General features: G+C 37.3%; 2 protein-coding genes and 1 long non-coding RNA gene across 11 annotated transcripts; 2 read left to right on the top strand and 1 right to left on the bottom strand.

Moving 5' to 3' along the window:
• Positions 1–10,480: 10,480 nt before the first annotated feature.
• On the top strand, positions 10,481–119,592 carry MYO6 (myosin VI). 6 transcript variants are annotated; one of them, XM_068678134.1, is made up of 37 exons: positions 10,481–10,638; positions 39,317–39,455; positions 45,583–45,652; positions 49,293–49,366; positions 51,338–51,467; positions 52,462–52,567; positions 54,583–54,638; positions 56,728–56,825; positions 57,631–57,795; positions 63,511–63,591; positions 66,130–66,310; positions 69,012–69,156; positions 76,003–76,160; positions 76,487–76,578; positions 77,032–77,104; positions 78,662–78,789; positions 79,834–79,929; positions 82,153–82,326; positions 85,979–86,017; positions 87,606–87,699; positions 90,262–90,392; positions 90,470–90,547; positions 91,475–91,604; positions 92,437–92,527; positions 93,866–94,016; positions 95,312–95,520; positions 95,904–95,982; positions 98,353–98,513; positions 101,068–101,097; positions 101,524–101,562; positions 105,213–105,242; positions 105,669–105,707; positions 108,544–108,647; positions 109,548–109,679; positions 112,164–112,190; positions 114,218–114,433; positions 116,091–119,592. In XM_068678134.1, the coding sequence occupies exons 2-37, from the start codon at positions 39,339–39,341 to the stop codon at positions 116,288–116,290; spliced, it is 3,924 nt and encodes a 1,307-aa protein (XP_068534235.1). In that variant the 5' UTR covers positions 10,481–10,638; positions 39,317–39,338; the 3' UTR covers positions 116,291–119,592. The 6 variants fall into 6 exon arrangements, with proteins under 6 accessions (XP_068534235.1, XP_068534238.1, XP_068534237.1 ...); XM_068678135.1 differs by lacking the exon at positions 10,481–10,638 and adding an exon at positions 29,778–29,906; XM_068678137.1 differs by lacking the exon at positions 63,511–63,591.
• A 1,049-nt stretch (positions 119,593–120,641) lies between these two features.
• IMPG1 (interphotoreceptor matrix proteoglycan 1) lies at positions 120,642–183,776 on the bottom strand. Its single transcript, XM_068678141.1, has 19 exons — positions 183,550–183,776; positions 171,241–171,474; positions 165,747–165,913; positions 165,507–165,535; positions 162,880–162,947; positions 162,004–162,095; positions 158,371–158,517; positions 155,909–155,967; positions 154,077–154,097; positions 152,515–152,768; positions 150,418–150,494; positions 148,683–149,223; positions 133,933–134,510; positions 132,736–132,955; positions 128,263–128,473; positions 126,601–126,777; positions 126,320–126,501; positions 125,903–125,986; positions 120,642–122,268 (listed from the first exon to the last, which is right to left on the bottom strand). Exons 1-18 carry the CDS (start codon positions 183,614–183,616, stop codon positions 125,955–125,957), a joined length of 3,156 nt encoding a protein of 1,051 aa, XP_068534242.1. The 5' UTR covers positions 183,617–183,776; the 3' UTR covers positions 120,642–122,268; positions 125,903–125,954.
• LOC137854566 (uncharacterized) lies at positions 126,003–185,578 on the top strand. 4 transcript variants are annotated; one of them, XR_011095235.1, is made up of 3 exons: positions 179,065–179,608; positions 180,254–180,340; positions 183,775–185,578. It is a non-coding gene; the product is annotated as an uncharacterized lncRNA (long non-coding RNA). The 4 variants fall into 4 exon arrangements; XR_011095236.1 differs by lacking the exons at positions 179,065–179,608; positions 180,254–180,340 and adding an exon at positions 126,003–126,527; XR_011095234.1 differs by lacking the exons at positions 179,065–179,608; positions 180,254–180,340 and adding an exon at positions 158,385–158,557.
• Positions 185,579–203,329: the final 17,751 nt, after the last annotated feature.

The following is a 203,329-nucleotide window of genomic DNA, read 5'->3' as shown; positions in this document are numbered from 1 at the left end:
TTTTAATAAAATTTGATGTTAATAGAAAAACACAGGATTAAGAATGAGTTATTTTAAAATGTTACTACTTTGGTTATAAAAGTTCACTACTACATGTACTTACTAATTATTCGTTCTCACCGTAGTGGTCAGCTACAGTACAGCTTTGCAACTGAACAAGGAATTTTACTGGTGGCTTTTCTGAATAAAATGTAATAAATCAATGGAAGTTAGTGGGGTGGAGGCTAGATATTTATATTTAATAATTATATGAAGATACATGCACTCCGAGGAAAGTGTAAGTTGCTTATTCCTTTATAAGATTTAAGATTGCAAATACTTTGAGTAGCATGACTGTGTTCTGCAGCGTAAGGTATCAGATGGCTGCCTAATTAAATGGATCTCTTTGTATTGTTTTTCAGGTTGGCTAGAATAACAGTTCAGAGTCCTTTTAAAAGTTTTAGATTACATAGCATAAAAAATGCATGTACTTCTGGTGCACATTTGCAGGATAGCTGCAAAAGTAGAAGAGACATCTAAGTAGTCCCTTGTGACGTTCCTTTTTTTTTCTTGCTGAAGCACACCCTTTAATGAACAGACTCGAGCAGAGGAACTGTTCAGTTGGTTTTTGAGGTTGCATTGCGCTCTTGTCTTGGAGGAATCTATTTTCCAAAATATTCAGCAAAAAAAAAAGCTGAAAAAAAAAAAAAAAAAAAAAAACAAACCAAAAACACAACTTTACCATGATCAGAAAACCGTGCAGTTGATATTTATTTTTAATTTATGAATGTATGTACCATGTAGCAAGCATGTGAAAGAACTGCTTCCCTAGTTTAAAATCCACTATATTTTATTTCTCAGATTTTTTGATTAAAACATTTTCAGTCACTGGTTAAAACCTTGCACTGACATCCTTGAATTGTACTTACTCCTAAAGAACCTCTGTAGTCTGTACCGGGATTCCCAAAGGTGTACTCCATCTCCCTGAATCTTTTGACTCTTGCCATCTACTTCTACAAATCAAAGGGAACTGATGTTACAAGGTACAACTTTGAAACAGTACCAATGAGGTAACAGCCATATTACTTGTCTTTTGCCACTGTGTTTTGTATTTTAAAACTAAATCCTTTCTGCTTAAAGCAAGTTACGTCTGTTGGGAGAAAGATGCGGTGAAAGGTGTTCTGTGGGATCCAGTCTGGTCAGTGAGGATAAAATCTGCAAAACGACTATGTTGTGGTTTGCTGTAGTTTTCTGACGGGCTAGGTTTTACTTGCTTTTGGCAGATTTGCATGTGGACCCATGCAGTCCTGTGGCTACAAAGGGAAACTTGGTAATGTACACCATGCCTTCAGGATGCTTTATTTGCTTATGCTTGCTAATTGCAAGCCCTAACCTAGATTCAAAGAGCTGACCTGTTTCTTTGCTAGGCCTTTTTGTTCTTATCTTATTTTTCCTCTTGTGTGGGGCTCATAATTGATGTTGCCAGAGGAAAGTAAACAGTGCTCTTTGTGATGTATGATGCTTAAAATATATATGAACTGTGCTTACGTATGAATATATATGAGCAGAAAGCTATGTGGATTTAGTATCCAAATTCTGGTAAACATGGGATTTACCATGTTTACATAGTAAGTAAAGAGACTTGCATTGCTTGCATCTTACATTTTCTTCACCCCTCCTTATTTTGTTGGGGTTTGTGATTAAATTCTGTTCTCAGTTATTTGGGGCGTGACTTTACCCACAACCAGTATATACCAAAATACTAGAATAAACCAAAATCAGCATATAATGTTAAATGATTCAGCAGTGGGAAGAGAGATAATAATACTTTTTTTTTTTTTTTAAACAAGATGTATGTGTATCGGGGGGGGGGGGGAAGCTTTTCCAAGTAAATGGTTTATTTTAATGGAATAATCAAATCCACATACTATATGCGCTCAGATGTAGATGATATTTGCAAATTCCAACTTGTGGACAGATGCTCTTTTATTGTAAGCTGACTGAAAATCTTGAAGGTTAAGGGGAGCCAGACCAGTTTGTTGCAGCTGAGTATCTGTTCTCATGCAATCTGTGAGGAGGCTGCCTGAGGGAAAACCATCCTGCTTAGGCCAATTTGAGCTTAACTGTGTTGAGAGTCTGTTTCAGAGTCATTCTACGTTTAGAATCTGCACTTTCATGCAGAGATTAAAAAACATTTGATTTCCCCAGTGGTTTAACTTGTATAAAAAATTGATAAATTTCACTAATACCACCTCTCTTTAACTGTATTTCTACCTTTGGAAACTTGGTTTACTTATGCATATATACTGATGTCAACTAAATACATACACAAAATATAACTAAGTACCACTAAAAGTACTGACGACAACTCACAACAGTAGCTAGCAGACTGTTACACAAACCTCTATCCCCATTGTCCTCCAAAAACAGCTTTAAATTAAGCTCTGTGACACTGCCTGTTTAGCATCAGGTTTGTTCTGCCTAACTCATGCTTTGGGAGAAAGAACTTTGTGCATCCCTCACATCCCTCATTTTTTTTGCATGTATGCAAGAAGCAGTGAGTGCAGTGGTAACCTGGATAGAGACACCAGCAAGTTTCGGACCAAAACCACAATACTCATTGTAGGAATATTCTTTCAGGAAATAATTGGGAATTTAAGCTCTAGGATGTCTGCTATTTATGCAACAGGCTGAAAAAGAGCAGAATACTTATTTTATCTCTAGAGAACTTCATATTTTATCACTTCAGTCCTGGAAATTTGGTTCATGCTATACAACAATAATAAGCCAGATAGTGCGTGGGTTCTGCAACACAGGAAATTTAGATAGGCTAGCCCCAGAAAAACACTGCTGAAAACACAATGTGTTTTAACATAAGTTGTGCTGGAATGCAAACAAATGGAGTATGTTTCTCATTTAAATGTTACTTGGTTAAACTGCTTCGTAAACAGTATTGTAATGATATCTGTCAGTGTTACACAGGGGCAATAAAAGGCCATGAGAAGTCATACAGCTCTGTCCCATCCTACAAGACGACTGAAATTTCTAGACTTTAAACAAAATTTGCATCGACTCCTTCCACTGCAGATAAATATCCAGGCTCCAGAATCAAGAATGCGTATTTCACAAATGTCTGGATTAATGTGTTGCATGTGTTTGTATAGATGGCTTGCTATGATGATGATTGATCAGAAAGTGATACATTATTATTCTTATTTTTTAGCCATGCTTTTGTTCTGTAAAGGCAATGTTCCATGAATTAATTTATTAATTCTTTATATTTTTTTAACATTGTGCTACACCTTATTGCACGGTCATTTTGTGAGCTTTTCATGCTACTGCCAATTATTCTAATACTTCTTACACAGTTAAGGAATTTGGATGCAATCTAGTCAGCCTGATTTCAGTATCCAACTTGGAGCCCTGTGTTTGAATTGTCTCTCTAAACCAAGCAAGTTAGTTCTCTGATTCCAAGGAGGTACCCTTTTTTATGAAGATACTGTCTCATTCAAATGATTTTATTTAGACACATTTTTTCAGGCCAGTTAGGAGCTGCTTAATATAAATTAAAATAAATTAATCCCCAAAGCCTTGAATGTAAAATTACATCTAGTTTGACATTCATTTTATCACACGAAATAAATGAGTAATGTTTGTTACTTGCTTAAGATAAAGGCTGAACCTTTATCTTGGCCACAGTCGCTAGACGTCATTATTTCCATTTTGCAAATTGAGTGCTGAAGTTCAGGGAAAGAGGTGAAGAGCATTTTAGTTTAACTGAGCTGAGCTCCATGCACTGAACTGCTGAGATTCACACTCCAGCTACTCTTACTTGTGGGTGTTGAAAAGTAAGCTTAAAACGATGTTTACTGTTTCCTTAGATGCTTGAAGAGAGAGAATTTTGTGGTGAGGAAGACTGTTTGCCTAGATTTAAGTTTTCTTGACCTGAGATTATCAGCAGTCAGCGCTGAAGTGAGTGTTTAACTCTGCTTTCCAATATTTACTCTTATCTTTACACAGGTGAGTTCTTTCTACGGTGCTTTGAATGAGCTGTCAATTGCTTGCATTATTTTTGCAGATACTCTCGCAACTCTGACCATAAGCATCTCAACTTGGGCACCTGACAATAAGAATATAGCTGATGACCACTGGAAAATGCTCTCAAGTAACTTGCTGAGTATCAGATAATTTTCCTATAGCAATGGGTCATGCGTTCATGTCTGAAAGAGAGCATTTAGTTATTTCAATTAGATTTTATTTATTTTTTCCTTATCATACCTCCTCATGGAACAACAGAATCACACAGCTCACAGTTGCCTTCAGCGTGAAATTTTCAGTTCCCTAAACACTGGACTCAGCATCCACTGAGAGAAGCAGTATCTGGAGGAGAACATGACTTGCATGTACAAATTTCTGTCATCACAAGTGGACTAAAGTAGGGTTCCTTGGACAATTTAATTTGTTGATGTTACCCACCTTTTGAGTGCTTGTTTTTAATACTCTTAACATGTGTGTTGCAGTGAGGTTTTCTGACTTCCATCATCGGTATGTGATGGCCACTGGTAGGACTAATTCCATAATACTCATTCCTGTTATTCTGTAAGTGGTTGTAGTACATTGCCATTTTATGGCTCACCTAGGTGGAGTCACGATGCATAAATCCCAGTGATTTTTCCAGTTGTTTGCCAAAAGCAGAGGAACACAGGTACACATCAGGCTTAGGAAGAGCTAACTTCTGGTGGCTACAGAGTTTGTCCACTTGCTGGTTTCCTTCCCTCCAAATCCCAGATGACTGCCTTTCTGCACTGCTTTGTTGTTTTTTTCCCCAGTCTCTCCTGGGGAAGTCTACATCCCACCATTTGGATTTCTACAATGAATCTGCTCACACAAATAAAATGAAAATCCGTGGACTCATGAAATGTTAGGACTTGACATGTTTGGGACCCCTCTTACCTCACCCCATGCTATTATTCATTTATTTATGCAGGCCTGTCTTGTGTTCCTTGTTACACACAACTGAAAATAATCTCTTTGCTTTATTTAATTATCCTTTGAGGTAAGGAAATACAGAAATGGGGCTGGTCTGGGAGACTTACTCCCACTCAAAAAAGAGCTTCAGAAACTGATTGCACATTGCTAGGGGTAGAAATGCAAAACAATCAACCTTCCTTAAGTAACGTGTTGTCTGATAAGACAAAGGAAGAAACTTCTTTTGAATTGAAATGCAATAGGAAGACTTCAAATAGGAGCTGTTGCCTTAAGCCATAATATCTAATTTATTTGCATCTTGAATGAAGCAGCTGGATTATGGAATGGCTGTGGAGAAGTCAGAGTACTGAAAAAAATTAGCTGTGGTTAAAAGAGGGGTTCGTGCACAGTCTACCGGGAAGAAAGGGAAAAATATCTTTGCACAGCTGTCAAAATCAGAGAAGTATGTACACACATATAACAGTAAGTGAAAGGGACCAGATAAAAATGACTTACACACCCATTTCCAGTGAATAATTTACATGATATGGAATTGAATAGCTCTTATCTATAGAAAGCTTCCTTGGAAAGAAAACGAAGTTTGATTCTGAAAGGAATATAATCTTGGAATCGGTAAATACACTATTGCTGAAATCCCAGCAAAATTTCTTGTCTTTTCTTGAACATACACTACTAAACCTTGAGCCTGTTAGAATTTTTATTTTTATTTTTTGCAAACATCTGAACAAGCTATTCCTTATCTAGCTAAATAACTGATTAGTTGTGCTGACAGGACTAAGTTGGCAGCTAGGAGAGGTACATCTAGAAACACCGCATGGGTAACCCAAAACACTGAAAACCAGTGGGATGATGACTTCAGCACTTTTAGCTTTTTTCTTCAGAAATTAATTGCAAAAATATAAAATTTTAGGGAGGACCAAGGCATTACACTGTAATTTACACTCAACATTACACGCAACAGGCAGGAAACTCCAATAGTTGATGTTAACAGGCTTGAGGTATTATAACATGCCCATGTTACACAGATACAGTGTAGTAACATTACACGTATATATTTGGAATATGCCAACAAAGCAGGTAAAGTAAATGAACTTCTGGCCTCATTAAGTTGTTGGCTGTGACTTAAGTCAATGCTCACGGACATTTCTACAGGGAGAACTTTACTCATTGCGTGCATTGTGTTATACAGTTGAAGCTATGTGTAACCCACAGCGAAACCTAGCTAATTACAATGCGATTTAAACACAAGCTTTCTGTCTAAAGGCTTGTAGTTGATGTCAAACCTGATTTTTGCATTTAATTTTCCATAATAAAGTCTGCAGAGAGAATCTTAACAATCACAATACAAACAACTTGAAAACATCCATTTCAGTAGGGAAATCTCCAGCCACATAAGAGTGAGAGCCTTTACCTTTTGGTATTTAGTCTGTCTAAATCTTACCAACTGAGTTATAATAATAAGAATAAATAAGCTATAAATAAGAATTAACTCTCAGAAAAATTTAAATAGCCAGGACGCTGCTTGATATTCTTTGAAATGCAAACATGCATAATATCCTCCCAGGGTTTTCTAAGAAGTCATGTGGGATCCTTTACCTGCTTATCCTTTCAATACTCTGTAATTCACCAAATCTGACACAATGGAGCGGCCCATACGATTACCTTTTTTTTTTTTTTTTAATGTGGCAACTTTGAAAACAGCAACTGTTTACTATAATCTGCAACTCCCAAATTCAGACTTAAATAGTTATAATATCTGTGTGAATTAAGACACCCTGGACATCTGGAATGTTGTCAATTCTTTGTCAGTTCAGCAAGGAGGAACAGGTGCACTTTGATAGTTTTGTTAAAACATTGCACTGCCTCATTTTAGTAATCTTTCTGCCTTTGGTATGCTCATGGTATTCCTGGTAGGCTTTCTAGTGCATGTATCACTTTTGCGTGTTTAGGATCATAGGATCACAGAATGGTTTGGGTTGGAAGGGACCTTAAAGACCATCTAGTTCCAAGCCCCCTGCCCTGGGCAGGGACACCTCCCACCAGACCAGGTTGCCCAAAGCCCCATCCAGCCTGGCCTTGAACACCTCCAGGGATGGGGCATCCACAGCTTCTCTGGGCAACCTGTTCCTGTGACAACCTTTTGGTTTAAAACTCTTGCTCCTTGTCCTGTCACTACAGGACCTGGTAAAAAATTTTCCCTATGTATGATACTTCTTGTAACCCTCCTTTATTCATTGAAAGGCCACCATAAGGTCTGAGAGCCTTCTCCAGGCTGAACAACCCCACTTCTTCCAACTCTTCCTCATAAGAAAGGCCCTCCTCAGGACCCGCTCTAACAGGTCCTTGTGTGTCTTGCACTGGGGGCCCCAGATCTGAACACAGCACTCCAGGTAGGGTCTCATGAGAGCAGAGCAGAGGGGGAGAATCATCTCCCTTTCCCTGCTGGCCATGCTACTCTTGATGCAACCCAGGATACGGTTGGCTGCAAGCATGCACTGCTGGCTCATATCCAATTTGCTAGCAGCATACCTAAGCCCTTCTCTGCAGGGCCGCTCTCCATCCATTCCTCACCCAGCCTGTAATCGTACTGGGGACTGCCCTGACCCACATGCAGGACCTTGCACTTGGCCTTGTTGAACCTCACAAGACTCACACAGGCCCGCCTCTCAAGCCTGTCCAGGTCCCTCTGGATGGCTGCCCTTCCCTCAAGCCTATCAACTGCACCCCTCAGCTTGGCATCATCCACAAACTTGCTGAAGGTGTGCCAATATATCTCTTGTTCATTCCAACAGACCCTTGTAGAGCAACAGGTAACGTGTGAACCTGCCGCTGGAGGACAGCTATTCCTACAAATATCACCTGTGCCTGGTGACCTTTGAATGGGCACGCTGGTGCGGTTCTGCCACGTGACAGAGGCACAGGAAGACCTGAGTCACGGCACTGGCACCCTGGGCTTCCCCACAGACACTGAGCTGTGTCCCTCCCTTATAAATATCAGTAGTCTAAAAGGGCTTTTTAGCAAAAACTGTTTTGAGTCTCCAAGCTAGCCATGCTGTTCCTGGTGTTGTGAAAAGCCTCAGTCTGACCGGCCTCTCTGGTTTCAGCTGAGCTTTCCTAGGAATGGCATCCAAAATGCTTCCTGCCTGCCGCCTTACCTGGAGAAAATGGCAATGCTAAAATACATTTTGCCCGATTTCTCTTTCATCCTTTTGTCCTTTTGCTTAGGTTGAAGTTCCTGCACTCATATTTCACTTGTGTGAATTTTCCTCTATCTCCCCAGAAGATTTACAGAACAAACACTGCTGTGTCTTGAGTTATTTTTGGAATTCCCAGGGAGAAGAAAGGGAGAGAGCAGCAACTCGCTCCTCCTCGGCAGGGAGGGGCAGCTCAGATCGTGAGATAGTCCCCGGCTCCGCAGCACTTCCAGTAGGATTGGCTGCCTTGTTTACACTAGAAAATATTTTGTTGACCATTTCCTGACACTGTATCCTGTTTTGCTAACATTTTTTTTTTTTGATCCAGTCATCAAATTTACATTTTCATTTAGTTTTCCAGCCATATACTTTACCCAGATAATGATTATTCTTATCTGTCTTCTACAGATAAAAGTAAGACTGACCATACAAAGTACTGCCGTAATGGTTATGACACAGATAAACTCCCATTCTCCACAAGTTTTGAAACATTTTGCCAAAATTGTTAAACATTCTTATATTATGTCAAATGAGTATGCCACTGTCAAATTCAGCTTGCCACCTTGCAGGTGTGCATACTGTTTAAATCAGAACAAAACAAGCTTATAGCAAGTTTTATGAGGCACAGGAATGTTAATCTGGACACAGGATTTACTCCCACCTGTGCTTTGCCTGAGCTGCAGGATTACTGGCACGCTTTGTGCTCCTCAACTCCATTTCCACGTGCACATTCATGTCGTTTTGTGACAGAACCCCTTCCCTAGAAAACTCCCTGGGATTTCTCTTTGCCTCTAAAAGAGGCCATGCAGTTAGGACTGGCATATCTACAGGGGAAGATAAGGGCTGGAAGAAAATATTTTGTTTAAATTTGTCAGCAGTGGCTGTACTCCGAGCATCCTGGGGTAATCCATACGTTACAAAGGGCACAAAGGGAAGCACACCTGGTTGGTTTGTACCAAGTACAAGAATTTTATGGTGCCCAGGTAGACAGCACGGAGGTGCTGCACACACAATCAGGATAATAGTGCCGCTCGCCAAGTACCGCATGAAAAGAAGCCAAGTGTTTATGGGCAAACTGACGAACCAGCGGGTGATGTGAGGAATGCCGCTGAACCCAAGGGTTGGGGAGGTGATACAGGACTCACATAGATGCTTAAGGAGGGCTGGCTGGCTGTCCTTGGTGGAGTGACGCGCAGCTCAGGTATGGTGCAACGCTGCCCGGCCAGGTCGCGCTCTTGCATCACGCCAGCTTGCTGCTGGCAGCCCCTGGGGTAAACAGCTGGGCGCGGGCGAGAAAACCCACAGGGTGACGTGGATGTCAGTGGACGTGAGGGCAGGGCAGCTGGCACATGCACTGTGCAATGGGCACCATCCTGGCCTCTCCACATTGTGTGACACAGGGCTCACGATGGATCCCCAGAAATAAGGGTGGTCACGGCAGTGAAAACAGCAGGGGGAGAAGCAACAGTGAGGTGGGGATCGGGCTCTTTTCCTATGCATCAAGTGATAAAACAAGAAAAAATGGCCTGAAGTTGCTCCAGGGGAGGTTCAGGTTGGAAATGAGGATACATTTCTGCTCAGAAAGAGCAGTCAGGCACTGGGATGGGTTGCCCAGGGAGGTGGTGGAGTCACTGTCCCTGGGGGTGTTCAAGCAGAGGTTGGACGTGGTGCTTGGGGACATGGTTTAGTGGGTGACATTGGTGGTAGAGGGATGGTTGGACCAGATGATCTTGGAGGTCAAAAAGGTTTTTCCAGTCTTAATGATTCTGTGATATTCGGAGAAATTTCTTTACTGAAAGGGCTGTGAAGCGTTGGAACCAGCTGCCCAGGGAAGCGGCTGAGTCACCATCCCTGGAGGTCTTCAAGAGAACACGTAGATGTGGTGCTTAGGGACATGGTTTTGTGGTGGACTTGCTGGACCTGATGACCTTAGAGGGCTTTTCCAACACGAATGACTCGGGGCGGTTTTCATTCATCTTTCACGGCTTTCTGCAGCACGAGAGCCACCAAATACCGCACACCCTCCTTTACAAGCTATATGGTTAATGAACGCAAGCCCAACACTCTGCATAACCACAGTGGTCCAAAAAAGAAAGAAAAAGAGAAAAAATAAAATAATAAAAAAAAGAACAAATCGCCCCTAGCAAAGCTCGGCGAAGCCCCGAGCCAGCCCCTGTGCGGCGTTTCGCAGCAGGCCGCAGGGGCCCCCTCAGCCCCCCCCCTGCTGCGGGGCAGCTCGGGGGAAGGGCGGCGGGCCCGGGCTGCTCTTCCTCCCCCTCCTCCTCCTCCTCCTCCTCCTCCTGCCGCTGCCCTTCCCCGCCCCGTGCCGCTGACGTGCCGTGCTGCCGGCCGGGCCGCGCCGGGCCGGGCCAGGCGGGGGCAGGGGCGGGGGCGGCGCAGAGCAGCGCAGCGCAGCGCAGGGCAGCGGCGGCCGGGCGCGGAGCTGCAGCGGGGCGGCCGCGGCAGGGCTGGGCAGGTACCGGGGGAAGGGAGGAAGGGGCGGCAGGGCACGGAGAGGGACCCGAGGGGCTGGTAGGGAGAAGGGGGAGCCCTCCCCCGGAGCCCTGGGTGCGGGGAGCTGGGTGCAGCCGGGCCTTCCTCGCCAGGTGCTGCCTTGGGTCTGAGGGCTTGTGGTGGGGTCCCCTCGCTGTGTCCTAGCCGAAAGTGGGGCACGCCGGCTGGGCATTGAAGTGTCATTTGAAATGTCATTGCGTTCGTGTTGGTTTTTTTTTTTTTTTTTCCTAAATATCATCCTCTGTAAAATGCTGTGCGCGCTAAGTTACACCGAGCTTCATCCCAACTCCCCCTTTGCAAACATTTCGGTGCCGGCCGGGCTGGCATTGCCAGGGACGTAAAACTTCTCCACAGCTGGACCCGAACCTCATCGTCCCTCAGAGCACGTCGTCTGCTCGAGGTCCTGCACCAGGCTGTGCTTTGGGGAAGCAGTGTGAGGACCGCAGGGCTCAGCCCTACCAAAACCCAGTGTCTGGCTCCTGCCATTCGCATTCCTGGCTCCATGGGAAGGCTCCGGTGCGGCTTGCGGTGCCTGGTTGGTGTTGTTGCTGCTTGCCCGGTGCACGGCAGGCGGATTCCTAAGCAGCCAGCCCCATTGCTGGCTGTGAAAATGAAGGAGCTACATGAGGAGATCACGGGCTGCCTGGTTGTTACCTGTTATTTCGTTTACACTCTGCTGACTTCAGCCCTAGTGTCCTGCCTGGTTCCTGGAAGGAAGGGGAGCTCTTTGGAGCCGTCCCATTCCTCGCGGTTTGTTTGGCATCAGGAGGCGGCCAAGCGGCCTCTGGACTGGGTTAGCAGTCACCGGAGGGCAAAGGTTGGCCACAGCCTTCAGCCTTCCTTCTCCTACAAAAGTGGCATATTAACAGGGGTAGAGATGAACGCCTCATTTAAGATTAACCCACAGTTCTTGTTTTCAAGAGAGAGAAAAGAATGCTAAGGAAAAAAAAAGCCTGAGAACTATAGAAGAGATCACAATTGTCCTTGTGCTATTTGTACAAGTATAAATAAATGCTGTGTTGCACTGTTTTCTTAAGTGCCATAAAGCTGTGTTCATGCACAAGTTAGATAAGGAGCATAAATTTTATAAAGCAACTGCAAAGGAAAAAAAGACACGGGCTTATTGCTGAGTTGGAGGAGTAAATATCAGAATTGTCACAGTAAAAGTTAGTAAAAACACTGCAGAGGCTTCAGAAGTAGAAATCAGGACTTAGTCTGTATTTTTAGCGGATGTGTTTTCAGTGCGTGTAAGTTAATAAACTATTTAGTGGAAGCACAGTTATGCCTTTGTGAAACTATAAAGGCAGTAAAGTTTGCTGCAAGGCTTATTAGCTTCCTGGAGTAAAAAGCATCTCAGTATTAGCCCAGAAGTTGAACTAATTCCCCCACCCCCATATTTCCAGCCTGAGTGGGTGTTCGTGCATAATCTGTCCTAAGAACTGCGACCCTCAGAATCGGGGGTCGCCACGCGCTGCTGTGTGATGCTGGGTCAGTTTTTGGACACATTAACCAAGCTGTTCCCAGAACCAAGGTTTAGTCCTGGCTCCCCGTGCCTGGTCTGCAAGGGCGAAGAAGGTCTCGTGACTCAGACTAACCTTCATCCTCTCTTGGTGTTTAATTATGCTGGTCCGAGGAACACTTTGAGGTTTCAGGGATTTTGATGGGGAAATGTGATAGATGACGGTGCAAGCAATGTGGCAAAGGTGAGAAGAGAATATTTTTTTTTATTGCTGCTTTCAGTACAAAATGTCAAAGCATGAGATTAAGCTGGCAGGTTCAAAACAAAAGGGGTGTTTTTTACTTACCCAACGTGTAGCTACTTAAGCTTTGGAAATCCTTTCTGAAGCATGTGGATGCTGAAAGTTCAAAGGGACATAAAAAGCAGCTGGACAAATTCATAGCAGAAAAATCTCCTAAGCCCCCCCCCCCCTTCTTACCTGCTGGAGCCCTGGGGTTTGCTGAGCTGTGGATGGAGCCAGGGAGAGTGTGCTGGCAAAATACCCTCAGGTATTTACCAAATTTTTGTATTCTAGGCATTCAGAACTGCAGGCAGCACGCTGGAAGCAGCAGACCTGCTGTCTGACCCCGAACGTCTGCTTTTAGGGACATTATTTGTTCATCTGAAGTATTTGGGAACAGCTGAGCCAAAGGGACCAGGCCTAGATACAGCTTTGGGGTAGGGGATTGCTCTCGAGGAGTGGTTACATGCCGTCATCATCAAACGGGAAAGGCGGCTCAGGCAGTGCCAATTTCAATGGCTGTGTTCAAGTGCAAAATACTGTGTTCAGGACCGAGATCCCGTAGTGCAGATCGGTAAAGCCCACCTGGCAACAGTGCCGTGGAGATGGGTCTGAGGGCTCGGGGGGGATGGCAGCAAGCAGCGGGATGCAGTAACGTGAAAGATTATCACCTACCTTTTGGATCTAGTGATGTCTGGGTTAATAACATAATGTGTTTCATTTTGGCTGCTGTCCTTTAGGAAAGATAAATGCGAACTATGGTCTGGAAGAAATTGTCATCAAGGTTTAGGAAGGGTTTGGAAAATGTGATCTGCAGAGGCCATGCATGTTTGGAAAGCATAGCCTGCAAAGGCCACGCAAGCTCAGTTCCAGCAGAAAGAGGTCGAGGTCAGGGATAAGAAGATGCTACAACCTTAAAGTTAGTGAGTTTTTGTCCGTCTGTCAGTGATTATATCAAAAAAGATGGAACTAGTCTGTACTGAGGATTTGATTTAGATAGTAACAGTGGTTGTGCGTTGGGAAAATCTGGGACAAACTGAGCTTGTGGAACCTCCCTTTTGGGAAGGTTTTTGAAAAGAGAATAGGACTTGTATTAAGGATGTATTAAAGACTTTCCTCACAACTTGTTCCTGTGCGGAGGTTTGAACTTGAGATCTTCCTGGAAAAAGTCATTTGAGTGCTCAAAAGAGATGCAATTTCTATGATACTGAGCAGGATTCTTTCAGTTATTTCTGGTGACCTGATGTTGCAGCTTAATGCATTTTGTTTAAAGTAGCGTCGAGGCAGAACGCATATTGCGGCATTCAACAACAGAATGCTGTGGTTTAAGGGTGCAGCCTGTAATCCTGTAGGAAATGTAGGTTTGGGATCAGACTCTGACTTAAACCACAAAACTCAGAGGAATAGAAACAGAGCCATTTGTCATCTACTGTAGTATATACTGTATGCTGTATAATCTGTGTTCAAATTTACAGTGTCTTTTGTTCTGAAACACTTTTAAAGAATCGCCAGTCTACAAGTCTGATCTAATTTTCTTTTTAAAACAGAGTGCATTTGTTTAGGTACCCTCATTTTGGTTCTGCTTTTTAAATTATGCACAGACAGAAAAAAATCAATCAGTGATGTAACATTTTAACACAGCATATCGTGCGTGTAGGTTTGTGCTCTGATTGTGACTGAGACTTAAAGATGTATTTCTGCAGTATTGACGGGCACTAATAATAGAAAGAATACGTGGGAAAATGCTGGTTTTGAATCGCCGCCTGTAAATGAAGTGTGGACCACTGAACGTGGCCTCGTGGAAGGTGGTGTGGGAGCCCCTGCAGCACGCTCAGTTTTTTCCCAGTGAGTCAGGGACAAGGAACGAGTTGCAGCCTGGCTGCGTTTACCCCGCAGTCGCAGCCTCAAGTGCAGCTCCCACAGGCATCACAGCTGCTGCACGGTAGTCGTATGGGTTGGTGGCTGCTAGAGACAGAGAGGGGCTAGGGAGCTGGAGAGGGGCTACATTTGTATGTGGAGGTCTCAGGGTTCAGTTTGCTCTTAAAAGAATTGACAGAAAAGTTCCCAGTCTTCAGCTGGAAGTCTGGGTGAACCCTGAACTCCTAAGTAATCAACAAAAGGCCTTTTTAATATCAAATAAAGCAAAACTTTTATTTGCTTTTTGAAGCAACGTTGCAATTCATGCAGTGAGCTTGCTGAATTATTTTTGCAAAGACAGATGGAGAATTAATAATATTATTTACATAGTGGACAAATATTTAGTTTTCTAAAGGAATTTGCTTTTTTTTGTAACTAACATCATTTAGCAGACCAACTTGACCTGTGGGTGAAAAAAAGAGGAACAGGGACTGTAACAAAGTCAGTGCTTCACAAAAAGCTCTCTCATATCAGCTAGTTTTGTGGCTGTATTGGTAGCAACAGCTTCCTGAATTAAATCTGAAGAATCCATTAAAATAGCTCAGGGAACTCCCATTATCACACGTGACAAAGTTTTGTTAATCTCGGGTTCCTTCCCAGTTGCTCAGAAACCTGACCAGAAGGTGGTATTTTCGTAACCATGTTTCAGGAGAGGTCTCTTATAGGGGAGCAGTGTCCCTCTCAGGCGTGACCCCGAGCAGAAGCCACGCAGGAGGCAGCAGCGCTGGGCGACAGGTCACTTGCTGTGCCCGAGTCTGGGTGAGGACACAGGGGACATGCTGCTTTTGAGCTCCCATCCGAGCTTTGTTGCTTCAAATTCATTCAAGCGCACCCGCTTTGTTCATCACACCCACCCTCCAGCAGCAGACATAGTAGCAATAAAAATTTTGGGGGCAAAGTTTGGCTGCTTTGCTGCATCTTCATTTTCTCAGCTGGGTGGCTGTTTGTGGGCACGCCGGAGCTGCCCCCTGTAGCCCTCTGCTCGTTTGAGAAGAGGCACTGGAGTGCTTTGAGAGGGACACGCTCTGTAGCTGGTCTCTTAGGGCAAAGTTTAATGTATGCATTAACCTCTGGTGTAGGCAGGCTCTGCTTCCGTGCCGCAAAGTTTCCAGGACGAGGATCAAAGCATTAGGGGATGAAAATACTAACAAATATTTTAATAACTTCGATTCTAATGATTCTCTAGGGTTGTAATTTTGTGAATAGCTGTGCTGATGCAATTGCTTGCCAGGCCCCCGAAAGCAGGAAATCTTCCCGCTGCCATCCCCTCCCTTCCCAGCGGCTCTGGTGTTCAGTGGGCTCCTCCACCGGTCCGTGCAAACTGCTGACTCTGCAGAAGGCAACAAAAACAATCTCTCTTCTCCATCTCCCCGCTGCAGAGGGATATAATGAGTTTTGGACCCTATACAGCCGGGCAGCAGGAGTATGTAGTGAGGAACAGAAACACGGGGCGGAAGATGAAGGGTTTACCTGTTTTATTACGTTATTGTTACTGGTTCAGCTTACCCCATCTCATGAAACCGCAGCATTTTTGCAGTCTCTGAAACCTGTGTAACCCTTTGTTGTCTTCACTAGCCCTGTTGCAGAGAGGAATGCAGAAATAAAGAGCATACAGAGGGATTTTCAGAGTTGGAACAACAGGACTGGAGGGGATTTTATGGGACCATGAACTTCAGAGGGTCCTAAAATAACATGGAGCTTTATTACTATGTAAAGATACCAGTACTTATTTTTAGTAGATGTGGTGATTTTGAGGGTGGAGGAGAGGAATTTTATTCCTACTATTTTTTTCTCCTTATTTTGGATCGTATACAAAGGTAGGGAAGCAGAGGACATAAATCTTTGTCTACTTTTTGTTATTTCTGCGGTGTTTTCCGATCATTGAAAGCCTTTCCTGTGCTCGTGCAGCTCGCCCTTTCAGCAGGTGTTCAGGTCCACGAATGGCAGCGTGTTGTCTGCTCGTGCCGTGGCGCAGGGAGCGTTGTTTATGTGGGTGCTGCAGGGATGACGCCGTGTTTCCGTCCCTTACTCGTGGGCTTGCCTTTTGATGAGCAGTCTGCCAGGCCCATTTACTCCTCCTCTTTTATTTTTTTCTTCTAAAAATAGACCTGCCAGCTGTGGATTCATTTGTGGGCACACATGTGCGTGTTTCATCATCGCCTGATTGTCCTTATTTGCTTTTTGCTGCGAGTAAGCTATTTTCATTGAGACTTTAATGCTTTTACAGAGTTCAGGAACCGATCTTCTCCTGGCCATGGGAGGAACGCTGTTTCGAATTTCTCAGCTCCCAGGAGACAGAAGAGAAATGGGCTCATTTGTCAGAGTTGTATTAAATCAGAATTGCTAGGAACAAAGTGTACAGGAGAATTGGAAGAAGTTTCAGAGGTGGTGAGGTGATGTTTGTCTTAACGGTGATCCAGTTAGAGCACTCCTGCATCTTCGCAAGCATCTGAAATTAGTCACGGTCAGACGCACAGTTTCAGATTATATGGACCTTGAGCTCGGGTTTGGTTCACTGCATGAGTGCCATAAATTAAAAATATTTTCTTTCAGCTGTTTGGAAATGCGTTCTCAGCTTTTGAAAGTAGTGTAACATCTCAGTATTTTCTAGGTCATTTGTACAAGAAGAAATTTTAAGCTTTGATTAGGGGAAGGATGCTCTTTCAAATATGTTTTCTATCATGTTCAGATGGTAATCTAAAACAAATTTTGCTTGCTGTTTTGTTTTGAAGTTCCACATCTTTCCAAGGAAAAAGATTATTTCTACCAGCTTAGGGAGAGGAATCTTAAACATGAAGTTTCTTAGTCTGCTATCGTGCTGTACAAGTCATGTCTTGCTTGAAAGGTCAACACCCACAGCACATGTTTTTTGCAGTGCCATGGACTAAACCACTGCTTTCCTTGGAGCTGCAGTGGTCTTTTTATATTATAAATGAAGATACAGGCTTTCAGTGTGGCATCTGATGCCATGGAGATTTGTGTATTACATGCTAAGTTACATGTCGGTATGTTCAACACCAAAGCAATAATGATAAATACAAACAATATTTTGGCCATGTGCTCTTTCAGTTTAAATCCTTACAGCTTTCCCCCTGTTCTTTTTAAGGCATTTACTTATTTACTAAATATTGTATCAGATTTCTTGTACATTGTAACAAAAAAAAAATATCTTTCACAAGCCTGGGAAGTCAGCTCCTTTATTTCTGTTGACACAGGGTCGTGTGTCTGTTCATTTAGGCATCAGATGATCAGTGGTTTTAAGATACTAAACTGATTCATAGACTTTCAGTGGTTTTAAGATATTAAACTGATTCACAGACTTTTTTTTTTTTATTTTAAATGCAGCTTCTGTTTCAAACCCTTCTGTTACGGTCCTGGATCAAATCCTGAGCTCTTTAAAAGGAGAATGTATTTATGCCTTCAAAGAATGCAGTTCTATTGTTTCCTGACTTTTAATTTTTAGATTTTAAGTAAAAAAAGAGATCGGGAATCCACATGAGAAGTACAGGCTTGGAGTGCATCAGATGGCTGTGGAAATGTATTTAATTTCAAACAAAACCAGCTATTACAGATTAGTTGTTTTCGGTGTTAATCTTGGTTTCTTTATGAATCCCAGTGGGAGGGAAGAGGGCGAACAAAGCATACTTTATGTTACTGGCCTGTCTGTGGCGTGGCTGGGCTGGGTTAGGCCTAGTCAGGAGGTAGAAACAGGGTAGAGGGGAACTAGCAGGAAGGGAAGGAGTTGTTTGGGATCAGCTACTTCTGGACAAGCTTTTGAAAGCCGAGGGACGATGCGGAGGCAGGAGAGGCCTGGCACCTGAGGGGGTCAGAGGGACCTGGCAGATTCAAAAGGGAACGCTTGAAGGATCACATTGAGACAAAAATGCCGGTTTGCCTCTTTGAAGGCATGAGGGTGGCATCGGGCGCTGCCCTTCTCACTGTGCCTGGGCTTTAAAATCGTGTTTTCAGCCCGTGCTGAAGAAGAGCCTGACCCTGAGGTGCACCGGCCCATGGCCTGCTGCAGGGAGCCCCGCGGCCCACACCTCACAGCTCAGCCCGAGTTCTGCACCCCGTGGCGGCGGCGATTCGGGAATCACATCTTAGTTGTCATCTCTGAAAGCTAACCGGCTCGTCTTTTCACAGAATCACAGAATTGTCTAGGTTGGAAGAGACCTCAAGATCATCGAGTCCAACCTCTGACCTAACGCTAACAGTCCCCACTAAACCATATCCCTAAGCTCTACATCTAAACGTCTTTTAAAGACCTCCAGGGATGGTGACTCCACCACTTCTCTGGGCAGCCTGTTCCAGTGTCTAACAACCCTTTCAGTAAAGAAGTTCTTCCTAATATCCAACCTAAAACACCCCTGGCGCAACTTAAGCCCATTCCCCCTCATCCTGTCACCAGGCACGTGAGAGAACAGACCAACCCCCACCTCGCTACAGCCTCCTTTAATGTACTTATAGAGAGCAATAAGGTCACCCCTGAGCCTCCTTTTCTCTAGGCTGAACAATCCCAGCTCCCTCAGCCGCTCCTCGTAGAACTTGTTCTCCAGACCCCTCACCAGCTTTTCCTAGCAGCCTCTTTTCTCTCCATCAGTCATCTTTTCAGTAGTGGCCAAAAAGCTTTGGGAGCAGCCAGGTAAATCAGGAGCCTTCGGCAAGGGACCTGCCACCTCATCCAATGTACATATTTTAAGGAGAAATTTGAAGTGATGAGATCTAGCAGTGCACGAGGGTTGTGTGGCTTTATTTTATTTAGTTTGCTTAGCTGCTCCATTTAAAATTAATATCCTACCTTTGTCATGAGAAACTCCTCGTGTGCAGGCAAACAAACAGAAGCCTAGTAGTGGCAGATCTGACAGCGAGGGAAGCACATCTATGGGATAAAAACAGGATGTTTTCAAGTACTTAGTTTTACTTTTTTTTCAGGCCTTTGCTTAAGGAAAAGCTGTCTAACTACAGGACATATGAAGATACAGGAGAACTGAGCTGAATGTGAAATAGTAGCCTCACCTGAAGGAAAAGCAGTTTTATGTTGTGAGGAGTTAGCCTAATGATATTAGTAAGCATATAAATTAAATTCTATGGCTGGGGCAGGCTCTTGATTTTTGAAGCTCCAATCTTAGCAATCTTCAGCCTACTAATGTTGAAATTTTTTTATTTTTTTTTTCCCCTCCTCCTTTTCCTGCCATAACACCACTTCTAAACACCTCCTGTAAGGGTTTGGACTCTGCTGAACTTGTGAAAGCTTTTACCTGTGCCTAGGCAATTCAGAAAACCACACAGCCTTCTACATCACTGCACTCTGCTGAGGTCTTCAGGTGTCATTCAATACTTACGAGAAGAAGGGACGTGAGAAGATTGAAAGGGCTTTTCAAGATCATCCTCCAGCTGAGGGAGGACCCAGCTGACTCCCCAAAGGGCACCCACCCAACTGGAATGGCAGTGGCTTGGTGCGAAGCTCTGCTGCTCCAGGCTGTAGTGAGTCATACGTGGGACGTATGATCCTCGGTTTTATGATAGCTGATACTGCATCTTTGCACTGCTAGGTGTAATGGCAGTCAAATTTTGACCCAGATGCATGTGATGGCATTTACTTGGAGTTCTCCGGAGCGTAAAACAGAATGAGAACTCCAGGATATGCTGTTAACGTGTCACCTGGATTGGGTTGCATTGTTTTAGCCATTGTCTGCCTGGATCTCTCTGGCATTCAGGCTGCAGCAGAGGTGTGGTCTGAATGCTTGGTATTTCCAGCACAGGTATTTGTGGGTGGCTTCCCAAGGTGGCTCCCTGTGAATCAGACTTCTGTTTTCAGGGACAGCTGCTGCCCTTAAAGAAGACCTGTGTAAATGCTATTCCCAGGACACCTGCTTTTTTTTTTTCTTTTTTTTTTTTTTTCTATTTTTCTTTACCTTGCTGCTTCCAGGATATCCTGCCTTTTGTGTTTCACAGCCTCCTGGAAATGAGAAGGATTTGCATGGCGTCAGTCCTACAAATGAGAATGCAGCTTCACAATCTCCCTGTTCATCATGGACTATAGATACCAGGATAGATTGCAAATGGAGTTGTCCGATACAGCAAGTAAAACTGGCTGCATCATTACAGTTCTCAAAGAATGAAAGAGATGTTGGGTTCCGTTTTCCTTTGCAACCAGGCTTGGTGACTGGTGAGAAGGGTAGTGGAGAGACACAGGTCAGGACAGCTGGTGGAGGGAGACTTTAAGAATTGGATAGAGAGTTTTCATCAAAATCCATCTCTTTCTCTACTCTGCCTTCCCCTGTTGAGGATGACCCATGTGGAAACACTAGTAAGCACTGAAGTGGCAATGGGTGTAATTACTTGGAAGCTGTCAACCTACAATTTCCCCTGCTCATCATCCTGAGGTTGGGAGAGTGACGTGGAGGTGACATTTACTGCATGAAACACTCCTGTCACAGCAGGCTTTGCTCACACAGGCCAGGCTCAGCCCAGGAAGCCTGGCAATGGAAAGTTCTTGACCCCATTTAAATCTACAGGATGGAGTATTTTTTTGTTTTTCTTGTGAGCCACTGAGGATTACGGCTCTGCTGGGGACTCCTTTGGCTACTCACAGTGGTCCTTGCACTGGATAAAAACACAGTGATCTTGTTCTGGGTCAGCAGAAGCACTTTCACCATGCCAAGAACATCCTAGCAAAGAAACCCTTATGCCTTTTGCTGCCTGAAATGTGTGCAGAGTCACTAAATTCCTGAAGCAGCGGTGGGGGAATACTGTTCTGTTGAGCTGAAGATCTACTTTGTAAGCTGATTTTAGCTGCAGCTTAATATGTAAGGTGGGGCAGTGTAGAGAAGAAGGGCTTGAGAAGAGGAGTAAGAACCAGAGGTACTAATGCTGACATGGACTGGGGTGATGTAGGTAGAAGTAGCCACATAGGGAAAATATTGTTTGGCACTGTGGCTTTGCTGGGTCGCAGACATGCTCAATGAAAGAGGCTGGGGAGATGTGGTTTATCTTCCAGGTGGGCTCAGAGGCACGGATGAGTGCAGGACCGGTGGAGATAGCTCTGGCAAAACAGAGAGCTCCTCGCTTCATGGTGTTCCCCAAAACCAGGAGCAGTCCAGAGCATTTCAAGCAGAATTTCTTACTGGGAAAAGTGTCACTTGATTTTCTATGATGTGGCCCATTGTGCTGTCATGTGTTCTCTTAATTATCTTCACGCATCCTGCCATTTACATATTTGTTGACTTGACTATAGCTGGCTTTTAAACTATGTTCTGTATTCTTATACAAGGGGGCAGATAAGGTGAAGCATTAGTCCTCTGCCCTGTGCTTCTCTTCCAGAATATTTTTCAGTAAAAAACTTAGTTCAAGAGACTTATGTGGGAAGACTGTCGGAGCTATTAGAGCACTTGGTGGGTGGCTCAGTATTCCTGCTTGAAGCCACACCTGGTTTATTGTGGCTTGCTGTGATGGTATTACAGGACAATTTGTGAATGGGCTTCCAGAATCCTGTCAAAATGCTAGAAGCTTCCATAGCAGAAGGGGAACATGATGCAGCAGAGCTTGCCAGATGTCTGAAGAGATTTATTGCTACTGCATCTAGTGAAAGCTGAATGAGTTTTATGGAGTAGAAGCTGAAAAAAAAACCCACAACCAAACGTTATCATATTTTTGTATGAAATACGCAATGTACTTTGAAATGTACTTTTGTGTCTTGGTTGTATGTTTGAATTTGAACTTGAGCAAATTTTGCTAACTCTTCATTTCCTAATAATAATAAAATATTATCTCTTAACAGTCCAGATGCAGTGGCATTTCTCTTCTAGCAAGATTAGCTTTGTATCCTTCACAGGTCATGGGACCAAGCGGTTAGCCAGCATGACTCACCATTTTCACCCTTGTCTGTGAAAGGAGTATAGGAAAAGACTGTTGCTGGTTGTGCAGACAGACGAGAAGGGATTTGATCAATTTCTTGCTTTCCTTGTTGTTTCCAAGTTATTGGAATTATTAAGAAACTTTTTTATTTATAAGTCTGTCAGTGTAAACCATGATACTTTAGTGAGTTCTGTTTATTAGTTACACAAATAAAGCAGAAACTCAGGAAGAATGAATTTCCTTTTAACAGAGCATCAACGCTGAAATGCAATGGCAGGTTGATGGCTAATATTACTAATTTTCTTTCTCTGTAGTAAGAGCAGGTATTAGCTGCTTTTGTTTTTTTGGAGGATACTGTAGCAAAAATGTACTCCAGGTTTAAATATAGTCTTCTGTAGTCTAGTACTTCCTTTAAATATCCTCTATTTTTTTAATAGAAATAATAAGATATTTCTTCAGACCTTGTGTCCTTCAGTCAGTAGAAGGAAACGTGGATGTCCCTGTAATTGAAGACAGGTATGCTATGGTGAAGGGTGGAACACGAGTCTTGAGAGGTGGAGTCTCTGGTAACGTGGTGTGATGGGGATACTGATTCATTCGTCATTTGTTGATGCATTTTCCAAAATGGGCCTGCAGGATGAGTGCATGTATTGTAATTTTTTATTTTTTTTTTTGTCCTTTGAATCGAGGTTTTTTGTCAGTTGGTCAGATTTGTACTGTCATTCTCCTCTTTTCGGACTTGATTGTTCCTGTGTTCCTGCCTCAGATTGCTCTGAAGCTTTGTATAGGCCTCTGGAGCCTGAACAAACACTGTGTTTTCATCGTATTGTCAGTCTCGGAGTTTGGCTGTTCTGAGCTCCTCAGGAAGCGTCTGACTTTCTTTAACCCTCCGAGTTTCCGTGGTACTCCATCTCTATTCCATACATGACTTTTTCTTCCATGCTGCGCTTTGAATCTTTTCTAAAATGACCTTAGAAGATCTATCATCATATAATGCTGTAAGACAACTATGCTTAAAAGCTTTTAGTTTCCTAGTCTCCATGAATAATTCAAAACCAAAGCCTCTACTCTGACGAAGACTTCTGCTCCAAAGAGGAAATAGCTCCAGTGGCTTCAGGAAATCTGTGAGGAATTTGGTAGTAACCCGCCCTCCCCACCCCTCCAAAAGTATGCTCAGATCCCAGAACAGCGTGAAGAAATATCCATCGTGAAAGGTCATTTGGAATATTTCTGTTCACAAGAAGGACTTTGAATTTGTCATATTTGACTTCAGTGTAGAATTCCCTGATGGCTGTAGGTTAAGCTCCCACAGTACTCAAATTCTGGGTCACTGTACAGAGGAGATAGATTGACGATGTGCCTCTGTAACAGAGTATATTTGGTGCAATGTAGGAAGGGAGGAAGGGCTTGAGACATCCAGACCAGAGTCCCAAAAGAGTGCTTAGGTGACCTTATGTTGGAGTGCTGTAGGACAGAAGTCCATAAAGCTGAAGAGGATGCTGTGTAAAGCCCTGTGCAAGACAATTGTCAGTTTTTTTTTTTTTTTTTTTTTTTTTTGTGGGTTCATTGAGATGAGTTCCAGAAGATCACAGTCTCCTTCAGTAACCGTGCAGTGTCCTCTCTGATCAATTTGTTTGACTTAGGCTTATGTTTCTCATCCTTTACAAACTAGCAGTATCTTCATTTTGGGGGAAAAATATCAGGGACTTGTGTGCTTTACTGTTCATCACTCAGCAGCGAGTGTCTTGCTTGTAATTATAAGTGCATCAGTTGAGTGCTTCTGTCATCAGAACTTCACGTGTGCCGCTTCTGACTGTAGCCTAGATGTTTTGATTGACATTGTTGGTGTTCCTTGCAACATCTGCAAATTCTGAAACCAGTCAGAAATCGTCTCTCAAGTGATTCTGGCAAAAGGCACCAGCACTTATCTGTGGGCCGTGTCTGTATGTGTACTTAAATTAAAAAGGCAGCTGCTTTGCAGACTATGTGAAGTCCCGTGAATCACCAACGGAGATATGTTGAACTAGGAAGAAGGAAAAAACTAGTTCTAATTTAAAGTCTGCATTATTGTTGAAAGTAATTCTAGAAGAGATTTTTCCAAGTGATTCATAGCCATTGTCTTTAAAATCGTGTCTGTTTCTAGCCTGTGTGGCCTTGTTTTCCAGCGATTGCCTTTCCAGTGATTACAGGTTTTTCTGCTCGATTGATTAATTCCGTAGTCTGTTTTCCATGCTGTACATATTTAATATGTGATGACATGATCCTTATCCTTTTTTTTTTTTTGTTAGGCAATGGGTTTGTTTAAAACTTCGTGGAATTTCTGTTTAGCTGGTGCTGGAGACACACAGGAAAGTTGCGAAGATGCGCAGAAAGAAAACGTGTTGCCTTTGCCATGGAAGACCCAAAGGGATGTGTCTTCAAACTTAAAAGTTACCAATAACATATTTTTAAATGAGAAGGATTTAAATGGAAGGATTATGAAACTAATCAGTTAATAGATAGGGCTAGAATGGGAGGAAGGCTTTAAAGGCACTGTTCTTGGTCACAAAAGGAGTTTGAATTAAAAGAAAAAAGTATGGGAAGATCTAAGTTTCTTCGAAGCATGCTTGAGAATTATTTCACGTTATCCTCTTCTCTAATTGATTAACTGGATAATAGGTTTAAATGTGCCAAATGACAAAACCCATGGATTTTATAGCAACTGATCTAAATTGATCTAATTAAGTTTGGTTTTTCCTCTTGTGTCACCTGTGTGAATCCTAATGATGTATAGCAGCTTGAATTAAATTGAGTTCTGCCTGTTCCTTGGGAATGGTGTTGAGAAAATTAGCAATTTCTTCAAGAAAGTTAATTAAATTAAAGTACTAGGTGGGAATGGCTGGTGCATTACTGCTTGGCCTGCACCTGGTCCTTCTTGTGCATTTCGGCAATTTGATTGCCCTTCTTGCTAGCCTCAGTGCCAATTTTAACAACTTTGTTTTGTATGTGTAGACATGGTTTGAACCTGTCAAGTTCAGTAGCTGATGAGTTTTTCTCTTAACCCTGATAATGATGATTCAATCTTTTAAAGTCTAGATTTCTGGGCTCCCTGATCTGTCTGCTGGGTAGCTGAAATCTGTCAGAAATTTCACATCCGTGGGTTCTTTGCAATACCTTTTTTCTTAATCCCTTCATAGGGACTGCCAAACCAGCAGCTAAAAATAACTGGTCTAGAAGAGTGTTATTTAAATCATAAAGGTCATATTGACCAAATCTCTCTGTGGTCCATGTTAAACACGATACTTTTATATTTGGGGAACACAGCGTCAACCATCCTTGACCTCAGACAGCTGAGAGAAATACCAGTATTCAGTTCAGAAAGCTCTGCAAATGGGGTTTCTTTTACCTTGTTCCTTTCTCTGTTTGTGTTACAAAAGCATGAGAGCAAGAAATAGTTGGTAAATACTACGTGCATGTGCTTCTCTTTGAAATATTAAAAAATGCATCTTTATTCTCTGAAGCTAAAATTCATAGTTTTCTGGATGGACTGTGACCATCTGAATTCCAGCTAAAGCCCCATCACCCAGGCCATACTTGCACATATACGGAGAATTTTGCAAAATGCTACAGATAACGTCACTTGGGGGAGGTAAGGAAACTTAGCGACTTTTCAGAAGTATTGAATGAAATCTGCAAAATGACAAAAAAAATAATCGTTTAAGAAAGGTTCATTTTTAACCAGAATCGTTAAAAAATACCCTTAGTTAAAGTGTCAGATATTCTTCATGCTCCTGCATCATTTTGGTTTTAGCGAAGGAAACTTTCACATCTCAGGAAGGATTGTGTGCTAAAAATGAACAAAGTAAGCCTGCTTGAACTTTGAAGTGGAAGTGGACTTATTTTTGTATATTGAAAAAGAGATACTTAGTCTTCATTCATTCTGTTTGCCTTTGTCCTCCACACCTTTCTGCATGGGATTTTCAAAATGTGGAGAACCAAAGCAAATTGCTGTTGCCTAAAGGAGGAGTTTCTGCTCTGGTCGTTGCCTTGTTGTGGTTATATTTGCTACTTTTATCTTGTGCTGGCAGCGGAGCTCATCCATCTTCTTTCTGAGCTGGGAGGAATTATTAAAGTGGATTAAACCATCCACTTTGGTGGAGGTACAGTTCTGCTGCCTCGGTGCACTGGGCGAGGTCGCAGGAACTCCAGCAGACTCTGGGGCTGATGCTGAGTAGCTGGAGAGAAGGGGACTGAAGGGAGTCCCTGGGGCAATGAGCTTTCGAATTACCTCACCGGCTTTTTGAAGCTCTTTCCCAAGTCACTAAATGTCCTGGGTGAGTCTTGGCATTTTCCTCGTTGATGGTGAGCAAGCATTACGTAGTGAGTAAGGAGGCTGAATCCTCCCAGGGGGTGGTTTGTTTTTTTTTTTTGTTTTCTCGTGTGTGTGTGTATCTGTAGTTTGTGGAGAGGACTGACAATAACTCACTGATCTTGGAAATGAGAACTTTAATTTTTCAATGGTGAGCCTTACATGCTCTCCTTGAGGGTATTTTTTAATAATTTTTAATAATCATGTCTTCCAATGCATTTCAAAAACATTTTACTATATATTGCCCATGAGTGAAAGAAAAGTTCACTTTCTATAAGGTGGTTGAAGAACATGAGTGGAAATCCTGATACCTGCTTCTAACTGCACTGCTGCAATGCTGGCTCTGCGTTTGCTCTCACAGCCCCATTGCGAATCTTGCCTGTCCGACGAGCAGAGGGAAGATTAATCTCCTCAGGAGAGAGGAATCTGTACCCCAGTTTTAGACAAAACACGGAGATTAAAGCTCTGTGCAGGCTGAATAAGCTCAGGCCTTTGTTTGGAGAAGCTGAGCGGTGTTGTGTCCGAACATGAAGGAACAGGGCTGCCCCGCATTCCTGCTGCTGACGCCGCCAGGCTTCATCCCGGGGGGAGTGAGCTGAGCTGTAGGTTACCAGCTGAGCTGCAGGTAGGTGATGTTTTGCTTCGAGGCCTGCTGTCTGAGTCCCTCGACGGCCGTACTTTCGAGGCTGCAGGGCACTGTCCCACCACCGCGGTGGTCAGGGGGGCATGGTGCCCATGGGACAGGCTTGTGAGAGCTGATAGTGGCTGCTTGCAGCTTGAAACCAAGCAGGAGGAGAGCTGCTGGATCATCTTCTGGCAGTGGAGAGAGAACTGAAGATGATTTTAATCATGCTTTGTGTTTAGAGAGCAAGATCCTGACAGTTACACATGGTCTGAAGAGGGGGAATGCATTTTGGCTGGTGCTTGGACTCTGGCTTGTAGCTGAAGTGTGCATTTGAAGTCCTGAACTTTGGAACTCTAAAGTAAAACATTTGTAGTAGGGATAGTGCCTCCTCAGGGAGGGAGCAAGGAAGAAGGACTAAGCTTACATTTAAAAATTAAAAAAAAGAAGCTCGGAAAAGCCATCTTTTCACTGTTAGAAGCCTTTCATGGTGTTGAAGTAATGCTGTGTGACTGGTAGGTGTATGCTGTTTGTTCACTAATGCACTGTATTCAGAAAGAAAGCTTAGATTCAAATTACGATAAAGTTGAAGATAAAATGCAGATAAATGAAGGGGAAAAAAAGCCCCAACCCAGCCCGTCACTATGGCAGAGCAACCATCTGCGCTTTCTGTCTTTTCCTGTGCCAGGAGCCATTAGCACCTGGGGGAAGGCTGAGCAGAGGTGTGTCTGCGTTCGTGTCCCAGTTCATCTCAGGAGCTTGCTCTTGAGGTCAACCTCCTGCTTGCCAGCACCCACGGCACTCCGGCTCCAGGTACACAAACGGGGTTCCCCTTGGAGGAAACTAAAGCAGAAAATGCTCCTTAGAAAAGCACACGACGCTCCCCAGCTCTGAATTCACGGTCACTCCAGGGGACCAGACGGGAGCTAGTAAAGCTGCTTGGTACAGAGCAGAGCTAGAAAACCCCTCAAAATTTGTGTAGTGTAGTTGCTGTACCCTCAGCTCTGCTGTTTCACCGTACAGATCTGATCCTGTTGTGCTGCGCTGTTTGCTAGCACAGAGGTATGCAGTGAATTTAAACTTATCTTTTGTATTTATGTCAGGACAAATAATGATTTGAAAGAATTCTCTAAATAATATGCCCTACATTCTTGAAATATGTCCTTTTATTGAGACAATAAATATTAAAATATTTACATTTTCTTAAAAAATGCATATATATATATATAACGTATGTATTTTCTATACGTGTGTGTGAGTAAAACATTGACCATATAGGGCTTCTACAGACCTTGAGCTTGAAAGCATAATTCTTTAATTTGTACTGCTGTGAAATGCATGTCATTTAATTCAAAGTAGTGCAATGGCTATAAAGCAGCAAAATGGAAGAAAGATGTCACTCGGAGTTAAGAATAATATCCCTGTTTTGATTTTTCATTTTGTTCCTGAGATGAAAATTAATGTCGTATCATCCTACCCCAACTCTGGGGTTAAATTCCTGGCTATTTGTTGAAGAAAGGAAAGTGTAATGAAGACCATAGCTAATCACATAGTTGAAAGAAGAATAGGAAAAGTGGTCACGAGGAATGCTTTTTATTTAACAGAGGCCTGATTTCATTCTGTGTTTAGATTTACTACCCCCTTAAAAGTCTCAAACCATCAGACTATCACGGGGTGGGTATTTTAGACGTCTGGATCGACATTGCCCCACTTAATCTCAATGTGTTGGGGCAGGGCTTGGTGACCTGGTGTCTCATTTCCTAGGGAGTTTCCCAAGCTCTGGAGGTGTGCTCTTTGCATAAAATATTTCTCATAGCCTGAAATGTCAGCTCAGGTGTCGTAGATAAAAGCTCTAATCTTGGATCTGCAAAGTCAAATATAGAAGCAGCACTGGCAGCATTACAGTGATTATTCTTCTAGATTTCTTTTTCCAGCTGTAATTGCTCAGGAAATTTTGAATTTAAAAGCACCTGAAGCGTGTTTTGTGGCCAAATTTACAGTCTGACTAAAAGCTTTCCTTCACTCCACTTTTGGCCTTCTTGCCAAAATAAATAGGCCGTTCTCAGCGTGTGGCCAGAGTGGTTTGTCCTCTGCAGAAGCCTGTGCACAGAATTTGTAATTACACTTGAGGCTTGGTCCTGGGAGCCATGATTCCGCATGTATTATTTTCAGTTTACTGTAATATTAGATTTACTGTGATCACGTGTGCCTTTGCTTGCTTTAGTACAGCTCCTGGCCTTAAGGATGACTTTCTTGGACATCAAGAGGCAGCGCTTGCATTGCCTGTAGCCATGGGCCGTGCTTTGGGAAGCCTTGAAGCTACTGCAGATGGCTTCTGAAAGACGAGTGTTTTCAAAGCCCGGAATCTTCTATAGATTTTGTAACATAAAGGGACAACAAATCATGATTTTTGTGATAAAACCGGTTGGTAATTTTTGATCACTGTTGACCTGAGCAGAATCTTTGGAGCAGAGATACGATTTCTTGCAGCGTTCCTGTTAAATTAATAAATAACATTTTATAGGTGGCAGGGGGCGGGGACTGGAGCTCTGATGTATTTGAGGTTTTAAAACCAGTTAGTAAAATACACCTGGACTTTGACCTCAGTCTACTACCTTACGCCAGCCAACCTCTTGGTGAACAAGAAGCGAGCACAACATCCTGGAGCTGGGTCTCTTGGGACTCGTGGTCTGTAACAGTAGGGAGCTGTGGAGCTGCATCGGAGCCCCGGAGACACTGAGCCGGTGGTAAGAAGATCATTCTGGCCAGCAGGAGTACGTTTGTCTCATCCTGTGGCAAACCTGGAGCCAAAATCAGCTACGGGACCGTAAACTGCATGGCGTTTTGCTAAAGTCTGGGGGAGCCCAGGACTTTCTCAACTGCTGCAGAAAATGAGCGTGCTACCAGAAGTCAGAGAGCTGTGGTGTGTGTGAAGGAAGGGAAAGGAGCGAACAAGAGAATTCAGCTGTGGTCAGGATGTGGCTAATGTGGAAATTGTTATGGTCTGCAGTTCTCCCTGCTGCCAGGATCCTGCTGGTACCAGTAGGAGATTTTGTCTGATTTGTTGCTGTTCGGATGCACACAGTCTTTGCAGCACTGTGGCTACTCTGAAAATATGAACTCTTCTAGATAGTACAAGAGGTTAATAAAGGCTATTTCAGATGGGTTTTATTCTTGAAATATATATTCCACATCTTTTTTTGAGATTGAGGTAGAGTAAATAATTGTGCCATTATTGTCTTGCACTGAAATTACTGTTTGTATACTCATGCCTCATAAGAAGGGGTCTGACACCAATAATATTCCTAAGAAAACTGATAGGTTTACTGACAAAATGCTCTGTTCTGTCCTGTTTCGCTTTCTCTGGGTAGTTTTGCTGTTGGTAAGACTATTAAATTGTTCTCATGCTCTTTTATGTAAAGAGAAAGCTTTCAGTCTCATCCCCCAGAACTACTTTATCAATGACATTGTTGAGCTTGGCAGTAGATTTTGCTGTCAAGATAAAGAGATTGAGTAGAATTGAACAAGAATATATATATATTTTTTTCACTTAACTGTTTCTGAAGGGGAATTTCTCCTGAGTTCAGTGTGATCTGCAGAAGATTGTTGTGTTTCTGCCCATCACCTATAAAATACACCCAGGCTTTTTGTAGGATATACAAGTTGATATGGAGAAATGGGAAAAAAGGTTAAAGCTGTCCCTGTGAGTGTTTTTAGGAGTAAATTCTGCCTGTGAAAGAAATAAGACTTCTGTGCAATTCCATTTTGGCTCTGGTAGTGTTTTTATTTAGTAGTGTTTGGCAACGTTTTCCTATTGCTGGACTTTAAAACAAATTATAATGCAAATATGTCTCTGGTGTAGTCCTGTGATTTACATACATGTGCAGACGTGTTTATCAAGACGATAAAACTCCCTGCAGGTTGCCTTCTTGCTTATCTCTGTAGGGACTTTTTTGCTGTTCTGCACTGTGGAGAGGCCAGCACAGCTAAGGTTCAAAACGCGACGAGATGAATGGGTCGAGGGAAGCCAGGGAGGTAGTCTGAGCTGCGTCTTGCTGCAGTGTGTGGCCGCTCACCCCGTGGGCTGTTCCTAAACCGTTGTTATTAGTAGGGTTAAGGTTAGAATTCGGCACGTGGCTTTCTCTGTTGACATCGAAGGGTTGCCTGGACTTCAGGGATTGAGGGTGACTCATCTGAAAGGATAAAACGTGTGATTTTGTCACTAGTTGGTGCAAGTTTTCTTCTTCAAATGTACTTTTGTAAGAAAGTAATTAAACCGTGGAGTTTTTTTAAATTATCTTTTTTTTTTTTGTAGGAACTGGTGAATTACCAAGAATTCAAAAGCACTCGAAAGTATTTTATCAAGGGGATGAAAACCCTGGGGTCCCAATTTCCTACTGTAATGTGCAGCTTCTGCAGTTCAGGCTGTGGTAGCTCATGACCAGACGTTTACATACCCAACTAGAGCTTCTTGTTGTTGCATAGCAGCATTTCATTGAAGCGTTTGGTAATCAAAGGAAGGATTTTCTTACTGCAGTGTGATTTCGTAAGCATAATCGGATTTTCTTCTTCCTGCGCTGGAGCTGAGGTCTGGTTTGGCAGATCTGAGATCGGCAACTTTTGTTTCATCTCCTGTGCAGAGCTCAAGGGGAGGTTGAAGTGCTCTCAGAGGAGCATGAACAAATCACTTCTCGTAGGAGATCACCTGAAGACGAGCAGCAGCTCGGCAGCACGGGGTGTGGGGTGGGGAGGCTGGGAGCTCCTGCTGACCATCGGAGAGCACGCCATGGAGCAGGTGGATGGGTGGGGAAGGCTGGGAAGGGGCAGAGCCAGGAGAGAATTTAAGCCTCCACAGCTGATGGAGACAGACACTGTCTTCAGAAAACATCTGCCCTTTCCTGCGCCTCTGCCTGCCCTGGTGCTCCGTACACTTTGTCATCGGGTGGCTTGTGCTGCCATTCGTCTTGCTTCGAACTTTTCGTCCACTTGTTGAGCTCTGTCTTGGACTTCTCCGTGTCCCCTCGCTGCCCTCTCCGTGCTCTCCCTCCCTGTTTAACCTGCATTGACCCTCGCGGCTGGGCTGATCGGCCCCTTTTGGGCTCCCTTGGCCGCCGCGGCTCGCTTCTGGTGCTCTGGCTGTTCGCTTCTGCTTCTGAAGTGGTGTCCAGACCATAACCGAGGAGCTCTTCCTTTAATTTAAACTTCAGCTTTATTTTTGACTGCCTTTGTTGTGTTGCTGGAATTTGACGTTGTGTTGGGGCTTTTGCTGCTTCTCCTCTTTCGGCATGCTGCTGTTACTTGCTGCAGGTTGAAACCAGTGCAGATCCACTCCGGGTACTTCTTTGCTGGTCCATCAGGCAGTTCCCCGAGGGTTATTTTAATTCACAGTAAGTGGGACAGAAACCTGTCTATATGTTGTTAGCAAAAACTGAAACAGGAGCAACGTACTTGACAGAAGGGTTGCTTTAGAAAGCTGGCAGAAGCGCAAGAATCACAGAGGAAATCCGCAAACATTATCTTAATATGAATCAAATTTAACTTCTCCATATCACAGTCAAAATACCACAGAGCCAGAGTCTGACAAGCTTAGAGTCGCACAGAATTCACTCTGGGTCTTGCAGATGGGGAAAAGACTTGAGAAATTTATCTGTTTTTCCCCTTGGAAGTGGAAAAGGACCTCCCTTGGTCCTTTCTCATGGAAGTACCCTGCCAAGTGCAAACGTTGTCAGGATTACCCCAGGGTTTAGCATGAGCAGGATCGGTATGCCAGGTCCCATAACGTTTGTTGTGACTTTCAGTGGCAGATTTCCTTGTGTTGCACAGGATTTGGTATTGTTTGTTCTGCGGTACCGAGGCTCTTGGCACTCAGTATGGCAGCTGAATGATGCTCGGCCTTTCGGAAATCTGTTAAAGCGTGAATTATGTTAGATACTCTCGCTATGACACGGGCTCTTCCAGTGGTTTCATCCTATTTTAACGGGTTACGTTTTTGTTCTGTGGAAGGTGCACACATACAAAAATGCAAACTGATTAAATGGGAAGCATTTGAAAAAGCTTTGAGTGTAATGGTTTGAAAATGGGTTTCTTGTGTGCGGCACAATGCAAGTAATGCCTATTTTCAGAGGAGTTAAATACGAAATGACTTCCGTTCCCATGAAGGAAATTTCTTACCATGATTTAGGAAGCAGATTTGCTAATTTAAGACCTTGTCTTGATGCAGCAGCACTTTCAGTGTTAGCAGACAACGTGGGTGTGTGTTTTTTCAAGGCACTGGTTCTACTCAGACCCTTCTGTGCTCCTCAGAGCTGCGTTCCTCGAGGTGGGGAGGAAGGGAGGAGGCACGGCTGGAGAGCAAAGCGAGGAGCAAAGTGAGGAGAGCAGCTGGGCCCACCTGGCCAGAGCAGGCATTAAGACACAGGAAGGTGAGATGGCTTAGGGTCGGCTGCACAGGTCTTGCACCAGTCCTGTCTAACACACCGCCTCTTCTGCTCCGTAACATTTGTTTTTCCAGGATATATTTCTGGGATCACTTCCTATCGTACCTTCCGATTTCAGAACTTCTTCATGAACGTTTCTCATAAGAAAGTGGAAAGAGGGCATGAATGTTCAAGGGCAAACTCTTTGAGAAATGATACAAAGCATCGCGTGCTTTCTTTACTGAGAGCCAGGGCTTTTTGTGCCTGTGTGTAATTGTGAACTGTCACGTTTACCATGGAGAAAGTAAAACTAGGTTTCTCTAATGCTTTAGGAATAAGGGACTGGTTTGTCTTCTCAAAAAATGTTTTAAATTTTAAAGATAGCAGCAGAGTAGGTATTTCTTATGTGAATGCTAAAATACAACATGAGAACAAATAAAAAAGAATGATTGTTACGGAAGAACTACAAAAATCAGTTTCTAATTGAAACTGAACCAATATTCAAAACCTGGTGATACATATAAATATACAAGAAAAGGAGCATGCTCTTAGAATAATTTCTTTAGCTGATTTATTTTTTTTTGTCAGAATGTCTCTAAGTCAGAGCATGTAGCTTTGCAAGAAGTTTTTATCCAGTAATTCTGTTTGCATACATCTATGAAACCTATTGGCAGTTAACCCATCAACATGAACAGTTTCAAGGCATTTTTTTTTTTAGAAGATGGCTTTGTGTTATGCTGTGCTCTTGTCCATTTTCTTCTTTTCTGGATTGGCAGAAGTCTGCTTGGCACCGTTACCTTGTGGAAATGATCGTAAGTAGGAATGAAAAAAAAAAGTAATTTGGAATAGCTGAGCTAAGTGGTTTAGTGCAGAAAAGATTTATAATAAATTGAAAAATTAAATAAGAAATGAAGAGTGAATGGGTTTAATACTCAGCTAAACAATGCTGTTATGATTGTATTGCATGTAGCTAAAAGAAAATCTCTGTGCTATATTTATTGTTCCTTTGAGTTATGCTGTTGGCAGTAGAGGGCTGAATCCTGCATAAGTTTAGATTTGTTGAAGTTTCACTTAAACAATGAGCTGGTGTTCAAAAAAGAGCTCGACTGGCAGCATTTTTCCTCCCTTTGTTCTGTCCTGTGTGGTCATAGGACCTTTCTCGTGAGCCTTGTGTAACATGCAGAATTCTGAGCAACTCCTAAACACACAAGATAGGAAATACAAAATAACGTAGTCATTTTGCTTTTACAGTGATAATCTGCTACCAGTGTATTTTCTTTATTAGCCAACCTGACAATATACTACTGACTGTTTGTTTAATTAAGTTTTATTTTTTATCTGTCTTAATTAGTTAATTCAGCAGTTAGGACAGTGCCCTGGTATGATAAACTCTTTATAGGATAGTAAACAGGATCACATCGGCGAATGCCTGCTTCTAATGACAAGTTTGATAATTACATCACTGCACTTTGCCTTCTTGGAGTTCATTCACCTGATGATAGCCTCTGATTTCCTTTTGAATACTCTGCAAAACCAAAATGTAGTTGTGTTGCCTCCTTTTAAAAATCATTAACGTTTAAGTAAAGATAAGTGGGATGATAACATAGCAACTTCCAACTAAAGAATCCTTAGTCATACTCAAAGTATTATGTAGATTTTATTTAATTACTATGAGAAATAATATTAAACATTCTCTAAAGGAGGGAATAATAGTGTGGAAGAAGTTAAGGAATGACTAGTGGGTGTTGTTTTGTGTAGCCTGGTGAGTGCAGGAAGATTTTGCCTTGCAAGTTTTTTGAACTGCTGGCTACTAATGTTGAACGTGTTGAATATGACTGCCAATAATTAAGGCTTTTTCCTATGGCTTGCAGCTGTCTTGTCTTTGGAGTTTAGTCTTCTTTTCTGCAGTTACAAGTAATCAGATGAAAAACAAGGCATTTTTTTTTTTTAAATTGTGTGTGTATATGAAATGTAGCCCCTTCTGTGTAACACGGAGCAGGTGAAGGCTCTTGCTTGTGGGAAGCTGCAAGCACCTGTCAGCAGATTGGAAAAACTGGGACTGCATTTCCAAAGTGTTCAGCACGATTTCTAGAAGGCTGGGGTTAGAAGGGGTGATGCTACTGTGTGACCACTCGTGGAAATATAAAATCTGATGTTTCAAGGGTTGGCTGTTGGGGTTACCAGCTTCAGACCTGGCTGACTCCTGGCTGTAGGTGAAACCTCTGTGAGTTTTCTGCTTCACGTTGGAAGAAGCCTTAGTTGTGGAGTCCAAAAGGAGCTAGCAACTTATAATCAACTGCCTTAATCTTTAATGTGTGTTCAATACATATGTATAAATTCAGATGTGGAAGATTGCTAATCTTGGCCTCCTTTGGAAGCATATTTCAGGTGAGTTCAAGACTTGCTGTATTTGGCGGTGCTGCTCTCAGATGTGTTGCCTGGATGTGAATAGTTTTCCATCCTACTATTCAGGAACAGTGTCCTCTGTCAACACTGTAGTGAAACTTGTTGAAAGTAGGTTGCATTTAGATAGAGGCACATGGAGAAAGACACTGATAACAAATGGTCTGTAGTGAGCAAATGGGTATCCTTTATGGGAAAAATAGGATTTGTCATTCGTTTCCATTCAAATCTGTACTTTTCTCAGTTTGTGTTCAGTGATACACGTTTTAATCACTGAGGCGTTCTTTCATGTTTCAATAAAGGGCTGTTGCCTGTTCCTAAAGGACTTGTCTCAGGGAGTTGCACTCGTACTGCTTTGTTTCTGCTCATCTCAAAATGCTGAGCTGCAAACCAGCTATGCAAGAGCTGGCTCAGGAACAGGCTTCATGCAGCAGTCTCAAGGGCAGGGGCATCTACATCAGATGGGAAGGTAGATAGTAGATCAGGTATGGCCTGAAAGGTTTCAGCTTCCAATTATAATGTGCTGCCAGAAGCCTGTCAGATCCCTAACTAATAGAGACATGGACTGGTGCTGAAAAGGGAATGTTACAGCCGCTGGTTTGGGGCTGCTTCCCAGGCAGAAGATTGTATTTCTTAAAAGTAATTATGTCATGAATAACTACTAAATTTTCATTTAGATGCCTTCAGCCATTGGGTTCTGACATGCTTGCAAAGCCTCAAGTATTTTTCTTAAACCTGCATTTTGCTGGACGTGGTGGAATTCACTCGTTGCTCTGTCTTTCGAGAGGATTTTTTAGCTCACGACATTCCCCTATCATTACTTGTTAATAAAGCATGAAGCAGGCTTAGGAACATGCAAGAATGCAAAAGCCCATGCCAGCGAACAAAGGAGAAGCCTCCAGATACCAACTGGGGGGATTGGATTCACATCGCAGCAGAAATGTTGGCAGCGGTGTCAGGGTTTTTTCCTTGTGCAGCACGGTTATGCCCAGAGAGCTGGCCACGCTGCCTTGTTTTTAGTGGCTGTGCGGCGTATTTCTCAAGTTCCAATTTGAAGTAGCTTTTTAAAAGAAAATGACAGGCTTGCGAAGAAATGAAGGCCTGGCTGTATTCAGAAATAAGCTCTTGACGTGCAGCTACACCCATCGTGGCACTGGTGCTCAGAGGCCAGGCCCAGCTGGAAAAAGGTAACCCCAGAGCTGTGCTGTGTCTGGGGCCTGATTTACAGTATCTGAAAATGAAGAAGAATGGCCAACTGCCATTGACTGCAGTTGTTATTTTACAGGATGTGTCCTGTGCTGCTGGCAGCATGTGCTAAGGATGATCGGGGCTTGCAGCGGTTGTGGGATGTGGCAAGAGGTTTGGAGGCAACAGAAACAAATGGGATGCTCGAGGGGTAGCACAGAAGCTTTCTGTGAGCAGCTAAAATAAGCTAATGTGCCCCCAAAAAATAAAATGCAAAGTTTCCTGTATTAAATATATATATAATATATAATATATAAATATATTATATATATATTTAAACTAGCATGAATTGCATGAATAGCACACACTAGAAACATATGTTTAAATCTTTGTTACCTTCATACATCCTGAACTGCACGTGGGGAGGGAAAGTTAACTGGGTAATTGAGTACATTTAAACAGATCAATGCTGAATGAAGTACGCTGTAACAAGCTTTTCCAAGTCTCTTCTCTTCATTTAAAAAAAAATTTGACTTTGCACTCCGAGGTCTTTTCTCTAAAATTACGTTCAATCCTCTGCCATTTAACACTGAAGTTAATAGCAGATCGCTGTATGCTTTGACAACTTCACTGGTGTTGAGACCAGCAGCATTCCCCAGGTGATCGCAGCAAGGCTTTGCTTTCTCTTCAGACCTTTCTGAATTCCTTGGAGGCAGCACAAAGCAGGTCATGGGAAGCATGTCCTGACAAATCCTCTGTGAGACGAGAGTGTCCTTTTCTGCTTGCAGCTGTACAGCTTCCTGGTGGGACGATGATTTTTGTTTCCCTTGCTACTGTTTGTGAGAAAAGGATCTGCAAACTCTTCACTGGTTGTGAGAAATTGTGCAGCTCCTTTCTCCTTCAGCTGCAAGGAATAGGAAAATGGGGGGCATGTTTCCCATCTTAGGGTTTTGCTGCTGGTGTTTTCATTCCTGCTTGGCAGGCTCATTTGATTTGTGCTGGGAGGGGCAAGTTACACCTTAGTGATGTGAGGAACTTTTTTGCAAGTTTGGGAATCACTAAAACACGTCACAGGTACGTGAATCAGTTGTGGAGGGGAGTGAGAAATGGCCAGAAGTGAGCCGTTCAAGCTGCTTGGACTCCCTATTCTCATTAGGGTAAGGACTCTAAAGTAGGTTTCAAAAAAAAAGGACGAATTCAGCATATTTAAAATGGCACTGTTGGCCATTCACGATGTGCCAGTCCTGGCAGCTTTCCTGGTTGGCTCAATGAGCTTTGCACGCAATCAAATACTCTTTTTAATTGGGAACTTACTTAGCTGCATAGCTTGAGGAGCCCAAGGTTTGAATGACTTGGCCTTGGCATCTATTTCACTTGTGCGCCGTAGGTTCCATTTAATCTAAAACTAATTTCATGTCATGTTTTAATAGAAAAAAAGGTCAATGTTTCTTAAGAGGCAGGGTTTTAATGGTACTGTATTGGAGGCCAGTGTCTTAAAAGCTTATAGTGTGATCGATCAATATATTTATTTATAGGAAATATACAGTAAGTGTTATTTAAGAGCCACGTGCCCAGCCAAGAGAAAAGTGTGCGCACATTCACTTCTCTCAAATAACAGGAGATTACATTGCTGCTCACCTTATGGGAGATATGCCCATTACAGAAATTCAGGTATTTGCACACCGAATCAGGTACAGACAGACATCTGTTAGTCCCACGAGCCATATCTGTATGTGTGTGTCCATATGGCTGCATGTAAGCACTAAGAGTGCTAGCACACAGATTTAGCTTTGAGTCCATCCTGTACTTCTGTTTTAATCACATCAGTCCCCTTTTTGGTTCACAAGTTGGGGAAATTGGACAAGGAGCTGTAGAGAGTAGTCTGTGGACCACCCAGAAATTATCTGTCCTTGAATCTTCTTCATACCCCAGTCCGAGGGAGGAGTCCTCTCTAAGTGAAGTGTCACAGGATGGAAGAAGGCTGGAAGAATTTGTCCTGACAGGCTGGCTCCAGTCTGTGCTCTGGCTGCTTCCACCCTGAATAACAGAAATAAACATAGTAACCTAAAGTCTGTGTAGTAAGCCCTGATAGCTTACTACATTTGTATACAAACTGTTTTTCTTAATTTTTATACATATATTTTTTGTTACAGGAAATACTGGATAGATCCCACAATGGAGGACGGGAAGCCCGTTTGGGCTCCACACCCAACTGATGGGTTTCAGATGGGCGTGATTGCGGACATTGGTACTGAATACTTAACTATTGAGCCTCTGAATCAGAAAGGCAAGGTAAGTGTCTGACAAGTGAGAAAAACCTTACAAAAATATTTTACCTGTAGGCCAAATCTTTGCAGATATCCGCCATTACATGCAGGCTGAACGAGTGGCGAAAAAAAATACTGCTCTGTTGTTTGGCTAAGGAACTTTGTTTAGCTTTAACTTGCCTTGCAAATGAAATATCCCACTGATAAGAAGCACATGCTTTCTGTCAATTATCTGCATCTGTGTATGTGCTCATGAAAGAGAAGACAACTGAATCTCCATAGCCATTTGTTTCAATACTGTATACTTTATTTTTCCAAATTTGAGACTGTTGAGAGTCTGTTGTTGAGATTAGCTTCTCTCTTCTCCCTTAGATGCACAGAGACTACTATAGTAGTGTCCTAGGCTCTATCTTAGATTAGACACGTTTCTGTTAGACTGCTGATTGAGTGATGAATCCTCTTACTTCAAGCACTTTGAAACATAAGAATGTCAAACAAAGGTCCCATGGAATTACTACAGCAAATTAAAGGCAAAATAAAAGCAGCTTTTAAAGTGAAGTCATAATTAGTGTGTTCAAACTGCTTCATTTATCATGACATCTTTTGGATTTAGCACATCTTAATTAAATGTCAGATTTTACAGGAAGTGCCCTGTAACTATTAATTATCCTAATTCAGATGGTCAGCATCATGGGTTTTACTCCCTGGAATAAGATTATACACCATTTTAAAAGTTGTGATTTGGACTTTGTGAATATGTCATATGCTGGTTCTAGCTGTTGTGTTTTCAGATATGGAAAAGCAAATTTATTTTGTTAAAACTTTTTTTTTTCTTCACGTCTACAATAATAGAGAATGCTTTGTCACAGATCAAAAGGTTATGCAGCAGTTCTTCCTTTGGGAGGAATGTTTATAGACTTTTTTTTTTTTTTTAAGTCTTGTAGAGGAAGTTGATTTTTCTTTCATTAGAAATAAAAAGATCTGATATCTGTGTCTGTGAGATAAGGTCTTTAGGCTTAGTAATAGTATGCATTCTTCAGTCTGTGAAAGAACAAAATTATTCAGACAAGAATATGTTAAATATTCTAAACCAACGTTTAAGTGATCTTTTACTGACTTAACTGATGTTGACCCCAGTGCTATTGCTGTTTATATCCCCAACTGGTTCTGATGTGTTAAGAGCAAAAGTTCATATATTGGAAACAGAAATAGATGATAAGGAGATACTTGAATCACTATTTATTTCTAATATATATGCCTTCCTCTACCCCCCCCCCTTTTTTTCTTTAATAAAACAAACAAGAAAAAGCACCCTAAAATACAGAGATTTTTTTTTTGGTTGGTGGTTCACAGTGCACAATCTGTGTTGCCTACAAAGTTTGGTACTTTGCTTATGGCTGTCTAGAATTAAGCAAATCAGTTAAGGGCCTGCAGTTCATTTCTGAAAGGGACCGAACACTTCACAGTTAGGTGTTTAAATACACCAGAGATTATGGTCCTGCATTTCTAACTATCAAACTTCCTTATATTAATAAAGGTGGAGTAAAACGTTTTGCTGATTACCTTCTCAGTCTTTTCAAGGTGGCATTGATTTCCTTTTGTAGCGAAATGCTTCTCATTGCTTCTTGACTTTTTTGTGCATTTAGACCATTACTTTGAAGCACTCAGCATTTATACCCATTATTATCAAGTCTGTTTACTCCAAATGACAGTTCAAAAGTGCTCTTCAGTAAGAAGGAGTGATCTAGCAGCTCCAGAGTTGCCCACGATAATTACAGGGAGGAGATGAGTAATTCGATCTTGTAAACATACCCGGGCAGTGTAACTTATTATTATTTTTTAATCTGGGTCATTAACATGTCATATGTACTCCCGGTAAGGTACCAGCTTCTACAGGAGATCACAGACTGAAAAGGAAATGTGTGTGTGTGTGCATTTCTTGATTGTTGCCTTTTATACCACTTAATGGTTAATTAAAATAAGTCGTTAATAACTGCAGTGAATGCTGCAAGGCAGCAGTTTCACGCTGTCTCAGAGTCCTTCCTCCCTTCCCTGCCCGTAGCTAGCTGTGGTGTGGCAGCGCGGCACCCTCTCAGCTGTGCTGGCAAGCTGGTGAGGCACAGCTAACTAGGTCAGAGGATGGATCCACCTTAACAGTGAAGACATGGAAAATTTTAAGGATGGCAGCAAGCAGCAGCAAGAGGAAGGAGGACCTAGGGCAAGCGTGGTCAAAGATTTCTTCATGTTGTGAAACCAAGTTACCCAGAAAAGGCTGGGCGAAGGTAGTTGGCCAGCATACCGATTTACTTACAAAGCAGCAGTAGCATTTTTGGGTACCACAGCCCATCCAGAGTTAACAACAGCATTTACATAGCTGTGCCTGAAGAGAGGTGGGGATCTGAGTCACCGAGACTGCCTTGTATAGGAAGGAGTAATGCAAGCACTGAGAGCTTCTTATCAGAACAAGGGATGTGTTATGTGACAGGAGTTGCTCCCAAGAGCTAGATCATGGGCTTGCAAGGTTGAAATGCCACAACTACGAAGAAAATGGGGAAACTGGAGAGTGGTTTGCTAATGAGCATGGTCCCCCTTAGGGATGGAGCTCTTCCTTGAGGATGAGCTCTGAATCTGAGCAGAGGGAACAGGGCTCAGCCCCGCAGCTATGTCCTGCCAGCAGTCCCACAGTGGTGTGCCAGGAAGGAGACGGACAGAAAGACAGCCCGTTGTTAGATGCAGCTAACGTTTCATTCACACATCTTTTACTCAGAATGTGCTTTTTGGAACTTATCAGGAATCCTGACCTTGAGAAAATAGCTTTTATGTTGTATTGCTTGATGCTACAACAGGGAGAAGGCAGATCCCAGTGAAACTGTCAAATGGGGAATTTATTCTTTTCCTGGAGGTAGTGAGTTTGAATTTAGTGACTAGGAGAGATACACCCTGAGATACCTTTCTGGAACCCTTGCAGCTAATGAACTTCTCTAGTGATCAGTTCCTAGCAGGACAGGGGAGGCACATATTGCTGCAGACACCAGTCCCTGCTGCAGTTGCCTGAGAAGCACCATATGGCTCTGAGAAAGGCTCTGAAAGGTCCTGGAAAGCTTTATGGGACCCCTGTTCCAGTATGTTCTGAATAACCAGCACGGCATTTCCCCAGGTTAAGTCTAAATAGATAAATGTATTCTGAAAGTAAGGATCAGAACATCCAAAGTTCAGTGTTTCCAAGCAAAGGCATTATTTTAGCAGTGAGTGCAGCTTGCTTGAGGAAAAGAGATAGGTTCTTGTCCATCATAAGAACAGTTTATGTTGCTTTCGGCTGTTTTGTAGAATGCAGCTGGGAGTAGGGATGTCTCTGTGGCTGTATCTAGAAGATATAAAGGAAGGCACAGTTACACGTATTTGATTACACGGTAGAAAGAAGATCCTGCTTGAACGGAAAGATATCTTTTTTCACTCATCTTGTTTCTGGGAGAACAGTTAAGATTGCCATTGGATTTCAAGGGCTGCTTCATTACAAAAAGGAAAAAAAAAAAAAAAACAACAAAAAAAACAAACCCTCTGTTTTGCCTCCTGAGACCACTTTCATAAGTGGTTCATAAGATCAGTATCCCGTCCCTTTTTTAGAATTAGTTTGACCTAAGCTATGCCTTAATGTAAGTGTCTTTGACCAAATGCCTGAAGGGTTTTCTCCTTACAGTCAATGTGTTTCAAAATACGGGGCAATGGAGTAAATAACTGGATAATTTTTAAATGGCAGATATGAGATAGCTTGCCCATTTTTCTGTTTAATATATTCAATTTTAATAGTATTTGGCAATATTCAGAGCCCTACACATCTAGGAAATGTACCTAGCTATATGATAAGTAATTACCTTAAACATAAAGCAGTAGAGTAACTGGGACAGGTGTAACATTCTTGGTTGATACAGTTTAAACTAGGCTTCATGTTCCCATCTGATCTGAAAAAGTCCATCAGAAACACAGTTGCTAAGTCGTTTTTATATTGCTTACTTGTTTTATGACTCAGGAAATAGTGAGCTGTGATACTGTACTAAATTACAGAAGGTAGGAAGGACTTGAAGAAGGACATCCAATTTGCCACAAGCTGACTGTCCCTGCAGCATATCTAACATTGCAATTATTTCACAATTCCCACTGTGTGAAAAAAATGAAGGAGGACAAAATCAGTATCAATTTTCCTTAATTTTTCACTGATCTTTGATCAGAGGCTGAGTGGTGAGGACAGTGGAAAGGCTCTCCCTTCCTCTTCTGAGGTAGATCTGGTATAGCTGGGTTTAGAGCTGTGAAATGTTGGTGTCAAAACTTTTTGAAGAGTGTTACAGGACAGCTGGACATCATGTTCATTCTCTCTTGTGGGTAAAAAATAATCTGTGTTTGTTAGTGGTTAAACTTGAATTGCATATCAGCAAGCAAGAAAAACTGAAGTCAGATTTTTTTGAAGTAAGTCAAGCTCTTTTTTAAGCTTTTCCACTTCTGCTTGTAGAATGAACTGAGTATATGGGAAATTGTTGTTCAAATATGTCTTTATGCAATGCAAGCCACCTTTATTGTTGGCAAACTTGGGGAGAAAATTCTGGTAAGATGTTCCAACTGCAGTGTTTTGAGAGGGAGGGAAAGAGGGGGCTCTTTACCCTGCTAAAACTTGGAGGTAGGTAATGTTCAAATCCCCTGCGGCTCCAGCGTGCTCTGATGAAGGATGTTGTGGAGGAGGTTGGTCTGACAGATGTTCAGTAGTTCCAAAGTCATCATGCAGATGCTTTTCCCTTACAGAAGTTTTTTTATGCACTTTTTTTCTGCATTGAATCCTGATAAGGAGATAGCAAAGTATAATTTATGACTATAATTAGCATATAGCATGGTAACTCTGTAGGGAAGGGATATTACAGACTTAATGTTTTCCAACCAGCAGCAATTATTTTGTCTCAGGGATGTTTTTGATCCTTGCCACTTTAAAGGGAGTTGGAATTTGGCTGTTCACAATGGTCTAAGTTGCAAAATCACATTTATTGTGTCTTTTTGTATGGAAGCAAAGATGAAAAAAGTTGCTGTATTTCTTCTAAACATCCATGTGAGATGCTTTTCATGGTACTGTCTTGCTGGGTGCAATGTTAATTAAGCAAGCAAACTTGTTTATTTATTAGGGTCATTCTTTTAGATCTAGTTGGTTGTCTTTTAAAGTAGAGACAGAATTAAGTAGGCTTCTTGTCTTCATTTCCATGGGGAAAAGGCCTGTAGTAGCATGTAGTAGCAGCTCTGTCACGTTTAATTGGTACAACAATGCTTCTGTTCATTCCTAGGTATCTCAGACAACCTATTACTGCTGTAAATAAAAAGTATAATTAAGCGCCTAGTTCTTACAATATGCAGTAGCTTTGCACAGATGCTATAATACAGTTCTGTAAGCTTTTTTTCTTTTTTTAAAAACAGAAGTTATAGGATATTTCTTCATCTTCACAATATTAATTAAAATTTAGAGGATAAACAAAGTTTGGTTTGTTATTAATTTTTCCAGTTGGGTATGAACAGTTGCTAAATGGCTGTTTTGTGTTACTGGAGTACAGAGGTTGAAGGAAAGTCTTGTTTTACTTTGATACTGGCTTGTTGAAGGAAAAAAAAAAAGAACACTCAAAGTTAGAGAATTTGGAGATATAGAAAATACTGTATATTGAATATTTATGTTTTAAGTGGGAATGTTTTAAAATAATATATGATGATGACAACACAATCCTTTCACTGAACTAATAATTTGTTATTTTTGCTTCTTTGCAAACCTGAGGAAGTTGTGTGTCCTTTATAGATCTGTTCCCTTCGCAGTATTGTTGCTTTTCTAATCATTTTTGGTATTGTCTGTTGTTCTATGCCAATGGTTATGTGCAATTTTCAAAACGCATCAAATATTTTTATAAGAATATATATTATAGGAATTGTTTTTTGTAATGTAATGCAAATATTGCAGTTCCTTATCTGCACCTGGTAGCTCAGTAACATTTCCCGTGCTGAGATACAAAGCTAGAAACTTCATTTTTAACTATGCATGATGATGGTGCATTTAGTTGCAACATGACATAAGACATCTTTGGACTCTCTATTTTTATGGAATTACGACAATTTTAGTATTTTTCATCTAACAGACTTTCCAGGCTGCTATCAATCAAGTGTTTCCTGCTGAAGAGGACAGCAAAAAGGATGTGGAAGATAATTGTAAGTTATGAATTTTAAAATAAGATATGCATTTGAAAAAAATAGTTTGGGGAAGAATATTATTTCTTTACAAGCTCCCTGTTTTTTTCTTATAGTCCTTTTTGTTTTCTTTGCTTGAGTTTGTGTATGAACTTTACTGATCCTGGAAACTTATTAAAGTAAACCTGTTTTAAATATCATTGATTGTGTTTTTTAATTTTCAGCTGAACACTTCAGAGGAATTTGTGACTACATGAGTTATTCCCATATACAGCTGTTACTTGTCTAACTTCACATTATATATAAGATGCTACTTACCTGCATTTTGATCAACTGAATTGAGCATTTCGGCGCTAACTAAATCTCTCAGCAAAAGAATAAGTTGCCTTATCAGCAGCTCTATTGTACTGCATTTTCCTGCATGTAACCCACTTCTCAGACAGCATTCCTGTGGAAGTATAGGTAGTTGAAAAAAAAATTTAAGATAACATTTCTAAAACTGGAGACAGGAATCCAGACCTGCTGAGGCCACTGGAAAGGGAAATGGGTTATAGTGAATTAGACCAGAGGACTGCTGGGGAAGGACCTTTGAAGTGAACTCGTAATACACATTGTGTTGATATGCAGGGGTTTTATTTTGTTAAATATATTATAGTTAGATCTGTGGAAACAAATCAAATATGCAAATCTGAAGTGAGGAGAGAGAGTACCAAGATAGGTGAGAAAGGACCAGCTTTTGTAGAAATGAATAGAATATAGAACTGAATATTTTGCCACTGTTGCTGTTTGTGAGCAAATCTATTCAGAGAGACTATCCTATCTAGAAGATCTGATGAGGGAAATTATTTTAAATATTTCTGATGGGGATTACTGCTTGGCCAAATACTAGTAACTTTGTAAATGGTGGGCAAAAGTGGCTTCTGTTGTTCTTCCTCTAAAATAAATAGCAGGTAGGACTTTGAAAGTTGTTGATGATTTAAGAAACAAGGTTTATATTGTGGGGGATGGCATTTATATCCCATGGCAGGAAGTACAGCTCTTACAACTGCTCTGTAAGGAACAAGAAAAAGCTTGTGGCAAGGCTTGAGGCTTCTGCTTGTACTTAGATGGAGCAGTGTTGATGGTGCAGTGTTGTCAGAGGTGGAACCAAGCTGGCAGCTTTGTTACCAGTTGCTGGCATTTGTACCTGTCTTCTCTGCACAAGATGATAGCTAGGGACATGCATTTAGTCTGTGTGTGTCTGTCACAGCAACCTTATTGAGATGTCCTGGCACCTCTGTGTCCCAGTCAGGGAACTGAAATTTGGAATGAGATACTGGAAGTCATTTGAGATTTTAGCAAAGTGCTATTCAATTAAGTTAAAACAGTCATCCTATGGGAGAAAATGTCTTCTTCGGCTTACTGGCTAAAATATAAAACTTAAAAATATTTTGTCCAGCAATCCCTTCTGTTTCAAATATTATTTTGAGGCTTTTCCAATATATTTCCACTTTACGCTCAGCAGTTGATGTTCGTCTCTAGCATGTGTGAAAACAAGTTCAGTTTCCTTCTCTCACAGAGAGGATTTGTGCTGATCATCAAAGATCTTTAAGAATAATTATTATATAAATATAATTCACTTTACAAACTACTGGGTGTTTTCCATCTCTCCTTATAATGCCGTTTTCAAAAATCCCGAAGGTCTAGTTAATAATACACTTACCATTCCAACCTGTGCTTAGTGATTAACTCCTTCCTGGGGTGTAATTTGCTAAGTATTGCTTTTTTTCCCCCCCACTACTCTTGGTCTTCTATATCCCAAATGCACTGGCTGCAAGAAAGACCTTTTTGAGAATCTAGCCCTTCCTCAAGTATGAATTTTTAGTAAATGCTGCAAGTGGTACAGAGACAAAAGATTTACCTTTCCTTGTGATTCACACTCCTCTTTCACTCATGTTTCAGTGTCTGTCACTATATATGGACAAAAAAACAAACCAGAACTTCTTGATTTTGAGGTGAAACAATTTTTAAAAAGAAAAGAAGGGGGTAGGTTATCAGATAAGAATTGTAAAAAATAAAATAAAATTCAGAAGAGACAGTGTGTGCAAATATGGCATTGGAATTTCCCGACTTTAAGTGCTTGAATTGACTTCCGTGAACTCTGTGTGTGTGTGTGTATGCAAATAATTATGTGGACTATGAAATGCACATATGCTGGTTATAGTCATGAATGAGCCATATGAATATGCAGAATTCTCCCTCTGGTTACTTCCTGTGGCTCTGGATAGGAGTGCCACTTTTAAGGGATTTATTCTAGAGAAGATACATTTTGAAATTGCAGATTGAAGCCTTAGTCTTGTCTTGAGGCAGCACTGTTTCTCCTGGAGCAGGCTCCTGTTCTGCACTGAGTCTCTTGCTTCAGGCTGGTCTGGTGCACGTGGTGTGAGGCAGAGCCATTCTCTGTCCTACTGCCAAAGGAAGGCTATAGGATGGAAAAAGACAACATCTGTGCTCTTGAGAAGCTCCCATTGTCTTTTGCCAGTATTGTTTGGGTTAGCAGGAGGAGGGTGGAGGGAGAAGTTAAGTTTCTTGCTGGGCTTCAGGCTTCCTTGCTGGGTGAGGTGTCTGGGAAGAAGGACTTCAAGTAATAAGAGTTGGCAGTCTCTCTTGCACATCTGTGGAAATGAGCTAGAACGTTTTTCTCTGCAAGGGCCCTTGAGGAAGGGCATTGGTCCCATTTGGCCCAAATTCAGAAATGACACCAGCTTTCTACACTTCACTGGTCATTGTACACTGATCATTCATCCCTTGTGTGAGGGAGGGGGTAGCAGTTAGCATTAAGTGCTTATTTCATCTGCAACTTCCTAAGTGCCACTAATCTGTAAGGCTTACCAGTATGGCAGGCAATCTGTTGTAACAAGACAAAATAGTGTTGTGCACTTAAATTTTAGACAGATAGAGGATTCTGCATATTTGCATATCGAGGCTGTGTAATAAGTAGTGCCTTCACTTCTCTCTAATTAAGGCTGCCAACACCTTCTGGTGTCTTAAACATCACGTTTCTGAAAACAGGGCCTAGATTTGCCAGCATGTTGAAACTCTGTGTGTGTGCCCACTCTCTGCCTTGGGATGCCTTTTGCTAACTTGTTGGCAAAGTTAGTTCAGCTATTTTATGTTAACAGGGTAAGAAAATAGCTCATTTCTCTTGTGTTAACATCCCCCCCAATAGTTTGTTTCCAGAGGCCTACTAGCAACAAGATGGTGTTACCCTGTGGATGTTGTTGCAGAGAGGAGATGGAAGGAAAAAACGTTGGTTTAAGGATTTTGATAGGCACTGGTTTCCACACTTTTGGGACAGCATGGAGGTTTGTCATAAAAAAGGACCTTAAAACTGACAATTTATACTGTGCACAATGTGTTGAGGGTCCTGTCATCTATTTCTTTGTTCAGCAACTTTCTTTAACTTAGGTTGCACGATAAGGAGTAGGTCTACAATTTTTAAAGCATGTATTGAGTCAGCAGTTCTTCTGCCTCGACACAGTGCAAGGGAATTATAGGATTAAACTGTAATCAAAGAGAGGGGAAGCAAAATGCTCCTTAATCCTAAGACTTAGGTGCTTGGCTGTACATTAAGGTTCTTCTGTGCTCTTAATGGTATATGATTGTTTTTTTTTATTTGCAGGTTCCCTGATGTATTTAAATGAAGCCACTCTCCTTCACAATATCAAGGTTCGGTACAGTAAGGACAGAATTTATGTAAGTATTACCTGTCATATCAACCGGTCTGACAATAAATATCCTTTCAAAACACACAAAACAACAACAAAATTTTTTCCTCTATCACAGAAAATCAGTAGGAATAGTACCATCAGAAGGTTAGGAGGTTTTAGGCATTTTTTGCTATCTTGCTTGAGACCTGAATCAAATTGATGCTTGCTATTTTTTTAATCAGGCAGGGCAATAGATTTTTCTCTACTTGACTGCTCAGTTGCAACTACAGCACAGCATTTGTATCAGAAAGGTCTGTTCCTGTAGGGAACTTACCTACCAGTGGAGTAGCTTTTAACAAAGTGGTTCTTTCTTCATTATTTTTGAACGAAGCAAACAGGTGCCGTCTCTGACACCTCCTAGCTCAGATGTCCATCTTAATCTTTTATATTGCTATCAAATTGCCTAATTGTACTTAATGAATTCTGACTAAATTACATTTTGTCCTTGCCATCTGCCCTGACACTGACAGCTGTGAAACAGAAGAAAGATAAGAATTTTCTTTCTTATTTTTTTCCTAGTAGAAAGCTGGCTAGTGATAGTGTAAAATAATTCTACACAATTTCTAAGTGTCGGTGTTCAAATAATCAATTTCTGTGTTAATCTGCGGTTCTAAAATGAATTGATTTCGCGTTATACCCTTTTATTTATACAGAAAAAAGTATAGTTGTTTTCCTTTGTTGCAGTTAACTTTACACAGCTATAAATTCTTTATAGGCTCAAGATAAGCACCAGCTTTAAAATAAATAAATAAAAGTGGCAATTTGAATGCTGTCCTGGAAAAATAGTAATAAAACACACATGCACACAAAAACCCCAATGCAATAAAATAAATTCTGAAACTGAACTGGTCATGAGGGAGGACAGTATTTAGTTTCACAAACCTTTTCTTCATTTTAAACTACTGCTACTAATATGTTGCCCTGAGTGGGTATATTTTCTTTCTTTATTTTATTATTATTATTATTTAGAGCTGGTTAACAACATTTGCATTCTTATTAAGAGGAAAACTAATATTAGAACTTGCAGCTCATGAGGAACTCTGTGCATGAATTTTCCATCAGAGAAATAAGTGATGAAAATAGAAGCATCTAAGAAAATTAATATATTGCACATGCCCAGCCTTCTGTCAACATGTCATGATAGTGTCCAAAATTCAGTCGTGGGATATGCTTAGTAACAATCAACCAAATAAGTTATTCAGGCTGAGGTTTTATCTGATTTTCTCCAGACCTTTTCCATCAAATCTGCTTTTTTCTGTGCTGCAGACATCTGTTCATCCTTGTATGTGATCTGGCCATTAAAACCAAAGTATGAAAGGTTTTTCAGAAATGTTAACTACAATGTATCTTTGGCTTTCCTTATTGTACAAAACGTTTTAGTTTTCCTTATGGTCAAAAACTAAAAGGCAGACCTGGTTTGAGATTTTTCTCAAATTCCTTCTCTATTACAGAGCATTTGTATTCTGTATTTCTCACTGTGGAAACAGCCATAGCTAATTTCTCGCAGTTGAATGATTTTATTGCCTGACTCAAGCTTGTTCCCAGCAGTCCTTCCTGCTGAGTTGCTTCCATTTGATAGTGAAAAATTAATGTCATTGGAGGAGACTGCATTGTGCTAGCAAAGAGTTTAGTTTAGAGGAGGAAGTAGTGATGTTTTATCCGTGATCCAACAAGTCATACAATAGGAAATCATTTAAAAGAAGAGGGAGAAAGGTCAAATTCAGGACATACTCCACAGCTCAGTGGTTAGGAAATTCTCCTGAGAAATGCGTTTTCACAGAAGTCCTGAGAAGATAATTAGAGGAACTCTGAAAACATATCCCTTCTTGTACCGATTAGCTAGAGAGAATTGTAATTGTTATACTTCAGCTGTACTCTTCAATAATAATAGAAAATTGCTGTTAACCACTTGGCTGGATACTAGCTAATTGTTTGCTGTTAATTGTTTTCTTCACAGACATACGTAGCCAACATTCTCATTGCAGTGAATCCGTATTTTGATATACCCAAGTTTTATACTTCAGATACTATTAAAAAGTACCAGGGTAGATCACTTGGGACGTTGCCACCACATGTTTTTGCTATTGGTATGTATTGAGTCTGGGTTTTGTCGTTTACAGAACAAGAATTAAATACTTTGCAGCTATATGCAAACTGCAGCTCTGTAACTGTAACTTTAAGCTATTAGCAAATAAAAAGCAATTGCTAAAATTGCAAATTTTCTCATCCTTGATATGCAGTTGGAAGAATCTGGCAACTAATTATGATTGTTCTGTACATCCAGTGTTTTATGTCTAAGCAGTTTTAATATAATTTACAATCATAAAATTAAAAAAAATCAAATTTTAGAAGTGAAGAATGACAATTAAAACTGGGAAAATATAATGATTTCATTTGGTCTTATATAACCAAATCACATGCGCTGTTTGTTTTTTAGATGATTATGTTATAGGCAGAAAATGTATTTAAATATTATTATTGGGATAAACCTTATTTTAAGTCACTTGGAAAGTAATCATGTTTAAGAAAAATTCTATGAATACAGCATTTGATTGGAATACAGCCTTCTGAGAGTGCTAAACTTTGTTTTGTAATCAAACAATTGTTGAAGTCTAAACAGCTGTTTTATTCAGTACTTGCTGCATAACAACAACAACAAAAATATATTAAAATACACAAATATGTTTCCAAGTGTCCTTGGCTCAGATTTTGCTTTGCAAAGTGCAACTGAAAGTTTCCCTTTAAAAAAACTATTGAAGTAAGCTTGATTTTCAGCTGTTTTGTGAATGCATTTAACAGAAGAGATTTATTTCTAGGTGGTTGCTTTGTTTTATTTTGTTCTGAAAAGTTGATTAGGTTTTTGTTTCCAAGGACTTTAAGCTCTAACATGTTGGAGGGAGGGCAGCTATAATATAGTTTAAAGAGAAACTTTACAACTGAGTCTATAACAATTTAAAGATTTGCTTTTTATTCTTGAAAATGTTAAATTTTCCTGTTTGTATTGTGATTAATTTTTGTTTTAACATTCAGGAGAGATGAAAACATAATTTTTGTCATGTCTCATGTATTCTTTTATTTAAGCTGATAAAGCATACCGTGATATGAAAGTACTCAAGATGAGTCAGTCCATCATAGTTTCTGGAGAATCAGGAGCTGGAAAGACAGAAAACACTAAATTTGTTTTAAGGTATGTACTTTTGGACCAAAGTTATTCAGTGATTTTCTTTTGTTGTTGTGTTTGTCTGACATACACAGTTAATTGTAAGGTAATCAGTCAGTAACGTAACATTAAGACCCAATTCAGTAAGTTATGTGCATCCTTCTACATACACTTTAATACAAGAAATTCACAGGGTTAAACATAAATGCTGACATGGTAACATATGGCAATGTCTGCATATTCACAGAAACCAGAACTCGGTTGTAGTGACATCACATAGTTATTATGGTTTATGATGCAGTCATTTTGGTATCGTGCATCTGGTACTGTGGTTGATAAAATTTAAATTAGGCACTTTAATTGTGCCTTGCAAGACACACTTGTTTTTGCCATAACTGTGCATGTGTCTGTTTTCCCTGTCTTTGTTTCTTCAGTTTACTTGAGTATTCATTTTAACTATTGATTTTTGAGACAACTGCAGGAATTCCATAATATACTTCTACCCTAATTTGCTGAATAAGTACTGAATAATGGGATTTATCTATTTATTGATGTTTGGGTATGACAGATACTAAATCAAGCATAAATAAACTATCTGGAGGCCATATTGCTGATATATACTAGTCTTCCTTCCATACATGTTTTTAATGATTTTGACCATATTTGTGTCATAATTTAACTGCTTTATACATGTATCACTCTGGAGCACTGTAGCTGGAGAGCACTGCTGCATAAAATTCGCCTACAATACAAATACAAATTATACAAAATTATACAAATTATTAAATACAAATTATTTAGGGAAGCACAGTGCAGGCAGTGTGAATGCTTTCCCTTCCCCCCTTATCGTTGTTTCTCTGTGTAAATCTTGAACTCCCTTTTCTCTTGCATCACGTATGTATGTACAGCAGTGGTGTTATCTTCCCACATCCCAGGAAGACTTGTCATGGTTGGCCATCCGTCCTTCATACTCCTCTTCCCCTGTGCAACCTTTAGCGGAGAGCTGTAGGAGTTGCGGCAAGGTGATGGTAATGATATTTATAGGGGATGTCCTAACAGAAGACAGCTCACAACTTTGATCCTGCCAAGAATAAAGAAAGACTGCAGGCACTGGGAGAACATCCCCTGAGGAATGTCCTCAAAGGCTGTTATTCTTCGGCTTCTCAGCAAAGGAAGTTCTGATTACATGGCAGGCAAATAGCACTGCTGCTGCTTCTCCCCGCCACCTACCCCCACAGAGTCTGTGTACAAAATGTCATTGAGTTTTAAAAACAGGAAGGCTTTTTCCTTGTGTAATCAGAAGGCAAGAGGTACTACTAATACAGCTCTGTTAATGTTTCTAAACTGTTTTTTGGAAGGTTCTATTTCGAGAACTGTTTTTAATATGTCCCAGATTTAGTTGTATGTTTCCAGAAGGTATGCCCTGTATTCAGGGGAGGTGGTGGTGGTGTTTAAGAAACAAACAAACAAAAAACACACACGCCAAAAAAAAAAAAAAAAAAAAAAAGCTGCACCTTCAAAGAAACTTTTGAATTTGTTTTCAAATTCCTTCTTCAATTGCTAAATTGAACTATACCTTAAATATGTATTGCAATTTCCTGTCTCACAATCTACATGTAGGATTTTTATTAACATTGATGGTTGTGAATGCAGACGCTGTATGCATGGAACTTAAATTCAGGAAATACATCTGACAGTTCATGAGTCTATTGAGATTACTAATATACAGATAATAGAGTAATAGATTCACTGTATTTGTATAAAAGTGTAATTTCCATATGCATATCTAAAAGAAATTTCCAACTTATCCTGATATATTGAAGAAAGAACCCAAAGTCTACAAGAATATTTCTTTTACAGAAAAAAAAAAAAAAAAAGGTCAAATTGTATTTATTTTAAAAGGATGCGGGAACTTGGAACTTAAAATCAGTATGCCCACCCTTCAGCAAGTAGTCAATAAGTATGGTGCTCAGACCTGTTGACTTCAGGTAACCTGACACGTAAAGGATATTTTAACTTTATTTTTATCTTTTTTTTTACAGGTATTTGACAGAGTCTTATGGTACTGGCCAAGACATTGATGATAGAATTGTAGAAGGTATTATATTTTGTTTTAATTCAGTTTAAGGTTCCAACTTGATATTCTTATTTTATTTTATTTTCAAATTTGATATGTCAAACAATATCAGCTAGGATGAAAATACTATCCGAGTTCCTAGGACATAACGTACCTTGATCCTAAAGTCTTAAAATATATTTTTTTATTTATGATTTCCTTTACTTTTATTTAATAAGGTGTCATACAGTACTCGATCTTGACTTTGAGTTGAACTTCACACGTGTACACTGGATTTTATGTTGTATGAATCTGCAAGGAGAATATAATATTCTCATTAATACCTCTTACTACCAGGAAGATATAATTCCTCTTTCTCAGCAGAATGTTTATCGTTTATCTCTTTTTCATTGTGTCTATCTTTATAATAGGTTCCCAAACAAGGTTAGAAGAGAGTGTTTTGTTTGGTTTTGGTCAATTGGTTGAGCATTTTTAATGGTGCATGGAATTCCTAATTAACCAGAAAATAACTTTTTGAGAAAGCATAAATATCTCAAAACCCAAACAACCACTCTAAAAATCTGTCAGTCTGTAGGTCCTACTAGATTTATTTCAGGATTTTATTACTCTTATTTTTTCCTAACCAAAATTTTTTACTTTTGCTTTAAATATTCCTGTTTACATATTTGAGCCATTGATTATTCAAGAGCAGTACTGCAGGCTTTAATCTCTTGTTGCTGAGGGTTTGCTTAAATCAATTTCTCAGTGCTAAAGGAACACAGAAAGAGGCCAAGAGTTGGATAATGCCTGGTGCCGTATGCCATAAAATTAATTGGTGCTTCTAGGTATTATGATTAAAGTGTTTTTGTTTTGTTTTTAAATTTAAAATGGCATCCAGTGCATGAATTTTAAAGTTTTTTAAGCACAATTTTAATGAGCATGCTTACAAGATCTGTATTAATAGAGGAGCCTTTAACCTATCTGAAGGGCCTCTTGCAATTTCTTTTTATTCTAAACAATTCTTCAAAACTATTAATATTACGTAAAGTGTCTGGATACCCGAACAAAGGTGTCTTAATAAGACAGCTATGAAAGTCACACTTGCATTTTCATAAGCTTTAAGTATGAAAAAATGAAAACCTAGCCAAAACAAAAAAGATAATGCTGATGCCTCGCTAAATAATGCATTACCATCCCTAATTTATCCAACCACTGTAGTTATTCCTTCATATAAAAATTTAATTTTTATAGGAGCAAACTTGTAGATGGTCGTCAGTGGAGGTTTAAATCTGAGTTTCTGCTCACTTAGTTTCCAATTAATGTGTTTTAGTTATAAGCATCAAAATACTTTGCAGATACTTTCCTTGGTTTATTGTTAGTGCAATTCACAAAACTGTTTTTCTTTGGTCTTCGGAGGTAGCAAAATGCATTCTTTCATAAGCCTTGTGTTTCATTACTACTAAACCTTTTCAAACTGCCTAAGCTATGCATGATTTATATAAATATAAAACATACATTAGATTGCTGCCACTCTTTCTGTATGGGTGCTTTAAGGTGCTTGAGAACTGCAGCCAGTAAAACAAAAAATAACTCATTCACTTAATTGAGCTAATACGAAAGGGCATTTTTAAGTTGTTTTTGAAATCAACACCCTTTTCTAATACGTATTTTTATTCCCTAATCAATCTAACATGCAGCATGCATGACATTTAAGTGGCATTTTTGTCTGTGGGATAAGTGGGTAGTTTAGGTTTTATGAATAACAACTCATTGGGAAATGTCAAATAGTGTATTGTATCATAGAGTTTATGTATTGGTTATTTACCTGCTTGCTGTAGAAGAACGTCACTGAATCATTTCTGGTAATTGTAACTGAATTTCTTACAGTATCGATTCAAGTATTTTGTAGCGTTATTTATTTAAGCACTTCATTGTAAATTCCATCACAGTATATCCAGTACAATTTGCAAAATTAGTTATTCCTGATAGTTAATACTTCTCCTTCAATTTTCAAACGTTATTCCTAATAAGGTCAGTGAATCATTGAAATGTATTTATTCTCTCTTTCATTTTGGTAGTTTATTGATCAAATTTTAACGCTTCCTTTTTATTATTATTTTTTTTTAAACAGCAAATCCACTATTGGAAGCCTTTGGAAATGCAAAGACTATTCGCAACAACAATAGTAGTCGTTTTGGGAAATTTGTGGAAATTCACTTCAATGAAAAGGTACTGGAATTTTGATACAGATACGAGTGTCGATTTTCACCATGAAATGGAAATGTTAGATTGGAAGAAGGCTAAATAGACTTACCTATCTTGCATCAAATACCTACTGTCCTTGATTGCCACATTTGATTATCACCTTGAAAGTAAAGCTAACGACACAGTACTGTGTCATTACTAGAAAATGGTGGGTCAAGTCAATGGGAAAATTGCTTCCATCTGTAACTAAAGAATAAAAATTGTTCCCTTCATTACAAGAAGGGGGAAAAGGCACATCTAAAGAATAACTTAATTGCTCTTAAGTATTTATGCATTTCTTTAATGTACAAATAAGCATGATTTGCATATAATATATCAACAGATATAAATTTATTTTAATGCTTTAATACTTTGTATTAATTACTGATATTTTTATTTATTGGTATGAAGTTTTGGTACCTTGCATCAATATTATGTATGTAACAGAAAGCATGGAACATTTTTTTTTGGTCAGAAATATTACACATTGTGTAGCATTTGAAATTTTTCTTTGGATATATTTTAGCTTCCATAGCTTATATATTTGCATATAGAATTGCTGCTCATGAGTGTGAAGTAGGCCCCTGTAGCTTCAATGCCTGGGAAAAGTTATAGTAAAGGTAACAGCTTCTTTTTTAGGATTTATATATATATTAGATAAAGATACATGTTAATCTTTGGAGCTGCACCTGTTGAAAGAGCCAGGTCAGACAATTATAAATTGATGAACTCTGAATCTCAAGTAAACTAAAAACATTCAGATAATGAGAAAAATATTTCTTCTTCCTAGAACTCCGTGGTTGGTGGATTTGTATCACATTATCTTCTGGAGAAATCTAGGATCTGTGTGCAAGGCAAAGAAGAGAGGAATTACCATATCTTTTACAGGCTTTGTGCTGGTGCTCCAGAAGACATTAGGGAAAAACTGTATCTAAGTTCTCCTGACAGCTTTAGGGTGAGTATTGGAGTCAGCATTTGTAAAGCTTTTCATTATTGCCATACATTGATTTCTCTCGTAGATCTTATTAAAATACCTGTTACCTTTGACAAACTCTTTTCTGTTACAAAATTCAGAAAATAATTTATTTTCTTAAACCTATTTGATCTAGAGATCTATAGGCTCTCTGCCATATTATCTTTATTGGAAGATTTCCTGTACTTGCCTTGTGTTTTTAAAATTGAAGAATCTCTGCTTTTTCCAAAAAATACTCTTGCATACCCAGCTGCTAGTAATTTTGTTATGATCTCTTTTTGAGGTGTAAAGTGTAAGTTTTTTGACTGTGATCCAACTATTCTGTGGGTAACCCATTATAAAATCTGGAAAACTGCGTTTATTTCTTCCTTTTCCAGCTGTGCATTTAGGAGGACCTGGGAATTTTGTCCTGCAATTCTGTCCTTTATTTTTACCTCACACTTTGTACCAGGGATCAAACTGCAGTGACAGGGTGGTTGTGCAGTCTGTATGCTTTTATATCACTTTTCTTTCCTACACTGTTGCATCTTGTGCCTATCTTTCTCTACTGTCTAGATTTGTCATTAGTACTTCTCCAGTTCTGAGTTTCTCGCATTCCTCTCTTCATCTGACAGAAGTCTGTGTTGTTCTTCAACCCTCCAGGTTACATGATGAGACTTGACACTTCCTTAGGCTGAAAGCTTACACTTTTATCTCCATTTGACCTGAAGCCCATGCTCAACGTTTCCTGCCAGGATTATTACTTCTGTTCATTAAGCATGCTTCTGTTTCTTAAGTTTTATATCTGCTAATTTATTCTTTCTCTAGAACTACTTTTTTTTTTCTTTTTTTTTTTTTTCCTGAGTTCTGGCTATCTTTCATCAACCTGTTACTGCTCCAGTCACTCAAGCCATGGAGTAGCCAACAAAATATGAATACAGTCAGTGTTGAATATAATACTCTTAACCATACATAAATGAAAATGAAGTCAAAATAAACTGGGAGGAAATAAGACGTGAATTATTGTACATCTTTAAAAATGTTAGCTTAATGTTCAGTGGCAGGGAAAAAGCAGAGTAGGGTTTTAGGAATTACTAGAAAAGTAAATGAGAGTGAAATGGTGTGTTATACTATTATATTTGTAAATAGGGTGAAGAGTTTTATCATCTCAGCTGAAAAAGAAATAGTAAAATACCGGGGTGAAATGCAGGTCATGGCTAAAGATAAAGCACTGGATAGTATGGACCTTTTAATTCAATCTAGTGTGGCTCTTCTTACGACTCCTGATTTGTTTACTGCCTTCTCCTTCTCCTCATGCTTTATTTTTGACATTTTTTCCCTTTTGTGAGATCATGTGGTTTTGCCTGATAACCCTGATTGCGTGTTATGTTTCCAGTAGAAATCCCACAAGCAGGCTGGCTTTCCGTGCTACCATTAAGCTTTTGCATTCTTTTCCTCCCATCTTTTCCACTAAAGAGTTCTACTACTGCAATTTAACTTTTTTCTGCTTTCCTTCTTTCTCCCCCATTTCCCTTGCTTCAGATTTCACTGAATTGTTTTCAAAAACAATTGACAAATGATGCAATTTCCTATCGCTTTCTTGTCCTTCTTGCCAGTTAAAATCTTTTCTTTACTTTGCTTTCTGTATTTGTGTGAGTTACTCCAACCCTATTTCCCTTATTTTAAATTGTCTTTTAATTCTCAGTGTTCCACACCTCTCTTGTTGCAGTGTTGTGGTTTAACAGGGCAGGCAGCTCAGCACCACACAGCTGCTTGTTCTCTCTCCCCAGCTGCGATGGGGGAAAGAATTGGGGAGGTGAAAGTGCAAGAACTCACGGGCTGAGATAAAGACAGTTTACTAGGCAAAGCAAAAGCTGCATGCGCAAGCAAAGCAGGGAATCCATTTGCTATCTCCCATCGGCAGGCAGGAGCTCAGCCACTTCCAGGACAGCAGGGCTCATCACGGGTAGAGGTTCCTTGGTCAGATAAATGCCATCACTCCCAGTGGTCCCCCCTTCCTCCTTCTTTACTCCAGTTTTATTGCTGAGCACTACGCCACCTGGTGTGGGCCATCCCTTTGGCCAACTTGGGCCAGCTGCCTGGCCATGTCCCCTCCCAGCTCCTGGGGCACCCCCAGCCTCCTCACGGGCAGGGCAGCACAAGGAGAGGAAAGTCCTTGGCTCTGTGTAGGCACTGCTCTGCAACAACTAAAACATCAGTGTGTTATCACCACTATTTTCATCACAAGTCCAAAACATAGCATCATACAAACATCTACAAAGAAAATTATCTCTATCCCAGCCAGAACCATGGCATGCAGTCATCGTATTTTTTTCTTGCTGAACTAATACAGTTGTACAACTTTTTTCTTATTATTTTCCTGGTTGTTCTTTTCCTTTCCTATCAAAGCAGGCTTCTGTTTTCCCACTTGGGGTCCTTCTAAGCCTTCTCTCATTTTAGACTGTCATCACCAATTTTACTAGTAAGGTGAAGACTTCAGTCACTCATTCCTGCACTTTTATTATTTATACATGATTTATACATCTATGTGTATCAAAAGGATACATGTATCCTTTTGACAAACACACTTGAACTGTAAGTATCTGCAAACATCATTTTGTGCTTTGTTGACTTGTGTTGATAAGAAAAACATTGGTAAATCAAATCCTACTGGTAGACACTTGTTAGTTGTTTGCTGGAGTTGTCTCATTTGTCTCCGTCTCTCCATTGTCTCTTGGTTTATGCCTGGCTTGGAATCTTGGTGACGCAGAACTCTGTGCATTTCTAAAGCACACAGAGCAAATTGCTGCCTAGGGCTTGTAAGGGTTTTGTAACGCAGGCCTGGAGAGTGCGTGGAATTACAGACATATTAACTGACTGTCAGCTCTGTAGACTTCCTTTTTCTTAAGTGAGGTGAGGAGCACTGCTAACAAAGCATTATGCTACCGTGTTAAGTTTTTTTTTGTTGGCGTTTTCCCACTACTTAATTTTCTCAATAAAACTTGTTGCACTGTGCTTATCTATTACTTTACCCTATATCTTCCACACTCATTTTCATCAGAATTTAGTAGAGGGCTAGAAGCTTTAAAGATACGATGTTCCTACTACTTTTGTACAAAGCAGTAGTTACCAAGGTGAGACCTGCGTTAACTGTGGGCACGGCAGTTGCACGCCAGTCACTAACAGGTTGCTGCTGCCTTTTCAGCCAGCCAGGTCTGTGCCTGCATGCTGATGAGCTGGGTGCAGAGCTGCAGTTCTGTACAGTACAGACTGTGCATTTCTCCATTAGTATCCAGATGATCTTGCTCCCTAAAAGCCAAAGCTTTCTTCTTTACTGTCCAACTATTACATGCAGTATTCTTTTGTATGTTTTAAATCTAAAATCTCGAGCAGTTTTTCAAAGATGTGTTTTTATTGCATAGTCACTGCTCCATTAAAAATTATTTCTTGCAGCTCCTGGATTGTTAATTCTATAGCTGGATATGTCATGTGCTCACTGTTGGGATTTTTTTCATCAAAAGCTCTGCTCATGATCTCTGCTTATGACATTCAATTGCAGATGTCAAAATTATAACCTGCTTAAAATCAGGCTGGTGCAGTGCAGTACTGAACAACACAATTGCCGGCACAGAAGGTACTCGCTGTGCCTGTTGCATTTACAAAGAGCTTACAGTGACACCTGCCTTGTCAGCTGTCTTATGATTTTTTGGACTCCTGCTGTAAGGATTATTTTTTCTGTGCTCTTCACTCATTTGCTGCATCAGGTTTTTGTCATGAAATGTGGCTCTGAGTAATAATTCATGTTTCACTTTTTTACCACATTATTTCTTGACTATGTACCTGTCTTGTTCAAATTACTGAGGAAAGACAGTCTATCAAGCTTCTAACCATAGATGGAGATATTTTGCTAACTAGCATTTGGTGTTCGATCAATGTTTAGATATCAATGTTAATGTTTTGGAGGCCTGTCAAGAAAAACTTTCAGGAAAAGATTTTATTCTCAGATAAGTTGTTTAGAAAAATCCATCCCTAGGGCTGCAGTTTTACATTTGTTCTATTTTGCCATTTGTGGCTTTTAGCTTATCAAGCCAAAGTCCAAGTTAGACACAGCGAGGGCCTTAAGACTCAAGTGTGTTTTGCTCAGTGCTTGGTTTCTCTTAACTATATGAACTTGAAAATAGGACCCTCTCAGATCTAAGGCAGTTCTCATTTTTCACAGAAGTGAAATGACATTAAAAGACAAAGGGTAACAATGCTCTGTTCTTCTGCCAATTCCCCTGCCTGTCCTTGACTTAAGCGATCCCTTGTAAGCTCCTCCCTGTGTTTGGCTGTCTCAGCGCTGGCCGTGCCTGCTCTGGGCACTCGAACCAAGACAACTGCATTGGCTTCATCTGCCTGAACTGTCTGAATTTCAGCAGTGCCGATGGGGGCTACCTCTCCCTCAGCTCGCACTAGGAAAGTGTGAATTTACGCGGCAAAATGGCTATAAGGAGTTGCAGATTTCTCTTCTCGACTCACCTCTGAACACAGCCACACAAAAACATGCAGTCCTGGTTGCTCATCTTTTGGGTTCCCCTGCAGGACTTTCCAGAGATTCAAAGTCGTAGGTAATTCTCTGCTGAACCTTGTTGGCCCATGTGGCTTTGACTGCACCACATGGCTTTGAAAGTAAACCTGCGCAGACAATAGCTGATGGATATGAGAAGCTGAATTTTTTTCACATTTTGGTTTCCATATGGTTTCCATTAAGGTTGCCTTACATTTGGATACATATACATATATATAAATATATATATATATTTTTTTTTCATTTTGTATATAAATTTTAATCAAAGTGTGTAATTAACTGCATGCATTTAGTTGCAAACTTCTTTGTATGTGGGCAGACCAAGAAATCAGTTCAGTTCCTTTTGACAAAGAGCTGTTACCGTGATTTTGGACAGATTTCGTATTTTCAACTGAACAAATCAGAAAGGAAAAGTTGTTGATCCCATTTTACTGGAAATGTCAGTCTTCATGCTTGATCTGTTCCCTTTACTATACAATGTGAGATGGATATCAAAAGCCATATTCTGAATTAGGCTTTTGCTTGGACCAGATTATAAACTTTTAAGACTGTTTTTATTATGCTATGTCTCTGACTGCTTATAGAAATATATCACTGGTGAGGAAAAAAGCAACCACACAAGTACATTATAGATAGTACCACAGCTTCTTTGATCCTATCTCTCTCACCACCTCACGGCACTATCTAAGGCTTCTATATTGCAGAAAACACAAACAGTATTCTGAATTTTATCTGGTGTTATGTACAACTCGGTGGAGTAAAATTTGGTATTACAAATTGGCCATAAAATGTATTTTCTTGATTCCTGATTTTAGTTGTCTTTTATGTAGTGTAGTAAGTTTAGTAGAGCTAAACAAAGAAAAGATGTTGAGACTTAACAAATGAATATCCCATTTTGTCAAAACCTATTTCAGTTGTCAAAATTGAAAAGCTTTCAATAGAAGTTTGTTAAAGTTGCACTTCTCTCTTTTTTTTTTTTTTTGATATTATGAAAAAATGTAAAAACTTTTTCAGTGAATGAATTCTGAATACCTGTAGTATTGTGGTTATTATGTGATCGAAACAAGCCATGCAAAGCGAGCCTTAAATAATAGCATAAGTTTCTCTCACTTCTGTCTTTGTGTGCATTTTTTCTGTTTTTATTGTTGCAGTATTTAAATCGGGGCTGTACCAGGTACTTTGCTAATAAAGAAACAGACAAGCAGATTTTGCAAAATCGCAAGAGTCCTGAGGTATGTTTTGTATCTTCAGTTAGTTTGCATTAACTAATTCAGAGAGCATTGAAAATGATGACAGTTTTGCAACGTGGAATGAAATGTTCATTTTACACATCTTTATAGGTCTAAATAGTTACTGTTAAGGGTTTTGGAAATGAGTCCTAAAAATATATTTAAATGTGCATCTTAAAATTCTAAGTGGAACACTATAAAATTGTCTCCTTTTCATTCTTGTAAGAATATAACACTTAACAATTCAGAATGTCTTTAGTGGAAAAAAAAAAATCAAGACTTTTTGTCATTTTCTTTTTAAATTTTAATACTGTTAGGAATATGTGAGAAGCAGTAGTTTTCTTCCAAAGCTATTTTGACTGGATTGTTGAAGTGATGTTCCAAACTGTTTTCTAAAATATTAGCACAACTTTACAACTTTACTTCCAGAACAAGTAAATCTCCCTCCCTCTGAAATACGCCAGAAAGTGGCGTTTCCTGGAGGCAAGTGGAACTTCAGAACATTTTTTTTCTTCTTGTTCCATCTCCTGTTACATTTTTTAAAATAGCATTATCAGAATTTATATTCTCAAGCCTTTGAGCTTGTTTGCCTGAGGACACTTCAAGAAATTAATCTGAATTGATAGTATATCTGTATTGGAAGTTGTTTAAACACTTCATTATAATTCCACTCTAATCTCTAATAGAATTTTCATCTATTCATACCTAAAGGAAGAATTTTTCATTTGTATAGCTGGAAGATTTCTCTTTGCTTAAAGAAACCCTTCATACTTATGATTCAATAGCAGGGCAAGTTACATGAGGAATAATATTAAGACAAGTTGACTCAAGAGCTTCTCTCCTCCTATGATGATCTTTTACTTTTGAGAAATTGGGTTGGGGATTGTATGTAGCTTGTGCATAGTTGTGAAGGACAGAAGAGATCCTTCCTTTGCTCAGATCAGCATTGGAAAGTCCACTCCCAGTTTTCTGATGTTTATAATGTTATAATAGGATGCACATAATGCCAATTTCCTTGTCTTTAAGTTCTTTTCTGTAATCAGGGATGATGGAGAGCGAGGTACGGATGTATAGATACTTAACTCTTCGTGTATAGGCTAAGAGAGATTTAGGAGATTTTACCTCAGTTTGCCTAATTTGCCTTAAATGAAGATGTGTAGTGAAATTGGCCATTTATGTAGGCATAAAGTATCAACATTCACTTATTCTTGCTACTCAAAGATGTGGTCACTGATGTGATTTACAATCTGGTGTTCTGTCATAAATATGTCTCTAAAGGGCTTAATTTGGCAGAAATGTTTCTCTAAAACTACAGCATGCTGAAAGAGTAATTCTGAAAATATGTTGGACATTAAATAGTGGAACGTATGCTGTAATACATTTATATTGCAGCCATGTCAATTTGAAGGAGCAATAGAGGTTCAAATTTCAATGAAGTAAAAATCTAATCTAGTCACTTAAACACGAATACATTGTTCAGTTCAAATACATTGTTCATTTTTGAAAATCAGGTGTTAATATTTGCTTTGTCATTTAATGAAAAATATTGTTTATTTTAATAAAAATAGCTGGAATAGTCAATTAATACTTAAATTATTTTTGTGTTTTCCTTATCAGGAAGATGAGGTGATCATTTTACATAATTAAAACATGTAGTTTAATTTTATTGATGTGTTTAAATGTTGTGTGAAGTGAATTTTTCAGATGCATGTGGTGTTTTGTTTTGATAGAATTGTTAGCTTATTTGATGTTAATGAGGCTTCCACTTAAATGAGTAATTCTTAGCTGAAAACATTTTAAAGTAATTGTAAAAGCCTGCATCAATCTATGCATGTTCAGTTAGTCTTTTGATTGCATGCAGATGTTTCACTACTATTTATAACAGTTATTAAAATGACTTTTGATGTATTTAAAATAGGCAATTCTGTCAGCAAAATGTTAAATTGATATATTGTAACCTAGCTGCTATTCTTTTAGCCAGTAGAATATTGGCAAACAACTTTACTGTTTCTTTATCACCAGCAAATATTAACAAGCATATTCCTTTATGTAAGTCTGTCTGGATACTCATAGGGAATATGTTTCCAATTCTAATTTGTCCTGTACTCCTTTCCCATGACCTGTCAAAGCCATTCTGTTACCCTCTTTCAAGGACCTCCGTGGTCTTTCAATTGCTGGAGGCTAGAAATACTCCTTGGTATATGTACTTCTAAAGCTTCTTTAGCCAAACTTTTCCCTTTCCATTGCTGACCATCCTGTGCTCTCCTGTCCTAAGCTGTCAGACTCTCCAAGTTCTGCTTTCTGAAGGTAGGTTGCAGTCCTAAGGATCATGCTCTGAAATATAACCAAATTAAAACAAATCAAGATTCTTCCAAAGCCTGTATTGTGTGAAGAGCTCTAATCTCTTTATAATTAGTTTGAATATTGCATGCTTTTTAATGCTTTTTGTTATGCTATTATTGCCTGGAAATAAATGTTTACATTTATTTTTAAAATAACTTAGGAATCTTTTTGTTGTTTTTTCATCTTGTTGTTTTATAGTATCTTAAGGCAGGTTCCTTGAAGGACCCACTCTTAGATGATCATGGAGATTTCAACAGAATGTGCACAGCAATGAAGAAGATTGGACTGGATGATGCAGAAAAACTTGATCTTTTTAGAGTAGTGGCTGGTGTCCTTCATCTTGGAAATATTGATTTTGAGGAAGCTGGGAGCACTTCAGGTTAGAAGAAACAAATTGGTTTCTGTAAAAAATACTGAAAATGTCTCTTGATTATTACTTTTCATGTGAATTGCTGCTTTAGAACACTCCCTTATATTGAAGGATAATTCAGCCTTTAATCGCCCCATTTTGAAGTCAAGCTTACTTGTTTTAAAGTTGTACACTTTATATGCTCTGAAAGCAAAAAGGCTCTCACTGAAATTGTTCAAGAAATTGTTAATGTGAATTTTGATATAAAGAGACGTCTTGTGTCCCAAAACTACTTGATTTTTAATAACAAAAAAATTGAACTTCTTGCTAATGTCATGAAAACATCTTGAAATTAGAAACTCCATCTGTAGTGAAAGGCAGTATGTTCTTTCGCTTCCCAAAATGTCATGTTAAGTATTTTCAAGAGATGAAGAAAAATTGCAATATTTTTTTTGGTGAATATAAACTTAATGATTTTAAGATGTTAGCTCACAAGAGGAGTTGGTACGAGTGTAGCTGGTACTTACTAGCAGAATGCCTGGGAAGGCTGGTGAAGGGGGAATCAGTATTTTGGGAATAGTTGTTTTTGCCTTACTACTAAAATCAGCCTTTGTAAATTGAAGACTGTTGTCCATAGATTCCTAAAGAATTAAGAAACTCCTGGTCTGGACTTAGTACAAAGATGACTATAGGAGATAAAATAGCAATTCAGATCTTCATCTGTTGTGGCAAGGTAAAATGAGATCAGTTCCTCTTAGTCTTACTTCATGCACATATAGCTGTTGTCAAACCTGGTAAAATTTTTAAAAAGGGCATATCAAAGAACATTTGAAAAGGTGTTTTGAATGAAGAATTAAATGAATATTAGCTTCTTAGGTTCAGTGGCTCTTGATCCAAGCACTGAATTATCACAGAATTGCAGAAACCTTCAGGTGGGAAGGGTTGTCAGGAGGTCTTTCATCCAACATTTTCTGGTCAAAGCTGGGCCAATACTGAATTCAAACCAAGTAGTTCAGGGTTGTTCATAGGGATGGGAAAAACTTCAAAGAGAAGATTCTACAACTTCTCTGGGAAACTTGTTCCACTGCCTAATTATTGTCACAGTGAAGCTATCATATCAGAACCTCCCCAGTTTCGATTTCTGATCTTGCCACCATCATGAAGATGACAGAAAATAGGAGGACAATGAGGGTAGAGAAGGTTAGTGGCTTCATGGCTTGATAGTAAGCTGGCAGAGAGCTTCCATACTTGGACCTTCTGTGAGGTGAGAGTTTCGGGTTGACAAGGATAAGACAAGGTGGACAAAGTGAAAAAAATGTAAATGTGAGTGCAGACGGAATTATAGGAGGACAGCAAACAAAAAGGGAACTACAAGTGATATGGAAAGTCAGAGATTAGAGAAAGGAAGCAGACAGCCTTTTTAACACCAGAACAGTTATTTTCATTGAATGTTGAAATTCAAACCCGTATTTCCTGGAGTCAAGTCTTACTTTTTTTTTTTTTTTTTAAATGGTCATAGCAAATTCATGCGTTACTCTGCTCTCACCTTGTAAGTGGGCACACAGGGTGTTAATTTGAACTGCTCCAGAAGTGTATTTCTGTATCAGACACCCTTTAAAGTTTTGTTGCTGCTTCAAATATCTGGGCAACACCAAACAAAAGCAGACTGCTACAGGTTTGATGGTGTTTCAGAGCTTCCAAAATCAATCCACATAAGACTTAATCTTTTGAGCACTCCATCCTCACTTCTTTTATGTGGCGTCAGTGCAGAGTTATGGAATTCAAGCAATGTTTGACTAGCAGGACCAAGTGCACCTTCCACCTCTTTATCTAGGAAATTGTTCGTCTCATGTGTGTGACGGTGGGAATGTTGGGAGGCAGCTGTGCCAGGCGCTTCTGTGCATAGCAGGGAAGTCTGGAGGATTACAGGAACATTGGCATCCAGCAGCTTGCATCGCTGCAGTTAGTTACTAGGTGTTAGCAATGTTTTGTGCTACTTCTGTGTTTTGGGATGGCTCTTCCATTTAAAAGCAGGTTGTGAACAATGTATGTGTAGAACAATGTTCTAAAAATACAGAATTTTTGAGGCATAGCTTTTGTTTTTTATTTTTGAGAATTAAGTCTTTATCACATCTGTAGCCGTATTTAGTCATTTCATTAGTCACATCTTTAATCTGTGAATACATTTCTAGATGCTAACTTCCATTCCTCTGAAGCTGCTCTGCCAAGATTATTGCAGTTCATTATTTCCTAGGATTTTACATAAAAATTGCAAACCCGCAGCTGTTTCGTTAACATTAGGAAGTACGCCTCAGAGCAGATTGGTTTGATATGCCTATGAAATGGGACGATTTAAAGGCAAAAACCTATCAATTACAGGTTAGTTGGCATTCTTTGTGGAAACTTTTGAGTGATAGGGAGTCAGAATTTCAAGATCTATATGAAAAAAATGGAAAGGATTTAAAAAGTGATTAGGAATACACCGCAGAGTGGCAAAACCTTGCATGTGGTGCTGTGTATTTCAACATCGGCAAAAAAATATAAAATCGGGTAACATCCTTCAATCACCTCACGTTTGTTAACAAACACTAAAAAAAAATTAAGAACGTGTGTGACACAGTGGGGGGAGCGGTGGGGCAGGGGCTGAGGGGGTAGCGGGGCAGTGGCGGCGGTTATGGCGGTTGGGCGGCGGTTACGGCGGTTGGGTAACGGCTGTGGCGGTTGCTCGCAGGGGGCTGCACGCTGAAGGCGCGGAGCCAGACGGCGCTGGAGTGCTGCGCGGCGCTGCTGGGGCTGGACGAGGACGACCTGCGCGGCAGCCTGACCACCCGCGTCATGCTCACCACGGCGGGGGGCGCCAAAGGCACGGTCATCAAGTGAGTCGCAGTAAAAGGAAGCCAGTCAGCCTGTTAAATACGGGATCTACACAGAAAACTGGCTACGTTACCAGATTTAACAACTACACCGATTTGGGGGATGTTAACGCTGTTAATTACAAAAGCCTTTCTGAAGATACTTGGGCACATCTCTTGTCATGCGGGCTTCGCAGCAGTCCCATCAGTGTGGTGTGCTCCTGTGGTATTAGGTATGAGATGCTCTAATTGGGGGGAGGAGAGAGCCCCCATCCACCTGCCTGTGTCCACGCTTCTCAAGTGTCAGGGTGATTGGTTGCCCTGTTTGTCACATCTGAGTCTGCTGAAGTTGAGTTCCAGTTTAAAAAAAAACAACAAACAGCAATCCAGAAGTGTGCTGCTGCTTGCTGCTGGTGAACAAATGTTTAACCTTAACTGTGAAGTTAATGTGGTTTCATAGAAACATATAAAATAATGAAACAGGATAAGAGATGATTGTATTTTTTTTTTATAGCTAGACAGAATGAACCACTATTGAAGTAAATAGCAGCCTTAAAAAAAGTGTCCCTTTTTTAACAAGCTTACATTTTAACAAGAAGCTATTATCAAAGTAACTTCCTAGGTGATTCTTTTCTATCTGCACATGGACAACAAATAATCACAAAGAATGCGTTTAGATGTGGGTACTGATGATAACATTTCAATACCATGAAAATTAGGACTTTTCTGAAACTGAGCTTCATGAAAACTCAATTTCACTACAGTTTCCATTTGCTTATGAAAAATCTCTGCTTCCACCACAGATTTTCTGCTAGTCTAATCCATCCCGATAGGGATGCTGGATGCTAGCTGAACTGCACGCAACTGAATTGTATGTTTTAACATTTGGTTTTCTAACACTGTCTATTTGATACGTGTTTGTATTTTTTTTTTATTTCTGCAGTTGAGGAAAACTTATCAAACTAAATTTGGGCTAAACAGTTTTGAGCAAATTAAAAGCTCTGTGTTTAGTTGAATGCATTGATTTTTTAATTAGGAAACTAATTAACATCCACTCATTGGAAGAATGAACAGGAGTTTCATATCGATTGTAGGGAAACAATCAGATTGTTTTGGGTTGACTGAATCAGAAATGTAGCTTTCTGCATGTTTTACCAGAAAGTTTAATATATGAAAGCCGTTGTTAATTAAGTGTATTAATGTGGCTTATGTAAGTTCCTTGCATATTTTATCTCTTGAAATTTCCCCCTATTATTTAAAACAGATACTTCATGCTGTAAAACAAATATTTGTTAACAGTTCATAAACTTGTGGACTTGTAAACTGGGTACATCGGTTACAGCTGACTGATAAAACCTTGGTATATATTGTCAGTGGGTCCAGTAAAAGTGATGAGTGTGAGTTAATACACCTAGTTTATGTCAAATTTATGAGGGGGAAAATTGGTCTTGGACCACTTGAGAGCTTTGGCTGTTTCAGTCCTCAATTGGTGGAATAGACTTGGAGTAATGAAGGTTTCCAGTGGTCAGGAGCTGTGCAAGAGAAGTAATCTTCATTATAAATTATAAGAAAACAAGGGCGGTGGAATTGTGTTCAGTGCCCACTGCCTGATCTCCAGGGTGCAACTGATCTTCCTGGCTGCTTTTGGACATAGTAAACCATTGGTGACAACCTGCACTGTTTGGATCTCATGTTTTCTAGGGGAACACAGAGGCTCTTCTGAAGTAATGCATATTCAAGAGGAGTGTTAAGTTTATGGGCTGTTGTTCTGGTAAATGCATTATTACCAAATAGCTGACCATGAGGTTTATTTCTAGATAGAGCAAACAGATTTTTTTTCTTTGGTTGTGTGCCTTTTTCTATACTTGGGAAGAAGAGACATGCAAGAGTTAAAACTTAACAGTGATTACCACTGAAAAAGTTGCAGTTGCAAATGATAAATGGAACAGCAAGGTCTTTGATACCTTAATCCAGCAGAAACTTTGTCAGTATGTCAGTATTATGGATAAAGTTACAGCAGACATATATCCTACAAGACAGATGGAACTCATATTAACACATGGTGGAATGAGATTGAAAGTTTGTAACTTTTTTTTTTTTTAACTTAATTCAGTCTGTGATCCACTGTAACTGCTGATGTATTTACATTTTTGAATCCTCCTAAGTATATTACCACAGGTTTTTCTTTACCAAAATCTGCCTTGTGGATTTTTAGATCATGTTTTCAGTTTGTAAAAATAGTTTATGCTAATCACATTTCTGAGATTTCCTGCTTTTGTTCTTAGTTCAGTATTACCAGACTGTTTTTATGAGCATACTCATAATTTCTCCATCCAGATTAATGAAAGTGTTAACTAGAAGCAGAAGGGTTTAGAACAAAACACGTCCGTGTCAGATTCAGATGGCACCCAGCTGGAATTGCTCTCTGTGAACTATTGACTCAGTCTCTGAGAATAGATTGGTTTTGGCTTTTGTATGTGTAACATGGAGATAAGCCGTGTCTGTATAGTTTTCTTTTGAGAATGTTTGGTGAGACGTATCAAGGCCTAAAACAAAGGCACATGGTGCTTCCCTTTTACCACTTCTCAAGTGACCCTGTCAAACAAGGTTTCTTAACAACTTGTCTCAAACTGATTCTTGGCTTTTTACTATCTGGTTGCATCTGAGAAGATTACACATGGCTCTGACTTGCTCTGTTCCATATTCATATATATAATTTTTGCTACAGCTTCAAGTTCACCTTGGAATATGACTGTAAAGATTTTCTGTTCAGCATATTCATCCTGATAGTCTGCAAACACAAGTAGCTGTGTTTTTGTGTCAGTAGATCTTACTTTTCCCCATTGTTTTATTTTGTGGGTGGCAGTAAAGGATTCAGAGGACTCCCTACACCAAAGGATAAATGTATTAAGCCCCTTTCCCTAGCCTTTCCTGAACTTGTGCTGCTACAAGCAAACATATGCTAATAAATGCACAGTTGTGTCTTCTTCCCATGTGGCTTACTGCATGCACAAGGAAAGTGGATTGGACTCTTAGTTATTTATTAAATAGACACCAGGTTTTGCTATGGCAGTGTGGTTTAGAAACAATCTGATTGCTATTAATATTAGAGTTTTGACAAATACATTGTTTTATTTTGTTTCGTCACCCCAAAGAGCTACTCATTTCTTTCTTTCTTTCTTAGGGCCTTTTTGTGTGGAAGCAGATCATGTGAGTTCTAGTAGGTCACAATGAATAAATAGCTCAGCTGAAATCGCTGTGCTCAGAGTATAACAAAGGCTTTGTTCAGCTGGGGACAATGGAGCCAACAAGGAACAGTAGGAGAGTGATGCTAAATGCTATCTCCGGGGATTTTATTAAATACTAATGTGCAGTGGCCTGCCAGGGAGACTTGACAGCTGCGCTACATTTCTGTGTCCTTTTTTCGTCTCCTCCCAAAAAACATAATAATCACCTTGTTGGCTGATGTCTTTGCTGTGATGTAAAGTGTATTTACAGAGAGAAATAATATGTTTGTATTCAAAGTCCAGTACACCTCTTAAGCTGTAAATGCACTGTGCTGGCTTCACTCTTTTGAAACCCGGAGGCTTTCCAACAGATCTCCATCATCACGAAGTGGATCATTTTACACTGTGAAACATTTAACCGACATCATCTCAAGTCGTCTTCCTATTTTTGAAGTAGCACATTTTCTACCAAAATGCATTTTTAGTGATAGTACTGAAGTATTCTTTAGTAAAGTAAGCCTCTCATTAGGTAGGCTTATTTCATCCGGGCCATTTTAGTTGTGAAGCAGTAATCAGACTGAAAGGAAGTGGCTTCTGGATATCATTTCACCTGCTCTCTCTCCCCCAACTGTTGATAACTATGGGCAAATTACAGATATTTAATTGTAATTTATGTGGTCTGGGTAAGTAAACTGAATGATGTTAAATATTGGAAAATGTTTGAGGACTGTGTGGAATTGTCCCAACCCATGAGAGAGCTTTGCTGTAGGCCTCAGACTCTGTGAATCACTGGGAACTGTACTGAAGAAATTAGTATGAAGATCAAGCAAGGCTTTCTTTGTTGCTGCCTTAACAATGGCTAGAAAATTGAAATAATTTCTTCCCTCTTTATGAATAGGTGATGGATAGAGGGAGAAGGGGGAGAAGGTAAAATGGAGGAAGGAAAATAATTCTTCTCTTCAGACAAGAAACAGGAGAAGAGAGACTTGGTGAGCAGAGTAGGGGAAGGAAGGATCACAAGAAGGAAAAAGCCCATGAGAAGGAAGTCACTTATTCTGAGAGGCAGTTCTGTAGTAGTGCTCTTTGGTATCTACTGAGTCAGTGAAACTGCAGCATTGTTTTGTGGTTCTGTGCTTCTTCAGCTGTGCAAAAAACACTTCTGGGTTATAGTTTCTTTCCACAAGTTTCTGCTGCATTCTGTGATAATTTAAAATAGGGTTTTGAGCAGTCTGTGGAATTCTACTTAACGATGGTAGAATTTGGTAGTTTTAAAGAATAGGGTCATTTTAGTAAGTCCGTGCTCTAGGAGTTTGTCATGTTGTTTAATGTACTTTAAAGAAATGAAAGCATAAACGATTTTAGTGTATTCTGTTATGCAATAGGCCTGCGGCTGACACGTGGGCATTAGCATTCTGATCTCTTAAACGTATCAGAATGGAATGTAAAGGTATCTTCCTGCTATTTATAAGATAAGATTTCTGTCAGTACTTGTTACCCTAAGATAAGTCAGGAGATCCTTAGTGGAAGACAAGATTGTGTGTTAAAGCTAATTACTATCTAATGTAATCTAGCTGTAGGTGTCCTTAGTGAACAGAGTCTCTGGTTCCCTGACTTAGCAGTCACAATAGAAAGTGATCTCTATCAGTCTCACATTTCTGTATCTGGCGTATCATCTTTGAAAAATACAGAAATAGTAATCATGAGGTAGCTTAGTGCTTGGGCATCCTGGGAAGTCGAGGAAATGATGCAACATGGGTAAGCTGCGTAGTGTTAGTTTTCCCTTTCTGATTTGCCAGTTCTGTGTGCTCCTGTGTGAAGGAAGCTGCCCGGAGGGGGCGACAGAGCAGTTCTGTGGCCGTGGCACCTTGAACCTCATACACCTCGTGCATGGGGCTTGCTGAACAGTTCATATGAGTTATTTCTTGCATATTTGAAAAGTTCCATAGCTGGTTATTCACTGCCTTATCTAAACAGGCTGACCTTTGGTTCAATACTGAGTGTTGTTATAGCTGTAGTCATCCAAGGGTATGAGGCTAGTTATGGGGAGAAGTGAAATAGGGAGGTACCTGGGGAGAAACGCTTTGTTTTATGAAGCCGACTGACTAGAAAAAGCAGAAGAGCTCTTGCTGAAGCCATCATCTTGTAGTCTTCAAGACAAAGAGGGCTGCTATGATGACAATCTTGACGTTCCTTCCTGCAAATTCTATCAGCAAAGGCGCTCTCCCTAAAAAATCTCTTCTTTTGATTTACTTTAACATTGGATATGTCAGTATGTCATAATACAGTGTTGTGCAAAACCTTTGGGTACCCATATTTATTAGAAATTTTAGGCCTTCTTTCCATGAATGAAATTTTTATACTGTCAGGATTTCAAACTTTTTTTTTTTTTTCCCTTTTTGCATTTTATATTTTTTTTTGACATGTAAAAATCCTTTGGAGAGTTTTTGATCTTTGTCAGTCTGATTGTGTTCTGGTTTGCTTCTGTTCAGGTTGTTGGGAATTCTTATTTTGAATTCTTTGGTAAAATGATTAGGATGTAAGTACAATTTGTGATCATACCATAACGCTATAAGTTCATTTTTCATATTTCTCTCATTTATTTCTTAAAAATTTCCATTTTTTTTGTCTGTTTGTTTGTTTGTTTGTTTGTTTTCTATTAATTGTCTTATTCTGAAGACTTCTACAAGTACTTCCTGAGCTGTATAGAGTAAAAGAGTTTTTATTTTTTGGTGCGCCTGTCTGTTATTCTGAAACCTATTTAAAAGCAAGTCTTGTAGAATGTATTCAGGAAGTAAAATAGGTAAATGTGCTTGCTTTTAAGCATATGCATTTAGGCAAGTCACTGTCATACTGACTTCATGGAATAGGTAAATACATGTATGTATAGCTAGAGTATGTATTTATATTTCTGATATTCCCACAGTTCTTTGTCATGCATTTAATAGTCTTTAAACTTGTGACTTAAAGAAACAAAACCACAAAAACTGTAGACAGTGATAACTGCTAAATTGCAGTGTAAATGTAAACTTACAATAAATTGCCATAATATAGAATAAACCTTTATAAAAAGGGATGGAAAAAGGTAAATTCTCACTGTTTTTCCAGTGTTAGAAAAAAATCCTCCTATTTGGGATCGCATCTATGTTTTGCAACAAGATTGCATGCCCTATCTGTGCATTTTTTTCTGTTTTTGTTACTGATTATTTTACAGTCCTATAGTTTCAATTATAGCCTTTATGAAAACATGGGGTCAAAGATGTCATAGGAAAATTGAACTATAGCTTTCATTGTAATAAGCAGCTCATAATAAATAGTTGAAATGTTTTTGTTGATAAGAATATGTATTTCAAATGTCTTTCTCTGGCTATTTTCAATATAGCTTCTATTAAACGAATGAGAAAGAAGTAATCTGTATCTTATTGCTAATGAGGATAGTGAAACATTATTTTTCTTTTAAAGAGAATATACTTAGTCTAACTGAGCAAGATTGTTTCTTGGCACCTAAGTTTACAGCCCAGCCTTTTTGTGTCCTGACTTACAAAGATGGGAAAGGTTCTTTTTAAGTTTACAGCCTAATCTCAGTATTTTCAAGTGAGAAATTCTGAAACGTAAGATCTCTCCTTTATTTTTTTATTTTTAATAGGGTACCCTTGAAAGTGGAACAAGCAAACAATGCTCGCGATGCCTTGGCTAAAACGGTGTATAGTCATCTCTTTGACCATGTGGTGAACAGGGTAAACCAGTGTTTTCCATTTGAGACTTCTTCTTTCTTCATTGGAGTTCTAGATATAGCTGGTTTTGGTAAGTATTCTTAACAAATAAAATATTTTTTTTCTAGTAATCTGTTATTACCACCATAATAATACACACGTATGGTTTCATTGTATGGGATCTAGCTTTGGTTTGCTGCCAGATGTCTGTTATTTGTCATAGAAATATGATCTGCCACAGCGTTTTTTTCTCTGTCTAACATGCAACTTGAAAATCTGTAACAGCTTTTATTTTATTGAAAGAAACTCATATCAAAAAACATCTTTAAATATTAGCACTATGAAACTTCTCTTACTTATCGTAATGTAATTGTTGGAATGCTGGTTTATCACAGAAGTTTAACTTCTATTTTTCAGAATACTTTGAACACAACAGTTTTGAACAATTCTGTATCAACTACTGTAATGAAAAACTGCAGCAATTTTTTAATGAAAGAATTCTGAAAGAGGTATGTTGTATTGTTAAATTAGATTTTTTTTTTCAGTAAAAAGATGATAAAGGTAACATTATTTTCCATAAGATTGCTCGTTATGCTCATATTAAAAAAATTAGTCAACCACAAGTGTTCTTGCTGTGTGACGTGATTGTGCTAGAAAAGAACATGACTTTTCAAAAAAATACATCTTCCTTTCTTCTTCTTAAAAAAAAAAACACAATGAAGAATTCTTACTCTAAATATCATTCATTAAAATGGGGTATCCAAATATCAGGCAATAGATTGTACATAATGAGAATATCTAAAAGCATTGGTATATCATTAAGGAGGTGAGGTTGGAATATATTAAGCTGCACAAGGGAATTCTAAAATGTGTGTTCTTTCTTGCCCAGTTTCGGTGGGTAAAAAATATGTGGTGAATCATAGTTTTTCTTTTACTATTATTCCTTATTTTTCCTTTTAAAGGAACAAGAACTTTACCAGAAAGAAGGCCTGGGGGTTAATGAAGTGCGCTATGTAGATAATCAGGACTGTATAGGTATGTACATTTGAAATGTCAAGCATTCATTAGAATCTTGGAGAAAAAAGCTTAAACTACTTTAAGCAGTTAGAGGCAAAATATAAGTAGTGCTAGTAATTTCATGCTTTTAATGACTGTTGAAACCTTGTGATTTCTTTCATTTTTTTTCTAAATTCCATTTCCAGTTGGTAATGGATCCATGTTGTCCTACAGTGTGTTATAAGTGCAGGTGGGACTTGTGAATTTCTTGGCATTTTCATAGAAAACTAATCAGAATGTCTAAATATAACAAGAGAAATAAAAAGAAGGGTGTGGGGGTGTCTGAGGGAAAAAGTTCCATTATTTGAAACACCCACCCACCGTTTTTGTTTGTGTGAGCCAATTGGCAAAGAAGCAAAATGAATTATAGGCAATAGGCTGTAGAGATTCCTGTTGCTGTTAGGTTTGCGCAGACTGATAGGCCAAGGGCTTACTTGTTTTATGTTCAACTTGTGTTCTCCAAATCGGTGTATTATGAACAGAATTTGACCTTGCTTTTGCATTTACAGCAATTTATTTATGGTAACTAGTCAGTTAGTTCTGGCTGGATTGAGGATTCATAGTGGCAGAATTCAACATCTGTTGCAAAACGTCTGCTGCTCTGAGTTTCTGTAGCTCTGCTGAAGAAGTTTTCACTTTGTTGGGTAGGACTGTGCAGTTGGTAACTGACTTAACTAAAGATGATAGCTCTTGTCAATCAGGGCTTTTAGCCATCTCGTGAAAAAGCAATAGAAAAGTATCTGAAAGAGGGAATAAAAACATAGCAACAGAAAATGTGATTTCTGTGAATGCAAACCATACCTCTTCCGGTGATTTACTGAAGCATGTGCATGAGCCCGTTCCCCAAAATGTTATCATATAGAGACCATCATGTTTCTGTAAAAAGGGTTGTTCCCCCTGCCATCCCGTACCTATTTGTTTTGAAACAAAATCTCAGAATCAAAAAGGGTTCCCTGATGCCTATTTAAAGAGGTCTCTCTCTAACTCATAGTGGGAAAAGGGGTCAGGTTGTAAAGACTGTAGATGAGTTGTCTTTTACCAGCCATAGAAATGGCGTGAGCAGCTTACATAAGCATACAAGTAGTAGTCCCTAAGCCATGACCCCTTTTACTATTCCATGTGACACCCCACCGCAGATTTTACACGTTTCTTCATTGTATGAGGTATTCTTAGGTAAGTTAGTAAAATCATGGCCTGATTAAACCATTTAAGCCTTTTTTCTGTTTTTGAGTAGTCAGGAGAAAAGGATTTTCTACTGCTTTTAGAAGTGAGTGACAAAAATAATGTTGCTTTCTGTAGAAATATGATTTTGCTTTAAGGTGTTGGGCCAGGCCAGTGACAGCAGTTACCTAAAACAAGCAATTATCTATTAAATCAACAATTAAAATTTACAGAATTAGTTTACAGTGACTTTCTGTGTTAACAGCTTTCCCAAGATAGTTACACAAAACTAGATCAGTAGTACTTTACACTTTTAATGTTCAATTCTGGTATGTGATTATATATTTAATTTTTGTGTTTTGTTATTTTTAATAGATTTGATTGAAGCAAAATTAATAGGTGTGCTGGATATTTTGGATGAAGAAAATCGCCTTCCCCAGCCAAGCGACCAGCATTTTACTTCAGTTGTGCACCAAAAACACAAGGACCATTTCAGACTCTCTGTAGGTTTATTTGTGTTGGCTGTCTTTTTTTTAATAAAACAGTTCTTGGAACTGTTGATAGTAACACTGAATTTAATGAAAACCTTTTCTAAGAAATCTCATACCACACCTGTTTGTATGATCTGTATGTTTTTGTTAAGGACAAGTTCAGTTATTAGGTTTGTTTTGAAAAGTTCACTGAAGGCTTGTTAAGTCTTCTAGCAATTCTAATATCCTGTTGAAAGTATAGCCATATTCTTCACTTCTCTTTAAAGACTATTAGTGTGTAGAGCATGAAAAGGAAAAAAAAATGCAGACATTTTAATTTAGTTTATTTCATATCAGATTAGCTATTTTGTTAATTTCCAAAACTGCTTGCTTTGGAGAATATTTCACTTGCATGAAGTATCTAGCTAACACTTCAGCAATGAAAATAGGTAACACACCAGGTGAATTTATTTGTCAATAATACTTTAACATACAGCACTCTGTGGAAGGTTAATGAAAGCCATTGCAACTTTTATACATGACTTCTGTTGAAATACAAAACAAACAATCAAACAAAATCCCTGATGAAAAAATGCAAGCAAAAGGAGCCAAATAAAATTGCCATCTGCTTACTTTTCTTAAAGTTTCTTTTTAAGCTTGTTTGATTAGGTTCCTGTGCAATGAAACATTCTTGTCAGTATGTATATGATCAACAAGGTGGTTGCCTTTTAAAAACGTTTTAAGCTTCTATCTAATCCTATTTATATGACAAGGCTATTTGTCAGCTTGTCATCAGCTGTGCAATAAATGGAATAGAAATTGTTGACAAAAGGCAAAAAGAAAGTCAGCTAGATAGACTTAGCAATCCTGGACAATTTTATTTTGAAGGGTGTGAATGAGAATGAAAATAGTTTTTTCAAATATCCTGGTTTGAATGGAAATAGTAGTGGTCTTCACAACTGTATTTCAGGCAATGTCACTTTTAACATCCTGGCAAAATCATGGTGATGTCCTAGGAATACATTTTTCTCACCCTTCAATGTAATTCTTCTTTGTAATTCAAATTTTTATTTCCAGATCCCTAGAAAGTCTAAACTGGCTGTTCACAGAAATATCAGAGATGATGAAGGCTTTATTATCCGGCATTTTGCGGGAGCAGTATGCTACGAGACGGTAATGTTACTTAAGTGAAAAAAGTCAGCTGTTTCTGTTACACTTTGTAATATACTTTTCAGTGTATGTTCTCTTTCAATTAACAAAATTTGTTAATTGGAAGAGAAACGGCAAAGTTGTTATGTTTTAACTTTGAAATTAGTTTTGTGAATGTGTGACAGAATTGATGTTTTAATTTCTTTTAACTTCTCAGATGAAAGACTTCTGTTGACATATTTTGTGTGTCAAAGCTGTAGGTAACAGTGTCAACATTAAAGATACTGAGCCACATTCTGCTACAAATCATATGTCAACAGAGGTCTGCATCTCCAACAGGAGAATGTACCACATAACTCAGAAGTGTTACTAGACTTAAGCACAACTTTTAAGAAGCATGCTTGTTCTTCCATGCAATATCAGTTTATTATGTTAAAACTCACATTTTATACTTTTTCTTTTCCGTTTCTACTGTTGGTAGAAATGTAAGAATATGAATATCTGAAATTCATATCTGAAATTGTTACCCTCAAATACATGCTGAATGCTTGTACTTTTTTATGACTGTTAATCATACAAAAATATTGAAACAGTCTTCCTAGGGCAACATCTAAAACACAATTTTTGAAAAAAAAATATTAAATAAAAAAAAGTGAGGGTAAAGGATAAATGAAAGATCCATAACACTTTATTGTTCTCATCTGATACTCCAGTGTGTAAAAGGGAAGCTAATTCCAAAGATGTGTTTTGTCATTTGAAAATGCAGACTCCCAGGGTGTGTGCTTACTTCAAAGTACCCCAAGAATGACAATGATTGCTTTACGGTTTTGAGATAGATGCATTCAGTAGAAAATTTAAAAAAAAAAAAAAAAAAAAAAAAAAAAAAAAAAAAGAAAGCTGAAGTCTGTGTATTACAAAAACCAAGGTCACACACAGATTCAATATCAAAATAACACATAACATTGGAATGCATTTATGTTCACATGGTCTATGTTTGCTGTCTTTTACCTCCTCATCCTATGTTAATACCTTACGGTTTCTTCAGGAACAGAGCCAGATATTTGCACATGTATGCTCTCTGAGCTAACCAGGTATGAGACGGCTTTGGACCAGAAGCCATGCTAACATGCTTGACTTCATTTATTCCCTTCTTCAGAGGGTTTGACTTAGTTTGGGCCTTAGCTGGACTACAGCTGCCTTGTATGTTGTTCATAGTTTCTTTCTCACTGGTCTTGTGGCAGCTTTCACAAGCTAATTTCTGGTGAGGGCATTCAGCTGTCTACATTTATGTTCCTGTTGTGTTCTCATAGTCCAAGGGAATTTGGGAGGCCTGTGTTTGTCCTTTGACCCATCACCTTTAAATCCTTTTACGGGATATGTTGACAAATTCGTATTTTCTCAATCAAATTAAATTTGCCTTCTTCTGTTCATAAATGTCAAAGCAACTATTGAATGTGCATCACAAATTCTTGATAGAGAATTTTGTTAGTGTGAAATTGGATACAAGTGTCTTGATCTTTGAGTTTCAGTTTAATACACAGCTCTTAATGTTTAAAAGTGAGTCAACTTAAATCAAATAGAGGCATAGGGCTTGTAGGAAGGGACGATACCTTTGGTTAAATCAACTGTGCTTCCATGGTTGCAGTACTACTAAGATAACTGTTTTTAATTTCATTTTCCCGACTTTAGTTCCACCAGTTAAAGCGTGCATGCTAGTTCCTATTTCACAACAGATCTTAGCTCTTCACTGCTTGTCATATTATTTAAGTGTCTCAGAACTAGCAAATTGATGCCCCACCCTGGAGGTGTTCAAGGCCAGGCTGGATGAGGCATTGGCCAACCTGATCTTGTGGGTGGCATCCCTGCCTATGGAAGGGGTGTTGGAATTAGATGATCTTTAAGGTCCCTTCCAACCCAAGCCATTCTATGATATGCTGAGTACTGGAAGTGGAAACGAGTGTAATCATTGACAAAAGCACAACTGGTCTCGTAACAGGTGCTAAACCTTACCTTGGGTTTCATAATTCCTACAATATCCTTCAAATTTAACAATATCTTTCCTGTCTGTCATTAATGTTTTGTATGTCCAGATGAAAAGTTTGAAGTAACATGAAAATATTTATCCTACATATTGTTTCTGATCTTTGAATAAAGTGTGGAATTCAGCTTTTCATTAATTTTAACTTCATTTTTACTTAAGTAATTGAATCAGTGAAACAAGTGTGCTATTATTTATTGGCTTTTCAGACACAGTTTGTGGAAAAAAACAATGATGCTTTGCACATGTCCCTTGAATCTCTAATATGTGAATCCAAGGACAAGTTTGTTCGACAGCTGTTTGAATCTAACACTAACAACAACAAGGATCCCAAACAAAAAGCTGGAAAACTTAGTTTCATCAGTGTGGGAAACAAATTCAAGGTAACATAACCTAATAGTCTATTTTCTTGTAATATACGCCATTTCTAAGTTACATGAAATAAGTAGAACTTAAGGATGGGAGAACTAGTGGTTACTTGACATTCATGCAGCAAAAATGTTGTTAAATAGATGTTTTTTTTTTCTATTAGATTGTAAGAAACCAGTATATTCAACTTGTGCTATACATTTCTGTCAAAATATGTTTGATAATTGTTCTTACTGAGATTGTGCAGGAATTCATAAATCAGGATTTTGCAAGGCCATGTGGAAGTCTTTTATTTAAAAGGTTTAAGCTCTTGATCTAAATTTGAATTTTGTAGACTTTCACGAGTTCTAAATGTGACAAAATGTGTTCTTCCATCCTATCTTAATTCTTTGCTGTGTAAGATATATCAATTAGTTGCAGTTTACCATTCTCAAAATTCAACATTTAACCTAACCACTGTTTTTCCTCTTAAAAGTATCAATAGTCATGGCTTTCACAGAAATATGTTCATTGTGCTGAATGTTTCCTTTCTCAATACCTGAATCTGATGCTTCTCCTCATTTTCTCCTTTCTTCTGCTTGTTGTAAAGCTGACCTTCAAACCTTGTCTTCTCCAAATGTTTTCTGCATCCTTTTCTCATTCAGCAGTTTTATTTTAGCTGGACTATTCCAGCTCAGGATGGCTAGAAAAAGAACTATAGGGGAATTAAGAGAGGAAAAGCAGGCACAACCATGGGCTGCAGGTAACTTTTTCAATCTCATGGATTTACTGTTGATAGAGCTGCTGCAATTTCAGTAAGAGCTCTTCTCAACACATCTGGGCCAGATCCAATGAAGGATTTACATGCCTTCAAATTAAGTGCTGTGACATTTTTGGTATGTTACCTTGCCTAAGGCACCTAAAACCCCAATTCACATGTCTAGACCCCTTATGCAGTCCCTGGTGAAAGCAAGTACCTTAGAGAATTCCACAATCTCCAAGTAGAGTGGGCTCTAGCCAATAGCAAAAGAGTTTCTGCATTTCTACTCTGTGTTAAGGTTATGTGCTAAATTAGGACTGCAAGATAAATTCCTTCTTGCGGACGTGTATCCTGTGGCTTAGTGTTCTGTAAAAATGCAAAGGCTGGAAGAAAGGGAGGGATATAGTACCAGCACTTGCTTTTTGTATAGCAACTGTATTCTGATTCTGGTCTATACTATATTCAGTGTTTTAACTCTAAGCGTATGACCCTTGGCACCAAGTTACTGCTCAATCTGGCAGAGGGAATTCCTCATACCCTTTTGGAGATGCGCTGTTATGTAGTCAAAAATAAATTTTGTTTGGGCAGGAAGCATATGAGAGAGAGTCTGACTTGTAAAGTAGTGTTTCTGGAATTTAGCTGGGAATTGGCCATTCTGCTGTCTTGAGTTTTGCTCTGATAACTATTTCCTCCTCCTCCTTATTATATAGCAGTTGTAGAATTAAGCTGTAGCGATTGGTTTAATATAAACTGCATGAACAGAGGACAGAATGAAAAATGGAATTACATGCAGATATGTGACCTCTTGGGCAAGCCCTGCAACCATGAAGCTGTTGTAGGTGAAGCTGAGATCCATTGTTTTTTATAATTGCATTTTCAAAATGAAAGCAACTGGGATCTTTTGAGATAATTTCCACATTCTTCCATCTGGGTGTATAGTTCCTCTTGGATTTAGCATTCCATGTGCAGTAAATGTGGAAATGTGAAAGATACAGTTGTTCAAGAAGGGTTAAGTAAAAAAGGAGGCATTTCATAAGTTAAGCAGCAATTGAATGGGAACATTTTGGATTTTATTTTGGACTTTGGTGTTCACCTCTGCACCTAGAACATGACTAGAAGTCCTTTTTGGATCTGGCCCATCTATCTATAGTTCTTTCAGTGTTTTCAACTTCCATGGCATTTTGAATGTATGTGTTAATTTCAGTAATTCATTTAGTGTTACCTTCCCAGACACAACATGTACTATTGATGAGCACTAATACCCTTGAAAATTTCAGTTTAGATGCCGTCAAAATACTTTGTTATTTGAGTAGAAATTTCATCTCTTTAATAAGAATTCTCAACCTATCAATATGTCAGTCGGTCTTAAATTCTTCTAATTACATCAATTATTAGATGATGCAAGGAGTTGTTTTTACAAAGCTCTTCACACGTCCCATCCTTACAACTAATTAAAATTGATTCACATAAATCAGTTGAGGAAATGAAGATGAATTAGTAGAGGAAATGAAGATGAAGACTCTACACAAAAGTCTTTGGGATAGTTTTACCTTAATGTAGTAATGATGGATTAAATTGTGATAATTCCAAGAGCAATAGTTTCAGCAATATGCCTTATTCATATGATCATTAGTGAAATTTACCTGAGAGAGTCTCTTATTTCTTGTCAAGTTATGACTGTAAAGAAGGGGCATTTTTCCTCTAGCAGAACCATATTTTGTTGATGGAAATTAGGTTTTCCTCTCCAAGATAAAGCATTTCCTACTTAAGAAAAGATAAAAGTTATATGCAAAGTAGATGCAAACTGTATGTGAGATCTAAGCAGGAGGTTATCAATGTTTGTCATACTTCTTGTGGAACTCTTTCTGTCTTTCTAACTATATCCACGAAACATAAAAAATACAATTGCTCTACTGGTAGGAAGACCGACAGTGTAGGTGATTCATATTGCTGATACAAATCTGTTTGCCTGTACTTAAGGTAGCTGAAAGATCTGGTTTAAAAAAAAATCAATTAAAAGTTAAGATCCTTTCCATCTTGGGCCAGTACATGTGGAGTATGATAGGACATTCAGAATTTTGTCTTACTTCAGTCTATATACCTAACGGTTGCTAGTAAACTAGAAAGGCTAGCACAACAATAATCTGTGTGGTAGAACAGACAGATCCATAAAGTGAAAGTATAATTCTGTTTTTCTGATATGGTCCTGGAATATTGAAGTTCCTACCAATTTATATCTCTAACAATGGCAGCTGTTTCCTAATATCCTACATATCTGGTAATTGTCTAGTCTTCTCCCCAAATAAGTGCAGATTTGTGATATTATTACAGTATGTTTAAATATACCCATAGTAAATGTAGTTTAAAACCACAGTCTATTGTCATCAATGCAGAATTAAAAATTTGGAAGTTTAGAATTAAAAATACTTTATGAAGATTCATTTACTGAAATGACGTTACTTAGACTCTCAAGCCAATACACCTCCCCCCCCCCCCCCAAGAAAAGCTGAGTATATCTCATATACTTCTGGTGTTATTTAACATACAAATAGGCTTGTTAAAGATTAAATCTGGACTTTCACAAATTTTCAGTGTATTTTTTGGATTATTGCTGCTCAGTCTCATTTCCTTTATAACTTTATTGCATCTTTCGTTTATTTTCCCAAACGTGCATGCACTTTTTTGATAACTATGTTGTTGTAAGTAACTGGTCACACATGGTGTTGTTGTACAGTTGAACATAAGTAATTTCTTCAGGACCATTCATGCACTCTTACATGATTTTGTCTGTTAAAATATGTGGATGTTTGATTTATCAATTCTGTTTGATTTACTAACAATAAAACGTGCATGCAGTAATGCTGTATCACTATTTTGTGTGTATACTTGTGGTTGTTAAGACTACTGAAATGCCTTTTCTTTTACAGACTCAGTTAAATTTGCTTCTTGAGAAGCTTCACAGTACTGTAAGTATATACAGAGATGCAGGCTTACCATTTTTCTGAAATAAATCATAATTCGTTTTCTCGTGTTTAGTGATAAATAATTGCTACAGAGTTTGCAGTTATATGGTACCTTTGAAATGTCCTGCTCTGCAGGTGATGAATATTAATTTGCTTTTTAAAACAAAAAAAAAAGCAAAACTTGGAAAAAAATGTTGTAGAATGGAAGTTACACAATTTAGTTTAAAAAAAAAAAACAAACAAAAACTAAAACTGTCCGAGCTGCAGTCTCCATTCTTGTCAGTTTCATTTCCGTCTATTCACTGGTAATCACTGGTGACTAATTTTCAAAAGATTCAGAGATGTTACTTAGAAGTAAGAAAATAAATTATTAATTTCTGTTTTCAGATTCCATAAGCTAGTTAGAACTAGAATGTCTTACTTCACTTTTGCGGTAGGCTGCAGATACACAGATGCTCAAAGAACCTGCTTCCCCTAACAAGAATTTGCTGTTTTAGCTGATGTAATTCAATAGCTTGCAGAATTCTCCATGTAATTTGACATACTGATTTTTTTAGAAGATGCATTTGTAGGAACACATTCTTGTTTCTCTTGACAGCATGTTCTAACCGATTCTGAATAGGAGATTATGCTCTGTCAAAATAAGGGGGAAAACAAGGCAAATGATTGGGACAGGTGCTGGAGCATAGTTAAAGTTTTACAGAAATCATGAGGATAGTCTGAAAGAAAGATAACCTCCATCATTCACAGCACAGTGGAATCAAGAGTCAGTCCAGGGAAAAAAGCGTGGCTGGAGGTGCTCTGCTGTGACTTCAGCTAACACATGGTTGAGAATATGTTGTTACTAGACAGATTCCTTGATGGGCTGTCTTTCACTCTTGTCTGTAAAAAACATTGCAAACAAGTAGTAGAAATACGTTTTATTAGTCCCAATTTCATTTTAGTTTATAAGGTAGGAGGTTATCACTGGCTACCTGTTAACAGAAAAATTTGAATGATCAACGTTGCCTCACAAAAAAAAAAAAAAATCATCCTTAAATAGAGGATGACTATGAAGTGACTAGAGAAAGCAGCAGTCAAAACTGTAGAGGTAATATATTTGGGGATGAGAGCAGGCTGGAACCATGTGAGGGAAGGGAGAGTGAAGACATAAGCCAAAAGAAATTGTAAGAAGTGAAAGCTAGAAAAAAGGATGGTCAAGTTAAGTTCATCTAGCATGATTCCGGTGTCAGGAGACTGGTAGCATGTGAACTCTGGAGAAATGAGGCATTTAGGTGATATTACTGCAGAGATGATGAGTGTAGTATAATCTAGACTGCTAAACCTTAGTTAGGTTGTAAGCAAAACAGTTCACTGAAAACCCAAAAGTTCAGGTTCCAATTAAATAAATGGCTTGAGCATTGAGATCAGTTACCTCAATACCAAGGCTGGACTGAAAAAAAAGGGTATATGAGAGTGAAAGAATGTCTTTTTCTTTTTAAAAAGGTATTTTTCTTCCCTTTCCCCTGCCCCCAGTAATTCTTAAATGACTAACATGTTTCAGGAGGTTTCAAAACGTACAGATTCTGCTAACTCATTGTTTTGGTAACAGGGATCTAGCTTTATTCGCTGCATCAAACCTAACTTAAAGATGACAAGTCACCATTTTGAAGGGGGGCAGATCCTCTCTCAGCTTCAATGTTCAGGTAGTGTATGCCTCTGATACTTTTCCCTGTTATGTGTTTTTTTTTTTTTTATTTTTATTTATTTACTAGGCCATTGTAGCTTGATCTAAGTTTGAAATATATGAGATGGAATTGATATTTCCTTCCTTGAACCCTTGCTTTCTAGGAGGCAGCTTATTTATGCCTTATGAACAGTTACTTAGGTGCTTTGTAACTTCTCATTTTAGTCAATAGAACACAGAAGTGATTAATTTGAACAGCGATAAGGTCTCATCTGTATAAGAAGATTCATACTACTTTCCATAAGCTGTTTATTCCCTTGCTTTTAATGAGAGTTTAGACACCTGGTGCATGTGTAAGGAGTCATGTACTGGCACTTAAACTGCATCAAAAGAAGCAGAAGTGATTCTCCCCTTCTATTCTGCTCTCATGAGACACCACTGCAATACTGCGTTCAGCTCTGGGGCGCCCAACACAAAAAGGGCGTGAATGTATTAGAATGAATCCAGAGGAGGGCCACGAGGATGATAAGGGGCTGGAGCACCCCTCTCTCCTATGAAGACAGGCTGAAGGAGTTGGGGTTTGTTCATCCTGGAGGGGAGAAGGCTCTAGGGAGACCTTATAGCAGCCTTCTAGTACCTGAAGAGGGCCTACAGGAAAGCTGGGGAGGGACTCTTTGTCAAGGAGTGGATGGGATAGGAGGACAAGGGGGAATAGGTTTAAACCAAACAAGGATAGGTTTAGATCAGATATTAGGAAGAAATTGTTTACTGCAAATGTGATGAAGCCCTGGCACAGGTTGCCCAGAGAAGCTGTGGATGCCCCGTCCCTGGAGGAGTTCAAGGCCAGGCTGGATGGGGCTTTGAGGAACCTAGCCTGGTGGGAGGTGTCCCTGCCCATAGCAGGGGGGTTGGATCTAGATGGTCTTTAAGGTCCCTTCCAATCCAAACCATTCTGTGATTCTGTGAAACTTAGATTTCCTGATCTGGAGCTGAATCCTATCTCGTTGCGTTGCCCAGAATGTTAATAGGGCAAAATCTCAGTCCAGAGCAACAGAATTCCTTTACATTGTTGTGGGAATTTGTGTGAGAAACCCCTTTGTGCATTTAAAGCAGTATTTATTATCTGAGATATATAATCATTGATGCCTGTTTGCTTTGATTCTTATATATAGTATGCTAGAGTTGAATAGTCTGTTTTACTTTTTCAGCATCTCTTTATACTATTGTTAATTTATTTGGGAGCTGAGTTTCCAACTCCAGTGCTTTTTCCTGTTACTTTACATATTACAAATTGTGACGCCATGTTTTCGTTATTCTTGAAATAGGCGCTTTCAGATTTTACATCTTTATTTTAAAGGACAAATACTAGCAGGTTTGCTCATTCCCCACTGAACAGAGCAATGAAAGGCTTCTATGGGAATTACAGCATTGTTATTGTTATTCTTCATAGGGTGTTTATTCACAAAACGACTTCAATATTTATTTTTACTCTTTTCTGTATATTTGTATATTTAGTAGCTTGTGCTTTTTGCTTTTTTTTTTTTTTTTCTCTTTTTGAAGTTGAGATATTTCTATGTTCTGGAACTGATGTTTTAGCAAGCCTACCTGTGTTTCATGTTATGTCACCATTGCAAAACCTTAATAAGGTTTTCTCACAAATCAGAATTCCATTAAGAACATTTAGCCGTGGATTTCTTCAGGTTAATAGCATGTCAGAGAGGCAAAAAAAAAAAAAAAAGAACCTTTTTTGCTACCATAACAATTGCAATGTCTTACAAGCTCACTTTCCATGTGTGCTTACTTAAACTGCAGTAAATGAAGATTAATTTAGTAAAAAAGAAAAGAAGTCATAATAAGCAAAGTTTAAAAGTAGCAGTGAGATGCAATGCTATAAAAGACGTTCTATAAAGACAGAGACCATGAGTTACAGGTAAACTTCTAAGTAAGTCTTTAAGCTTATATGGAAAATATGGTGTTGTAGAATTATGTAAAGCAATGGGCAAAATCTGGCAGAGTCTTGAAGTAATGTTTGAAGTAATTTGAACCTTTTCCTGACTTTGTGTCTGTGCTTCACAGATGCCCTAGTTACAGATAAAATATAGTAACAGCATTACATCTTATCAGCTGATACCTAGTGCTGCAGGAACACAAAATGTTCTAGCGCTGCATTTGCATTTTACCCTGCATCTGTACCACAACTCACAAATATCTTTTGCATGCTAAAAATAAAAGCCTGGCTGGGCGTTGTTTGTTTCTTTCTTTAAAAATGAAGTACAAAATGTCAACTCTTCTAAAAAGAAAGAATGACAAGGAGAAAAAAAAAATGCTCTGCATGACTAGATGTTAGTTTTGTCTCAGATAGGGAGAAGATACAATTTCTTCTCATCTGTTTCGTATTAACTTTTTGGGAATGATCACATGATCAAGAAGTTTTAGAGGCTAAATCAAGCCCCAGCTGAAATTTGTGGTTTGGCCTCTGAACAATGTCTGTGAGGCCTATGCCATAAGTTATCATAAAAATCACTGCTTTATTTGCATTTTGCTGATTCTACCTTTTGTGCATGTGTTTCTGTGAATTTAGGAATGGTGTCTGTTCTGGACTTGATGCAAGGTGGTTTCCCTTCGCGAGCTTCATTTCATGAACTGTATAACATGTACAAGAAATACTTGCCTGAAAAATTGGCACGACTGGATCCTAGACTCTTCTGTAAGGTAAGAGAGAAAATGTATTATTGTTGTTTTATTTTGAAGGGGGAAAAATATCAACCTAACTGTTTTCTGTGTTTCAGGCACTGTTTAAAGCTTTGGGACTGAATGAAGTTGATTACAAATTTGGATTAACCAAGGTGTTTTTCAGACCCGGCAAGGTAATGTTTCTTGAACTACATGAATATGAATCATAGAATAAGTTGGGTTGAAAGGTCCCTTTGAAAGAGCTTTGTTCAACACCCTGTTGAAAATGTGACCAACTTCAATAAGGTTGCCCAGGGTTTTTCATAAGCACTGTTCATAATCTGTGGGGAAAAAAAAAATCAACGCTCTGACATTGATAAAATTGATTTCATAGTATTGTTGCTAATGCTGCTGTATTCCTGAAGCAATAATCGTGTTCCACAAATTGCCCAGATGTTGCACCAGTCACTTAAGACTATTTTGTTGAATATTAAGAAGAGCAAGTCAGAGCAAATAAATAAATATTTTCTACTAAACTCTAGTTGAAGCTGAAATCTCTTTCTATGATTCTGAGCATTGCTGCTGCTATGCAGAGAAAGAAGTAGGGAGCTGTTGTGACTAGGAAGGAAAATTATTCTAGTCATTGAAAACATATAATTATTAAAAAATAGAAGTGCAGGATTTTCAGAAAGGATTTCTTTTAATTGGATTTCTTACAGGAAGATTAAAATTTAAGAAGAGTTTTCAGTTTTTTTTTTCCCCTAGATACAGAATTAGAGGTGTCATGAAATTGCAGAAGATCAGAGTGAGTATTCAGGATGTGGAGAAACAAATAATTCTTAAAAATTTTGGCAATACATTTTCAGTGTTTAATAAATGGTTGGATTATGCAAAATGCTAAGTGTTGCACATCAATTTAAAAATAAAACAGTGGTCATTCTTGTTGTCGTCAAATATCCCAGATGTACATGCTCACTGGAATTAATTGAAAGCCAGTATAATGGTGACATAGTTTACATTAATAATATTTAACTTTTTGTTTTTTACCTCAACGTGCTCTTAAATAGGAATATAGTCTAACACTCTGTTCTCCTCATTTGTAAATCTGGTTTTGCATTTAGTTTGCAGAGTTTGACCAGATAATGAAGTCTGATCCGGAACACTTAGCAGAGCTAGTTAAACGAGTGAATCACTGGCTTATCTGCAGTCGTTGGAAAAAAGTTCAATGGTGTTCACTCTCAGTGATCAAATGTATGTATTTTATGCTTTATTAAATATTTGTTAAAAAATATAGCAAACCAATTATTAGCACCTTGAAATGTGGCCAAGGACACGTATAGCAGATGCTTCCATACTGAACTCCAAGTAATTACTTTCTGGGTTGGTGAAATTTCTTAGGCTTTTGTTAGGGATTTATATGAGGGCTTAAAGCTAAGGTTTGTAAAAGTGGTGGTAGACTGTGTCTCCCTGCCTTCTGTATGTTTGGGTGCTTACCAATGCCTGGGTAAACACCTGCTCAGAACTAGCTAGCAAGCACAAGGATTGTGGGGGAAGAGACAGCAGGAAAAGACAATAGTTCAACTCTCAGCTGACACCATGGAGTTATTTAAACCTGAGAAGTGCCTGCACAGAGGTTCTCTCCAGGTGAAATCTGCATATTTGGAAGCACTGACATGAGAAACAGGGCAGACATCTCCACTCCAGTTATTACTGCTGATAAGCAGATAGGTGCCTGTCACTATCAAAATATTATTTCTAATTGCAAACACTGCCCAGCTTGATGTAGAAACAAAGCAGTGTGGAATAGAGATTCGTGGTGATAGGGGTTTCGATTTTTTTTTTCTTTTTGGTGTGTGTGTGCTGGGTGCTGAATTCTGCCTATTTGTTTTGTGGGGTAGCCTTTAAGCCTAGCACAGGGTTGTGAATATTCTGTCTTTTATATCTTACGTGTTTGTTTTTCAGTGCGGACCTAGCTCTCAATGCATGCTATTTATATACAGTAGCCATCAGGTGTGTGAGAAATATAAAAGTTATGTTAAATTGTTTAAACCATTGAGACTCAGTATCTTTTGTGTGTTTACAGTGAAAAATAAGATAAAATACAGAGCCAGTGCCTGCATCAAAATACAAAAGACTATTCGTATGTGGCTTTGCAAGAGAAAACACAAACCACGGTAAGAGGATATTCCTTTCTTGAAGAAAATGGATATTTCTATAATACTTTCTTGTGAATGTAAAGAGATGCACAATCCTGAATTAAATGTATCTGCAGTCACTGAAGCGTGCTAAATATGATTGAAAGGTATGATTTGAGAGGTACCATATTTTACCTCTCTTTCCTAAGGATGAATAGCCTGAAAAATACTATGGTCTAAATTACATATAAGAAAGACTTTTTTTTTCTTCTTCTTAATGATGAGGATGGTGAGGCCCTGGTACAGGCTGCCCAGAGAACCTGTGGATGCCCCATCCCTGGAGGTGTTCAAGGCCAGGCTGGATGGGGCTTTGAGCAACCTGGTCTTGGTGGGCAGGTGGGGAGGGGATGTAGAATTGGGTGGGCTTTGGAGGTCCCTTCCAACTCCAACTGTTCTGTGATTCTATAAATCTGAGCATTTCCAAAGAGGTTTGTTAGTCTCTTTGTTCATAAAATCCTTCAGTGATAGCTTAGGTATTAGGCATTCTTAGTTATGTCTCTAACTGCAATTTAAGCTCAATAATTTTTGTCCTTTACTCATTCACACCTTCCATTATAGGCCCCCTTTCTTCTGTAGCTTAATAATTATTTGTTCTGTCTGTCTTGCCTCTTCTAGAAATCAAGTAATGTCACTAGGTTTACTCTGATTGCATGGAATATTGATGGAAAAGCCACACACACACACATATATAAGAATATACATATATTTATTTTACATCCTTTTGATAGCTATGTTTCATTGTGGTCCTTGATGTTTTTGATTTCAGTGATTTCTTTTTAGGAAGACTGTCTGCAGCACTGTAATTTGTGTGCATGGCCTTCAGTATTGGTTCTTTAAGAAGCTGCAGGTTTTCCTGGACTCCTTTTGTTTTCTCCCAGATTTCTTTTTTTTCCTGTGGGGTCTAATGATCGGATTCCATATTGTATAGTTAAGTTTTACCTGATTCAGACCTGTGATTGATCTTTCAATGTCACATCTCGAATTTATCACTCCAGTCAAAATCTTCAGGTGGTGGTGATTCTAATGATTTGTTACTGAGACAAAAGCATTGATTATCAAAATAAAAATCCATTTATCCATTTTAAGTCACCATATGCTCAGAGACCTGGTCACTGATGATTGGTATTAACAGTGTTTGTTAGTAAAAGGCTGTTCAATTAGTTCATGTTGATAATTTTTGAATTTCAAAAAGATGGTGAGATTTATCTGAGGGCATAGTTTGTCTCCCCTGTCTACCTCTGTAATGTGAATGGTAGCTATAGTTTTAGATATGTCACCTTCTAAAAATAGCTCAAATAAAATGTCTTAAATTCACAGCATTGATGGTCTGATAAAGGTGCGTACACTGAAAAAAAGACTTGATAAGTTCAATGAAGTAGTAAGTGCTCTGAAGGAGGGAAAAGCAGAAACAAGCAAGCAGATCAAGGAGCTGGAATATTCTATTGATGCTTCGATGAACAAAATTAAGGTATGAGAGAAACAGTTTCTTTCTACTGGAATCTTTTAAAGCCTTAATCTAAAGTAGAAGGTCAAAGTATTTTCTTTTTTATAGGAAAACATTTAAATATAGAAGTCTCATTTTTCAGAGACACCGCTTACATCCTGTTCAAAATTATTTGTGAATGTAGCTGAAGTAAATCTGGATTTTGGAATTATTATCTGTGTTTCAAAATCGGCACTAGAGAGTTTAAAGCAAAAATGTGTCTTGATCTTGTGAGATGGGTGTTGCTAGTCAGTTGCTTGTTGCTTTTATTATTAATCAGGGCTGAAACTTACAAGCATTTATCACAGAATGAGGAGATTGATATTCCAGTTATGAAGGGTTTTTTTAAGACCTGGTCATGAAGGAAATCAGTTGTTGAACTTGTATCAAGGCTTATAGTTCTTAGTCTCTTACAAGAAAAGCACACAGACAAAATGAAAATTCACCGGAATTTATCAGTGTTAGGAAAAAAATGTTGAGTTCTGTGTTTCATACCATGTTAATAGCCTTCTAAATGTCCTGTATTAAGATTTTGTTGTTTAAAATCACTGTTGGAGAAGTAACAGAGTTAGCCTGTCAACCTATACTTCTTTTTTTTCCTAATAAAAATTATACAACTTGATTCTCATCACGATACATCCTTATAAAAGGTTAGGAGAGACCCCATGTCACAGTTTTAGTGGTATACCTCATTGTAAATTGTAAAATTCAAATTAATTAAATCATCGCTATCAACGAAATTTGAAAACACATAGTGAAGGCAATTGCATTATTTTTTTTTAACACATTATTTGCTACTGATGCCTTTTTTAATGTTACTTACAATGTGCTCCATATTAAGACGTATAAGATTGTGTGGTGGCCTAAAAGGCACAGCTGTAAATAACCACTATAAGAGCTAAGAACATGACACAAAATGCACCTACTTGGCTCTCAGTTTTCATCTTAGGATGGTAAGCATTAATTTCTGTTGCATAACTGTGGAGCTTCAGAATTGAAGGCATGTTTTAAAGGAAAATCATGTCTAGTTTCAGTGATAAAATGGAGACTACTTCCTACAGTTATATAAGAGAGAGGAGAATAAAGGATCCAGAGGATTATAGGAAGGAAGGAAGGCAAGTTCAAGCTCCCCAGTTCTGGAGTGTAATTTAATATAAGTAGAATTTAATTACAGCACTCAGTGCTTTCAGTTCTCAAATAAATTTTTCAAATATACATTTTTAAAAAGTGAATTACAAGTGTAAAGGAATATTAACCCCTCTTGTTATATCATTTTGCAGACCACAATGATGACTAGAGAACAGATCATGAAAGAATATGATGCTCTAGTTAGAAGCTCAGAGCAGCTTCTGAGTGCGCTGCAAAAGAAGAAACAGCAAGAAGAGGAAGCAGAGAGGCTACGACGCATCCAAGAGGAAATGGAAAAAGAACGAAAAAGACGTGAAGAGGAAGAGCAGCGCCGAAGGAAGGAAGAAGAAGAAAGGCGTCTGTGAGTGTCAGACAAGTTGCTGGTTTTAGAATGAGAAGAAAATAGGGAAGGCACTTTAATGAGGTTACTTTTAATAAGTGCTTAAAGAGAGTCACTTGGATTGTACTTGCAGTGTGCTATCCACTGTTAAAATACTTCTTTTTCCCTGATGACAATTTCTAATTTAGATGTAATCAGAACAGGCGATGAAAGATATTTTATGATTCAGCTGGCAATAAAGATGGATTTAGAAAGGCCCTTGACTTTACATACAGGACCTTGTCATGAGGACTATACAGACTCTTGGATTACCACTTAATTTTATGGAGCCCAATTTCATATCTCTTGTTCGCTTGCTTTGCAATAACTAAAAATTTTAATTTCCTCTTCCTCTTTTGTAATAGGAAATCTGAGATTGAGGCAAAGAGAAAACAGGAAGAGGAAGAAAGGAAAAAGAGGGAAGAGGAAGAAAAGCGTATTCAGGTAATGTTTTAGCTGTTTTCTTGTTGTTGTTGTTTGTTTTGTTTTTGTTGTTTTTAAAATCTTTTTCACAGTGTAGGACCTCCATGCTGTCTAATGGCTTATAAATGAGTCTTAAAATTATACAGCAGTATTACATTAGGCACCCTTAATATTATCTGTCTAGAATTACTGCTATTATTGAATTACAACTACAAAAGGAGGAAAAGATGCATAAGGTAATCTGAGTTTTCAGGTAGGAAGGAATGTGCATGTGAATGAGAGGCATAAAGAAGCTTCTGCTGAAGCTGCAGAGATTTTTGGATTAAGAATGTATATTTTATCTGAGACAAAAGACAGAAAGGACCAAAAAAGGTAATATTTAAAAGTATTAATATTTCTAAAAATTCTTCTGATAGTGTTTGTAACTGAATGGGAATAGAGAGCAGAATGAGATGCCAGATTTTTTTAGCTTCTTGCAGTTTTAATAATGAAGAAAGATGCTGGGCTCAAAGGGCTGTGATTAGCAGCTCAGTGTCTAGCTGGAGGCCTATTGTTTGGGCTGTACCCCTGGCATAAATATGCACTTAATAATAAAATATAATTATACACTTCTCTGTGTGTAGAAGTACCTGCTTGGGGAAGTGTAAAGCAGACAAGACAGAAGCAGACTCTTCTCATTGTTATCCAGAGAAAGTACAAGAAGTAGTGGCAAGTTTGGGGCACTTTTTTTTTTTTTCTGGAAAAGTCATATGCAGACTCAGGCCATGTCAAGTATCAGCTTCCTTGTAAACATTTTCAGAATACTGGTAATATTGAGAGGCTACAAGTACCCCTCTTAACTACAACTGTGTAGAATACATGCAGTTCAAACTCTGCTCCTTCTCCATCTGCCTTGATTTTTGACGCCTCTTACTGATTCCACCATGAGCTCCCTGAATTGCGTCAGGACCCAGATCTTGTTTTCCTGTTTTCTCGGAGATTCTCTGTGTCCTGGGTAGAGAGGAGTCTCAGAAAGAATAAGCTTCCCTTTAGGGGCTGTTGCCATAAGCACAAGGCAGCGTGCTTGTCTGTCTCTGATTACAGACTTCTAAAGTCCCCTCTGTGATTAATCAGAAACAGATTTTTCCTTTTCTATATTTTGTTATCCTTAGAGTTAGTCTAACACTGATTTTCCTCATTGTTTTTGCATGCCCTTTTCTATCACCTCACCATTATTAATGATAAGCAAGCACCTGACACTAATGCCAAGATTAGAGCCTAACTGATGAAAAATAGATCTTTCCAGTGTTGTTGTCTATCACTTGTACTAGAGTAGTAAGCAATTCTGGCTTACAGAAGTTAAATGTAAAAAGAGTAAGCTGCTCTTTGACTAGTCTCTGAATCATTGCTTGGATACCACCATTGCAGGTATGCCTAGTGTTCTGGGAGAAGCTGGTAGGAAAAGTTTCCATTCAGGGACAGTTTAAATATATTAAATAGTGTCCACTCAGGAAGTGAACTGGACGCTTGACAGAAGGTTTTAAAACATAGTCTGCCAGGACTGGGAGCATCTCTAGAGATGGTATTTATTTGTGTTTCTGGGATGTGAACATCTGCAGTGCAGACTGTAATTTACACTTTCACTTAAAAACACTTGCTGCATTTGGATACAAGGCAAGATACATAATCCAGTAGGGCACTTTTTTCTTTTATGTAGTTAATTATTTGTTATCTGTTTTTCTGGTGGTAGCCCCCGTCAGCTAATCTGCAATGGAATTCAAAGGAAAAAGTCACTGGTGTTGCACTCTGGTGCAAATTCATGATGATGAGTGGGAAGTGACTTTGTCTCCAGTGTTGGCTTTTGGACACCAAGAAAGGCACTGCTAAGAGTTTGCATGTATGACTTGCAGAGGTTTGAACTGAATGGTCACATTTTACTTACTATGTTTGCAAGTCTCGTTGTTAAATAATGATGGTAAGCTGGAATTGCAGCTTTGTTCTGCAGAGGCATTATATTTGGATTATTTTTCTGTTGCAGTAAGTAGGAATTTTGAAATGTATTTAAATTCAAACCCAGAGCAGGTTCACAGAAGATTTCAGTGTTCATCTTCACCCCCTTTCAAAATACACAACAAAGCTAAGTACGAAGCAGTGCCTTTTGTAAAATCTTGTAATGCTAAGTGCAGAATATCAAGGGAGTATCGTGTTAGTGTTGTGGAGAATAATCATATTGCTCTGTGTCATCAGAGTTTTAATGAAGTTAGACAAAATTTAAGTCTATATTTCATAATAAAATAGATTTTAAAAAGCTATAAATATTTGTGTATTTTTTGCTAATTTTTGCTAATGTACTATTTTGTTTTTTATAGATTAAAGCTAAATGCATTTTTTACACATATATTTGTGATGCAGGCTGAAATTGAGGCTCAGCTAGCTAGAGAACGAGAAGAGGAAACCCAGCACCAGGCAGTTCTTGAACAGGAACGTCGCGATCGTGAACTTGCAATGAGAATTGCCCAGACTGGAGCAGAACTCAGCACTGAAGAGACAAAGTTTGATGTAGGATTGTGCAGGTACAGACTTAAAAGCTTAAATTTCTCTCTTTTGTTTCTCTCACCCCTTTGTGAAAACTAAACTCTTGTTTGTTTTATGTATTTTTCTATTAATTAAATAGTATCTTCATTTTATGTCTTGCTACATCAGTAATTTAGTAGGTGTTTATGAATATGACTGCAGTTCTCTTGTCTGAGTTCTGGCAAGGATGGCAACCATTTTAAGTTATGATTTTTATGACTGGCTTAAAGTAGGGAATGGAATTTCTTCAGTGGTAAGTAGTAATAAAATGTACCCTTTTTTATATACTTTATGGTTCCAATAGTGTATTATGAATTCATTTGTTTTATTTTGCTTTGTTTTGTTTGAACAAAAAGACCTCTTTGAAGGCAGAAATCAGTTCTTTCTGTGTCCTGACAGATAATTTTTTTTTTAGAATTAATTATATGGGGCCAGTACCGTAAGTGTATACGAACTTAGATAGCCATCAAAGGATTATTCCTTTGGTCGGCAGAAGGAAGACCTTGGGAAAGAACCTTAGGAAGAACTTGGGAAAGCACCGAGATGTTGTTTTTGTAATATAAGTCCTATCATGTGCTTGCTTAACCTTGGGCAGGGAGGGAGTAACAAAGTGCAGGTAGGCTGTATTCTGTCGCTAGGAAGTTGCCATGGTATTGTGCTATCTTGGGATGGGTATAAAAGAGCACAAGTAGAGGTAAGAGAAGGTTTTTTGCTTCACTTGCAACTTGCATCGGAGTCCGTACATTCATTGCCACAGAAGTAATGTATTTAACACAGATGGGTTTGAAAATCAAATGTCTTAAACTTTTGTTGTCTTTGCATTTTTTGTTGTTTTGTAGAAGTGCCTGCTTTTGCTGTACAGATCCACACTGCCTGCAAAGCAGGAGCTCTCTTTTCCTCTAAAGAAATTTTATAGCCAGCGAATGTTCACATAGTTGGTGTATTTTCTGTGTGGGTTTGTTTCTTCCCTAGAAAGTATCTTTAAGATGTGCTTTCTATGTAGTTCTCCGAAAGAGCTAACATAAAAAGATATATTTGAGTGACATCTCAGCAATTACCAGTTCATTAAAAATAGGTGTTTTTTCTTTCTTTTACTAGAAGCAGTTCTAATTTCAGATTACCCAGTTCAGATAAGAACAAGACAGAGACAATACTTAGCAAAGCTTTGGTACCCAGTCAGGGTACTTTCTAAAGGATCTGTCCATTAACCAGGATTGGCTTTCTTTTTCTTTATCAAGAACACAGCAGTATTAGGATAAGTTATGGTGAGAATTTGGCATAAATGTCCAATAAAAGTAGTACTTACTGGTCAAATTGTATGCAGGACATGATCATGTCACTGGCCTAGTGATGTGAGTATTCATTACATATTTGTTGTTGAAAGAAGACTGTGTAGGAAAATCTCAAGTGTTTCTGTGGAATTTCAAGCTCCCAGATGTGTTCTCTTTACTACTCTGATTTCATATACTTTTAGTAGCTCTGTGCCTGCGTGCCATAGCTAGGTAACTTCTTTTGTCATGTACAATATTAATCTGTAGACACTTCAACTCAGATTAGTGTGTTTTTGTCCTCAGTTTTTATACAATTGCTATTGTATAGGCTCAGATGTGATTTTAATATGCTCAATTGAACATCCAAATTAATTGCTTCACAGACAGTATTCTGGATATTTTCTTGCTTTTCCTGTTTGTATTTTGGTGCAATATAGTACTTTGAAGGTAAACCCAAAGTCGTGTAGCGTCACCTGGCAAATTTCCCTCAAAGATGGAAGAAGGGAGGGATTAGACAAGACGTGGTCAGAGAACTCAATAACTTTCCCATGTTAGTGAAGCTCAGTGTTTCCTGCTGCTCACAGTTGGTCCTGGTCTTTTTCTTGTGAAGTCCAGAAATGGATGGTAACGTAACCATCCTGATAGGTATAACTGCAAGTTTCTCTCTGCTGCGTACTGGTCAGAGAATGAAGACTCTTCTGAATGATTAGAAAGTACAGAATGGTCTGAACAAATTAACACAGCAATGTAAATCCTTTCTTAAACAGATAAGATTTAAATCTAGAAGAAAATAGTAGAGACTTTTCTGCCCAAATGAGATTTCTTCTTAGCCTTGTAAGAACAATCCAAGTTCTAATTTGTAGCATATTTGATACTGGCGCTTTTGTAGGGATATGTGTGTGTCTTCACTATGGCATTTAGATGCAGTGTCTTTTAACAGCTTGCGTAAAGAAGCTATCTGTGCTGTTCCTAGAGAAGCTAAATGAACGAGGACTTTTGTTACTTCTTGTGATGGGCTTATCCAAGCACAAAACATATCAGTAACATGTCTCTAAATCTTTGATTTGGAAAGATTTTTTAATGGAAAAGTAGGAGTTTTCAAGATTTCACTTCTATTTTTTTCTGAATTAACTTAATTTCTTAAAACAGTAGTTTAAAAAAAAGAGATAACAAATTATTGCAGAGGAAGAAATGTTAATATGACCTACCTTTTCCTGCTTCAGATTATTAGAAAGATAACTAAACAAATAGTCTACCTAACGTAAATATCTTCTGTTTACAGAGCCAATGGAACAGAGCCTCGAATTTCTGAGTATGACACTTTTTTCTGTTTGAGTACTCTAATAGACAAAATGTAATATTAATCAATTCAAAGGAAATTTATTCTATCCTCTTATTTACTAATACCCCATCTGTAAATGTGAAATCAATTTATAATATACCCTTAAGTCTAATAAATTAATATCCTAATATATCTAATAATATCTATTTAAAGATGGTTATAATTAGTGTAAAATTTTTCATATATGATCAGTTTTTCACTGCCTTATATGATTAATTTAGTCTTAACAAAGAATCATGTTGATATACATTTTGGGACGGATACTTTTAAAAAATCAGTAGCTGTTTATTTTCTGTACTTTAATTTGTACTTGATTGGCAAGAGACTATCACAGTTAGAAAGGCTGTTTTGATTTTAATGTATTTGTTTTATGCTTACATACCAATTTTTTTGTAGGAAACAAATGGCCAATGAAATGTCAGAAATATTGTCTAGGTAGGTGAGACAACAATATTGAAGGAATCAATCATTTCCTGTAAAGAAATCACACATGAAATCGGTTGGGGAAAAAAAGGCAGGGGGAGGGTCTTTGTTTTTAAGTGCTAAGCAAATAAGTAAATGATCTATTTCAGATAAATTTCATTTTTCAACACCTTTTTCATTACCTGTCATCATCTGATTTTACAGGAAATATTTTTTTGCTGTTTTAATTACATAAAAACCAGTAAGAACAGTTTCTCTACGTTGGTATTTTGTGTAATTTTGATAGATAACATTCTTTGAGGTTTCTCCTCTTTTCACCATTCTTATGATGAAAAGTGGGGCTCCACATCTGTGGAAGAAGAATTTCTACAAATTCAAGAGAGTTAATTTAAATAATTTATGTTAATATAACTGTTTGTTTAATAAGGATATATTTCACTTTTCATTCACTGTTTCCATTCAAATAAAAAGTTTTGAAAATTGCTTTGTTTAAAAGCATGTAAAAAAACAACTCAAGGCATGTAAACAAAATTTTCTTCTGAGATTGCTTGTGTGAAATAATGAAAGATTTTGTGTACAATGCAGAAGTAAGGGAGAAGCAGGGTTAGATCTGAATACAATACTACTGTAACAGTCTCATAGTTGTTAGAATATATTTTCTGTTGAAAGAAATGTTATAGTGTCCTCCATACCAGTGAGTAATTAGGTGTTTGGGTGCCACCTGAAGACAAAGACAACATTTTGACATTCATTGTCTGAAGTTTCACATCAGAAGTTAAACTGTTTGAAGTTTTTAAAAGCAAATCTTGTAAAACACAGCACTCTGCTGTGCAGTCCGAACATGGCTGGTGTTACATGATTGATGTCTAGTTACAGCATTGATAATTGTGAACACACCTGTTGCCTAAATTTGTTACTTGCAAAGGAATTTTAAAAATAGAAGTAAACAATGCTGCTTATAATTGTTAGTCTGTGAATCTAGATGGCCAGATTATACTACGTATATTGACAAAGTTCCAATGACAATGGCCAAGTCTTAATATGCAAAACCCACAAAACTTTGACTAAAATCAGAAGTTGTTCTGGTTGAATTTAAAATGCAGTACTTCTTCCTACGTGCTTGTTTGACAATTTTTTTTTCACTATTCATATACTTGAAACTTTCAACTTGAGACCTTTTTGGTTGGTTTGTTTTCTTTTTTTTTTTTTTGTTTGTTTTTTTTTTTGTTTGTTTTTTATTATGTCTGAAAATACTGTTTATGATGCAGAGCATTGCCAAATTGAGTGGTGAAGAGTGACTGTCAAGGATGATACTTCTCAGAGTAGCACTGTAATGGAACAGCTAAGCTGTTCAATTGGATTAGCATTCTTGAAGATTACTACTTTAACCAGAGGTGTTATGGCCTCGTTCTGCTGCTCTAAACTATGTAGCGAACTCTTAGAGTGGTAGGTGGTGTTGCTAAATAAGGAAAATCCTCCGGATTTGTCAAATTAAAGTTCAGCAAGGTTAGACACCAGATAGCGGAACTTACATTTAGTAGCAATCCTTCAACGTCCTACTGGCATTCTATTGATAACAATGTTAAAATTAATATTTTGAATTGAATTCTCCATTTCATGATATAGATACATTTTTATACTTACCATCAAAAAAAATGGGCAAGCACCGAGATGTTGTTTTTGTAATATAAGTCCTACCATGTGCTTGCTTAACCTTGGGCAGGGAGGGAGTAACAAAGTGCAGGTAGGCTGCGTTCTGTCGCTAGGAAGTTGCCATGGTATTGTGCTATCTTGGGATGGGTAAAAAAGAGCAGAAGTAGAGGTAGGAGAAGATTTTTTGCTTCACTTGCAACTTGCATCGGAGTCCGTACATTCATTGCCACAGAAGTAATGTATTTAACACAGATGGGTTTGAAAATCAAATGTTTTAAACTTTTGTTGTTTTGTAGAAGTGCCTGCTTTTGCTGTACAGATCCACACTGCCTGCAAAGCAGGAGCTCTCTTTTCCTCTAAAGAAATTTTATAGCCAGCGAATGTTCACATAGTTGGTGTATTTTCTGTGTGGGTTTGTTTCTTCCCTAGAAAGTATCTTTAAGATGTGCTTTCTATGTAGTTCTCCGAAAGAGCTAACATAAAAAGATATATTTGAGTGACATCTCAGCAATTACCAGTTCATTCAAAATAGGTGTTTTTTCTTTCTTTTACTAGGAACAGTTCTATTTTCAGATTACCCAGTTCAGATTAGAACAAGACAGAGACAATACTTAGCAAAGCTTTGGTACCCCGTCAGGGTGCTTTCTAAAGGATCTGTCCATTAACCAGGATTGGCTTTCTTTTTCTTTATCAAGAACACAGCAGTATTAGGATAAGTTATGGTGAGAATTTGGCATAAATGTCCAATAAAAGTAGTACTTACTGGTCAAATTGTATGCAGGACATGATCATGTCACTGGCCTAGTGATGTGAGTATTCATTACATATTTGTTGTTGAAAGAAGACTGTGTAGGAAAATCTCAAGTGTTTCTGTGGAATTTCAAGCTCCCAGATGTGTTCTCTTTACTACTCTGATTTCATATACTTTTAGTAGCTCTGTGCCTGCGTGCCATAGCTAGGTAACTTTTTTGTCATGTACAATATTAATCTGTAGACACTTCAACTCAGATTAGTGTGTTTTTGTCCTCAGTTTTTATACAATTGCTATTGTATAGGCTCAGATGTGATTTTAATATGCTCATTGAACATCCAAATTAATTGCTTCACAGACAGTATTCTGGATATTTTCTTGCTTTCCCTGTTTGTATTTTGGTGCAATATAGTACTTTGAAGGTAAACCCAAAGTCGTGTAGCGTCACCTGGCAAATTTCCCTCAAAGATGGAAGAAGGGAGGGATTAGACAAGACGTGGTCAGAGAACTCAATAACTTTCCCATGTTAGTGAAGCTCAGTGTTTTCTGCTGCTCACAGTTGGTCCTGGTCTTTTTCTTGTGAAGTCCAGAAATGGATGGTAACGTAACCATCCTGATAGGTATAACTGCAAGTTTCTCTCTGCTGCGTACTGGTCAGAGAATGAAGACTCTTCTGAATGATTAGAAAGTACAGAATGGTCTGAACAAATTAACACAGCAATGTAAATCCTTTCTTAAACAGATAAGATTTAAATCTAGAAGAAAATAGTAGAGACTTTTCTGCCCAAATGAGATTTCTTCTTAGCCTTGTAAGAACAATCCAAGTTCTAATTTGTAGCATATTTGATACTGGCGCTTTTGTAGGGATATGTGTGTGTCTTCACTATGGCATTTAGATGCAGTGTCTTTTAACAGCTTGCGTAAAGAAGCTATCTGTGCTGTTCCTAGAGAAGCTAAATGAACGAGGACTTTTGTTACTTCTTGTGATGGGCTTATCCAAGCACAAAACATATCAGTAACATGTCTCTAAATCTTTGATTTGGAAAGATTTTTTAATGGAAAAATAGGAGTTTTCAAGATTTCACTTCTATTTTTTTCTGAATTAACTTAACTTCTTAAAACAGTAGTTTAAAAAAAAAGAGATAACAAATTATTGCAGAGGAAGAAATGTTAATGTGACTTACCTTTTCCTGCTTCAGATTATTAGAAAGATAACTAAACAAATAGTCTACCTAACGTAAATATCTTCTGTTTACAGAGCCAATGGAACAGAGCCTCGAATTTCTGAGTATGACACTTTTTTCTGTTTGAGTACTCTAATAGACAAAATGTAATATTAATCAATTCAAAGGAAATTTATTCTATCCTCTTATTTACTAATGCCCCATCTGTAAATGTGAAATCAATTTATAATATACCCTTAAGTCTAATAAATTAATATCCTAATATATCTAATAATATCTATTTAAAGATGGTTATAATTAGTGTAAAATTTTTCATATATGATCAGTTTTTCACTGCCTTATATGATTAATTTAGTCTTAACAAAGAATCATGTTGATATACATTTTGGGACGGATACTTTTAAAAAATCAGTAGCTGTTTATTTTCTGTACTTTAATTTGTACTTGATTGGCAAGAGACTATCACAGTTAGAAAGGCTGTTTTGATTTTAATGTATTTGTTTTATGCTTACATACCAATTTTTTTGTAGGAAACAAATGGCCAATGAAATGTCAGAAATATTGTCTAGGTAGGTGAGACAACAATATTGAAGGAATCAATCATTTCCTGTAAAGAAATCACACATGAAATCGGTTGGGGAAAAAAAGGCAGGGGGAGGGTCTTTGTTTTTAAGTGCTAAGCAAATAAGTAAATGATCTATTTCAGATAAATTTCATTTTTCAACACCTTTTTCATTACCTGTCATCATCTGATTTTACAGGAAATATTTTTTTGCTGTTTTAATTACATAAAAACCAGTAAGAACAGTTTCTCTACGTTGGTATTTTGTGTAATTTTGATAGATAACATTCTTTGAGGTTTCTCCTCTTTTCACCATTCTCATTATGAAAGGTGGGGCTCCACATCTGTGGAAGAAGAATTTCTACAAATTCAAGAGAGTTAATTTAAATAATTTATGTTAATATAACTGTTTGTTTAATAAGGATATATTTCCTTATCACTTTTCATTCACTGTTTCCATTCAAATAAAAAGTTTTGAAAATTGCTCTGTTTAAAAGCATGTAAAAAACAACTCAAGGCATGTAAACAAAATTTTCTTCTGAGATTGCTTGTGTGAAATAATGAAAGATTTTGTGTACAATGCAGAAGTAAGGGAGAAGCAGGGTTAGATCTGAATACAATACTACTGTAACAGTCTCATAGTTGTTTGTTAGAATATATTTTCTGTTGAAAGAAATGTTATAGTGTCCTCCATACCAGTGAGTAATTAGGTGTTTGGGTGCCACCTGAAGACAAAGACAACATTTTGACATTCATTGTCTGAAGTTTCACATCAGAAGTTAAACTGTTTGAAGTTTTTAAAAGCGAATCTTGTAAAACACAGCACTCTGCTGTGCAGTCCGAACATGGCTGGTGTTACATGATTGATGTCTAGTTACAGCATTGATAATTGTGAACACACCTGTTGCCTAAATTTGTTACTTGCAAAGGAATTTTAAAAATAGAAGTAAACAATGCTGCTTATAATTGTTAGTCTGTGAATCTAGATGGCCAGATTATACTACGTATATTGACAAAGTTCCAATGACAATGGCCAAGTCTTAATATGCAAAACCCACAAAACTTTGACTAAAATCAGAAGTTGTTCTGGTTGAATTTAAAATGCAGTACTTCTTCCTACGTGCTTGTTTGACAATTTTTTTTTCACTATTCATATACTTGAAACTTTCAACTTGAGACCTTTTTGGTTGGTTTGTTGTTGTTTGTTTTGTTTGTTTTTTATTATGTCTGAAAATACTGTTTATGATGCAGAGCATTGCCAAATTGAGTGGTGAAGAGTGACTGTCAAGGATGATACTCCTCAGAGTAGCACTGTAATGGAACAGCTAAGCTGTTCAATTGGATTAGCATTCTTGAAGATTACTACTTTAACCAGAGGTGTTATGGCCTCGTTTTGCTGCTCTAACTTATGTAGCGAACTCTTAGAGTGGTAGGTGGTGTTGCTAAATAAGGAAAATCCTCCGGATTTGTCAAATTAAAGTTCAGCAAGGTTAGACACCAGATAGCGGAACTTACATTTAGCAGCAATCCTTTAATGTCCTACTGGCATTCTATTGATAACAATGTTAAAATTAATATTTTGATTTGAATTCTCCATTTCATGATACATATATATATATTATACTTACCATGAATAATGCTAAGGGTGATGAAGAGTTACTTTCCCTTAGTACTGATCAAAAGGCAGAGGTAATTTTTCAGTCAGACTTCTCATGTACCATAACTGGAAGCTGTGTGTTTACTCAAATTAGTAACATGAGGAAGAATAATTAAACTGAGGCTGCAATAAACAGTAAGATTCTGTAGTTTTAATTACACTAGAAGAGATGGTGCTGTTGCTATTAAGAACATTTGGCTGAACAGATTGCTTTTATTCTATCAAATTTAACAAATGCAATTTATTTTTATCTCTGCTTTCAGAAATGCTGCATCTATACAGAGAAATCTTTCATAGAAAATATATTTATATCTTCTTAACTAAAAAAGGAAAATATGTAATCTAACAACTTATTCGTGCTGTTAAAGAAATTGGAGATTTTAGTAATAGTTTCTCATATGCTGTTGACTTCACTGAATGCTACTTACATGATAAAGGCCTTTTGCCTTTGAAAAGAACTGTTTCTGGTTAGGTCTTTTAGTACTGGTCAATGTGATTTTTGTTCTTCACTTCTAAGAATGATTTTTGTTCCTTGTTATCTACCGTAATAATGACTTTTTTCCCCTCTCCAGACTAGCTATTGCTGTTCTCAGATAGCCGCTATAAAATTAATGTAGAGTTATATCGCTTTCTTCTCTCAAATTAGACTTCTGTCAGAAGCATGGAATGTTTTCTCTAATGTTGAAAAAAAGATTTTGTTCATCTTTTAAATAGCAGAAGAAACACCATTTCTCCCTTCAGAAATATTTTCCCTTCTTGTCTGTTTTTCTAATGGAACTGAAAATGTGTATAGCCACTCTTTGTGTTCTGCATGTTGACTAGTACCAAGAAAAAACTGGAGTGGGGTACACACAGAGACATTGAGTATGTGTCTTCTCACACATAAGCACTCAATATTCCATGGTGATTCCTTTTTACCTTTAAGCAGCTCATCAGATTATTCGTTTAGAAAGATTTTGGACCTAAAAGATGCTTTCCTATTTTTTTTCTTAATCATGGGAGCATCTTGAAGTAATTTGTTATTTTGCTTTTGAATTCAGTCCTGCTATTCATTTTCGTTGTGATAAGTGTGCTGCAGTGTTGATTGTAATACCTGTTCCTCCTGTTGTAAAAATCCCTATTCCTTACCTGTTCCTTAAGAAATATGTATATATTTTAATATATATTATTTTTTGAACAATTATAGAGGTCCTCAAGTTCAAGCTACAAAAGCTGCTGCTGGTAATAAGAAGTATGATCTGAGTAAATGGAAATATGCAGAGCTTCGTGACACCATCAATACATCTTGTGGTAAGTTTTATTTTCTTATTTCTGAGAGAAGGAAGTCAAGCTCACATATACAAGACTGCAACAATATGTTTCAGCTAAATAGTTGGTCCAATACATGGTGCTAACATGTGTTCATCCTTAATGCAGTTCAGATCCTCTTACGTGTCTAATGAAGAAACCTGGGAATCAGTCTCTTAGTATCGTGAAATTCAGCAAAATTAAAGTGTGTTTAATAAAGTGGACAAATAATTTGGATCTCAAAGTGGAAGAACCATGTATATCTAAGTCAAATTAGCTTAATTAACTCTGTCAGGCTTGGTGCCACGTTTGGAGAGATGTATCCTTGGAGAGCCTGTCCCAGTGCCCAACCGCACTCTCAGTGAAGAACCTTTTCCTAATACCCAACCTATCCATTCTTCCCTGATGCAGCTACATGCTGTTCCCTCGGGTCCTATCACTGGTCACCAGAGAGAAGAGATCAGCACCTGCTCCTCCACTCCCCTCCTGAGGAACCTGTAGACATTGGGAAAGACTTTGCATTGTTGCATTGGGAAAGATTTTTGTCTGCACCTTAAAAACAAGCACACGGTCCCCAAAAGCATTTTTGCTTTCTGTTCAATTGTTCTGTTGAATTACAACAGAGGTTTGTGCAACTGCTGAACAACAAATCAAAATACCAAATCAACAGAACGTATATAAGCTTTTAGTTGTCTTTGAAAGTACTTCATTATTTTTAACTCCTTCTTCAAAGAACTTCAAAGAACTGCTCAGTTACAAAATTTCAATTTCCTGCTAATTTAATATATTAATGTAACAACTTGATGTACCTATCAATACAGAAAAACATAAATATAAATGACATACCATAAATCATCCTTCTGATTTTCTTACTCCTCCCTTCTTTTCTTATTTTTGAGACAGATATCGAACTGCTCGCAGCTTGCAGGGAAGAGTTTCATAGAAGGCTAAAGGTGTATCATGCTTGGAAATCCAAGAACAAGAAACGCAATGCAGAAACAGAACAACGTGCTCCCAAATCAGTCACAGACTATGGTGAGGAGAGAGAATTTCATATTTACATTAATTTTGATGAAAGTATTCCAGAGAAAACATTTCTAGAACAAATTTTGTTGTTATGTTGAAGGAAATTGTTTTTTCAAGAGAATTTTCATATTAAATTAAGGTAAATATTTTGAAAAGATTGGAACTGGCGAATAGTTTGCAGAAAGTAGAATATGTTCATAATAGATACATTGAATAGCTCTTCCTAAAGCTTTTTTTTTTCATACCAACTCATATAACAACAACATTTCCATACTCATACCAATTCATATACCATACCAAAATTTGTTGGAAATTAAAATTGGTTCTTGATTTGGTAGTGTATTTACAGACATCTTTATTAAATGTTTATTGCTATGCTGCTTAAGACTAAGGAAGATTGTTTTCCATTTATAAAGCCTTGGTTTGCATTTTGAGACTTCTGAGACTTTATTTTTAAGATAGTTCATACTAGTTCTGACCTCTGTAGTTAAAATATTGCAAGAGTACTGTTAGGTGTAATTCTCTGCACTGAACTATCACTAAGACTGGAATAGAGATTCTAAACAGTTCTCACAAATAGTCTGGAGAACTGTGTATGCGTTTTTTGGTGCTAGGAAAAACATTTGGAGTCCAGGCAAAACAAAAAGCCTTGGGTGGTTTCTCTTGCTTTCACCCTTCCTTAAGATACAGATATGTAGATGCCAATGCTTTTAAAGAGAGTTAATCATTTCCTCATTTAAGTTGCCTTATATATTTCAGGTTACTTTTTTCCTTTTATGAATTCTACGAGTGTTGATACTGCAATTTTTGATTATGGGATTACAAATTTTGCAGAGTGTCTGCTTTCATATTAGATAGTTATTCAGCTGATTTCACAGATGGGTGCTTATTGCCAAAGCAATGCACTAATGAAAATCAGTGACTGACATTTAAATTCAATGGGAAGGTGTAGGAGTTTCTGTGTTACCACTGCCAAACCTGAAAATGAGGTGCCCAGTTTCTGGAGGTATATAGATTTGGTAGTGGTGGTTTTGTTTGGTCCAGTGATCATCTGATAAAACAAGAGTCTACCAGATGAACAGAATCACAGCAAACTGATACAATGATTCAGACTTCCTGTCCTCTGGTCCTGGCTGCAATGGGAAGAGGCAGAGGAAAGGGCAGATGAGGACAGGATGTTTCCACCAACATCCCATTAGCCTGGGCTTAGTGCACAGTCCAGGGACCTGGGAAAAGTAGATCCCAGGTGCTCTTTTTCTCAGTGTCAGTTGTTATACAAAGGTGTCTACCTTCTGTTGATTCATTTACAGAGTTAGGCATTGCTTGAGCATTACCTGAGAATTTGAGCTTTTCAGGCATCTTTTATTCAGATATGTGGGCAGGGGAGATCAGGACTCGTAGAAAAAACCTCATCAAAGATTGGGGTCTTGTGGCCATGCCTTGTGATGTTGCCTTCAGTGCTTAAGAGAGCTTATGAATAAAACAACGTGAAAAGGCATTTCAAGCATTTCTGCAAAGTAGTAAGTTGTTTTGAATTAGAGCTCTCAAATTTTGTTTGGAGCTAAATAGCTAAAATAAATATTCATGTATTTTATTGCTGATGGGAAATATTAAAGAGCAGAAAATCTTTGGAATTCTGCAAGTAAAGCTTAGAATATTCATGTTCTCATCACATTTAGCTAAAATGAGAAATTTGCAGCATTCTCTCCAGTATTTTTCAGTGCTTCTTTTCTTTTAACTTGAAATATGGCTTCATATTTCTGAAGACAAGTCAGAATATAGCAGTTCATAAGAAAGTCACTGAAACTTTAGGTATTCTTGATAACGTCAGAACTAATTCTTTTTAATGCAAATAATTATACTATATGAGCATTTTACATTTATGTACTGTAATTATCCAAGAAGGTAGTGGGAAGGAACTCTGATTTCTTAGATGTGTAAGCTAAAATTCTTCTAGGTGTCAGTGGATATGTGCTTCAAATGATGATGTTTTCTCTTTCCATCTTTTCACTTATATCATATGATTTTAGAGTTATCCTTTGATTAAAGTCATACATGCAGTACAGGATTTAAACAGGTTTGTGTGCTATTATTAGAATAGGCAGTTTTGATATTAGTAGAGGTCTGGGAATTAAAGATGTTTTTGATAACAAATACGAAAAATTAAAAGTATTACAATAACTATGAAGATACTTTTTGCAGCCTGTACTTAGCATGTGTACAACTGAGATTTTGAAACATTTATTGTAAAATAATCAGTTTCAAAATCAAATCCAGAAAAAAACAGAAGCAATTGGGAATCTGTAAAAGCTGAGGAAAGGAGACATTATATTTATGTCAATGAGAAGGAAATGAATAGAAATAATTAGCTCAACACCTATGTCTCTCTATTTTTCTATCTTCAACATTGGTGAAAAACAAGGTAAAGAAATTGTAACTTTAAAAAAGATCAGCACTTTTATGCTTTGTTCAATATGTAATATTTGTTTACAGATTTTGCACCATTTTTGAACAACTCACGTAAGTGGGGAGATGGTTATTTAAGCTAACTTTGAAGATTAGGAACACTCAGGAGCTCTGTACTAATTTTATTTAATCCACTGTTTTGCTACATATGTACATGGAATTTAATGTTCAAATAAAATGCTATTTTACTAGCATTTTGCAGTTTTCATCAACCAAAGGTTATTATATGTCACTCTTCTAATTTATTAATGTACATTACTATTTATTTTCCTGAACTCCTTCCCATTTGAGCCATCATGGGAAGGGTGAATAAAATAATCTTCTGATGTAGGTTATTTGAAGGGATAATCTCCATCCCCCTCCAAAATTGTATTTCTTCTAACTTACCATACTTTAATATCATTACATGTTTTGTTGTTGTTGTTATTGTAGCAAATCTGTGGAATCAACTTAAATTAACAGCTCTTTTCCTAGCACACAAACTAACATTCAGGTGGTGGTTTCTTTTAAGTAAATAGCAACTTTCAGTAGTGCTGAAAGTTAGAGGCTGTATTGGCTGCTTAGCATTCCCATCATCTAGATTTACTCTTGAATTTAGGTATGCATAGGATTAGAAATGTCTTAGCAGCTGCCATTACAGTACAGAAAGTGTTTGACAATACTAAAACACTGATTGGCTCTGATAGATGCTCAGACAATTCACAGATCATAGAAGTAATGTCCTATGAACATATATTTCGGTATGAAACACATGCTTTGTCAGATCTGATGTATAAATGTAGTGTTCATCTATTAAAATCTATTTTGTTTTTCTTGGTTTTGTAAATGTGGACATGGGACAAAAAATTGGAGACATGATTTATAAAATACATTTTTTTTTCAAGATCCCACTCTTCACATTTAAAATACTATCTTTGCTTGAATATAAGTAGAACTAGTTTCAGGGTACATATGTAGTCCATTAGTCTTGTTCATAACTGAAAAAATAAATTATTAGAAGTGATTGTCATTTTTAATCTATTAAATCTTAGCTCAACAATTAGTTTTACTGCTTTATAGGCAATCGACAAAAAAGGAAGCACTGAGCTGGTAATACTGATGTTCTTTTGTACAAACGGTATAGGTTGACATTCAGAATTTCTTAAACAGGGTACTCATAAAACACTAAAACAAGATCAATAGCTTTTTTTGCAGGAGACATTTAAAGAAGGGATCTTGTTTGTAAGAGCATTAACTATTAAAAATTGATTGTAATACTGTATATATAACAGTAAGAAAGTTGATCAGTTGATGAGTTGATGAGAGTATTTGTTTTGATTCAAAAGAAGGTACTTCTCCAAAGCCTGAAATAATGTGTGGGACTCCAAGGGAGTCAAAAAACGCACGAGAAGCGATCATCCGAAAATGAAACTTTAAGAGGTTTCATATAACTGTCTCCTGGAGGAGTTTGGTCAATTGACTTTAATGGTCTGGTATAAATACTTTGCAAAAGAAAGTGGCCAGAAAGTAGTCCTAATGCTGGAGTTTAGTACGCAGCAATTTAGGCAGACAGTGATTTTTGAAGGCTGCTTTTTGAAGCAGTTATTTGTCAACATTTTTATTAACAAGTTAGTGATTTCTAACAGTATTGCATATCCTTGTTTGTCAAAAGAAAAACCTCTGTGTGGTGCTTTGTATTACTATAACTGAAAATGCTGCTTTGCACAGTAACCTTGTTTTACAAAGAGACTAAACTGGAGCAGTTACTGATTAATACTTCTGGTTGGTAAGAATTTTTATATAGAAAGTTATACTTAAAATACTAATTTAAAGAAAATTGTGATATTTTATTTGCTTCTGTCTAAGCTTACTTTAGGGATGCCATTTACAAATTATATATAGATACAATAGTTAACACGAACCTTTTCTCACCAGTGTTGTAGCACCCACATTGTATGAGATTGCAACACATTCAGGCTTGATGAGCCTTGTATTTAGAGTCTCCCAGTTGCATTTTTTGTTGTTGTTTTTAGTTTGGTGATCAATCAAGCAACTCATAATATGCATTTTTTTTTTGTTTGTTTGTTTTTGTTGTATAATAGCTCAACAGAACCTGACAACCCTACAAGCCAGGCAGAAGGAGATTGAAATAAACAGACAACAGCGTTACTTCCGCATTCCCTTCATTCGTCCCATGGACCAATACAAAGACCCCCAGAACAAGAAGAAGGGTTGGTGGTATGCACATTTTGATGGGCCATGGATTGCTCGACAAATGGAACTTCATCCTGACAAGGCACCCATTCTCCTTGTAGCTGGTTGGTATTGAAAGCAGAATTTGGATGTTGGAAGAGTTCAGAGCTTATGACTTCCTTTTAGAAAGGAGGCTGATGATGCAAATTTCGCAAGTCATATCCTCTTTCATCAGCAGTTCAAGTCTAGGCAGAATTTGAGGATTGGAACTGCTGTTGATGGTGGCCAGATGTCATGGAGCATCATTTGGAGGTGTAACTAGTCACATGGTTTACTTTTGCATGTACTTTAATCTAGGAAGTCATTGACAGAGAATCCTATTTGGGAATCTACATGTAAATGGTTTTATTATTAACTTTTTTCAGATTATTCACAGAACTGGAGACAGCATCAAAACATGGTCAGATCTTAACTGAGAAACTTAAACTCACCATTGGACTGGTTTTTAGTTAGATTTGACTGCCCTCATAGTGAAGCATTTCTTCTGAATATCTAATTTAAATCTGCCCTTCTAGTTTACAGACATTCCCCCTTGTCCTATCACTACACTCCCTGACAAAGAGTCCCTCCCCATCTTTCCTGTAGGCCCTCTAAGTATTGGAGGGCGTCCCTAGAGCCTTCTCTTAACATCTTCTTAGAGCCTTCTCTTAACATCTAAGAAGACGTTAAGAGACGCATTCTCTTCTTCAGACTGAACAACCGCAACTTTCTCGACCTGTCTTCATAGGAGGTGGTCCATCCCTCTGATCATCCTTGTAGCCCTTCTCAGGGCTCACTCCAATACACCCATGTCCTTCTTATGGCCCCAGGGCTGAATGCAGCATTCCAGGTGGGGTCTCCTGAGAGCAGATTAGAGGGGGAGAATCACCTCCTTGCCTGCTGGTCGCACTTCTGCTGATGTAGCTCAGGATATGGTTGACTTTCTAGTATCCCCCTTTTCTGGTGGATAATGAAAAGGGGAAGAAGTACTGGAGAAATGATCTGTTCAGTGTTTTGAGTTTGTCTTTAACTTGACAAGAAGGCTGGAATACATGTTTCACAGAGTGATGCTTTACTAGCAGCTAAAGTTCCTTAGTTTTCTGCTAATTATTTTAAATAGAATTAATTGTACCAGTTCCTGTCTGTTCAATGTCTAAGCCCCTAGCTAAAAGTAACATAGCTGTTGTGAATAACACATTCAATAGATCACCTATTAAAAATAAGATTGAAATAAGTGAACTGCACCCTTTGTTTCATTGGATTCCACGTGGGCAATACTGTTCATCAGTTTGTTTAGCATGGGAGGCTGACAGATTAGGAGTACTGGTGAGTTGATCAGAAGTCTCAAGTTCTTAGTCACATTGCTACGTCTAAAAAAATATAACAGTGGTTGTTTGTAAAACTGTATATATGTCTAAAACAGATTTGGTGGGTTTCAGGAGAATAGATAGAGATACTGATCTTTCTGGCGTCTTCCCTTTTGTTCCTTCTTGCTCGCTTTTAAACACTTTTTTAAATTTTGTCTGTTTCAGCATCTGATTTTAGTTTATTCTGACACTGCTTTTCTACAATGTGTGTAGAAATCCTTCTAAACACTTCTTCCCTCATAAGCTCTGAAGTCTATCAACAAGCCAGAGCTTGAGAGAGGAAATCTAATTAACAAAGATCTAATCTTTGTTAATGGGACTTTTGCATGATGTGAAAACGTTACAAAGTTTTTTCTTTGTCCCTCTATGATTTCAGGTAAGGATGATATGGATATGTGCGAGCTTAATCTTGAAGAGACTGGCTTAACTCGGAAGCGAGGTGCTGAAATTTTGTCAAGACAGTTTGAAGAAATTTGGGAGCGCTGTGGAGGTATCCAGTATCTTCAAAAAGCAATTGCAAGCAGACAAGCTCGTCCTACGTATGCTACAGCTATGCTGCAGAACCTATTGGAATAAGTGGTCATTTTGCACAGTAGTATTTGAGATGAGAACCCTTGTCCGTGATACAAAGGGAAGAGTTCCTCTATGCAGCAGAGGACGTAAACATTCTATAATCATATTAGAGATGTTTAATATAAAGTGAACAGATTTTATTAATCATGTGGTTTGTTAATTTGTAATGTATGATGTTTAATTTGGGTAGAGAGCCTTACTAGGTATGAGGACCCTGAAGAATTTTCAGTCAGTGTACTTTGTTGCATTTTGTTTATACATTGCATTTTCTTTAACAGTTTCTGTTACTACTCTTAACACTTCTAAGTAATCTATCTGTACTTGAGTACATAGCACAAAGAACTGCATTGCAACCACCTTTTGATAAAATCTCTTATTCAAAACACTAAATAGTTGGTTTTAGGTGGTGGCTTACTAAAGAGGATATGCTGTATCTCCTAACTGGAATTGTGAGGCCTTAGCTTTGACTTCTGTTCTGGAGAAGTTGGAGTATTCTTTTATATAATCTGAGACATTTTATGTCCTGATTTTGAAAACTGGTTAGTGTCTGTATTTACTGACTTCTTCTGAAACTGATGGGAAATCCTCCTACACTTGAGACTCATAAATTCCTACTTAATGCACTCTCTGTCTTGGGTTAAAAGAAATGTTTTTCTATATGTTCTGAGAAGAGCATTATATATGTCAATATTATGTAATATTGTACACAAAGAATGTACTGCTCATTAGGGCTTATACCACTTCTCTCAGTTTCTTTTCCTTTTCTTTCTTTCTTACCTTTTTTTTCTTCTTCTTCTTCTTTTTTTTTTTTTTTCTTTTTCAAGTACAGGTCTCCTTTAGACTTTTATTTTTCTGACCAAATTTGTATTAGGAAATTTGTCCGTTCTTGGACAATTCACTTAGCCATGTAGTGTAATTTAAATATTGTATGCAAAATTGTCCAAGATTTATATCTGGAGGCATATAAGATTAAGGATAGCATAAGGGAAATATGTTCAGCTTATGGGTGGTGATATAATATAATTAAACATTGAGACCTGATCCTCAGATGTCCTGTATATTATAACTGTAATGAGATGCACAAGGTCTGTACCTTTTGTTAGACTGTATAAAAATTTGGTCCAGTAACATAATGCATCATTTATATGCCATGTGCTGCTGAATTAGCTACAATTTTTAGTATTCTGGAATATTGTAGTGATTCAGACACTGATCTTTATCTCAATTTTCTCTGTCATGTGTCCTAGCTTATAACAGTTCCTTAATCAAGCAATTAGAGATTTTGTGGATAGAAATTATTAATTTCCTACAGTTTTAAGGTGCGTCTTGTTCACTTATGTGAGTGTTTCAGCGTGCTGGCCATTATTTCAACAAATTAAGCTTGATTATGTATTTTATCTCTCTGATAAGAATTGCAAATACAAGTAACTTGATGTCTAATTACTTATTCAACCTGGTTTAAAAATGAGGGCTTGAGATATAAATTGGCAAAGATTTCTCACACTGCAAAATTATTTCCTTTCATTTTACTATGTTTGAAACTTTTTGGAAAAAGTTAAAAAAATTAGTTTTTAAATACATAAATATACGTAGTAACTTCCAAGTTATTAACAGTTTGTACATAGAGAAAACTCAAGATGCATACATTCTTTCTGACCATAGATTGTGCTTACATGCCTTTGTCTAAGTTCACTCCTTGCTGGAATACACGTGAAGATGTGTGAGTAGTACATTAACTTGGTATGAATTAGCTACATCAGGGAATCTCAGCTTCCACTGCATACCCACTCTGCTTTTTGGTCTTGCGATTCTGAACTGGAAAACGTTTTCATTTTACCCAAAAAAAGCCCTCTTCACCGAAGCAGTAATTTTTGCCTGGAAGATGAAAGAAGTGCATCATACTGCTGGCTAGCTAGCTGTGTGCAGACCTATTCAACGTGTAAAGGTGATGTTATGAAATTTAGGTTACTGGTTTAACGTGTTAGTGGATTGGAATAAAGGTTTCAGAAATCCTGGTCTCCAGAAACTTAGCACTGCAGAAAGCTTTGGCCATTTATGTGATACAAGGAAAAGAAAATCACTGAACTGATAGTGGTGAGAAGCCCTACTCTATATTTATTACTGTCTGGATTTAAATTCTTGACTTACCATGTTTGGTCTCAGTTTATATATGTAAAGCAGATCTTATGAGACTGAACACTAAGCAAAGAACCTCATACTTAAGTGTATGTGTGTACGGGTGTATGTATATACACATATATATACTTATGTATGTGTGTATATATATATATGTATGTAAACATAACTGTGGGGAACTTAAAATAAATAAAATCATTAATGTAATTTTTCCATTTTTTTCCTTTCATTATGCCAGTGTTTCCTTGATGCAGGCTGTTCTGAGACACTAAGTTATCTACAGACTGGTATCAGAAGGAAACTTTATTTTTCACATTGGGTTCTCTGGGAAGTCTTGTTAGCTAAATGGGAAATATTAGCTGTGAGGGAAATTAAAATTTGAAATAGTGGAAGAGGAACTGGTGGCTGGATATTTTCAACTGACATGTTCCCACTTTTCTGCATTGCTCCAGCAGTATGCCTGAGGCAACCAGAAGACACATTCCAAAAATCAGGGTATTCTAGTTTGCACAGTAGCATACCTTTTTTCTTCTATATCAAAACCATCTGATTGTAGTTTTGCTGATCTTTTTGTGCAACAAAAGTAATTTTTGGTTCACTTCAGAACTATTTTTTTTTTTTTACGTGTGGCAATATTCATCTGCTTTTACAGATTTTCTCCATTGTCTCATCTACTGTGTCAGTGATACTGTTGGTTGATTTGGAGTCAATCTCTGATCTCAAGGATTGTGGTATTATCTTAATGCCCTTCTGATCTACAATTACACAGAAAAAAAATATGTTTCTGAAGCAAAATGCTAAACTCTTTGTCTTAGTTCTGTGGTTTTTTTTTTTTTTTGTAAACATTTCTTCCTGCCTCTCGGTGTAGCTCTTCATTGTAGTTGAGATCTTCTCCATGAAACACTCCAGAATTAAAAGGAGAGAAAGAGAATCACCGTGCTAGGCTACATTCCCGACTAGCTGACCAGTAATATAAATTTTCTAGAGAATGCTACTCAAGGTTCATAAGGTCTTTCACCCACTGATGAGACCGGTTTCCTTTTTGTAGTAGAAGCCTGTTTTTGTTTGTTTGTTTTTTTTCCCCGAAAATATTTTTAAAGTATTTAAATGACCTTCTAATACTGTACTGAAAATTTAAATAAATAAATACATTCCATGTTGAAATCTCAGTTGCATCTCTTGTACTGTTTTGTCTTTAAAAATTTAAAGAATAAGGTAAGGGTAAGTTAAGTTATGAGAAGGATTTGGTGCTAGAACTACGTGCTGCCTTTTTATCAGATGTATGTGGTGCTTAAAGCTGCTCTAGAAAAGATTTCGTCTTTACTCTTTGAGTGTTTCTCTGAAATAACATTCTGATATTAAGAATGTTGTTACCATTGTCTCAATTCTGAGGATTTTTTAAAACATATTTTCTTCCTTGTATTGCTATTTATTTAAACCACGAGAGTTTTACTGTAACCAATGCATTTATTGTTTGCTGTGCTGTTTACTGTTTGCATCTCCTTCATTTTAGATCATAACAATCAGTGACTAATGAAACCACTTAAAATATTTTGAGCTTATGTGCTGCAACAAAAGCTTTGTTTGAGCAGGTTGTTGTTTTGTTTTGTTTTGTTTTAAAAAGTTATCAAACTGTTTCAAGGGCCAAATCAGAGTAGTATTTTCAATTTAAGACAATTGAAGTAATTCAGACTTTATTAGGTATAATTTTGTCTCAATTTCCTTGTGGTTTTCATTTCCAGATATTGTTAGAACTACAGTTAAACATCACCTTTAAGATAATGTGCTACATTGTAGTGTGAGATTAAATAATAATTCAATTCCCTGTGTAATTTTCAAGTAATAGTTTTATTATATTTTATTGAAATACAAAAGGCTTACATCCAGCAAATATATTTGGTAATTAATAATTGGGAGTAATAAATACAATCATGAATAATCATTTTTAAAGTACACAATTTAAAATTACTCATTTTTTAACCTAATGGTAATGGGTATGAATGCAAATACACTAAACACATACAAAAATACATTTGTAATGGAAAAAAAGAATGCTTTCAGCATTCTTAATGCATCTTAACTTACATGAGCAATTGTAAAAAGCTAATGCTGTTGACAGGGATGACATCCAGTGCCCTGCAAGCACTATTTTTAAAGTGAAGTTTTATTCTGAAGTGTTACTGTGTAAAACAGCATCTTGGTGTTTTGTTTTAAAGTATTTTCTAGTTAAATAGACTAAGTAAAAATATGGTTTCTGCTGTAGAAACTTAAACTTGTGTCCTTGGTACATTGCCTTCATTTGTACACAATCATCAGTTTTTGTTTTTGTTTTTTTTTTTTTTTCTTTCTTTTTTTCAAGGAGCCCTGTTTGTGCAGTTAATTGTTTATATTAACTGAATTTATAGATGTATATAATAATGTAAACTAAAGTTCAGTCTTTGCTGTGGTAATCATGTGGTACTAACAGTTAAAAAGAGTTATAACTACAATCAGCCACTATCCTGAATATGTGAAAGTTTCACATCTGAATGAGGAGCTGTCATCCAGTATAGTCATGAACTTTGTAGAAGCTCACTTTGAGCTGTAAATACAACTTGTGGTGTGTGCCAAGCAGCAAACAGTGCCTAAATGTTATACAACACAGGCATGGCACATATATATATGTTTATATATATATATATATATATATATATATATATATATATATATATATGTATTCAAGAAAAAGATGTTCAAGGTAAAGTAATGCTCGTATTTGAATCAGGATTGTGAGTCCATAGGGCGTAAATTGCTAAGCCTATAAGTAATTAATGGCCATCCATTGTCTGCCCATTGTTTCTTCTAGAAAAACTAATAGTAACCTTTCAAAATTATACACCGAATTTAAAGTACATTTGTGCATGGCTTTGTAATCTACTTGCTACTAGGAAGGTAGTTGTGAATGTGAATTTCATGTTCTTAAAGGATTAAGAAAACTGCAAATAGTTTTTCTCTTCAAAAGTTTTGAAGGAGAAGACAGTTTGAGAAGTTTGAGGAGAAGACAGTTTAACTCTGTTGGAGATGTTCAGCAGCCACTTGGACGTGGTCCTGAGCAGCCTGCTCCGGGTGACCCTGCTTGAGCAGGGGTTGGAGCAGATGGCCTCCAGAGGGCCCTGCCAACTCAAATCGTGGTGATTCTGTCACCAGGAATTAAGCAGTGAAGCGTATATGTACATATGTATATACATCATGCTTTTATTAACAGAAAAACAGGAATCTGATTTTCAGGGAAGCCATTAAAAAATAATTCCAACTTCTATGTGATTTGCAGTGTGAGCATAGTAAGGAGAGAAAGGAGAAGTTCCCAAACACTTTAAATGTAGCCTGTGGAAAGAGGTAAAACCCTCACTAATGACAGCTCATAAATTTCCATGTTTGCTGCTTACTCTGCTCTAGTGTAGGTAAGAAAAGTTAATAAAATGGTGTAGGTCTGCTTGAAAGCTTCATCTGCGTTTTTACCAGAGTGGTTGTACAGTATTAGCCAATACAGTATTGCAAAAAATGCCACTTTTGAGCAAAATCCATTTCTAGCACAAGAATGTGAAATAAAAATATGATTAAGATATATATACACAGTGTATGCTTAGTGCAGGCATCTTAACACTGGTGATCTCTTACCAGACAACTTTTGGGCATGGTCAGATAGTTGATAAACTTGATCGTGTTGTTTTTCTTTAATAATATGATATGTTAAATGTGTACTGATTTTTGAAGAGAAAGTCTTTAGGAATCATCGATTTTTCTTCATACGCATTGTCAACCTGAACTGCTGTCTTGAATAATGCAGACTTTGTTATTCTGAATACCTGTAAGAGAAATTCTCGTAAGACATTTAAAAAGCATTTTTCATTTTGAAAATTTATTATTTATCCACTGCTAATAGTCAAGAGCTCACTAAAATCTTTTGAGATAGTCTCCAGTTCATTCCAAGGAGAACTGAAATAATCCTGCTCCTGAAGCTATTTTACATACTAAATCATGGAGTTTAGAGAAGAATTATTATTTCTGTCCCTGGTGTAACAATGTTGTGTATCCGTTTGAAATAACAAAGAAATGCTATCTATACCTTCATAATTTGAAGAGCGTGTTTTTGACTGTAAAATAATAACTATGCAATTTGCTGCAAAAGAAGCCGTAACTAAAATATCTACAGGAGATTACCAGCACACCAGGGATAAATTAGACTTTGGGATGTTTGGTTCCTCAGCACTGTTTTGATGTAAGAGCAGCAACAGTGCCAAGCAAACTTAAAATCTGTAAAGCCTAATGCCATAAATTTTGAACTAAGAGTAAAGCCCTTCCATCTCAATAGTATTTTAGAACATCTTTCCCTTGTGATTGTGGTAATGAAACACTAAATCTGTGATATTGGTGGGGGAGCTCTAACAGGCTATCTTGCATTGCTTTTGTATTATTTTAATCCAAAATACTGTTTGCTTGATAATCCAAGTGACTGACACGAGGATGAAACAAATCGCAGTCTTTTGTTTTCCGTCAAATATAATTGCAGTCATTTTGGTGACTGAAAGTCACTTTTTCAGAAGATGATGCTAAATGGCAGTCACTAACTTTGATGAATGACATTTTAGGTATTTCTGAGGGATAATCTATAACAACTTTTAGGCTGCATCTGCAATACATCAAAATAAGTGATCTGTGTCTGTGCCAATTAGATTTAGCATCATGAAATGAATTATTCTACCATCCTCTCGTATCCAGTGGTTTATTGCCTGTGCTTCTGGGTTATTTTATGTCAAATACTTCTGGGTCTTCCAAGGTTTTGCTTAAATTTGTTGCAACCAATTTTCTGTGTCAGTACATGTCTTTTGCAAGCTTAGAAATGTTTGTGAAGACCCTCTAGATGAGATCCTTTTTCTCTTTAAGAATTAGATCCATTACTGAATTTTGCCAGATAACATTTTGAAGATGAAGCCCACTAACTAAATGCTACGTACAAGCACAAATGTTATTCTATAAATTTGTCATTTATCTGTTAGATCAACTGCAAAATAATAGACTTTAGAGACAGCTTGATGTAATACCCTAGCAGTTGAAAGCAATGTCTTATTTTTCAGCACCCTTTTCACTGAGTAGAGAACATCCAGCTGAGTCACTGATAGGGACAGGGGATATTACAAGAGAAACGATGCATTTTGAATGAGCTCGTGTTTTGAACTTCCATCTGTAAGGAGGAGAAAACATGTCAGGATGAGGTAGGCCAGCAGAGAATCAGATCAGCAGGATTGTTTTTAGAGAACTTAGTCATGTTTGACTCAACCGTAGTAGGTCATCTAGACGTGGTCTTGTTGGCCTTGTAGTCTCAGTCTGAAGGGGCCTGCCCACTCCAATGTGTGCATGCTGGCTTGGTCACGTTCTGCATTGCCCAAAGAAAGATGAATCTCACAATCATTTTATTTCCTATATTAGTACTTGCTGAGCAAGATGTACTGTTCCCACAGATCTAACTATGTAGAGCCCTGACTGTGGTAGTCAGTGGCTTGCATGAACTTAAGTTTTCTGCTGAGCTCAGAAAGAAGGAAGAGCAAGTTCTTCATCTGGACACAAAGCGCATATTAATTCCTGTATGATACAGCAGATAAAAAACAGCCTCTGAGAACTAGGTTTTGCAATCGTTTTCCATGTAGGGCTCCTATAACATAAACTGAAAACATTTTTCATGCTTAGGAAAACATCGAAAACTTGTTTTGGTTTCTACCAGAATTTCATGCCTATTTTCCTAAACTCCTTTATAAACACAGATGTATACTTATTGTAAGTAGTGTGTCCTAAAAAGTTGTAACTGCTGTCATTACACATGGCAAAACAAAGCAAAACAAACAAATTGGAATTTTCAATTTGGCTTAAAAATTTTAGATAGCCAACTGCTTCTGAATATTCAATTGAAATGCCATATTCTGGCCCCAAAGGAGTTTTCCAGATTGTGACATGGAAGCGTTGCTCTTGGAACACAGCTTTCATTAGCTGAAACTGTGTATGCGTCCCCTCCTTCTTCTCTCTCATCTTTTTCCAAATTACTTATAGCATATTCAACATAAAGCCTCTGAAGTGAGCACTCATTTTCTCATTTTGAGCTGTACTTATGGTGAAAAATTATCAACTACTTTTTTTTTTTTTAAATCCAATTTCTACTTTGTGGTTGCCGCACTTCTCAAGATCTAGCTAAGAAAACAAATTGAGGTGAGAAGAGCTTTGTCAGTATACTCCTGCCAATTCAAATATAGTTCAGACGTCACAGGCCCAGCTTTCTCCCACAGATGTTGTGCCATTTTATACCTTTCATAAAATATTTAACACTTTTGTAAATAGTGATTTTAAGTAGTTCAGCCAATATAAAAGTAACATTTATTATTTAGGTCTACCCACAGACAAATTTTTTTTGAAGATGGGTGTACCAAAATACTTCCTTCTATGACTGGAACACAATTGCCAGTGTCTGTGTTCTTGTTTTTATCAGCAGCAAAGCCAATTTGTTCTTGAGCTTTTCTGAACAGCTCCTCCCTGCTGTCTTGTAGATCTCTATCATTGTGTTCCTGTCTCCCCACTTGTTAGCTCAGTCTGTACCTGTCACCTTAAGTGCCCGAAGACATCAGACCTGGGCAGGAATCCTCTGTGTGATGAAGATAGGCAAAAATAATCATCTTCTCTCTGGTATCAGCACTTCTTCCTTTATTTACATAAAACTAGCTGTGTGGGCTCAAACCAAAGATTCTCGTAGCCCAGTATCCTGTCTCCAGTAGTGTATGTCTAGTGATTGATAGGGCACTGATATTCCCCTCAGTGATAACTGCTAGCAGCTGTAGTCAAAATTCTTTAGTTCTAAGTTGGGCTGCGGTTCAGGAAAATGAAACAGCAAAGTAAAAGCTTTTGTCTACTTTTCAAGAGATCACAATCAGATACATCAGAATTAAGAGAGTTTGATGATTTTAGAGAAAGTCTTGACTCAGCTTTTCTCCTTTCTGTCCTTTTTTTCCCCCCTAAAGATACAAGATACCCTATACTTGAAATAATGTCTGGATATGAGAGGTACTTGAAATAATGTCTGAGATATGAGTGGTAATCTGCTCAAGCTGGAATTCCTGTTTGCTTCAACTCTACATAGTTTAAACAGGCTCTATGTATTTTCAAAGAATCAGTCATTCCTATGCAAGCCTCCCCTTTGCTTTGCATTCTGTGTTGAACTTTCATTTCAGATTTTCCTTCTTTCTTTGTGTGTTTAAGTGACTGCTGCATCAGCAAATATATACATAGAACTGAACCCTGTTGCATAAAAGCACTTCAGAGTGGATTGTGGTTGTCATATCAAACATCCAAAGAAAATGAGTTTTTCTTTGGATGGAACTAGTACAGAGAGGCTTCCTGGTAACATTTACAAAGAGGAAACTCGTTGGAATTTTAAAGCTCTCAAAAGTAGTCACAAACCTTGTTTTTGTCTGGCTGATGCTGGAAATGCAGAATTTCAGAGACTAACTTGTCAGTCCTGGCTTTGTAAACTGGTCTGGTGACCTGCAGCAGTTTAAAACAAACAAAAAACACCACCAGATTAGTTATTTCACTAAATTACAAAAGGCACTTGGACAGAACGGAACACCAAAGCCATGCAAAAGAGCTGTAAGAAAAGTAGTTCTACACTGTGTTATGAAACCAAGTAAAGAAGTAAAACCAAGAAGTAAATGTGGAAAGTAAATATAGGAATTAGTATTTTTAGTCATGAAGTTGCTGAGGAAGAGCTTAGAATCAAATTTAGTTTAGTCAGAGAGCTACAACATGAAGATGGACCTGTTATTTGAGGAGGGACTGTGTGTTGAATAACAAGGAAGAATTTCCATGCATTTTTACCTCCATACTGAATTGTGTTTTCAAGATTGCGTAATGCTTCTTGATCAGTGACCTCTGAAGAACTGGCACAAGCACTTACGCTACAAGCCGAATGGCAAAAGCTAGTTATGGGTTCATCGTATTCAAAAGCAGGATTAATCCTTACAGCATTTTCTGAAGTGCGGCTGTTGAGAGTAGGACTTCTACAATGCAGAACATTTTTGTTTAGGTAAGACTTTAAATTACAAAATAAAAAAGAGGATTTTTTTTTTTTTTTTAATGTGAAGAATTGAGCCGCTTACTCCAAATTAAAGTTTCTTTGTCTTTTTCTTCTCAGCTTAATAATTAAAATGGTGAAAAGAAAAACAAGGCTTAGCAAGCCAAAAATGAGAGGTTTAAAAGTGAAGGGATGTGTGGGTTCTGGAGCAAATTTTGCACAGCGTTGTCCTTGGTGGAACGTGTGTCTACGTACAGGGCATCTAAAATGGGGAGAGGAAGAGAAAAATATACGGAACTTGAGGGCAGAAAATACAGAGTACCTCAAATGAAAACAAAAGCAAATATGCAGTTTAAGTATAAGCACAGTATTCACAGTATAATTGATTGTTATGTATCTGTAAGGAATAATGTGATTCATAACAGAAGAAGGAAAATTATATTCATGAAAATGAGTGTTAAGCAAAAAAAAAAAAAGATACATTCTTTACCTAATTTACGAAGTTGAAATAATATTTGTGTTTTAGCACCTTAAAAGTTCAGGTGTGTTTTGGAGTAATTCCTAAACACATCTCTGAAGCCTATATTGTGCTTGTTGGTGACTTTAATCTAACTAGTGAGGTCTGAAATGGGAGCTCTACTTTAAGGCGAGGGATAAGGTTCTCATATTGTATGAGAATCACAGGGTTTCCAGTTGATGGAAAACTAGTGCAGTTCTGAGTAAATTCACAAGTAAAACAAGTGCTTGACTAAAGCAAATGCTCCCTTCGTAGACCATAATTTAGTATAGATACTGCACAAGTTTGCTCAAGTCTGAGACTAGTATTAAGTTTGTATGTAATTTGTTGTAATTCATGGAAGTTTCATGTATTATTTTTAATATTTTTATCATACTAAATAAAGGTTTTGTAATTTCTGTACATTAATCCAGGTTTTTCTGAAATGGAAAGAGGTTATTTTTCATAGTGGGTTGGTTTTGGAGCAGTAAACTGGTTCAGTAAAGTTTTTAGGAGGACCCATTTAAATTGGAGGCTGACTATTAGTTAAAATTCTGCCACTACACTGCTCTGACTCTTGCAAGTCATTGTGCTGGATTCAAAATAATTTTCTGCTGTCTTTTCTGTGATGCCCACTGCAGAAAATGAATTGTGACAGTTGTGTTCTTGCAGTGAAATTATCATATGAATAATTTGCTTGGTAGTCTAATTTTTTGACATTAATCCTAAGTATTCTAAAAGACATGTCATTAACCTAATTCTAAAGTCAGTATTAAGAGAGAATGAATAAGGTTAGTGTTCATAGGTGTGCTTGTAAGAAAACAGATTTCGTTTTTAATATGACTTAGAAAACTTAATTTCTTAAAATACTACTAGGTAATTAATAGTGAAAAATGTGAATGTGTTATTTTTCCATGATATATCTGGAAGTCTGAAAAGAATGCATGGTTGTGTGCTTGTCATCTCTGCCAATGATGCTGAATTTCTCATAACTTTCAAATGCATTTCTGATAAACAGCTAGATCATGGTGTTCTGTGCATTCCATCTAATAGGTCAAACAGGATTTATCCACAGTGAAACTGTTTGTATTAAAGAAGGGTATTGCAATGTAGTTTAAAGTATCTGAATAGTGAGTTCTTGGCTTATTAGCATAGTTTATGCTGTTGAAAAGTACGTACTCGGCCCTGTTTGTTCATGGAATAGAACCAGGGGTCTGTGAGCAGAATTCACGTCAAGAATAATTTATTTACCTGCAGACAGCTCCTTTTCCTGGAACTAATTCACAGTTCCCACCATTGACACAAAGATGCGGTTCCATCTCACACAGGCTCCGGCAGGGTAATCCGTCTTGGCTTGTGTAACCAGGTTTACAAAGGCAGTCAGCCTCTTTTGTCCACTCGTTCATTACGCATTCAGAAAATTCATCACATGCCATGAATTTGCATGGGTCTGCCTGATCAGCTGTAAAGGATGGGTAAATCATTAATTGAGGCATTGAGGCATTACCCCCAAAGTATTTGGCAAGCTCTGTGGCAGCTAGCGAAAACAGTACACATTTACTGGCCTGCTACTTGTGCATGTTAATGGCAGGATATAGTCTGGCATAAAAGGACACGCATTTTTCTCTCTCTAGATGTCACAGCAAGCATGCAAGCTTATATTTACTTGTACATTTGTTTACCCCATCCTTATTAAGCTGTGATTTTATTTTTATCTTACTGACAAGAATTTTCACACTTGAATATTGTTGATCTTTTTTTTTTTTTACTATAAAGCACTGGTTTTGTGCTCAGGGATATAGTCGTGCCATGCTATAGTCTTGCCTATGTGCAAGAAGCAGTTTTTGCTCTAATCACCTTGAACACATGCTTTTAGGCCATGACTAGGGAAGGGAATTAGTTTAGTGAGTACTGCACAACACTATGAGGACTGCAACACAGGAATAATGGCACTGTCAGTGGAAAATACAAGTTTGTGGGGCTTTGTCAGAAGAGAAAAAAACTCTTTGGGAAAAACTACTGTGCTTTTGTTTGTTTGTTTGTTTGTTTGTTTGTTTTTAAGTATTAGTAAGGGATGCCTCTGTGAGATGAAGGGAAAACAAGTCTGTTGATGCTCATAGGAAGACCCAAGTCAGAGACAGCGTAAAGTCCTGACTTCACCTGTCACACAAGTCTAGTTCTCCTTTCCCATTCCCTACTTTTACCTAGACATGACTAAAAGGATCAGAAAGAGTCATATTAACACCCAACTGTATGCTGATGGAGTAATAAGGAGGAAGGCTGCAACCACCAGTCTTGTCTGCTGGAGGCAGTTTCTTGTGTATCTAAACTATCTTGTGTATCTTAACTATCTTGTGTAGTTAAAGCCATAAATAGAAGGCAAAAGATGTGAAGCAGGACAGGGAATACAAATTCTGTTTTTATCAGCACACAGTCTCAGTAAGATGTGTGAATCAAGAAAGGCAAAAAATAATGAGTGTGTAAAGAAGAGGGAGGAGAGAAGGAAAGGAGAGCAGATGTACAGATTGGAGCTGGGCTACACAGGACAGCAGGTTCTGAGTGACCTGAACTCTCCAAAGGACATTTGCACACACAGCCTTAGCCCTAGAGAGGAACTTGATTTCAAGTCTGGTCTAGAGAAATCAAAATCATTTAAAACACCAGCACAGAAGAAAAATGTCCACTCCTAGTTATGTGGGCTTCAAATTTCTTAAGAAGAAAAATCTGCAGTTTTAAAAGATTGGTACTGCGTATTTCAGCTAATACTATAGTTACTACCTGGGCTGAAAATTTTCTTCTAGAGCTAATCCATGGCCCTAGATTCTCAATAATATTAATTTCAATGAAAAATAAGCATCACTGTATTTACAATACTAGTGGAAATCTCAGACACACACCAGGATGTGCTTAACTGCTGGAAATTAATCTAGCAGAGCCATTCATTTCTAACCCCTCTACAGTTCTGTAGCTATTTTTTTTTTTACTATTATTTTTATTTCTGAATTTAAGATCAACAAAAGCAGTTTTAGCTTGCTTGATTTCCTTTTGCTATATAAAACGTACATGTTGATTTGTGAGCTGCTTTGCTCCTGGGCTGTAAATATATGTACACATAAAGTCTAACAATTGGGCACCAAAGAAGTACAATAAATCACAAGGCAACTTTACTGTCAGTCAAACCTTTACCTATATAAAAACTGAACAAAACAACAAAGCAAAACATTTATTTCAAGTACTTTGATCTGGCCAGTTGTATTATTGGAAATTACAAAGTTTAGTCTCTATTTGGACAAAACCAGGTGGCACACAAAAGGAGACAGTAGTTCCTACAGGTTCTTTTCTTAGCCCATGCAAAAAAAATGCTTGACAAACAAAACCAGAACAGTCCCACAGGAGGAAAAAACAAACAAACAAACAAAAAAATCCCACAGAGGAGTTAGTATGACTGAATAGCTGATTAAGTATTAACTGCATGTCTCATCTACTCTCTCCCCAGATTTGATGATCACAGTTTACCTTCACACTAGTGGACATAAAGATTGATTGTGTTACTAAGGAAAAACATTCTCTATCTGAGCATTACCTACGGTTGTACATTATGGTCTTGCAGTGTTGAAAACCTGAAAGGTATCAGTGTGTTTCTGTGTCATTAGGAGAGCTAGCCATGAGCAGCCCACTGTGTTAGAGAGTCATTTTTTTGTGATGGTGTTTCATTTTCCTTAAAAAAAAAAAAAAAAAAAAAAAAAAAAAAAAAAAAAAGTTTTGGGCTATCCCCCTGCCATGATTTGTCACTTTCTCTGCGTTTTCACTTGTTTAGATAAACAACAACAAAAATGCTCGCAGGTAATTTAAAAATCCTTTTATGTCACTATTTATGGTATTACTTATATATGTATATTATATGTTTTTATACATATACTAATGTAGTTAGCCCTTTACAGCTGTTTCTCATGAAAGTTGATGAGTCTTGCAACGGATTTTGGGCTGTCAGTTCCCATCAGTGTTTCATTGTGGGATAACACTGTTACCACTAGATGGCTCTTATTTTCACACTAAATAGAAATTTGTTTGCATTACCTTAATTTATTAAACTTTTCCTTTTTCTTTTTATTTTTTTCTTTTTTTTTTTTTTTTTCCCTCCCTTGAAATAAAAAGAAAGTGGGGCTGTATGGATATATGTTGGATTTCTAAACATGATTTAATCCACTTTTATATCTTACTACTACTCATGAGCCATGAAAGTTTTGTTCTAAGAACAGCTGTCATACAAATCTATTGTGATATGTTTTCTTGAATTAAAGTTGAAATACCATGTCAGTAGAGAAGAAGATATAGATGAAGATGAAAGATTTTTTCCTTTTATATTTTTTTTAATTTTTATTTTTATTTGTATTTTAGCAACATTTTCAATTTAATTTGTATTAAATGAAAATTTACTACCAAAGCAGAGAAGCTGTGGCAGCACAAAGTTAAGTGTTTGTAGGAATCCTTTGTTCTTTATTCAACAGAACATCAGGTTAACATGGCAGTATTTGAGAGTTTTTGTTGAGAGAGTATTTGAGGTTTTGTTAAGAGAGTATTTGAAAGTTTTGTTAACTTTCTTGGCCGCTTCCAATTCTCTTATTTGTCACAAGGAGATACCTAAAATAAAGATGGTCTAGAAACTGCCTGCAGGAAATATAAACGGACATTTTGTTCTCGAGTTGTCAGAGATCTGTACAGCTGTACCCAGCTTAATCAAAACCCCTAAGGTATCTGCATGCTAATGTATTGGCATCTTCTTTCTCCATACCAACAAAAATTCAACTCTGAAGTAATTACCAAAATCTGAAAATAAATCCAGGCTTCAGTTTTATAAAACAATATAAGAAAAAGGTGGAAGTCAAACATGATAGGTATACAGTAAATGGTCTCAGGTTGCACAAGAAGACATTTAGAATGGATTTGAGGAATAATTTCCTCATGGAAAGGGTGGTAGCATTGGAATAGACTGCCCAGATTTCCCATCCCTGGAGGTATTTAAGAGAGGTGTGGACATGGCACTAAAGGTCCTGTGAAGGGACTTGGTGGGTCAGGGACTTGGTGATCTTGAAGGTCTTTTCCAACCTAGATGATTCTATGACTCTAAGAAAAGTACTAAATCAGGAGAGATTCTAGAATTACAAAGCCACGGGGCACTATACATGCTAATGCTTTGGTCAGTGAGAATCTGTAGAATCCTAGCATTCCTACAAACTCTCTCCTTCTGTTCTGAACTCTTTAGTCCTCTAAAGATAGTCTTAATGATGTCCTGAGCAATGATTTCTTTACAACATTGTAAAAGTCATCAGAAATGGTGTTTTACCTGCTCAGATGTGTAGGTAAAACATCATGCCTATGGATGAGTCGCTCCTGTAAACTATATGTGAGCATTTTTTATCCCTGTCTTCACCCAGCCATTGTTCTAGAGTATTTTTGCTTCCCTGTACTTGGCTTTTGAACTGAAAAGCAGTGGGTGTACATGGATAGACCAACACCTCCACCCCACTATTGTATGGAAATGTGTCTGCAGATAGCTGAGTCTGAGTCTGCAAACATTATTTTATTTTTTTTGTATATTGCTAATGTTCACTGGGAGGCAATTAATTATACAATTATTTCCAAAATGGTAATATTTCTGAAGCTTAAGGAAAAGATGATTTACATGTTTTTAATTTTGTGTAAATATTGATCACACAGTCTTACCTGGCTCAATATCCAGGGAATAGCTGTCAATCTCCAAATTGAGGCGTTGGGCAGCAGCATCACAGAAATCTTCCAAGACGCAGTGAACTGCTTCTGTGATATTATATGGCACTGTTCTGGCAAATTTCATTTTACTGTTGACAATCACACTTCCATTCCTGAAGTTAAGTATTTCTAGTTGCTTAAAGCCTGTAAGGTTGGACTGCAGGTATGGAAGTAGCTGCAAAACAGAAAGTTGCTTTTATTTTGACTTACTGTCAATGCCTAGCCCCTATTAGTTTTTCTTATAGTTGCTTTTAGTTATCAAGCACACACATTACACACTTATTTCTCTGAATATATGGCTGTTAAATTTCTTTAATATGGCTGTAAAACTCCACCACAAAATTCACTTTTCTGCTTTTTTGCTATATTCTTCTGGACTCTTGCATCTTTCTCAGTAATGTATTGAGATGGATGGGCAGCAATTTCCCCTGTAATGAAATGCACAGTGGTTGGGGAGCTTATTCATCTAGAAGAAAAAATCACCATGCTCCAAAGCCAACCATAATTATTTTCAAATGTTCAATCCAGGCAGGTTAGGGCATAGCATGACAGGCGTGTCACTGAGCTGACCTGTAATCCTATTGTACCCATAAAGAAAATCCATATCTAATCATATTCCCTTTGCTAGGCTATGATATATTTTATAAGGCCTATTCTTAAATTCAGCATAAAGACACAAGTCTTAGATCTATTCAGTATTGTTGATGTGAATCTAAGTTAAATCCAAATAATATATATATATATATTATATATAAATATTTATATATATATATAAAAATATATATATATAGTGGAGTCTCTTGAACAAGTAAACACTTTGATCACTGACTTCATGGAGTGTTTCTTTGCACCCTGAGAGCATTTCAGGCTTATGGGTCCTTTAAAAATGCATCTTATCATGCTGAATTGTAGTAGGGTTTGATATTGCCAAAATATTGAGCTCTCCAACGCTGAGCAAGCCAACTGGCATGAATCAGAATTTCCTAGCCAAAACTTCTATGTACAGCTCTCACAGAAGATTGTTGCTGTTTATTCCTGATTTATGGAGCAATAATTAATATAATTTAGAGATGGGGGGTGTGTATTTTTTTTAAGCCATGCCTCACTTCTGCCGACGTTGCTCAAGCCCACCAACTGTGTTGTTTCACCCACCAGTTGCATGAACTGTTGTTCCAGTGCTTTGTATTCTGTCGAGCTCCTATTGAAGAGGTCATCAGAAAAGTGCATGTTGGTCACCCTCAGGCTGAAGAAAACCACCAGCTCTTTGCCTTTGGCTGCAGTCGTCATGGAGCTGGTGGTTACATACTTCAGTGTAGGAGCTGGGGTGGCTTCTGCTGGCTCACTTGTCAGCACTGAGATGTAACCACTGCCGTGCTCTGCTTCATCCAGAGCTGCTGTGCTCACCACACTGATGCCATCCAACTCAGCAGCGATATCCTGCACTTCTGTCCCAGCAATGTCGGGGGAAATGGTGTCAGCTGCTGGCACTGAGGAATCTGGTGCTTCGGGGGACTGGTCGATGATGATGGACTGGCTGTAGGTTGGGCTGGTCACTGCAGGCAGCAGTGTTGTTTGCTCTGGTGGCAGCACGTAATCTACAATAAGCTCTCCAGGCTGCGTGACAGAGAGATCACTTGCACCAATAAAGAAAGGCAATGATGTTTTATAAGTGCTGGTTGTAAATAAAAGGTCATCACCCGATGATTCTAGTTCATCCATGATCTTCACTGCTGCAGAAAAACAGGGGAAAAACAAATGCCTATTTTGAAAAACAAGCATAAAAAACCTCAAGCATGGAAACAACATACATCTTGTTTTTCCACTGAAGCATTTTTAAAAAGAAGCTTTAGCCCTATTTAAACATGAAAACATTATTTCCATCAGCAAAGAACTACAGGAATAAAACACCTCATCTGTGTGTTTGAGTGATGAAATTTCTGTAGGAGATGTGTTTAAATAATAATTATACTTGGTAAGTATTTCCTGAGCAATTCCTAAAGCTCAGTCTTGTTTTGAAGGTACGTAATTGCACTGTCAGTTTATATTGACTGAAAGAGTAGATTGTAGCTTTGAGTTGTCTGCTTGGATCAGTTCTATGCCAGAGTCATTCTGTTGCTTCCCCCTCCATTAGAGGTTAAGGCTATTACCTGCCAGTAATCATAAATTGTGGTTAAGGAAAATGGTACTATAATCTTTTCTGATTTACCTAGAAGATGGCAGCAGCAGTGAAATCAAATTCAAACCCTAAGAAATCATCTGCTGCACTTAAAGCAGCCATTTGACCCTGATGTTAAAATTTTATGAGGCCCCCACTGGGCTTGGCATCGGCCTAGGTTTTGTGATAGATATAGCTGAAATCCAAATCTGAAGTGTGATGAGACGCTGAATTTGGCTTGCAGCTACCTGCTGTGATGTCTCAACAACAGACATCTACCCCATCTGATAACTTTGTCCTTCAACAACATACTTAAGCATGTTCCTCATGCTGGACTTTTAGCAGCCCCCTACAGGCAGAATCACTTATCAACTGATAGGATGGGAACTTTTCTGCAATTAATTAATTTATCTAAGCTCTAATTTCCTCTTTGTGGCCAGTGAAAGTACAATAACCCCCCCTGAACAAGATGGCAGCTAAACGGCATAGGAGTTGCCCATAGATGGTCTTTGTGTCTCCTTTTCCTTGCTTCTACATGAATTAGGACCAATCTTCTGCTGTATTGCTGTTTTTAGAAAAAAAAAAAAAAAAAAAAAAGTATATTTTCAACAAAGAAAACCTTAGCACAAGATAACTATTTTCTTGACACTGTTAATTTAACATGCTCTTTGCTTCCTCCCTGCAGATACAATGTATTGGCCGAAACATTAATCTGCCTAAAGTGGATTATTTTCTATAGAACCACAAATAAAGCATTGCTTTGCTGATATTGTTCTTTTCTTTACTAATATAACATATATTTTTGTACACTAGGTGAAGCTAGTGTGCTTTAGTAGGAATGCATAGACCCATTTTGCTAAACTGACCACACCTCTCAAAGTAGGAAAGAATTATTCTAAATCAAGGTATGTGTTTTTTTTTTTTTTTTTTTTTTTTCACTAGAATTAACTATTTGCATGAACCTATGTTCAGAACTGCTTGATTTTTCCTTTGCTGTTTGTTTTATTTTACCTGTTTATCTATCATGCATATATGGTGATTCATTGGTAACAGTGTGTTTAGCTAAGACATATGTTTAAACTGTTGGAGTAGGTTGTGAGAAAGCCAGAATTACTTTTTGCTTCTGCTGTAGACTCCTTGGGAGTCTTGAGAATATACTGTTGTGTGGTATTGATCTCACTTCTAGATGATGCATCTAACTTTTAAATGCCTGCTAAGCCAGTCATCTTTTACATCTTTTTCAACAGAGAGACATTTATCTCAGATCAAGATAACCATCCAAAATATGTTGGATCTTTTGAAGTGCCTGTATCTTTGTAGACTTCCAAACATATGCAACTAATCTATGTAAGATGCCTGATATTTCTCCTCCATAGTTTCTGTTATTCTGTAGCATTATTGAGGTTCACTGGCTTCTTTGAGGTGCTCAAGTACTAGAGTAATAAGAACTATGAATGTTTTTTGAAAAAGGAAAACACTTTACACTGACTTACAGTTTGACTCTACCAGCAGGGAAATGTAATTCTGGCACTTCTGAAGATTCAGTGAATTTTACTCCAGAATACCAGAAACAAGCTCAAATGTCAAGTGTTCCTCCTCCCAGTCTCAGTTCAGTTCTAAGTTTTTACTAGGTTTTTATATCCATTACAAGTGTTTTACAAGCCTTCAATAAGGGAAGATCATTTTTGTTTGTTTGTTTGTTTGTTTGTTTGTTTTCTTTTCTTTCTCTGCTTTTCTCTGCAGAAAAGTGCAAAGCACTTTCTCTGGATACTCTGAAGCAGAACTTCTCAGATAAAGCATTCTGGAAAGATCATTACAGCATCTGTTTCTATTTGTGCAGTCAACACATCAGTAACTTGTGCAAATGTTATTCCATTACAAAAATATCAGTCTGAAAGCACAATGTATTTAAGATTGCTTTTAACAAGTATTGAACAATAGATGCTAACATTGTATTCCAGCAAATTGATGAGAAATATTGGACAATTTTTAGTTAGAACAGAGTTTATCACAGGAGCAGCACAGGTTTTCATAGGTATACACCAAAAAGCATTCTAGATACAAAAATATGTAGACTACCCTGGATAGAGATAGCCAAGAAATAGACTCCTTTCACATCTGCTGCTTTCTAGACGCGCAAAATATTTCAAGTTTATAAGGCAGTGGCTTCCAAGATGTTCTCCACATTTTGAAGAAAATTGTAGTAGCTAGTTACAGGTTATTTCAGGATTCTCCTGCTATCCTGCAGCTGACTGTAGTGCAGTCACCAAAGACACTTCCAAACCATTCACAAATTGACTTTTATGGCTGTCACTGATGGACAAACATGTTATTCTTTGGTGCATTAGAGCAAACCAGTAGGAGCTGGGTGCTGCCAAGGTTTTCCAGAGATCAGGTTTTAGGGAGGCAACCGCAAATCAGTACCATGCCACAAAAGATACCTGTTTTGCCCTTAACACTAACTGGTTGATGGTAAGTTAGTTTACCAAATGTTAATTCAAATGGCAAAGTTGGACACTGCATGTGACTGTAAGTGGAAAGAGGCAAAAACACATCTCATACTTAGCTTCTCTAAAGTGTTCCCTGCCTTTTAGGTATAAGCAGATGAGAGTTTTGTACCCTTTGCAGATGATCTGTTTCCAAAGCATGCTGACCACAGTGGTTTTCTGACCACTTTCAGGGAACAGAATTCGAGGCCTATTACATAGTTGCTGGGTTTTAGATTCAGTATTACCATTTGTTCTCTTCTTACCCCTTCTCCTTTAATCTGTTGCTTAATTCAGCCAGGAAAGAAGTTCTAAAATTTTCCTCTGTGATGCCCAGTTTTTTGGGTAAATTATAAACTTAATGTAACTTGGCACTTAAATTTTTCAGAGTTTCTGTTGTAGTTGAAGACCTAAAGGTGAATTCTCTGTGACTTGTGTGCTTAGAACGAGTAGAGGTTATTGAAGATAATGCATCCCTGTCAATATTTAGTATCCCTTTCCTGTATTAGATAAGGGAAAGTTTTATAGTCAGTTTGTTGCCTTCATCTGCGTGCATGAAGATGTGTGTCCCCCAGGTGCCTCAGTTTTATTGGCAGTATATTTGGAAACCTGAATGATTTAAGTGACAATTTACCACTTGATGGGAGACTATTTCACCTATTTTTGGTTTTATATTTAGGGTTGAGTTCTAATCACATCTGTGTCCACAGTGAACTCACTGAAATTGATGAATTATGGTAGCCTAAAACCAAAGTAAGTGGGATAAGGAAATCTGCATTTGCCCTGAGGATCAGGAGTGTCCAGTTCTATAGCCTTCAGAGGACATGTGTTCTGCCAGATTATCAAAATGTTGCTTACTGTTCATGTGATTATCTCTCTCCTCTCTCATGCGTCACGACTGACACATGTACACTTTACAAGTGATCTTACAGTACTGGTGATTCAGACAAAGCCACTGAAGTTCACTGCTAATGGGAAAAATCTTTGCTGGATGGGATGGAGAAAAAGACCAAGTGCTGCATTCTCATTTACTGTGAGACCTAACTGTGGAGACCTGGAAGCACAACAGGACCATGAAATGGGTGCAGTAAAACCCACTTAAACTAGCACAGTTACACAATCTTCTTTTATTTGTTGAGATACGTTATTTGCATTGCTGATGGTATAATGCAAGAGCTACAGCCCTTGTCCTCGCAACTGTAGAGAGCAACCCAAAGGGAATAGCAAAGTGCTGTACAGAGCCATGGTTGTGCATGCAGCATGCACCAAATGCTGCACCACAGCTTGAGGTCCTAATGCTTCATCAAGAACTTGAGATGCTTTTCTCTTGTCACGTCCTCATGTTTCTTGTGTAATCAAGGATACAGACAGATTAGAAAAACAAATCCAAACGGAGCTTAGCAATGTTCTCTGTTTACAAAGCTCTTGGTGTTACGTGTTATGCTGATAAGGAGTGAGAGTGCCTTACTAGTTAAAGGAACACAGAAAAGATTTCTTAGCATTAGTGCTTGAGGTATTAACACAGGATGATCTACTGATGGGATGAACCTGTAACTCCACAGGGCAATGACAGCATGACAACATACACCCAAGCATACAATTGGGATGGTATTTTCTAGATTGTATTTTAGAAAGGGGTAACTGCAGGAGAAAGAAATGTTGAAATATCTTTGAAATTGCAGCAAGTATGAAGCCAAATAACCAAACATATACTACAGGTTTAGAATATAGATGTATACATGCAGTTGCGTATTCATATATATATATATATATATATATATATATAAAAGTTATACATAGGCTGTAAAGCATCATCCTATTAGAAACAGAGTAACTTAAAAGACCTTGAGGGTACACCAAGATGATCTCTGGTGCACATTTCAACTGTTTTCATGAGCTGCCAATTCTAACTAATTAGTCATTGTCTCTTCAGCTGTGACTGAGCACAGAGGTTGTGGTAGTCCCTTGCAATGTGCAAGGAAACGGGCTTGCCTAAAATCCTGCTGAGCCCTTACTGCAATGCAGCATCAGTCAAAAAACAAGGGATTACTGACCCTTCTTTTGGTTGTGCTCTGTGTGTCAGAGTAAAATGATTTGAAGTGCTTTGCCATGCTATTCCACTGTCTGCATAAGAGTGTGTGATGAAATCAATCTTCGGGAGTAAAAAAAAAAAAAAGTGGGTGAAACATAAAGAAAACCCAAGCATTTGGACTCTAAAAGACACCTTTACATTTGCAGTTAGAATCATGGCTTTGTATATGTGTATATATGTATATTTATCTATTGTTTTGAAATAGAATGCAAAATACACTTGAATTGGTTCTTCATATAGAAATTAGTTGTAATTCCCAGTTTGCCTTTTAGGTGAGATCATTACAACAGAAGGATAGAAAAACAAACAATTATTTTATGAGAAGTTTAAAAGCATGAACACTGAAGATTTAGACATTCTTAGCCTCAGAATATTTTATTTCAGCACACCATTTGGTCTACAACACCATCATTTTGGTGTAAGAAACCTGCAGAGAGCATGGAAGAAGATGCTGAATTCAAACATATCCCCCAGAGTAACCATACTGAAGGTCAAACAATGACATGAAATTAAACACTACTGTCAGTGATAAAAAAAACAATGATCTTAGCTCTCAACTACCAAGATGTTCCCTGAAATCTCCAGATGTTTTTTTTTTTCTTCTTTGTATTACATGGTCAAGGCAGGACAATTTTGTACTGAAGATAGCTTTATGTCTAAAATTAAACTGCTGTTGGCAAAGATGCTTAAACAGTAAATTAAGAGGCAATTTCCTGGGTGCACTGTTATATTAAATCCTTGTAAAAACAGTGCTATATTCAGACATTTTTTTCCCAGCTGAGGGAGTAATATACATTTGTTTGAAAAACTGGCTGCCATTTCAACAACTTTATCTTATTAGTTTGTCCTCTTATATTTTTTGTTAAGTGAGGAAAACCCTTCAAACTGACCATGAATAAAGAGTTATTGTTTGTGAAAGGTCAAATTGTCATGAAAAGATTTTCTAGTGGCTTTGCATTAATAAGCATGCCCAGAAGGCTGTACATTAGGAGAGCCTGGCATTTCATTTCATTCATGAACTTAATAAGCATTGACATTTCATATTGGCAATGGACAAATTTTACAAGTCCACTGACATATTGTTCTGTATATGAAAGTTACACTATTACACTGTATATGGATATACTTGTATACAAGCTGACTGAAGAAAATAACTAACAAAGGAAAAAGTATGCAATTAAAAGACTGGTCCACAATGCAGGGTAAGAATCTCCATATGGGCAGCTCTGCTGACATAAATACCAGATGGAATGGTACAGCAAGTAGCTGAATTCAAATTTACATATTTTGTTGGTGACTGAAATGCCACAAAATCCCTGAATCAGGACGGATATACATATATATTTATATAAAATATAAAAATAGGTAAAGTATTGATTTTGTGTTTGAGGTCTTTCATTTTTAACTAGGGAACAAGTAAGATGAGGATTAAGAAAACTACTGGGGAAAAGGATCGTTTATTTAATGTGTCACAACAAATGCCTCACAGCACACACTTACTGATTAATTTCGTCTTTCTATCTGTAAGAACAAAACACAAAAGCCAGAATGACCTAGGGCTGTCATTCTGTCTGCCTATATGAACTCTCTAGAAGCCAGTTCTAGTGTTGAGTGAAACCAACAGAACTCCTCCACTGACTTCAGTGAACCCCACTTTCATTTACAATGAAAACACATCAAAACTTCCTGAGGCTGCTGTGACTATTTCTGGAAGGCTATTTCATGTTAAGGTTCTGCACTATTTGCTACCAACTTAATATTGTATTAAAATATATTGTAAACAAGTAAGATACCATACTGAACTGAGAAGTCTGAACTTGACTGGTATTCGCATCAATAAATTAAATGGAGAAACTGAGAAGCAGTGAATTTGCAAATATGAAGATGCTCTTACAAAGGAATAGAGTCAAATTTGAATAACAAATATTTTGCTTAAAATCATAGGTTCAGGAAGATTGCTATTTCTTTTTCCAATTGTTCCAGTTGTATTGGTCTACAGTTCAATTTGAAAATTTTATTTCATGAGTTTTAAATATGAAAGACTGTGAAAGGTTTATAAATACCTGGAAACATGAAGCAGCAGCCACACAAATGTCACAAAAACTCTTGCATGCCACTGATACAATTTTGGAGCTCCCTTGATAGAGAACCTAGAACCAGGAATACTATTTTTGATTTATTTTACTTTTGAATGATTAGAAATAAATTCTGACAAGTTACACTACCTGTCCTTTAGAAGTGAAAATATCCTCCAAATCCCTCTCCATTTTCTCTGTTTTTCTCAACTGTGAGATAGAAAAAATAAGAGCAAATGTTTGTAGGTCGTGGCCCAATCAAATAAGTTTATTAGTTTGCGAAATGGTAAAAACAAAATAGAAGTCACATGATATACATTCAAGTGGAATGTTGACCCAAAGACCTGAGAACAGAAAAGACAAACAAGAAATTAGAAAGTTATAACCTGTGACTATCTTAAGATCTTGTCATCATATGAGTACTTTTAGATATGTAAAGATACATGAAACCACTGTATACTTTATTATTATTATTATTATTATTCTATATTATACCATTACTTGTATTTGAAAAACAGGGATCTAATGGAATGAATAAGTTCCACACCAACATGTGAAAGAACTTCTTCACGGTGAGGGTGACAGAACACTGGGACAGGCTGCCCAGGAAGGTTGTGGAGTCTCCTTCTCTGCAGATACTCAAGGCCCGTCTGGATGCCTACCTGGGCAGCCTGCTCTAAGGAACCTGCTTTGGCAGGGAGATTGGACCCAATGATCTTTCGAGGTCCCTTCCAAACCCTTCAATTCTGTGATTCTGTGAATGTCACAGAATGAAGACAATTTTATGTTTCTAAACTAGTGTGCCTTTGATATAGGTAATCTGTTTTTCTTTTCATAGTTTTAAAATGCAACAAGAGAGAGACGGAAAGTATCTATCTGGGAAAATCCTACTAGTTTTACACTATATTTTATCATAAGTATGCATTTCAATTTTAGTGATATTGATAATCATTTTGGACCAGATACCTTAGGGCTGACTTAGCCTGTTAAAATATTAATAAAATTAAAATATAATTATGGTTGAATTTTGAATTTGAACAGGTCTAAATATTGAGCGCTATTGTCAGGGAGCAGTTTAAACACTTAACAATAATAACTACAGAGTACACTAAAAGGGATCCATATAGCTTTTTACTACATGTGAGCAGCAAGCTCTCATCACATTTTGGTCACACGCTGATCACTACTACATAACCTTTAGGACTTTTCAGGATACCTGTAGTACTCTGAATATGTAATTCTAGCTTGATCATGCACATACAATGAACTTTTTTCTTAATCCTGTTTTATTTTAATATAGACCTGCTGAAACTTTTGCATTTAGTCTCATCTTCAATTCAGTCAATTCAATTAGTGATAACTTTATCAATCTTTTTTTTAATGCTTGAGAAGATCACACAGTTACACCTACCTACTCACTCTTCCAATCATCAGACTGAAGCAGCACCTTCATGAAAATCATTCTTTGCACATCTGAATCAGCAAGCAACCAGTGAAAGGGCACCAAGAAAATCTGATGAAGGACGTTGAGAAAACTCTGTCATTTAAATATCAAAAAAAAACAAAACAATAAAAGTAGAAAAACAGGCAAGAAAAACAGAGGAGTTCTTACCCTGTATAACCAGTGACGTGAATAAACTGGTCAGCATTCCTGGCACAAAGAAAGTGTAAATTCCAATCCTGGGAACATCTGGAGCCATTCTTGCTAGAAGTAATGGGGTTTTTGTTTCCATGACCCCAATGCTGGTTATGCCAAATAGAAAGTTATTGTAACCACAGACAGCCCTCAGGTAGTTGGGGATGAACCAGAGGTAGAAAGAATCCCCAAACATCCAAAAGATGATTTTTTTTTTTTTTTTCCCCTAGATATTACCAGGAAATAAGGGAGGGAGGAGGAATATGCAACTGAATTAATTGCTGGGCAGGAGGAAAAAATCAAAGGATGCCACTTACAACAAGGCTGCACTAACATGAGAGCAATTACTAAAATGAATGAGTCTCTTATCAGTTACACATACAGGGATGTGACCACCACATACTTGGCTGTGTTTTTTTGTTTTTTTTTTTTTCCTCATAGGAAAAACACTGTGATATGTTCTGCAGAGTCTTCTTCTCTCAAGTGTTTCTTGAAGTTGATAAAACCAAGACATATGAATAGACCAAGACATAGAATAGCTGAAGTAATTTAGTGCTAGCTTTATTTTGCCCTATACTTCTGGAATAACATATCCAGAAATATTGTTTCCTCTATGATGGTCAGAATTTGGGGATAAGCCTTTACCCAGATTATATGATCTGTAAATAGCTACAGTTAAAACAAATACTACTTAAAATTCTTCTTCCTGTTTAGGAAGCCAAAGTATTTAATGATTGTTGTTGCAGACTTTTTGAACACTTTTATCTGTGTTTACATTTGTTTGCCTTTTTTTTTTTTTTAATGCTGAAATTTTCTTGGATTTTGAGATAACAGGCTGTCTAATGTAATATCAGGGGCTTCCATTCTGAATGGTCATACTGTTTATAGTAGAGTCTTGGGAAGACTGCAAAGAAAGGGAGAAGAAATTTAATCATACAGAAGAGAGAGTGATGAGTGAACTCCAGAGGGAAAAAAAGAAGAAAGAGGAATGCTAGAAAACACCAAACAGGTATCTCAGTAGAAAAGAGAAGTTTTGCTTGCACTGTTTGTAAACGGAAAATGACAGACCAAATTTGGAAGGCACTACAGCAAAGAAAAACCTTTTTATAACTACTCAAAAGTTTAAACCTTGATATCTAATCCAGGCATTTTATAACTTTACAGTAAGAAGCTTGGAAGTATATACAAGGGCTTTTCTCTTAGTTCTTTTGAGAAATCTCAAAACAGAACTTGAAATTCAAATTTGAGGCTAACTTAAAGATAGCTTAGTATCTTCCTGGTAGTTCTGGTCTGCTTCAAGGCCTGGAGTAATAACCATCACCGTTTGGCCAGCACACCTCTCTAATTCTCACTGGTCCCCCCATTACTGCCCGTGGACATCATCACCATCCAGAATGAGCATGCACTTACTCCTGGCTCATTTCTTCCACTGCCTGCCCAAGCCTACTAAATCCCTCCTGCATGACTTAAAAGGACACCTCTCATTAATTTTACTCCTCACTTGTACACAGAAATTTATGCGCATTTTGTGTGAATTTGCAGATATGATTACCTTTCCAGTAGATGTATTTCCAGTAGATTTATTTATTTATTTAGTAATATTGCTTTGCTCAATGACTTCAGGTAGGTACAACTGAAGTAACAGGAATGGATTTTAGTCATTCAACGTTCAGAAATCTGTAGTAATGCTTACCCTCTAGTTATGTGCATGTGATAACCAATGCAATTAACTCAATCTGTGAAACACAAGGCTGATGGGGACACATACAAGAACATCAGACTAAGCTATTTATGCTACCCATCTCTTCCTTTCATGCTGAAGATGAGTAAATTTAGTTTTATGAAGTTCTAAACATGCAGTGAGGAAAATTTACTCTATCTTTTGGATTGTAGGGTGGGAAAAGGGCTGGGAATAGATGTAGTACAATTGCAGAAAACTCTTTACATCCTAACCCTCTGTCCAACCTTATACAACACCATCTAAGTAGTTCCTGCTCTTTTACTCCAGCAACAGTGAAAAGTTAAAAGATTACTAAGAAATGCAGCTATCAAATGAAGCCAGGCACAAAGTTAGAAAAATTCTCTGAAATTTGCTTGAAACATTACAGTTAATATCACCGGTACTGCTGACTTTAATAAAACCTCTATATAAATATTAAGTAAGTCCTGAATTTTCAGATCTAATTCTGTCACTTCCTATAAAATATGCAACATCTAGAAAAAGAAAAGAATGCAAGGGATACTGTACACAGTACTGCCAGAATAGAAAAAGCTATAAAAAGTGAAAAAGTTTTAAAGGTTATGCACAATTTAGTCTTTTAAGAACTCAGTAGATAATGTTCAATGTCTCTCTTGGGTTAAGTATGTAGTATGTTTTGCATACTAGAAGATTTTAAGCAGAAATAATAAATACAGCTATGTGTCATTGCTAACGTGGCTTCCCACCATTTTAGAGAAGGAACCCTTATTTTTCTCCTGCTAATCTGCAGACGTGATGATGGAACTCTTACATGTTAATGCTTGTTGTAGACATAACTCATGTTCAACCAAGACAAGCAAGATAGTGGGCCTTATTTTCAAGAAGGATTGTTTTGCAGACTGATAGGTTCTAACCCAAATGTGCAACAAATAATTTCTGAAAGTAGTGTTCAAAGGGTTAGTCCCAAAAGATGTTTACAATATCAAACCTACTCATGTATACCTACAAATACAGAAGATCCAATTCTTTTTAAGTGAAAAATTACATGTTGTGTGGCACAAACAGTAATGGCTTCAGGAAGAAGCAAAAAAAAACAAAAAACAAAAAACCTTTTTTTTTTAATTATATTTTTTTCTGACTTTCTGATTATATGAGAAAAAAACGTAGACAAAATCTGAATTTCTTCCAGCAGTGAACTTTCCATTTGTATTACCCTTCCTAACATTTCCCTTGGTCCTGACATTTGCCTGATGACATTGAAAGTCATTAACCTATGCAGTGTATTGTCTCTGAGGATCATTTAGAAACACAGCAGCTAATCTTGACCTGAGGTAACAGGGCCTGTGAGAGCCAAATAAACTGTGGTCATTCCTTGACAGCAGGTAATAATCAAACAAGCTTGAACCTTGGAGCCAGACAGAGGCCCATCTCCTGTGTCCCTCCTCCCATCCAGTGAGAAGCACTCAGGCAGTAATGGTAAAATATTGCAATCAACAAATTATTTGCAATTTTTGATCTGAAGAAAAATAATGGATCTAGTATTCTCTGCATACATTGTTCTGTATTTTTGGTAAGTTAAAATGCCCCGACCATGAACTCTTAGGCTATAAGGTTTTCCAGCTATTTAGCAAAATGTGAAACAGGTATGTAGTTTTATGTATTTTTATGATAAGTCCCTAACCCAATGAGTGAATAAAATGAAAAATGCATGTCTTTCCTCCCCCACAAATGTGACGCTTTTCTACAGTAGTAATAAGTGTTATGTAAAGGTATGCTGTACTTTTATCAGTAGCATTATAAGACTTCTCAGTAAGCTTTTGAAAACAGTTTTGTTTAACACTTTTTAACACAAACTTAACTTTCAGGACCATCTCACAGTTAATTATTGTAAGAAGTGTTTTTCTAAATTTTAGTTCACTCTGTTAATCATAAAGTATTTGCTTTTTTTCACTTCAAAACTCTGTGTATGAAAGCAAGAGTACAGAATGGGAATTTCTTACTTAGTACATGCGATAAACCTGTACACACAACGAGGATTGCTCATGCTAAGTCATGACATGTGATATTCCTGCCAGTGAAAAACACAACAGAATGCATCTAGAGTTTTCCATGTGTGAGAATCTGCTATTTCAGTAAAGGTAAACCCTTGCATTTTATGCAGCAGAACTGTAATGCTTAAAAAGGTGATAACAGTTAACTCCAACTACCAGAGAAACTGCCATGTGCAGTAACATGACAATGGAGTATTCTGTGTTCTTCTCTGCTTGGGGTTTCGGTGGTGTGTGATCTCAAGTGACAGCTTTTATATTCTTTATTCCTTAAAATGGACATCGTGGTATTTACTAGATCCAGAAAGAGCAGTGCCACTGATACAACGCTGATACAGGCATTTCCCCCTTGGCTTACAGGTTGATGCTGGGCAAGAGGGGGGAATTTTGGCAAATTCTGTGCGTGCTGAGTCAGGAGGAACATGAAAGGAGGGGGAGTGTTCATTGTGCTCTCTCCAAGAAGCTTCTTGAGTGCAGGCTGGGATGCAGAAGGCCAAGGATTAAGCAAGAAGGGAGCAGGGGTAGATCAGAGCTTCGTGTGGGAGCAGGGATGTTCCCTATAACAGAGAGCAAACCTAGAAACTTTAAGCATGACATTTCTGGGGACTTAGAAGTACCATGTGAAGTTCTTACCTGCCTTCTGCTTTTCTGTTCAGACAGCCAAAAATCTGAGCCAAAACACATCTGATTATTCACCCAAGAATTAATTCTACTCATGTGTTTGTAGTGACCTCTGGCATCTTACAAAGTACAAGCCTCTTAGAAATGTAAATAAAATTAAAGTTTGCTGATGTAATGCCGAGTTAGTGAGGCCAAGCTGGCTTTCCAGACCACTGATAGATTTGAGGGAGGCATCGGCCTTACTGAGATTTTGCTGCTCTAGGGAAAAGCCTAATGTGCCTGTGCTGTAAAGCTGACCCTAAAGTCTTTGTCCTAACATTTTTCATTTGCACGGTAAACACTTTCCTTATAGCTGTGTAAAACATGGCTATCGTGTACGTTTTTAGTGTAAGATCATGCAGACTCTCCACTCAAACATATGTATATATATACATATATATATATATATATATTATTTTTTATTGTATTTTTGAGTACCATTAAATTCCTATTGCATTAGTAAAATTGAATAAACAAACATGGAAATATTATTATTATTATTATTATTAATATTTACATTCATCAGATTTGCAGAAATTCAAACTTCTCTGAGCCAGAGTACACCTTGCTTGGAATAAATTATTTCATGATACATTTGTGGCTATCATCCAGACCTGTCTGTAGAACATATAGTAATTTACCTCCCATGTTTTAAATGCTGGAATTGTTCTCATTTGTACTAGCTGGGATTTCATTTATTTATTTATTTATTTTTTCTGGCGTGTCTTTTTGCTCTGGCTTTTTGAAATTTTGAATTTCTACTGTAGTACCCTGTACAAATCCTTTCTTATGCCTTTGCATTTGTGTTTTGTTGTTTTATTTTTGTTGTTGTTTTTATGTTGTTAACCTCAAGAAAATCCTAATATATTTGACTTTGAAGTGAGCATCAGAAATGCAAATTATTTTTCACCTTTGATGGTCCAGAAATATTTTTCTAACAAATGAAAGTGAAAAGTTAGAAAAATGTTTACTATACTTACATATGACCATATGTGTAATAACAAGTGGATCTCTACTATTTTTTCTTATGTAAAAATTTTTAGCACCTTACCTTGGTCAAACAGACTATCTTGGTCAGCTTCTTCCAAAGGTAGCTCTGTTATTCCAGCCAGTTCCTTCTTCTCCTCAGCTTCAGTATTCTCATCTGTGGCTTGCAGGAGATTAGGTGGGGTAAAGCTACCAGTGGTATAAACTGCCAGAGTGATAGCCTGCTCCGTTGGAGACTCATAGTCATCTGTGACTAAGTCATTGCTAGCCGACTCATCTGCTGGAGGAGGCAGATAGGAATTTTCTGGTTTTGGAGAACTGTCAGTACTAACCAGAACATTGAAAGGCACTGTGAAACTTTGGTAACCAGTAGTGGTATCTTCCGTGGCTGGAGAAGATTTGTCCTGAGATGTTTCTCTGGGGGGTTTGGTAGGGTACACAGGTTCAGATGAGACAAAATTATTATCAAAGTCTTCAGGTGCACTGATCTCTCCACTTAGCATAGGTATTTCAGTTGTAAATTCATTGACCAAGATGTCTCCTGTTTGGTCTAATGCTGGTGGGCTAGGATAACCCAGTGGGAGCTCCACACCCATGGTATCCTCCTGAAAAAGGGAATTCAGAGGGAAAAAAGTTTTAAAGGATAGTTTTAATTACCTGGGCAAGCTTGAGAAGTGGGACCATGTGAACCTAATGAGGTTCAACAAGGCCAAGTGCAAGGTGCTGCACCTGGCTTGGGGCAATCCCAGACTAGGAGAAGAACTCATTGAGAGCAGCCTTGCAGAGAAGGACCTGGGGGTTTTGATGGATGAAAAGCTTGACATTAGCCAGCAGTGTGTTCTTGCAGCCCAGAAGGCCAACTGCATCCTAGGCTGCATCAACAAAGGAGTGGGCAGCAGGTCAAGGGAGGAGATTGTCCCCCTCTGCTCTGCCCTCATGAGGCCCCACCTGGAGTGCTGCATTCAGGTCTGGGGCCCCCAGCACAAGAAAGATGTGGGGCTGTTAGAACAGGTCCAGAGGATGGCCACGAGGATGATCAAGGGGCTGGAGCACCTCTCCTGTAAAGGAAGGCTGAGAGAGCTGGGGCTGTTCTCTTCTTCAGGCTGAAGGCTCTAAGAAGAGCTTATAGCAGACTCCCAGTACTTAAAGGGGGCTTATAAAAAAGATGGAGAACAATTTTTTCTTGGGCAGACAAAGACAGGAGAAAGGGGAATGATTTTAGTTAAAGGATGGGAGATAGAGATTAGAGCTTAGGAGGAAATTCTTCACTCAGAGGGTGGTGAGGCACTGGAACAGGTTGCCCAGAGAAGATGTGGATGCCCCATCCCTGTAAGTGTTCAATGTCAGGTTCAGCAGGGTCCTGGGCAACATAATCTAGTGGGTGGCAAGACAGGGGGGTTTGGAACTAGATAATTTTTAAGGTCCTTTCCAATGCAAATTTCTCTATGGTTCATCATCATTTTTAACGTTCATTGCTAAAAAGAACAATCTTTAGTAACAGGAACCTGCAAACTATAACTCAGCATGACATTGTGGGATATATGAAACATTTGGTACGTGCATGTGATCCTAATCACATTATCTTTCCTTTTAAAAATGATCAAAGAAAGATGACCTTTACTAACCCTGTCATTTGCTCTTCTCTCATTGAGATGTGCTTCTGAATTAGCGAGCCATTTTTTCCTTGATATGTATTTTTGCACAAGAGCATTATTCTGTATATTTACAAACTTCTTCACAGTGTTTAAGTTCATTTCTCATGGTGAAATAAATAACTAAATCAACTGGAATTAACTCACCAAATCAGGGCCTGCCAGAGGAATAGTGACCATGGCCTGGATATCATTATCAAAATCACTAGGTGGTTTAATAGATTCTGAAAAAAATAAAAAAAGAGGGAGAGAGAGTGAGCAATATTTCAGCAATGGCACACTGAATACTCTTCACACGTAAATTCAGTAAAAACAATGTTAAAACTATTCTCCATTAAAGACGACTTTAAAAAAAAATCCATGTTAAGAACAGAGAAACATAAATTTCAATTTAAACTGGCAGTTATTAAGAAAGCAAGCATTTCATATGCAGTGTTCTTTGTATTCTTTATTTAGTATAAATGGGATAGGTCTGCAGAGGGCTGAACCAGGCACAGATGGATGAATGATTAAAATCAGCTGAAGTATGAACCACCCAGTTAAATCCACATAGGTTATGATAACTCATTATATCATGCTGTTCATTAAGACTAAATTTTTTTTCAGTTTTACCCACAGTCTATGCTATTGTTACTCCTACTGCTTTGGCTTTTGTGCCCAGTTGCTTCTTTAACCCTCTCAAATGAGATCTTTAAACACATATCACAGAATCACAGAACTGTAGGGGTTGGAAGGGACCTCGAAAGATCATTGGGTCCAACCCCGCTGCCAAAGCAGGTTCCTCAGAGCAGGCTGTCCAGGTAGGTGTCCAGACAGGCCTTGCATATCTGCAGAGAAGGAGACTCCACAACCTCCCTGGGCAACCTGTTCCAATGCTCCGTCACCCTCATCATGAAGAAGTTCTTTCGCATGTCAGTGTGGAACTTCCTGTGCTCTAACTTGCAGCCATTGCCCCTTGTCCTATCCCCACAAACCACTGAGAAGAGGTTGGCTACATCCTTCTGTCCCCCACCCCTCAGATATCTATATACACTGAGGAGATCCCCTCTCAGTCTTCTCTTCTCCAGGCTGAACAGACCCAGGTCTCTCAGCCTTTCTTCATAGGGAAGATGCTCCAGGCCCCATATCATCTTTGTGGCCCTCTGCTGGACTCTTTCCAGGAGATCCCTGTCTTTCTTGTACCAGGGAGCCCAGAACTGGACACTAGACACAGGTGAGGCCTGACCAGGGCAGAATAGAGGGAGAGGATAAGCATGCAAGTTGCTTTTCTGAAATTTATTATTAAAAATAACTAGAGAGAAATAGTTGATTAAAAATAGACATTACTAAAGTGTTCCATATCCACAAAAATTTGGCTTGGCACTTTCAATCTATCTTCAAATATGATATTTTAATAATACTGACCGTATTAGTTCATCTAAACATTTTTAGAGGGACAAAAATGCTCCTGTTTCTAGATGAAACTTTCTGGCTAAGATCTGGTGTGTGTTTTAACATCACTTTGACAAATAGACATATGAGAAATATTTAAAAATTTTTCCCCATTTTTGATCCATCTCCCCAAAACTAGGTGTACGCTAGCTTTGAAAAAATTATTGTTGGGCTATAAAGGGGATGTTTATTAGCTGGATTACTGGACTAGATGTAGCCCTTCAACCTCCTGCTAGGGCTATTCTAAACAAGCTTTAGTGCTATCCTAAACTTGTCTCTACACTTCCTCTATGTTTCAGAGAGAAAAATGATTCATGCCACTGATTATAGATTGAGATCAAATGCACTCTAAGGTGTGCCTTTGTTTCTCCAATGGGAGGTTAGATAACTTGCTTACAATAGAGGCTTAGCTTTTCGAAATCTAGGTTTTGTTTAGAGGAAACTCCCCCTCCCTCTCTCCCCCCCCCCCATACTGGGAAATCAGAATGATTTAGTGAATATTCATGATATCTTGCTGTTTGCTTCTCCTCTTGTTTGTCCTAGTGTGCAAAATACCCAGACTTTCTAAACAAACAATAAAAACAGATTCTTCAGTGTGATTGGAAGTTAGGCTATATGATTATATAAAATCATATTTTGCTGTAAAATTTAACTTTGTTCTCTGCATCCTTTGAATGCTGTGCAACACTTAAGAGACTGGGATACATCAGATGAAAATGATCTGCGAGCAAAGCAAAGGAAAAGGTATTGAAGGTGAATAAATTTGCAAGAGCAAATTTCAGACTTGTGCCTGCTACTGGACTTCCTACTGACCGTCAGTAAACTGAAGTGTCCCAAGGTCTACTGGCAGGGACCTGTCTTCATGGAGTGCTATGGCAACCAGTTGCTGAAGGTCTGTTACTGTGAGTTTAGTTGCTGACATTTCCCTCTCTTCCTTTGGAGAAAGCAGAGTCTTTTCATTTTCAACCTTATTTGATCCAATAGTTGAGATGTCATCGACAGTGCTTTTGATTTCTGAGCCATCTCTCTCAAAGTTTACTACATATCGTGCTATAGTGCTGCTTGATCTGCAAGGGGAAGATGCAAAAATGTTCAGTGCAGCAAAAACAGTTAATGGGTGAAGCCTGTTTTTTACAAATGAACAGAAATATTCATGCGACCACAACATATTTTCTCCTGTAAGAATGATATAGATATACTACTTTCTAATGAACCTGTCACCTTAAAAATACTTCTGCTATGCATTAGCTTTTTTTTTTTTTTTAATACATTCTTTTTAATTAAAATTCCAATATTGAAAGATTATAAAAATGTTCTAACATAATCCAGTCTAAGATGACTACTCAGAGACCTGTGGTAATATGGTTTGAACTCATTGCTTATTGGTTTAAACAATCACAAGTGCCTGCTGGCAGTTAATAGAAGCCATAATCACCTATTAATTATACAAGAACCTATAAGAAGGGATTAGCAAATTCATAAAACTACAGATTATCAAAAATCCTATCATATCTTTAATTTTAACAGCCAGCAAGCAAACCACATTTCACAATGGGAGGCAGTTTTTCAAAGTTCAAATGAGTGTGTAAAACGTCTCCCTAGATGTACTTGTTCAACAGAAGACTTGAGTCTTTCCTGTTATTAATGCATCTCTTTTCATATACTAAATTTACATAATTAACATGAAAAATAACAAAACATTAATTGCCTTCTACAGCATCAAATACCTGGAGAGAGAGGAATTTCTCCTTACCTAGTATGTGCTATGCATTTACACGACATTGCAAGAATCCAGAAAAAAAAGGGAGAGATTCCTTCCTTTTAAACTATGTATAAAAGAGAAATTCTGGGAAGTTCCAGACAAATTATTCCTCAGCAACACTCCTAAATATCAACAAAAGGCTGTAGTTTTTTTTGTAGTAGCAGTCAGCAACTACCTGCATCAAGCTGGTGACTGGTGCCATTCTATCTGGCCTGATAACAGAGTTAACAAATCAAATCCTACATACTCATTGAAGATAATGTATATATGGAAACACAGCTAGGAAACAGGTGATTAAAAATGAAAATTCAAGTTTCCTTATTGTTTTTACTGTAAGTTTATGACTGATAGAGATCTTTTGTCATCTGAATATAATTTTTCTTAGGTCAATTTCCTTCCCTTTAGAGAGGTCCTAATAAACTTTGTTTGCATGAACCTTTCAGATTAAAGTAAAAGCTGGCCCTGCTGTTTTATATCACAGAATTTGTACCTGAGCAGAACACAAATCAATTCATTTTGTCACATCAAGATAAAAACCTATTATTGATGTATTTATCTACATTTATTACTCTATAAAATGATCTATCTTTATTATGAATTAAAGATAAATTACCCATCTTTCTCCTTCTTCTGTCTTCATTTCATCACAGAAAAAAGGGTGTGATAAAGGATTGCAAAAGAAAGAAAAACAAAGATTCATGTATACTGGTAAATCACTTACACATCAAAAACAGCTCTTGACAATTTATCTTCTGTGTGTCATCTATAATTTTTATCTCTGTGTGAAAATGACAGCTTACTCTCCATCATTACACTTTTTCCCTTCCAAACAATGGAAAACATCACGTTTTGAGTGAAAAACAAACAAACAAAACAAAACAAAAAAACAACAACAAAAAAAGAATTTTACTTTACCTTGATAGTCTGAAATATTTGAAATAGCTTTCCTATTTCCCACTACAAATGACACAATTTGAGCACTGTCATTGTTATTTTATATCTTTGTGGTGGTAGTAAATACCTTTGACAACAGTAGTAGCAACAATTACTCTTAACCACTCATGGTGCCTACTCAGATCCTAGTCACAGGGGTAATGACCTATTAATCACCTCTGGAGGACATGCCTATGTTGACCTTCTGTAATATAATGCCCTATTATTTTCCTTGATGAATTGTCTGGCACATCTCTAATGTTGTCAGTCCATATTGCCTTGTGGGATATGCTGCTAATAAATGAGGAAATATGGCGAAAGGAGAATGAACAACAACATATCTAAGACCCGTCTTTGGTGATCATGAGCTAACTAAATAGATGATGGGCAGCAATCCTTGTCATCCTTGTTGATGAATGTACTTATCAGCTCCTGAGATCTAAGATCAATTTACTAAACAGATCACAGATTTCTGAGTCACGACTGAAACACATTACTTAATGTAAGTTGTAACCATGAGATACTACTACAGATTTTCTTAGCTGGTCATGCAGTAGCCAGCCTTCTCTTTTCTTACATTAATTATCAAAATGTTAAGCAGTCATTTTCACTCTGTTTTGCTCTTCTCTCTCCTATTTCCCAGCAATTTTGCGGAGGGAAAAGCTGGGAAGAAATATGCTTTGTCTAAAATTGCATTGAGATATGTTCTTCATATCTCAATGTTCTTCAACATGTATTAAGTATTATTAGAAGGGCTGAATGTTTCTGGTATCGTGCCATAAGCCCACATATTTCTGTCTCATCCTTCTCTTTCTTTGTCTTTTTTTTTTTTTTTTTAAATTATTATTATTAGTAGTAGTAATATGGTTTTCCCTTGGCTCTTTACCTAATGTGTTATTTGTTGAAACATTAACAAATGAAATATTCAGTTTTTGAAAGAAATCGTAGATTCTCTATTGAAAAATTATACAGTAGCTTTTATCAGCAGTAAACATACAAGGAAGCTAACACTAACATAAATGGCAAGACAGAACAGGAATCTATTAAAAAATAAAGCATTTTAATTGTTTGACATATCTGGGAGCAACCTATTGGAAAACTTTTATAAGTGTGAACATGTATCCTCCTGCAACCTTCTCTTTCCAAGGCACCTTCACTTTGATCTATGAAGAGCACAGGATCCACACACAAAAAAGTAGCCACCTAAATCATCATGCTCTTAACTCTCTTTGCCTTGTCATTTAAGAAATTCCTTAATACAATGTTGCTAGCAAACAAACAATTTCAAAACATTTATTACTTCACCTGCAGTAGGATTTCTAGTTCCCACAGAGAATCAAAGCTACTTCTTAATAATTCAAATGCTCATAGTCTCACTTTGAATGTGTTTGCACTTCTCTCCATATTGTCACTGTATTGTTCCCAGAGAACTATTTTCTGTTTACAGTAATACATACTCCACTATTAATAGGTCTCTTCCAGCAGAAATATGAGTCCAATTTTCTTACTTACTTAAATCCTAATACGTGGATTTCTTTAAATCCTGGAAGCTTCTCAAATATTTTTTGCATCTATAGAAAAACATAAACTTGTTAATCCAGTATAATTTCTACTACTAAAAAAGCAAAATAAAATATTAAATAACTAGCTTATATTTTTCATATTTTAGAAATAGCTTTAGGAAACAGTTTTAAGTGCCCTTTTTTGGTATCAGCTTTGCTCAACTTAAAGAGAATATTTGGTTTGTACATGCTGCTTGTATCACCTGTTAATAGATGAAATGAAGTACAAAATGTGTCTTTTTTAAAGTAATGCAGTTATTAACTGGATTATCACCTATTTACATAACAGAGGGAGTCAAGCAAGATGCATTGAATAAAACGTTTTTCTTATTTTCAGTTGTTTTGGTTCATAAATTGTTTGGTTCATAAATTGTCATTCAGATCACTCTAACTGTGAACTGTTAATTATTTTGAAACACTAAACACATGTAGATATATTTAGAATATCTGTGAACTTCTTTATAAATGAAAGTTTGAGCTGTCTCATACAAATAGAATCACTGTGTATATTTTCAATTCAAATGCAAACAATTGTACAATTAAATGTTTTTGAATAAAAGAATAAATAACGAGCAGAGAATATGAATTCTGTATACATTTTTCAGACTAGAATAACGTGTTTCTATCAGCACCTCAATAACTAACAATGTTTTGAACTCTAACTGACTTGGTAAGCACAAATTGGTCCTTTTCTGTTGTAGCTAACCAAAAAAGAGTATATGATGTATATCTTTTGTGTCAGAAGATGGATTTTTCTTAAAGACACAGTGCCAGTGTTCTTTTCTGATTCATTTTCTGGTCCTGTTAAGTATCAAGCAACATATTATCTAGGCATTTAATCTCCTAGCAAAGCCTGTGAAGTTGAGGGAATTCAGCACTTAAAAAGAAATGAAAACACTTTTTGAGGGACAAGGTCTTTTTAATTCAGCATATCATTTATATGTATATGAGGTAAAAAGTGGAGGTCTTTTCTCTTCCTTAGCTGTATATTTCCATTCAAACGCCATATAAATTTAAAGCTTATTTATTCATGAGTGAACATTTACCAGAACTGGTAAGGAATGTGCAGTCAGACCTACAGCTTTCTCTGTATCTCTAAGGTAAGTTAAGTGAAGAAGTAGAAGAAAATGGGGATATTATCTCAATACCATTATCACTAATATTCCTAGGTGTCTTTTTTTTTTTTTTTTTTTCTCCCAACAAACATAAGAGAAGCTAATATCTAGTGCAGAAAATGGGTATCATCTATAATTCCTTTGCACATCTCTCACAACAGGACAGTAAGAAAGGAACTGAGGTAACTACTTCATTTTGAGCGTGGTCTGACTCTAGAAAGTAGTGCAGAAGTAATATTTATGTAATTATGCAAGTAATAATGCATCCTCCATGGAATTGTTTGGAGGAAAGTGCATCAGCTGTATTTCATGGTACTGGACTGTTAATCATTATTTAGTCAATATTTCATGTCAAGAACAGCTTTGGATTCTTTAATGTGGACAGATAAAGTTTCATGGCAGTGGAAAATAACCTAACAATCAGGAAACTTTACATTTTTCCCCTTCCTATATGCTCTTCCTTATATTCTACTTGCATGCTATAGCAACATTTTAAAATTAATGAAATAACTCAAAAGTCAGATTGCTGAATTGCATCATTAAATATGTGACAACCAAAGTCAGCAGGCAGTTCTTTTTGAGGATGACACTGGAAATCTCCAGAGAAGCCACTTTTTATCTGTTCTGCCAAAACTCTCTTCACTGTTTTTCTATGCATATCTGAAAATGAACCAGGATAGTGAAATAGCTTGTACCGACGAACACTCATGAAACTGATGAGCAACTTGTTAAATTTACTAAGCAAGCCTTTGGGGAATTTTGTCATTAATTGCTATCTATATAAATGATAGCTGAACATTCAGTTATCATTATTAATTATACAAAGACACAACAGATGTTCCAGTTCTTACAGAAACTATGGTAATGTACAACAAAATGATGGGAAGTCCTTTGAAGAGTAGTTCAGACAACAGCAGCTAATTGCTTTTAACATTTATATTACATTTCTCATTAGTTTTATTACAGAAATTAAATTATGACAAAGTACTGTCCATGAATTCCTGATTAAGCCCAAATTATATACCTAAAGTTACAGTTGGACCAATATTCTCCTCATCAGTTATTTGAGGCTCTACTGCTGACCAAGATGCTGGCTTGGTAGCTGGACAGATGGCCTAAACAAGCGCAAAAGATATCTGTACATGAAGGAAAACTGAAGGTCTTGAGACAATAGAAATTATCTACTTTAAGTGAGGATGGTTGATTCTAGTTCTTTTTCACTGTGAAGGTAATTTCATGTTATGAATCTCAAAAAAGGTATAAAGCCAGCTTTTCAGCATTCACTAAACCTCCTTACCTGTAGCTGAAATTTGGCAGCTAGTTGTCGGTACTGTGGGGAATTGGGGTCATTAAGTTCAGCTGTGTACTCCTGATCAGTGAGAGTGACACTGAATTCTACCATTTGCTCTGCAGGCAGTTCTGGGACTGTATTTGTTCCTAGTTCCTGGAAAAAAAGAGGAGAGAAAAAAATGGGAGAAATAAAGGCAAGTGATTTTTTTCTCCCTACATTTCAGTATTGAATAGATAGAACTATTCCTTTTAGGCCCCTCCCCAAAATAGCTTTCTGAACCATATCCTGCAAATAGCAAGGCTTCCCAGATGTATCTGTGGGCTTGTTTCTTCTGCCTTTGCGAACAAGTTTCTATTACTGTGACTGGAGTGTTGCCTTTTATATGCAATAATGAAGATGATGAAGAGAATCAAGCCATTTCTTGCAGAGAAAGAACTCTTCTTCTTTCCACTGTCACGAAAGTGTTATGGCTTTACTTGACATTTTGGAGGAAAGTTTGTTACCTCAAGGTGCAAGCAAATGTTGAAAGCTGGTTGGTATCCTACCCTTATAATGCCTTTGGTCAACAAGCAAGACTGCCAGACCATCTGTTACAGTATCATGTTCAGACATATGTATTTTTTTTCCTTATAGTAAAGTAGAATTGGCCCTACCTGGTTTACACCTTTCCTGTGCAGTTGACTTTACTGCTTTTAAAAGTACTCTTATTATGTTTATTGATTCCCAAAACAGTTTGCAATTTTGGCCTACATTAGTAAATTTTTTCCTTTAACAATATTAATCTCCAAAAGCCAATTACTTTGCAGGCTACCATGCCCTGACCACAGGAAGGAATGTCACCATGGGTGCATTCAGAAAGATTTTCTAGATCATCCCAGATGTAATGTAATATTTTTGCTGATTATGGCGTCAGTAGGGAATTCTTGTTCACAAACAGTGCTCAGCTTCAAATTTCATATCTTGGAACACAAGCACCCGAGGGAAGTGATTCAGGGAGGCCAGCCAGGAAACTCTGCCTTCTGTCTATTTCTATTTTACTACAGAAGAAGTCTTTCACTTTTTGAATAAAACCTTTCAGGTTTCTACCATGTTTGGCTGTCAAAAATATGAAAGACTTTAACACAGAACAAGAAATTTTGTTTACTACTATGATTGGATATACATTGCTTATTTATACTTATTAATAATAGTTAGATACTCTATATTCTTTTAACACTTCTTTGCATTTGGATTTGCTCATGGACAATTCTACTCTCAACCATACATTTTATACCCTGGTTAGAAAGAACAACAAGAACAGGATGATTGAGAATGGTTGGGGCCCCTGATGTTGGGGCCCATCATCTTTAATATCTATATTGACAATTTGGATGAAGGAATTGAGTGCACCCTCAGTAAGTTTGCAGATGACACAAAGTTGAGGGAAAGTGTCAATCTTCCAGAGAGTAGGAAGGCCCTGCAGAGGGACCTGGACAGGTTGGGTTGATGGGCAGAGGCCAAGGGGATGAGGTTCAACATGGAAAAGTGTTGGGCCCTGCACTTTGGCCACAACAACCCCATGCAGTGCTACAGGCTTGGGGCAGAGTTGCTGGAAAGCTGTGCAGAGGAAAAGGATCTGGGGGTGTTGATTGATGCTTGCCTGAACATGAGCTGGCAGTGTGCCCAGGTGGCCAAGAAGGCCAATGGCATCCTGGCTTGTATTAGGAACAGCATAGCCAGCAGGACCGGGGAGGTGATCGTCCCCCCATACTCTGTTCTGGTGAGGCCACACCTTGAGTACTGTGTTCAGTTTTGGGCCCCTCATATCCAGAGAAGGGCTACAAAGCTGGTGAAGGGCCTGGAACACAAGTCCTGTGAGGAGTGGCTGAGGAAACTGGGGTTGTTCAGTCGGGAAGACGAAGCTTGGGAGAGACCTTATTGCTCTCTATAATTACCTGAAAGGAAGGTGTGGGGAGCTGGGGATTGGCCCTTTCTCACAGGACTAGACTAGGACTAGAGGGACTTGCCTCGAGTTGCATCAGAGTAGGTTTAGGTTGGAAATGAGGAAACATTTCTTCTCAGAAAGAGTTGTCAGGCAATGGAACAGGTTGCCCAGGGAAGCAGTGGAGTCACCGTCCCTTGGGGGTGTTTAAGGAAAGATTGGATGTGGAGCTTAGGGACATGCTTTAGTGGGTAATTGTGGTAGGGAGATGGTTGAACCACATGATTTTGGAGGTCAAAAAGGCTTTTACAGCCTTAATGATTCTATGAGAAGAAGCTGGCCCAAGAGAGCAGCAGACCAGACTGAATCCCACAGACAGGTGGGGTTTCCATTTCTGCTGTTGGGTGGGTTGGCATAATGCTCCTGGAGACATCTGTCCGATATATAACACCTGGGTTTTGATAGCTTCCAAGAATAAGCAGAAGAAATATGCACAGTTACAATGTGTCAGGGGATAAGAGAGAAAATAGGACATTAATACAATAAAGAATAAGTGAAAGAGGAAAGAATGTATTCTGCCCCCATTAGTTCTGCATAACTCAGCTCTGCATAACTCAGCTCTGCTAAGTCATGACACGTGATGCCTCTGTTTTGAAGGAAAATATATTTTGCACTGTATATAAAAATATGGTTTAGTGGGTGATATTAGTGGAAGGGGGATGGTTGGATCAGATGATCTTGGAGGTCTTTTCCAACTTTAATGGTTCTATGACTGTTCTGTAACACTATACAATATAAATACAAGATCAAGGAATATATGCTTTCTAGATGGCATGAGATACAAGTAGATAGTTGAGACTTTTAAGATGAGTTTGTTTATCTGGATCCTGAGGATGAAATAATTTCAGACAGTAAAAATACTGTTTATCTAGGATTATCCTGGTGTAATTCCTGTTCCAGAGCTGAGAAGCTTGCTGAGGTGGGATGGTGAAAGGCAGCATTTTCTGTAGTGTGGTGGGTGAGGTTTTGGCCAGCATTACCACTCTGAAATTCTTGGTGGTGATGCTGAGACCCTAAGTTCACACAACTGGGGAGGAGGTGGAATGAGCCTCTGTTTATGCTGAGAGCACACAGACAACAAAAAACCCAGACAGTCTTTCCAAAGAGCTACTCCAGAAGGGTAAACTCTTTCGAAAGAGAAAGAAACCTTAGAGCAAAGCAGAAGAGAAATTCAAGACAAGGGTTCCTGCCTGGAACTCCTCAGATGTGTGACCCACCCAGGGCCCTGGACAGATCTCAGTCTGCCTCCAGAGGGCTTCTGGAAGGTTTTTAATGAAAAGCAATTTGCAAAATGGTGTAAAAAAAGCAACAAGCTCCCAATTAACAGAAAAAAAAAAAAAAAAAAGAAGAAAAAAAGAAGAAAACAAAAAAAGACTTTAAAAAGTGATTGCAATATTTTTATACTTTCTACTGCATATGCAAGAGCCATCATTCATGATATAGATCAGATGTTGATAAAACCCTTCAACCCTACTGTCAGTAACAAAGGGGAGCATTAATGGTTTATAAACATTAAACTTTTAAAAGTTTTTCCCTGTTTTTCTGCCCCTCCTTTTTTTTTTTTTTTTTTTTTTTTTTTTTTTTTTTCCTGCTAGCTGAGTTCAAAAAAGGTGAAAAGGTGAGTGAAAAGGAGGGATAGAAAAACGGGCTATCCTCACCTTCACAGGAGTCTTCGTGTCATTGACAATTTCATTGAGTAGCGTGCCATTAGGTATCGGTGCATATGGAGGGAGGGATGAACCAGGGGGACCTGGCAGAGATTCAAATAAAATCATGTGAGAACAGGTTTGCACATCAAAGATAGACAAAAATCTTCCCTTTTCTGTGTGTTGGTCAGTTGTCAGCTCCCTGAGAGATCTTTGTGTCTGTGATGGCCATTTATTCAATTTAAAGTAACAAGTCTTTGACAGTTTTCCAGCTGGTGGCAAAGCTACCACACTAGTAGTCATTATCAGTAAGATTCTGTCATATTCAATCCTCTTAAAAATATGTATGCAGGATGTTTCCTCCTTGAATCAAACTGCTCATATTTACAGATTATTATCATGGAATAAATTTCTATCTTTTTTTAAAGAACTCTGACATACAACAGTGTTGGTAGGTCTAAATGGATCAATTACTCAGATTAATGTCTTTGTATCACTGTGACTTTCTGGCTAATGTAATTGTTTATTTTCATCCATTTCCTTATTTTGGTTAACAAAATGCAGCATCTATAAATGTTATCTCATAAATGAAGCAAAATCAGCTCTACTCACTGCATGTGAAACTGTGAAAACATAGTTTATAAGATGCATTAAAGACAGTGAAGAAAAACTGAAATGCTACACTTGAATAGAATCATAGAAGAAATGCTGTAGAGAAATAAAAAAATGCTTCTTATAGAATATTTTGCTAGACCATTTTTATTGTACATGACTGAACTTGTCATGCTTCTACTGCATTCATTCAATTACAGACTTCTAAGATCCGAGTCACTGATTTTAGCTATTCTACTTAATGGGCAGCTACACAGCAAACAGATTTGACTTTACCTGTAGAAACAGAAGGAATGTCTTCCAGCTTTTTGCCACCTGTTTTTTCTGTGGATATTTCATCTTTCCTATCAATCAAATAGAAATGAGTGATTTAGTGCTGTACTGACAATGATGAAGGTGTAACAAAATGTAGAAATGGCACCTACATTAAATATAATTAAATGAAAAAAGTTATTTGTAGTGAAATATTTCATAAGCTGATTAGACAGGGCAATGGACCATTAGATTCTGTTTTATATTAATCAGTTTATGGAAGTATTTGCTTCCTGTGCTCTTCTTCAATATGGTTTTTGTTCTTACAATGAACAAAAATACTGATCAGATATATTCCTCTACCCAGTCCTGTTGGAAGTCTGCTCATGAGGTTTCATGAGTGATTTTCTTTGAACAGTAAGAAGGATGGAGTCACAGGGATAAGCACACTGCACAGAATCTTCTTTTTCTCTTTTCAGAGTCTATAAATAGTTGACCACTGACAGTAATGAGAACAAGACCTTATAAATTGTCTAAACCAACTGGTTATCTCCTTTGCTATATCTCATCCTATTGGGATAGTTTGATGAGTGTTTTGGCCTTCTAATCTTATATCCAATGGACATTTAATGGTTTCAAGGGCATTTCATACTTTGATATGAGGTGAGGATGGGAGGACTTTTTGTTTAGTTGTCAGCCTGCGCTAGAATATCATCAGTCTAAAGACAGTTTTGATTCAGATTCCTGGGACAATATTATAATGATAGTAGGAACCTTTAGATTTTGATCTGGATGTAATACTCGGGTTAATGCTTCCCATGGTCACCAGACAGACAGCTGAAACATCAAGTATATGGCAAGTAACAGGATAACAAGTGTGACAGGATTCATTTTTGTAATGTTAGTGTTATTATTTATTGTTTCTGTCATTTTACTGTTCTATGCTGATGAAAAAAAAATGGAACTGATTCTGCTAGCTTGCGTGGTGGAAGAAGTGTTGTATATAAACACATGTACAAAAAGTACACTATATAGTTGATGTTTTAAGGTTTCCTGTAGTTAAGACTGTAGAATAATTTCTACTCTAAAAAAAAAAAAATAAAATTATTAATTGTAGCTCTTGGAAACATTTGGATCCTTAGATAAGAATCTTTTAAGTCATATATTGAGATTTTTCTTTCCTAATATTTGATGTGAATAATTTCAGTTGTTTTGGGTTGTAAGTAGAGTGGGGAGAAAAAAAGAAGCCCCATCATGGAAATTAATGAGGAACATTTATATAGAAATATCTATTATTAAGACAGTGCATGCAGGTGGAGTGTTTGTGAAAACTGGTATGAGTGAAAGACCTGAGGGCACTGCAAATGTGTAGCGTCATGCTAACTGAGACAATGTAAAGCTCGTAGTGTGAACAGGAAAGATGGCTCGTCTGCGTTCCTACACAGGACCAGACTAGCTGTTTAGTAGCATAAATGAAGAGTATGACAACTCCTGATTTACACATTAATTAGGTATCTTATGCAGTGTGAACTAAATTTCTATTTGTAATGTTTTCACAAAGTCAAATAATATCTCTACATGATAACTTACAGAAGATACAGAACATTTCCCTAAACCACATAGTAGTAAGGATGAAAGTCCAACAATTCATAAGCACAGCTGTCTGTATTTCCAACTAAAATATTATTAATTTCATAGAATTTACCTCATCTTCCAAATCGTGCCTAGAGAAAACTTCATGGTTTACATAGAGCATAAGGACTCTGAAATCAGTCACTTCATTTATTGCCTTGCTGCTGCTGTTTGCACTAGATTGAGTGAGAAGACCTCCCTTTGGACTTTCAGGTGAGTTTAATTGGGCCTTACATTATTAAAAATACATTTATTAGAAAGAAGAATACTCAAAGCTCCCATGTCATAATCAAGAAAGATATAGAAGACCTCTGTGATCATGAGACACTATAACATATGAATAGAGATTATTTGCTACATTTGAAAATCTAAGAATATTTGAAAGAAAAATAATGCATAAATCAGAGAAACCATCGACAATGGTTTGTTTGGATGTGCTGTAGTATTTATATGCAGAGAGTTCAATATTGTAACTTTAATCCTCTCATTCTCAGACTTCTGAGCACTATCTGAAACATAATTTATTTCCAAGAGAGTTTTTTCGGAATAAAACATCACATTAATTTATGAGAACATGACATGTAAAAATACAAGGGAAAGCTAGTGAAGGCATAGCATTTTCATATTATTTCTCAAGTAGCCTCTCAGATAAACTTTTTTCAGCTCTCTGATTTTCCTTTTGAAAATTATAGGAATTGCATGTAATCTTTTGTCACTTTCTCCATTTACATTAGTCTAATGCAAGGCCACAGCTCTACCAGAGCAGTGCTTACATTAGTCTAAGAAGACATCCTGTGTTGTCTCCAAGTGAACAGGCAACTCAGATATTTGCCTGCCTTAATTATTTGTGATTCAATTACTGCAATCTATAACACATACAGCATACACATCTCTCACAGCATACACCAAATACACCACAGTGCTATCCACATATATGCTCACATCCACACACATCTACACGTATCTTTTTCATAAAAGTCAGTAACATGAAGTGATGAGGTTCTACTTGTGCTACTTACCTTTCCTGGAAGGTTCTATGTTTTACTCGCTGCAAAAAGATTAAGAAAAACAGCATTTTACTAGTGGATGCGTCCAACCATTGAGCAGAAGCCTGTTAGCTCTTTTGTTTATTTTTTTACATGTTTCTTCTAACACATGCCCCCTCCTCTTCCTGAGCAATATTTTGCCCTTATATAAGCAGATGGGGAAGCGACTTGGAAGTCTCCCTCAGTTTCTAAATAAACGTCAGTAATCCTTACCCGTTGGATTATTTCCAGGTGCTCTTGGGAATTGCTGAAGTTTTTGCCAATGTCAAATATGCAGAAGGTTTCCCTCTGGCAGGCAGTAACCCAGTTCTGATATTCAGAAGTATCAGGAATCCGATCCAGAAAAATACGAAAGGCTTCCCACACAGCTTCCTGGCAGACTGAGTAAGAAGAAAGGGGCTAGGGATGGATGTTTTGTACCAAAATGTAAAGTTGAAAGCCCTTTTTTTAAAGAGATTTGGGATTTACACATTTTACTGTACTTAGTAAATAAATCCATCTTCTGGGTATTTCTAGGTCTTTTAAGTACTTTTGAGTTGACAGTCATTTGCCTTAATGCTGAAGGATTAGTTTTCTCTGAGTTAAGGACTGTAATTTCCCTCATTTTAAAAAACAGATTAACTTGGTCTAACATCATCAGCGTGAAGAAAGGGCAAACACAAAGCACACTTTGTTTACTTCAAAAATACATACAGTGGATGTTCCAGTGACAGCAAACAGGAAGGTAAATTAAAGAAAAATAAATCTAGCAGTCTTCATAATTGAATAATCAAAATTTTAACTGTATATACAAGTTTTGTACATCAGAATGGTTAACTGGACATAGAATAAGCTAAGTAGAACACATGTAAGATTTCGATATTCATAGAATCATTTAGGTTGGAAAAGACCTCTGGAAAAGCCCAACTGTTTACCTAGCACTGCCAAGTTTACCCCTAAACCATGTCCCTAAGCACCACATCTACATGTTTTTTGAATACTTCCAGGGATGGTGACTTAACAACTTCTATGGGCAGTCTTTTCCTGTGCCTCACAACCCCTTCAGTGAAGATTTTTTTCCTAATATCAGATCTAAACCTTCCCTGGTGCAACTTGGGGCCATTTTCTCTTGTCCTATTGCTTGTTCCTTGGGAGAAGAGACTGCCCCTCATTCTGCTACAGGCTCGTAGTTGTAGAGAGTGATAAGGTCTCCCCTGAGCCTCCTTTTCTTCTGAAGTAGGGGAGTGAGAAAGTTATTGTGGTGTAGTTCAGCTGCCTAGCAAGGTAAAACCACCACATCCTGGCTAAATAACCAATACCAAGCCCTGGGGGATACAACTTATGACCCGTCTCCAGCTGGATTTAACTCTGTTCACCACAAAACTTTTGCCCTAGCCACCCAGCCAGTTGTTTACCCAGCAAAGTGTATGCCCATCCGAGCCATAGGCAGCCAGTTTCTCCAGGAGAATGCTGTGGGAGATGATGTCAAAAGCTTTACTAAAGTCTAGGTAGGTAACATTCACAGCCTTTCCCTCTTCCACTAACTAGGGCATCTTGTCCTGGAAGGAGATCAGGTTCATCAAGCAGGACCTGCCCTTCATAACCCCTTGCTAACTGGGTTGTCCTGCATGTGCCATGTAATGGCTTTCAAGATGATATACTCCATAACCTTCCCTGGCACTGAGGTCGGACTGACAGTCCTGTAGTTCCCTGGGTCCTCCTTCTGGCCCATCTTCAATGGAAAATATATTTTTTAAATGCATCAGGCTAAATTCATTTTCTTACATTCTAAAATTGCAATGCTTTTAGACTTCTCAAAGTTTTAAGGACTTCCTGTAGCATATACAGGCTTTTATGTTTCTTTAAGCACCTCTGGAAAAATTGAATGACTTAGTAAGGGTAAAATTCCTTTGGAAAGAACACCATTTTCTTCCTTTCTAGACAACTGTACACACGCATGTATTCAATATTAAAAATCTCCTCCGTGGAGATGAATCACCCAGTTAAATGCCAAGCTACATCAGACAAGATTAACAGGGACTGTGGCTGTGGAGAGAACAGTAGCGTTCTGTATTATTTAGGGAAATGAAAGTGAACACAATGAAAATATGACAGAGGTGGAGAATTGGAAGAGATGGTATTCAGGAATGGCTGTAAAGGACATTAATTTACTGGATGCTAACTGATTTAAGTACATGACAGTATATAAAATATGTAATAGTGGAGATTAGTACTTGTATGTAATTCCATTGGCTCACTGCTTATGCAAGAAAGCTGTAAAGTTGAGCTGTAACATGGTAGAAACCCAGAATGCATATTAGGGCTTGGTCTTGTTTTTTTGAACTACTTTCTAGCAATCAGGGCCTACAGTTCTGAGTGGACTTTTACCAGCATCTTGTTGAAGTCTCCTCTTTGTTTTAAGTTGAAATATTTCTAATTTCAGACAATTCTGGAAGATAAACTGATCCCTCCTCCAGGCAGCTACTGCCTATCTGACTAACTATGCAAGACTTTGTATCTCTGTTCAGACACCAGACAATCCATACACCCAGAGTGCTTGGATTTCACTGCATGCACTTTGTACAGCCTCCAACTAAACCTTGAATGTCTCCTGTCTGTACCTGGGTCACGTTTAAAACCACTGAGTGGTGCAAAGAGATAACTAGATTATCTCAGGCTAGCACAGATCTGGCCAAGATGTGCTGTTCTGTGTGGACGTCCTTGCTCACTTGCAGAAATGCTCACTTCTGTAGGTTGACTCCTGCGGGGCCTGTGAAGTTGTAGAAGACAACCAACATGGCTTGGTGGTGGCTAGAACCAATGTGCTTTAAGCACATTCAGCTTTAAGCACGTTCAGTTTATTGGAGCTATTGCTCTATGCCCCGTTAGTGGGTGACTGCCTCTGTTGCTACTTGGTGATTCCTCTGGTATTCTTCTTCATCAAAGCCAGCTGTATTTTCAGTGTTATAAAGGGATAATATTCACTCACTCGAGATGAAGGAACAGGCTTCTTCAAAATGTTGTTTAAAGTTAAATGCTTTTAGAGAAGGGGAATTTCAAGCAAAGTAGAAAAAGCATTTTAATAAAGCCTTGGTGGCAATTTAAAAACTGTTGCCTTTAGCACTTTACTTTGCAGAGTTCATTACTGTGAGATGGGACATTTATTTTCAATACTTGATACATGCTTTGACTTACGGTGAGATAATTATCTGCATTATCTAAAATACCAGTGTCTCTGCAATTAGTGTAATCAGTTCTAGAAATGGGTATTCTCAAAACTTGCTGTAAGGATGTACTCACTAGCTGTGTTAGGGCACTATAATAATAACTCAGCAACCACCTGCCCTCCCTGTAGAGCAGCTGTATGTGGAGCAGAGGTGGCCAGATTATTAAAAAGTAACAGGCTGTCTTTTGAAAAGATTTTCATTATGAGCTAGCAGAGTTTCTTTCTATCACTTTTTTTTTCCTCACGTCTCTCTGGCATCTTTTTTTTCTGTGTAGGTGCTGAATAAAGATATAATATCTGATGAAAATCCAGTTTTCAAGGTTTAAATAAATGTGACATGTGACCAGGCATCATAACTGACCCTGTACATGTTCTCAGTTTGCCCCACATGAAAGACTGTCTTCATCCTGATGAAGGTTTTTCATTAGTAACCCTCTGAGCACATATACCTGAGCAGTTTTTTCTTATGTGCTCATTCCTGATGGTGTTTTAGTGTGAATTAATTAGAATATTAAAAAAAAAAAAATTACTCAGGAAGTGGTAAAATTCTCTAGAGGACAGATATGATCCACAGTGCTTTCATACTTCCAAATGTTTCATGGGACTGAGAGGGGTGGAAGTGGTCTTCTAAACTTTAGATGAGAAAAACAGTGGACCATTTTGTCTACAAAACAAAATGAAGATAAGATTGTCCCACTCTTAGGCTGTCTAGTGAAGGCTGAAAGACTCCAACGTGGCTACCAAATCATTGTTCCATGAAGGCTTGTGCTGTGGTTACTAGGTGTAACTTCAGGAATAATGGTAGAATCACAAAGTTTTCACTTCAGATTTTTTTTTTTTTTTTTTCATTTATCACTTTTGTCAGGTACATTTGCATGCTCAGCTGGGAGGACAGAAGTCATGAGTTTTGATCTTTTCCTTGAAGGAAAGTTTTTCTGAGGTTTTAACCAGGAGCATTGTAATGCAAAACATGCAACTATTAAAGAGAACAGAAACACTTTTTCTGAATGAGTATACCAATCATTTAGCTGTAGTCACCTGCTTTCTTGTGTACTTTTGGGGAAGAACTTCCGATTCAGCTGTACTCCAGAAGAACCGTGTGACACCTACTCAGAAGAGTTTGTGAGTGTATAATGTTCTGCTAGGAAAGAAGAGGTGTAAGTTTAAGCATGGTTGCACTACAAGGCTTACAAAGCCCAATCTCCCACTCAGAAGTGATGTGATGCTCTCTGAAAAGATGTTAGTAGCATGCTCATCGGTTTTAAAGGAAAATTTCACAGTTGCCATTCCTTAAATTTAGGTTAATGGTAGCTGCCTGTCCTAGGAGACCTTGTTTTATCAGGGACATAACCAGGAAGTTTTAAGGATTTTCAAGATTAATTCATGTTTAAGAAAGGCTTTTTGGATCAGACTCTTTGACATAGGTTTCAGAGTTTGCTTCAATGCCCACTGGTGTGGAATTCAGTCCTACAATAGATTCCAGATATGTTTGTATCCATAGGAATGACTATAGACATGATGTGGCTTGTCCATTCTGCCTATGAGAAGTGGCTACTGGAGTAAAATTTTTGCAGTTGTACATCCAGATTTCATTTCAGAGGGAACAGACTGGTTTACTGAAAGGGATCTGGGGATCAACCAAGTTAGAATACATGTATGTGAATGGTTGAAGACCTATACAGAGGAACAGATACATAAATTAAGATGATTTAAGAGAATAGAAGTTCCCTTAAATACTTGCATCCCTAACGTGCTGACTGTGTTTTAGAGTTATATTTGATCTATCTAGTTGCAACTCCAAAATATTATTTTTTAAAAAGTGCAAATTGGAACAGTCACTGAATAGAGAAAAGAGAGAGAGAGGAAGATAGGAAATACCAAAAACTGTTTGCACTATTCTCTACAGGGACCTAAAATTAGAGTGGTAACTCTATAAGCTCTCTACAGTCAAGGGAGGAAAAGAAAGGGAGGGAGGGAGAGAGGGATTTGGGAAAGAGCGGAAAAAAACATTGTGGATTTTAAAAAATAATACTCAGGTCTTGTCAGGTGCTGCTGCAATTATATTAGTGCTTATGTTGTACCAACACTACCATAGACTTAATACAACTACAGATACACCAATGTATTCATGAAATGGCAGATGAATAGTTTCTTTTAATGTCTTGAATGGGTGGGGTTAATTCTGAGTAGCAAAGATAGTAACAACTACACTTTTGAGAAAAATGGTACCTCTTTACACAGTAGTGCAAGCATAATTTGGTCTTCAAGTTCTGTCATGCTAGAAAAATATGCAATTACATGGATACCATTAGTCTTTTGAGTGCATTGTTTTATTCTGTTCTGGTAATTGCCTGTCTTGAGCTGTGCTTATTTGCATATAATATTTAATCATAAAGTAAATATCACATACATTTTCTAGAGCTAAAAAGCAAGATTCTGAAAAATTACTAGGTTCTGTCAATACTTTCAGGGAAGAATCACAGGCTACAATCATTATCTTACCTCTTAATCTATAATAAGCTTGGTGACTGGCTAAAATCTGTTTCACTGATTCCTGTGGGCAAACTTTCACACCAGTTGAGAAAAAGGATGACCTCTTTGTTCGGTGTTTTGCCATGTCAAATATCCGTCTTATGGTTGAAACTCTGGACCTCTTTGTTGTTCTTTCTGTTTTGTCTGACCCTGAGGCATCTGTTAGATGTTTGGCTTCACCACGATTTATTTTACCAGGGTTTTCTGGAAAAGATAAAAGGTAAACATGTATAAAGATACATTGCATAAGCAGTATGCAAGATCATGACTGGAAAATACTTGTGAATCTGAGAGTTTTTTGTGTTTAATTGTGATGGTGATTTCAATGTACAGAACGAATTAATGTGTTGAGGAGAAATGTCCTTTGATTATGCTGGACAACCATGACTCAAAAAACTGGTAACTAATTTCCTTATAACTCATCATGTGACTGTCAGTTCACACAGGGTAAAGGTTTCAGAAGCCCTAAATCTTGTTTTCAGTAGTGTCTTTAGGTTAGAACCACAAAGGATACTTAGGTATTTGAAGTTTGTGCTACAGCATCTCATTTGTGAGACTATAACCCTATAGGGAAGTTTACAGCACTCTGTTAAGTAACTATAGAGCTTGTGGAAAGTGAAACATATCTGTATTAGCTTGCAGGATAAAAATATATCTATACTAACAAATATGTAATGTGAGAAATAGTAGTACCTTAAATGAGTACCCTTTCAGATGTTCTTGTCTTTGCTCTGGGCTTCAGGTCACATCTCCCTTCACATTGGGTACATAGTTTTGAACCCACCCTGGGAACTAGATCACATCTGTGATCTAGTGCAACACGTGTTTTGGATGTGTAGTGTAACACATCCTTTCAAAAGCTGAACAGGAGTTTAATTGTCTTTGGGGAAAGAAGTAGCTGTTTCCAGTCTTCCTCTTTTACTCCACAGTGCACTTCTCTTTCCATCCCTCACCAAAACAGATGTATTAATCAGAACAGACTGCAATTATGCTTCTTTGACACTGGATGATAGTGTCAGGAATGCTCTGGCTCTTTGTATCTCAATAGATCTTTAATTATTCCCAGAAAAGTGGAACAGCTACAGTAGAAAAAAGTGAGGTCACTAAGTGGAAACTGAAGAGCTAGGCTCAAGTTTTACTTATGCAGCTATTCATTTATGAAAAATGTTCTCCAAATAGAATCAAGCAAAGAACCACTCATATTAGATTGAACACAAAAACTCAAGACTCATTTGGTCACACTTCCTAAATATATGAGATTCTCTATTATGTGACATAGCAGCTAAATTTCATGTTAAAATGTTAACAATAAAAACAGGTATACATTTGAGCAAGCTGAAGTGCAGCATTTTGCAGGATCATGCAACAGGAGCCATTATTGTATTTTAGATTATCTCCCAAAATTTTGCATACATTTTAATAAAGATATTAAAATTCATATGAAAATATCTATTTTTTTTCATTTTCATACATTTGATGTTATGCATTTTCATGTGCTACAATGAAAAATAAAGTAAAATGTAGTCAGAATACAAGGCTTGTTAGAAGAACTTTTTAGAAAAGAAAGAGTAAATTTTGTAGATAATTGGAAAACTTGAAGGAATAAAATGCAAGAAAGGCATGGTATATGTGTGCCTGAGTTGTTGCTTTAATGAATGGTTTAAAAATTTGTAAAAGTATAATAAAATGAAATAATATCATTCAAAAGAAATAAGTTTAGTGAGAGTAATATTAAAATAAATAAATAAAAGTAAAACAGTTTACAGGATAAAGAAGAAATAACATGCTGCATTTAATAAATGTTAATTATTGTTTACTTGTACTAATCAAGAAAAAATAAGGAAGGTAACACATTATCTTGACAATTGGAAACTTTGTTAATTAATTGTTTAAAGATAAGTTAGCAGCTGATCAATAAGAGAAAAATAAAGGAAAAGCATACTACTGCGGAAAGAACAGTACTTCAAGTAAAGAATGGGAGAAATTCTACGATATATGTCCGAATATATATATGTATGTCTCGGTTCTTATTTAATGTCAGAACTAACATTCAACTTTTTTCTGTGTAAAAGTCATAATAATGACATTTATATTATGAAGTATTTGGTATTCTGATATGGAAAGAAGTTGAGTACTTGATTATGAAGAATATTTTACAAATATAGAAGCTTATACTATGAAAGCAACAGGCGATTTTTGTGGTTTTGCAGAACATGCTAGAGGCAGCAGCTGGCATGACTAGAACTATCTAATTGTTGTAAAGTAAATGAAAATGATGATGTAGTCATATAATATTTGTTATAGAATGCATTGGCAGTAACTAGTTTTCCACAGTAATATCAGATCATGGACCATAAAGGTAACACTGCATAAAAGGAACTTGCTCTGTGAAAATGTGGTCTTGTGTCCACCAGAAATCACAAGGGGGCAAACACTAGATTATTCAGGACACTGAATGATTTGAATGGTATATGGGAAGAGAGTAATAGATTTACCACCCAGGAAGATCCACTGCCAGTAAAATCTCAGAGTAGTCCCCTGAAATCTTCTAAAATAAAATACCAATAATCTACATGGAAAGAAGCTGGTTGTAAGTCTATTACCTGTTACAAGCTCTATTAACTGCTATAGCCCAGCTGCTGAGGAATTCTGACCAACTGGGGCAGAGGATTTTGTCATTAAGCTCTTTGATAGCTTTTGTATGGAGCAGAGGGCTTTCTTGAAGGATTTGCTTCTTCCCCAGGATTTGCCCCTAAGTCATTAACTTTAATTAAGAATTATACTATACATAAGATTCCGAGAGGAGACTCTTCACAAATCATTGTTGTAATGACCTTGAATTCTCTCCCTATTCTCAAATTAGGGTTATTATTTTGGCTTTTCATTCTGAGAAAGTGACCACATATTTACCTGTTTCCAGTTATCACTGTTCTGCTTGCCTATGCAGGGTAGTTTCACTTGACCTTTGAAAATTAAAATATTCTATCCAAAAAGGAAAAAATTAAAATGTGGTAAAGGTTTTAGCATCAGAATTCAGGGTGATATGAGGACAAAACTGTTGAAATCTGAATAATTCATCATTGAAGTCATCACAAGGTCTAACATGTATGATAAAACTGGTAAGTCTGGAAAATAAGTTAGGATATTAGGAAACCAAGGAATGTTTGATTGATAAATGAGACATACTGCCTTCAGAGTGAAATAATTATTAATTAAAATACAGGGCTTATTTAAGTGGAACTATTGAAATAGAACAAGATAAAAGCTTATCAAAGAGGATGAATCAAAGAAAGATGCCATAAATGTGCTTATGTGATCCAATTAAATATATAGCAGGGCCAGCAGGGCCAACAACCACCATATTGATAATTCAACCAGTAACAAAAGTAAGGATGATTAGTCATGGAAGTTGATCTTGAGATCTCTGAAAGGGCTGATTAGTGTAAACACGAGATGGAATGCAGAAAGCATGAATGTCCTGGTCTCTTCTCTCTCAGAGTCAGTCTCCTCCTGTTATGGGAGTAGTGAGCACCCCAAATTCAAATGGCACTTGACAATGATAGACAGGATTCCCAAAGTGTGTTCTCTGCTTATATACTTTTTAATGTGCTTTTTATGCCACATTGCCTCAATCCTATTTGCATGGGAAAGGTCTGAACAGATTGAAGGGGCTTAGATGAGCAGGGAAAGATTAACGTATGGCATGGCTTTATGCAGCCTAGGTCCTGCATATGAGTACAAGATTATATGTCTTGCTTGTATTTGTCTTTGGGCCCTATGCATTCTTTAACTAATGTTAAGGCACACAGTGAAAGAACTGATGGCAGCATTAAATGCATCCTAGAGGGTAGTGAGTCTTATCTAGGATCTACCTGGGGTAGCCAAGGCACTGGAGGAAACTCAATTTGCATCTCACTTCTTCAGGCTTATTGTACTCAGTCAGTGAACTGCTGAAAGAAAAGGAGCTGACATAGGTGCCTAGCCTCAGCAGAAGCTAAATACTGGCCAAAGGAGAATGCCTGTGTATTCCTAAAAGAGAGGAATTGAGCTAAGGAATTTATCCTAAAAATAAATTGAATTTTATTTCCTCAGAATTGATATCAGCAACAATAAGCTAGGTGATTCTTATTTGACACGCTGGGTTGTGTGAAATGTCACTGAATAGTAAAATCACCTGTGGAATGAGGCTTGCGTATCCAACTGTGGCAAAGATCTACCAGGCCTCCAGCTTGGAAGACCCTGTCATAGAATCATAGAATGATTTGCACTGGAAAGGACCACAAAGACTATCTAATTCCAAACCTCCTGCCATGGGCGGGGACACATCCCACTGGATCAGGTTGCTCAAAATTTCCACTAGAAAACTTTCTGTACAAGCATCATGAAGTTGATGTCTACATACCCAGCACTACAAAACCTCTACTGTACCTACCAGTGTTCCAGTAGACTTGGTGTTACCTTACATGTCAAGGAGGTGCTCAGCCCTGCCTGTGCAGTTGGGACTCTGTACTAAAGATACAATAAATCTGATACCTGTATCTCTCACTTGCATTCAGCATGACAAAACATTACCTGCACATGTTCAAAAACTGTGCTCAAGCCCACAAAGACACCGGAGAGGATTGCCAGGCTCCTTGTTTGGAGCTAAAATATCAAGGTACTTAAAAGATAGGTTCTGTAATTTTCAGCCTTTTAAAGCTTATGTTTTTATTTTGATCTGGATTGGTAACAGGGGATTTTGCTTCCTGAGAATTCAGGAAGATGGTGGGATTTCATAAATCCTCTTTCTTGGTAGGAATGCATGACAATGCTCCTTTAAACTTTTATGGAAGACAAAGATTTTATCTGTGTTAACACCATATTCAAACAAGACAAGACTTCCATGAATCCTTATGTTATAGAGTCATGTTTTTTTTTCTGTCAAAAATATTAAATATTGGTTATAGTGAAACAGTATGCAGTAAATCCAGAGAAGAATGTGATAAATTATTTTGAAATATATGGTTATAGTAAAGACAATAGTAAATGTCAAAATGTCAATATTTATTTATTTATTTATTTATTTATTAGTGGTGATAAAAGGTGATACATTCAAAGCTAGCAGATCGAATTAGGTAATAGAAGTTTATTCTTCTTGTTCAAAACCCTTTAACCTGGATTTACATTTTGGTACCAAAGACCAGTTTTAATCAACTAAGGTGCTTTGGAATGTCAGTAAGTGTAAAAAAAAAAAAATCATATTTGCAAATTAACATTGGAAAACTCAACTAGACATCATAGCCTCACAGCTGTTCCATTGCTCCTAACTACTCACAGAAATCTGTGTGGTTTTCTATGCCAAGTGGAGAAATGCAATTGTTAAATCAACTGACTTCAGAAAGTAGGCTAAGAACATGGTCATTTGAAACAGTTTTTATGAAATACAAATCTAGGCCTTAATACAGACCAACATAATATTTTCTCCCTTTCTAAACAGATAATGTAGTAACATAATTGAATTATTCCAACTATACAATTTATGATAAATGAACTGTGGTGAATTATTTACCTATTACAGTTGAGAATAGAAAACATCATAAGCCCAGGGAAGATTCTTCTGCTTGGGAATACAGTTGTCGTACACTGAGCAGCACTAACTTTGCATTCACCATAACTGCAGCCAGTACCAACCACAAATATTGAACATACAAAATATCTGTAGTCAACACATGATTCTGACACGTCTTTCCTAACTGAAAGAGCACCATAAGAAACTTATGTTTTCCTTGACACCATTTAGAGTAGCAATACATGTATATCCTTTCTCTTTCAGACAGATAAGTGCAAATTCTGTTGAAGAATCCTCACTGTCCAGGGTGACCTTATTGCAGTATTTCAATTCTTAAAGGGGGTTATAGATAAATGGAGAGCAACTTTTTGCTCAGTCAGATAATATTAGGAAAAGAGGAAGTGATTTTAAACTAAAAGAGAGGAGATTTGTATTAGAGGTTAAGAGGAAATTTTTCACTCAGAAGGTGGTGAGGTACTGGCACAGGTTGGCCAGAGAAGCTGTGAATGCCCCCTCCCTGGAGGTGTTCAAGGCCAGATTGGACAAGGCCCTGGGCAACTTGGTCTGGTGGGAGGTGTCCCTGTCCACGGCAGGGGGGTTGGAACTAGATGATCTCTAAGGTCCTTTCCAACTCAAACTGTACTATGATTCTATGGTTCCATGATTATTCTTCAGCTTTACTAGCTGCTACGGCTGGAATTCACAGAGAAGATACCATGCCATTTATGGTTTTATTGCCAACATCTGAATCCTGCAACAGTCCAACATTCAGAATAGAAACAACATTGAAGTATTTATTCTTTTAAAATTTATGTATGAAACATATATCTATTTGCATTACATTGGATATCTTAAAAACATTTGGCCTGAAATCTTATTCTATGATCTGATATTGTTTGCATCAAAACATTAAAGAAAATGCTTTAAATGTTTGAGTAGTTCTTGGAGGAATGCATCCAATCAGCAGTGATGAAACACTCACTTGAGCACCTCTGCTATTCATTGTCTAACCAATCTTACTCAAGATGTACAGCCACGCTCTGAGAAAGTCAGTGAGAAAGCATAAGTTCAAGTTGCAGTGATATAATGCCATACTTATCAACATATCAACAATCATAATGGCACGAGTCAAAGAATCACAGTGCAGACCGGAATTTTTGAGGCAGTTGTATTCAAATGTGATGATGATTAGGACAGTTGCCATGCAGGATCCAGCATCCAGGATCCAGAAGCCACTGAACCATTTCTTTGCCTGAACTTTTGTAACTGGAACTGGTCAATTTTTCTCACAGTTTAGGGGCACTCATCCTGCAATGCAATCTACAGTCTCTAGTTAACTGGTTCTTTCTTATTTTGACAGAGAGTGACTTGGTCTTACCATACCGAACTAAGCTATCTTCCAAGATGAATACTAGAGAAGCCTAAGTGTCAAGCTGCATAGATCAATTTATGTTGGAACGATATCTGGAGATCGCCTGATCCTATTCCTTGCTCTATGCATGGCCATTCTTTGATCTAGATTCAAATGATCCACTTATGATGGGGAAGAAGAGAGGGAAAAGGACTTCATTAGAACTATCTCCATTAGTGCCATAACCACAAAATCATGAAGTAAAATGTGAATGTGTTACTACCTCCTGCTGAAATTTCTGGGGTTTCTGTGTTGACTCATATGTATGAAAGATATACTTGGAGCACAATTACTAAAACTGGCACTTCAGCTAAATTAAGTTCAGGGACTCTTAGACTGTTAATACGCGATTGAATAAAATCCGAGAAAGCTAGTAAAAGGTTCAGAGTGGTAAATAAGAAAGTGATCTTGGCTCTGCACCAAACGAGGTATTTTAGAGAAGGAACCCCGCTACAGAAAAGATAAACATGGTAGCCTAAGTGTGATTAGCTATGCAGGCTCCCAATTTTTAGAAATAATTGGGGTCCTACTGACTTGCAGATGTCTGTGTGATTACAGTTGCTTTAAGACTCAGCTTGCTAAACTGCAGTTGTGTTTTATGACTAGTACCTCATACAGGTCAGGACTTCAGTTTCTATGTTACACCTCAGGTTCTCATGCTCTGTCATGTGAGAATGATGATGTTTCTCTGTCAGGTAACAAGGTTAAAACAGGTGGTATTCTTGCGTACCATGATAAGGCATGCTACAATTACGTAAGGGTATATAAACGCCTACTCTGTAGCAGGTGCTGGGGGTACTTCCAGGTGATTGTTAATTCTGTGATTCCTGGATATGCTACTATTCTGAAGTAAATAGAAGTTGATAGTCAAGTAAATAGAAGTTGATAGTGACTAAATCCCAGTATAGTAGTACCAAGTAATATGCCAGTAATATAGTACCAAGGCCCTTCTCCACACTTTTATAACCTACATCTATATGGACATACAAGCAGATAGACAGACAGATAGCAAGATAGATACTTCTTTTTAGGATATATGTTTTTCAATATCACATGTTCCTACAGGGAAGGAATTCTTTGAAATGCAGTAGTGCTTGCTAAGTGCAAAACGCACAAAATATGCAGGATAGTGCACTTAATTTCTGATAAAAATGGAAGAATGATAGGGAAGGAGTAAATGTCTCATTTCAAACCCAAAGGGACTGTGAATAGGTTAGAAATAAAAAAGTAAAGGGGAAAACATATTTTTCCCTCTGGGAAGAAAACAAGGTTTGCTACATCTGATGAATACAGGCCATATCACCTAGTGCATTGCTGAAGCTACTAGGTCACCCCTGTCAGCTGAGAAATGGAGAATCCCCAAAACAATAATCCAATAGGTTAAGACCCCAAGTAACTTTGTTGTAACTTATATTAAAAAATATATTTTAAAAGTTTGTATTATTAAAATATATTTTAATATAATTTATATTTTATTTTTCATATATTCATATTTTATATTTTAATATATCTTATAATTTAATATAATTATAATTTAATTATAATTTTTACAATACATTTTAATAATATATTTTTTAAAAGTTTGTAAAGAGAGAAAATATTTTATTATTAAGAATGTTTGTCTTGTCCACAGTTGTTTTCTGAGACAACCCCCCTTCTCCCAGCTATATGTTCAGTCACATATAGTGTCACATATTTTTCCCTAATTACTGTAGAATGGATGTGATGAGAACTGTAATTAATCTTTAAGTTTCCATGTTGATACTTTAGTATTTTTATCCAAGTTTGTCTCTTGGTCAGGAAATAGCTAACAGTTTTGTATTCGTTTAAACAAACAGTATTTTACTTTTCATTTATTTATAAGCACAACCAGGACAGCTAGCTTTAGTTTGGTAATCCTTGTTTTATGGGTGAAAGTAGAGAATAATCTTAATGCACAAAGCTAATGCATTCTCTTTTTTTTTTTTTTTTTTTTCTTTCTTTGAAGATATATATTCTTTGACTTTGTTCTCTGTCTGGCACAGATTTGCTTAACCCTTTTTTTGAGGACAGCTTTAGTAATGAAGATCTGCAACAGTTATTGTCAAATTAGAACAGTCGAGAGGGAAGTGGTAAGTCAGAATGAATTAAAATGATTTCATAGAGCACACAGAAAGCCTTTGTGTCCTAAAGAATGACTGAGTAGATAGATTATATTTGCTTGTTGATTAAAAACTAACACTAAGCACTCTTGAATGTTCTCTCTCTCCTTTACATTCTCAGTATCAAGTGCTAGGATGTACTCAGCATCAGTGTATAGTTTGGGGAGTTCAAAGCTTGTGTGTATTTTGCTGGTTAGTGTGAATGTTCAATGTTTTACAATTCAGCAATTAAAAATTACTGTCATATTGATTGTATATACATGTATTTTGCCATCACACAGATTTTGTCCCCCTCACTTTCACTTCCCATTATTAGAAACAGTTTCTGTCAGGACAGTGACAAAGATCTGAGTTCAAGTCCTGAGGTCATTTCCTGGAGTTTGGCACTAGCCATGGTCAAAGATAAACACTCTCTGAAGTCTTTATGTTGCATGCTACAGTTTCTTGTTTGTTATCTGTGGGATTCGAGGTGCTCCTGGACAGCATCCAAATGCCTAAGAGATGGGTCTTAATCTTAAAATATGGTTAAGGAAGGAAGAATCAAAAGACATTTCTGAGTAAGCCCCATTTTTGTTCACCCTAAAACACAGCTGTGAGTAAAACAAGAATTTGAGCTTCAGATAGTTTTGTTCATAACGAAAAATAAAATAAAAAATGATTTGGATATTTTTATTCTTTTTATTCTTATTTTAAGTTTGGAGGATTTTATTTCTTAATCTTTTATTTCCTAGTTTGTCATAGTTGTAATGTACTTTAAACTAGAATAGTTCTAAAAATCATCTATGTTAGGAACTTTAATAAGTGATTAATATAACCATTCATACTATTGGGAGAGCATGTGTACTTTTCAAAATATATTCTCTAACTATCTTACCCTAATTCTCAGTCATAAAATAGCAGTTCTGGATGCATTTCTGCTCTGATGAAGAAATATCGTAAGATAAGCATTAAGTCCTTTGAGATTTGTATGTGTATTTGAGATAACAACACAGTTTAAAAATACTATATGTAGCATAATTATATATATATAACAATAAAGAGCAGTAATTATGTATTTGTGTATACCAAATGTATCTAAAAAAACTGCTGGGAAGAAATTTTTCCAATTATCATTCACATACATATATAGAAAAAATACTTTTTCCATTGAAAGTCATCAAAAATTAGAAAATTAAAAGACTACTATAAAAGCTTTGATATATATTAAAATGGCAGCTGAGTTGCTTGTTATATTTGAAAGGAGAAAAATACAAGATATAAAAAAGACTTTTAGCTCACAGTTAAATCATTTTCTCCCTATTTCAAGATACTATATGTAGTGTATTATTCAGCATTGCTTTCTGAATGTTGGTAGATTTTCCAAGTGCTGAGATTTTCCAAGTACTGCGTCTCTGAGGGGGATAATATACAGTTCTGTATTCCTCTTTGTCAAGATGCTCTCCTATAATTTTGTGACTATCTTTTTATGGGAAATGCATTGTAACATACAAGCACAATTTATGATGGGTGTAACTGTGTCTCCACTTTTCACATTATTACTTTCTCATTTCATAACTATAAATATAGACTGTAATGATATCATCAACCATGCATGAATTATGTGAAATTTACTTAATCTTTTTCCATCAGAGAATATGCAATTTGTGTATTTTGATAAACCTTATTTTCCTTGCCAGAGACAAATTATCATTCATTCTCTCATTTTTGCCATAGTTCCAAACTATCATTAATGATTAAATAACACTATTTACATGAAGTTAAAAGGTAAAATCAATGAAAAACAGAATATAAATCTAGTGTTAGCTAATGCATTAGTTTTTCCCAAGCATGTTTTCAGTACTGTAATTGTCCACAAGAGAAGATTTACATAATATCAATGAGATACATGAACGGAATTATTTTTTAAAGCAAATCTGTACACAGAAGAACAAGACTCAAAAACAAGTGAAGTGGAAATAAAACTTTCCAATGCTTATTGATAGTAGACTGTTTCACACCATATCTATTTCAATACTGTTGGGAAGACTTCTCTTTTATTATTTTATATTCTTTGTGTTTAATTAATATGCTTGTACTTGATGGAAAATAGGAGGTCATTCATGTGGGCAAAGCATAAAGCAATTGTGAGGTTGGCTTTTAATTAATTAATTAATTAATTAATTTTTTAATATCAAAGCATAGACAGAAAAGTTAATAAGAAATCTCACCACAAAAGAAACACCTTCCCCAAACATCTAAATTGAAAAAAAGGGAAAAAAATCACACCACCATTTTTTGTTTTCTGTTGTTGAAGGAAGCTTTAAAATTGCTGTGAGCTTTGTGATGTTTTTAAGGGGAACAATAGCTAGCTGTAGTACTAAGTACACCAAAGTTGTCAGTATTTCTATTTACTTGCAAATAATTTCACATATTATTACTTTATTTTATTTTCATTGAGACCTGTTTATTGGAATGCATTTAAAAATCATACTATGCATCACAAAAGGAATATATTTTGTCATGTTATTATAATTATAGGGTGCTTTCTTTCTATTTTAGCTTTTCTGAATATGTACTTATGTTAGCAGATATTTCCTCTTCATTTTCCTATTGTAATATTTATATTTTCCTGTTCGTTCTGTTCTGTGTATAAATCTTAGCATTGCTGTTTCTTGTTTATTTGGCAGTATGTTGTATTCCTCCAAAATCTGTATTTCTAAAAGTTTTTGAAGTTGTTTCTGATAATAGCTGGTAAATATAAAAATATACTTCACTTTCTCTTAATTTCACAGATATCAGACAATCTTTAACAATGTCAACACTTCCTTAGAATGTTCTAAGAACATGTTCTTAGAATGTTCTTCCTTAGATGTTCTTTCAGCTGTTTTGTTCCTTTCATATACTTATTTTTGAAGTTATATATATATATTTTCATAAAAGAGCATATGCCTGTGAATGGAAACTAAAATGCATCTCTTACAGAAAATGTAAAGACAAGGGAACACACATGAGAAATATTGTCAACATTTCCATTTCCAACTTCATATCTGTCTCACCAACTGTGCTGTCTCTATCTGAATTGTCAAGACACCAAATTCCAAACAAATAATTTGATAATCACAAAATGACACGATCTTTCCATTCCCCCCCCCCCAACCTATTAAAGTTAATTAGTATAATCCTTTTATATATGAACTTACCTCTGCTTTCCTGAACTTGGAGAGCAAGGCAAATGACCAAAAATATTAATCCAGTTTTCAAATGCATGCTGTCTATCGATCATTCACAGTTTTCAAGAATATTCATGCAGGAAATAAGAATGTTGAGGTCAAGTAGAAGATTATCAATTATTATTTTTTTTTTAACAATTAAAATCTCCAAATATATTCCCTGTTTTTTTCTTTTTTTCTTTGTTATTTCTTCAGGTGTCCTCAGATGTGGGCTGCTTTGAATTGCAAGTAGGTGAAGAGTGGAACAGGTGCCAGAATTCAAGAGCTGGACAAACACCTCCAACGCAAACACTTCTAGCCTGGGGGACTGGAGTGGTAAGACAAGAGTGACAACGTCTTAAAAAAAAGCAGTGTCTGTTTCGGGAATAATCTTTTTATCTGCTGCTCAGACATAATCCCTCTTACAGTCCAGCTGGAAGAGCTTTCTTCATCTTATTAACCTTCTGGAGCAGCATCTGTCAACCCCAGTAGACTTCAGCACTATCACGATAAACAACGGAAGTCTCTTCTAGTGCCCATTGCCTTCAAACACTGTTCATTTGGACATTCCAGAGGTACGGCAAGTGAGCAGAGGTGAAATCATGGGGAAAGATGATTGTGCTATTTCCAAACCTGCGATCACAAAAAACAGGGAAATTCCTTTGAAAAGGAAGAGAGCTTTCTCTGAAAGAACATACTATATTCTGCTTACCCACTACATTTGACCTGGAAGCCCCTCTCCGTCCTCATACCAAAAGGTTGTGGTTGTGATATTTCTATCATAGAATTGATGATGATGTTCTATGACAGCAGGGGAATGATGTGACTCAGCAGTAAATTGCAGCAGTGTTCAGGGCTGGCACAAGTTGATTCGAAATTGGTTGTGGGGGAGGGAAGGTGGTGCATGGAAGGAGAATAAAAAAAAAAAAAACACAACATGGTGGGAAATGATGTTTCAAGCACACAGCTATAACTGGGCCAAGAACTGGCAGTGAGTGAATACAGTTTTCATATGGTTCTGTTCCAGTTTCCCAAATAACTGTTCCTGTTACATATTTGGAACGTGTAAAAGTGCCATACTTTTTGTTTTCAAGAATGTTTTATAGTGTTTCAACAAACCTAAAAGACTACCAGGAGGGTATTTGTAAATGTCTGTCTCACTCAGAGATTTCTGTGCAACTGGATTTTAGATTAGGAAATATCTAGACTGGCAGCAACTCTGTTTTCTAGCTCTGTAAATTCAAGTTGTTTTAAGAACAACCTTCATTTGAACCCAATCAGTATTCTATTTTTACTTAGGATTTAAACAATGACAACCTCCCTCCCTTCCTGAGATAGCCTAATTTTAACTACTCAGACCAGCTAATAAAGAGACTGAGCTGAGACCAACAAGGTCTGCTTTTTCTTATTTTCCCAATCTTTTTCTGATTTTCAGTACTCACTGTAATGCTTCATATATGTTGTTTCATTTACATTGTTTTACTGTTCTAACAAAACAAATTAGGAAGACCTTGTCAGTAGCACAACAAAAGCCAGCAGTGGAGATGATCAGGATATATAGCAGAGAAAATTTGAGTATTAAAGCAGGATCATTATTTAGCAGTACCAGTATTCAACTTCACATGTTTTATATATCATAATCAAGTGGTATGTGGTATAGTCATATATGGACTACCTCAATGATCCACATAATCTTTAGCACTCATTTATAAGCATGTTACAGTTGAACGATGAAAGTTCCCCTAACATATTATCTTGTTGATTGCTTCAGGTCTGGATCTGCAACTTTTGGAAGCACAGGAAATTTTTCTTATGGTAGTGGAATCCACTGCTTCTAGCACCATCTTCTGAAAGTGCAGGGTCGGCATTTCTGGAAATCACAGGCCATTTCTTCAGAGAAGCCTAGGTACAAAACTTCCTATGGAATTTGGTAGGAATGTGATCCTTTAATTCCATTAGGAATCTAATTTAAGCATTGGACTGAATTTTAAAAAGTGCAATAAAGAGATTTACTTAATTACTACGCAGAGTTAGTGGAGTCTGAAGCAAGAATCAGAAATCCTTTCATTTAGAAATGTTGAGTGAGCCCTTCTCATATAGGAGAAGACATACATTTAATAAAACATGCTTTGTGTCTTTCAGAGAATTTAAAATAAACATGTGCAGGAACAATACTAGAAGATACCACAGTGTTGTTTAGTGTCAAGGTATGACTTTTGGAAAATATTAAGCTCCATGGGTAAACATTGACTAAAAGTTGTAGGGTGGGAATCTGCATACATTGGGATGCTGCTTAAGTGATGAATATTTCAAGCTGTTTTCTGTTAAGGAAGTGTCTTCTATATATTTCCATTTAATTAAGATTTTTTTTTTATTTTTTTTTTAACTAACCTTGATAACTGGTACAGCAGAAACAAACAAGAATGATAAACACTCATTAAAGCTAAAGCAATATTATCTAGGGACCACTCCATCTCTAAGTGCTGTGGTGTTTAATTATAGGTCACTGTTAATTAATCTAGAAGCATTTCTTCTATTTGGTTTGCTGTCAACAATAATTATATATTCTTAAAGAGGCAATTAAAAAAAATCAACTGAAATTCAATAGTGCAGTACAAATACACTACCAAGACATGGGAAAGGCAAAACTGTATACTAAAATATCCATTCATCCAAGATAAGTGCTCGTAAATGTTTTAAATCAGACCTGTTAATGGTCAACTCAATGAATCACTGCACATATCTAAAATGATATGCTGACATGTTGTTTAAATATAACAAAAGCTGTTTCCTTTGTTTGCAAAAAAAATAACAATTTAGGCCATTGAGAACCATGTTTTGAAGATGTTTTATGTAAATGGTGGGCAAGACCGAGGTTCAAGATGTTGCCACATAGAGATGATCTAAAAGTAGTTATATATAGTGCTAAATTTTAGGTACCCTACTTAGGTATGGAAATCAGGGTGCCAGCTAACTCAAGTGCCAATGCAAACAAGACAGATTTTCTCTTCCAAACAGCACTCTAAATCATCTAAGTTTGTGTTCTAGTTTTAGATGTTCTGAGTCATTTCTCCTTCTGGTTAAGCAAATTTTTTTACTTATAATTTCCATGATGCATTTCCCTGAGAAACTTGCCTAAACACAAAGAAGGGTAGATCTGTACTTATGAAGTAGTTTTTAAATAATCCCAAGTCTTTCCCTGCCTCTGTAGGAGCCAGACTGGAATCCTGCAACTGCTATGCACTAGACTTTTGTAGGCTTTTGATTAAAACTGAGGAAATGCAGTTTCCTCAGTTCTTCAGAAGGGTTCCTCTGCACCCTTCTTTGCTACTGAGTTTGGCCAAACCAAGCCTTGTCTCTCAAACTCTGTATCTGCAAATGGAAGGGATGAAATTGGAGAGCTAGAAATGCATCTGCAGGAACAAACAAGAAACTAGATGTAAGAAAGATTTTTTTTTCCCCTTTCTCATGCAATTAAAATGTTGATGAAATAATTCACAAATAAAAGTATTCTTTTAAATTAAAAACAAAGCGCTGAATTGTTATTTTATTTTTCAGATATTCTAGTTTCCATATGAAAGTTAGGCATCAGCACTACTCATTTAATGAGTTTGTTGTGAAGAAAACAAGTAGTCTTTTTGTTAAACTTTTCCAGTTGGGTAGTATTTGTATTTTTCCCACGACTGCTGCCCAGCCATTGTTTTTTCTTTTTATTCCTGAACTAATGTAAAACTTATATTTTGTGAGTAAGTAAACAAGACAAAACAAAAATACAACAACAAAACAACAACATAGACCCATGGCTCTCAGGAAGGTAAAAAAAAATAATCTTATGTTTTGTTAAATGTTTTTCTTTGTATTTCTTAGACAATTCCTCTTTCTCATGTCTCTCCTTAGTAGCAGAGACCAAATGAGATCACATAAAAGAAAGATATTTTGACACTAAGAAATGATATTTTCTGTCTGAAAGAAGCTATCAGTGCCCAGATATTTTTCTTGCAAATGTCCTCTTGCTTTTCAGATCAATGGTTCTTTAAAACCCATTTCATCTGGAAATTCCTTCATTGTCCCCTCAAAACTGAACTTGGCCGGTGTATCCTGGAAGACAGTCACACAACTCCCTTTGCTGGTGGCCATACACAGTGATAACACTGGATAATACATTGAAATTCCTACCTCCATTTCTATTGGGGTGTCAGTAATGCAGCAAATGCTGTGGAAATTAAGTTAGTTGTTAGTTTGAGTAAATGCCAAATTGGAGTAATAATTTAGTTTTGATTAAAGCTGTGAATTATATAGGAAGAAATAGCCAAGAAAAATATCGGTGATCCAAGGAAATCAAAAGAAAATCAGAGGTTAAAGTTCTGGGTTTCTGGGTTGTGCAACTGACTCATTAAAACAGCCTGTATACCAAAGGAAAGACTTTTTGGAAAGATTTTGGTACGTACCTGGAGAACAATATCTCAGCAATTCTAGCTTCAGTACTAGGCAAATTGATATAATTCATAACAAAATAAGTAAGTATGATAGCAAGAATAGTTTGGTTGATACAATGTTTTTGGATATCCAACAGTTTTTAAGCTGTCTACCCTTAAAAAACTAAATTGTCATGGAATAAAAAAAAAAAAGAAAAAAAAAAATTCTGTATTAACAGCTTGTTATAAAATGAGAACTAATGGAAAGAAGCAAGCATTTCATTAGCTAGGTGTTACCATTAGGTATTAAACTGGAAGCGGAGGGCAAGTAATATGATGACAAAATTTGCTGGTGGTACAGAATAGTTCAGAATCATTAAAATTTTGGTTTCAGTAATAGTGAAAAGATACAGATCTGTGTCCTGATGCTGAATGTGAATAACTAAGCTGCAAAATGGTTTCCATGTATGTGAATGTTACATAGGCTAGAAGTCTTTGGCCTGAAAGAGAGATGACAGAGAGATAGAGAAGATGATTACATTATTTAGGTTTTCTCATAATATGAAAACTGGAAAATTCCCAGATTAATTTTCTGTTATCTATTTCTGCCTTGTTCCTGAGCCTTTTCTGTCGGACTCAGCAGCTTATCGGGACAATACATTTTCCAAAGTACTTATTTGTATTTTTGAAATATTTACTTTCTTTATATAAAAATAAGAAGGAATTCAAGAAATTTGTGAATGGTCATCATGAAGTGGGATACATATGCTGTTCCCATTTCAGTCTCTTGCACAAAGTCCATTAATCAGTGTCAAACACTGCAAGGGCAAGCTAGGAACTGGAAAATTTTATGCTTGCCTGTTTCTTATATTCTTTCCCAATCCATCTGCTATTGGCCATAAATGTATATAGAAGAGGTAGAAGATTAACTGGGTCATTGATCTGGTCCAACATGGCTACTGATAGACACTGAGCTGTCCCTAACCCAGACTACTCTGCCATTAACATCAAGCTTAACATCAAGGAGTTATAACAACTCCTGCTCATACTAAATAGTGCAACAGCCTGGTCTTTTTCCTATGATAAACACCTTTCTCCTCCAAGGTGAGGAGCCTGATACTTTGCTCTGCAGTCTCAGCAAACTCTGTGGAAACCCATTCTGAACACAAAGCTGAAGCAGGTGATGGATTAATGCAGTTGTCTGTCTCCTTTCAGGAACATACTAGTATAACTCTTCTGTAATTAAAAGATATCCCTAACATTCTCTAGAGTCTTTAAAAGGCTTTGCTGTTTTGCCATTGCTGACACAGTTAAGTAGTGCTAGCACCTCTTACTATTTAGAATGGGAACAAATGCTGTGGGCATATGTTTTCATGAGAGTTACAGGCACATCCCTGACAACTGCTTGACACCATCATCAGTGCTTTCTTATAAAGCTTTTTATGCTGTACACTGTTAAAATGATTAATGAATTTAGATGCTGTTTCATGTGATAAGGGAAAATGTGTAGTATTAACCAAGTAATTCAACATAATTATGAGAAAAATACTACAGTCAGCTGTTTCAGGATATCTCTGATAAATTATGCTTATGTTATTAGTTACATGATCTTCCTTTGCTATCAATAAACATCTAAAAGGGATTATTATTATTATCATTAATATTATTATTATTTCTAGTTGGCAGTGACACAGCAAGCTGACCATTAGCTTCCAGTCAGTAGAGATAAAGTACATCCACTCAGACAGATTAACACGTAGTTACTTGCATATCCATACACAACTTTCTGTTATTCCTGGAACTGCTTAGGTTTGTATCATGGGGGGTTGTATTGAGCTGAAACATGTTTCTTCCAAATTGTTTTCCTCTTGCTGCTTAGAAAGAATATTTGTTTTAGCTATTAGCTAAATCTAGAGTTAGTTGATGGACTCACTGCTCACAAAACAGTCCTGGGCAGTGTAGCAAATTAAATTGAATACTGCAGTTACCAGTTATAAAAAACTAAAATTACCAAATGTGTTTCTCTATGTGAAGCAGAGATGTGGCCTTTTAAAATATATATTGTCTAAACAGAAGCAGGAAAGACATGATTAGTTGGTAGCTCCACTTCATTTTATGACAATTTGAAGAAGATGTTTAATAGTGAACAAGAAGGCAAGAAGTGAAAATATGAAGTGTTTGGTGTGCTTGAATCCCCATACTAGCTTAGTTTTTCCTCTGTGAGAAATTTGGTACTTTACTGCTGAGTCTAACACTCTAACACTGTTCTTTTGTTTTCTTTCAGTTTTTTTTTTTTTTTTTTTTTTTTTCCAGCTATTCCTCATCATGCACAACAGCTGCACCAGTTCATCAGTATTTTAGTTTTTAAATTTACCTGAAGAAACGGTCTTACAGAAAAGCTAGTATGTGCACCAGTGTTGTGTGACACTTAAACTGTTGAGAGAAGAAAAACTTAAACCTAACCAGAAAAATAATGTGTAACAATGTCTATGCAATTTTTTATTTTATTTTATTTTATTTTATTTTATTTTATTTTATTTTTTGGTGGAAGCTATACTGTGCTAAGGTTAAAATGAGTGTTGCTTTTTTTTTTTTTTTCTTTCCAGCAAGGAACAGGTTTGGACCTGTTCTGACAGTCAGCACGACTTTTTTGGTCCTGACCATAGCCCAAAACTTCCTGATCTACACATGTGATGATAACTGTCATTAACTAAGTTTAACTGTAGCAAGTGTAAATATCTGAACTTCACTCCAAGATTTTCTTAACAAAATGCAAGAAACTAGAAGTAGTTTTGAGGTTGCATTGAACTATGCCTGGCAAGCTTTGGAGAAGTTTTTAAGTAACTTAAACACTGCTGTTATCTGTATTATTTGTCTTTTTGCTTCAGTTACTTTCAGTAATACACCAAGCAAATTGACTTTACATGTCCTGGCCTATCATCTAAATAAGCTTATTTTATGTTTTTGAAGGATTTCTCTCTCTTCTCTATGCAGTTGACAGTATCATACATGTCATTGCTTAGATCATGCATTCTGTGTCTGTGCAGATTTTTTTTTTTTTCCTTGTATCATTAGTCACCTTGTTTTAAAATGTTCAATAAAGTTGTAGTATCATTTTACATTCTTTCCAAATGGCTCTGTGGCAGCTGGGCCTAATTCTGCATCTCACTGCTACATTAGAATCAAAGAATCGCAGAATATCCTGAGATGGATGGGACACTCAAAGATCATCGAGTCCAGCTCCTGCCTCCACACAGGACCACCCAAAACCGTCTGTCTGAGAGAGTTGTCCAAACACTGCTTGAACTTTGGAAGGCTTGGTGCCATGACCACTGCCTTGGGGAGCCTATTCCAGTGCCTGACCATCCTTTTGGAAACATAGCTGATACAGGCTACTGACAAAGAGATGTTTGTACTAGTTCTTTCAAACCATGTTATGATTCTCATTTGTATTGTTCAGCTGCCCTTTCTCATTTTGATATTTTGTTATTGGTAAACTTTAAGGAGAATAAACAATAGATAAGCTCTTAATCATTGTACATTCCAAAGAGAAAAAAAAAAGGTTTGACTAATTTCTGTGAAAAGTAAGGTATATTTTTATTATTTCTGAAAGTTGTAATTTTGAAGTCATTCTCATGTTTAAATATTGCTTTTTCATTTTCATTAAACAGCTTGAGAATTTGTCATATATTATTTAGTCAGGTTGTGACCTTGCTTTTCTATGAAGTTGCTGATTGCCATTAATTTTTCTTTCTTACAGATTTTTATTTCTAGAAGCGTTTTCAGTTTCAGTGTACTAGTCTAAAGGGTGAAATGTATTATACATGCACTACTGTACATGCTGAGTACTTCTGGGATGTTTAACTTTGAGAAGAGATGACTCAGGGGGATCTTAACAACATTTTTTTAAGTGAGTGATGGGAAGGGGTAAAAGAAACAGAACAAACTTCTTTGTGATGTCTCTTGAAAGGATAGGAGGCAATGAGCACAAACTAAAATGCAAGAAATTTTGTTTAAACATTTAAGCATACATTTTTACATATAAGGGTGATTGAACCCTGGAACGGTGCTATTCAGAGAGGTTGTAAAGTCTCTGTTCCTTCTCCTTCAGTCCAGAATTAATCCTAAATTAACCCTTCAATTTTTCTCTGATCTATTTTTCCATATATATATATACATGTATATATACACATATTAATTTACATTCCCCATCTCCTTATTTCATTCTACTTCTTTCTGCAGTTTTCTCATCTTCTTCATGTCTTTGACCTGAAAGTGCTTTCCAGCCCACCACTGTGTGTTATTTTTGAAACTAAGAATGGAGGATTACTGTGGGGTTTAACTGCTACTCCTGGTTGGTAACTCCAAAGTAAGAGAAGCTACTTATTTTATGTTGTACAATACCACCCTCCACTGGCAGTTTCTCCTTCCCTCTACATTTCACTGGAGCCTACAGCAACACATGGATATCCCCTGCCTTCAGAATTCACAAGAGAATTATCCTTTAGAAAGCTGTATGTCTTACATTTTTATTAGGAAAAAGAAACAATGCCACTGTACCGTCCTTCTCAGCCCCTGCATTGGATTTTGGTATCATGACAGTTTATTTCACTATTTTTTTTCTGACATCTTTTAAATTCTGACTCCCATTTCTTGGTGGCTACCTTGATGGCTGGTCCCCAGCTTCCCCATGACACAATACAAAGCATACTTCAGAAACCAGTCCTTGTTTTTAGCTAGATTTGGTGCTCTGCTCAGTGCAAATGGGTAAGGACATTTTACATGGATTCCTGCCATCTCAGCCCTGAAATAAGTGGGGTTTTAAAGAGATGGGGGTCCCTGGGGCTCCTCAGCTATCTGATCTGGAACAGCAAAGCATAGGTACCCGGTAGGATGCACCAGCTTTTTGCACCCCATCAGCACTCAGCCAGACAAAAGCTTTTGGAGGAACCAGCTCAAGGCTGATTTTGGTTCTGAGGATGTTAAAACAAATAGCATTCTGTATAACAGCTATGCCCCTGTAATGATAATCCCAAGTGAGACACACTGTAGGCAGGCTGAGTATTCTAACAGCAATAACCATTCAGGACTGCCTCCTTGCTATAAGCCCATTAATGGCAAGACAGGATTGTGTCTCTGTCCCTTTACAGTTAACACCACAGCCATCAGTCTGCCTTTTTACAGTCTGGCGTATGAATACTTCTCCCTTGTACCATGCAGCCACCTTCTGCAATCCCTGAGGCTCCTCTCACAGACTCCCATCTCAGCCTCCCTCCCTCTCCTTGACTTTCTTTACCATCCTGTCTTCTGACTATCTGTCAGCTAATCCCTTACTAATTAAACTCTGCCCAAAGGACAAGTAAACAGAGTAGCACACATGAAATTTGCAGGCAGTAGTTCCTCTTGCTCTGTTTGTATATTTAATCCTTTGCGCTAGCTTTTATCAGCTTGTCTATTTAGATAAGAAGCTGTTGTGGAGCAGGGATGCTGTGTATATATTGTGCAAGCTCCACTTTCCTAAGCACTATGGTAACAAACATAATAAGAGCTAATATCACACAGTGCTTGAAGGTCATTAGAGGCAGCTGTTGCCATGTCTTGAGGGTGTTAGAGGCAGCTATTTTACTGCTGCCTGCTAGAGATCTGCTTCTGAAAACAGGTCCTGCTTATGGAACTCAACACCTTCACTGTCACCATCAAGTTAGGCTGAAAACTCTTTGGGGGATCTTCCTGGGCACCAGTTTCCATCAAAAATTTTCATTTTTTTATAGAACATTTTTATAAAATAACAATTAAAACATACAAGTGTCATTGACCTTTCTTCACATGCATGGGAACATGAGGACATGGGTACATGCAGCACTAGGTTGCATCTTCAACTTACTTCTTCAAGAAGCTTGAATAGCTTAGTATGAAAAGAAACAATGTCTTCGGAGGGTTACCACTGCCTTATTTACTATGGATGTCTGTGGTTTTAGTTTGAGTGACCTCTGTTGAGACCTTTTGTAACTTGTGTAGCAATACGTGAAGTCCATTTGTGTTTACGTGCAATATATAATAATACGATTATCCATGCTATACTACAAGGTGAAAGCAGCATTCTGTCCATTTGTCATACTGAAGATAACATAAAATGGTTACTTGTTCCCATTTTTCTTTCCATATTCTTTTCCCCCGCATCTCATTGTCATCCAAGGCAGGCATGCCTCCATAACTTAGTGTAGAAACTGGAAGTTGGAAAGCATTTATTGTTCTGGGAAATAAAATAGCTTTTTGAGAACAATGCAAGGGAATACTAAGCCTCACTAAGCAGGAATCCCTGATATATCTGGGCAACTGATTTTAAAAAAAAAAAAAAAGAGAGAGAGAGAGAGAGAGAGAGAAATACTTATTAATAAGCTATTTTGCTGTGTCCTAAGGGCTTCCATGAATAAGCTTGTGGGATGTCTGTGGTTGATCTGAGCTTCAGGTCAGGGTTTTGGGTCAGTTATATTGGGCAGGGTGCTGTACAAATTGTTTCAGGATTAGTGCTGTCGATTTGGGGTCAGAAATCTGCCAAATCTCCTGCAACATGTATGTGGGACACCGTATTAGATATTCTTTTCACAGGAAGTCTAACACTGTGGTAGGATATGCAGTGATCAGTGGCCACTCTGGGAAATGTTACATGTTTTTAAGCTCTGTGCTAAAAAACATAACTTCCCTAAGTAAATAAAAACTCCAAACATGCTTTAGGCACTATGACACATGATGGTCAGAAAAGAGAAGTTGATTTGTGTAGATTAAAAGAATGAGTTGTTGTTATGGAGCTGATTAGCAAAAATCCCTCACAGTGACCAGGATTTCATCCAGAAGCATAATGTGAAACCAAGTGTAAAAACCCAAACAAACCTACACAATCAAAAGAGAATGGAATGCAGATGTTATAATGAAATAAAATGGGTCATAAGGAAGAAACAGAAAGAGAAACAGAAGGTCCAATAGCAACAAACACATAATGATAACAGTGTGAGGAATAATAATGATGGAAGTCAATGAAATATGGTGTTATGCATATTCATGAAGCACCCAAGAAAAAAAGGTGACTTTTGCCTAAATCTCCAAGAATTTTGATAAGTCAGCTAAAATGTTGGGAGACATGGACTGAAATCTAATCTTAGACATACTTTACAAATCTGTGTGTAGGACCACTGTCAATATTCCTACTTTGGCTATGAAAGTGAGCTAGAGTACTCCGTGTTCTTTCATAATGTAATTTTTTTTTTTGAATAGAGAAACAGACTTCTGTTCTGCTACAATATGACAGGCTGATCAAATTTTCATAATTTCTAATAGCCTCTTATCAGTATTCATTTTATTCCTAATGCAGTAACAATAAGTCTTATCACATGTGACAAAAAATATTCCCAATAACAAAGGCAACAGAGATTAAGTAACATGGTAAAATTTTTCCAATTCATTAGAATTCCACCAGCAAGACTTTTGACATTGATTTCCTGTAGCACTTTGGAAACATTGCTTACCCAGCAAATATCACAACAAAATAAACAAATAAGCAAAACGTACATAAAAACATCTGAATTTATAGGAGTTGTTTTGATCCCATTCATGTTGCATGTCTCATGGGAACAAGTCTGGTTAAAAATGTCATTCATGGTGATGAAGAATTCTGATTCTATATACCCAGATCTAGAGGTACAAGTGGTTCTCCTGGCAGAAATAACATTTCTTTATTGAATACAACCACTAGATTGGCTGAGAAACAAAACAAAGACACATAGCTCTTCATTCAACATTACAGAGCCTACTGAAAGGTACAGGAAAGTTTCTGTGATACAACATCATTTCTTCAAAATCACATCTGTATTCACAAAGAAGGAGAAATGTTTTCATATTATAGTTGACTTTACTTCAGAAAAGCAGTTAATGTGACTTAAGTTTGGGTTGCTATATGTTATGTTACAGGCTTAATTTTATTGCATTGGTTAAGTTATATTACTTTCCTCAAAGAATTTCATGCTGTAGAATAGTTGTCAGTTTAAGTGTTTTATGAAAGTAGCTGAAAAGTCCCACATGGGACTTAATCATTGTCTTCTATAGAATTCAGATAAGGATTGCAGCAGATGGGTCTGCTGCAAACTTGCAGAGACTGAAGGGAGGACATCTGCTGAACGGGAAGACAGCTTCTCCTTCCAGAAAACTGCACAGAGCCAGTATCAGATAAGTATCTTATATTTGCATTACTGATTCTTCTCGTAACCCTCTTAGTAGACTGGATTTGTGCTTTTTTAGTGAAAGTGCATTGCCTTTCAGCTCTTAAATTAGCTTTATTCTAATTCCCTTAACACACAACAGATGGAGAGCTATAATCTGAAGGGTCCTGTAACAAAGTGTCCCAAGTGTACTCTTAATAAAGGACTTGATTCCATCACATATTTGGCTTGAGTTCTACAAACTAATATTAAAATACATGATTAGTCTAATCAAAACTACTGTTTCTGCTTGTGAACAATGTGTAGCACATTTGCATGTGTTTGTATGACTGAAACCTTGTATACAAGCTTTTCTTCAGTTAATAGTTTTCTAATTCAGTGTAATAAATGTATTTGTTTCCTTCTGAGATTGTCAGCTACAATTTACAGAGACAGAAATCTTAGAATGATATAAATAAGTGGCAAAGACATGATATAAATAAAACACCAAACCAAACTAGTTCTTTGTTTTGATTTTAGATTTTGGTTTGTTTTGGATTGTGACTGGATAATAAAAGTTGGCTGCAGTTTCATAGAGACCTTATTATTTATTTATTTTTAATACAAGGATTTAAACGCATCTGGACTCCACAAAGATTGGTTCAAATAAAAAATGTATCATGACAAATTTTGTCAGAAACTCTTTAAAAAATATATATAAGTCATTTATGGTATTTTCTGCAGAATATAAAAATAATGAAAAGTAAGAGGTTCACTAAAATATTTTTGCTGAAACATATCTTGAGGGTGTGGAAACCTACACAGTCCTACACATGTTCATAATACTTGAAGCAATAACAGGAACATACAGCTTTGTTAAACTGCAGAGGATAAATTGCCATTAAAATGTCAGCATTTCTTTCTGTGCTTTAGGAAGGTAATTAGAATCACTGCTACAGTAGTTGCTTTTGTTACATTTGCACAGACTTCATTACAGAGAAAAAACATTCAATATGAGTGAATTCTGATGCTTCTGAATATATTTTCCACTTCATAATATAAAAGGGCTTTGTGAAATTCACTTGACAGCTGCTGAAGCATTAGAGAATATGAACATATTGTAAGGCATGAGTTCAGCTTGCCAAGTCAGAGGGCAGAAAAGCACCTTTTCTCTCCTCAGTTTTTGCAAAGCTTTTTTGCAAGGCTTGTTTCATGTCCACAAATGCAGGATAGATACTTTGGTATTGATGGTTGGTGCTGAAACTTCCAGCACTTGTTGAGTGCACTGTGAACATGCTTTCCTCTTCCTAATAAGGCAGAAAACAATTATCTTTTCAATATAACACAAAATGCTCTGTTTTGCTTTAATTGTACAGTCAGTGCTCTTGCTGAAGTTGATTATGGTCTCAAGGGAATAACTGTGTAGTATTTTATACCCATGTTTGTGTTTTATGATTCATTGTTCACTTTTTTTTTTAGTGCTTCTTAACTAACTTGTGGCAAATACGAGGGGACATGACTATAAAACTGCTAAGTCTGGAATTCCAGTCTGATGAAAAACTATAAACCTCTGAGAAAATCAACAAATTTTCAACCCCATATAATCTGATCTGTTATTCAGGAGATTTTATATTGCACAAGGAGGATGGGTAGAAAACGAATCCCAGACAGCTGGAAAAAGGCACAGGTGCAAGCAGAGAGGGAAAGGAAGATGCAGAGATGCTCATGGCACATGAGCAACTCAGTCTGACCTTTAGTTCTCATTGGTGAAACTAATTAATCTAATCTAATCTGGGCAAACCAAAGGGGTTGATTTAAAGGCCAGCTGACAACATCTTGTCCTAGTGAATAAAAGGAACAATGCTACTTAACTGGGATTAGCCAATTGATGTTTCTGGATATGAAATCACTCAGATTCTGCCAAATGGTAAATAACAGACCTTAAAGAGGATAAATGTATTTAATAGGATAGTACCAAGTGTAAATGCATTATCCAGACTTCCCAGAACCAGTGTAGTTCAACTCTGTCTTGCTTACCAGGCACTATGCACTGTACAGTCCCTCACAGTGCACAGGGACATCTAATGACTGAATCAGAGACTGCAGTTAAAACATATGCCTCATGCCGTAGATAAAAAGTGTATACTCCTCAAGGAGAGGCTGGGGTGGCGCAGGCAAGGCAGGTGTTCAGAAAATTACTTCACCTCTATACAAATTTTCCTTTACATAAACCAAATAAAATTGAGTATTATTTGAATAAGAACCTGAAGAAAACTGTCAACTGAATAAGTAACTGAGATAATGCAATATTAAAACTATTATTAGTATTATTTTTTTATATATATATATATCCTGACCTATGCAATATTAAAACTAATTGAAACAACCTAGCACCATTAACCCCTTACCCCCACTTATATTTTGCCACTGAGCAGGGTATAGTTTTACAGTCACACGAGATACCTACATGTATATGTAAAAAAAATCAGAGTACTGCACATACAGTAAAATTATCTTAGCAGTCTTCCTAAGGCTGCTTCCTAAGGAATTGAAGGAAGTGTAATTAGAATAATGTTCTCAGATTTTAGAAAATTGGAATGAATTCTCCGTTCATCTACAGATATTCTGTGTGACCTTCAGAAAAACCCTTGAGTCAGATCCCCAAGCCTGCAGTCTGGGGGAGTCAGGGATTTGCCAGGCTTTGATGATTTGGAGCTTTGTTGATTGGTCTAACTCATTTCCATAAACCTTGCCTATCTCTGGGAGGATGAAAATGTTAAAAAGTTTTTTTTTTTTTTTTTTTTTTTTTTTTGTTGTTTTTTTTGATAGTGAAGGCATTTTAAAATTGGAAGGATGATTATTTATGTAGGTGTTGTTCTTACCTATACCTTCAAAAGGTGCCTATAGAATATTTGTTCAAATTTATTATTCACAAATAGTCATTTATGTATACAGATATCTTGTGTGTGGTATCATAGCAACATTTGTAAGTTTAGATGGGATGATTAATTTGTATGTATTTTGCCCTCTTTCTTGGCTTTTTGCTATTCCAGTAATTGTACTATGTATCTACCTTATTGCTGCATTAAAATACTGTATTTGAAACATAATAATTAACAGCAGCTGCTGCAAAAGTTTTTTGCTTTCTGTTTATTTTTAATGAAGTTGATGTTATTTTAATGACATGTTTGAATCATAATAATAAATATTTCCTTTCTTGCATAGGGTAATATTTTCTCGAGTTTTTCAAGATACCAGGCAAGGCAATATCAAGACAAGGTCTTGAATAAAAGTACTGACAAAGAAGTTTTTAGCTGGTTAATTCTGTTTTCATCAAGAGAGGTGTCTTCAGTGGGAATTATTAAAAAAAAAAATCATTGAACTCTGATATTATTAAAACAAAAAGATAGACTGCCTGTCATTGCCTGCTTAACTTTAAAACCTTTTGAGGATTTCTATAACTCCCATTGGCTACCCCCCCCTCCCCCCAAATAAAATAAAATATCCCTGACAGGTTTTCTCTATGTTGGAAATGCCAGTGGACTCTGGGGACCTCTTCTCATTCTTTATAGGCTTCCCTGTTTCCTTTAAATCATTGATAGAACGTTTCTCCATATGATCTCTCTTTCCTTATAAAAATCTATTTGAAAATCTCTCTCCTGGGGAATGAAACCAAAACCCTGTCTTTGAACATTCCTTCTGTTTGTGTCACTGTCATAAGATGGATTTTCAGGAATCATCTTTATCATCTTTTTAGCAGTTACTGAAGCATGAGTGATTGCTTATTTGTAGAGACGATAAGGGCTGCTGTAAGTTTCTTTACATAAGACTAGAATAGCAACTTTACTTTTGGAATCATAGAGATTGTTTGAATTTACTTGTGCTGCTCCAATTTGTGACTGTTTTTCAGACTCCTCCCTCTAAAATTATCAGAAGTGCTAGAGTCACAGAGTTGTAGACACAGACAACAAAAATGTTGTGAATATGCCTTTGTGTTCTGACTCAGTTTGTTTACAACTTTGACTATTAAGAGCCAGGAGTGAATGTAAAAAGAAAAGGAAAATATCCAAGGTGTTTGTTAACTGTAATTCTTTTCTACTGAGAGGAGTTGAAGCAATGATAACAATGGTGTACCCCTTTCCTGATTGCAATTTTTAAAGGTTTAGGCCTGCACAGTCAGAAATATGTTCAGCTTCAAAGGACCCATCCAATCATTGGAACTGAACTTGTCCCGATATATTTATATACCTGCAGACATATAGGACACTGGAAAACGTTATGATTACTCATATCTATTACATTTGTATATGATTCTATACATAACCTTCAGGGGGAACTACAGAAGGAATTAGGAAATTGAGTGGTAGGATGGTAAGCATAATTCATGGCTGATGTATGCAATGTAATGAGTGTTCGAAGGAATGATTAAAACTAATCACATCTTTCACTGGGGCCTTAATAAAGAGCCCTTAATAAAGGTTAGAGAATACCCCAAATAGGAGACAAATGATTCTGAACTTTCTGTGGAGTTTTCATGTAACTTAGTGGGATGTACTTCGTGGAATATTGTCTTTGGTTTTGTTAACTTTGCTCTACAACATTTCTTGCATAACCTCCAGGAAGACATGGAAACATTCTTTTCCTGTTTCACTTCCAAGAGAATAATCTGATGTAACATTGATTTTCTGAGGCTTAATTTATGGATGCCTGATAATTACCTTGAGACCCCTACTTAGAAGGTGATATAACAGGTGCAGAACATTACATCCTATTAGCATTTAAGAGGGCAAAGTTTTTTAATGCTTAAAGAGACACCATGAATATTGATTGATTCAAAATGTTAATCTGCAGTCCAGTATTCTTATGAAACCCATTTGCTGTTCATGCTGCATCTATTGTACCTCCTAAATGAGATAAATCATTTATAAAATTCTAGCATTTCTGATGAAGCACCTACTGAAAGTAAAATTCAAGAAACTACTTGTATCTATAATTTTAAAACCTATTTTTATGTGACTGATTAGCCCCTGGTACAGAGAGATTGTGTTGCCTAAACAGAGGAATCTGCTTATATACAAGATTCTGGTTTAAAAGAATACATTTAATTATATTATAGTTAAATTGATAATAATTAAATTATAATATAAAACTATCATTTTCAAAATGGAGGACACATTATTTGTATATTTTTATTTTTTCTGTATTTTCTTCATAAAAAGACAAGAAAAATATAAACAGACATAAAAGATAGGACCAAATACTTGTCTTACTTTCTCTCATCACTGTAAAAAATGGCAATTATTTTGGGGAGAACTATAAAAGTACACTGAGTAATATTAGTTGTAGCAGTAGTAGTAGTAACAGTAGTAAAAATAATTTTTGAGAAATTTCTGAACCTCTCATAAATTATGCTTATAGCCTTTCACTTTTTTTTTTTTTTCTTTTTCTTTATTTTTTTTTCTCTAAACAAATAGCCAAATCCACCTTCATGTTTCAGCAAAGGTTCCAGACTGAGAATAAGAAATACAAATTCAGGTTTCTGAATGCAGAGTTCTTCACAGGAGTTAAGTTTCTAAGACAGTGTTGGTAGAGATTGAGTAACTACAGTCAGAAGAATTAAGCTGCTGATGAAAAAATCCCTAGGGGCTAGACTGAGTTACCCCACATGTGTCTTGTGTCATCTGAGGTTCCCAAAGGGAACCAAGCAGTCAAAATATGGCTGACAGATCTGACCCACTGCCTCTGCTAGACCTGTAACCTCCTGGATCAGCAGCTGGAGGCCAGACAAGTAACAAGGGTCATTTCAGGCCTGAGACTTCAAACCATGCAGTGACACAGGCAATCTGGAGACTCTATTGCTGAGATGCTTAGGTCTGTTTCAGATGACAATTTTAACAGTAAATTTCATCTATCTTTTCAGAGACCACAATGTTCCCCAACACTTATCATGAAAAAAAATGATGTTTTATATGTTTTTATATGTCACTATCTACTTATATATTCATAAGTATAATTAATATACTTAAATATTATATAGCTGGACTTATATAACTGTAGCTGTAAGTATAAATTTTACTTTGTGTATATACTTTACACAATGCTTAAGAACAGTCTTTTTTTCCCCTCACTGCATTAAAGGTTTAATGAATAAGGAGTATCAGACATGGTTTTACAAACCTTTGCATACAGTACATGCAGTGATGGATGCTATGTAGGGTCCTTTAATATTCTTTCTGTTCTCTAATGTGGTGTTTGAAACTCCTTAGCACTCTGTTGCATGTTTGAACTCTGGTGCATGTTTGAACAGAATCACAAAATGGCATGGGTTATAAGAGGTCTCTGGAGGTTACCTAATCTAGCACTCCCATTGAAACAGATCCAGTCAGAATGCAGATCTTCACAGTCTTAGCCAGGATCTAACTTGTTGTCTTATTTCAAGGGAGCAGTAAGACAGTGCCACCTCCCACTCTTCGTTTTACAAATTGATATGGTGGATTCATAACCTCTCTTGAAAATATCTGAGAAATAAATGCCACAGCTCTGACTGGTTTTGGTGGAGATTACTGTTGATTTAATTAAATCTATTTGCATTTCTAAGATTTCATAGGCCACACCCTGAGGGGAGCTAAACCTCTGTTGCACTCTGGCTTCACTTGAATTTGTCACGGAGACATAGCACACTGGAGCTACATTTCTTCTGAGTCATGGATATGCCTTTCAGAAATTATGGGTTTTACAGTCCACTTTAGCAGGATAACAATTATAGAAAACACTAAGGCTTTGAAGAAGTGCTTGGACACCAGTTTCAGCTGGGATGCCTGCTACCTGTTCAAGAAGGATTTAGACTGCACTGCTGGATTAATTAAACAAAAATATGACTTGGAAATAATTTATCTGAGTATGCTGTTGTAAACCTCTTATCTGCTAGAAATATAAAGAGCATGCACATTTTTCTTGTAATTAGAGTTTCTTTATACTATATACACAGATTATACATATATTACCCAGTATTTTCATGGCATTGATGGAAAATTCATTATGCAAATATTTCTATTCTAGTGGATGTGATTTTAATAATTTCTTGAGATTGTTTCCAGCCCCTTGCAAAATGTTTCAATTTTTTGTTCAAAATTTTTCAAGTTTAGTCCATGTTTTGTTCTTGTT

The sequence above is a fragment of the Anas acuta genome, chromosome 3 (genome assembly GCF_963932015.1).
Source record: "Anas acuta chromosome 3, bAnaAcu1.1, whole genome shotgun sequence".
Classification (NCBI taxonomy): domain Eukaryota; kingdom Metazoa; phylum Chordata; class Aves; order Anseriformes; family Anatidae; genus Anas; species Anas acuta.
This window is presented reverse-complemented; position numbering and strand designations above follow the sequence as displayed.

Coding starts and splice junctions, on each gene's coding strand:
- MYO6 (XM_068678134.1), top strand. CDS start 39,339: ATGGAGGACGGGAAGCCCGTTTGGGCTCCACACCCAACTGATGGGTTT. Junction 101,563..105,212: donor ATGTCAGAAATATTGTCTAG/GTAGGTGAGACA, acceptor TTCTGTTTACAG/AGCCAATGGAACAGAGCCTC. Junction 109,680..112,163: donor CAAATCAGTCACAGACTATG/GTGAGGAGAGAG, acceptor ATTTGTTTACAG/ATTTTGCACCATTTTTGAAC.
- IMPG1 (XM_068678141.1), bottom strand. CDS start 183,616: ATGCATTTGAAAACTGGATTAATATTTTTGGTCATTTGCCTTGCTCTC. Junction 165,914..171,240: donor AGCTTATTATAGATTAAGAG/GTAAGATAATGA, acceptor CTTCTTACTCAG/TCTGCCAGGAAGCTGTGTGG. Junction 162,948..165,506: donor CATAGAACCTTCCAGGAAAG/GTAAGTAGCACA, acceptor TTTGATTGATAG/GAAAGATGAAATATCCACAG.